Source organism: Lontra canadensis, unplaced genomic scaffold (genome assembly GCF_010015895.1).
Source record: "Lontra canadensis isolate GAN:19392208 unplaced genomic scaffold, GSC_riverotter_1.0 scaffold20, whole genome shotgun sequence".
NCBI classification, from domain to species: Eukaryota; Metazoa; Chordata; class Mammalia; order Carnivora; family Mustelidae; genus Lontra; species Lontra canadensis.
This window is the reverse complement of record NW_022631014.1, coordinates 19667877-19892395: the sequence shown is the minus strand read 5'-3', so window position 1 is coordinate 19892395 and position 224519 is coordinate 19667877. Positions and strand designations below refer to the sequence as shown.

The following is a 224519-nucleotide window of genomic DNA, read 5'->3' as shown; positions in this document are numbered from 1 at the left end:
TCTGGTATTTGGTTTAAAATATTCAAGTAAAACAGTGTTGCCTGGGTGGCTCAGTTGTTAAGCAACTGCTTAATGACTCAGCTCAGGTCATGATCCCAGGGTCCTGGGATTGAGTCCCACATCAAGCTCCCTGCTCAGTGGGAAGCCTGCTTCTTCTTCTCCCACTCCCCCTGTTTGTGTTCCTCTCGCTGTGTCTCTCTCTGTCAAATAAATAAATTAAATCTTTAAAAAATATATTCAAGTAAAACAAACAAAAAAAAACTGGAGGTATAGATGAAATAAGATTAGCAAAATATTGATAATTATTGAAGCCAGGTCATGGGTTTTATTGGAGTTTGTTATGTTATTCTCTCTACTGTTGTGAAGTTGGAAGTTTTTCCACATAGAAGAGTTTAAAAAGAGAGACAGATGGATTAAAAGCTGATTGGAAATTCAGATCATGGGAGTGTGATTATTAGGTTGCAAGCAGTCAGCGGCAGCCTCTGGGATAAAGAATCTCTGACATCAGGGTCTTTGGGTTTTCCCTCTGGGCCTGGTCAGATTATGCAAGCTGCTTTCCAGAAGGTGAAGGTCTGGCTGTCTGTGTTATGGGCACCTAAGGGAGGTAGGGGAGTTAGGATCCTCAGTATCCAGTATACACACGTCGACTGCTTGCGATGCTGTGGTATATTTATCTTCAAATTTGCCCGATGTCCCCCAGTCCTGAGACCTGCCTTTCTGCCTCCTCAGGGAACAAAGCTCCTGTCAGGTGAGGAAGGGGTAATGGGCAGCTATGCTGAGTTGGGGTGCGATCTCGGGATCCTGTACTTCTTAAATAGACATTCAGCCAAACTTCCTTATCCCATTCATTGGTCCTACTTCCAAAAATATCTGGTGCCAGTAGTTTCTGAGATTTTTGGTGATTCTGTTGTGTAAAATGAGCTGGGCCTTGGTTTCCCCTCTGCCGGCTCACCATCATTTCTCTTGTGTCTGCTGTCATTTCCCATTTTTTCTGGTAGATTTCCAGCACCAAGCTTCTACTGCTGTTGTATTCTCTCCTGTTCTCTTTCTCCATATGCCCTTTAAAAATCTCTTTATTGTAGTTTCAGTAGGGCTTCAGGAGGCAATAAGACCATATATTTGTGCTCTGTCCACTATTGTCCTCTAATATTCTTTCTAAATGGTTCAAAGTTCTGTCTTTTGAAGAACAGGCTGCATAGCACTGCTTCTCCCATCCCACACCCCTGCTCTCAAGCTCGGCTATGCTTTTGCTCTGTGACACTGTATATCCCTTCTTTATGGTCTTAGATTGCAAAGCCAGATCAAAGGGTGAGTCATCTGCACAACTGTTCGTTTCACCTCTAAGGAGCCCCAAAACATTGGAGTCCCAAAGATGGGAAAGGTTATATCTACCCAACCTCTGGGGAGAGTTTTATATGGAATTTTAATGAGTATTTGGAAACACCATTTGGTTTGGGCTTTGGGGTCAGGAAGGGTGGAGAATGACCCCAAGGACAAGTTCACGAACAGTAGATGGTCACTGAACTTTTTTTCCAAGGATGGCAGATCCTGGTGAGTGTAGGACTCAGCTTGTACTGAGCTGAGTATGTGAAGGGTCAAGTCAGAGATAAATTCTCCAGCCCACAGAGGGAGGCTGACATTCCAGCGGGGTCTTCCTCCTCTGCCTTTGTCCTTGCACTCTCCAGTCTGCCCTCTGTGGATAGGTTGAACATGGATTTAAGCATCATGAACTTGAATGTTCAAATGTCTCCCTTGGTTTGGGAAGTTCTCATTCTCAAATAGATTCAGCCCAAAGAGATCTTCTCCAGACCCATTACAATGAAACCGTTCAAAGACAAAGAGATAATTTTTAAAGAAGCGAGAGAAAAAAATTCCTCTTACACTAGGGAACCCCCATAAGGCTATCATTGACAGATTTCTGAGCAGAAACCTAGCAGACCAGGAGAGAGCGGGACAATATACTGAATGAAGGTGCTGAAAGAAAAGACTGCAAACCAAGAATACTTTTATCTGGCAAAGCTGTGCTTAGCAACAGAGGAGCGATTAAGACTTTCCCAGGAAAACAAAAACTGAGAGAGTTCACCACCACTAGACCTGCCTTTTAACAAAGGCTGATAAGAGCTTTTCAAGGATGCTAAATACTAATATGAAAACAGAGGCACCCAGGTGGCTCAGTTAAGTGTCTGCCATCAGCTCAGGTCATGATCCCATGGTCCTGGGATCAAGCCCTGCATCAGGCTCCCTGCTCAGTGGGGAGTCTGCTTCTCCCCCTTCCTGCTCATGCTCTCTCTATCTCTGTCTCTCTCAAATAAATAAATAAAATATTTAAAAATAGTAATATGAAAACATATAAAAATATATAATAAAGTGGGGCACCTGGGTGGCTCAGTGGGTTGAGCCTCTGCCTTCGGCTCAGGTTGTGATCTCGGGATCCTGGGATCAAGTCCCGCATCAGGCTCTCTGCTCGGCAGGGAGCCTGCTTCCTTCAATCTCTCTCTCTCTGCTTGCCTCTCTGCCTACTTGTGATCTCTGTTTGTCAAATAAATAAATAAATTATTTTAAATATATATATATGTATATATGTATATATACATATATATAAAATAAAGTAAGTATGTAATCAAATTCAGAATACCCTAATGATGTAATATGGTGGTGTCTTAATCATTTAATTCTAGTATAAAGACAAAAGAACAAAGGTATTTAAAATAAATATAGCTTGGGATGCCTGGGTGGCTCAGCTGGTTAAGCCGCTGTCTTTGGCTCAGGTCATGATCTCAGGGTTCTGCAATTGAGTCCCACATCAGTCTCCTTGCTCAGCTGGAAGCCTGCTTCTCCCTCCCCCTGCCACTACCCCTGCTTGTGCTCACTCTGATTTAAAAATAAATAATAAATAAATAAATAATATTATTTATTAATAAATAAATAATAAATAAATAAAATAGATATAGCTACAAAAATTTGTTAATGGATACATGATATAAAGAGATGTAAATTGTGACATGAAAAACATCAAATGAGATGAGGGGAGTAAAAGGGTTTTGTTTTTGTATGCAATCCAGGTTTAATTGTTATCAGCTCAGACCATCCCGTGTAAGCCTCATGGTAACCACAAAGCAAAAACCCACAGTAGATACACAAAAGATAAAGAGAAGGGAATCAAGATATACCACTATGAAAAATAATGAATTCCGCCCCAAAAAAAACCGTAAGAGAGGAAGAAAAGAAAAAGGAACTTCACAGCCAGAAAACATTAAATAAGATGGCAAGTTCTTACTTATCAATAATTATTTTAAATATTAATTGATTAAATTCTCCAAGCAAAACACATAGAGTGGCTGAATGGATTAAAAAACAAGATCCTGCCTCCGAGACACTGCCTAGAGGAGACTCACTTCAGCTTTAAAGACATGCATAGCCTCAAAGTGAAGAGATGGAAAAAGATATTCCCTACAAATGGAAACCGAAAGAGAGTAGGGATAGCTATACTTGTATCAGACAAAATAGACTTTAAGCAACTAAATAACAAAAAGCAAATCATCTGATTTAAAAATGGGCACTCCCTAAACAAATAAATAACTAAGGGCACTCCCATGTTCACTGCATTATTCATAGTAGCCAAGATATAGAAACGACCTGTGTGTCTAATGATGGATGAACGGGGAAGAAAATGCAATATATACCAAGAGACACAGACAATGGACCATTAATCAGGCAGGCACAAGAAAGAAGGAAATCTTGCCATTTGCAACAACATGGGTGAACCAGACGACATTATGCTAAATGAAATAAGCCACACAAAAAAGATAAAAACTGTATGATCTCACATATGTGGAACCAAAAAAAGAAGGAAAGAAAGTAAAAGAAAATAGAAAAGAAAAGCTGAACTCATAGAAGGAGAAAATGGAAAGGTGATTACCAGTCTGAGGGTTGGGGAGATGGGGAGATGCTGGTCAAAGAGCACAAGCCTTCAGTTATAAGACAAATATGTTCTGGAGACACACTAGACATGCAGCATGGTGACCATAGGTAACAATACTGTATGGTACACTTGAAATTTGCTAAGAAAATAGATCTTAAACATTCTCACACCACAAACACGCACACACACACACACACGGTAACCATGTAAGGAGATGGATGTATTAATTGTGGTAATCAACTCACAAAGAATACGTACATCATCAAATTATCAACTTGTACCCTTAAATGTATATAATTTTATTTGTCAAGTGTACCTCAATAAAACTGGAGAAACGGAAAGAATATTAACTTGAAAGAGCAGGAGAATGACCTGGCAAGAGTGTCCGTGGGTCTCTCCCTCCCAATCTATGGCTTGCCCTTACTATAATGCCTTGAAGGTCAGACTCTTTTCCCATAGGGCTTTCTGTTTCTCACAGGTGGGCTTGTTGTTGAAAGAATGACAAGCTCTTCTCCCTTGAAAGTATCCAAGAACCCATTCAATGGCCTTAAAGAACTGAAAACTGCAATCTGGGAACTTGGGCCGACCAGAATCATCAATATCGAAAAACATCGATGTGAACAAATGACTATTGAGTCTTTAGCGGCCCCAATGACCATTATATCAAGGGAAGGTATAGACCCAAACCCATGTGCCCAGAGAGCTAACCACCTAAGAAGGACAAATATTTAGATAAATGATCAGGGATATAGAGTGTATAAGCAAATATCAGCTGAATTTTTTTAAAAGGAAAACTCACCTTATGCCAAATTTTCATTCAACATTTAGGTAGTACTATTTTTTAAAGTATGATAATGCAAGTTGTTCTCAAAAGAGTCCTCTAAGAGGAGGATTAATGTTCTTCATTTTTCAGGAAGGAAAACTAAAGAAAATAAAGGTCAAGCAGTTTGTTGTACAACTAGTTGGTCGGGGGCTAAGACTAGAAAACACAGATGAGCCTGGACTGGGCTTGGCTGTGCTTCTTGGACGCTGAGCTTGGTCAGCCCTGGATTCTGGTGCTGAAGCAAGACGTCATTGAGATCACTGGGGTCATTACTCATTCACTGCCCATTGTATATGACCAGAGGCAGACAGGTCTACACAAGAAAAACCACTCAGAAAGAAATTGTTTTCCATCTCAACGTCAGCAGAGATAATTATCACTCTCTGTAACATTCTGGGAATATCAATCAAGTGTGTCATGTATGACACTAATCTATCCTGGTAACATAGGAGGAGGGCAGCGTGGACTATGGACCATCCAATCTCGAGACAAACAGATATATACACCCGCACTCAGATGCCCACACCCACATAGAGAATTGCACAATCTCACACACACCAAGAATAAACCAGTGAAAATGCTCATTTGAAACACAAACATATGATACTTTGGTTTCCCACTTCTCTTTTAAGGGGAGGAGGAGAGCAAGGAGAGAGGGGCGGAGGGAGAAGGAGAGAGAGACTCTTAAGCAGGCTCCACACCCAGCACAGAGCCCAACGTGGTGCTCGATCTTACCACCCTGAGATCATGACCTGAGATGAAAGCAAGAGTCAGACCCCTGACTGACTGAGCCACCCAGGCGCCCTTGGGTTTCCACACTTTGATCCAGCACAACTATTCACGTCTGAACCAATCGATGTTCCATCCAACCCCCTGCCCACAGCAGGAGCTGCCCTTCTCACCCTCTAAGCGAGCCCTGACAGAAGCGGGTATACCAACTACCTAGGAGTACCCTTCACACTCACACCTCGGACTACTGACTCTGCAGGCATAGATGGGCTAATCCTGGAGCCTCCCGCTCTCTTGGAACTGTGGTTCTCAACCAGGGGTCATTTTCCTCTCAGGGGACACTTGGCAACATCTGGACACATTTCCGATTATCGTAACTTAGGGTAAGTGGGGAAAGGGGGTTGCTGGCACTGACTTGGCAGAGGCCAGAAATGCTGCTGAACATCCTACAAGGCACAGGTCAGTCCCCCACCACAAAATGCCATTAGTGCCAAGATTGGGAAAGCTCGCCCTGGAGGAAGCAGGGGGCAATTGTCCTGTCCCTAACAGCTTGCTAGTAAACCAACTTGGGCCATTTCCTCTGTGATAACCAGCTATGGTTTGTCTCACAAGAACCAAACCCCGGCCACAGCTGCTCAGACCAGGATGGGCAGGTGTTTACCGTCTAATGCAGACTAGCTGGTTTTCACTGAGGCAAGGTGATGAGAGAGCTGTTCTAAAAGGGGCTACAGTGATTTTCTGGACCTGAATTTTCCAGACTCAGCAGTTTAAACTGGAGGTCAGGGATGCCCAGTCAGTTAAGCGTCTGCCTTCAGCTCAGGTCATGATCACAGGGATAGAGTCCCGCATTGAGTCCTGCACTGAGCTCCTTGCTCTCAGCGGGGAGCCTGCTTCTCCCTCTGCCTGCTGCTCCCCCTGCTTGTGCTCTCTCTCTCTCTCCCTGACAAATAAATAAACAAAATATTTAAAAAATAAATAAATAAATTGGAAGTCAGAGTCAGAGTGCCTAGTAGCAGAAGGAAAAGATGAAAAATATTGAGGGAGAAGAGCCATCTGGGTCATAAAGGCCAGAGTCCGCCAAAGGCATCAGGCAGAGAAAGAGATGGGCAGAGAGAAAGGGGCTGGTTGTCAATGCAGCAGGAGTAGTGGGAACAGATGCACAGACCAGGGTATTTACTAGATGTTCAGTAAAATCTAGCTAGAGTAAGCGAGAACAAAACTAGCCCAAAGAAACATCCACCTCATGCCCCAACTGCAGGAGGCCTGGCTAAAAAGTGGTTTCTGCAAACCTGTCTTCCCTTCCTGGTCACCACCTGTGACCTGATGAGAGGTCCTGCTGTGGGTTGAATTATAACACACCCTCCACCCCAACAAATGTTCAAGAGTTCACCCCAGTAGCTCAGAACATGACCTTATCTGGAAATGAGGCTGTTGCAGATGGAATTGGGTGAAAGGAAGTCACACGGGAGTTAACCCTAATCCAATAGGACTGAGATCCTTATGAGAAGATGGCCAAATGAAGGCACAGAGATGGGGAGAATGCTGTGTGGGGTGGAAGCAGAGATCAGAACGATGGGTGTCAAGCTGAGGACGGCCAGCTGTCACCAGAAGCTAGAGAGAGGCATGGGACAGATTCTCCCTCAGAACACTCAGAAGGAAGCAATCCTGTTGACACATTGATTTGGTCGGACCTCTAGTCCACAGAACTATAAGAGAATAAGTCTCTGCTGTTCTAACTCACCCAACTGGTGGCCCTTTGTTAAGCAGATGCAGCCTATGAATACAGGCTTCATTACCTGAGGTGCCCCGAGTACTTCTCTGACCCTAACACTTCACCCTGGCTAAGGGCTTTAGATGACTCCAGGATTCAGGCTCTCCTCTGACCCTCTTGGGTATGAGGAGCCCACTGGCCCAAAACGACGTGCCCTTCCTCTGAGACCGTGATCTGGGCCATAATTCCTGACCCAAATTGCTCCAAGCCTGCTTACAGGGTCTGCCCAGGCCTGGTTCTTGAGTCTGTCCTTCCAAGAGTGTACAAAGCGTCCAGTGTCCACCCAAGGGGATGGTCAAGGAGTGGCTGTTGGGCAGGAGCATGGAGAGCTGCCAACAGAACTGAGCTTGTAGGCAGGGGTCTCCACCCACATGTGCATTTCATCCCATGGGTCAGAGATGAAAACAGGAGGAGGAAGAGAGCAGGCTGTGGGCTGTGCATCTCTGTTTGTACCACTGCCCTGCTCCCCACAGTAGTTGGGGTGGACTTACTGCTCTCACATTTGCAGGCCAGGAATACCGTCCGAGGAATGGGCACTTTCTTCACCACTCTCTGTTTCTTACATAGGTCCAGGAATGAACTGCCACCTTCTTCCTCCTCCTTTGCTCTGACTCATCTCTCTGCAGAGGGTGCGACCTCTGGTGGCTGATTCACTCCCGCCCCCATCCCTCACTCCTTTGCCTCACCACCTTGAAGAAGGGGATCTGCACCAGGCTTCCTAAGAACCTTGGCCCACACCTGTAGCAGGGCAGAATGTCACAGCAGAGGTCCTAAATTTGGCTGCCTATAGAGACCAGGCAAGGATCAAAAGTGAGTGTACCTGGCCAGGTGTAAGTACCAAGGGGGGAGGTAAGGTCTGCCACAAACCGGGACAGTCAGCCTCCTTCTACTGAAGTGGCTTCAGCTGGTGGTTGCCATAGAGAAGGTGCTTCTGATGGGAAAAATATCTTGGTTTTGTTTTGTTTTGTTTTGTTTTCTGGTGGAAACCAGAAATCTTGATTTTATTGTATGAAGAAGTTCCCACCAAATAAAACCCAACCATAGACAAGCCAGATAGGACAACCCAGTTTATTGCCACTAATACAACTCAACACCCACACCACAACTAGTTATCAGACTGAGGCTAGCTGGGAGTTCCCCCACATGTGGTTTGCCCTGCATTCCCTGAACTCCGGGTGGTTTGAGGAACTAATGATGCTTTCACGTGTTGTTATTTTGGCAGCCCAATCCAGCCTTGGTATCCACCCTCTTCCCTCTGGTTAAACCCCCAGAGTCCCTAGATGACTCATCTCTGTCATCACCTCCCATGTGAACGCCTGGACTGACCCATCCCCCCAGCCCAGCTTCTCCATTTGCAGCACTTCCTGCCCCTGCTCCATACTCCCGTCTCAGTTTCAGCCCATACCACTTGGCTTTGTAACTGTTTACTTGTCATACAGACCATAAGCGCCTCCAAGTCTACAGTTTTATCTTGTTTATTCTGTGTTCCCAGCACCCTGGCACTTAGCTGACTTGCCTGAAGAGTGAATGAGTAAACAATACGTATCAGTAATGAGAGCGGTGTCATGAAGTTGCTGGGTATACAGTTGACCCTTGAACGGCACCATCTGAACTGTGTTGGTCCACTTTTATGTAGATCATTTTTGATAAATACAGTACAGCACTCTAAATGTATTTTCTCTTCCTTATGATTTTCTTTTCTAAAAAAATATTTTATTTATTTATTTGAGAGAGCGAAAGAGCGCAAGCAGGGGGATTGGCAGCGGGGTGGGGGAGGGGAAGAAGAAGCAGACTCCTTGCTGAGCAAGGGGTGCAAGGTGTTGGGGGGGGGTTGGCTGGGAATGGGGTGCCATCCCAAAGTCCTGGGATCACAACCTGAGCCAAAGGCAGACGTTTAACTGACTGAGCCACCCAGGCCCCCTTCTCATGATTTTCTTAACAGTATTTTCTTTTCTCTGCCTTACTTTACCGCAGGAACAGAGGATGTAATCCATATAACATACAAATATGCGTTAATGGACTGTTGATGTTACGGGTAAGGCCAACAGTAGGCTATTAGTAGTTAAGTTTGGGGGAGCCAAAATTTAAAGGCAGATTTTCAACAGGGAAAAGTGGGTACCCCTAACCCCTGCATTGTTCAAGGGTCGACAGTAGTTCCAAAGTGGTATTTGCGACAATCAGTTCATCACCATCATGAGAGCTTAGGAAAGAGGCAAAATAATGCTCAGCAGAAGGGCCAAGGACTGGGAAACTGATTTTCATTGGAGAGGAGGAAGAGGAGGAGCGGGGAAAATTAAAAAAAAAAAAAAAAAAAGACCCACAATCCCTGTAATGAAACTAAAGGCTCGAAGGGCAGAAAAGCCTGGTGGGCTCTCAAGGTGAGAATGTAGGGGCAGTAAGGCGACGGATGAAATAAAGCAGCTGTGATGGAGGGGTCTTAAAAGAGAGCTGTAGGGTGCGGGGCAAATGAGGCGGTGGGCGATAAGAATTAGAAAGTGCTTGCAGCACCCCTCTGACAGCCACCGTGAGAGGTGCCACACTCGGAAAGGGTTTCCTTTCCTTGGGTGCGAGGCTCCTGGCTGACTGTTTTCCCCCACGCTTCCTTCCTGGAGGGACTAGGAGAGCCGGCCGCCCTTCTGTCATTTCGGTATGCCGCCCCCGCGCGGCAGGAGCGTGCAATTACATCAACCAGGCGGCGGCCTCCGGCTTCACCTCCAGGCGGGTGGAACCCTGCTCAAGCCCGGAACGTTTATAGATCCAGTAACTTCAATAACATTTAAATATCAAACAGATTTCTCTTTACATCCGCTGAGGTCAAGAAAAAGGAAGGCCGCACATACTCATTTCACAATCCATCATGCCCCTTCCTGATGCTTATTCCTTGTCTTGTGTTTGCCTCCCACCCAGTCTGTCCCAAAGGATTTAGGGACAGAGGTTTCCCCACCTTTGCTTCCCCACAGAACCTTACACACTGCAGGTGTTTTAAGGGGAAAAAAAAACTCTCCTTAGTGCATCTATATGCAGATGATATAACAAGTTTGTTTAAAGCTCCAAAAACAAATGAAATAAGCCAGACACAAAGGGACAAATATTATATGATTCCACTTAGAGAGGCCCCTAGAATATTCAAATTTGTAAGGACAGAAAGTACAGTACTGGCTGAAAGGGGCTGAGGGGAAAGGGGGAAGGGTAGTTGTTGTTTAATGGGTCTAGAATTTCTGTTTGAAATGATTAAAATTTTGTGTATTTTATTAATTATTAATATATCATATATTTTGAAATGGCCAAAATAGAAAATTCTGTATTATGTGTAATTTACCACAATAAAGAAATGAAAGAAATCTCCTCTAGCTCTATCAATATCAAGCGAAACAGAATTTAGATCAAAAAAGCATTAGAGAGGGGCGCCTGGGTAGCTCAATGGGTTAAAGCCTCTACCTTCAGCTCAGGTCACAATCTCAGGGTCCTAGGATCCAGCCCCGCATTGGGCTCTCTGCTCAGCAGGGAGCCTGCTTCCCCCTCTCTCTCTGCCTGCCTCTGTCTACTTGTGATCTCTCTCTCTGTCAAATAAATAAATAAAATCTTTACCAAAAAAAAAAAAAAAAGCATTAGAGAAGGCCACTTCACTATGACAAAACGTTCAAGTCATCAGGACAAATTAGCAATATTAAATGTGTATATTATTATTATTAATATTGATATTAATAATATTAATATTATTATATATCATGTTAATGTTAATATTATATATTAAATGTGTAAATAACGGCCCTCATATGTGTAAAGCAAGAGGCGTCATGTTAATTACTATTAACATGATATATAATTTAACCCACTGAACCACCCAGGTGCCCCAACATTATTTTTTAAAAGCAAGTGTTACTTCTATAAAAATCAGAATTGTGGCTGTATCTAAGAGGGAAGGGTAGCACTATAATTGGAAATGAACATGTGAGTTGGGGATGGAGATGCTGGCATAGACCTTTAGGGTTTTGACAAAATGTCATTGTATGGCCTGGATGGGTATTTACTTTATAGCAATTCATTAAGATTTATATTTGTGTTTATGCACCTTTCTATATATGGATTCTATTTCACAATTTTTAAATTTTTTAATGAATTAGTGAAGCACCCCTTCAAAGTACTGTGGGAAAATAATTTCACACCTAGAAATCTATACCTCGCTCCATTAGCTATCAATATTGAGAACTAGGGGGGCTCCTGGGTGGCTCACTGGGTTAAAGCCTCTGCCTTCAGCTCAGGTCATGATTCCAGGGTCCAGGGAGGAGCCCCACATCGGGCTCTCTGCTCAGCAGGGAGCCTGCTTCCTCCTCTCTCTCTGCCTGTCTCTCTGCCTACTTGTGCTCTCTGTCAAATAAATAAGTAAAATCTTAAAAAAAAAAAAAAAAGATTGAGAACTAGGGGCACCTGGGTGGTGCAGTTAGTTCAGCTTCTGACTCTTGGCTCCAGTTCAGGTCACGATCTCAGGGGGGTGAGATCGAGTTCCACATCAGGCTCCACACTCAGTGGGGAGTCTGCTTAAGACTCCCTCTCTCTCTGCCCTCTCACCCCACTTGTGCTCTCTCTCAAATAAATAAATAAATCTTTAAAAGAAAGATTGAGAACTAAAACCATTTTTATACCTGCAAACATTCAGAGATAAAATAGTTTGTCTAATATTTAGCCTTTGTAAAGAAGAGAATCAAAGATGTTGGCCAAGAAATCAAATGTAAGATGTATGTAGAAAACAAGAAATGACAGAACTAACCTTGCTAATTTAATGAAAATAAATCCTGGGATGATAGCTTGCAGCAGATTTTGAAAGAAGTCTGTCCAAATTAAAACAGGTCAGTCATCTCCAAAGAGATCCTTAAGAAGAATCCTAGAATAGGCCCTGCACTATTTAGAATGAAAAAGAAACTATCAGTGGCTGTGATGAAAAAGTCTTTTCCTTCTCCCAGGGAGAGGGAAGGGCAACAAAAAATTCCAAGAACATGGGAAAGTTATGATCCATATTTGAAGCCAACTAAAATATGGTATGAATTTGAGCAACTGGGACTCCATTTGATGATTTGCTAGGAAAATTGTCCTTTGAGGAGCCCAGGGTTGTGACATTATAAGGATAAGAGAAAATGTAACTAATCATATGTCATAGCAATCGATTATTTACTAATTTAAAGCTTGTATCATCACCTACAGGCCAGGCGTGGGGAATAGTTCTGATTCCTGAACAGAATGTAAAATGTCTCAACCTTGACTGTGTAAATACCAAAGTGGGGTCCTCTAATTCTAACCCTAGTCTGGATGGCCAGAGGCACTAGGAGGTAGAGGTGGGAGGAGGGATGGAAGCCCAGATGGGGCAGAGCCAAGAGAAGCTGGTGGAAATTGACAGAGGAAAAACAAATAGTTTCAGAATAGCATATGAATTTGCAAGAGTAACCACTGGAATGAAAACCAATAATACGAGGGGAAAAGTGAAGCAAGAGGAAAGAAAGGAGAAATGGGGTGATACGGATTCTCCATGTCCTTCTTTATCATAACAGGCAATAAGGAGACAATGTCGACAGCGGAACAGTTGAGTTCATAATATACAGAGATTCATATGAAACCAAAAGACCCAATATAAGAAAAGCCTACAAGTGGTAATTACTAGAGCGTCGCAATAAAGGGGGAGAGAAGTGGCTGGGAGCACCAAAGCTTTTTATCATGCCTTTTGGCATTTTCTGGTTTGTTCTTAACCATCGCTAGGGCTGAGTATGCAGAGCAAAAGGGAGTATTTGGTGAGGAGGTGTTCTCTCTCTCCGCACACTTGCCACGGACGTGTTCATGCCTGCTGCCCAGCACCGCTCATTAAGGAGGCCCCTGTCGCCAGGGAAACCAGCTTTTTACTGATACTAGAGATAATGCAGAAGCCTGATATTCACCAACTAACCTTCCTCTTGAGCCACGCCACCTTCCTGGACTATCTCTTGCCTCTGTGTGATGCTGTCCAGCTGTAGGAAGCTCACACCTGCTCTCTCTCACTTCCCTCTTTGTGGCCAGCCACACTGGCTAGGGGGCTGCACCAGTCAGCATGAACTTAACCAGCTGCCTTTGTTTTGTTACAAGCAAACCTGCTCATTTAGAATGACTAGCGGTTGTTTTTTAAATGACATACATTTTACATTATTTTTTAAATGATGTACATACAGAGAATAGTGTAAAACCACATTACTTTTTTTTTTTTCCAGCCGGCTTCACTGACCCCAGGGGCAGAGGGGGAGGGCAGAGTGAGGACATTTTTCTGATACTAATTATGCTCAGGTATAAAGAACAGACAGTAATGCACTGATCTTAAGTATACTGTTTTATGAGGGTTTTTTAAAAGATTTCATTCATTTAGTTGAGAGAGAGACAGTGAGAAAGTGCGTGAGAGGGGAGAAGGTCAGAGGGAGAAACAGACTCCCCAGGGAGCTGGGATCCCACGTGGGACTCGATCCTGGGACTCCAGGATCATGACCTGAGCCCACAGCAGTTGCTTAACCAACTGAGGCACCAGGTGCCCCATGAGTTTTGATAAATGCATACACCTGTAGAACCACCACCCCAGACAAGATATAGGATACTTCCATCAACCTGCTAAGTTCCTTTTTGGACCGTTTTAGTCAATAACACACACACACACACACACACTCACACACACACACGCCTCACTTCCACCTCCTACCCTCTCTGCATCCCACTCACCCCCTCAAGGCTCTGATTTCTATCACCATAGTATCACCATCATTTGGATTCCTTCTTAACCTTCATAAAAGCAATTATGTTTCCTTTGGCATCTGGTATCTTTTGCTCAGAATAGTGTTTTGACATTCACCCATGTTGTTATACGTATGGGTATTGTTTCAGGTCAGTGTTCCATTGTATGAATAGAACCCAATTTGTTTATCTCTTTCTTATTGATGGACATTTGGTTTATTGCCGGATTTTCATTATTATGACTCAGACTACTATAAATATTCCTTAGCAATTCACATAGTTTTCCTCTCTTGAGTAAATACTTAGGAGTAAAATTGCTGAGTCATGGGATAGGCTTATGTTTATAGGTAGTAAAACTTGATTCTTTTTTAAAATTGTGGTAGAATTGGGGCACCTGGGTGACTCAGTGGGTTGAGCCTCTGCCTTCGTCTCCGGCCATGGTCTGGGGATCCTGGGATCCAGCCCCGCATCAGGCTTTATGCTCAGTGGGGAGCCCGCTTCCCTCTGTCTCTGCCTGCCTCTCTGCCTACTTGTGATCTCTGTCTCTCTCTCTCTGTCAAATAAATAAATAAAATCTTTAAAAAAAAAAAAAAGAATTTAAAGATAACGCAAAAGTTACCATCTTAACTGTTTTTTAAGGATACAGTTCAGCGGTATTAAGTACATTCACCTTTTTTTGCGGCCATCACCACTGTCCAACTCCAGAGCTCCTTTCATGTGGCAAAACTGGAAGCCTGGACCCATTAAATATCCCCTCAGCCTCTGGCCACCACCTTTCCCCTTCCCGTCTCCATGAGTTTGACACACAAAGTGTCAAAATTTGACACTCTAGTAGAATCGAACATTATCTGACCTCCTGTGATCAGCTTATTTCACTTAGCATGATGTTCTCAGGGTTCACTGATGCTGGAGCATATGTCCGAATTTCCTTCCTTTTTAAAACTGAATAACATTCCGCTATATGTATATTGCTCATTTTGCTTATGCATTCATCCATCATTTCCCTCTTTGGGCTACTGTGAATAGCGCTGTTATGAACTTGAACTTACAAATATCTCTCCAAGTCCCAGTTTCTGCTTCTCTGAAATATACACTCAGAAGCAGAACTGCTGGATTGTATCATATTTCTATTTCTAATTTGCTGAAGGACCGCCATACTATTTTATGTAGGGATTAGACCATTTTACATTCTCACCAAAAGCACGCAAAGATTCCAATTTCTCCACATCCTTGCCGACATTTATCTTCTGTTTCTTTTTAGAGTAGCCCTCCTGGTGGGTATAAATTATAATTCATTTTTAAAAATCTTTTTATTATGGAATTTTCAAACGCACACAAAGGATGAGAGACCTCGAGGGGCCCACACACAAGTATTAAGACTTACTGTCATTTGATGGCAGCCACAAAGGGCATACATTCTCGAAAGCAGGTGAGAGAGTAGAGGCAAGTGAAGATCTCTTTGGAACCACCAACTCAGGACAGTGTTTTACAGGTTGTTGGCCAAAAAAGTCTGGATTACTAGTGTCTAGTCTCTCTGCCTGTGTTCAAGAGATGGGTTAAGGGCACCTGGGAGGCTCAGTCGGTGAAGGGACTGCCTTCGATGCAGGTCATGATCCCGGGGTCCTGGGATCAAGTCCCGTGTCGGGCTCCCTGCTCAGCGGGGAGTCCGCTTCTCCTTCTCCCTCCCCTTGCTGGTACTCAATGTCTTTCTCTCTCCCCCTCTTTCTCTCAAATAAATAGTTGAAATCTTAAAAAAGAGAGAGAGATGGGTTAATAGTCAAGCATAGTTCGTAAAGGAGCTGTAGAAAGGCTACAATCAAGGGGCCATAAAGAAACCCTCACCATCATCCTTCATATTCCAACTAACCAATGGTTTCCTTTTTACAGGAGACGGAGGCTCTGATTTGCCTCAGTGACCCATGTCATCCACCAGGGGGAGACTAAACAAGATGCTGTAGGTACCTGGCAATCCGACAGCCCTAGTCAGTTCATGCCTAGTTGCCTGGAAACTGGAGGAACCGAAGCCAAGCACAAAAGCCAAAACTCCATCAAGCCACTGGTTGGCCCTTGATCGACTGACACATTCATGCTTGAAGAAAGAACCAGTATCCTTTTGAATAGGAAACTCCTGAAATGAGTCCCTTGAGCATTTACAAGAAGTTAGCTGTCCCTGAGCTGGGATTTGCCTTTTCCCTGCCAGAAAATTATGGGATCGGGAATGGCAGTTACCCATCATATTAACTGTATTTTCTCGTTTTCTGTTTTCCTGATGTTCTGGTGTCTCTGTCCTCCCTGACCCAGGAGATTGCCCCTCTCAGGGTTAGCTAATTCCTAGACTTAGCAAACGACTTCCCTTTGATCATGTCTGTCCTACGTAAACCAACTAATCCAGAGCCGATACTCTGGACCATCATTTGCTGCTTACACCCCAAGAGGCCATATTCTTCTGTCCTAATCATCCCATGGCCAGGGATGTCCCATAACCAGCTGAAACTATTCAAACTAGCCAATACTAAATGTGCTTACCCTGCCCTGCTTTGTCTTTCCCATGGAAACCACAATAAGGGTTCCTGAGTATGCTTTCCCCTCATTCTTTATGAATCCTGACCTACCCTGGTGCTCCCCCATGTTGTCCTGCATGCTGTGGAATGCCGCCTCTTCTTGGGAACTGTTGAGTAATAAATTATCTCTTCAGTGGCGGTCATCTCCTGATCTGTTGGTCTCATCATACCTGAATAATAACAAAACTTGCATTTTAAAACATCCCTTCTTTACCCCTAACTTCTCACCCAGAAGGCCAACAAACTAGACAGATACTTCATTTCAAGTTAGCTCCTCCATAGAAAAAAAAAAAAGTCAGTGAAAAGACCCACACCTAGATATATCCCAGAACCTGTTGTGAAGTATAGATTTTAAAATGCCGAGTTTAAAAACTATACTTTTAGAAAAAGTTACTTGAAGATTTATCCCAAATGAGAGAATAAACAAATTAAAGATTTTTCATTTTTAGTATTTCAACAATATTTTGTAGTTTTCAAAATGTAAGTTTTGCACTAATTTTGTTGTATTTATCCCTAAATATTTTATTCTTTTTGATGCTATTGTAGATGGAATTGTTTTCTTAATTTCATTTTGGTCTTCTCTAAGCTACTGTATAGAAATACAATTAATTTTTGTATAGTGATCTTGTATCCCGCCACCATGCTGAATCTATTAGTTGGAATTGTATTTACTGTATTTTCTATATATGATATTGTGTTATCATAGATTTTTCTATATATGAGATTTTCTATATATGAGATTGTGTTATCCTAGAATTATAGTTTTACTTCTTCCTTTCCAATAACATGACCTGTATTTATTTTTCTTGCCTAATTGCCCTGGCAGAAACCACCACTGTGTTTAATAGAAGTGGTGAGAGTGGACAAACTTATCTTGCTCCTGATGTTAGGGGGAAAGCATCCAAGCTTTCAACACTAAGTGTGATGTTAGCTGCGGGTTCTTTCATAGACATCCTTTATTGTGTTGATGAAGTTTGCTGAGTGTTTTTATCATGAAAGTTGTTGGATTTTGTCAAAAGCTTTTTCTGCATTGTGAGGTCTTTATTTTTTATCTTATTAATATTATATATTATGTTAATTAATCGATTTTCAGATAGTAAACCAACCATGTATTCCTGGGACAAATCTCACTGTTCATAGTGGATAATTCTTTTCACTTGTTGATGGATTCAGTATAGTTGAGGATTTTTGCATCTATATTCATAATAAATATTTGTAGATTTCTTGTGATGTCTCTAGTTTTGACATCAGGGTAATACTGACCTCACAGAATGAGTTGGAAAGTATTTCCTTTTCATCTATTTTCTGGAAGAGTTTGTAAAGAATTGGTACTAATTCTTCTTTAAATGTTTGGTAGAATTCAGTAGTGAAGCTATTTGGGCCTGGGCTTTTCTTTTGGGTAATTTTTTTGGTTACTAATTCAATCTCCTTGGTTATTATTGGCCTACTCAGATTGTCTATTTCTTCTCAAGTTCTCAATTACCAAATTTTGGTAATTTCTGTCTTCCTAAGAATTTGTCCATTTCATCTAATTTATCTAGGTTATTGACATACAGTTGTTATAGTGTTTCTTTATAATGCCTTTTATTTCTGTAAGTAATGTCCCCTTCTTTCATTTCTTATTTTAGTAATTTGAGTCTTCTCGTTTCCTTAGTCAATCTAGTTAAAGGTTAGTCATAAAAATATATATATATATCAACCTTCTCAGAGGAAAAAAATATGTAAGGAAAAAAAGACACACTGAGTAAATATCTGTAACTCATATCAAAAGGGACTAATATCCCTAATACATAAGGATCTCCTAAAAATTGTAAAAGGCCAACAGACCAATAGAAGAATAGGCAGAAGATTTGAACACATGGTTCACAGAAAAAAAAATACAAAAAAATACAAATAATCTTTAAATATATATATTTATTTTTTATTATTTTTTTAAAGATTTTATGTCTTATTTGAGAGAGAGAGAGAAAGTGAGAAAGAGCATGAAGAGGGGAGAAGGTCAGAGAGAAAAGCAGACTCCCCATGGAGCTGGGAGCCCGATGCAGGACTCGATCCCAGGACTCTAGGATCATGACCTGAGCCGAAGGCAGTCACCCAACCAACTGAGCCACCCAGGCGCCCTATGTATGTGTGGTGTGTGTGTGTATATATATATATATATTTTTTTTTAAGATTTTATTTATTTATTTGACAGACTGAGATCACAAGTAGGCAGAGAGGCAGGCAGAGAGAGAGGAGGAAGCAGGCTCCCTGCCGGGCAGAAAGCCTGATGCGGGACTTGATCCCAGGACCCTGAGATCATGACCTGAGCTGAAGGCAGAGGCTTTAACCCACTGAACCACCCAGGCACATATATATATATATATATATACATATACATATATATATATATATATTTTTTTAAGTTCATTCATTCATAAGTGAAGCTACACAGAAATACCACCGGGTTGAAAAATATCCAGAAGTTTTACAACTTTTGTTTTTGGTAAGACTGGGAGGAAACAGATATACATGCATTGCTGGTGAGGGCCCAAAAGGAAGCAACCACAAAGGAGAAAAATATGGCAATATCTAGGAAAATAATGAATGTATTTATGCTTTAACCTAGAAGTTCTAGTTCTAGAAATCTATTTCAAAATTTCACTGACAAAACTATGAAATGACCTATGCATAAAGTAAGTCATAAGCACATTATTTGTAAAAACTGGAAGACCGGAAACAATCTACAGGGGTAGATGAATACATTAGATACTTTCACACAAAGGAATACTGTGTAGCTTTAAAAAGAATGAGCAAGATCTCTTTGTATCACTTTGACGTCATCTCCAAGATAATGTTGTCTGTATTGTTCATTTTAAAAGTGCCAAAGAAAGTTTATAGAACGTGCTTCATGTGTCCGGTCCCTTTGGGGATGCCATTGTTTGTACTGGGGGTCAAGATCACATCTGTGCCCTCACAGAGCCTAAGTGAGGAATCAGCTCCACTGGGGAAAACCCTTAAGACCAGACTCAGAAGAACAAAGATGTACATGATCACGCAGTCTCTCCACAATCCCAAGGACAGGTGCTCCAGGCCAGGGTATCTGCTGGACCCAGTGTGTCTTCAATTCCATCAGAGGATCTCCTCCCTACTGTGAGGCAAGTGGTAAAGTGACCTTATCAGTGCAGGAGCGAACAGGCTGTTTGATGCCAGGCTGTCTGGGATTGGCGGTGCCAGTTATTCACATGGTTGTCTGGGAAAGTCACTTATCCTGTACTTAGGGACCTTGAAACCTGTGGCATTTTGCAAATCCTTTATGCAGGAGGGACTCTACTGATACCATGAGAAGCTGAGCTTAGGTGCTATGTGGTGCTGCATTAATTATATCTCAATTAAAAAAAATTTTACCTTCTAGACGGTATTATGCTGAGCAAAATAAGTTAATCAGAGAAAGACAATTATCATATCATCTCTCCCATATGAGGAATTTGAGAGGCAGGGCATGGGGTTGTGGGGGGAAAGGAAGGAAAAAAAAATGAAACAAGATGGGATCGGGAAGGAGACAAACCATAAGACTCTTGATCTCACAAAACAAACTGAGGGTTGCTGGAGGGTAGGGGATAGGGAGAGGGTGGCTGGGTGATGGACATTGGGGAGGGTATGTGCTATGGTGAGTGCTGTGAAATGTATAAGCCTGATGATTTACAAACCTGTACTCCTGGGGCAAATACTACATTATATGTTAATAAAAATAAAAAATAAAATAAAATGAAATAAATTTACCTTACCCAAAAAGAGGTCTGGCCTTTGCCTTTCTTAGCTCTGTGCACTGGAAAGACCTAGAAGCAATGACAGCTAATGAATGAGCAATACCAACATCCTAATGGTGATCTCCAACTACCAACCACTCTCTACTTCAAGGAACTGGGACTCCCACAAGCAAGTATGGATAGGAATATAGGAGTAAGCCTGGAACATCTGATGCAGAAAAGCATGGACGCTACCAAAGACTAATGGGATTGTGGCAAAGGATATAGGAACCAATACAAAGAAGCTGCCATGGTCAAAGATGAGGCAACATGAGCATGAAGAACAGTAGTGACGGCAAACCTATTGAAACAATTAAAAAATAAGTCTTCAAGTTTATAAATAAAATCTTTTATTAAAATGTTAAAAGTCCACAAGTTAAAAAACAAAACAAAAAACCCAAACAAACAAAAACGGAGACACAACTCCTAAATCTGAAAATTAGTAATTAAAGGGAAAGAATTGTGCATTTATTCTCCCTTCAGCAACGGTTTAGTAGAGGCCTACTTGTGCCAGGCACTGGCCTCAGTACTGAAGTTTTGTCAGCTAAACAAAATAAACTCTGACCCTTGTGGATCTTGTCTGTGACCCCTTAGCATGCAACTATATTTCAAGGTAACTAAATAGTCCTGTTATTAAGGAAAAGTTCTACTTTCCAGAAGAACTCAGCTCATAAGTGTAGAAGTGATAGAGTTAGAAAGACAACTATACTGTAAGTCCTAATGAATGAATGGGGTCCAGGAGACAGTGACTAGTGGACCAAAGCCATTCAGCTAAGAGACTGGAAGGGAGCCTGACAGAGACAGGATGGGGTCCCAGCCCCAGCCCCACTGACCAGTTCTAGCGTTACTAGAAATGGGCAGACTACAGGTTGTGAGCGTGCTGTGAGGCAGCAGAAACCTCACACTACCCTATTTCCAGCATTCTAGCCATAGCATTCCAACCTGAATCAAATCAAGCCTTTGGGGCACCAGGGTGGCTCAGTCAGTTAAGCACCTGCCTTCAGCTCAGGTCATGGTCCCAGAGTCCTGGGATGGAGCCCCATGTCAGGCTCCCTTCATATCGGGGAGCCTGCTTCTCCCTCTCCCTCTGCCCGCTGATCCCCCTGCTCGTGCATGTGCACTTTTTGTTAGTAAATAAATAAATAAAATCTTCAAAAAAATTTTAGAAAATCAAGCCTTTAGCATGAACTTCAAGACTAAATAAAATATGGGCGATAGAAGAACACATTACATACAACAAGAAATAAGACAGATCAATACATCCTGTGGGACAGTCTGTACAGCAGCAGACCTGGCTTCTTCAACAAGACAAGGGCATAAGGAAATGCGGAGCAGACAGAGGGACTCCTCTGGATTAAATGAAATTTAAGAGACACAACAACCAAATACAGTGTGTGGACTTTGCTTGGATCCTGAGTTGAAGAAACTGTCTGTAAAAAGTCCATTTTGAGAAAAATTGGGGAAAACTGAATATGGACTAGGCATTAGTTTTTGTCAAAGAATTAATTTGCTATGATGATAGTATTATAATTGTATATGACAATGTTCTTTGTTTTCAGAGATGAAATAAGAACCTCATTGCTAACTGAGGTATCTAGGTGGTGTGGTACAGCAACCATATCAGTCATGATCCTGGAGTCCCGGGATCAAGTCCTGCATTGGGCTCCCTGCTCAGCAGGGGTCTGTTTCTCTCTCTGACCTCCCCACTCTCATGCTCACTCTCTCTCATTCTCTCTCTCTCTCAAGTAAATAAATAAAATCTCTAAAAAAAAGAATTCAAGTAGATAAAAGGCATAATAGAGGCCTTAGAAATTGACTTTATATTGATAACAGGTTTGATGTACAATGAAGAGGGTTAACTATTAAACAAAGTATAAAAATATTCGACTCAAGGATATGGAAAAAATAATCAAAGGGAGAAAAAGAATAAGAAAATAGGAAGAATGAATTAAAGAAAGTAAAAGCAGAAATCAATGAATTAGAAAATAGAATCATTTTATGGGATACTTAATAGAATAACACTGATAAAACACAAATTCATTGAAATTCATTGAAAAGGACAAGAAAATAAAAATCTGTAATGAGGCTAATTAAGAAAAAAAAGAAAGCCCAAAATTTAGGAATGAGACAGGGAATATAACAGAAGTACAGAGGAGATAAAATAAAAATGCTATGAACAACACAATAGATTTGAAAATCTTAATTTAATGGAAAATTTCCTAAGAAAATCCAAAAAAACTAGAAATTAATTCAGTATGCAAGAGGCATAAGAGGAAATTGAAAAATTGTTAAAAAAAAAAAAAAACCCTACCTAAGTGGCTACTTACCCAAAGGATACAAAAACCCTACCTAAGTGACTACTTACCCCAAGTGGCTACTTACCCAAAGGGGCACATGCACCCACCCCAACATTTAGAGCAGCAATGTCCACAACAGCCATACTATGGAAAGAGCCCAGATGTCTATCGATGGATGGATAAAGAAGATGTGATACACACACACACACACACACACACACAATGGAGTATTATTCAGCCATCAAGAAAACCAAAATCTTGTCATTTGAAATAACATGGATGGAATACTAGGCCCAATAAATCATCCAGAAAAAGAAAAATACTATATGATTTCACCATAGGTGGAACTTAAGAAACAAAACAGATGAACACAGGGTAAGAGAAGGGAAAATAAAATAAATGAAAATAGAGAGGGTGGCAAACCATAAGAGACACTGACTCTAGGAAATAAACTAAGGGTTGCTGGAGGGGAGGTGGGTGGGGAGATGGGATAACTGGGTGATGGGCATTAAGGAGGGCACATGATGTCATATGCATCTGATGAATCACTAAATTCTACCCTTGAAACTAATAATACACTCTATGTTAATTGAATTTAAAGCATTTTTAAAAACTACCTAAGGGGCACCAGTACCATTCTTTTCAATTTTTTTCAAACCCTCTAGAAACAAGTACTGTACACTACTTAAACTGTTTCAGAATACTCATCAAAATACAAAAATTTTAATAATTTTTGTTGTATATCCAACATAACAATATCTTAAAGAATTCTAGATTCCCAAAGGATTTCTGTGTAAGTGCTAAGATGATACCCTGTCTCAGCCATTGCTAGCCAGAGCCAAAGGCCAAGACTGTGAGGACTCTGGGGTCCCCCACCTGGCAAACAGACAGTTCCTTGAAAGGAATGGAGGCGAAGAGCCAATCTGGCAATGACAGAATGGTAGAATGGGAAAAGCACAGGAACAGGAAATAGACTCCACCACGGACCTGCTATGTAATTCTGAATAACCTTAGCCACCTCTCTGGGACCCAATTTCTCAACCTGTAAAGGAGCTGGAGTAAATGATCTTTCTACGGACTCTTGAATATTCAGTTCTATAAATTCTCATTCAGAAGAGTCAATGTGCTGGTGACAGGAGGCAATAAACTATTGGAATGACTTTAAATATCAGTGGCTGCTAACCACTGAGAGATACAATGGGCAACTTTTAGTGCATCTTGCCCAGCCCAAATCCCCTTGTAGAGGTTCCCTCTTCAACTCACCTCAAGTGCAGGACTGGGCCTAGAGCTGCACATTATAGACCCCTTTAGAGAAAAACATCTCTACAATCACAACAAACATATTCCCCCATTATAAAAATTTATACATACATACACACACACACACACACACAACACACACACACACACAGTGGAAGCTGGTGTTGTTCAGAGACAACAAAGCAGGTGTGCAAGGAGGGCATAGACAAGACCCACAAAGGTAGGAAATTTATTTGGTTTAGGAATCTGAGTCTCTGGTGCCCAGACCAGTGCCTGGCACTAGTAGGCTTTCATTTAGTTAGTGTCAAATGACCCTGAATCTGATTCCCCTACTCGGTTTCCATGAGATACTCATGTATTTCTCTAATCATTCTCCTATTTGTTTCCCAGTAAGCTACTACAAGTTGGTTTCTTATAACCAGAAAGCCCCACCAAATTTATTAGGGGCCCCTCCCCTTCACAGCCACCACTCACTTCACTACGGTAGCACACACCTGGCCTCAGGGAAGACATCACCAGCCTGCACTGTCACAAGTCCTGCCCAAAATGTGGAACTGACATATTAGGAGACTGGGTCAGGGGTCAGTGGCGCTGGAGTGGGGTGGTGATAGACAGCCAGGGAGATGTACAAAGGCTGGCTGGCAAAATTGTTAAGACAGCTCAGGCAGTTAAGAGTCTGCCTTCAGCTCAGGTCAGGATCCCAGCATCCTGGGATAGAGCCCTGTGTCAGGCTTCCTGCTCAGCAGGGAACCTGCTTCTCCCTCTCTGCTCCCCCTGCTTGTGCTCCACTCTCTCTCTCTCTGCAATAAATAAATAAAAACTTTTTAAAAGCTCAGAGAGAGAAGTTAACAATAGTGGCTCTGAGAGAACCTCATATTCTTTAAAGTCCTTTCTCCCCACCCCTGCTTAATTACAGTAAATTTCTCCTCCCACTAGTCAAAACCAAATGGCAACCTCTATGGGATGATGAAATGCTCATTATCTTGATTGTGGTGACTTTCATGCATGTGTCTTTAAACTGTGCAGTTTATTGTACTTTAATTACATATCAATAAAGTAAAAAATGTGGAAAGAGCTCAAGTCAAATCTTTCCATTATTTTACAATAATCAGTAATATATCAATAATGGCACAATGTTTAAGGAGGCCCTTTGTCACAAGGGTGCTATTTTGGAACATGCTGAATATCAGCACATTTTTAAAAATATTTTTATTTATTTGACAGAGATCACAAGTAGAGAGGCAGAGAGAGAGAGGAGGAAGCAGGCTCCCCACTGAGCAGAGAGCCTGATGTGGGACTCGATCCCAGGACCCTGGGATCATGACCTGAGCTGAAGGCAGAAGCTTTAACCCACTGAGCCACCCAGGCACCCCATATCAGCACTTCTTTATTTATTCCAGGGCCTTCTCACCGCCCCTCCCCCAACCAGTTCCCTCCAATCCCTCAAGGAAGTGAACATGTAACAGCAAATAGTAAGTTATAAGAGAAGTTAGGTTGGTGAACTCTAATTCATAATCAACGGAACTAAAATGCAAGACTTTACACATCATTTTAATTTTTCAGGGAGTCTTTACATTTTAATCTTATTCTCTAAATCCCTTCCAGGGGTTCCAATTTACTTTATACTCTTAAGATTATAAATTCTTTTTACAATAATCATAGGGCAAATTTGCCTCTTATTCCCTACAGTAATCAATTTAACACAAACCAGTGTCATGGTTTGTTAAAATTATCTACGTAGATAACAACCACTTTAAGGACAAGGTCAAATAATTTATGTTGATACCCCAACTCACCAGCAGTGTCCAATACAGTGACTAGGGATAGGGAAAGGGACTGAAGGATATGACGGAAGACAGGGTAGAAAGAAAAAGGGTTATGTGGGGGTGTAGATCAATCACGCAGGGCTTTGTAGACCACGCCGGATTTTATTCTAATTATAATACTAAGCCATTGGAGGATTTTGAGCAGAGGAATGGCATGGTCTGATTTGTATTTTTACACTAGGGATCAGTCTGATTGCTGAGTAATTACAGTAAAGTATGGAAGCTGGGTGTATGCCAGAGTACACTGAGAGAAACGGGTGCACATGTTCACTGACAGACAGATACAGAAATGTTTATAGCAACTTTATTCATAATAACCACAAACTGGAAACAACCAAAATCTCCATCAATGGTAGAATGGATTTATTAATCGCAGTACAGTCGTACAATGGAATACTGCGCAGACGTAAAAAATGCTTCTACATGCAACGTGGTTGAGTCACACAGTACTGAACAATAGACACGAGCACAGAGAATCATCACATTTACATGAAGCTTTAAAAAGACAAAAGTAAGCTCTGGTGTAAGGATCCGATGAGTCTATCTGTGTGCAGGAGGAACATGAGGGTATCTGCTGGGTGCTAGAAATGCTATCTTGATCTGGGTGATGGGTTCCAGGGTGTATATAAAAATCCACTGAGGCATACATTTAATATTTACACTTTACTGAATATGTTACCTCAATAAAAAATATTTTTAAAGAAATCAGATAAATGGAGAGATATAACCATGTGTTGGTCTAGTATCGTCTTCCAAGTACTCCTGGTTTTCTTCTGAGGCACATTGGAAGGATTACAGTCTTCCTGGAACTTTGGTGTGGCCATGGGATTTGTTTTGGGCAGTGAAAGTGCTTTACAGGCCTCTAAGTGATTTGCTGCATTTTTTTTCATTTCCCAAAATGAGCACCCACACCGTACATGGTATCTCATTAACTTGAGTCCCAAAATGAGAACAACTTTGAGCAGGGTTTGGTGAGCATTTTCTGTGGGGTCACACAGCAAATTATTTTAGACTTTGTGCGTCGTACACACTCTTTCTCACAGCTATTCCATTCTGCCATTATAGAGCAAAAGCAGCCACAGACATAAATTAAGTGGGCAAGGCTAACTTCCAATAGAACTTTATTTATAGAAATAGGCAGCAGGATGGATTTTGACTGTGGACTGTAGTTTGTTGACCCCGACCCCTATCGAGCAAAGTCCCTAGCCAAGTTAAAAGAGAAGAGTTCCCGAGGCATTGAGATTTTGCTGTTGTTACTGTATGACAACCTCGCCTATCCTGATACAGAAATTGGCTCCATTTTTAAAAAACTCAACATACTACACACTGGCTTAGTTGGTAGGCATTCAGGAAATTGCTATTGGAGGATGGAAGAAATAACTTATGGGGGCAACTCATGTTATGGAGCAGTGAAACGATCTCTTGGGAAAGCCTGGAAGGCACAGAATCTATCCTTTACTAAAGTGGGAGTGGGGAAAAGTAAAACAAAATGTCTTATGGTTGCTATGGCTGCATTTGACGAAATGTGTAAGAAAGAGATGATCTCAGAATTCATCAATTTGCAAGCAGAAATGAAAGGGGTAGAATTCACAAATTCGAGTATGTATTGGACAGGATGAAACCACTTCTCAATTATGAAAAGATAAAAATGAGAAATTCTTTAATCTAGAGGATTAAAGAAATCCAATAAAACCCAGTTTTGCAGCAAGGATCACTGGATGACTATCACACCTACTGTTAAGATTTCTGGATAAGTTAATGTGCCTCAGACCAAAAGTCCAATTTAGTGTAACACTGGTTAATCCCTCAAATTGGACAAAATGGCTCAAGGAAAAAGACTATGGTTATAGTTCTTCCACGAATCCCAAAAGCTGGTTACCCAGAAATTAAGTTCAGAAGCATGTGAACAAGCCAGGAAAGAAATACAGCACATCTAAGAAGTACACCTTGACTACATGTCATTTTTGGGTCATCTTCCTTAGAAAAGTGATAAGGACATCTTTAGGCAAGAAAAGCAAGAGAACTGGGTATCTAGGAATCAGGAAGAAGAGCCATTCCTCTAATATTTTATTAAATTTACTTACTTTTAAATCCCAGAAGAGCCAGAAATCATCTGTAAAGGAAAGTAGCAAATAAATAGTATGCCATTTTCTTCTAGGATTAATCTTTTACAAAAGGAAAATGAGTATTTTAAATGGCATTATCTTTTTCTGATACTGAGTGTAACTTTTTAATTACCAAAGTATTGTTTTAGTCCACTAAATAGTTGACCACTGTTTTTCATCTAGGTTCTTTTGGAAGTTTACCTTTGGAAGTTAGAAAAAAAAAAGAAAAAGGAAAAAAAAAACCACAAAGAAATGAAATTAAGACTTCCAAGTAAAGGAGGTAAAGACTTACTATTCCATAGATTTATGTAAGTACGCCTGGGTTTGAATCCTGGCTTTACTACTTACATTTACTAGGGCAAATTGCAATCTAAGTTCGTTTCCGCAACAACATTCACATAATAAATATTTGAGCCACATGCCAAGCACTGAGCTAAATTCTGGGAATACAATTCCTTAGTCACAAAGAACTTAGTTTCATTTCTTAATTCATAATATGTGAATAACAATTACCCAACAAGCAGGCTAAGGCAGGAAGACCTCGGTGAAGGTCAAATGAGACTATGAATGGGCTTCAAAGATCATAAAACACTACACACATATTTATTCATCCAAACATTTATTGGAATGCCAGGCACTGTGCTAAGCACTACAGACAGAATAACTAGCAAGGCACAGTCCCTACCCTGGTAAAGCTTACAGTCTAGCAGTGATCGGTAAGAAGTAGCAACAAAATGTGCCAAGTGTATGGCTGGGAAAGGAAAAGGGCATTTAGAGAGTGCACAGTGGGGGCAGCTAGTCTAGAGGGCATCAGTGAAGACTTCCTAGAGGAAGTGGTATTTAAACTGAGACCTCAAAGATAAACAGAAATTATATCTTATCCTATGTCATGGTGAAAGCAGTGGAGAGAGATGACCAGGTATGTCTTTTGGAACCATCTGGCTGCAACATAAAAAAAATGTTCAAAACCAGAGAAAAAGAGACTAACAAGGATGCTGTTGCTACAATTCAGGTTGGCTGATGGCCTGAATTAGAATGGTAGCACTGGAAAAGTGAGAAAAACTTGAGACAGTAGACCTAACACAAAGGTTTTTCACAAGTGGATATGATGAAGGTCATGGATAGATTAGTTTTTGGCTTGGGCTACGGCAACTGGTAGCAGCAGTGCCATCTACTGAAAGAGGCAACACAAGAAGAGCAGGTTTGGCGGCAAGATCAATGACATGCTATGGTGTCCACGAGACAGCAGAGTGACTTAAGTTGGCAGTTAGATAGATACACGTATTAGGAAAGGCCTAGAAAGGAGACAGAATGTGGGGGGTCATTTGCATACAGATGGTAAATGAAGCCATGGACAGGGATGAGAGCAGCTAAGACGATGTAGAAAATAGCTCTACGACAAAATTTTGAAAGCACAAGAACACAAACATGTAAGGGAAAGGGGTGCACCTATGAAGCAGACTGAGAAAGCAAACCTGCAGAGACAACCTACCCCTGAAGCCAACATATGTAAGCACTTCAAGGAAGAGCAGTCAGTGGTGTCAAAGAGGGTAAGAATACTGCCAAGGATCTAGCTAGGGAGAGCAGTTGGGGTGGCACTGAGAGACTGGGAATACAGACAAATCTTTTAAGAAAACTACTAGGAAAGGGAGATATAGGGACACAAGGTTTTTAAAAAATAGTACTTATTTTAACTATATTCACTAATACGACAGGACCAGTAACAACTATTTTGTAAATAAAAAAAAAAAAATTTAAAGACTGCCATGCAGTTACAGAATTACTTAATACAGAAAACAGTAATATACACACATTTTTCTTTTTTACAAACAAGACTAGTTTATAGCAAATTCTCTATTATTTAGGGTCAGTTTTAAATCCTTAGCTTTTATCTCCTCCCAACTCAGTGACTACATGAGGCAAACTAGTTTTATTACCTTAAGCAAAATATATAGTGGAACTTCACAAAATGTACAAGACTTCAGTATTTTTAGGAACTAGGGTAGGAAAGCAGAAGCAGGTCCTCCAAACATTCTTTCAAAAAAGCACTTGCCACGAAAGAGAAAACTCCCAACTGCTGGCAAATTACCGGTAGATTTGGGGGGGGGAGGGTTGGTTTTTCATTGTTGTTTCTCCAGATATTTAAGCTTACTCCCTGTTCACTGAAAATCTCAACTTGACCATTCTCGATTACTAGCTTGTTAATACTTGCTTTTCTGCACTAATTCCGTTTAACAGAATAGAGTCCTTTAGTCTGGTTTCATATAAGCTACTGACTTAAAATGCTACTGACACCAGAATCTATCAAGGCCTTTACCTCACCTTACCAGCCAAACCTGCAACATTGGAATGAGTCTACCCTATGGAGTAGTGTCAGTCTGCCTGACTTGGCCTTTCTCATTCTGCTTCTACCGGTAATTTGCTCTGTCCCTCAGATAAAATAATCTACAACAGGGGATCTACTGGCACTTTAGGAAGGCTAATATTCTATCGTGCCCGGCTGTCCTATGCACTGCAGGGGGTGGGGGGAGGCAGAGGATGGGGAGATGTTCTTCATGCTTAAATGCCAGCAGAATCCCCCCAGGTAAGTCCAACGACCAAAAATGTCCTGTTTTCTAACAACCTCTGCAAAGAGAGGTTACTGCTTCTGGTAGAGAACCACTGACACCACTATGGTTCCTGAGCTCTCATGGCATCTCTTTTGATTGCTCGGGCATCAGTTCCTTCTAAATTGTTGGTTATATCCTGGTTCCATGAATTTGCTGGATTAGTGACCAAGAATAACGTGTTACAATGTTAAGACAGGACTTTAGCACAAGTTTGCAAACTGTACTTGAGAGGACCTCTAAGTTGGGTCCTGCTTTTAAATCATTTTATATATTTGGCTTTACTGTACGATTTCCTTTTTATGGTTAACCTAAGTTTGAAAAGTACTGTTTTTGCACAAAGCTGATGTCTCACTAGAAATACGGAATTGCTACAATCTGTTAATATAGCTGCTTCTTGAGAATTAAATATTTCTACTTGTGCGCTATCTTACATATAGAGTGTGTGGGGACAGTTTTAAATTCTATAATAAAGCCACTTCCAGCAGCTAACACAATCTGACATCATATCACTTTAAAATAAAAGGATTCCTTTAAACAGGATTTCTTTATAAAGCAGGAACACCCGTACATAAGCTAAAATATCTCACACCTCCTGATCCTGGAGGGCAATAATCTTATTCTGTCATCCTTGTTTTTGACAGGGCTAACCTTCTGTCTGGGGTAGAATAAAGAATTACTAATGGGAAACCATTAAGATTCTATACTTACCGCAGTCCTTTAATAGGCAATCTGATAAAACAGCACCCAACTGTGAAAAATTCAGGGGAGACCCCCAATAGCTGGATAGTCTGATCTCCAAAATGCAGGAAGCCTCCTAAACCAGCAATTTAAAAATGATTCTTACTCCTTTGACTAAAATTTTGTATGATTATTTTTTTCTACTAGTAATAATATCTCTAGGGCAGGTTGGGGGGGGGTGAAAGGAGATCTGTCAGTATTGATTTCAGACTCAGAAAAGTTTAAAAAAAATAGTCTTCAACATTTTGATAGATAAAATACCTCCACTGTACGTTCTTCCTTCTCAGAAACTTCTGAACTTCCTGAGTTTCTGCAAACTGGCTCAAACATACATTTAAGGAGTTGATAACTTCAGACCATATGTATCAGAATTTAAACACTCTATTAAAACCTAAAATTTCTTTAAAACATCTGAAAAACAGACTTCTAATTCAACTCACATTATCAGTACTGAACTTCTTTAAAAACAATTATATCATAAAAGCAAAAGACAATGACTCTGTCATTAAATTAAATTTTAAAAAAGGTGTTTGCATGTCTCAGTCCCATGCTGCCTCTTGAGATGATAAAAACATCTGTCAGAAGAATCTGAATCGTGATCAATTTGGATGAATAAACTTGGTGCTTTGACACAATCCAAATTAGTTAACTTGAAAAATCGGACAAATGTTTGCTTTTAGAATGAGATTCTCTTTTGGGTGTCTCGATGTTGTACTACCAAGGCTTATGGATTGGATTCATTTCTTCCTCTCACAAGGTCATCCCAGTGCGGCTCTATTTCAGTTGTGGCAATCCTAAACAGGGCGTGGAGATGCTCATCTGTCAATGGCTGGCTCAAAGTGTGTTGGTTTCGAGTCAAATATGAAAAAGCCTTTTCGCAGATTTCATTACTATCAAACAAGGATGCCACCTTACAGGCAACCCCTTTGATAATTGGGTAAGATTCAGCAGACAATCCAGCATAGAACTGCCCCAAGTCTTTGACTCTGTATTCGTTCCAAAGGTTAGTATTCGCCTGAAGTTTTGTTAGCTCCACTCTTACTGAAATAGGCGCATATTCAGGTTTAAAGTTAAAAGGATTTGCGAAAAGTTCTAAGTCCTTTTTAATGAACCTAAGGTCCTTGAAATGTCTCTCAAATTCTTTCTGTAGGCGACAGATCACCACTTGATACCTATCAGGATCAAATATTTTTTCATCTTCTTTAAGATGCTGTTTAAGCTCATCAACAACTTCTCTGAAGGCAGCAAAGTGTGTTAGATTTTTCTCTTCAATATGTCTCTGCAGTAAATTCAGCTTCACTTCAAAGGTACAGATATGGTCAAAGGCAGCAGCAGCAAAAACTTTACTGACTCTTAATAGTTCACTGAGTTCTCGAAGGTGGTCCATAATATCCACCAAGAAGCCAAAGTCACACAGCCATTGCTTGTCTGTGAAATGGACCGTTGTCGCCCCTATTGAAACTAAGAACGCTTCTATCTCTTTTCTCAGGGAAAATATTAATTTTAAAGTTTTCCCTCTTCTAAGCCAATTGTTCAGACATCGTCCATTAACCCTTTCGCCATGCTCTGATTCAGATTCGGTTAGTAAGGCCTGAAATTCCGGGCGCCTAACGCCTCTGGTCTTAATTAAAACTATCCATTCTGATACAGTATTTATGATCTGATTAACGTCTACATCGTAGGAGCTCAAGAGTTCCAAGTGCAGAAATCCTGAATAATGGATAACATTCCAACAGTTGGGGCTTACAGCCTTTTCCCTCATGTAGGACACTAGCCCTGAGTTCTCACCAATCATCCTCAGAGTGTGGGTCGTGGTTAGGCCAACCATTCGCTGCAAGCTAAGCCCTGCTGTTTGCAGGGCCTCAAGGATTGCCGCCATAAGGGCACCAACACTGAAGTGACGAGTCAGGTTGATAATGGTCAGAAGCTCTTCCTGCACCTCCAAGTCCTGGCCCACGCCGCGGACAAAGACCAGGAGATAGTTCTCATAGGCCACAAAGGCCTGGTCGTCCAAGGCAAGGGAATAGGCTTTAAAGTCCTTGGCTCTGTCAAAGAGCTGACTGCGTAGATTCTTGTTAATGTTCAGGACCCTCTGCCGCGTGACCTCTGGCGATAAATCAATGCCATCCAGAACGCTTACGTGTTCGGGCAGGGCATCCCTCAGCATCACCTCCATGCACTGGTACACGAAGTCCCCCTCACCCCAGCCGCGACCCTTCAAGGCCAAGAGGCGGGCGAGCCCGAGGCCTGCACGAGCAGCTCTCTCCTCAGGAGTAAGCGGGACGACCACGGGCAAGTCGCCCTGCCGCAGACGCTCCACTAGGGCCGCGCGCTCGCCCTCCGCCACATACCGCTCGTAGTAGTCGTGCTCGGCCTCGTAGTGGCGCCTGACGTCGCGTTCGCGGGTGGCTACGACGAGGCGGCGACAGACCAGGCACAGGGCCCCTTCGCCCTCCGGAGGCTCCACCACCAAGTAACGCTGGGTCCACTCGGCCCGGAAAACCCGAGATTCGTCGACTTCCATTTTGCTCCTCTTGGGCGTCATCCACATTCTACTTCAGGCCACAAGAACAGGGCCGACCTCCGGGAGGCCGCAAGGAGAGGGGAGGAGCAGAAGCAGGAGCAAGCACCTCCTCCGCTCTGCGCCAAATCACCCCAGCAGGGGGACACCAACCTCCGGCTACGCCATCTGCATTCCTATTGGCTGGAGATTTCGTATTCCCTAGCCCAGGGAAGAGCCAATGGGAAGCGCGGGCAGTGCGCAGGCGCATGCCCTACTAACCAGTGGCCTGAAGCTGTGCGCTAGGGAGGGACCAAGAGACCCAGGAACCCGCGGACTTAAGAAACTTGACTGGCATCCAGCTGCCCAATCAATAGCTCCCTGGTTCCGAAGCCGCTGCCGCGAGAAGGTGGGACAAGACCGCGTAAACAGAGAGAGTGGAAAGACGTGGGCACGAAGCCCTGAGGTGATTGGCTGAAGGCACTTCCGGTGAGCATCTCGACGTGACTTAGGTTCCTGTGGCGCCAAAATGTCGCTCGTAGCGGGGGTTATTCGGCGGTTGGACGAGACAGTGGTGAATCGCATCGCGGCAGGGGAAGTTATCCAGCGGCCGGCTAATGCCATCAAGGAGATGATTGAGAACTGGTAGGGAGGGAGTGGAGCCGGGCTTCCTTATCTGCCACGATTTAACAGGTCCTTCTTCAGGATGGCGCGCGGACACGCCTCCCTGCCCCTGGCGGAGGCGTGTACAGCGCATGCCCGCGGCGCGGAGGGCCTGGGGGTCATTTCTATTCCCTGCCCGAGTACTGCCAGTTTTTGTGCGCTCTCGCGAGACCTTAGTAGGGTTGTTGAGGGGGGGGGTACCAAGTGGAGGGCTACATTGTATAGTTGAGCGGAGCCATTAGTTAAGGGAACTGCTTTTAGAATTACATGTACAGAACGTACAGAATTTTAAATGGATAAACATTTTCGGGGGGACCGTCTCCATTCATACTTCAGAGAATGCCGTGTTATGCGTGTTAACGTATCTTGCATATTCCAAAAATAACCCATGCACATTCAGGAGTACACTTTGATTTTTATTACAGATTGTCTAGATTTTAGACAGGCCGATGGACTTCGGGTTTAACTTATGATTGCCCTATTGCCAACGTAGGGTTTTCCTCCCCTTTGCCTTTTTTTGGTGAGCGGGGGTGTCAGTCACATTGAGGATCCGTGATTTCCTGAGGGTATCCCGTGGATGCTGAAGTTTAGAAGTGTCACACAGTGTGTAAGGAAGACTTAAAAACCTGGAAAGAAAGGTGGGAGTAAACCGTAAACTTCAGAAAGACATGCTCACGATGTACCTAAGCATTACCTTCGAGTTTAAATCAATTGTTGTTCGTAAAATAAATTCGCGAAAAGAACAAAATGACCCAGCTAAGAGTGGTGGGTTGGTAAGGAGGCTGATTGTGAAAACATAATAAACAACCACTCAGGGTAATAGGACTAAAGGAACAGTGCAAAAAGGATCACTGAGGGACAGGAACAGAACTAGGAGAAAAGCAGGAGCTGGGAACCTGGGAAGGGTTTCTCCTTTCCCCTATAGTAAAGGCTGGCTTTTGTTTCTACAAAGAGCCAGACTACTGCACCACCGAACTGAACATGTTAGCTAAGTGGTTTATAGTAAGTTCTAAGAGCAGGGATTTTATGTGGAGTCCAGTTATGCTCTTTTTAATATGTAAATCAAGATGGCTAATACAACTTCAAGGGCTTCTGAGAAAGGTCTTTAGTATTGAGTAACTTACTGTCTTATTTTTGAAGAAAGAATTTTCTGTGTGAGGGGCCGATTACTTTTCTTTTTCATGCAGCCACAGGCAGAATTTGTTTTCTTTAGCCCCTGCTCTCTGTGATGGTTGGCTACTCTTTGTAAGGACAAAAGATTTTTTGGCTTCTCAAAGAACTTTCTGCGTTGCCTTTTTTCTTTCTTTCTTTGTTTTACCCAGCAAAATGTATTTCCTTAAAAGGGAGTAAATAGTAGAAAAGCACATTTATAATTTTTTTGACACGGCATCTTATTAGGGTCACTTGGGAACCCGAGACTGAATAAATTTGAATAAATGGCAAAATTAGTTGAGAAGAGAATAAGAAATAGGCATGTAGTAAAAGGATCCTACTCTTAACTTCACTTTCTTTCCCAGAGGAACAGAAATAAAGTGTTGAATGTCTTATTGGAAATGATGATTGCCCCCTCCTGCCTCTCTCTTTCCCCTCTCTCACAAAGCATGTGAACTTGTTACAGTGTAGTCACAGAGCCCGTAGAACAGAGGAAAAACACACTAATCAGACAGTCTTGTATTTCTCTGGAATTTGTTCTTATACTTTGGCTCATATTAAAATATGTACATTAGAATAGTTGCAGAGTAATAAAATTTTTTTCTTTTTAATTTGACAGTTTAGATGCAAAATCCACCAGTATCCAAGTGGTTGTTAAAGAGGGAGGCCTCAAGTTAATTCAGATCCAAGACAATGGCACTGGGATCAGGGTAAGTAAAACCTCAGAGGAGCAGGCTCTTTGTGTGCTTTGTGGTGTATACCTACAGGGAGTGACAGAGCCTTTCCCTGTTTCGGAAACTGAGCATTGGTGGATGGGATTTTTAACTGAAATATTCAATACCACCGATAAGTATATATTGAGTACTATTCTAAGCTGGACACTTGTTCAGGAAAATAAGGTCAAGGAGAGAGTTGCTTAAAGGTGCTTAAAAAGATGAAAGTTCTAGGCAGATAGAACATGCAAAGACCATGAAATGGAAGCCCGCTTGACTTCCTTAAGGACCAGCAGGGAGCCAATGTGTCTCTAACAGAGTGAGGGAATAGAAGAATAACAGAAGATGAGTTACATAGAACCTTATGGGCCATTCTAAAATCTTTGGCTTTTACTCTGAATAGGATAGGATACTATTAAAGGGTTTTGAGCAAAGAGGTGACATGGTTTGGTGAGGTTTATAGGAACCCATTTGTCTAGAATATGGAAAACAGACTATAGCAGGACAGGACAGAGGCAGTGAGAGGGCTCTTGGAGCAATCCAGGTGAGGGGTGACCATGCCTTGGACTAGTTTAGTTGCAGTAGAGAAGCAAGAAACAGTGAGATTCTGCATTGATTACAAAAACAGAGCTCTCAGAATTTGCTGATGCGTGGTGTAAGAGAAAGAGGAGTCCAGAATGATATCAAGGTTTTGGCCCGTGCAAATGGAAGAGTTGCCGCTTAGTGATGGGAAAGCCTATGGAAGAAACACATTTGAGGGCATATCAGAAAATCATTTGGGGGCATGGTAACCTTAAGACGGCTCTTATTTGAGTTAGCCTGTGAGTCTGGAGGGCAGCATAGAGGTTTGGGCTGGAGATAAAAATTTAGTGTATTGCATTTTGATGGTAGTAAAAACCATGAGACTCCCATGAAAAGGTGCTGAATGTCACAGGTCATTAAGGAAATATGAATAAAAGCAACGACCTACCATTTGACACCTATTAGGATGGCTAGTACAAAAACAGTAAAATAAAATAACAAGTGTTAAAAGGATACAGAAAAATTAGAACCCTTGTGCATTTGCTGGTGGGAATGTAAATTGTATAGCCAATGTGGAAAACAGTATGGTGATTATTGAAAAAATTAAACTGAATTACCGTGCAGTTCAGCAGAACTTGTGAGTATATACTCCAAAGAATTGAAAGCAAGGTCTTGAAACATTTGTCCCCCCGTGTTCATAGCAGCATATTTACAATAGTCAAAAGCTGGAAGCAACCCAGGGTTCTGTAGATGAGTAGATTTTAAAATGTGACGTATACACATAATGGAATATTATTCAGCCTAAAGAGGATTGAAATTCAGACACAGGCTGCAATATGCATGAACCTTGAAGACATTACATTAAGTAAAATACACCATTCGCAAAAGGACAAATACTGTACAATTCCTCGCCTAGGAGGTTCCTAGAGTAGTCCCATTCATAGAAGGTAGAATGGTGGTTGCAAGGTGTTTGGGGAAGGGGTGGATGAAGAATTATCATTTAATGGGGAACGAGTTTCAGTTTGGAAGGATGAAAGAGTTCTGGAGATGGTTAGTGGTGATGTTGCACACTGTGCAAATATATTTATGGCCACAGAACTGTACATTAAAAGTGGTAAAGTTTGTTATGTATACTTCACTATAATTAAATACTTATATAGATTTTTAATAAAGAAGTTTTCTAATAATAATGATTTTTATAAATTCATGTGGCTGGGAGAACTAACTCATCAAGAGAGTGAGTATAGAGGCACCTGGGTGGCTCAGTGGGCTAAAGCCTCTGCCTTCGGCTCGGGTCATGAACTCGGGGTCCTGGGATCAAGCCCCACATCGGGCTCTCTGCTCAGCAGGGAGCCTGCTTCTTCCTCTCTCTCTCTGCCTGCCTCTCTGCCTACTTGTGATCTCTGTCAAATAAATAAATAAGAGAGTGAATGTAGACAGTCAAGAGGTCCAAGGCTGGAGTCCTGGGTTGCTCCACTGACGGAGAACGGAGATGAGGCGGAACCAGCAAATGCAGAGAGATGTGACTCGTGAGAGAGAAGGGACACCGGGACAGTGTGGCATTTCTGATGCCGCTTGAGGAAGTTATCGCTGATTTCAGAACTCCTCTCCTAAAAGGGGTTTCTTCTTGGATTCAGTCAAGAAAAGGGAAATTTAAAAATTGGAAAAAATGAGTAGCATAATTATTTACTTATTTTTTGGTATCTTCTAGAAGGAAGATCTGGACATTGTGTGTGAGAGGTTCACTACAAGTAAACTGCAATCCTTTGAGGATTTAGCTAGTATTTCTACCTATGGCTTTCGGGGTGAGGTAAGCTAAAGATCAAAGAAATGTGTAAAATATCCTTCTGTGATGACATTTCTGCCATTTGTCAACTTTTGTTTCTCAACAGAGGTAAATCGGATCTGATTCTTTTTACTTGTTAAGTATGTGCAAATCAAACAAAATTAAAATTCATTTTCCAAAACCAAGGATTATTCATAAATACTTAATATACTAAAAACTATTTTATTTACAGATAAAATCCCCCTCCCTCCTGCCCAGATGTTAGGTAGGTATCCTCTGATGGAGAATGAAACACCACCCCCAAAGTTTTTTTGTCAAATTATCAAATATGAATCTGATTAATACTTACTAAGTGCAAGTGGTGGGAAAATATAGGAGGTGAGGGAGCATGGTAAATAATACAGAGATTAGGAAACGACATGATAAAAGTCTTGTTTGTTTCCTTCAACGAATAAACTGCAAGGAAGAAAAGTGGAGGAGGGAACAAAAATCTGTAGATTATAAGAGGCGTGGGGCACCTCAATGGCTCAGTTGGTTAAGTTGTCTGACTCTTGATTGCAGTTCAGGTCATGATCTCAAGTTTGTGAGATCGAGTCCCATCTTGGGCTCTGCACTGGGCATGGAGTCTGCTTAAGAGTCCCTCTCCATTCTCCTTCTATCTCCCTCCACTCCACCCCTGTCACACTCTCTCTTGCTCTTTCTCTAAAGAAAAAAAAAAAAGAGGCTTAAAATGCATATGAACCAGCTCCAATGTATACCTCTTACTTGGATCCTGATTTCAGCAGACTGTAAAAAAAATTTTTTTGAGACAAGATATTTGAACACATGGGTTATTTGATAGTATTAAGAAGAGATTGTTGGGGGACACCTCGGTGGCTCAGTTGGTTAGGCGGCTACCTTTGGCTCAGGTCATGATCCCAGAGTCCTGGGATCAAGGCCTGCATCAGGCTCCTTGCTCAGCCGGGAGCCTGCTTCTCTCTCTCCCTCTGCCTGCTGCTCCCCCTGCTTGTGCACGCTCTCTCTCTCTCTGTCAAATATGTCAAATAAATAAATAAAATCTTTAAAAAATTAAAAAAAAAAAAAGGAAATTGTTGGGATGCCTGGGTGGCTCAGTGGGTTAAGTAACTGCCTTCAGCTTAGGTCACAATCCCCGGGTCCTGGGATCAAGCCCCACAGTGGGCTCTCTGCTGCTTCTCCCTCTACCGCTTGTGCTCTCTTGAGCATGTGCTTTCTCAAATAAATAAATAAATAAATATTTTTTTTTTTTTTAAATTGTGGATTTTCTTGTATAAAAAATAGTATGATGTTTTTTGGAGGAGTCCTTATCTTTTAAAATATATGTGGGAATATTTGTGAATAAAATTATGTGATGCATGGGAGGAATATACAATATAAAAAGTGGTTAAAAACATTTTAAGACTAAAACAGGATCTTATAATTTTATGACAATACGCTGTGGATATCTTTTCATTGGGGAAAAATATATATATATATATATATATATATATATTCCTATGTAATTTTTAATACTTCTATCTTACCCTATCGTATGAATATACTGTGTTTATTTAAATGATTTCCTATTGAACATTTATGCATTTTGTCATTTTCTTGGTGAATATGCATATGTTCATATATAGTATATTTTGTTCAATTACTGTCTCAGGGTCAATTTAAAGAAATAACATTCATGGGGAGCCTGTCAGTCGGTAAAGTATCTGAGTCGGTAAAGCATCTGAGACTCTTCATTTTGGCTTAGGCCATGATCTTGGGGCTCTGGAATTGAGTATGTACTGTATATATTTAATGTCCTTCTTATACAGGTCTCAAAATCATTTTACATTTTTAATTATGAACATTAGCTCAGTCACATAAACTAGGGAAATCCAGCTAGGACCTGGTAATCTCTGAGCCTAGGCCATGTTCCTTATTAATGAACTGAACCTGCCACAGGCAGAGTTCACTATCTTCCGAGATGCTGTCATACAGACCCCCATCACAGTGCCTGGTTACATTTTTATATTCTGTGATGTCCTTCTTGTGGAAGGAGAAACAGGTTCCAGTGGGCTAGGAAACCAGTCTTAGTTACAAGGGGAGAAAAATGTTCATTTTTTTAAATTTTTTTTGTCTTAATTAGATCATTTTAAATTTATATTTCTAAATTTGCATTTCTAAACCTATAAGAGCTTCCAGAAAACAGTTTTGTGTATGTGTGCAACATTATGTATTTGGAGTGCCCCCATTCCTGAAGGTAAGTTTTCAAAATTATTGGGAGGCAGATCATTGAGAATAATACTGAGCATGCCTGTAGTTCTGCTGCCTGAACGCACCTGCTGCTAACACATTAATAATCTGGTGTGTTTCTTTCCAACAACGTGGATGGAGCCAGAGGGTATTATGCAAAGTAAAGTAAGTCAGTCAGAGAAAGACAGATACTATATGATTTCACTTATGTGTGAAATTTAAGGAACAAAACAAAAGGGGGCGCCTGGGTGGCTCAGTGGGTTAAAGCCTCTGCCTTCAGCTCAGGTCATGATCCCAGGTTCCTGGGATGGAGCCCTGAATCGGGCTCTCTGCTCTGCAGGGAGCCTGCTTCCCTTCCTCTCTCTCTGTGTGTGCCTCTTTGCCTACTTGTGATCTCTGTCTATCAAATAAATAAATAAAATCTTGAAAAAAAAAAGAAACAAGCAAAGGGGGGAAAAAGAGATAAACCAAACAGCAGACTCTTAACTATAGAAAACAAATTGATGGTTATCAGGGGTGAGGCGGTGGAGGGCAATGGGTGGAACAGGTGAGAGAGATTAAGAGTACACTTACTGTGATGAGCACTGAGTAATGTGTAGAATTATTGAATCACTGTATTATACACCTGAAATTAACTTATGTAATAGTGTATGTTAACTATACTGGATTTATTTTTTTCTTTTTTTAAAACTTAGTTATTTGAGAAAGTGTGCACACATGTACACATAGGAGCAGAGGAGGAGCAGAGGGAGAGAGATAATCTCGAGCAGACTCCCTGCTGAACTTGGAGCCCAATGTGAGGCTCACAACCCTTGAGATCATGATCTGAGCCAATTATCAAGAGTGGGACACTTAACTGACTGAGCCACCCAGATACCCCAACTATACTGGATTTAAAATAAATTTTAAAAAATAACTCTGTTGTGTTTCCTTTTGCATTTTTTTTCATATTTATTTCCCCCTTGTTCTGATAGGATGCTACAAATTCAATTTTTTTTTTTTTACAAATTCAATTTGATATCCTTTTTTTTTAGCATGTCATGAAAGTGAGTGAGCGAAATGCCCATTGTTGCCCTTTGCTAATACAAAATGGAAGGGGTAATTTAGATCACCTTTCTCTTTAATGAGGTGACAGTGGGTGACAGCAATGTTTGTCTTTCATTCCATTTTGTTTTCTTCCTTAGGCTTTAGCCAGCATCAGCCATGTGGCTCATGTTACTATTACAACCAAAACAGCTGATGCAAAGTGCGCGTACAGGTATGGCACAGTCTGCTTTTACTCGTATTCATTCTGAAGCGTGCTTTATGCCTGGATCTCAAAGTGACCCTATCTAAACACCAATGTCATCTTTTTTGACCAAGATCTTGGTTAAATTTTCTTCCCTCCCTATGGACTAGTTGATAATCCACAGGGATGATTATTAGGTAATAATCTTACTCATGGATTCTTAACAGATAAGATGTCACATGTAAGTCCTTGCAAGCTCTATTACACAGATGTATTCTAAGTAGGTGGTAGAAGCGGGTATTATTCTGGCCCTGTGCCCTTTAGTAGGATGTTACTTTGTCTGATGACAGGGCTGTGGCTGGGTGCTGGAAGCTCAAGGTTCCTTAGCTGGCTCGTGAACCCCTGGCTCCCTGCCCCACATGCTTATCTGAGCTGGCTTGCCCTTCCATTGGGGGCGGGCAGGGGGCAATGCTGAGCCGGCTTTCTCTTGTGCTGCCACAGTATTCAGAGGCTGACAGACAGCCTTGGAACAGAATAAAAATAGCATTTGAGGAATCAGAGTTATACCTCTGTTGTTTTTGTTTTTTTGTTTTGTTTTTTAAGATTTTATGTATTTATTTGACAGACAGCGAGAGAGGGAACACAAACAGGGGGAGTGGGAGAGGGAGAAGCAGGCTTCCTGCTGAGCAGGGAGCCCAATGCAGGGCTCGATCCCAGGACCTTGGGATCATGACCTGAGCTGAAGGCAGATGCTTAACTACTAAGCCACCCAGGTGCCCCTACACCTCTGTTTTTATAAGCTCTGGCCATTTACTAGTGGAAGACAGGTAGGAGTACCTTATTTAGGAGTACCTTAAAAAAGAATTTTTTTAAATCATGCGGACTGTCCATAAATTAATATGGAAAATAGCTCCAACAGTGGCGGGCTGCCTGTTTATCAGTCCTCAGAAGACACACCTGTAATGTAATGGAACAGGGAGCATTCCAGAATATACAGCGCTGTTGCTGGGTGAGTTTGATGCTATGTGAATTTTACTTGCCGTAGGATCTGGGTGTGCTGTTGGGTCAGAATTCCTTCCCGCAAAACGGGGAGATACTTGTGAATTAATGTCTCCCTAAATGGCCTGGGACACAAATTCTGTTCCTTCATCGCCAAGGTTATATTATGCTCCTGTTCGGTACCTCCAGTGGCTCCCCTTCCATGGTGGTATGAAATCCAGAGCCATTCCTAAACAGACCACCCCCACATGCACTGTGCTCTCCATCCACCTTTCCAGCCTCTTCTCTCCACAAATTCCCAGCTGCCAGGTGTTCCAAAGCTTCTGTGCTTTTCTGTTTTTCTCTGCCTCAATGGTCTTCTGTGTTTTCTCCCTGAAACTCTTCCTCCCTAGAGCCTTGTCATCTTTTCTGTGACGCTTTCACTCCCCTCCCCGGCCCCCAGGTGAATGTTTGCTTCTCTAGATCACTTAGCACAAAGTCTTGCACTTTAGGAAAAAGTGTGTCCCCTAGATTGAGAGCTCTCCAGGGCCTTTCTTTGTTACCAAGGCCTCTGCAGGCCAATTATTTGGTAACCCCCCCCCATAAATGATTACATAATTATAAAAAAATTTTTGTTGTCATGGTAGGCAATAGCAAAACTATTGCTTTTAGCTCAAAACTCAGGAACTAAAAAGCAACATTTGCTAGAACAATAGGGGTTTTTTTTTTTTGGTATCCAATTGGAATGATAATGGAATCGTAGAAAAAGAGGAAAATGGTAATTAAAACAGTAGAGAGCATGGCTGTACCTTATTTGATATAATTATTTTTTATACTGTTTGGATTGATATTCCATGCCTCTTGGATATTAATAGTCTCTTATATTTTCTCTTAAGAGCAAATTACTCAGATGGAAAGCTGAAAGCTCCTCCTAAACCATGTGCAGGCAATCAGGGGACCCAGATCACAGTAAGTATGGCACAAGGAATATGAATTTTTGAAAAAGAGCTTTGTAGAAATTCTGACATAAAGAATAAAATTGTCTCAAAAAAAATTGTCTCTGAGTTTTCAAAGTAATAATAAAATGAATCTTTGCTAGTTAATAGAAACAAAGACATTTCTCTCTAAACAACAGGACTGATTATGGCTTTAATGGCATGGCAGCCTGTGTGCACTCCCTCCATCTTTTTCAAAGGCTGGGAGATTCTTTCACTGGGATGGCAGAAATGAGTGCAAGGTAGTTGGCATTGAAATGACCTTTAAACTTGGCTCCAGAAGACATGAGTTGGAGTCTCAGCCTGGTCACTCAGTGATTATGTGTCCAGAGGCAAGTTGTTTAGTTTCCCTTTATCTCACTTCTCCCATCTCTCAAACGGAATAAAGAATATCTGCCCACTTAGTGTTTGATAATATGGTTGTATCATTAATCAGAAAAAGTCTAGTATGCTGCCTTATTTCTGTGGTGCCATGTTTGGTCTCCTCCCATTGTGTGATCTTACAAAGCATCCCACTGTCATGCATCGCACCCCTCATACCTCCAGCCCCAGCTAGAACACATTTCCCTGAAGGCTGTAAACCCTTGCCTTGATAAGATGGGATAAGACGGGCAGGAGGCAGAAGTGAATGTTAAGTGCATGTTAAGACAGATCCAGTACACAGAGTAACCAGGGTGTGATTTCCAAGAAGCCCAAATGATCTCAGACATTTTTATAAGAACTCTTAGTTTAGAAAATATTCTTAGATGCCATGTGATAATATAATTATTGGTAAATTTACATGTTTGCCCCCTCTGAATCGTGTACTATCCTGGGTAAGACTGTGCTTTATTGGTCTTTGTATTCCCAGCACAAAGCAAAGAGCCTGACCTAAAGATAGCCCTCAGTACCTATTTGAGAAATCAGTTAATGAATATGGGAAGCAGGAAAAATATCCTTTATTTCCTTTGTTAAGGCTAACTTATCTCTTGTCCTCTCCCCCAATCAGTGCTTTAAACTGTACTGTTGGTAAGTATAGTTGGATTCTCTGCTAGCCAGCTTTAGGTAGACAGCTTGGGTCTTTATTTCCATGTATTTCTGTGAATTTACAAGAGAAAATCAATTTCATTTCAGGTGGAGGACCTTTTTTACAACATATCCACGAGGAGGAAAGCTTTAAAAAATGCAAGTGAAGAGTATGGGAAAATTTTGGAAGTTGTTGGCAGGTACAGTCCAAAGTCTGAGAGTGGTTCTTTGCCATCTCTCACTGAAGGAATGTGTGCCAGTGCTTAATCTAAGAACAGTTGGTGAGCTAGGTGGAAAACAGCACATTGTATTCTAGCATATGGATTGTTTCTGGTCAAGCTTTAGTCGCCAGTTCTGGGCTTCCTCTCATCTCCCTGGGAGAGCAGTTGGTCTCTCCATTGGCAAGTGTTCTGTGGTGGAAAGCAAAACAGATGGACTTCCAACTAACTTGAACCCAAAAGAAATTTATTGGAAGGCTAAGAGTGGCAAGAAATGTCAGCACCTGCTCCGTGGAGAGGATGAAAACCAGGCTGGCTTTGGGGATTAGATAGTACCCCTGCTACAGTTGTTTTCATTCTTTCCTGACTCTACTCAAGAGTCTGTTTCCGGGCGCCTGGGTGGCTCAGTGGGTTAAGCCTCTGCTAACAGCTCAGGTCATGATCTCAGGGTCCTGAGATCGAGTCCCGCATCGGGCTCTCTGCTCAGCAGGGAGCCTGCTTCCTCCTCTCTCTCTCTCTCTCTCTGCCTGCCTCTCTGCCTACTTGTGATCTCTCTCTGTCAAATAAATAAATAAAATCTTTAAAAAAAAAAAAAAAAAGAGAGTCTGTTTCCTAAGAGAGTGCATCTGATTGGCATGGCTTGGGTCCCCCCGTCATGTGCCTTTTTTCTATGGGGAAATTCCCTGATTGGCAGTCTCAGGTAAATCAGGTGGAATGGGGAAGAGGTAGTTTCCCAAAGGAAGACTAGGGCCTGTTAAAAGAAGGAGAAAGGGTTCAGGGCCAGTGAAAATAACATTATGTCCACTGTTCAGTGGATCCAGATGGGCTCTCTAAGCCTACACATCCTGGAGTGGTAGCAGAGATCTATTAACTATTTTTCAGTTTCTGAAAACTCCAAAAATGAATAAAACTTTTGCTCCTTATAAAGTGGAACAGACTTCTACATTAAGTTTCTTTGCTTTTCCTTGGAGTTGTATAAAGCAGTATCAGAATATTAATTATCTCTTGAAATAAAGGAGTTCTAGTTGGCTTTTTTGGTACTAGGTATAGTCAAGTGAATTCATAATTGTTAGCTGAATGAATGCATTTTGCTAGACACAGTCCTTCAGTTCATGGGGCCCATGAGGGAGGAATAATAAATAAATAATAGTCAACTGAGAAAAGACTGGGAGATGCTGAAACAGGGCCTGGGGCCAAAAAAGAAGTGGGTAAGGAGCAGGTGTCTTGAGAGGCTCTGAGAGAGAATAGAAGAGTTCAGGAGTTGTACAGCGTAGGTTCTTGAGATGCAAGCTGCACCTAGTGGGTTTGTGAAAGTAAAACAGTAGGCGAGGAAGAGATTGTATTGAAATATCATTGAGTCTAGTCAGAACTAAAAAAGCAAAAACTCTGTTTTTGTTTGATTCTGCCACATTTAGCATTGCTATCTCCATTAAGTCTGTGTTGGCTTATTTTCCTGTGGGTAAAATATGATATATGGAGATATTCCTGACTGTCTGTCTTTGTTTAAATCATGTCACCCCAACAATTTATTTAACCAATAGGGAGTTCTGTGTTATATTGTGCTTTTGGCCACTCTGCTTACTGTTTTGTTGTCTTTTCTTTGACAGGTATTCAATACATAATTCAGGCATTAGTTTCTCAGTTAAAAAAGTAAGTGGTTGGTTTATAAGGGATAGTTTGTATTTAAGAAAAGGGATTTTTTTTTTAATAGTTCACCTGAGGAGATAAGATTAGGATGTTTCATTCACAACTGTGAGTAAATTGCATTTTCTGCTCTGTTTATCAGCAAGGTGAGACCGTGGCTGACGTTAGGACACTGCCCAATGCCACAACGGTGGACAATATTCGCTCCATCTTTGGAAATGCTGTTAGCCGGTATGTTGATAATTCATATTTTGAAAAATCTGTATTCCACGTCTTGGTTTACCATTTAGGAATTTTGGAATCTGTCAAAGTAACAGTGCCTTAAGAGTTTGCTTGAATGAAATAAGCAGGCTATATTTCCATGCTCCAGATTTGTTCATGGATTCATGATTTCAGGGAAACCCACACTTCTTGGGTGCATGTTATCTCCCAGATGCTCTGGCTGTAAATCAGTGTGTTCTCTCTAGCCTCGGTCTTCAAAATAATCACAAGGTTGTAGAATTCTTTCATCTTCCAGTGCTTTGTCTTTTCCTAATACTTCCCATATCATCAGCTTGAGATTTCACTCATTATGGCTCAACATTTATTAATTGCCTCTCACATTCTAGGCTTTGTGCCGGAAGTTAAGGATGTAAAGACAGATAAAATACTCCCTATCCTTAAAGACTTACCCGTCTGGTGGCAAGCAGATTTCTAAGTTACCAAATCTTCATTGTCAGGAAGAGCCTCAGACGGAACCTGTGGTATAGATTGCTCACAGCATTCCTTACGAGGCAAAACCCACCACTTCCATCACAGAGTCCTAGCTAAGTCTCAGGACTCTGCAGAGCCCAAAGTGCCCATGCCGTAATCTGAGGGGAAGAATACTAAGGCCCCTCTACCTGCCAGGCATGGCCTGGATGCAGGGCATATGCAGATGGAGAAGACAGCCCCTGGCTTTCTTTTTTGCAGAAATCCTAGAAGTAGCGGTAGTCCCAGAGCCCAGTTTTCTACTTCAAAGGACAAATTACTCATTTCTTTGAGCAAAACCAAGTTCCTAACTAGGTAACAGTCAATTTGCTTTTAATTACCCTCTTTACTAATTGTTAATGAATTAAGTTTTTTAAACTGTGTTCCCAGAGCAGAGAGAGAACACTATTGTACAAGGAAACTTGTAAGAGCTTCTTTATTATTTAAGGACTCAGAATTAGTCATTATGAATTTCCTAGGGACTATAAGAGATTAGAAATGACACAGAGCAGCTCCCAAAGGGTGTTTCCAGAAAAACAGCCTCTTGAGACATTTTTGGGAAGAAAGGGTTTGCTGGTTTATGTGAGAAACACTGCAAGCTGTATTTTCTGCTCAGAGACTCTGTAAACATTAACTGCTTAACAGTCTTCCACCACATGTTCAACAGATGCTTAATGAATGCTTACTGTTTGCCGGGTACTGTGCTGACAAATACAGTAGGACGTAAAGCAGAAGTGCTCTTGCCCTCAGAGGATGCCTTTTCAGTTGGAAAGACACGTGAAATAATTATGCCACTCATTAGTGGTTGTGCTAGATGTCTCAAAGGAAAAATACAAAGCACAACAGGAGAATCTCTGAGAGTCAGGGGGAGGGATAGTCAGAGAAAGCTCTTCGAAGGAGTAAGCCCAGACCTAGGAGGGATAAGGAGGGATTACCTAGCTGTCAGTAGGAGCTTTCCAGGCATGGGGACCGACGCTTAGGAAGATCCTCACGCAGAGACGAGTGTGGCTTATGTGAGAACCACCTTTCACCCATTAACCTCACCTCCCCGTAAGTACAGCCCTGAGGACACCACACTGGAGCCCTGTTTTGGTGCTGTTCAGACAGTAAGGGATTCAGTAGAAATGAGTCCTTTCGGAATTTCATCTTTGGGGTTGAGTTACTAAGGTACACAAAAGTTTCAGTGAAATAAGGTGTCAGAGCTTGGATTTGTCATTATGTCCCAGCAGTCCGAGCAGTGCTTGGCTTAGAACAGAAGTGCTTGAAAACAGTGATAGGGTGAGTAAGTGGGTAGGTGGAGGAACAGCCAGATGGATGGATGGGTGGGCCCAGAGGACCTCATCAAACCAAGTCTCAGGAGTCCTTATTTGGCAGGATTAGTTTATGAAGGAGCTCTGAGTTTTCCAACTGAATCTTTATACTGATTGAATTTTCCATTATTTTCAAGACCCTCAAAATTTCTCTTTCCCAACCAGAGAACTGATAGAAGTTGCGTGTGAGGATAAAACCCTGGCCTTCAAAATGAATGGTTACATATCCAATGCAAATTACTCGGTGAAGAAGTGCATCTTCTTACTCTTCATCAACCGTAAGTGAGAAAGAACCATGCGGGGAAGTCTGTCCACAGGGAAGTTTATGGGACCGTGGAAAAATTCCCAATCCATAGGCTTGATTCCACACAGGGCACCCTCAGCTGAAGTGTGGCTTGATTAGGGAGCCTTTATAATTTCTAGGCTAAGTCTACTCAGCCCTCTGAAATATGCTCATTGCTGGGGGGGCCACTGGCAGAGGGTGACTGTTGCCTCTGGGAGAGGGTATCACAGACCCTTGTGAGCCTGAACAGCTTCCTTCCCTGCTGGCCTCAGAGCCTTCCAAGCAGGCCCCAGGCAGATGTTTCTTCTCATATTAGAGTCAGCTGTTTGAATTGCCCAGCAGGACACAGGGAGAGGGTCCCTTGGGTATAGGCAGTGTCATTAGTAAAGAAATGGAATGTTAAGCCCCTTGGGATTCTTCTTTTTAAAGAAAGTTATTTATGATATAATGAGCAGTACTAGAAATCAGGGAGGAAATTAGCTAAAGGAATTTGGATTTTTGTCAGATTCCTCTCTGGTCTTTATCTCTCTGCAGGCATATTGTTTACATGATTGCTGCTTGTTGAGTAAATACTATTTTGCCTTCTGTTTCTTTTTACTTAATTGCTTATAGTATGGTTTAGAAAGAGTGTGACAGGGAGCCACAATGGGTCTGATTTCATTTTAATTTTCCAGACAGAAATGCATCATTCATCTTGCCATTTGTCCAGTACTTACATTTTCATCATATAAATTCATTGCCTTTGTTGTTCAAAGCACTTCGTAATTATTTTATAGTTTCTTGGCTTGCTATTGAAAATGGCAGATTCCCCTGTTGCATTTATAATGATAGCCAGCCAGAAGTGTCCCAGATTATCCTTGTTTTACAGCTGTTTCCAGGCCATATAGAAACAGGGAAAGGGGAGTTAATATTTTATAGACACATCCTGTTAAACTGATGTATATTACATTAGTAGGGTTTTTTAACTACCTCATTAAGAGGGACTTAAGCCTGATCTCTAATAAAGCTGGCTTTAATCAAGGCTCAGAGATGTTTTTCCCTTGTTTTTCTAACCTTGAAGAATACCACTTTGTGACACATGTGTTGGCGATAGAATAAGTGAGCAGAAATCAGTGTAAGCGGAGCCCATGTGTGTGCTGCTGGCGAGCTCCTTACCCCACGGGTTCAGCGTCAGCGTTCTCGAGTCTGCTCACCGCACCAAGTTCCCAGCAGCACGGAGGCCAGACTCTGGAGTGTGTCATCTGGTTCTCTCCATGGCGTGCGCTCTAACTCAGGTGGTGGGAAAAGGAACACTCCTTCGGCGTGTCTCCAGCCCAGAAATCACAGTAGAGGGGCTCTGACTATCCCCTTGTCAGGTGCCCACACCTGCTCCAGGCCTGTGTGCTCCAGGCATGTGTCACCAAGCACAGCACCCTTGTTGTAGGGGGGCCCTCGGAGGAGCTAAAACCATGGGGCATATACCCTTGGCTACACCAGCCAAGCCAGGAGAACGGACCACCGGCAGGTCATCTGTCCAGGGAGAAGGGAGGGCTCAATTTTCTGAAAATAGATTTTCCTCTGATTTTTGTCTTACCTCCCCCAGCTTTGAGTGTTTTCCCACCCCCTTCAGCCCTGTCCCATTCCTAAATTACCTTAAATATGAAGTGTCTGAAAAACTCTTTCCTTTTTTCTTTTCTTTTTGAAGGTTTTATTTATTTATTTGACAGAGAGAGAGTGTGTACAAATATGGGGAGCAGCAGACAGAGGGAGAGGGAGAAGCAGGCTTCCCACCAAGCAGGGAGCCCAATGCAGGACTCGATCCCGGGACCCTAGGATCATGACCTGAGCTGAAGGCCGACGCCCAGCTGAGCCACCCAGGAGCCTCTGGAAAACTCTTTCTTACTCTCATTGCTCAGCTGGGATACCCCACTGTTGAACCCACCCCCACCCTGGGCAGAGTTAGTTGCTCCATCAGCACACATCCATTCAGCACACACATCTCTGGGGTGCTTACCAGAGCTGGAACTGGAGTGCATGTAGTCACCAGCGTATTGTCCCCCAGCCCATGGCATATGTGATGGGCAGCCAGGGAGTATGTGCTGCATGAAAAGTCTAAGCCGCCGGCACACTGCCCACCGTGCCCTGCAAGGGCAAAGGGAGTCCTCCCAGGCTGACTGAGGGAAGGGAAGCGGGGAGGCAGAACGTAGTGTGCTCCCGTGTTCCTGTGACCGGGCTGAGAGGAGAGAGCCCGAAGCCCAGAGCCAGATGCTCATGGATAGCGACACATTAAGAGAGACCTCTCTTTCCTAGGGTCTGCTGTGGATGTTGCTCCAGAAGTGTTTCTGCTGAGTGATTTCTGTCATGGTATGAATGTGTGCCTGTTACCTCTCCCTTCAGGACAGTTTTGAGCTGGTTACTTTCCTTTTATTTTCTAGATCGTCTGGTAGAGTCAACTTCTTTAAGAAAAGCCATTGAAACAGTGTATGCCGCATATTTGCCCAAAAACACACACCCATTCCTGTACCTCAGGTAAGGCTGCAGGGCTCCTCAGCCGAGACTCAGAGACTCACAAGGAACGGATTCTATCCAGCTGTCCTCTTTGAAAGAGGTGGACTTGCTCATGGCTCCAGCAGAGCGAATCCCATCACCGCTGGCAGGATGGCGAAGGATGTTCTGTCCTTTCTCGCAGATGAGGGGCACAGTTTCCCTTCACTTACTCACTCATGCAGCAGTCTCCCTGAGGGCCTCCTATGTACCCGTCACCTTGCTGGTGAAACAATGGTGAATAACAGCTGTTGCCCCTGAACCAGCCAGAAGCTGCCTCCTCCCTGGCAGAGAAGCCCCTTGCCCCTCCACGGTCCCTCCAGCATCCCCTCCTGCCACAGATTCACCGTGTGGTCATGGAGCAGGCAGTGAAGGGTGAATGTGGAGCTGAGGCAGTCAGGTGATGGCTGGCACGGCCTCCAAGCTGACTTGTACATTACATTTTGATGATAGAACCTTTTCTCACGTGTATTCTTATTTTGATCCTCATAACACTGAAAGTAGCTAGGGAACAGGTTCATGGTTACAGATGAGAAAACCCATCCAGAGGGGTTAAGTAGCTTACCCCAGGTCACGCACTAAGAAATTCTACTAGTTCTGGAATGATGGTAACAGCTGACGTGGAATAAACTTGCCAGGTACTCACAGCGTGTTTTGCATGAATTTAAGCCCCACCACATGTTTTATCCACCTTATAGAGGTGGAGACTGAAGCAAAGGAAGATGATGTCACTGACCCCAGGTTGCACAGCTTCAGAATCCAGGTCACTCAGACTTGACCCTGAAGTTTTGACCACTGTGTCATTTGAACCCCTACAAGCCTGCTGGTGAGAATTGTTTTCCCACTCCCCACCACTCAACATAGTTGTGTGCTTTTCTTCCTGCCAGTTTAGAGATCAGCCCCCAGAACGTGGATGTCAATGTGCACCCCACAAAGCACGAAGTTCACTTCCTGCATGAGGACAGCATCCTGGAGCGGGTGCAGCAGCACATTGAGAGTAAGCTCCTGGGTTCCAACTCCTCCAGAATGTACTTCACCCAGGTAAGGGTGCTGTCTGTCCAGCTCTGGCTCTGGTGCTTTCACCTTCACCTAAAAATGTGACCTGTCAGATTCAAGAGCCCAGAGTTCTGCTTGTTGCTTTAGGACTGACTTTCCAAGGATTACCTGAAAGTTTTCCTTTAGTACTATCTCCTTTTTTGAAGCTAACCGTGAAATCATCCTGTTGTCCCTGGGCCTGGAGTCAGGAGGCTCACGGTTTCACTCTGCCTGCATCTAGGACCATAGACTGGCTTCTCAGGAAAACAAGCTGTCTGAAACAGAATAGGACACCACTTCCGTGCATCTGTCTTGCCTGGGGATGTTCAGGAGGAGGCCAAGCCCACATTCACGGGGCAGAGGGAGGCAGTGGGACAGCGGGAGGAGCAGGGCCTTTCGTGTCAGACAGGCCTGGGTTACCACCATGTGACCCACCTTCCCCGGTCTCCATGTCTCCCTCAGTGAGGGCTGAAGTGGTCATCCTCACCTCTGAGGGTGGGGACAAGCAGGAGGCAGAAGTGTTTGATGCAGGGCCTGGCACCATCCACCTTATCAGAATTACCCAGGTTCTAAGTGCTTATGATTCTAAGCTACTCCCAGCTCTCCGGGGCCTCACGTTGCCCATCTGTAAAATAAATGGGTGGATAATGCGATCTGCAGTGTCCCATCCCAGTTCTGACATGACGTGATACTGAGCAGCACATGGTGCAGGTGTGCTCAGAAGCACACCAAATCCCAGAACTGTGGAGACGGAAACATCCCCCCTTCCCCACCCTCTTACCCCCTTGAAAACAAGAGCCGGTGGGGACGGGGGTGGTGCGCAGATGGGTACCTGGGTGGCTCAGTTGGTTAAGCATCTGACTCTGAATTTCAGCTTAGGTCATGGTCTCAAGATTGTGGGGTTGAGCCCCGCATCAGGTTCTACACTGGGCCTGAAGCCTGTTTGAGATTCTCTCTCTCTGTCTCCCTCTGCCCCTCCTCCCATTAAAAAAAAAGAAGAAGAAGAAGAAAAGAAATGGAAGCACTGGGTCCTGCAAGCAGAGAGTGGGCTTCTGGGAGCCTACTTTAAAAAGAAAACTTTTCAAGTTCACGAGGCAGTTTATGCTTCCCACAGGAACCTTCACAGAAAGCCCCTTGCTGGGGGTGGCATGGGCACAAAGCAGTGAGAGTGGATGCCCTAGGGGAAGCCCTGCCACCTCTGGAGCCCAGGCAGAGGCTGGGCAGTGAGTGCCCAAGGGTCGCTGCTGAAGCCACTTGTATGTGGCAGGTGGACAGAAGGAAGTGCTCGCTGGGAGCCAGCCCTCAGTCTTCTGCTAGGTTTGCCACAGGAGGCTCGAGTCAGCAGAGGTGATGGGTGCACAGACCTGTGTGGTGCCAGTGGTTGAGATGAGGACACACATGGTGTAGGGCTGGTGGGCCCGGCTCTCAGAGCAGTGTGTGATACCCAGGAAGTGCTCAGTCACTGGGAGTTCGGTTCCTATCTGTTGCTGCTCCTCGTCCTCTGCCTCCCCACAGATGTGCACTGCCCCCACTGTGGGCGAGACCCTGTTGGGTACCTGCCTTCACGGAGGCGCTCCTGGTCTCCTGGGGAATACATCCCATGAGAGAGAGGTAAAGAGGGACCTGGGGGGATCAGGGGAAGGCTCCTATCCTGGACTTCGGCAGTCAGGAAAGAAAGGGAAGGGATGCAGAGGCTGGGACCCCAGGGCTGGGTACGAAATGAGATGGGCAAAGGGAACAAGGCACGAAAAGAGTGTTTCTGGCAGAGGAAGCAGTGAGGAGAAGGCCTGAGGGGTGAGGGGGACAGGAAGACGTGTGCTTGAGGGTGTGAAAGTTCCATGCGGTGGGTCCAGTGTTTACCCTGGCAGCCCTCAGGATCACTGGGGAAACAGAAAGCACCCTTGCCTCCTGGGCCTTCTCCAAACCAAGAAATCAGTCTCGGGGCGGGGGGGTGGTGGGCGGCATCAGTAGTTTTAGAGTTTTCCCAGGTGCTTTAATGTGCAGCTGGGGGGAGGCCTGTGTGTGGGCCCAGTGGGGGGGGCGGGGGGGGAGCTGGCCCTGGAGAGAGGAGACTGCAGGGGTCCCAGCCCTGATGACACTTCTGTCAGCATGTTAAGGAGCTTACACTTTGGTGTGACAGGAATCCACAAGATCCAGTGTGCCCTTTATGAAGAATCCTGTGGTCACATTGGGGCAAGGATGGCTGGAGGCCCCGCGGCTATCTGGGACAACAAGGACAGGTCTGGGCAGAGGAGGTAACTCCACTCACAGACAGTTAAAGATCTGGAACTGCCCGGACCTGGGAAAGGTGTGGCTGGCGGGGAGCGGGGCCGGGGCGGGGTGCGGGGACAGGCTGAAAGTGTGAGGTGAAAACGAGGAGCACATTGTCTGGGCCAGAGTGGTTATCCCTTGCTCTGTCCTAACTGAGATCGAAAGAAAGAGCTTTGCTGGAGGTCCTGGAGTGTGTGCCATACTGGGGAAAGAACTTCTTGCCTTCCTCCTTGTCTTATCTTGCACAAGTCAGATTCATTTAGCTTACATTGTCTTTCCCCATAGAATTCTGCATAGTCCTGACCAGTGTGTCTTCAGAAGGAAAGTGGGTTTCTGGATCAGGCGCCCCCCCCCCCCGCCCCCCGCGCTAGTCGGTGTAGTGGCACAAGCCTTGGAGCATTGCTGTGGGTGGCAGGGTTCAAACTCAGAGCTGTCACCACTCCTCTGGGGGCATCAGAATACCTTCTCTCCCACTCCCCACCTCTGTCTTGCACCACACTGCCCAGGGCCTATGGCATAAGCCCTGGTTTGTGGTGAAGCCATTCAGTATGGAAATCGGGAAGCCCAGGGCCTCCTGGGATTTGTTGCTACTCTGTCCTGTTGGACAAGGTGTTTCACTTTTCTGGACTTTAAAATGATTATCTGCAAAGTAGTTCTGTTAATTTCTGCTCCTGTGGCTATGGCACAGGCGAATGAAGCAAATACAATGTTGACCTTTACATAGTGCAGGGCTTGGGGCACTGACCCTCTGGACAGTCAAAAATCTGAACTCTACAAAACTTTGACTTCTATTAGCCTACTGTTGATGAGAAGCTTTACTGATAACATAAACAGTTGACTAACATGTATTTTGTGAATGTGTTATATTCTGTATTTTTATAATAAAGTATTCTAGGAAAAACTGTTAACTAAGAAAATCATAAGGAAGAGAAAATACATTTACAGCACTGTATTATTAAAATTCTGCATGTAAGTGGACCCACAGCGTTCAAGTCTGCTTTGTTCAAGGGTCAACTATATTCACTTCATTTGCCTGTGTACACTGGAAGGATTTTACGTTTTCCACAAAGGGAGGTTTCTCCTTTTTGAACAGTTTTGCTACTCTGTTTAACTTTTTATTATTTAGTTCATTATTGAATATTTCTAAGTACACATAAAAGTAGATATTACACCAATAATCCATGTACCTGTCACCCAGCTTCAACAACCATTATCATTTTGCCATATTTGTTTTCTCTTTCCCTTTCTCACTTGGTGGTAGGGAAAAGAGTGGTGGTTTTTTTAGTTTGTTTTTGTTTTTTACTTTTTTTTTAAATATTTTATTCATTTATTTGACAGAGAGAGAAAGATCACAAGTAGGCAGAGAGGTAGAGAGAGAGGAGGAAGCAGGCTCCCCACCGAGCAGAGAGCCCGATGCAGGGCTCGATCCCAGGACCTGAGATCATGACCTGAGCTGAAGGCAGAGGCTTTAACCCACTGAGCCACCCAAGCGCCCGTTTTTTACTTTTTTTAAAATTTAAGTTCAATTATCCAACATATGATGCATCATTCATTTCTTGATGTAAAGGTCAGTGATTCATTAGTTGCATAGAACACCCGTTGCTCATCACATCTCGTGCCCTCCTCAGTGCCATCACCAGTTACCCCATCCCCCCTCCCACTTCCCTTTCTGCAATCCTCAGTTTGTTTCCTGGAGTCCAGAGTCTCTCATGGTTTATCTCCCTCTCTGATTTCTTCCCATTCAGTTTTCCTCCCCTTCCCTTGTGGTCCTCTGCACTATTCCTTACAGTCCACATGTGAGTGAAACCATGGGATAATTGCCTTTCTCTGATCGATTCATTTCACTGAGCATAATCTCCAGTTCCATCCATGTTGATGTAAATGGTAGGTATTCATCCTTTCTGACGGCTGAGTAATATTCCATTGTGCATATGAACCACATCTTCGTTATCCATTCATCTGCTGAAGGGCATCTCAGCTCCTTCCACAGTTTAGTTATTGTAGACATTGCTGCTATGAACATTGGGATGCGTGTGTCCCATTTTTTCACTGCATATGGATCTTTGGGGTAGATACCCAGTAGTGTAGCTGCTGGATCTTAGGGAAATTCTCTTTTTAACTTCTTTTTGTTTGTTTGTTTGTTTGTTTAAAGAATTGATACTAAGGTCTTTTTTTTTTTAAGATTTTATTTATTTATTTGACAGATAGAGATCACAAGTAGACAGAGAGGCAGGCAGAGAGAGAGAGGAGGAAGCAGGCTCCCTGTTGAGCAGAGAGCCCAATGTGGGGCTCAATCCCAGGACCTTGGGATCATGACCTGAGCCAAAGGCAGAGGCTTTAACCCACTGAGCCACCCAGGCGCCCCTCTTTTTAACTTCTTGAGGAACATCCATAGTGGTTTTTGGAGTGGCTGTACCAGCTTGCATTCCCACCAACAGTGTAAGAGGGTTCCCCTTTCTCCGCATCCTCGCCAACATTTGTTGTTCCCTGTCTTCATTTTAGCCATTCTAATGGTGTGAAGTGGTATCTCATTGTGGTTTTGATTTGTATTTCCCTGATGGCAAGTGATGTGAAGTATGCTTGCTTATCAAAAGATTTATTTATTTTAGAGAGAGAGAGAGAGCGTGCACAAATGGGAGGAGCAGTGAAAGGGAGAGAGAATCTCAAGCAGACTCTGCACTGAGCACGGAGCCGGATGGGGGCTCGATCCCATGATCCTGAGATCATGACCTGAGCTGAAGCCAAGAGTCAGATGCTTAACTGACTCAGCCACCCAGGCACCTGAAGGGAAGAGAATATTTTAAATTACATTTCAGGCATTTACTTTTTTCCCTAGTATTTTATGCATTTTAAAATATTTTTTCCTTGTATAATTACAATGTCTTTTTGTATACATAACAAAATTAATAATATTATCATTTAATATCTAGTCCATATTCAAATGTCCCAACTGTCCAAAAAAGATCCTTTTATAAAGTAGCTTCATTCAAATATGTATTAGGTTAAGTTCCACTCCCCATATTTAGGTGTTGTCTTTTAAATCTCTTTTAAATCTGTATTCTTTTTTGTTGTTCCTATTGGCTTATTCTGAAGGCTTCCTGTGGAAAAATGCACATTTCTGTTTGGCTGATTGTTTCTTAGTATCATTTAACTTGTTCTAATCTTCCACATTTCCTGTAAACTGGGAATTCCTATGAACTGGCATGATTACGTTCAGATTTGTGAATGAGATTTCTGTGTGAGAATTCTTTTTTTTTTTTTTTAAGGTTTTATTTATTTGTTTGACAGACAGAGATCACAAGTAGGCAGAGAGGCAGGCAGAGAGAGGGGAGGAGGCAGTCTCCCTGCTGAGTGGAGAGCCCGATATGGGGCTCGATCCCAGCAGCCTGGGATCATGACCCGAGCTGAAGGCAGAGGCTTTAATCCACTGAGCCACCCAGGCGCCCCTGAGTGAGAATTCTTGATAGATGATGCCATGTACTTTCTGTCATGCCCCAGCAGGAGGCGCATACTGACTTGTTATGTCATTTTGGTGATAAGGCTCATCTGTGGGTTTAGCTAGTAACAGCCTGTTTCCTTCATTGTCAAGTTCCCCAGGAAAATTTAGCTTAATGGTTTCACCATTCATTGACGACCATTACCTGAATCAGTTATTTCAGTAAGATTGCAAGATTATGATTTTCTGATTCTGTCATTTTTTCTGTTAATTCATTATAATTTTTCTGTATACAATAACTTTCCCTCATTTGTTAGAGCTTTTTGTTTATCCTGAAATACAGTTCACACTAGAAAGTAAGGGTAAATGCTGAGTTCTATCACTTTAATTATCAGTTTGCAAAGGAAAGTGTTCATGTCCTAGCAATCTCCAGTGATGTTTAATGACTTTGTCCTCTCCATCTTTCTCTTTCCCTCCCCATCTTTTTCTTTTTCTCTTAATATTTTATGATAGCTGTTAACAAAGCAATACAATTTAGTTAATTACAGTCATTTTTCTCTTGGATCCTCAAATTATCCCATCTTAGACCAACAAACCCCTTCAAACTAGTGCTCTTGTCCTTTTGACTCAATTCCCTTAGTCTTTGATGGTTTCCTTGTTTCTGGCAAGAAAAGATGTTGTAGGCTTTCCCAGCCCAGGCACTGGAATTGACCATTTCTCCAAGGAACTCTGGTTTATTTTAGTGGGGATGGTATTTAGAGACTAAAATCTGGGATCGGGGGTCCTTATTCCTGCTGAGTGGTCATTGGCTTTAGGCCTTTCCAGTGGACAGAGTTAGGAAATGTGTATATCTAAAAACAGACAAAACAGTGGCTGCCACAAGCTGGTGAGGAGGGGAGAATGGTGAGTTACCGTTTCATAGGTACAAAGTTTCAGTTTGGGACATTGAAAAAGTTCTAGAGATAGTGGTGATGGTCGTCTAATGATGTGATGTACTTAATGCCACAGAGCTGTATGCTTGAAAATGGTTAAGTGATAAATTTTATGTATATTTTACTTCAATAAAAAATGAAATAAATTACTTCAATAAAAAAATGAAATCCTCTTATGCCAGCAAAAAAAAAGCAGACAAAAATATGAGAACTTTGCGCTAATATTCCCTATTTCAAAACAATTTTAAAATTACAGGGATTTTTCTGAATTTTTGTATTTTTACTACTGTATCTTTTAAACTTCAAGTTTTGATCAGAATTGCTTCTATACTAATACTTCGGTGATGATGATTAAACCTGGTTCTAGTTTCTTTCTCCAATGTTGCTCCACTTTGCAATCTGGACTCCCCCCACCCCCCATTTAAAGATTTTATTTTTTTAACTATTCTCTACAATCAATTTGGAGCTTGGACTTAACAACCCCAAGATCGAGAGTCGCTTGCTCTGCACACTGAGCCAGCGAGGCGCCTCTGGGACCTGGACTTACTGGTTTCATATTCTGAATCATCCCACTGCTGCCTTCTTTTTTTCCTTCTTCCCAGATGGATTCTACTTTATTGAAACATATAAGAAGGGTTCAGCAAAAACGTAAAGTAAATCATATATCACGTAAATGCCATTGAGCTTGAAAAATCACAGTGGCTAGGAATCTTAATTAAAAAAATTTTTTTAACCCATTACCTTCTTTTTTGACATAGACTTTACTACCAGGTCTTGCTGGCCCCTCCGGGGAGGTGGTTAAATCCACAACAGGTGTGACCCCCTCATCTGCTTCTGGAAATGGCGACAAGGTCTATGCCCACCAGATGGTCCGCACAGATTCACGGGAACAGAAGCTCGATGCCTTTCTGCAACCCATGAGCAAGGCTCTGTCCAGTCAGGCTCAGGCCATTGTTCCAGAAGACAGGACCGATGCTTCCAGTGGCGGGCCTGGACAGCAAGATGAGGAAATGCTTGAACTCCCAGAGCCTGCTCAAGCGTCTGCCACAAATCAGGGCACAGAGGAAGATGCAACAGAGGGGACTTCAGAAATGTCAGAGAGGAGAGGGCCCCCTTCCAGCCCGGGCAACCCCAGGTATGGACTTGGGGGGGAGTGCAGCCTTCCTCTGCTATTCTTTCCTGAAACCACCACTGGCTTGATTTGGCATGAACCACCTGCTGCTTCTCTCTGCCTGACCTGCCCTGCCTCCAGTGGGACGTTGCTCTGCCTTATGCGCTGTCTGCCTTTGACCATGGCTTGAGAGTCCCCCACTTAGTGGCCTTTGAGATATCTTAAAAGTCCATGGTTCCAAGTGCGAGTTAAACACACATCAGAAAAAAAGATTTATCTTTTATTTTTAGTAGGGGATTCTGATAACGCCTCAATAGCAGAGGTGGCTAGAGAGAACCCTAAAATATCCAGAGGATTCTCCCTCATCCCACTCAAAGCTGCTTCCACTCCTCTCAGGAATAACACATTTTCTTGGTTCGACTTATGAAGGCCCTGAGGCCCAGGGGCTGGCCATGAGAATGGGAGAAGGTGGATGGCAGCAGTGCCTGTCCTTTCCCTGCCTTCCCCCAGACACTCTCCACAGTGTGTCAGGGTCCCAGTGCCGAGCCAGGGAGCCCAGGCCGATGCTCCTTCCCCAGCAGGCTTGGGGTGAAGGCATTCGCCCAGGACTTTGCTTCTGCACGGCAACTGGCCTCCAAGCCCCAGGACTGAGTGGCCGTCGGGGTTTGGACGGGTACCTTGACTCCAGTTTGGTCATTGCCAAGTCAGTCTAGCAAGACGACGTGCAGGGTTTTCTCCAGGGAATCCTCAAGGGTGCTGCAACCTGTGAGGGAGCCCAGTCTGTGCCAGAAGCTTCACGTACATGATCTCATTTCATGCAGGGCAGGGTTACATGTCTCTGTCACCAGGGGAGGTAACACCACTAGCTCTTCACCATACAGCAGTCAAAAGAAATCTCTGACACCAGAAATGAGATTGTATCACTCCTCAGCTGAAAACCAGTGTTTCCCCTGCACTTGGGTGCACCTGCCGTGTCCCTCCTTCAGCCCCCCACTTTCCCTGTCCTGTAGGGTGCTCATCCACACTGCTTTGTGGCTGGCCTGAACTGCCTGAGCTCCCCACTTTGTTCTCCCTGTGCTCAGGGCCTCGGAAGACTGCCTCACGCATCCCCTCTTGCCAGAGGCCCTCTCACTGCCCTGTCAAGCTGATAACTTGTTTACTTTTCTTCTTAGCATTTTCTGCTGCTTCAAATGATCCTTCTTCTGTGGCTTTCTGACTCCCCAGCTGGAAAGTAAGCATGGTGGCGGCCGGCACCTTGTCTGTCTGGTGCGTGGTCACATGCAGCTGGCACTGTAACTGATGGAGGACTGAACGAGCAGGACATGGTGGGCATATACGTGCAGGGCCCTGCAGCTGCACAGGGCAGGTGACTCCAGAGTCCTGCTGTGCACAGGGGCTGGCTGCTGGGGGCTCAGGGTCATCCAATCTGTGGGGTGCCAGAGAACAGACTGATCTCGCTAGTCTGCTGCCCGCACAAGGACCCCACCCAGATGTGCAGAGCCAGCACGAGACGCTGCTCCCCTTTCCAAAATGCAATACACAAAATTTGGCTGACTTAAAACCAGTTTTCAAGGATAGTCATGATCTGCAGCTCCTTCATTGCAGAAAGAGGCCCCGGGAAAGCTCTGATGTAGAAATGGCAGAAGATGATTCCCGAAAGGAAATGACAGCAGCGTGTACCCCTCGGCGGAGGATCATCAACCTCACCAGTGTGCTGAGCCTCCAGGAAGAAATTAACGCACGGGGACATGAGAGTACGTAAGTGCCAGCGTCTGTTGGGGCCTATGGGCCAGAACTGCTAAGGTCAAGTTTTAGCAAATGCAGAGTGTTGATGGTAGGGTGGCCCCTCCAGCATGCCAAGCATACCTCTCTTCCCTCACCCGCAGCAGCAGCTGCTGAAAGACGATTTTCAACTGGGAGGGAAGGGGAAAAAGTATTCTCTGGTTTTAATTATAATTGATCGGTATTCTCACTGAACCCTAACAGCCAGAGTAAAAGAGTCATCTACATAATCTTGAGTTTGTTTCTTAGCTGAAAGTGCTATGATACAAGATTCTAATCTGTGGCCTGAGTGGGGCATACTCTCCCTAAAGCACACAGGCTTTGCAGGGCCCCGAGTGGATATCCTGGCACTACCCTTCCACTGTGTGACCTTGGATTTGTGACTTAATGCTGGCTGTGCCTCAATTCTTCCTCATCTCTAAAATGGGATTAATTTTACCCTTGAAAATGATTGTGCTGATTAGAGATAAAACATAAAACACTTGTTTACAGAGTAAGGAGGCAATAGATATTTTTATATGCGGAAGACAAAGCCATAAATCAATATCACTTTCCTCAGAAACAGCTTTTCAGAATACTTGCGTATAGAGCTCCGCGTTGGTCCCTGTCACTTCAAAACCAGCTAACATGGTTTTAGGAATTAAAGGGAGTTAGTCATGGCCCCAGCTGAGCAGGGATTGAGGAGTAAGTAGAACAATGGCTTGGCCCAAAGAACCATCCGCACCAGAGGAGTCAGACAGTCGTGCTCCAAGTGTACACGGCACAGCTCCAGGCTCCAGATGGCAGCTCTGCACTTGAGTCTACACGGTTTAGTCACGGCCTTTCCACGTTTCAGCTCTAACACATTTCCTGATTAAAATAGTTATGTTCCAGCACCATGTCTTGAAATACAACAACCTAGATTAGCCTATAAAGTCCTGAGCAGCCACGGAGCAGGTTAGCACTTTTCACACTAATCCTCCACCCTTTTTTTTTTTTTTTTTTAAGATTTTATTGAGGGAGAGAGAGTGTGTGTGCGCAAGCTGGGAGAGGGGCAATGGGGGAGGGAGAAGAAGACTCCTCACTGAGCAAGGAGCCCAGTGCGGGGCTCCATGCGGGGCTCCATGTGGGGATCTGTCCCAGGACCCAGAGACTGTGACCTGAGCCAAAGGCAGGTGCTTAACCAACTGTGAGCCTCCCAGGTGCCCCGATCTGTTACGACTCAGTGGCTGGCCCCTTACAGTTTTCTCTGTCCCAGTCACCCCTTGTTTGAACGAATTCAGGAAGGCCTCAGTTTGCCTTTCCTTGTTCCTTCTCTCTTTTCTCGACACTCTGGGCCTTTGTCTGCACGTGGGCAAAGCCGTAGGTGTCTCTACGCGTGGGAGGAGTAAAAGCTTTCTGTAACTGAGGTCTTGCCAGTCGTGGAAGTAGCTGCCAGTTGGCCTCTGATTTTGGTTTCCACAAAGATCTGGTCCAGTTGGTCTTTACTTCCGTTTATTGGCTTTCAAGCTGGGAGCTTTTAAAAGCATTTGAAACAATGTAAATGAGGTAGGCTGTTCCTTGATTTATTTAGCAGGCTTGCTCACAGTAGTTTCAGTTGACGGCCTCCCTCAGATTTGGAATTTACTGAGTCTTCCTTTAGGGTTTGTATCCCTTATGTAAAACAGGCTACTTAAACTTAGAGTTTGGAGAAATTTCTCTCTAGTTGTGCACTATTTCCAGTGCAGTGTCAAGCACACCTGTGTCAGGTTGGATCAGCGTCCATTGCTGAGGCCCAGGTGATGACTCTAAATGTTCCCAAACTGTGTGTTTGTACATGTTGTCCCATTTAATTCTAGAATCGCCTTATGAGGGAGGCAGGGCAGCTCTGTTAGCTGTTTTCAAGTTGAGGACACGGAGTGGAAGATGGAGAGGACGGGAGAGGACAGATGAGTTGGAACATCCCAGCAATCAGAAGCAGGCCCAGGACACACGTCGCCAAGGGTGGGTGGTAACTGGCACGGCTTGCACACGAGGTGGCTGGCCCAGGACTCAGGCTAAACAAACTGGCTGCCTGCGTGGGCAGGTGCCCCTTGGGATAGGATCCCCGCCCCAAGGCTGGTGTTTTAGGCGTGTCGGGTCTCACAGAAGGCGTAGTGTCTGTGACACGGGAACAGAGTGAGCCAGATGGGCTGTGCGGCGCTCCTGCCAGCTACCCCATTCCCTCCCTAGCAGGACTTTGTTCACTGTTTTGGGGCCTGGCCTGTGGCACAATAGCACTGCCGAAGGCTTCACTGGGCCCTCATGATGAGCATCTGAGAGCGCGTGTGTGCTTTGGAAGCCCAGGCCTCCATGTCCATGGGCTGGGGCTCCTGCCTGCTGCCATGTACCTCATGTCCGTGGCCCCAGGTGGGGGAGGCTGCTTTTCTTTAGAGTGAAGGCTATGCAGGGAGTGCCCTGAAGCCCCGATTTGGTGAGGTGGGCCACTTGCCTTAACAGACCAACTGCCCAGCTGCTCCGCACAGGGGCTCACTGTGCCCCCAGCCCAGGAGAGAAGTAAGGGAAGCTTTTCTGGTACCAAAGTTCCTTGTCGTGTTCGTTTCGATCAGTGTATTGTCCGTGCAGGGATCGTTTCTGGCACTGCGTCGCCCTCGCTGTCCGCAGAGGGTCTGGCAGGTGGACTCAGCAGGTATTTGCTGAGGCAGTGTGTACGTGACTAAGAGGAGCCGCCTGGGAGGTGACTCCTTTTTTTTTTATTTTATATTTTTATATTTTTTAATTAACATATATGTATTATTAGCCCCAGGGGTACAGGTCTGTGAATTGCCACATTTACATACTTCACAGCACTCGCCGTAGCACATACCTTCCCCAGTGTCCATAACCCCACCACCCTCTCCCTACCCCCTTCCCCCTGGCAACCCTCAGTTTGTTTTTGGAGATTAAGAGTCTCTTAGGGTTTGTCTCCCTCCCAATCCCATCTTGTTTCATTTATTCCTTTTTCCTACCCCCCAGACCCCTCTTGTTGCCTCTCAACTTCCTCATATCAGGGAGATCATATAATTGTCTTTCTCTGATTGACTTTTTTCACTAAGCATAATACCCTCTAGTTCCATCCATGTCATGGCAAATGGCAAGATTTCATTTCTTTTGATGGCTGCATAGTATTCCATTGTATATATATATATATACCATTTCTTTTTTATCCATTCATCTGTTGATGGACATCTGGGTTCTTTCCATAGTTTGGTTATTCTGGACATTGCTGCTATAAACATTCGGGTGCGTGTGCCCCTTTGGATCACTACATTTGTATCTTTAGGGTAAACACCCAGTAGTGTGATTGCTGGGTCATAGGGTAGCTCTGTTTTCAACTTTTTGAGGAACCTCCATGCCGTTCTCCAGAGTGGTTGCACCAGCTTGCATTCCCACCAACAGTGTAGGAGGGTTCCCCTTTCTCCGCATCCTCGCCAGCATCTCATTTCCTGACTTGTTAATTTTAGCCATTCTGACTGGTGTGAGGTGGTATCTCATTGTGGTTTTGATTTGTATTTCCCTGATGCCGAGTGATGTGGAGCACTTTTTCATGTGTGTGTTGGCCATCTGGATGCCTTCTTTGCAGAAATGTCTGTTCATGTCCTCTGCCCATTTCTTGATTGGATTATTTGTTCTTTGGGTGTTGAGTTTGGTAAGTTCTTTATAGATTTTGGACACTAGCCCTTTATCTGTTACGTGATTTGCAAATATCTTCTCCCATTCTGTCAGTTGTCTTTTGGTTTTGTTAACTGTTTCCTTTGCTGTGCAAAAGCTTTTGTTGATGAAGTCCCAGTAGTTCATTTTTGCCCTTGCTTCCCTCGCCTTTGGTGATCTTCCTAGGAAGAAGTTGCTGCGGCTGAGGTCGAAGAGGTTGTTGCCTATGTTCTCCTCGAAGATTTTGATGGATTCCTTTCTCACATTGAGGTCCTTCATCCATTTTGGGTCTATTTTTGTGTGTGGTGTAAGGAAATGGTCCAGTTTCCTTTTTCTGCATGTGGCTGTCCAATTTTCTCAACACCACTTGTTGAAGAGACTGTCTTTCTTCCATTGGACACTTTTTCCTGCTTTGTCGAAGATTAGTTGACTGTAGAGTTGAGGGTCTATTTCTGGGCTCTCTATTTTGTTCCATTGATTTATGTGTCTGTTTTTGTGCCAGTACCATACTGTCTTGATAATGACAGCTTTGTAATAGAGCTTGAAGTCTGGAATTGTGATGCCACCAACTTTGGCTTTCTTTTTCAATATTCCTCTGGCTATTCAAGGTCTTTTCTGGTTCCATATAAATTTTAGGATTATTTGTTCCATTTCTTTGAAAAAAATGGATGGGATTTTAATAGGGATTGCATTAAATGTGCAGATTGTTTTAGGTAGCATAGACATTTTCACAATATTTGTTCTTCCAATCCGTGAGCAAGGAACATTTTTCCATTTCTTTGTGTCTTCCTCAATTTCTTTCATGAGTACTTTATAGTTTTCTGAGTATAGATTCTTTGCCTCTTTGGTTAGGTTTATTCCTAGGTATCTTATTGTTTTGGGTGCAATTGTAAATGGGATTGACTCCTTAATTTCTCTTTCTTATGTCTTGTTGTTGGTGTAAAGAAATGCAACTGATTTCTGTGCATTGATTTCATATCCTGACACTTTACTGAATTCCTGTACAAGTTCTAGCAGATTTGGAGTGGAGTCTTTTGGGTTTTCCAGATATAGTATCATATCATCTGCAAAGAGTGATAGTTTGACTTCTTCTTTGCTGGTTTGGATGCCTTTAATTTTTTTTGTTGTCTGATTGCTGAGGCTAGGACGTCTAGTTGTATGCTGAATAGCAGTGGTGATAGTGGATAGCCCTGCCATGTTCCTGACCTTAGCGGAAAGGCTCTCAGTTTTTCGCCATTGAGAATGATATTTGCGGTGGGTTTTTCATAGATGGCTTTGATGATATTGAGGTATGTACCCTCTATCCCTACACTTTGAAGAGTTTTGATCAGGAAAGGATGCTGTACTTTGTCAGGTGCTTTTTCAGCATCTATTGAGAGTATCACATGGTTCTTGTTCTTTCTTTTATTAATGTATCAGACTGATTGATTTGCAGATGTTGAACCAACCTTGCAGCCCTGGAATAAACCCCACTTGGTCATAGTGAATAATCCTTTTAATGTACTGTTGGATCCCATTGACTAGTGTTTCGGTGAGAATTTTCGCATCTATTTTCATCAAGGATATTGGTCTGTAATTCTCTTTTTTTTTTTCTTTTTTAAAGATTTTATCTATTTGATAGAAAGAGATCACAAGTAGTCAGAGAGGCAGGCAGAGAGAGAGAGAGGGAAGCAGGTTCCGTGCTGAGCAGACAGCCCGATGCGGGACTCATCTCAGGACCCTGGGATCATGATCTGAGCCGAAGGCAGTGGCTTAACCCACTGAGCCACCCAGGCGCCCTGTAATTCTCTTTTTTGATGGGATCCTTGTCTGGTTTGGGGATCAAAGTAATGCTGGCCTCATAAAATGCGTTTGGAAGTTTTCCTTCCATTTCTATTTTTTGGAACAATTTCAGGAGAATAGGAATTAATTCTTCTTTAAATGTTTGGTCGAATTCCCCTGGGAAGCCGTCTGGCCCTGGGCTCTTGTTTGTTGGGAGATTTTTGATGATTGCTTCAATATCCTTACTGGTTATGGGTCTGTTCAGGTTTTCTGTTTCTTCCTGGTTCATTTGTGGTAGTTTATATGTCTCTAGGAATGCACCCATTTCTTCCAGGTTGTCATATTTGCTGGTGTATTGTTGCTCATAATATGTTCTTATAATTGTTTGTATTTCTTTGGTGTTGGTTGTGATCTCTCCTCTTTCATTGATGATTTTATTTATTTAGGTCCTTTCTCTTTTCTTTTTGATAAGTCTGGCTAGGGGTTATCAGTCTTATTAATTCTTTCAAAGAACCTGTTCCTAGTTTCGTCGATTTGTTCTGTTTTTTGGGGGTTTCTATTTCATTGATTTCTGCTCTGATCTTTATGATTTCTCTTCTCCTGCTGGGTTTAGGCTTTCTTTGTTGTTCTTTCTCCAGCTCCTTTAGGTGTAGGGTTAGGTTGTGTATTTGAGACCTTTCTTGTTTCTTGAGAAAGTCTTGTATCACTATATATTTTCCTCTCAGGACTTCCTTTGCTATGTCCCACAGATTTTGAACCATTGTGTTTTCATTATCATTTGTTTCCATGAATTTTTTCAGTTCTTCTTTAATTTCCTGGTTGACCCATTCATTCTTTAGAAGGATGCTCTTTAGTCTCCATGTATTTGGGTTCTTTCTAAATTTCCTCTTGTGATTAAGTTCTAGCTTCAGAGCATTGTGGTCTGAAAATATGCAGGGAATGATGCCAATCTTTTGATACCGGTTGAGACCTGATTTAAGACCCAGGATGTCATCTATTCTGGAGAATGTTCCGTGTGCACTAGAGAAGAATGTGTATTCTGTTTCTTTGGGATGAAATGTTCTGAATATATCTGTGATGTCCATCTGGTCCAATGTGTCATTTAAGGCCTTTATTTCCTTGTTGATCTTTTGCTTGGATGATCTGTCCATTTCAGTGAGGGGAGTGTTAAAGTCCCCTACTATTATTGTATTATTGTTGATGTATTTCTTTGATTTTTGTTATTAATTGGTCTGTATAATTGGCTGCTCCCATGTTAGGGGCATAGATATTTAAAATTGTTAGATCTCCTTGTTGGACAGACCCTTTGAGTATGACATAGTGTCCTTCCTCATCTCTTATTATAGTCTTTGGCTTAAAATCTAATTGATCTGATATAAGGATTGCCATCCCAGCTTTCTTTTGATGTCCATTAGCATGGTAAATTGTTTTCCACCCCCTCACTTTAAATCTGGAGGTGTCTTTGGGTCTAAAATGAGTTTCTTGTAGACAGCATATTGATGGGTTATGGTGTTTTGTTTGTTTGTTTTTTAAAGACTTTATTTACTTGACAGAGAGAGACAGTGAGAGAGGGAACACAAGCAGGGGGAGTGAGAGAGGAAGAAGTAGGCTTCCCCTCAGAGCAGGGAGCCCGATATGGGGCTCGATCCCAGGACCCTGGGATTATGACCTGAGCCGAAGGCAGACACCTAACAACTGAGCCACCCAGGTACCCCAGGTTTTGTTTTTTGATCCATTCTGATACTCTTTGTCTTTTGATTGGGGCATTTAACCCATTTACATTCAGAGTAACTATTGAGAGGTATGAATTTAGTGCCATTGTACTACCTGTAAGGTGACTATTACTGTATATTGTCTCTCTTTCTTTCTGATCTACTACTTTTAGCTTCTCTCTTTACTTAGAGGACCCCTTTCAATATTTTCTGTAGAGCTGGTTTGGTGTTTACAAATTCTTTTAGTTATTTTTTTGTCCTGGAAGCTTTTTATCTCTCCTTCTATTTCAGTGATAGCCTAGCTGGATATAGTATTCTTGGCTCATGTTTTTCTCATTCAGTGCTCTGAATATATCATGCCAGTTCTTTATGGCCTGCCAGGTCTCTGTGGATAAGTCTGCTGCCAATCTAATGTTTTTACCGTGGTATGTTACAGACTTCTTGTCCCGGGCTGCTTTCAGGATTTTCTCTTTGTTGCTAAGACTTGTAAATTTTACTATTAGATGACCGGGTGTGGACCTATTCTTATTGATTTTGAGGGGGGGTTCTCTGTGCCCCCTGGATTTTGATGCTTGTTCCCTTTGCCATATTAGGGAAATTCTCTACAATAATTCTCTCCAATATACCTTCTGCTCCCCTCTCTTTTCTTCTTCTGGAATCCCAATTATTCTAATGTTGTTTCATCTTATGGTATCACTTATCTCTCGAATTCTCCCTTTGTGGTCCAATAGTTGTTTGCCTCTCTTTTGCTCAGCTGCTTTATTCTCCATCATTTGGTCTTCTATATCACTAATTCTCTCTTCTGCCTCATTTATCCTAGCAGTAAGAGCCTCCATTTTTTATTGTACCTCATTAATAGCTTTTTTTCTTTTACGTTGGTTATATTTTAGTTTATTTCTCCAGAAAGGGCTTTTCTTTCTCCAGACAGGGTTTCTCTAATATCTTCCATGCCTTTTTCAAGCCCAGCTAGCACCTTGAGAATCATCATCATTCTGAACTCCAGAGCTGACCTATTACCAATGTTCGTATTGATTAGGTCCCTAGCCTTCGGTACTGCCTCTTGTTCTTTTTTTTTGGTGAGTTTTTCCGCCTTGTCATTTTATCCAGACAAGAATATATGAAGGAGCGAGTGAAATACTAAAAGGGTGGCAAAGACCCCAGGAAAATGTGCTTTGACCAAATCAGAAGAGACCCCAAATCATGGGGGGAAGAAAGGACGTAAAAAGAAGTTCAGAAAAAAAAAATTTTTTTAAATAAAAAAAATATATATAAAAATGAAAATATATATATGAGACTGGTGAATAGAACAGGGTCACCCACTTAATTTTGGAAGTATTTTGGTCTCTTAGAAGAAACTAGGGAGGTGACTACTTCTTCTAAAGGATGTCAAAGTCGAACACTCGGTCAGGCAACTCTCTTGAGTCAGCAGCTCTGGTGGGTGCACGTTTGGTCAACAAATGAGGGTTATTTTTGTCCAGTATCCACTCAGTTGTTCCACAGAATTAGGCTCATCTCAGATTAGTAATGACAGAATTTACTCACAGAATTTACTCACGAGCAATGACTTGTGACTCCCATCATTTTGATCTATTAATTAATGAGGACTAGGAATGTTATAAATTTTTTTGCTATCATTTGAATGTGAATGTGTGTAACATTTTACACACTATTTTATTTTATTTTATCTTATTTTATTTGGGGAATAGTCCTGGGTATCAGTGTTCATATTTTTATATGGCTTGTCCCCAGGTCATTGTTTGTTCTGGTGCATGAGATCAGCTTGGCAGACATTTGTCGATATGTTCTCTGCACAAAATGCCTGGTGCCAGGCCCTGAGGCAGAGGTGGGAGGTGAATGAGCCTGGACACCTGCTGTACAGGATACCATGGTGGTGTGGGGAGTGTCTAGTAAGTAACTGGTGATAACATCAGGTAAAATGAAAGATATTCTGTAACAGAGGTAGAAGGCCACATCAGCCGAGCACAGGGTGAGACCTGCCAGGGACGGCTTCTGGATCATCTCCGACAACAGCCAGAGGCCGTGCACATGTGGGTTTCTGTAAAGCAGTCCAGCTTGGCACCGAGCTCCTACTCCGCTTGAGGCCATGAAGAACTAGAGGACCTGTCACGCTTCCTTCGGGTTTAGCTTTACTTGCTCCTGAGTGAGACCCAGGGCCTCCATCGAGAACTCTGCTGCGTGGTGTGGCTTTGAAGCACAGAAGGATCTTGTCCCATTCTGTTGTTAGCAAAATGGCAGGGACGTGCCCACAGACTTCTGATGCTGTGGAGATAGAGGACGGGTGCAAGAGAGGTCCTGATGAGAAGTCGTGAAGAGGTCCAAGTAGCCTCCTGAAGCCCAGGGAAGAAGAGGCCCGCCTGGATGAAGGAACGACTGTGGCAGCCCCACTCTGAGCCAGCAGCCACCTCCTCCCTCCCCTGCCCAAGCTGGCAGGGCTGCACCTCAGTAGCTAGGCTGCGGCAGAGGGTTCCATGAAAAATCTGTGTGGAAAAATCTCTGGCCCTTTTTTTAGTGGATTACGCTGCTTTCTCTTTCCTCCAGTGCCTCATTATTCAAGATTATTCAATGTTCTCCAGCTTTTAAAATAATCATTTTCCGCCTACACAGTACATCCTGTAGAGACATTGAGTTTCCAGTGGGAACAGAGGGGAACACTTCATTCTAAAAATGAAGAAAATAAGCCTCTTTTTATTGGGGGTTGGGGGACAGAGAGTGTTACAGACCTTACATAACAATATGAGAATTCACTTGTGGTGCCTAAGCTAAAAAAGGATAATGAAACTGTGGTATATAGGCTTATTGCTGTCCCCAGACCCTTCCCTGTGGTCTCCAGACCCTCTTCCTCCACCCTCCTTTATGGTGGTAGTATTTTTATTTAAACACACACACACACACACACACACACAGATACATTGGTAAATAAAAAAATCATAAGAAATACATGCGTAGGATCTACACAAGAAAACACGTGAACACCTGCTCAAGAGATAGAGCATTGTGGGGTTTGTCACTTTTAAAGCTCTTAGGTGCTTCTTCCCTAAACTATCCATTTCCCTTCTCCCTTAGAGGCAACCACTATCTTACATTTTATGATTGTTTTTTTTTAATTTTTATTTATTTATTTGACAGACAGAGATCACAAGTAGGCAGAGAGACAGGCAGAGAGAGAGAGGGAAGCAGGCTCCCCGCCGAGCAAAGAGCCCGATGTGAGGCTCAATCCCAGAACTCTGGGATCATGACCTGAGCCGAAGGCAGAGGCTTTAACCCACTGAGCCACCCAGGCGCCCCTGATTGTTATTTCTTTTTAATATAGCTTTACCACCCATATTTGTAGCCCTAAAAAAATTGTTCAGTTTGCAAGTTTTAAATTTTACATAAATGGAATCATACTGTAAGGGTTTTTTTGGGGGGGGTGGTGTATGTGTGTATGTATGCATGTAGATATATATGTAAATGTATTATATATATCACATACACACACATTGTGTTCCTAGGATTCATCCGTCTTACTACATATAGCTCTGGTTTCCTCTCCCTGTGTAGTAGATTCCACTTGGTAACCATTACTGCACATTTGTTCATTCATTCTGCCATTGAAGGACATTTGGACTAATAGGGCCTCATCCGTGCTCTCTTCATACGCCATCTGAGGATGCTCTTGGCCCTTAGAGATTCAAGAGCTTGAAACACTGGTTGGGAAGCTTGGCTGTGGATATATACTCAGCAGAGCTGCTTCTGGGTCATAAGATGATGAATTGTTTTTCAAAGGGGTTGGATAAATGTAGCCATTGTTGGTCCCTCCAACAGTGTATAGAAGTCGCATTTGTTCGCTTCCTCTCCAACATTTGAACCTGTGGGACTTTATACCAGTTTGGTGTTTGTGAAATGGTAGCTAATGGTGGTTTTATTTGCATCTCCCTGATTACCCTAAATTTATTTCCTCTTCCATTAAGTGCCTCTTCTAGTTTTTTGCCCATTTTTCTCTTGGGTTCTTGGTCTTTTTGAACTGATTTGAGGAGTTGTTCATATATTCCAGATAATAATCAGCTACATGAAAACATCTTCCACCAGTTTAGGACTTACCCATTTTCTTCTTCTTCTTCTTCTTTTTAAACAAATACTTGTTTCATGAACAGAAATTCTTAGATTTAACATAGGCAGATTTTATGAATTGTTCTTTACAGATTGGCTTTTAAAATAACTCTGGGATAATTGAAGACATAGTCTTATATTGTCTCCTAAAATGTTCATACATAAATCCCTAGTCCTCTTGAAATTCATCTTTGGTGCATGGTATTAGATTCATGGTCTTCATGTAGGTATCAGATTGTGCCACAATTCATTGTTATTGTCAGCACATTTGGATTTAACAAGTATTATTTGCTCATAGTTCTTTCCCTTGGATCATTCGTGGTCTGCCTGAAGAACAACCTTTACTAAGATCTTGAGTGGCCAGCTGCGTTTTATTTTGTTTAATTCATCCTTATATTGAAAAGTGGTTTTTGCTGGGTTTAAAATTCCAGATTGACAGTTACTTTTTCTTAATGCATCAAAGATGTTGTTCTATCATTTTTGCCTTCAGTGTTACTGCTGAAAACCCAGCTATCAATCTTATATTTTATTACTTGGTGGGGAATCTCTCTTTTGTTTCTGCATGCTTTTAAGATCTTTCTTTAATGTCCTGCCATATCTCTGTGTGCCAAGTGTGGGTTTTGTTGGGCTTCCTAGAACTGAGGTTTGGTGTCTTCCATCACTTCTCGAATAGTCTCAGTTATTTTTGTCTTTGAAGTCTGTAAATATCATCTCCCCCTGCCCTCTCTCCCTTCTGGAACTTGAGTTACATATTTATTATCCTCCATGTTGCATAAGTCACTTCTGTAGTTTTCTTCTCTTTGTCTCTGCACTGCATTCTGGATAATTTCTTCAGATCTACCTACCAGTTATTATCTTGGCAACTTGGTCTCATCTGTCATGAAGTCGGTCTTGATTTTTAATTTCAATTATTACATTTTTCATTTTTAGAAATTTGGTTTCTTTTGGACATCTTGATCATTTCTGATAGTCTCTTGCTGCTTATTCATTGTTTAATCCCTCTTAAGCATACTGAACATACTTACTTTCCAGTCTCTGAACCTTTGCAGAGGTCGTGTGGTTTCTTCTGGATTCTAATTCTTGGCGCATTCTTTGTGTGTTTTGTAATTTTTTGACTGCTGGCTCCTGGTATTTTATCTGTGGGGGATAATTTGAAGACTGGACTGAAACTGAACTTCTCCACAGAGAATTTGCATTTGATTCTATCAGGGACCTGGAGGAACAGTCAGCCCTGGAATCAGGGTTAAACTAAAATCTCCATACAAGGTTTTAGGCAGCACTTAGCCGGAATCCTGGCTGCAAAAGCATGTGAGGACCGGCTCATGGTTGCAGGTTCTCAGGGCTGTGGGTTTTTTTTTTTCCTTACCCCCAACACCCAGGCTGGAGGTGGGTAGGCAGTTCGGCTCCCTTCCCTGGGGTTTCCTCTCTTTTTGCCTGCGGGTACAGCCCCTGGCGTCTCAGCTACACGTCCTGGGGAAGTGGTCTCCTATTAGACTCCCCATTTCAAACCGTTACTACATTTTTGTTTTTCATTCCCCATACCTCAGGGGCTGCAAAAACTAGCGTTCGTGATCACTGAGGTTCCTCTGGGCCTTTGCGTGACACTGGCTTCAGGGCTCGCCGTACTTCTCCAGCTTCCTGCTTTGCCTCAGGGTGTGATCTTTGGGCAAAGTTTTCCTTTACCTTTGGGCAATGTTTTTGTGGCATTTTGAAAGATCAGTTGCATTTAGTCGTTATTTGTGTTTTCAGCAAGAGGTACACTACAGGCATCGTGGCTCATCTGTTGTCTCTAGCTCTGGGGTTCGGTGCTTCGGGCTGTGAAGGGGTGTTGGTGGGGTGCTGTTCCTGACCGGCTCTTTCTCTTCCAGCACTCCGAGAAATGCTGCAGAACCACTCCTTTGTGGGCTGCGTGAATCCGCAGTGGGCCTTGGCACAGCATCAGACCAAGTTATACCTTCTCAACACCACCAAACTGAGGTAAACTAGTGAGCGCCTGACACGGCAGTGCTGCCCCAACAATGGTCTGGAGGCGCAGGCGTGAAAAGCCAGGGATAGGGACCTGAGTTGTTTGGAAAGACAGAGATGGTTTCCAATCCAGGCTCAACCACTTACCATTTGTGTACCGTGGGCAAGGTACTTTCCTGAACTGTGTCTCAGATTTCTCATCTGCAAATTTGGAAATCACTGGTTAACTTGCAGGGTTTTGTGAGGTGAAGAAATGACACGAAAAGCCTGATGTTTGGCAAGTTCTTGGTCCTCAGTATGTGTTGACCACTGTGGTGGAACCACTGGTCGAGGGCTTAGTGCCGGTAGAGAATTCTAGCACCTTCTGTGTGCAGCGGGGTACTGTGAGAAAGAAGACCCATAGGGAATGTCGCCAAGGCTTACTCTCACCACCACACAAGCCAGCGGGATTGACAAGCCATGCCATTTGCCCAGTATGTAGCCAGTGAGCTATTGACTTTTTCCAGAGACCTTGGTGGATGAGCTCCTAAGGAGTCTAGAAGCTGTATCAGATGTGTTCTCAGTTAGGTACAGATGGGAGGGCGCTGCTGCCCTGTACCTACTAGACATTGCCTGGCCACTGCGGGGCCCTTTCCCACAAGCCCGTGAGCAAGGCAGCTGCCATATGTTACTTGGAGGTACACACAAGATAAGAACTAATTTCCTCCCTTACAAAAAAACTGCCCAGCCCAGAGCTGACTGTGGCACGCACACCCCTATGGATATTCAGAACTCACGCCTTTGGGGCTGTTTTTGGTGCAGCTCTGTTCAAGATCCTTTGTCTTCGCTTTGAGAATCCTTTGACTTATGCATGGGGCTCTTATTAATGTGTTGGGAATTCTGCTGCCCTTGTTCCTTCTTTTCCATCATGTGTAAGTACATTTCCAAGGTTCCAAACACATTGTGTTCAGATTCTTTCATTTTACAAACAGAAAGCCAGGTTAGTCCAAGAATTGCAGCTATTAATAAATGTGAATAGTTTCCCAGTGAGAAGTTAAAAGAAACAGATTGAAAACCAGGTTCAGAGTAAAGAACCTGGATTCAACATCTTCCTTTTCCACCTTATTAACTCTGACCCGGGACAAGTCAGGTACTCACTGGGTGCCTCACTTCCCACCCTCATAACGCAGGTGTAGCAGAAGCCTTGTCTGCTTTGACTGATAACGAGAAGTCTTTAAACAGACCTATATGGTTCCGACTGCTTAAGAACTCTAAAGGACCATTTATTTGAGGTCCGTGTTGGGTAAGGAGGTCAGTGTGCTGGATACCTCCCAGCTGGCTCTGCAGTGCTGCCAGCCAGTGCATCACCTTACACCAAACGCCCAGGTGGTCTGATTCGGCCTTGTCTCCGCTTGGGATTATTTAGCAAGTCTCCTGCCGTCCCTATGCACTCCATACCATTTTTAAAGGTGAGTTGTTAAAAAAAAAAAAAAAAAGTGATTTATAGGATTCTTTGTAAGTGGGGAAGAAGTAAGCAAAATTTCTTAGCGCTCTCAGCCGCGTGTGGAGGCCCGCGAGCCAGAGCCCTGACTGGAGCACACAGCGGGTCCGGCTCCTTAGAGTAGAGGGACATCTTGTAGATGGTCAGGAAGGCTCCACAGCGCCTCCCATCTGTGTTGCAGGGGTTCTTTCTCCCGTTTGTCCTGACTGCTTAGCTGTCAAGCATGGATTCAGCATTTCTTTAAAGTTACTTCATTTTTATTTTCAGTGAAGAACTGTTCTACCAGATACTCATTTATGATTTTGCCAATTTTGGTGTTCTCAGGCTCTCGGTAAGTTTACTTCCTGCTTCTCCCTTCTGAAACTTCCAACACCTGGTCATATCTGAAAATAATAGCTCTACCCCAATATCTGATTTGTAGTATATTGGGTTTTTCTAAATATGCCAAAGATAGTGTCTGTATTGTATGATTTGTATATGGAAGGATCTTTAGTTATAACAGTTTTATACGAAGCTGAACAGTTATTTGGTAGACCGCTTAAACAAAGGTTTATTATTATGTTGGTTAATACACACCTACTTAAGAAAACTTGTAAAGAGATAAAAAGAGAAATAAACATTTCCTAAAGCCTATGACCCAAATACAACCAACCCCAGCTGACAGAATTAGGTCATTTCTTCCGAGACCTTTTCATTGCTTAATTTTAATTTAGAATTAAAATCAGACTATTTATGTAGTTTCATATCATCGTTGTACAGCTGATGTAACTCTACAAAAAAACCAACTGGTATTTTCATTGGGATTGTCTTGAATCTATAGAACAATTGGAGAGGAAATCTTTTGTTAGATTTATCCCTTAACATCCCACATTTTTTATGCTATTATATAAATGGCATTTTAAATAATGTCCAGTTTTTTGTTGCTAGTATATAGAAACGAAGTGTTTATGTACATTGATCTTGTACCTTGCAACCTTGCCAAACTCATTTAGTAGTGCTGGTAGTTTTCTTACAGATTTCCGTCAGTTTCTACATGGATGATCACACCCTCTCTGTATAAAGGCAGGTTTATTTTTCCTGTCCAATCTGGATGGCTTTTCTTTTTCTTGCCTAATTGCACTGGCTAGACCCTTAGTACAATGTTGAATAGAAGTGGTGAGAATGGAAATCCTTCTCTTATTGCTGATCTTATGGGGAAACACATTTAGTCTTTCCAAAGTAAGTATGTTTTTTGCTATAGGTGAGATGAGATGTCCTTTATGACGTTGAGGAAGTTTCCTTCTGTTCCTTATTTGCTTACAGTTACTTTTATTCAGGAATGGATACTGAGTTTTTTCAAATGCCTTTTCTGCATCTGTCAAGAGATAATTGCGTGATAGTCTTTTTTTAATTTCTTAATATAATGAATTACATTGATTTTCATTTTAAAATCCAATCTTGCATTCCTGGAATGAACCCTACTTGTACATGATGTATTACTTTTTTTTTTTTTACATATTATTGAAATTGATTTCTCAGAATTTCGTTTATAGTTGCTTCATATATGTTCATGAATGATACTGATTTTTATTTTTCCTATAGTCTTTGATTTTGGTATCAGCATTAATGCTGGCTTCATAGAATGAGTTGGGAGCTATCTATCCTCTCCTTTTCCATCATCTGAAAGAGTTTGTATAGAATTTATAGAATTTATTCTTTAAATGTCTGGTAGAATTCATCAGTGAGTGAAGCCATCTGGGCCTGGAGATTTCCTCATGGGAAGGTTTTTAACTTCAAATTCAGTTTCTTTCATAGATAACTATTCAGGTTATCTTTTTTCTTCTTGACAGAGCTTTGCTTTTGGTTTCTTTCAAGGAATTTGTCCATTGAAGTTTTTTAATTTATTGGCAGGAAGTTGTTCATAGTATTTCTCATAATTCTTTTAATGTCTAGATCCTCTCTCATTCATAATATTGGTGATGTGTGCCCTCTTTTTAACCTGATCAGTTTGGTTAGAAGCTTACCAATTTTTATTGCTCTCAAAGAACTTCTTGTATCATTGATTTTTCTCTTGATTTTCTGTTTTCTAGTCCATTGATATTTACTTCCTTTCTACTTATTTTGGGTTTAATTTGCTTTCCTGTTTCAAATTTCTTAAGGTAGAAACTGAGGTTACTGATTTGCTGTCATTCTTTTCTAATATAGGTGTTAAGTGCTAATAAACTGTCAGGTCCTTTCATTGACTTCTCTATTATTATGAGAAAATAGGAACAGTGTTCTGTGGGTTTATAACATGTATGTTATAATGTAACATACATGTTATATGTATAACATTATATGTTAAAATGTATGACCATAGTAACATCAGATGGGGAGATATGGAAGAAAATTTAGACATCTTATTTTTAACCATATATTTCAGTCTTCTTCCTAAACAGATGACTTACCTGAGATGTCACTGAACTGGTTCTCCCCTTCCCTTGCGTTTATCATCAGTGCATGGGAGGGCAGTGCCTCCACATTGCCTCCCCCTTCCCACCTGTTTGGCAGGCTGGCATATCCTCTCTGGCTGAAACAGCCACTAGTGAGGAGAAGGAAGAGGTTTCCTTGTGGATTTTCAGGGTTTTCTTTGTGGGAGATGGGGAGCGATGTTAGATTTGGGGTTTCTCAGCTGCTTTCATGATCATGGCTTTGTGGTTTTCACACAGGCACATCTCATTTTATTCTGTGCTTCATTGCACGTCACAGACCTTGCATTTCTACAAATTCAAGGTCTGTGGCAACACTACAGTGAGCAAGTCTTTTGGCACCATCTTTCTGACAGCATTTGCTCACTTCATGTTTCTGTGTTACATTTTGGTAATTCTGGCAATATTTCAAACTTTTTTTTATTATTATTGTATTTGTGTATAATTACAAACTGTGATCAGTGATAATAATTCACTGGAAGCTCAGATGGTTAGCATTTTTTAGCAGTAATTTTTTTTCCAGACGCACACATTTTCTTTTTTTTCTTCACTTTTTGTATTTAAATTCAATTATTTAACATTAATGTATTATTTGTTTCAGGGGCACAGGTCTGTGGATTATCAGTCTTATTTAACACCCAGTGCTCATTACAACACATACCCTCCCCAGTGTCCATCATCCAGTTACCCCATCTCTCCACCCCCCTCCCTCCAGCAACCCTCTGTTTCATGTTTCCTACATTTGTCTCCCTCTCTGATTTCATCCTGTTCCATTTTTCCCTCTCTTCCCCGTATGATCCTCTGCCTTGATTCTTAAATTCTGTGTATCAGTAAGATCATATAATTGTCTTTCTCTGATTAACTTATTTAATTTAGCATAGTCTAGTTCCATCCACGTTGTTGCAAATGGCAAGATTTCAGGTTTTTTTGATGGCTGGGTAATATTCCATTGTATATATATACCACGTCTTCTTTAGCCATTCATCTGTCAGTGGACATCTGGGCTTTTTCCATAGTTTGGCTATTGTGGACCTTGCTGCTATCAACATTGGGGTGCAGGTGCCCCTTTGGACCATTTCATTTGTATCTTTGGGCTAAATACTGAGCAGTGAAATTGCTGGGTCATAGGGTAGCTCTGTTTTCAACTTTCTGAGGAACCTTCATACTGTTTTCCAGAGTGGCTGCACCAGCTTGCATTCCCACCGGCAGTGTAGGAGGGTTCCCCTTTCTCCGCATCCTCGCCAGCATCTGTCATTTCCTGACTTGTTAATTTTAGCCATTCTGACTGGTGTGAGGCGGTATCTCATTGTGGTTTTGATTTGTATTTCCCTGATGGAGAGTGATGTGGAGCACTTTTTCATGTGTGTGTTGGCCATCTGGATGTCTTCTTTGCAGAAATGTCTGTTCATGTCTTCTGCCCATTTCTTGATTGGATTATTTGTTCTTTGGGTGTTGAGTTTGGTAAATTCTTTGTAGATTTTGGATACTAGCCTTTTGTCTGATACGTCACTTGCAAATTATCTTCTCCCGATTCTGCCAGTTGGCTTTTGGTTTTGTCGATGGTTTCCTTTGCTGTGCAAAAGCTTTTTATCTTAATGAAGTTCCAATAGTTCATTTTTGCCTTTATTTCCATTGCCTTTGGAGATGGGTCTAGCAAGTAGTTGCTGTGGCAGAGGTTGAAAAGGTTGCTTGTGTTCTCTTTGAGGATTTTGATGGATTCCTGTCTCACATTTAGGTCTTTCATCCATTTGGGTCTATTTTTGTGTGTGGTGTAAGAAAATGGTCCAATTTCATTCTTCTGCATGTGGCTGCCCAATTTTCCCAGCACCATTTATTGAAGAGACTTTTTTTTCCATTGGACATTCTTTCCTGCTTTGTAGAAGATTAGTTCACCATAGAGTTGAGTGTCCATTTCTGGGCTCTCTGTTCTGTTCCATTGGTCTATGTGTCTGTTTTTGTGCCAGTATCATGCTGTCTTGATGATTGCAGCTGAAAAGTTTTAGTTAAGGTATGTGCATTGTTTTTTTAGATATAATCTATTTCGTATTTCATAAATAGGATATATGTGTGTAAACGTAACTTTTATGTGCACTGGGAAACCAGAAAATTCATTTGACTAACTATACAGTGATACTCCTTTACTGTAGCAGTCTGGAACCAAACCAGTACCTCCAAGGTATGCCTGTGGTAGTTTTGTGGGAAGGAATTCAGGCTTCACTAGGAGGCACTGTTAACGTGGTCTCTGTTCTAGGAGCCCGCACCGCTGTTTGACCTGGCCATGCTAGCCTTGGATAGTCCTGAGAGTGGCTGGACGGAGGAAGATGGTCCCAAAGAAGGACTTGCCGAGTACATTGTTGAGTTTCTGAAGAAGAAGGCTGAGATGCTCACAGACTATTTCTCTTTGGAAATCGATGAGGTGTGTAACAGCCATTTGTATTCCTCTGTTGTATTCCTCAGGTAAGAGCCAAGTTCTGTAGTTGGTCCTCAGTCAGGGTGAGAAGGCGACCCACCCTTGTGAGAAGCAGCACGAGACATCCATTCACATCCTCACCCCCTATTTTCATGTCTGGGTTACACCACCTTTTTCTCATCCAGTCATGCCCATTCCTGTTCCCGGGGTGAAGGACCCGGACAAGAGAGAGCTGAATCCCACAGCCCCTACGGGCCACAGTGAATGAGATGATGCCAGGCCACTTGCTTTGTTTCTTCCTCTTATGCTTAATCTTTGGGGCTTTCCATATCTCTGTATTCTTTAGTTGGTGAGCATATTGAAAAAAGAAGTTGTTCTGCTTCATGTCAGTACAAAAAGCTTTTTAAGTGCTTTGCTCTCCCACCCCTGGTGCCCAGCCAAGTCAAGCACCTGGTCGCCCAAAGTGTGGGCATGCGGATAAGACCTGGAGGGAGCACTGGGGATATGGAACTTGATTAAACTGTAATGGTTTATTTCTTGTTTCCTTGTCGTGACCTTTTCTTCACAACCAGGAAGGGAACCTGACTGGATTACCCCTGCTGATCGACAACTATGTGCCTCCTTTGGAGGGTCTGCCTATCTTCATTCTTCGACTAGCCACGGAGGCAAGTGGTCAAGCTGTTTTTAACATGGGGGTACCTGTGTGTGGGCTTGGGGGAGAGGGCATGGGGCCACACCTTCATATGGAATGGTGGAAAGGGTAAAACAGCTTGACAGCCCCCCCCTTACCCCACCTACCCCAGCAGTATTCAGCAGTTCCAGTTTACAGATTTAATGCCTAAAATGTTACACGTAAAAAGCTTTAAGTAGTCTGTGACCTTGTCTTGGAAATGAAATGTGTTTACTAAAGCAAGTACCTACGCTGAGGTGTTCTTTCTTTGGACCAGGTGAACTGGGATGAAGAGAAGGAATGTTTTGAAAGCCTCAGTAAAGAATGTGCTATGTTTTACTCCATTCGGAAGCAGTACGTATCTGAGGAGTCGACCCTCTCGGGCCAGCAGGTACTGTAGTGACGCACAGTAGCACCCGGGACGGGGCTGGGCTCTCATACAACGTTTAGGAAATGAAACTTGCTGCCTCTGAATTCCTAGGATTTCTCTGCACATAAGGTTTAAACATAATGGTCAGCTTTTATTCATGAATTCTGCTTCCTTCTGCTGGTTTGGAAGGTCCCTCTAGAATGATCCCAGTACCTGTCAAACGTGAAAGCACAAGCTGTCACAGTGAGAGCTGGGAGGCCGAGCTGGATGACCCAGGGCTAGTGAGCCCTTGTCTCCTGTCGTTAGCCCTCCAGCATACAGCCCCAGTCTCCCCACGCTTGTTTAGCTTTAGCTCATTTAATCTGACCACTGCTCTGCCAGAACAGGGCAGTACTAAGGTCGGATCCCTAGCTTTTCTTACAGACCTTTCTGTACACAGAAAGGGCTTGGGTGACTGCACTTCCTACTGAACATCCTAGTCTATCATAGTCCAGATCAGATGTTACGTTAGATCCTGCTACAATCCACAGTTCCTCCCGAATGGAAACAAAGTTCCATGGGAGAAAGTCTCTGCCTTCTCTTCCTGTTGTCACCTCTCACGTTTGGGGCTGTAGGATCCCTGAGAGATTGAGCAGAGAGATGTTTCACCAGCATTAGGAAAACAGCAGATTGTAATGAGTAAGACTTCCAGGTCCAGTACAGGTCAGCCGGGAAACCACAAATGCTGGGATGTGAGTGAGCCAAATAGGGAGGCTTGTGACCTCTAACACGTCTTTTCCAGGGGGAAGTGTCCGGCTCCTCTACAAACCCCTGGAAGCGGACTGTGGAACACGTTGTCTATAAAGCCTTCCGTTCACACCTTCTGCCTCCTAGACATTTCACAGAAGATGGAAATATCCTACAGCTTGCTAACCTGCCCGATCTGTACAAAGTCTTCGAGAGGTGCTAACCACACTCACTTGTGGACTCTGGGCTGTGCGTTTCTTGCATTGTGTCCTGATGAGGGTAGGTCTTATAGTTGACGACTCCCATTTGCCCTCTAACTAGTAGCACTCTTTCACGCTTGGTGGAGTGTCCAGAAATAAATTGTCAAATGTGTCCTAACATGATTGATTTAGTTTCACTATACTTGAAAGGTTTTCTAGATCCATTTTCACCTACAGTAGTATACCTGATTGTGTTGAAGAATCCAAAAGTAGTTTGAAAGCCCTCGGGGCATCTGAAAGGAATTCTAAAAAGGCCTTGGAGATTTTATAGATCTTGCTCTGGTTTGAGTCTTTGGTATTCTAATTTCTAATATCAGCAGGTAAGAATTACATTGGTTCATATGCCTTTGGAAAGAGGTGCCGAACATATAAGAGGCTCTGGTGACACTGAGTTTGGAGAAAGCTGAATTGATAATCTGTTACTACGTACCTAACCAAAGCTCATTAATTTGTAATGGAAAAAAAAACTTGCGAGAAGACAGCAGTCCTTACGGAGTTTGTAACTGGTATGCACCCTAAGTGAGCCCCCTTTGTTAATGGATCTGAATCCTACCAGCTTAAGATAAAGTTCTAGTTATTCTTGTCTGAAGGATGACATAAAATTACAAACTTAAGCTGTAGGTGCCATTACAATAAGCTGCCTTAACACTAGCATGCATTAACAGAAATGTGCATTGAGCATCGGGAGGAAGAACGCCCACAGTACTGAGGTACAATCCAGATTACAAGACTCAGTGAAGAATGTTCCATGAGAAAGAACAGGGAACTCTACCTAATGAAGACATGGAGCCATTCCCTTTGGAAGAGAACAGGACAACAGGAGACAAATTTGTTGTACCACAAAAGGGGCAAGGTCAGGTTCTACCACACAGAACTTCCAAAAAGTCAAAGGGCGGCTCAGTAGTGGGGCTCGGTGAGCCCAGTGGGGCACAGGCTAAGCAGCCCTTCCTGACTCCAGGACCTCACCCTCTCTCCCTCTCCCCTATCTCCCACATGGGTGATTGCTGCTAGGACTGAAGAGAATTTATAGGAAGTCCCCTCCATTCAGGACAGTGGTTTCCATATTTTAAAATTAAAAGGCTCATTGCTCTGAAGAAGGAGGTAATTTGTAGAGATTTTCTTCACATTCAAGTTAGCTGTAGCATCTAGTTTCAAGTCAGCTTTATTTATCTCATGTGCCTTTAATTCACTGACTTCTCCCAGCCTTGGTTCTGAAGATACAGCCACCATCTCCACAAAACCACCTTGATTCTGAGGGCAAAAGCGAATCACAAATCCTGCAGAGTGGCCACACTCGATGATAAAAGCCCCTTGAACTGGGTGCCTTTAAAGATGAAACTGACTAGATTCTTAAAAAACTGTATCCACATTGTTCTCCTTGGGGAGGAGACAAAAGCAGAGGGGCAAGATCAGAGGCGTGGCTGTGGCTGCCCTGAGGTGTTTTAAAAGCTCCTCTAACAAAAATGAATGTGTCAGTAGCCAGCTGTGGTCAGCAAGAGGGTGCGTTTTAATAGAGTCTTCAGGCCGACCTCCCGCCTGCCTGCTCCCCCCACCCCGCCGGGCTTATCTGAGGTTCCATTCCACAAAGCAGCAGCAGATGAGATACTTTACATGAGATACAGCACAGCTGATGTTGAAGACGAAGGGCCCTGCTCTTACTTTAAGAGTGTTAGGCTTTGGACTTGCCCGACCACATGCAATAAAGCAAGTTTTATATACACTCCCCATATCTTTTTCTAACATTTTCTTATATAAATTTAAATATTTTACAAAAAAAGGCTTTTTCCTCGAAACATAGAAATTTGAGTGAAACATATATTCCCCACTTGTGAACTTGGTTCTTCACTAGAATATAAATGCTATCTGAAATCAAGGGTAAGTGTCTTTTGACCGCTGGAGATGACTGAAGTCTGAATTGCACTGTGGAGAAGGCACTTGTGTTTTCCGAGGTCTCCAGCCGAGTTATCTCATTGGGCACTCACAGAGTCGCTGTCCTCCGGAACCCGTGCCAAGGCCTCCGAGTGCCCAGTCACTGAGGCAGTTGGGGAAAAGTGGTGAGTAAACTTGATTCTAAAATTATGGAAATAAAAAATAAAAACAGCATGGACCAGTTCTTAGTCTAGAATCAAACTACGAACGAAATCCAAGGTGTTCATTCATGAAGATTCAAACCTGTTTCATTCTCTCATAAATTATAAAATACAAAGGTGGCTATTTTAATGACAAAACTCAAACAGTACTGAAGGGGGTCTGTGTCAATGGACAAAAAGTCAGTCCCTCTGGGAGGGGCCCCAGGAGCAGCACCCAAGCTGGAGGGTGGCCTCCTACTGCTGGGCCAGAAGTGCTGTCCTGTTGGCCTTCATCTTCTCCAGCCGCTTGGCCAGGTGGCTGTTGGTCATCTCCATCTCCTCAATCTTGTCCAGTGCTGTTCGTAACTGCAGACAGGGAGAGCCGGGTCACTTCACATGGTTACACGTGAACCCCGGTGCCACCCCAGTGCCACCTGAGCACCCTCCACCGTGCCCCCCACAAGAACAGAAGTGCTGCCAGCTCGGCCTTGCATGGCACCCCGTGTCCTCAGCTCTCTTCTGCCAGCTGGCGGTGCCCAGCAGGGACACTGAGCCTCAATCCCAGGAAGGGCAGACAAGCAGGTGGGGAGACAGACCAGCTCTACAACAGAAGGGAGACCTGTCCTTTCTCTTAGTTTCTAATTGACCAAAGCCTAAAAGTAAATGGCAGTCACTGTGCAGGTCAAAAACCAACACCAAAGAGGAAGAGCCTCCATTGCTATTCCCTTAAGACTTGGACCCAGGATTCAGTTCCTCGGGCAGCGAAGGATCTTTTCTTTGAGCATGCAACAGCAGGTACCTCTCGCTGTAGCTTCCTCTTTTCTGCCTTCAGTTCATCCTCCACCTTCTCGGCATTCTCCGCGGCGGTCTTATACCTCAGCACCTGGCCCTCGAGTCGGCTGATCTGTCAACAAGAAAACGCGAGCCTCTGCTAGTGAGCACCGGGAGCCCCTTTCTCGAAGCCACATGGAAACACAGCGTCATTACAAATCCCAAGTCATCCCCTCACGGTGAGTCATAGGGCCTCTCAGAACCCAACGGCTATTTATAGATCAAGAAATGTCCCCGGAGAGGATTACAGCTGGAGAGTCATTACAGAGTCCATTTCCCATGTTAAGTTTATGATGAACATATTATTTAAGTGCCAAATTAACATTGCAGGACAAGATTCACTAAATGTAAAAGCATTTGGACTTTCTGAAATGTGCAATAAGGGATTTTCAAATTACAGTCTTCCTAAATTCTCTTAAAATAATCTGGAAAAGGGGCGCCTGGGTGGCTCAGTGGGTTAAGCCGCTGCCTTCAGCTCAGGTCATGATCTCAGGGTCCTGGGATCAAGTCCCGCATCGGGCTCCCTGCTTAGCGGGGAGCCTGCTTCCCTCTCTCTCTCTGACTGCCTCCTCTGCCTACTTGTAATCTCTCTCTGTCAAATAAATAAATAAAATCTTTTAAAAAAATAATAATAATAATCTGGAAAAAAAAATTATATCTCAGTCTTGTGCATTCTTACAACTAACAAAAGGCTGAAGTGTCGTGCCAGGTTTTCTCTGCTGGCTTTTCTACTTTAAGAGAGAGCTTTTATAGAGACCCCACTACAGAGACAGCCAAGGAAAGCTGGGTACCCCTGGAATTGGCCACTCAGATGCAGGAAGTTGCAGAGGGAGTGTGAATCACTTCGTAGCGTGCTGAACAAGTACTTACACTCTGCTCCAATGTGGTTATATCCTGTTCTGCCTTTGAAAGCTTAAATTTATATTCACTTATTTGTCTATTGGCATCTCCTAGAAGAGAAGAGAACAGTGCATCACCTGTCAGCAGCTGTGACCTCAGGCAGTGACAACCTCTGCAGCCCAGGAGGGGACAGTACAGTGGAAGGAGACAAAGCGCAAACGCCCACGGGGCGGCCACAGCACCTTTGCAGCCTGGGCTCCAGAACGGCTCTCCTGCCAGAAGCTCTAACACCTGATCCCAGCATCCCTTGGACCAAGGAGTTGGAAGAAAATGTGACTCTCTATGCTATAGTGGGGGGAGGCTGACCACTGACCCTGTCAGTCAGTGCATCGGTGGCCCCCTCCAACCTTACGTGCTGCCCTTCCCCCAGGAGCCTCCAGTTTCCCTCACCTTCCTGACTCATGTCCTCAGCATGCCTCTACTTAGTCTCCTGTAACTTTACCTTCCCTGTCATGTTTTTGTTTTGTTTTGTTTTGTTTTCCCGTGTCATGTTTTTAATGGTTTTTCTAACATGATCGTGCCTTCTAAACACTGTGTACATGAGGAGAGGGGCCCTGGCTCTGCCATCCTCAAGTCTACCTCTGTATCTCGCCAAGGGCTTTGGGCATGTACTTAATAAACATTTGCTCAAAGAAATGCTTTTCAGTAACATTGTGATAATGTGATGGGTAGACTTCTAAATCATTAGTTGTACTTCTGACCTAAGAAGTCATTTAAAATAAGAAGTTTGAAAATTCACTCCAGCAAACCAAATTTCACAAAAATCACCTGAAATGATTATAGGGTAGGAATCATAAGGCCTATAGGAGATAAACCAAATCTAAGCAATCTAACTTAAGAACTTTTCTGCTTTTCCACATCACTGAGGTTATAACTACTTATATAATCTTCAGGCAGAGGTTCTTCTCACAGGTAGTTACTGTCTCCCGGGAAATAATGGGGCTATAAAACTGTCTCCCCGAAGGCCCCTCTGGCAGTGACAGACAAGAGTTCCTACTGCTGGGCTCTAAAACAGAAGCTTCAGGATCTGGTTTTAATCCTTCATCCCAGCCACTTAACTATCACAATGTGCTGCTTCCTTCTCATGGCAAACCTCCCTTTCCTTCCTGTTTTCAAGAGTGTAAGTCCTTCATCTTTGTCATTTTGTGCTTGCCATGAAATTCCATTCGACCACACCATGCTTACATCCCTGGGCTTCCTTTGCCGGCCAGACCCAGTCTATCAGGTCCCACTGAGCCCACCTCGTTCTACAGTTCACTCTGGGTCCTTCCCAGACACCAGCTCCATAATGCCCACCCGCCCTAGGAGCATTCACACGTAAGGCATGCCCGTTTCTCCTCAGTGTGACTCCTTTTGAATTTGCTGCTTTAGGCCAATGTCTTTCAAATCTACTCCCTAACCTTCTTTAAGACTGTTGGCAGCCACTGTACTGGTCCAGCTGATCCTCACAGCCTCCCAGCTAGTCAGCCTGCCTTTCCTCATGCCCATCTTCATCTATCCTCCATGCCAAAATATTTCTAGAATATTCAATAAGAAGTGTCACAAGGGTCCCAGCTGAGCTCTAATTAAGGACTTGATACTAACCTCAAAAGGCAGTATTAACAGTATTAATAAGCTTTAATCCAAGAAGCCTTTTCTATTTAGCCTAATGCAAAAAATATTTAGATGAAAAGGCCATGGAATAACCGATATTTTAAAATAAGTTATCAGAAAAGCCACAATTCAAATTGAAAAAGTCTCCCCTCTCCACAAATGCTACATTATCGAACTATATAGGAATGGCTGCTGACCTCCCCCCACCATGGAGATTACATTACTGTGGACATAGGAGGCATTTTAAAACAGCATGGGGTCAAAAGTAGAAAGGAGAAAAACTGCATGAGGTAAACTGAACAGGCTTACTCTGGCCTTGTTTTAAATTCTATCTATAAGGATTCATTTGGTTAATAAAACTTCCAGCAAAGTTCTAAAACTGTTCAGCATTAGTATGAGTTAGTTCCAAATATATCCTCCCACTATCCAAGAGAGATTCCACAAGAAAAATATCATTGGGAAAGGTGCCGTATGGGAGCGGACAGTTGACCCAGGTGTGGAAGAGGACAGCGCCAGGAGGACACTATTTCCAAAATGTCTCTAGAAATCACTGCACAGAGCGATAAGTACTCTTATCCAGTCCTCTCTTACTCCATTCCCTGAAGTGCAGAGGCTGCTAGAAGGCTCTCCCCGGCCAGACCACTGAGATCAGGACTACACTCTGGACTTGCCAAGGATTAAGCCATCTTTGTAACATGGCTCTCCCAGAGATGCACGTGGGAGACAGGCAGCCTCCCCACGGAGTGGCGCTGGCCCGGCCATGGTACCTACTCTGCATCTCGATGAACTGCAGGTCAGAACCATTGTGTAGCCCCGCCACGTCTGCTGCCGAGCCCTCACTCCGAGAGCACTTCTGCCGCTCCTCCTCCAGCTGCAGCTTCAGCCTTCGGATCTGAAGCAGAAAGAGAGGGCCGTCACAAGATCCACAGGACACAGTGGGTCCTCGGCCACACAAGTCATCCACCCAGAACCTGAGTGCCCACCACGGGGCCACGGGGCCAGATGCGCTAGCGACAAACTGGGAACATCAGAAGGAGTGAGCTCCAGGACCAGGTGTCTCAATCAAAACAGCCCTATTTGATGTTGTGTGTAGGCTGGTGGAACAGCAGATCTTTTCAGCGTTTCTCACTACTTTTATTCAATTCCGTTTTTAATAAAATTCCGCAGGCAGTTAGGTGTTTGTGTTTTGTCTTAAAACTGGGGTAAATATCCTAGGCTAAATATTTAGGAAACTTAAATGTTAAACATTGAATTCAATTAAATACTAAAATTAAATTTAATTAAAATATTAAGTATTAAATATGAACACTTAAATATTAGGTTAAATATTTAGAAAACCTTCTGTATACAGAAACAGTTGGAAATGTATTTTTTAGTTTGGTTCACAGTTGATCTACCTTATTTTACCCAAAATAAAGGATATTTATAGTAGCTTATTCATAATAGCTCCAAACTGGAAATGCTCCAAATGTCTATCAACAGGAGGCTAAGCAAACTATGGCACATCTACCCAGCAAGAAAGGGGAAAGCACTACCGATAGATGCAACACAGCTGAGTCTCAAGAGGACATACTATGTAATTCCAATTATATAAACCTCACAAAATGGAAGCTAATCCACAGTGACAGAAAGCAGAACAGTGGTTGCCTGGACAGGGGGAGAGAGGAAGGCTGAGGAAAGAAGGCTTACCAAGGGACACTGAAACTTTGGAGGGGTTATGAATATTTTCACCATTTTGATTGTGGTCATGGTTTCATGAGTATTGTTATGGGTTGACTCATATGTTGAGGTTCTAACTCCCAGTACCGCAGGATGTAAACTCATTTGTAAATGGAGTCAGTGAAGATGCATTTAGTTGAGCTGAGATGAAACCATGCTAGAATAGGGTGGGCCCCTGATCCAGTATGACTGGTGCTATACAGAGAGACAGGCACGTACAGAGGGACGATGATGTGAAGACACAGAACGCTATCCACAAGCCAAGGAATGCCACAAACTGCCAGCAAAGTGCCAGGAGCCAGAGAGAAGTGTGGGACAGACGGCCCTTCACAGGCCTCAGAAGGCACCACCACTGCTGTCACCCGACCATGGGCACTTGTTCAGTCTCCAAAACTATGCAGACAGGACACCTCCATTCCTCTAAGCCACCCAGTCTGTGGTACTTTGTAGGGGCTGCCCTCAGAAACAAATACGGTAGGACATTTGTACACCTTAGGTATGAGCAGCTTATTCTATACCTTACTTCAGGGGGTACATACCAACCACTCCTCGTCACTGCCATCGCCCTACTCCTTCAGTTATACCTTAATAAAGCTACAGGGGTTTTTAATTTATAAACTGAAGAAACTGAAAATGAATCAAATGTGAAGGGATTCAGGTTTGGGAACAGACAAGGCCCACTGGAGACAGGAGCCTGCACACACGGAAAACAAGATCAGATGAACAGACACGTACTGATGCTAAGGCCCCTGGTCCGGCCTCAATCCCCAGGATCCTGCCAGCAACACTGCTCCATGGACGCAGAGTCCTGGGGGATGTCTCCCTGTAGAACTGTCTGCCTAGTCTAAGGTAAAGACCAACAGACCCACATCAAAATTTCCCAAAAAAAGATGCAGCCACATCAGCCTTACATATGCTCAAAGCTGCCCATCAGGGTTTTAATCCCCACCGGCTCTGAAACTTAGGGCCAAATAGCATTAGTTAGGAAATAAACTATGCAGATGGAAGTAAACAACAGAGAACAGTGACGAACTGTCAATATCCTCTGAGGTAAGTAAAAATATCTACATCTGGAAATGACTGCAGAAACAGAAAGCCAATGGAAGTTTTCAAAGGTGAAGTTGAGAAAATCTTTTTAAAGCAGAGCAAAAGAGATCAAAAGGGATGGACAAACAGGAGAGAAACAAAAAAAAGTGCTGATCCCAGAGGTCTACTGCCCCTTCCTTCAGATATCAGAGCCATTTTCCCCCCGAATGCCTACAACTCTCACCAGCAGAGTTTGGGGAGCACTACAGCTCAGAACTACAAGGGGGACTGCCTCTGTGACCAAGACCGAGCCTCCCTAGGCCACCTTTGCCCTTCATCATCAAGGGTCAAGGGTGAGTGTGATGCTCAGAGTTAAGGGGGCTTCCCTAGCTGGTACCCCATCAACAGTGGTCAAAGGAAAGCCTGGGCACTAGGGCTAAGTGGGCCACATCCCCAGTGGGGAAAGAGTGAGCTCTGCACTGGGAGGAAACCCATGCTTCCCAGACACCTCCACCCTTTCAACATCTCCCTTGAGTGAACCAGGACTAGTTTTTCATTATCCCCAATATCATTATGTCCATCTCAAAAATAGTCATCCTCCTACACTCTTCCCTGAAGGGCTCTGTACAACTGTCACCCCCATCTGCACCTTCTAACCCTTCCCAATGCCTAAAAATCTGGATTACCATTTCCCCTCATCCTGAGTCTCTTCTCTGAGTGGTCCCTTTATCTAGTGCGTTGGCAGAAATCCACTCTCCCCTGAGAAGCCTGTTCACTCTGCAGCCCTCTGACCTGGTGATTTCTCCCAGAGCCTTCCTACCACTGGGCCTGAGAACAGAACACATGACCTGCTTTTTGTGCTGTTGCCCAACTATTCTCCATCGGTGCTCCCTAAAATCCCTACTTCCTGACCTCCTCCCCTCTGATTCCACATACCAACCACTCCTCATCACTACCATTGCCCTACTCCTTCGCCATTTAGCTCCTGATTTATGCTCCCTCAAGGATAGCCTGAGCAATTTAAAGATCCACCTACATAGAGAATTTCTCCTATGACCGATGGCAGTTTCTGGAACACTTCCTCTCAGAGGATCTTGCCATCACTACTCTCCCATAGTCATATACTGGATTCTCCCACTTGATTAAGTGCAGTCCCTGCATGAGTCAGTCCCATTCTCTTTTCTCCAACCTCTACTCCTGGTCTTTCCTGCTCCCTCTCTCAGGAACCCAAATCCCAGTCCTTCAATCCCACTGATATTTCCCATCTTTCCACTGGGCCTTGACATCTTCCTGGATTACCCATTAGCCTCATTACCCACTTCATCTCTAGGGTCATCATTATCAATACTCTCCTCCACATGCCCTCACCTCCTCTGCTCAATTTACACTCCTGGGTAAAATCCAACTCCGCCTACCCACACCTGCATCTATGGCCACTAAATGTGGCTAGAGAAACATACAGTAAGTGCGGTCAAACAAACTTCGAGCATACCATATAACTTACATATTCATTCCGTCTATTGTTTATTGTCTGGTTTCCTCCTACTAGAATGTAAGATCTGTCCCCTCGTGCAGGGATTATTTAACTGAGTAGTTCATGGAAATATGCCAAATGCCTGGAATGGAGCCTGTTAAAGAGTGGCATCTCATTCAACATTCGAATGACTGAACAGGAGTTTCAAAAAGAGATAACAGATTATGGGAAGGGAGAAAAACAGTCAAAAAATTTTCCCAGGATTGAAGGATAGAAATTCTGAGAATTGACAGGGGCCCAAAACATGCAGACAACTCCAAACCACATCACTGTGAAACCTCCTAACAGGAAGGAGAAAGTATGATATAAGCCACTAAAGAATGGAAGAAGTCACATATAAAAGATGAAAAATCAGAATGCCCTTGAAGTCTTCAACATGTTGGCTTCCATACTGGAAGCCAGAAGACAATGAAGCAATTTCTTTAAAAAAAAAAAAAAAGAAGAAGAAGAAGAAGAAGGAAAAATTCCAAGAATTCTCTAACCAAACTGTAATCAAGTAATAGGGTAAAATGAAGACATCTTGAGGCCTCCAACGTTATGAAAAATTTACAGCCTACATATCCTTTTCTCAGGAAGTTACTGGGGGAGGTATCAAAAACAGAATGAATGAAAAAGGAGGAAGGCGTACAGCATTGCTAAAAGGGACTCCAACCTCAACCACAGGCAGAGGAAACCCTAGGCGGGGACAAAGGGCAACCCGCCTGGGCGTAGAGGGAACGGGCCATGAAGTTCCCAGGGGCCAGGTGGGAGGCTCCAAGAACCAGCAAGCGGAATGGAGAGAACACTTGGCGCACCGCAAACTCTAAGAGCAGATTCAACTACTGCTGCCGGCGCAGCAGCGACGCAAGTCATAAATACACAGGAAACCGAGCAGAGGAAAAGAAAAGCCGCAGTGTCAACTCTGGGGGAGCTGGAGCTGTGATGAAGAGGGAAGGCAGCTCTGGAACGTTGCGGGGCTCCATGACAACTGCTTATGAGTCCCAGTGATACGTGCCGACGGGATGCACGCTGTGCCTTTGCTGGGACAGGGGATGGGAAGGGTGTGAGTGCTGCTGGGGACAGAAGGCTAGATGGTCCTCTTGCACAGAGGGATGTCAACAGACAGTGCCCAAAACAGAACCATCAAGAAGCAACATGAGCGTGCGGGAGAGAAATACACAAGAACAGTACACATGGAAAGAATCTGCTGAACCAATCAGCATGGTCAGGGTAAAGGTGAGGAGGCAGAGCAGGAAACTTCTGTCTTCACAAGAAGCTTCACAGAGCTATTTAACTCCTTAAACTCCACGTCTGATAATTTTTTTTAAAAGAACAGGAAACAACAAAAAGGCAAAACATGAATTTATCTTTTTGTCCTTCAAATCTTGAGTACTGATGTTTGAAATAAGCGCATCTCTTTCTTGTATACATTTTAATCTGCTAATGCTTTGCCATGTGATTGATTTAGTCCGTTAAATTAACATTATCTTCCAGTGAGAAGAATGCCTTTACCTGTGATAGTAGCTCCTCCTTTTCTCCAGCAAGTTTTCGTAGCCTGACATCTAAAACAAATGGAAAAGGTTGTAAACTAAATTTGTGAGGATATAGTACAGAAACAATTAAAAATCATTCTTGAAATTCAGAAACAGCAAACATTATCTGATAACTTATAGCTCTCAATATCAAAAGAAATGAAGGCTTAAGTTCAGTGCTAAGGAAAAATACTTAATTATTCAACACATATTTCCATATAAAAAACAGCTATCAAGGCACTAAATACAACATTTGCTCCCAAGGGCAGCGACTTTCCACTGAAAGACAAACCAAAGTACAAAGATCACTTCCTTGTTTCAAAAATGTGCAAGCTTTCACCAGCAGACAGACAACTTGAATGCTGGGTGCTCCCAGGTTTAAGCCTCACAGAAGCAAAGAAAATCTGGGAGAGAAGACAGAAGGGATACAAGAGGGCCTGGGTGGGGAGGCTGGTACAGGGAAAATGGGAGGACAATGCTGAGGAAGCAGAGGCCCTCAGAGACTAGTGAGGGGAAATGAGGAAACTCCGAGTTGCAGGCAGTCAAGGGCTAATCTGAGGTGTGGCGGCAGGATTGCTAGGGCTCACTCCTGGCCTGGGGGTTGGGCTGCTGCTTCCCAAGCATGCCCTTAAAACAAGGCCCTCGGACTGAGAGGGGCCAGAGATGAGTAAAAGCAGCAGTCGGCGCTGAGCCAGAGCCTCCCCCAATCAACTAGGGTCCCAGCCGAATGTTAAGTGCTGGCTTCCCAGTACCTTCCCAACAAGCAGAGGAAGTCCTGGGCTGCCCCCAGCCACACACTCTGCATTCTCTACAGCGGCTCCCATTGCCCCGCCCACAGCCTCTGCCATATCAAAGTGATCTGTCTCTGCAATTCTGTGCATCAGATAAAGTGTTTACTAACTCTGAAAAGGTCCCAGTCCTCTAGAAAACCTACACATTATGGAAACAAAAGGGAAAAAAACGTGGGCTGGTGTTAAGTGTATCTGTGCCACTTTCCTTCCTCTCGAGCTGAATTCTTAGTAGAGCCAATGGATGGGCATCTGCGCGGTTTCCCGGGAGAGGTGTTCTTAAAGTCTCAAAGGCTTAAATTTAAGACGCTTAGATGTTAAGAGGCTCAGAAGCCTTGCTCTAGAAAAAACACTCTAAGATCTGACTTCTTGGTCACCTGTTTCTTGCCTTAAGAAATGCGGTGGCAAAGAGCCGCCACACCCTGGGATAAGTAACAAAGCATAAAACCAGATTCTCCAGGAAAAAGAAACTTAAAACACACTTAGGAAGTCCCCTACCAGCCCACTGGTTCCTTGAGATGCATATGCTGGATTATCTCTTCCCGGAAGGTTTGTATTTAAGTAAAAAAGCAATGTGTTTACACCAACAGTGTTTCCATCCAGAGGCCCTACAATCACCCAAATGCTGGTTTCCCAAGTTCAAGGATGCCTAAAGACTCTGTGTCCAGATTTCTTCCTGTTAAGAATTTAGATAAACCTCAGATAGCCCTTGTGTTGTTTTTGTTTTCCAAGATGGGATATGAGTAAGCCGGAAGTCTAAGAGGACAGTAAATCCAAGCCAACAGAGCAGCAGCCAGTGTCTTACCTAATGGACCCTCTCCTGCAGACTCCAAGACCTGAGCAGCCTCCTGAGACACCACGGTGATGGCTCCCACCACTGGTTCATGATTGACATCCCCATTGGGAGTGCCATCAGGGATTATAACTAAACCACGTCTCTGTGGAAAAGGAAAAAAGTCACGGTCACAAAACATGGCCCACACGGAAGCAGTAGTATGCTCTGTGAGGGGACCCTGAGTCAATATGTCTGCCACAGGTAACACTGGGTTAGAACTAGTTACATGGAATATAGGTCCGTAGAAGAAATGACTGAAACCTACCAAATCTGCACTGAAGAGTGAACGCTGGGTTGTCTTTGGGCTGGGAAAGATAACAGGATGAAAGGAAGGAAGAATAAAGCAGTGAGGGACTTGAACTCCCGGCTAAAGCTAACGTACCTCTCCTGTCTTCACTGTCTCCTTCAGGTCAGCCAGCTCCTCTCTGAGCGTATCGCGCTCATTCCTAAGGCAGGCAATGTATTCTTTCTGTTTCTCTAGGGCCTGGTTTTAGACAGGGCAGCAAGGGAAAGAATGGCACAGAAAAAGAGCAAGTGAAAGAGGCAGCAGAGAGTACCTAATTCAAATAAACAAAGATAAGGCCATAAAAGACAAGGGAGCGGTAAAGCTTGGAAACCAGCAGTTAGATATGGGCGGAAATACAAAGTCATATGGACACACATCTGCACAGGAGGGTTTCAACAAAAACTGGTTAGTCGTGCGTCAATTCGCCAAAACATGCTTATCACATCAGGCAGGAGAACTGATCTTTCTTTTCCAGTCGATGGAAAAAAAAAAAAAAAAAAAAAAAAAAAAAACAGGAAAAGGAAGCGAAGACAGCAGTCATATTAAAATAAAATTTTCCTTACTGACCTTACTACATTTTCATATGGTGACCAAAACAAATGACTACATTTTATGTTTAACTAACACTGTTCATCAGGATACAGTGAAATTTTTTTAATTAAGAAAATTAAAATTTTTTAGTTAAAAAAGTTTTAATGGCCCTAGAAGAAAAAATAACCAATATATACAAGGTATTTTAATTAAATATTGGCTGTAGTGATTGTTCTACAAACAGTGTGGCAAAATATTCCTCAAATACAACTTAATTCAAAATAGCTAATCTCCAAAGGGATTCCCAAGGACCTTTTTTTTGTTAATTTAGTTAAATACAATTAAGAATCTGGTTTCTGGGGGCGCCTGGGTGGCTCAGTAGGTTAAAGCCTCTGCCTTCGGTTCGGGTCGTGGTCCCAGGGTCCTGGGATCGAGCCCCACGTCGGGATCTCTGCTCAGCAGGGAGCCTGCTTCCTCCTCTCTCTCTGTGCCTGCCTCTCTGCCTACTGTGATCTTTGCCTGTCAAATAAATAAATAAAATCTTTAAAAAAAAAAAAAAAGAATCTGGTTTCTGATACACCTTTCTAAATGGGAAAAAGAAAACACTGACAAAATAAATACAGCCCACCTATGGAGTGCAGCAGAATATGGGTTTGGGGGTCAGGCTTTTGAGTACCAGCACGTACTAACTTACCTAGGCCTCAGATTTCTCATCTGAAAACAGAAGGGACAACACATACACAGCATAAGCACTGCTGCCATGCGCAACTCCCAGGAAGGCTGAGGAAAAGCCCAGCACTTTCTTTCCACTTGGATCACCCCCACCACTGCCTGAATCACAACTGTCAGAGCTGAGACCAACAGGGCAGAAGCAGGCACACACCCGGGTCATCAGTGACAGAACAAATCTTTTCTATGTAAGGCAATAACCCAGAATTCAAAACATACCCCAGGCAAGCAGCCCATGCAGATACCTGACAGCTGGACTATTCTGAAAAAACCTTTCACTACATCAGTGTTCCTGTATTTAATATTTTCTGCCAATAGCCCCAACAGGCCAAGAAGTTAAACTACAGCAGGTACCTTTCCTCTCAGTTTATGGGGTTAGAAATGAGCCAATGGCTTCATTACTAACTGCTGAGTGGGTGGACAGTGTTCTAAATCATTCTAATCTTACGACAAGAGACACTGGGCAGCCACCAACCGTGCGGCTCCAACTGTACAACAGGCATTGCTACAGAGACATGTAATTTTGCCCTAATATATTGACGTACATATTATTTCTCCCTTCTATATCCCGCACTTGTCTTATCCCCATTGCACAGATCAGAAAATTGACGCTCAGAGATTTTATATATATACTTTTTTTTTTTTTTGGCCCAAAGTCGCAGTAAGTGCCAAAGCCATAAAGTAAATCTGGTTCTTTTTGGTCTCAAAGCCTTTGCTACTTTTTCTCTATCACAGTCCCAAGAAGGCCACAATTACGTTTCCTTACTGTCATCCCAGATGCTGCTGGAAAAGAAGCCTCTAAGTAGCCCAACCCATACTTACCCAAACTGCAACAATATCTAATTTCCTTTCAGCAATTTACATTCACACCATATGGCATGTCTTGAGTCTGCCTTCATGTTAATCATTTAGGCATTTATCCTAACACTTCAAGCTACTATTACCACTCCATTGCATTAATAATAAATGTTAACCTCAGGACAAAAAAGCACAAGCAATACTTTTCCACCTGCTGGCAGACACTCGATCTCCAGGGCTTAGATATTTGTGGGTTATTGGTATCTGCGTGCATAGTTACGCCATGCATCACCGCATACAACCAGGTCAGTGATCATTGCCACAACATGCTCTACATAACCACCACTGCTAGATGCTCTTAGGAACAGACCAATCTTAAACTAGAAATTCTAGCAAATGCTAGTACATGCCATTGGTTCCTCTTCCTACGTGTTACAGCAATGGACTTTATCTTTACTTTGGGACTTAACTTTATTTTCCCATAATTATGGATGGGAAAATAAAATACATCCTTTAAGTTCTCCCATTTCACCACAAAGTTTGAAGGCTACTGAAATACCTTCTAATTGGAGCAAATGTATTCTCACTGATCTGAAATCCTCTGTAGCACCTGAGCGTAAAACTGCTACCCTGTGTTTGCATTCAGTAATAGCTCTCACAGAAGACTTTTTTCCCCCGCTTAGGATAAAAACTACATGCCTGTGGAGATATAAATAATTCTTTACCCCTGACCTAACCTCAAATTCTAGGGTCAAGAAGCCTGAAAGATATGTAAAACAGGATGAACTCTGGGGACAACAGGTTATTTCTCCATATAATTGCATGGGGCCAGAAATATCTTAGAATGGGACAGAGCCTCACACAGGGCTATCCAGATACACCAGTCCCGTGTCTGTGCTTATTCCACACATAGCCAACTGGCACTCGGAACCGCCTTAGGGCTACAAGCATGACCACAAGGATCGATGGAGGAAAACCAAAGAAAACCAAACTCTAACATGAGAATAACGGCCATCTTCCTTTATTAAGTCACTAACTTTAAATCTTGAAAATGAAGCTAGAAACAAGTGATACATGAGGTAGTCACTGACTATATTGAAAATGTATCTTGTGCAGGTCGTGGGAGGACCACATTAGGATGGTTATCAGAAAAACTGGAAACAAGTGTTGGTAATAGAACCCTTGTGCAGTGCTGATGAGAATGGAAAATGGTACGGTTGCTGTGGAAGACAGTCTCACTACTCCTTAAAAAACTTAAACATACCATTACCATATTACACAGCAATTCTACTCCCGGCTATCAACCCAAAGTAAAGAAAGCAGGGCCACAAAGAGGTATCTGCAAACTCGTGCACAGCAGCATTATCCACAAGAGCCAAAAGGTGGAAGCAAACTGAGTGTCCATCCATCATCCAATGAATGGATAAACAAAATGTGGTACATACATACAATGAACTATCATTCGGCCTTAAAAAGGAAGGCCGTTCTGACACACGCCCCACCACAGATTAAAAAAAATTCTTTTTTAGTTTTTTAAAAAAGCCAAAAGAACACATTATTATATACCATACAGAAAGAAGATAGCCACTTACTCATTCAGTAATGTCATGAATATTTAAAAGTCAAATAATCTGTCTTAACTATGAGCACATCTTTTTGGTAGAAAATAAATTTTTGTTTTATTTTGAATAGCTATTTTATTGGACTAAGTGGTTTGGAGTTTTCCTATAGCTGATCCAAAATAATCAGTTTAAATACTAAGATAATTATACAAAATAGAAATCATGGACCTACAGATCTGTGCTATAGAAAATTACATGAAGGTCCTAAAAGAAGACCATTCTAGAGACCAGACTAACTAACCTTTATAAATTACCTACTTTGTGCCACACATTTTTTCACATCTCATTTTAAATTCCCCAAGTAAAAATGTAAGTTTAGTAGCTCACAATCAGAATTTCAAAACTCTTAACAGTTATATTCCAGAAGGCTCTTCTAGCTTTTAGAATTTTAGAAACTCAGTACTTAAATATTAAAAACTCTTAAGAAATAATTTTGTTTCCCATGTGTTTATTAATAAGAGGATGGGGGGGTGGGCGCCTGGGTGGCTCAGTCAGTTAAACAACTGTCTTCCATTCAGGTCATCATCTGGGGTTCCTGGGATGCAGTGAGTAGGGCTCCCTACTCAGCAGAAACTCTGTTTCTCCCTCTCCCTACCCCCACCCAAGCTCGCGCACTCTTGCTCTCTCAAATAAAGAAAGAAAATCTTTAATTTAAAAAAAAGGGGTGGGGGAGGCTATGTCCTTGGATGTATGAAAAGAAGTAGATATAAGAACTCCCCCATCAACAGTGAAGATTATGACCCAGAGGGCTGCTCATCCAGGCATGTCTATCATAGGTGTTCTTGGGGATCTTTGCCAACTTTTCCCTACGCCACCTGATCTCAAGCAGAACAAAACTTTCTGTGTTCTCAAGACAAGGGCTTTCTTCCTTCTCTCTGCTTCCTCCACCATAGCCCTTCCCTGACAAGGTAAGCGTCTGGCAGCTGTGGCTGTGTGGCACCCCCAGTGCAGAATAGAGCTCACAGCATGAGGTGGGGCACATGTCAAGGGTGACACGGGATGAACTGGTGGGAATTTTTCCAGCCTCCATACGCTTGGAATCTATCTAAAGGGCTTATTAGCAAAAAACCACTGAAGACTTTCCTTCTCTGGGCAACCCCCCTCCCTGCTTTGGGGAGTCATGGGTTATAATTAGAGATGACGTCATGGTTTGGCAACTGTGGCAAATCTTACATTCCTATCCACTTCCGTAACTAAATTGATGTTAATCTCTTCCTATTTTATTCACCAAGGATTTATGGGATGCTAATTACTTTCCCTCCACCCCCCACTCACTATTCTCTTGTCTCTCATCCAAAATTCTTGCAATGTAAGGATATCTGGTTACCCACAGAGTTTGAATTAAATGCCTGTGGCTGCTTCTGGATGAGAATCCTGGGGAAATAAACTTCCCTAGAAAGTTTCTACTTTGTAGGTTTCACAAGCCCAGAGTCCTGCTAGCAAGAAGAGTTCTTTCCAGATATACTATCACGTTTTTCCCTGGAAGTTTTTTTCTGTCTTCTGCTTATTCCCATTTCAGTGTATAAATGCTCAAAAATAACCAAAAAGACAGATTTTTAGGAATCTCTAAGTTAAATTATATTGGTCTATTCCTCATCAATGAGCTTCAGACCAAAGCCCAATTTCATTTCATACCCTAATATTTTTATCTTTCCAAAGGAGTGTCTCCTGGAGGTCAAACACCTCTTTTGTCACGGTGTCTATTTTCTGCTGCATTCGTTGATTCTCCTGCAGAGGAAGTGGGGAGAGAAGTAATAAAAGAACAGAAAGAAAAAACGGAGGGGGTCAGAGGGAGGAAAACAGAACAAAAAGTAAAGCTGATAAAGAAACTTAATAAAGGGAGAAAGCAAGCTGTGCTGAACAGGAAAAGAGCTGCTTGCAAAGGAGAAGATGACATCCAGTGTCTTGGCGACAGGATTTCTGCTGGCTAGCCACAAGGAAAGTGGGAAGAACTACTGGGAGCACAGCCCTGCGGCAGCAAGCCAGTTAGGGCTTCTGTGTACAAGCAACTCCACATATGTGCTCTTCCTCTGATAACTGCCTTTTTTCCAAACATGGAGCAACTTACAATTTCTAGAGAGGGAAATTTTGCTTATGAGAGAGCAAGCTATAGTTTTAAACTTTATTTTCTTAAGTAGAACTAAAAAATACAAAACATCTCAACTTAATCATTTCAAATTTGTTAGTAGAACCTACCACAGCAAGAATAATATGAATTTGAAGGAACAGTCGTATTTTTAGTTTAGTTCAGTTTTTTAGAAAAACTAGAATTCAGCATGTAGCCATTCTTAAGCAACGATTCTCCTTAGGCAACGAGATTCAATTTATACACTTGAATATTAACAGATTTTCTTTTAAGAATTATTGGTAAATTACCATCTCCTACCTTTCCTACATACACATTTCTTATCTACTTTAACCATGGAAAGACCAAAAAGCATTATTTTCTCATATTCATTGTTTTTCAGTTATACATACACAGGGGTATTAACATCTAAGACATGTTACTTCTAAACATAAAAACTCCTAAAACTAACGTCTTTAAAGTTCATACATACAGCACCCTCGGCTTTCTTTAAAGAAATCACAGTGACAAGTTATGGGAATCAAGCATTACAATCTCTCTTAAGCACTATCATCAAATTAAAAGCTAAAACACTTAACCAATTCTAACTTAAGTTACTGAATTTGAGAAGCAGCTGGCAAAACAGCTTTATTATTCTTCTGAAATCAAAAGTGGGGAAAAGTATATATCTTAATTAGAAAAAGAAATCACAAGCGGTTGGAATATAGACACAAAAAAGACAAAAGGACAAAAAAGGAAAGGAATTCACATTATTTTTAAATACCAGGAGGACACAAAACTTAGATAATATGCTTCATGCCAAAAATGGAAAAATGAGGACAACTAACTTCACATGTAATCTGGTATTTTCAAAGGGTTATCTGTGTCCGCATTTAGCATTCACAAACTCAATCTACCAGACTACATTCAATTCAATCATTCTCAAGAATGAAGAAAAGTTAACACAAATCCACAAATAGAAAAGTAGTCGTTTCTTTTATTATTAAATGGTTTTTTTAAAGTTATTTACAGGGTGAGAGATTTAAGTGGGGCAGGTCCATGGGGAAAGAGAGGAGGAGGGAGGGGAACCAAGTGGGGATGAGTGGGGGCAGGGAGGGTCCTGAGCAACAGGAATGTGGATGAGTGTGGTGCGGGAGACAACTCCCAGGGATCCCAGGGATCCCTAAGAGCTGGCCTTCCTAAAAGCACTCCCCTGTCATCAACATTAAGGTAACATAAGAAACCTTTGAGGGGCACCTGGGTGGCTCAGTGGGTTAAAGCCTCTGCCTTTGGCTCAGGTCATGATCCCAGCCTGCTTCCTCCTCTCTCTCTGCCTGCCTCTCCGTTTACTTGTGATCTTTGTCTGTCAAATAAATAAATAAAATCTCTAAAAAAAAAAGAAACCTTTGATAATCACACCATGCCAGTGGACAGGATCCCTTCCCAGAATACTTAAAAAACACGAGGAAAAACCTCAAAAGGAAAAGCCACATTAAAGTGAGTTACCTTGTTACTCACAAGATAACAGGAACAAAAGTACAATAAATGCTTTCAAAGATTTCTTGGTGGACCCCACTGCTTCACATTCCTCAGGATGCTGCCAACACTGAAGCTCTCAGGGGTTCCTCCACCAGCACAACCTGCCCACCTCCAGTTTTTCATATAGAAGCTGTCTGTCTTGACTAGTGCTTTTCCTTTAGCCGCCTCAGAAACAGATCTACCTCAGAGAAGATCAAACGTCTTACTCCCTAAGAATCCTGCCCCAGCAGACAGCATTCACTATATTCCAAAAACTAATGGTACTCATAATTTTTTCCTTTTGCCCATTTCCTAAGATATCTTTAGCAAAGAATGTGCTTAGGAATAAAAGATAATTACGAAAGCTTTTGCTATTACAAGGGGAAATGTTTATAAAGTTGGTAGCATTAATTTTTTAAGCCTGACTTTATGTTTCATGTGTATGAAATTTTATGGTACAGCTAAGATGAAGAGACAAGGAAACTCTGTGGCATTGTAACTCCCTTCCCTCCCAACACACACCCCACAGTCCCATTCAATGCATTTTGTTCAAAATTAAGTATTTCCACAGTTCACGCACATACCTCAATGAGCTCATCTCTCTGTCGAAGGCCTTCTTTAAGTTCATCCATCTTATGCTGCAGCACACTACACATATGTTTCTGCCTTTCTAACTCCTGTTAATAAACAAATGATACAGCTTATACAGCTAAAAGCACACAACAAACTGGCACGTCTACAATACACTAATACCGAGGCTAAGACTGACCTCCAGAAACACACATGGACTTCCCATGCATAGTAACTTAGAAAAATTCTGTTTCTATGGAAAGGTTCAGAAAATTAACATTTTTCATCTCCTAGGAGTATATATCTAGAAAACCCAGACTAATTAATGGCAAAATTACTGAGAACAATGAGAAGACTTAATAAAGTAACATGTTATAAAATTAATATATAAAATCCAATAATCTTCATAAATATAAATAAAATATAGAGAGAAAATATAATAAACACAATATCAAAATTAAAAATTTAAAAAATACATGTGTAAACTTATAAGAAATACCCAAAATCAATATGAGGAAAGTCATATAAAATATTCCTGAGAGACAGACAAGTAGGACTAAATAGAAAGGCATATTATCTTGGATAAGAAGACTTAATATCATAAAAATGTCGGTTCTCCCCCAAATTAATCTATACATTTAATGCTGTCCAAATAAAAATACCACTAGGCTTTTTTTTCTCATCAAAACTTGAAAAATTGATTATAAAGTTTATTTGGAAGAAAAAACAGCCAGAAAAAAAAAAAAATACCAGTAAAGAAGAAAGCTAGCCTTACTAGACATAAGGCCTATATAATTAAAAACAATGTTTGTAAGGGCTTATGAATACAGATGAAAGGAGCAGAAGAGAAAATCCAGAAATACACCCAGTTACACATGCAAATATTTTAAGCAAAAACAAAGCAAAATGATCATCTCCAATCAATCAGAAAAAATAAGAGTTTTGTGTTAGTGAGGCTGGAATAACTGGATATCCAAATGGAAAAAGGAAACTGGAAGCACACCTCACAGTATACACCAGGACAAATTTCAAATGGATTGGCAGTATATGGAAAGAAGGGAAAAAAAAAGAAAAGGAAAGAAGGGTACAGTTACTAGAGAAAAAAATGATAACAAAGAGTAGGAAAAAATGTTACTAAAAATGACCTAAAAATCTACCAGCAAGGAAGGGAAAGGGGTAATAAGTTAGACTATATAGAAACTTTTGAATGGCAAAAGGCACTCTAAGCAAAATAAAAACACAAATGATAAGCTACGAGAAAATAAATTGCAACTTGTATCAGAAAAAGGTTGTCTCTCTATATAGAGCCTCTAAAATCAAAAAGAAAAAAATAATACTATATAGAAAAATAGTCTAAAGAAATGGACAGTTCACAGAAAAAGAAACAGAAATCACTCTAAATATAAAAAGATGATCATAGGGGCACCTGGGTGGGCTCAGGGCGTTAAGCCTCTGCCTTCAGCTTGGGTCATGATCTCAGGGTCCTGGGATTGAGCCCCACATCAGCTCTCTGCTCAGCAGGGAGCCTGCTTCCTCCTCTCTCTCTGTCCCTGCCTCTCTGCCTACCTGTGATCTCTCTGTCAGATAAATAAATAAAATCTTAAAAAAAAAAAAAAAGATGATCATATTAAAAGAACAATAAAGTAAAACTGTATGTCTCACTTAAACACTAGTTGAAGTCCAAAAACTTGACAATGTATTCAGGAAAATATTATCGGGAAGGAAATAGGCATTCTTGTACATTTTAGTAGGAATCCAAAATGGTATAACTACTACAAAAGGGAATCACAGTATCCAGCAGAGTGACCATGCCTTTTGACCAATGAACCCACTTTGATGACTCCCCTAGCTCTCCCGGCAAAAATGCAAAAAGACTTATGAAATACATCATTTTTGCAGGACTATTTTTAACAGCAAAAGACCGTAAATAGGGGCGCCTGGGTGGCTCCGTGGGTTAAGCCTCTGCTTTCGGGTCAGGTCATGATCTCAGAGTCCTGGGATCCAGCCCCGCATTGAACTCTCTGCTCAGCAGGGAGCCTGCTTCCCTCTCTCTGCCTGCCTCTCTGTCTACTTGTGATCTCTGTCTGTCAAATAAATAAATAAAATCTTTAAAAAAAAAAAAAGACTGTAAATAATTCTGATGCCTATTAATCAGGAGCTGGTGGAACAAACTACAGCACATGCACACCACCAGATCCTGATGTAGTAATGCCAAAGAACGAAGAAGACCCACAGTCACAAGGCGATAAAGAGCAAGGTGTAGAATAGTATTTATTGTGTGCTACTATCTTCTAAGAAAGGGGGGATAAAAAGATGTATTTGTATATGTATTTTTTCAAATAGCAAAATATATCTATTTAAGTTAAAAAATGGAAGGCTAAAGCATTTAATTAAAAAATCCCTTCAAGAAACAGGGATGAACAGAGATGGAAGATTGACTTCTTTGATATATTTTCTTTGTTCATTTGACTTCAGATATATGTAAGTATCTTATGTAATTATAAAACACAATTAAATTCAAAAAGCAATTCCTGAAGGAAGCAACCAAGTGTCCACAGACAGATGATCAGATATACAAAATGTGATATATACATACACCGGAATAATATTCAGGAAGGAAATTCTGACGCACACTACAACACAACATGGATACACCTTGAAAGCATTATATGAAGTGTAATAAGACAGTCACAAAAAGTAAAAAACTATATGATTTCACTTCTATGAGATCCCCAGAGTAGCCAAACTCAGAGAGAGAGAAAGTAGAATGGTGTTTGCCAAGAGTTGGGTCAGAGGGCAGGAATTGTTATTTAATGAGTACAGAGTTCTACAAGATGAGAAAGTTCCCACTGCACAACAATGTGAATATACTTGATACCACTGAACTGTCTGAGCTGTAACACCTTAAAACGGGTTAGATGGTAAATTCTGTTATACTTTTTATCATAATTAAAAGCAAAAATAATCTAAAGATAAACATTTTTAAAGCAGGGCGCCTGGGTGGCTCAGTTGGTTAAAGCAACTGCCTTCAGCTCAGGTCATGATCCCAGAGTCCTGGGTTTAAGCCGTGCATTGGGCCCCCTGCTTAGTGGGGAGCCTGCTTGTCCCTCTCCCTCTGCTGCTCTACCGGCTTTTGTCTCTCACTTTTTCTGTCAAATAAATAAATAAGATCTTTTTTAAAATAAATAAACAAAAAAAAAATTAAAGCAATTCCTAAGTATCGAAAATAAAATGCACTGAGTCTAATTATATATCCAGTTAGCAGCATAAGCACACAGAAACTATTTTGAGTAACTTTTAAAAACAATGGTTGGACTATACATAGTATAGCAGCAAAATAACAACCAACCAGAACAAAACAAAAAACTTTTAACTATTTTCAGTAATTATATCACTTGTGGCGACATTGGTATTGCTATTCTGAGCACTGTGGGATAGAGCAAAGAGAACAGAATATAACATAATTACTATCATCCCCAGTGACTTTGAGAACTAGCAGTGGGAAAACGGAGATATACATATGTAGAACAGCATAAGGAAAAATGCCAGAGTCCTGAACTTGAACTAGAACTACCAGAATAAACTCATAATATATTTTGACTTTAAAAACAAAAAAGTACCCCACATAAATATTTCCCTGATACACCCAGTAAGAAGGCCTTTATAAACAGTGATGATCTCGGTGGCAAGAGCTCTCCAGCACCCATACCGCCCCACTACAAGAACCAAGGCTCCTTGGACAAACAGCTCCAGGTTTGGAGCAGGAAATGTACCAGATGAGCCTGGAACACTTTCTTGGGCTAGACAGAATTTATCCAAAAACAAACAAACAAACAAACAAACAAACAAAAAATCATGTCAAAATTACTTGGAAATCAACCTGAACACGTTCATATTACTTAAAGGTTGAACAATCTGAAAATCAAAAGAATAAAAGCTAGGGGCACCTGGATGGCTCAGTCATTAAGCGTCTGCCTTCAGCTCAGGTCATGATCTCAGGGTCCTGGGATAGAGCTCCACATGGGGCTCCTTGCTCAGTAGGTAGCCTGCTTCTCCTTCTCCCACTCTCCCTGCTTGTGTTCCCTCTCTCACTATATTTCTCTCTATCAAATAAATAAATAAAATCTTTTAAAAAATAAAATAAAATAAAAATTTAAAAAAATAAAAGCTAACATGAATTCAAATCATCAAATGCTGGTATTCTTGACTTCATAATGATATATTTTTTTAAATTTTTAAGTTGTATCTGATAAGGGACTTGTATCTAGAATATATAAATTCTTGCAACCAATAATAATTTTAAAAATCTAATTTTAAAATAGGCAAAAAAGAGAGCCAACTGGATGGTTCAGTCAGTTAACTGTCTGCCTTCAGCTCAGAACATGATCTCAGGGTCCTGGGATGGAGTTCCATATCAGGCTCCCTGCTCAGTAGGGAGTCTGCTTCTCCCTCTGTTCCACCCCCTGCTAGTGCTCTCTCTCTCACTCTCTTTCTCTCAAAAAAATAATAAAATAAAATAAAATCTTTAAAAAATAGTAATAAAAAATAAAATGGGCAAAAGATCTGAAAAGCTATTTCTCCAAGGGAGATATATGAAGCATATGAAAATATACCCATAATTATTAGTATTCAGGAAAATGCAAATCAAAACCACAGCTGCTAGGAAGGTTGTAAAAAGAAAAAAAGTCAGACAATAGTAAGTGTTGGTGAGGGTGTGGTGAAATCAGAATTCACATACACTGCTGGTGGGAACGTGAAATGGTGCAGCCACTGTGGAAAATGGCCTGGCATTCCTCAAATGGTTCAATATAGAGCTGCCATATGATCCAGCAACTAACTCCCTTCCCAGGTACACACTTAACAAAAAGGACAACATACGTCCACACAAAGATTTATACACCAATGTTTACAGAAGCATTATTCATCACAGCATGTGCATCAGCACACAAATGAAAAACAAAATGTGGTATACCCACCGAATGGGAGAGTATTGGGCCATAAAAAGTAATGAGGTAGTGACCCACACTACAATACAGATAAACATCCAAAATAGTTAAGCTAAATAAAAGAAGCCAGTCTAAAAAGCCAACCTCATATTCGGTGACTCCACCGACTGTAAATTTAGAATGGGGAAATTACTACAGAATCAGAAAGCAGACGAGTTACTGAGGGCTGAGGGGGCAGGAGACAGAGCAATGACAGCTAAAGGATACAGGGCCTCTTTCTGACACGACCACAGTACTCTAGAACTAACTGGGATGGCTGCACATAATGTGAATATATAAAAGCCCCTGAATTGTACTTTTAAATGGATGAAGTAGATGGTACGTAAATTTTATCTCCAATCCATTTTAAAGTAATACAAGAAATATAAAACAGTAATGATAAAATTAGTATATCCCATTTTCCAACCCCTGATCAGCTAACAGATCGAATCATTTAGCAACAGCACTGTAAAAAGAAAGAGCCACACATCAAGGCCTCCTGCAGGATGATAACCCATAACCCGAGAAGTAGACTTGACAAAAATGCTGCACCTTTGTTTGGTTAAGCCTCTAAACCTCATTACCTGTTTACAGAAAAGACAGAGGAAAAGGGAACACAATAAAGACACCACAGGGATGAAACAGCAAATCTCTAAGGCTGTCGGAAACTGTTAAGACAAGCAATCCAGTGTCTTTGACACACAAATTGCAAGGGAGGAAAAAAAAAAAGAGAGATGAAGGGAAAGCTATAAACACAAAGAAACTTAAAAGACATGACAACTAATTTCAACTTATGAAACAAATCTGGATCCTCAGGCGGTTTTTTCTGGGTTTTTTGTCTTGGTTTGGTTTGGTTTGGTTTGGTTTTTTGTTATTGTTGTTGTTTTTGCTTTTAAGTGTAAAAAAGAAAACCACTTAGGACATTTGAAACAACTGAAATTTTAACAATGGTTGGATATGTAGTACGAAGGAATTATTCTTAATTTTTTAGATTCCTTCTATCGTTTAGAGAGTCTTAACCTAAACTCTTTTTAAATATGAGGTACTGAGGGGTGCCTGGGTGGCTCAGTCGGTTAAGCATCTGCCTTTGGCTCAGGTCATGATCCTGGCGTCCCAGGATCGAGCCCTACACCGGGCTCCCTGCTCAATAGGGGTCTGCTTCTCCCTCTCCCTCTGCTCCATCCTGGCTCGTGCTCACTCACTCTCACTCTCTCAAATAAATAAATAAATAAATAAAAATCTTCTTTAAAAAATATGAGTTACTGAGGTCTTACCTCAAAGAACAGGAGTGGGGGAAGTAGATGGACAAAATTGGCCATGGGTTGATGGCTGGGGGTAGATGATGGCTTTAGGAGGATTCAGAATAGTCTGCCATTTTCTGTATTTTTAAAAACTCTAGGGGCGCCTGGGTGGCTCAGTGGGTTAAGCCCACTACCTTCGGCTCAGGTCATGATCTAGGGGGTCCTGGGATCAAGCCCCGCATCGGGCTCCCTGCTTAGCGGGGAGCCTGCTTACCCCTCTCTCTCTGCCTGCCTCTCTACCTACTTGTGATCTCTGTCAAATAAATAAATAAAATCTTTAAAATAAATAAATAAATAATAAAATAAAAACTCTAATAAAACATTCTTTGAAATCTCAGATAAGCTTTAAAAAAAGGAAAAGAAAAAGAATCCACTACTAAAATAAATAGCTATTAAGAAAATACTATACTTGGGGCACCTGGGTGGCTCAGTTGTTAAGCGTCTGCCTTTGGCTCAGGTCATGATCCCAGAGTCCAGGGATCAAGCCCTGTATCGGGCTCCCTGCTCAGCATGAAGCCTGCTTCTCCCTCTCCAACTCCCCGTTTGTGTTCCCTTTCTCGCTGTGTCTCTCTCTGTCAACTAAATAAATAAAATCTTTAAAAAAAAAAAAAAAAGAAAGAAAGAAAGAAAGAAAATACTATACTTGAAACATCCCTAATCAGGCATTCATTCGTCCCCAGAGTTAAGTATAGAGACAATATTTAAAATGTGGTATTATAATCCCAGCAGGAAGCACTGAAGACATTTTGAAAAATTCTATTAATACCATGATTGTTATAATTGAATGGTCCTTCTCTACCCTTTCCTTCTGAGCTATAATAAAACCTACCTGAGTGCCTGACCTCTCTGTAGGTCTCTGAAAGTGAATATTCTACTGCATGAGGCAGTATCTATAGGGGCACCTGGGTGGCTCAGCCAGTTGAGCAGCCAAGTCTTGGCTGACTTGTCACAAGTGCTGAGCACATACTGATATGCCATTATTACCTCAAGTCCACAGTTTACATTAAGGCTCACTCTTGGGATTATATATTCTATGGGTTTTGACAAAAATAATGTATCCACTCATATAGCATCATTCAGAATACTATCACTGCCCTAAAACCCTCTAGTCTGTCTATTCATCCTTTCTTCCCCGAAGCCCTTGACAAACACTTCCAAACACTTTTGAAATCTGACCAAAACAGACTGGAATGAGCATCTGCAGTCCTCAAGGGAAAAAACCCCCATTAGGGTCTACAGTATTAATACCAGTCCCTTAAAGGTTGTATGAACAGCTTCTCTCCCTTCAGATTACTGATGTTTCTAACAACTCACCAATGCATACTCCCTAAATTGTTTCCTGGGTTTTTTATTTTTGCAACGTAATCACAATTCATTTTTTTGGCAGTACTATCCTTTTGTCCTCTGCTTGGACTGACATCAACACTTTAAAAAGTCCAAATCCAATAAGAGAACCCAATTTGTTTTCTGCAGTTGTCAAAGGGCAAATCTGAACCTTGCACAGTGCCTTTTATTTTCCGTCTGCACATTTTAACAATGTAACTTACAAACCTCTAAAGAAAACATCTGTTGACTTCTGACCTATGTCTCCATCCTGCTGTTTTTAAATAACTGGTTAAAAACTTCTCTCCCCATCATTTAGAAAACAGATTATCTTGAAAAATGATAGAAAAGAAAAAAGTAAACCATCTCACTGAAAGTCTTCAGAGCTTTGTGGCATTCCAGCCAGTTAAAACAGGAAGAAATAAATAATTCACTGTAATTATCCCAATTAAGAGATAGCAAATAAAGATAAAACTTGAGTTGTATTCGATCTTCAGAAAATGAAGGAGGCCATAAGTTTTTCCTTAAGAGAATTAAGTAGATTTTATAAAAAATTTAAAAAGGAAAATATTTTAAGACCTGAGAGCTCATGTTTGTCTACTTCCATGGATCAATCCATTTCAACTGAAGCTTCAGTTCTAGGTATGATGCACTCTTCCATCAAGCCAGCATCCCCGAAATGGCAAGTTCTAATTTTCTGGCCCAGAGAAAAGGATGATATAAGATGCACAATTACCTTTGATTTTTCTTCATTTTCTCTATAAAATTCTGCCATCTGTTCCTCCTGTTCTTCAATAACATCTTTGAGGGTGTCTACCTGGTAGATCAAATTGTTCTTCTCATTGTCTAACTGTGCGTTGGAAACCATGGCTTTCTTGTATTTTTCTTCCACTTCGGACAAAGACTCCTAAATGAAAGTCACAGCCATCAGCCTGATATCTAAAATATGTTCATCGTTTATATGCAGTATAACAAGAAATATAGCACTGGCACGAACACATGAAGATGCATTTTTGCAAAATGCAAGCGGCTGGGGGAACACCTGGTTTAGTAACATGCACATGAAACAGAGGATGGTAATAAGCCAATTATGCCAGGATAAAAACTTTATATGCTCTCTGCTATCCAAGAAAACAAAATCAAGCAGCAGTGCAGCCTCTGAAAGAAGAAAAGGTATGCATACCACATATATTTGTGAAGAGTCATTAAATGAAAAAGCATCAGTGTTTTCAGAAATGTTACTCTTGTTTTTAACAAGCTGTTTGGTATTCAGAATGCAATGATAGAACAAAATACAACCTCTCTTTACACAAGTAAACTTTATTCTCGTTTGAATTTTGCTACTTTCCAGACATCTGTTTTCAGTACTTTCTTGTTCTGTATAATAATGTTAATGTAAAGGCATAAGCATTTTTTCTAACAATTATTGAAATTCTGGTCATTCTTACATAAGTAAGCAATAAAAAAAAAGATTAAAAAAAGAGCAAAAACAACAAAAAGAGCAATAACAAAATGCCTGAACTGTTATCTAATTCAAACTTTTCTGCTTAAAACAGCTTACAAGTCTATTTTTTTTTAACAAGTCTATTTTTTAATAACTATCAAATTTGATTTGATTACTACTACTCTAATTTGGTAGATTATTACTACATACTAAGTTTTTAAGGCTAAAAAGAAAAAACATTTTGGAGCACCTGGGCGGCTCAGTTGGTGAACATCTGCTTCAGCTCAGGTCGTGATCCCAGGGCCTTGGGATCGAGCCCCACATCGGGGTCCCTGCTCAGTGGAGAGCCTGCTTCTCCCTCTCCTTCTGCCCCTACCTCCTGCTTGTGCTCTCTCTCACTCTTGCTCTCTCTCACTCTAACTCAAATAAATAAAAATCTTAAAAGAAAAGCATTTCACATAAAAAAAACTCATTACTTTTAGAAATAAATTTTAAAAATACTAATGTTTGTATCAACATGGATGGGACTGGGGGAGATTATGCTGAGTGAAGTAAGTCAAGCAGATAGAGTCAATTATCATATGGTTTTGCTTATTTGTGGAGCATAAGGAATAACACGGAGGACATGGGGAGATAGAGAGGAGAAATGAGTTAGGTGAAATCAGAGGGGGAGATGAACTCTGAGAAACAAACTGAGGGTTTTGGAGGGGGGGTTGGGGGGATGGGTGAGCCTGGTGGTGGGTATTATGGAGGGAGTGTATTGCAGAGAACACTGTGTGTGGTAGATAAACAATGAATCTTAGAACACGGAAAAAATAAAATTAAATTTAAAAAATACTAATGTAAATGTTCAACAAACCAAGATCAAAGATATAGAACTGACAGTCCAAAACCCTTACATTTGTGATCAACTGACTCTTGACAAGGGTACCCAAACAACTCAATGGGAAAAGAACAGTTTTTCTACAAATGGTGCTGGAACAGCAGGATATCCACATGCAAAAGAATAAAGTTGATTCCTACATCACACTGTACACAAAAATAACCTCAAAATGGATCAGATGCCTAAATGCAGGAGCTAAAATTCTAAAATTCTTCAAAGAAAACATGGCGCTAAATCTTCATGAGCCTGGAGAAGACAGGAGTAGGTTTCCTAGATACAGTACCAAAACTACTATCAATGGAAGACTTCATCAAAATTAAAAACTTTTGTGGCACAAACAGTACCATCAAGAAAGCATTAAAAAAAAAAAAAAAAGACGGGGCGCCTGGGTGGCTCAGTGGGTTGAAGCCTCTGCCTTCGGCTCATGTCATGATCCCAGGGTCCTGGGATCGAGCCCCACATCGGGCTCTCTGCTCGGCGGAGAGCCTGCTTCCACCTCTCTCTCTCTGCCTGCCTCTCTGCCTACTTGTGATCTCTGTCTGTCAAATAAATAAATAAAATCTTTAAAAAAAAAAAAAGACAACCCACACAATGGTAGAGAATATTTGTAAATCTTATATCTGAGTAGGGACTTGTACCCAAAATATATAAAGAACTCATAACAACACAATAAAAAGACAAGAATTCAATTTAAAAATGGGTGAGGATCTGAATAGAAATTTCTCCAAACAGGATATGCAAATGACCAACACGTGCATGAAGATGGGCACTACATTGTTAATAATTAAGAAATGCACATCAGAACCACAATGAGAGGGGTGCCTGGGTGGCTCAGTGGGTTGGGCCTCTGCCTTCAGCTCGGGTTGTGATCTCACGGTCCTAGGATCAAGTCCCACATCAGGCTCTCTGCTCAGAGGGCAGCCTGCTTCCCTCTCTCTCTGCCTGCCTCTCTGCCTACTTGTGATCTCTCTCTGTCAAATAAATAAATAAAATCTTAAAAAAAAATAAAAACCACAATGAGATGCCATGTCAGACTTACTATGATGGCAAGGATTAAAAAAAAAAAACCAGAAACAATATTAACAAGTGTTGGTGAGGATGTGGAAAAACTAGAAGCCTCATACATTGTTGGGGAGAATGCAAAATACTGCAGCTGCTTTGGAAAATAGTTTGACAATTCCTCAAAATGTTAAATATATTGTTACCCTATGACCCAGTGATTGTCTTCCTAGGTATCTATCTAGGAGAAATGAAAAGGTATGTCCATACAAAAATGTGTACACAAATGTTCATAGCAACATTCTTCATAACAGCCAAAAACTGGAAACAGCCTAAATGTCCATCAACTGACACATAAGCAAAATGCAGTAAATACATATATTGCAATAGTAACCAGCTGTGACAGATAGAGAGACAGAAAGGAAGGAAGGAAGGAGGAAGGAAGGAAGGAAGGAAGGAAGGAAGGTTGTTACAACGTGGATGAATCTTGAAAACATTATACCAACTGAAGTGAATCACAAAAGACTACATATTATATGATTCCATTTATATGAAATGTCCAGAATAGGCAAATCCACAGAGACAGAAGGTAGACTAGAGGTTACCCAGGGCTGGGTGTGGAAGAGAAAGGGGAAGGGTGAGGAATGACTGCTAATTAGTACAGGGTTTCTTTCTAGGGTAATGAAAGCATTCTAAAACAGGGTTGCAGTGATGATTGTGCAACACTGTGACTATGCGAAAAACCACTTGAATGGTGTACACTTTAAATGGGTAAATTTTACAATATGTTAAGTATATCTCCATAAGGATACACACACCGTAAGAATGCTTCACAAACGGGGCACCTGGGTGGCTCAGTGGGTTAAAGCCTCTGCCTTTGGCTCAGGTTATGATCCCAGGGTCCTGGGATCGAGCCCCGCATCGGGCTCTTTGCTCCGCAGGGGGCCTGCTTTCTCCTCTCTATCTGCCTGCCTCTCTGCCTACTTATGATCTCTGTCTGTCAAATAAATAAATAAAATCTTAAAAAAAAAAAAAAAAAAGAATGCTTCACAAACCGGGGCTGTATTAATAGGCAACATTTATATCACGACTGGGAACAAATATAACCCAAATAAAAAATAGAAGCAAAGTCATTGTATAATGGTTTAAATACAGTGGGATCCTAATATAATACAGAATTTAGAATGATTCTGATCCTGAGAGGGGCTAGTAGCATTAAAAAAAAAAAAGTCTTCCTCACAGCTCAGTCCCACAGAAGATGAGACATAACTGCATGAACATCAGAATCTTAGTTTCACAATAGATACCAATAAATTTGATGTAGCAGTTATGGCATGTACCTTCTTTGAACAACAGACCATGGAAGATGGTTTTAAATTTATGTCAAGATAGTTTTAATTATTTCAATCTAGCTTACATAGTGGTATCTATTAGGAATTAGTTTTACGTAAATGTGTCTAAGGCAGTGATTTTGCAACGTAGACTCTATAGACTAGCAGCAACAACATTAGGGTAAACGTGCAAATTTTCAGCCATATCCCAGACGCACTGAATGAGAAAATCCTGAAGTAGGGTCTGGCCCCCTGTGAATTAACAAAACCCCGGTGGTTCCGCATGAAGGCTAAAATGAGGAAAAGCACCCCAAAGACTGCCTCACTTAATCAAGAACAAAGTCATAAGCCATGACCCATTATTCTTTTTTAATAGGATACATTTACACCATTGCGCTTGATCACTGATCAGACCATTTTTTAAGCAATTTTTCTTCCACTTAAAAAAGTCATTTCAAGGATAAATATAACCTGAAATCAAGCTCAATTATATGGTGACCAGGAATTATGAAAAGATGGGGGGTTGGGGAAAAAAACGGAGGTGTGGGTAGGATGGATGAAACAGACAAGGAGATTAAGAGTACACGTATCATGATGAGCACTGGATAATGTAGAGAATTCTTCTATCATGTTGTGTACCTAAAACTGATACAGCACCATATGTTATATTTCAATAAAATAAACAAACATAAAAATAAATAAAATGCATCTCTTCTAAATGAAAAAAATAAAGCAGGATACACCACTGTATATCACAATGTAATTTTTCCTTTACTCTGGATATGCTTAAAACTTTCACTGAACACGGATATATTTAATGTATTTCTTAAAGTTTTTCTTAGCATGGTATCATTTATGTGAGGAACATTAGGTCTTGCCTTTTTTCTCTTAAAAAAAAGGGGATCTTGTATCTGTTTGGTCTCAAATAAATTTAATCTGTTCTTCTGTATCTTTCAAAGAATGTAATAAATGGTAGATCTAAAATATAAGGAAAAATGTTTTAAATAAAATAAAAAGCAAGTAAGAATGCCTCTGAATCACTTGCCTGCTTTCCTGATACATATTTTCAGTATGAGTGTATTTACTTAATATATAGGATTTGTTCCCTTGATCCAAGATATTTCCAAAAGTCTTGAAGTTTAGAGACATTAAAACTGAGCACATCTGCATACTACCTCTGTAATTCTCCTATGCTTACTGATAGCCTTACACTGCTGTATCAGCAGCGTCCACACTACCTTCACAGACACTCTCCATAGGACTTCCTACCCTTTTTGGTCCTGAGTCTTAACCGTAAGTTCCTTACAGGCAATAATCATCCACATGAAGCTTCTGACTGGTAACTGGGCTACTTCACATCATGCCAGGGAAGCTGATGAAAGTCTTGCCCATTAGGCCTATGCTTTGTCCTTTGGGCATATCCTGAATCACCTTCCTGAATGCCTTACTTACGTGATTTTAGAGGCCTGATGTGTATTTTTCTATTTCAAACAGGGACATGAACGTGTTCAGGAAAACTTTTAGTTTCTTCATATTAGGTTTGAACTTCATAATAAAACATGGGGAAGAGCATGGATAACCCAGGACAACCAAACTGTTTGCCTCACTTGGACACTTAAATACTGAAAACTGGGCAGCCTTCCTTGCTTGGAGAAGATTTAGGCCCATTTAAATTTACCTCCAAATTCTTTAAAGCACTAAATCTGTTTAATCCTTTTTGACCTATAGTTTAAAAAGGGAAAAGAAGAAGAAACAAAACAAAAACACAGGCCTCCTACCTCAGGGTCCTTCCTCCAAAAGGAGTATTTATAATAATACATTTGTAGATGTTTTCTTCCTCCTGTTTTTAATACTGACTGAATTTGGTGACAGAAATAGGCAATACTCTCTCATTTAGCATGGAAGAATTTTAAGGTCTAATTTTCAATTTTTAAAAAATGTGTGGGTATACACAACATACACACACACACACACACACACATTCAGAATAATTTTTAAGAGTTTGCCCAATTGGATTTTGTATGGCTAAGATATAAGGGACATGCAAGAATTTTACAAAGTTTAAAAACTCGAAGATATAATTAATATCTTTTACTGAATATTCCAAAAACCATACTAAACATTTAGACATAAGCAGAGACTGAAAGTTCACCTTTCCTATGCATTGCAGGTTAAGCACATGCTTGAAAGACAAACACTGTTAGTAAAGCTCTGTGCACTGAGGTTAACAGGACTTGTGAAACCAACATTACCCAACACTTCTACGTACAGATATAGCATGCTTGGGCTGCAGAATGGGCCCTAATACCTTTAGTTCTTTAAGCCCTTGCATGTATCTCCCTTCTACATCCTGTATCTGGTCCTTAAGGTCATAGATATCCTGCAGGACATAGGAATGAACCATTGCATAAAACCATGCACAAACATATCTCAAGTCTCAAAGATCCAGATGAAAATGTGATACTTTTGCATATTCCAGACTAAAAGTAGAGAAATCAAAGTATACAAGCATAACTGTCACTCCAAACCATGGAAGAGGGCAAACAGGTCAGGGTATGTGGGGCTGGAGAAGGTCGGGAGTAATCAGCTAAAGTGTTCAATATTTTCTTGGCATTAACATGTGTTGAAACAGCTTTAGCAAAAGGGGGTGTATATGGAAAAAAGATGTATAGATTATAATATTTATAATATGTAATATTAAAAATTTTACAAGTCATTCAAATCATTTTTAATATAATGCTTCACCTAGAACTAGTAAAATGCAGTAAATTAATTATAAGCAGAAAATTTTAATGACTCATGCAAAAGTTTTTAAAACTGTAATAAATGGATATGACCAAAGTTGCCTTTTAATGACATGCTTACCAACCACAATTAATTTGGGAGAAAGTAAAGGGAAGGAAGTTCAACACCAACATTTTAAACATTATGTCAAATGAGAGAGTCTATGCTGAGGATGCCATTTAAATGATGAGAAAAGAGCACCTGCTCCAAATGTTACCATAATCCTTAAAAGTAAAACAGGTCAAATTTTAAATGGAAAATACAGTTTTCCTTATACCTGACCCTGCTACATACAATCTACTCAGATACTTGATTTAAGGAGAAAATAACTGCTGTGGTTATTTTCCCTAAGTACCATTCTGCAATAGAGATAGCACCAACTCTCCAAGGACAGTGACATATACTTCCCCTGGCCCTCTTCATTCCCTCCTTAGTAGGTTTGTCTGTCTTCTGCTCATTGATTCATTCAACAGACACACATTGAAGGGCTACAAGGAGCTGAGTGTGAGGATACCAAAACTCTCACTTTCTTTAAGGAAGTCAAGTCATTATCTTAAAGAAGCAATAAAAGGAAACAGCAAGCACAAGCTAAGCTGTGAGGCTGGAGAGCCTTGTCCTCCTGTGTTCTGTCCCACTGAAGGCAAGAGTTTATCTTACTCAACTCTGCACCCCCAGCACCTACGCCTGGTACTTAGTAAGAGCTTGGTAAATACTGATACTTGCAAAGTCATGCCATGTCGGCCAGGCGCAGCTCTCCTTCCTCCTGACTGCCACTGCTACAAACCTCGCCACCCTCTAACCACTGGCCTGCTTTTATAGGCTACCCGCCTCATAAGCCGGACTCCGGCTCCAACCCACCGACAGTCTCACTCAGTACCCCAGTCCCCACCTCCTCCTCACTGCGTCAGCACCACGGAACCTCCTCCACATTCGGCCTTCCTCCATCTGCACCCTAGGCATTCCTCTCGCCCACTCAGGCACTCTGCTCCTCGGTCACCCTCTCCTTCCTTTGCCTTCCTGTCCTCTCTCTACTGGCTCAAGTCAAGCAATGAAAATAATATTTAAGCCCACCTTTGAAAGAAAACACAACCTCTTAGTCTCCTATCTCTTTCTGCTATTGACCAATCAATTCCAGTATTCTCTTCAGAGCGAGTTTCCTGCATCTTCTTCCATCACAGTTTTGACTTCACTATTCAGCCACAGGGTACTGCTCCCCTCACCTCCAGTGTTTCCTCCAATCTGGGGTTACTCTTTACGAATGTAAATCAGATACTCTCAACTCCCCTTTTTAATATCCCACAGTTGCCAGGAGAAAACCAAATGCATCCTAGGCTCCCATACATGAGGCTTTGTGGACTGGGCCACGACTACTTCCTGGTCTGCCCCCTCGCCCACCTCTCCTCCTCACTTCTCATCCTACCCTCAGGCAACTGTAGTATACCAGAAGGTTCTTTGAAGTTCTGAGAAAGGCTTTGCCCTTCAACTATGCCTGGTTCATTTGTATTCTTCCTTCATACCTTAGCTCAGAGTGTGTCTCCTCTGAAAAGCCTTTTGTTATCTCTTCTCCTAGTCCAACATAGCTGACCCATCTCTGAATGGACTTAATAGCCCTATTCTGGCTATGACCTAGTATCACACAACTTGGTTTTCCTGGTTTCTATCAGTTTGTCTTCCCTATGAAACAGTGAACTCCTGAAGTTCACAGTGTGTTTCACAGCCTGAATCTCTGGGGCCAAGGGCTCAATAAATGTTGAGTGAATGAATGAATGAATGAATGCAATTTTTATTACTACACTTCCCCCATTGCTCGAAAATAGCAGGTTCAGCAAATAGACATTCAAATACATTTTGAAAGTCCTCATTTTTAGCAAGATGGGATTGGGAGGGAGATAAACCATAAGTGACTCTTAATCTCACAAAACAAACTGAGGGTTGCTGGGGGGAGGGGGGTTGGGAGGGGGGATGGGGTTATTATGGACATTGGGGAGGGTATGTGCTATGGTGAGTGCTGTGAAGTGTGTAAACCTGGCGATTCACAGACCTGTACCCCTGGGGGAAAAAATATATCTTTATAAAAAATAAAATTAAAAAAAAAAAAAAGAAAGAAAAAAAAAAAAAGTCCTCATTTTTAAAATAAAAACGTTAATAAGATGGGGACTCAACCCAGGGGACTCAACTCCGGTATTTCTCTTATCCCAAATATCACTACACTGATCATGGAAAATTGAGAGATAACTATATTCAAGCAGCCAAATAATACCATAATGGCTCAAAAGACTAACAATTTCTAGAGTCTGATTCCTTGCATATTCATATATTTTCCATTTAAAATATGGCCAATTATTTCTGAGAGAATCACTTTACATACGTTAACAAGTTTTTTGGCATCTGTAAATTAGCAGAACTCATTCCAATATCATCAAATGTTCAGGAAAGAGAACAGAAAAATGAATTAACTAATCTCCTTCCTTTCAGACCTGAGTCACATTCTTGAACTATCTTTAACGATTTTTTTTAAAGAACTCATAGTCCTTTCCTTTTTACTAAGTCACATTAAATGTTAAATAGTTCCAGTATACTATAACACAAAGAAGCCAAAAAACAGTTTTGAAAAAGCAAACCGAAGACTGCAGTTTACCCGCAATTCACTTAATGAGGTGTCTGGATCTACTAAGCTGCTGGTGTCTCCACTCCCTCGTCTGGATGAGTTTCCACTTAGAGGGGTTGTTGCTGAGGCAGAATTCCGAGATGAAGGCTGGAGAAAGAGGAAGGGGACACATCTAAGTCTTCTTTCTTTCCAAATACGTTTGCCGTAGAAACTAAAATGGGCTTGGGGTGAGATGTGTGTGAGAACGTGCAGACAATGTAGACGCTGTGGGAAGAAGGTATCCAGAGAAGGGCCCAGGCATACTACGCATAACTTTGTTCACTTCAACACTTTACTGGAATCTAGAATTCATAATAACAAAGGAAATAGTTTGTGTGCAAGTTGTTTTCTAAGTTTATCTTTGCTATATCGTAAACAACACTGGGTGGGGTGAGCACATCAGATTAATTTAAAACAGTTCAGGACTTATAACTGGTATGCTGATTAGCAGTCCTACTGAGTTCCTAAAGCTGCTCCTTTAGAATCTTTTCTTTTTCTAATACTTGGATAGAGCTGGAAACAAAATTGGCAGCTCGAGCAAATTGTGTATCACTATGAATTTAGACTGCTAGTCCCACAGTTAGTTTAAATGTGAGATTATGCTACTGGATTAATAAATGACACACACCTACGCTGTCCGATACAGCAGCCATTAGCCATGTGAGGCTACTTAGCATCTGACATATGGCTAGTGCAAATTGAGATTTTATTTTTAATTGTATAATACATAACCAGATCTCAAAGGCTTTGCATGGAAAAAACGAATGTAAAATATCTCATTAATACTTTTTCACATAGATTACATTGACAAATTTGGGTTAAATAAAATATACTATTTAAATAAATTTTACCTACTTCTTTTAACTGTTGTTAATAAGGCTACTAGAAAATTTAAGCTCAACATATATGTGGGGTACATTTGTGGCTTGCCTATATCTCTATCAGACAGAGCTGGTGTATCTTTTTTGGGTATAGCATGAAATTAATCCTGATAATTTCCCAAAGATGACTTTCTAAAAATATACTAGAAGTTAGAGACTTTAACACAAAACAACTCTTAGAAAAGGATTATTTTACCCCAAAAAAAAGATTAAGTATGGGGGGGACCTTCAGAGTTTGTCACCACCATTCCTAAAGACACTTCATTTTCAGTGTTTAATGGCTTCTTCTCAAGATCAAATTCTAGGGAATGAAAATCGAAAGAGCAGCCAAAAGCTTAAGAAGTGACATTCAAGGAAATAAAATGCAGTGTCTTTTCTCTTCCCAGTGCTTCACATGATTCAACCTCAGAGGAATTTGGGGGGTCAAGGACAGGAAATAGATGAAGAAAGGAAGAGTAGCTCCACCAGTTCAAATGTAGTAAAATAATGAAATAGCAATAGAAATTAAGTTTAATTGACCTTGAGAATCTAATTCCCTTAGGAATTTATGTACTCACCCTTGTGTAATTCTCAGCATACTGTTTGTCAGATTTTTCATCCAACTAGAAAAGACCAGAGATAAAAATCAGTAAAGATGCTTAGCATGCTGGGGGTTTTTGAGGGAAAAAAGAAGTGACCTCATTTGAGTTCTCCAAGTTCAACCGATGTTTGGAACCTAAAAGTAAACAAATTGAAACTGAAATAAAAGTTGAGACACATAAGACAAAATGTCAAGAACTTTAGTTCTTATCCTAAGGATGACATGCGGTAAGCAAGCTATCCTTATGCAAAAGTTTAGAATTTGCAGATTTTCTTTTCATGATATTTGAAACATGTTAAAGAAAAACATGTAAACTTGAGCTTTGGCAATGGAAATATTAACACCAAAAAAAACCCTTGTACACATGAAAAGGAAAAGACTGGTAAAATCAAAAGCCAAAAACTTTATTATCTAAACATTATTAGGACACAGGACACAAAGATTAAGATGAGTACACTTGGCCAAAAAAGTTCAAATTTGATTAAAGCAAGTTAAATATATCATCAAAAAAGATTTCCCCCACAGCTCTTAAGGATTCAGTTCTTTGGCTTTTTTTGTTTTTTTACTTTTTTAAGCAATGCATGCCCATGTGTCAAAAAAAAAAAAAAACCCAGCACAAAAGGGTATGTGAAGTATAAACCTCTCTCCCTAATATACCAAACCCAAACCTTCCAATTCTTCATCCAAGGGCAACCAGCCCCCAAGTCTTTAACAAACGCTAAAGTTAGGTCCCAAATATATTCTATATCTTCTTTTTTTCCAAGTTTCAGAGATTAAAGAAACTACCTCATTTTTCTTCTTGGCATTTATTACTCCCTAATCCCATGATATTTATTCACTTATTTATCATTTGATCTCTTTCTCTTTATCGTATGCTCTATGTCTCTATGATCATTTCTGCATTCCTAACATCAAAAATAGCACCTAGCATACAGAAGGATTCACAGTTTGCTGGGCAAATGAGTAAATGAATCATACCCCATCTGTATTTACAGACTTACTTCATTTACTTTAACAACAGCATAGTGTCCTATCGTCTGGGCACGTCTGGGCACACCATAACGGAGTTATCCTATCTTCTGCAGATAGGATTAGTGTTTCTTTCATAAAGAGAGGTACCTTAGAGGTCTAATTCCAAACCCTGACCTTACAGCTGAGGAAAGAGAAATTCAAGAGGTGAAAGATTTTCCTCAAAGTTGCACGACTACTAAACGTCAGGGCTGAGTCCAGATCTCGGGTTTGTGAATCTTTAACCCTGTGTTCATATAATTTACCTGTATATACTGCCCCAATTACTATTAGGGGGAAAAAATCACAGAGAGATTTAACTAAATGAAAATATATCGAGACTCCAACTCCTAGATCAACCCTCCCAGCCCAATCTAGAAAAAAGATTTTAACTTTCCTCAATTAATTATTAAAACACAAAATGTCATTATTTGTCTCTATTCAGATCACTTCATTCTAACTTCCTCATATTTGAAAGTTTTCCTGTTCTTTTTCATTGCCCACATTTATCATGTTCATTTTTTTCCTCTCAGTGTTTATATAAAAGGTGTTTACTTTATTCAGTAATATAAATACTATCTTGGACTTTGATCTTTTTGCTTCTTTTTATTGTAATACTCTTAAAAAAGAATTGATTTTAGTTAACTTTGATTTTTTTAAAAATCACATATAAAATGTTTTTGAAAACAAACCATTACAGTAGTTTTTAATACTGGCAATTACTGTCGCAAAAAGGAATAACCTTCCATCACATTTATACTAGTAAACACAATGCCTGATACTTAAGAGTGTTATTCTTCAGAATCAAAGAAATACTGTAACTGAATAAAACAGCCATATATTCCTCAGAGTATATCCCACCCCTCTTCTACTAATGAGTTAAACAGAAAAGCAACATTCAGAAACACTCTTCTAAGTCTATCTGAAATCCTGGCTCACAAAACGACCCCCCAAATCCACCTATTTTTCTTAACAGTCAACTTGGAATGATCTTACATTTCAGAAGCTGCATCACTGAACTAGTCCATCGCAATGTTGACTATATTGCTTTCACTGTCTTCTGACAGATCCCAAGAGTCGCAACCCAAACTGATCATGCGCCAAACCTCAGGGATTGTTAAGGCAGCAAAAAATGCCAAGAGCAGCCATGCCGCAGTCCAGTCATTTGCGCTGCAGTGACTTGGCCAGAGACTCCAGTTCTCACTTCTCAGATTGTGTTATACTATGTGCTGTCTTCCATTTAGACAAAAAGCTACTTGAAACCTGCTGTTCTAAAAGCCCCAGTGCTCTCTCTAGCAGCCCGGAGTGCTGTACAACAGCTCTGCAATGACACACTAGTTTCCATGATGATGACCCAGAGTCTGCCAGATCCTGAAAAGGCTTTTCAATGGAATAATATTTAATCATGCTTAATATATTAAGGTATAAAATAGGGAAAGGTTGGTTTTCAGCTATAGGATGAGCAAGAGGATCTAATGCAAAACATGGTGACTACAGCTGATAAATAAAAAACTGTATAAGTAACAGTGGAAAATATGAATATGTACTAATATATAAAACATTTCTAAGATTAGTAAGTGAGAAATCAGAAAACAAAGGCTGCATATACGATATGGTCACAATTCTGTAAAACATGCAAATTAAACTGAGATAGAAACAATACTAAAAGTAAATCAAGTTGCTAAAAAAAAAAAAGTAAAAAAAAAAAAAAAACCTCACAGCAGAAAAACACTAAGCAAAGCTTCCCCTCCTCTGTCCCCCGCAAATAAGGCCCTCGGGTCTTAGTCATTAATGTTAACTATAGCTTACTATTCTCAAAAAGCTTCAAGTAAATATCATGTCATTGTATCCTTAAATAATTAAATAGGTAATTTTCCAATCAAGAAAATGGCTTCTTTGATAGCTGGAACTTGGAAGTCAGCTAACAAGCTTGCAGTATTTCATATTAGTATTAATGTGAAAAGAAGAGCAAGGGAATCTGGGTGGCTCAGCTGGTTAAGTGCTGGACTCTTAATTCCGGCTCATGTCATGATCTCAGGGTCCTGAGATAGAGCCCCATAACCAGCTTCCTGCTTAGTAGGAAGTCTGCTGGAGATGCTATCTCATTCTCCCTCCCCCTTCCTCCCTGTCCCCTCTGCTAGCACACACTCCTGTGTGTACACTGTCTCTCTAATAAACAAATCAAAAGAAAAAAAGAGCACATGGCAGCAGACTTTATATTCCAATTTGAATGCTTAAGAGTTCTAAAGTAGTATTTTCCTAAAGGATTTCAAATTATAATACTAGTAAACAAAACCTTAAATATAATCTTTCCCACATTTCAGTGATAAATGCCTTTGCCTTATTTATGCCTGGGACATCTGAAAATGCTTTGCTCTTGACATTAGAGATTACGGATTGTTTCTCTTTAAATCTAAACTCCTTAAATATTTGTTGAAATTAGTACATGTGAGAAATATTTCTTAGAATACAAACTTGTCAAATCCTTGAAACTCCTTGTTTCTTCTTAAAAGAAAGATATTTATTTATTCTCTAGTTAAAAGGCCCTTTGAACTTCATTTCAGCATATGGCTACTTAGTTCGACAGATAACTTTTCGTTACTAAAATGGTAAAATACAATTGAACCTTTTATATTGAAATAGAAAATTCTAGTTGTAAATACATTCTGAATATGTCATTTAAAAGAGTTGTTTAGAGGGGTGCCTCAGTGGCTCAGATGATTAAGCATCTGCCTCTTGATTTTGGCTCAGGTCATGATCTTGGGATCATGAGATCAAGCCCCAGGTCAGGCTCTATACTGGAAGAGTGTGGAGCCTGAGAGTGGAGCTGGCTTAAAATTCTCTTTACCCCTCTCCCTTCCCCTTGTGTGCACCCACTCTCTCTCTCTCAAAAGGAAAACAAGATTTTTTTTAAAGAGTTGTTTAGAAATAAAGACCTGTATCTTGTTCTCATTATACTTTTTTTCTTAAAAGGGTATCAGAGATTTGAGGGCACCTGGGTGGCTCAGTCGGTTAAGCATCTGCCTTCTGCTCAGGTCATCATCCCAGAGTCCTGGGATTGAGTTCCACATCTGGCTTCCTGCTCAGAGGGGAGTCTGCTTCTCCCTCTCCCTCTACTCCTCCTCCCCTCTGTTCGTGGTGTGTGTGTGTGTCTCTCTCTATCTCTCGCTCTCTCAAATAGATAAAATCTTTAAAAAATTAAAAAAGAATATCAGAGACCTGATATAATTGAGCTATGCATATCTGATATATATAACTTTCAGCATGCAGCACCCATTCTGCCAACTGTAACAGTAAATCTAATGTAATATATATGATCAGAAGATAAAGGTATTCATATTAAGGCATTTGAATTAACTTAATGTATTTATAGTTTCATTTAATATAGTTCTTGGAGTCTAATCCTCTAACTTCTAATGTTATATATGGATGTGATAATATGATCAAAAATTCTGTCTGATGGTTAAAAAAGATAAACAACCAGAAAAGTGAAGACTGATTCTCTAACCACAGAAGGGAAGGGAGCAATTAATTTTAATAATCTCCTAAAGCAAAAATGGCTGAGGATTTCATTCAGAAATGGTCTATTAACAATCAGTAAAATGAAAGCACATTTACGTCCTTTTCCCCAGCCTGATGGATGGGACAAAGGAAGAGTGCAGAAGAAAAGACCAGAGGCTAGAGCAATCATAAAAACTATATAATGAGTTTTGGCAAATCTGGGCCTGGCACCCTTTTTCAGCACTCTTAGTTCAGAAGTTATAAATGCAGCAGAATGTATACATATGTCTGATCCACGATGGGGAAGCCTAAAAGTGTCTTTTAAAATTTTGAATTCATTGTCAGCATTTTAAAATCAGGATATTTCACATAAAAATGCAAATTCCCGGGACGCCTCGGTGGCTCAGTTGGTTAAGCGGCTGCCTTCGGCTCAGGTCATGATCCCAGCATCCTGGGATCGAGTCCCACATCAGGCTCCTTGCTCGGCAGGGAGCCTGCTTCTCCCTCTGCTTCTGCCTGCCTCTCTGTCTGCCTGTGCTCACTCACTCTCTCTCCCTCTGTCTCTGACAAATTAAAAAAAAAAAAAAAAAAAAAGCAAATTCCCTAGCTTATCATATCAAAAAGTGGTGTGGGCGTGATCTTACTAAATCAAGTTCACTTTCCATTTATCTACAATGAGTTGCATGGCTATCCTTTAAAAGAAATAATATTAGAAAAAATTCTTGCTCTAGAGAGAGGAACAGCAAATATTTAGGCTTTGCCATACGGCAAAATTAAGGATATCATATAGGTACTTAGATAATCATGAAAAAAATATATATATAAACCATTAGCTCACAGGCTATAAAATAAGAGGGTGCTGGCCAGATTTGCCAACCACTGCTCTAGAGAGTCTTTTAGGTTATAAGGCATACAGTGTGATGCTTTGATATAATGATGCATATATATCAAATCGTCACGTTATATACCTTAAATATGTACACTTTTTATTTAAAGATATGTAAATAAATCAAAATAACTATCTGGGTAAAGAAAAGAGTTATATTAAATTAGCAGAAGTAGGGAGACTTTTTTTTAAACTATCAAGCTTCTCACTGCTGTGTAGTTACTAAAATAAATTGCCAAGAAATACATGTAAGGAGGGCAGAACCACCATCACTAATTAAAGGCTAACAGAATTCAAAGTTTTTAAGAAAAAAGAGATGTATAAAATAAATTAAATTGTTTATATCTACCCAAAAAAAGGCTGCTAAGCAAATCATTAAAATGAGCAATATTTCAGGGGAAAAACTTGGGAGCCAATCTTCCAACTCGGCATACAGATTCCCTGATCTGACAGAGAGCAAGACAGGGCTGCTATACAGCCAGGTTTGAGACCCAACAATCTGGAATACTTAAGGACCACAATTAAAATTATTTTCCAAATTAAAGTCATTCAAAACTAGCTATTTAAATACAACCAGCAATGTGCTAAATATAAATAATATCTCTTCATTCAAAAACTAACTTTTTGGGGTGCCTGGGTGGCTCAGCCGGTTAAAGCCTCTGCCTTCAGCTCAGGTCATGATCCCAGGGTCCTGGGATCAAGCCCCACATCGGGATCTCAGCTTGGCGGGGAGCCTGCTTCCTCCTCTCTCTCTCTGCCAGCCTCTCTGCCTACTTGTGATTTCTGTCTGTCAAATAAATAAAATCTTAAAAAAAAAAAAAAAAACCTAACTTTTTGGCTAGGAAACACTGTCTCTCACCTGCTTCAAAGTGCTTGAAAGTCAGACAGCACTGGTCTATGGGCAAAACAGAACTAATTCCAGCAAAAATAGGAGGTGTGAAAGAGAAAAAGAGGCTATTAGATCAGGCAGAGGGGTATCTGCTGCCTGGAATTCTTTCATTAAGAGAAATGCCTCGAGGCATCTCTACTGGACAATCTTTCCTAAATTTAGTTCCCAATAAACGTGAAAGCAATGGATAGGCATTTCTTCAAGATAATGTCATAGTCCAAATGATTAAAATCTAGTCAGATTCTTCCCAGTTACCGTAAATTAGTGATACTTTACTAAATAGTATTTTCTATTGTTCAACCTTCAAAATCTGTCTAGTACTTTATATACTCACTGAAATAAAAAGGGAAGAAAAAATTTAAGACCGATCAGGAATATCTATATATGGGCTAGGTATTAGGTTTTAAGGAATTATTTTTATTTTTATTTTTATTTTTATTAGGTATGATAATGGTAGAGTGAACATGAAAAAGAAATTCTCAATTGGAGATGCATAATGAACTACTGGGAAATACCATGGATCTGCTTTAAAATAATTCAGAGGAAAAGAAAGACATGAAGCAAAACTGGCAGAACACTGGTAGTTGTTGGAGCTGCTGATGGGTTCTACAGGGGAAAATTTTCACAGAAAAGTTTTTGTGTTTTTTTTAATCAGAGCATATCAGTATATACATTCCAAAACAAAACAAATAACTATATTTTAGGTTACTGTATTCCAATAAAAATTAAAGCAGCAAATTAAGATCCTAACTTTCAAATAGCTAATGTATTAGCCATTAGTCACAGGCTGAGACACCACAACCACTCCCATGCAAGACACTCACGCTGATCAAATCAGGGATATTGACGTCATCCACCTCAGAGACTACACTCCCCCTGCGATTGGAGCGACTAAAATAATCGGCGGTAGAAACCTTTCAATCAGAAAAAGTGACATGCTTTAAAGGTTAAGAAAAAAGAGAGGAAAAGGATAAGAACAATGGCATGCAAGGGAAAAAAATACTGTTTTGGTGCTTGATCTAGTATCACGCAATGAGGAAACCGCTGCAATGAACCTACTCAAAAAAGTAGAAAAGAAATGTAAAAGGGGTCCTAAAGGAAATCACAGCTCCCTAAAATAAGCCTTTGTGCACCTTAACTCAAGCTGTAGCCCACAGAGATCATGTAATGGCTAAGGGCCGGCCAAGGCTCCCATGTTGAGCACTTGCATCATCCTCACTAAGAGAGTACTGACCTAAGGCCTCTACCATATTTCAAAAATGTACAGTGCATTATAGCTCTCAACTCTGTTAAGCATATATATGCTCAACACAGCGTTCTTCGCAGGTTATTTACTGCACCTTTTGCCCAATTTCTACATTTCCCTCTTTTTCATATTCCTCCAGACCAGGATCTCTGGGGCAAAATAATGAAGAACTACACTGGCCCCTTTCTGGTTCCCTACTCAGTCTTTTCCCACCTGAGACTTTGTCATTGGCCTAGAAAGCTCTTCTCCGGCTCTTCAAGCAGCTGGCTCCTCCCATTTCAAGTCCAGCTCAAAGGTCACTTCCCTTGGGGAAGCCTTCTCTGGCCATCCCATCCAAAGGGAGGCACACCTGCACATGCATCCCTCAATGTGCTCCGTCCTATCACCTGTTTTTCTCTTCACAATCCCTGGAGTTACTTCACTTTTCTTCCTTTGTTTACTTGTTTATTTTCTATTTCTTTCACTAGGATATATGCTCCATTAAGTCAGAAATCCAGTATGTCTAGCCTACCATATTATTCACAGAACTTAATACAGTGCCTCACATATAACAGGTACTCCATAAACATTTGTCGAATTAATAAGTAAGGAGTATTTTGGGGCGCCTGGGTGGCTCAGTGGGTTAAGCCGCTGCCTTCAGCTCAGGTCATGATCTCAGGGTCCTGGGATCGAGTCCCGTATCGGGCTCTCTGCTCGGCAGGGAGCCTGCTTCCCTCTCTCTCTCTCTCTGCCTGCCTCTCTGTCTACTTGTGATCTCTCTCTGTCAAATAAATAAATAAAATCTTTAAAAAAAAAAAAATAAGTAAGGAGTATTTTTTACCTCACTCATCAGATTTCCTTACCTCAGCTCTGTCTGATTACCTTATTTAAAAACTTTTCCCTTCCAGGAAGGGAATCTGAAAGTCCATCCGGAGACAAAGGCGGCTTACAAGTGTGAAGTTTTGCTAAGGGCTAGTGCAGTCAAGCAATACTATTTTTATTTATAGTAATTATAATACAACTTAGATTTAGATATACCTACTATTTTAATGGTTCCTACTGTCTCAAGAATTTTGTAGTTATTCTCCATATAGTAATTCATTTAATGCATATATATTAAGCTTACCTACAAGGACAATTATTAAGATCCCCATTACAAATAAATTGCCACTAACGCAACTAATAGGTTGTAGAAGTGGCTCAAACCAGGCATCATTACTTTAAAGTACCTGCCTGCCCTTTCTACTCCATCACTCTCCAAAGGGCTTTCAGGTGTTCTGGCTTGTTTTTTCTCCTTCAGCTCTGAGGATGAGCATTAACTGTCTCACCAACGGACCACAACTGCCTTAATTAGATCACTGCATTTTTGGCAACAAATCTCACAAACACTTGGTGTTCCCCTTTCCTAGGACATCTTCAGGTTTATAGTCGTTCACAAAACATGGCTCTTTTCTAGCTCTAAGCTGACATATCATCCTTATCAATGTAATTTTCAAGTCAATTCTCAAATATAGCAAAAACATCAGCTCTTTGAAAAACTTCCAACATCATCAAAAGAATAATCTGAAATTACATAATTTGTATTTTGACGTAGCTATTTGTTGCTTCTACAATTATTATGATAGTTGCATTTTTAACCAGAATTTTTTACCAGGATTTCTAAATTTTGCCATCAATGACGCTTAAAAAGTTCTCAGGTCTTAAAAGACGTATGAACTATAAATAATACATCTCAAATTCACAGTGAAGAAAGCAACTCATGGCAACATGATCTGTAATCCATAGTTACAAGTTTTATGCAAAGAGGAGCATTCATTTTGCTGGAGAAACGTTTTTGTTTCTGGTGAATTGTGCACATAAATACATGCACATAAAACAGCAACAAAGAATAAAAAGTGAAAAATCCTTCAAATACACAAAGACCAGCACCTAAGAGGTGTAAAGAGGCAAGTTACTGATGAAAGCTTCCATAGCCCACAGAGAATACATATTCACAGGGACACATTTTTTAAGGCAAATTATTCATATAAGCTAAATTTGAGGAAACTGCTCATTTTTGTCAAATGCAAATTTCACTTTCCAGTAGAGTTCATGGGATCACATATAGGGGGGCAATTTAAAAACTTATAAGTGTATGAGTCTGCATACAAACCACGCTCACCACACTGTCCCTTCGCCCACGACTGGCACGACCAGAAGACGCAATGCTTGCAGTGTCATCATCGGGAAACTACAGATATTAAAAGCAGATAATGAAAAACATGTGATGCCACTACAGATCTTACCTGGCTGTAAGCACATTAGGCAAGGTTTGGGGAAGCATGCAATTACTCTCCAAGAGCCTATCGCTGGCACCAGCTATTGTGCACCGTCAGACAGAAAAGTGGCTTCTAAGTGTAATAAACCATCATTGAAAACCAAATGGTATTTCCAAAAAGCACACAGAATAAAATACTACTTTATCTTTTATTTAAGTTACAGAAAAAAGAGGACAGGACTGGAGGGCTAGGGCATAAATAGACCAACAAAAAACAGCTAGGGATTTCATGCTTTTTAACCACTAGGCCCTTTGGGAAGCCCATCAGGGGGTCAACAAGTATACTTAATGCATAAGTTTGGGAGAAAAAAATATAAGAATATCTTCAAGTGAAGTACGTCAAACACGGAATTTCCTACCAGCAAGGACTGAAATGATGATTCTTATTTTCCTTTATTCATTCCTATGCAATGAGTGGAGATATTTCTAACATCACCCTAGAGTTTTCTTCCTATTTCATAAGCAGCAGGAGGCTCATCTTCCATTGTGTATAGGTTACCTCTATTCTGACATCACTGAGGAACCATTCTGGCATCACCAAGATATAACTTTGAACCCAACTTGCAAATGAAACAACATGTAGCCAGCACACAAGGACAAGGTTCTACACTTGACGGAAAATATATTACCATGATTTTATTGGCAAGGGGCCATAACATTGGTACATTAAAAATGCTACCAGGTCCAAGGACTGCCAAGTGGAATTTTATTACAGAGTGAGGTAAAAGTAAACTTCCTACTTATATCAAAAAGCCTTTATCTCCTAAACATTCCTGTGTACATTTTCATTAAGAATAGGAGTGGAATTCTTGAGAAGTGCCTCTTGGAAATGGCAGGAGAACAGAGCCCAATATGTATGTAAAAGAAAACCCATTTTGGCTCACCTATTCCACTCCACAAAGCAATTTGTATTGACCATTAAGAAACTGCTTTAATAATTTCTCCTATTTGACACTGTCAAGAATAACAAAGTAGTTCCTAAAGTCAACATTTGCCATTGGAAATGTAAATTAGTATATTCTTCTTGGCGGGCAATATGGCAATATGCCATCATAATTTAAACATATATACATCATTTATTTATTTTTTGACCCCATCATATATATAAATATATATATAAATATATATATAAACATATATATAAAGTAAATTTCTAATCATTAATTAGAAATTTACTTTATATGAGATCTATTCATAAGTACACAAAAATATATACGAAAGTCCACTATGCAAGTGTTTGCTGTAGCAAAAATCTAGCAACCTAAATATCCATCGACAGGGAGTGGGAAACACAAGCTTCCAGTTATATAATGATCAAGTGACGAGGACAAAAGCTACAGCATAGAGAATCTAGTCGATGGCACTGTAATCACATTGTATGGCGACAGATGGAAGCTACACTTGTGGGGAGCACAGCATAATACAGAGTTGTCAAATCACTAGGTTGTACACCTGAAACTAATGTAACCCCACCTTGAGTGTCAACTATACTTCAATTTAAAAACAAAAAATCAAAATAATACCTACCAAAAAATTAATATATCCAAGAAATCTTGAAAAAGAAATGTGCATCCCATACACTAGTGGGATAATATACTGCCACTAAAAAGAATGTGCTGACACAAAACTATCTCCAAAACGCATTCAGTAGAAAAGGAGACATATGGAAAGGGTCAGGAGACTTTTACTTTGGACTTTCCTTAAGCTAATATTACTTTTATAACTTAAAAAAATGTTTTAATATTCCAGAAAGATTAGGTGATTAGAATTGTCCCAGTTTTGTCTTTTATGTAAACAGTTGGGTTTTTTTTTTTAAAGATTTTATTTATTTATTTGACAGAGATTACAAGTAGGCAGAGAGGCAGGCAGAGAGAGAGGAGGAAGCAGGCTCCCTGCTGAGCAGAGAGATCGATGTGGGGCTCGATCCCAGGACTCGAGATCATGATCTGAGCCGAAGGCAGAGGCTTTAACCCACTGAGCCACCCAGGCGCCCCTGTAAACAGTTTTTAAAAGCTGGCTTGTTTTATTACTTCTCCTTTCACTCCATTGACTGAAGTGCTAGCAAGTGAAATGGCTCAATGCAGGAAGCCGAGACAGAAAGGAGAAACATAGGACAATCAACCTGTATAATGAGTTATCACTGCTGAAAAGATAAGAAGTTCACATTAAAAAAATACACATTTTTTAAAACTTCTAAAGGCACTGAAATTTCATTTCAGAAATTATGTGCTAAGTCAAATTCACAAAGTAAACACCAATTAGGACAAATTAGTATACTTGAGTTTGGGTACTTAAGGAAAATGATTATCCATGCCAAGAGAGTGAACACACATTCTTAATATTCCGAATTGTGAGCACAGATTAAGGAAACAACCCAAAGTATCTAAAAAGCATGCAAAGAGACCAGACAGCTCACCACGGGACTGCTTCGGGCCGAACTTGCTCTTGATGAGTAGTAACTGTATTCAGATGGCTATAAAGTTTCCAAGAAGAAAGGTTTTACAATAATGGTCAGCTCCTTTTCCTGCTGGGGGAATACATTTGTGACCCTGGATCTAAGTGGCCACTGGCTGCCGGGGAGAAGCTGACTGTTAATCCCAGGTCTAGAATTGTACTTCCCTCCCAACCCTCCAGATCTAGCAGCCCTTGGCTGGAGGGTGAGGAGGGGAAGGGGACACCCTGAGGAGCGCTGCTCCCATCCTCTTCCTCAGGGACTAATGAGCCCAAAAAGAAGTTTTTTCCACCTATATTCCCTTCATACTGTGAGCCATCATTTTCAGCAGGCAGTTCCTCACAACTTGGGTGAGAGTCACAACTGGTCAGCTCATGGGTCACAGCTTATAGAGCAATTGCAGGTGAGATTAAATGACTTTTTCTTTGTAAGTAAACTGTGCCCACCTACACAAGCCCCCCCCATCACCTCCCCCTGTTTGGACTTACAGTTCGAGACCCATAAGGGTTATATAATCCACCATCATACAATGACACCTAAAGAACAGAGGAAATACCACTCATCTATTTATTCAGGCATCAAAGTTGTTTTGGAAAATGTCACAATTTCTTCACAGTACTCAGTTCCAAAAAAGCATTGTAGAATGGTGTGTCAGGTGAGAATACTCACTGATTGCATAAAGTCCTACATCAGTCCCAAAACTTCAAACTCATACTTCATTTAAAAAGCACCATTACAGTATTTCTTTTCATCATCATGTTATGAAACTAGGAGAAGGAACTTTTACAAATTTATTCTCTCAAAAGAGCAAAATGAGCAAAAATGGAAAGTGAGGGACACACAGCATTTTGCCCATTGGCACAATAAAATGAAACTACAAAGCCTCACATTGCCAGTCTACTCGAACGGGCCACAGCACAACAAAGCAACAGCCTGAAAGCAACCAGCTCACAACTTGCACATTACACAGAGATAACGGCTTTTGCTTTCTAGTCAGCTTGCTTTATTAGACAGAGCCTAGTCTTAACATGGCCAAACCACAGTTGTCCCAAAGAAAAATACGACATCGGTGCATGGGCAACCATTTCACAAAGTATAAAGTGTAGTGGGGCCCATGCAAGTTTGTCTTCTCTACGGGAAACCAACTGTAAGCAAGGGCCTACCAATGGCCAGCAGTATCTGGAAGATAAGGCTGTTTTTTTCCTTACTACCCGAAAGGTTCTCATCTGAAGCACTGGCAGCACATTCTGCAGTGTAGGCAGCATTAAAGCCATGTGTCCTTGACTATTTTGTAGGAAAGCTGTCAAGCCAGGGTCAGCACCATGACAGTGGCTCCACCAGGAGTACACACATTGGAAGAGAAAAATACAAACCAGACTGGTACTTCTCAGCAGACCAGAATTTGCAGTAGAGGAGGCCTATGAAAAAAGCGCATGATTTAACCCAAAGAAAAGCAACTGGTAGCTCTGACGGCAACATGCTTCTCAGAAAGTACTAACCCTGGTACTCTTTGATGTCGCCAGAGGGTCACTACACAGGGAGGAAGACTGTTAAGAAACAAAAAACAAAACAGAACCAGATAATTCAGCAAAAGGAGACTTGGTCTCTCCATCACGAGAGCAGAAGCTGTTTATTCTGTACTGCATCATAATTCATTAGCATTTCCTGAGTGCTAAACGAGGTTAAGTAACATGTAAGGTGAGAAAAACTTAGCCATTAGAAATCTTTTTGAATACCCATTTTAAGGGATGAGAGAAACACCTAGAAAAGTTTTCTATAAAGGTGTTTTAAGTCCTACTGGGTTTTCAATAATAATGCTAGGAGATAAGGTGGCAAACTCAGAAAACACTCAAGAAAAGAGGGCCATCCACGGGGAGTACGGAGGTCAGTGGCCACACCCGGGTCACCAGTAGTTCCTGAGACACGTTTAAGACCTCACGGCAGGGGTCTGATGAGCTTGGCCTGGTTGCTGAGGAAGCAGGTAAATGACCTCCAAGTTATCACTACAAGTACTTTTTTCCAAATAGATTAGAAACCCTGTATTTCAAAACAGGCCATAGACAAACTGTCTTAGTTTAATCAGAAAAAACGGACTTGTCACAATGAATCCAAGGCACTAACAAGGCATAGCATTTTTAAAAATGGACTTAATTTTTCTACTGTCATTTGAAAATAATTTTCAACTCTTTTTTCCAAGCCCATCAGACAGGGCAAATAAGAGTATCTAGGTTGTGTGGGCAGGTTTTGACAAGGGAATTCTTTTCTGTGTACTATGTGCCACACATATTTCTGTTCAAATGTATGATGTGTCAAACATCTTGAAAAAACAAGGATTCTAACATTAAACAAATAATTATAATCTTCCCATCCCAATTACAGTTTAAATTTTTACATATAAGCTTTTATTAAAAGACCATCCACCATGATGTGCAGTGATGCCTACAACTTATTCTGAAATGCATCCCCCCAAAAAAGATAAATCAATGGATGGACAGATAGAAAGACAATAATAATAAAGGAAATATAATAAAATATTAATTGTACAATCTAAGTAGTAGGCACGTGGGTGGTTAATATATCATTCTTTGAACACTTTTGTATGTTAAATATTTTTCATTTAAAAAAACTGGGGAAACTCGTACTCATTTACAAATGTGGTGGTTCAATAATTCACATCATGTAAAGATATACAGACTCTATGAATTCAGTTACCACAAACTAGTGCACACACAGCCACTCACAGATTAGTTCTAACTAGTCAAAATGCAAAACCAGGGGTTAGAAGTATGTTAAAGTTGGATAAAACACACAAAGCCAAAAAGCTTGAGACAAACCCGAGTGTAGTAGGCAGAGGTGGGTTTGCTATGCCTAAGACTGCTATAGCTTCTCTGGTCAAAGTAGAGGCCGCTCTGCAAAAAGTAAAATTAAACACATTTTTCTTAGGTTAAACATTGGTGACAACACACAAAGGCAAACTCAGATACTACCTACCCTCTTTCCTCCAAAACAATGACTTTAAAGCATTGACTCGCATTAAGTAAAAGTCAAAATAATAATTATCTCAAATCTCAAAAAAAAGACTAATATTAAAGGTTAGCTGTACTCAAACCAAGTCATTACTAATTTTTTTACTTTAAAAACATGAGCATAAACCTCCGTCAAAATGGAATGGAAATAATAAGTGATTTATTCTCATGTCATACTTAGTAACATCCTTGGAAAAGCCAAGACAACTGAGTAATTACCACTTTTATAATCCACTTGGCAATGCCACAGAAAAGAGCGAAGTCTTTTTCTTCAAATTTCTCCTAGTCCCATCATTTGACGAAATAAACTGATTGAATTAAGTTACCAAAGACACAGTACAAGTGTGTCCTAAACAGGTTTAGCCTAAAACATCTATGGCAGGTTCATTTTCAATACACCATAAAAACAAGCCATTATAAAGACTATGGTTACCTGGCAAAGAGAATGTCATCTATAAAACTGCCTTTCTAACCACTTTCTTCACTCAGAGTTAAGGAAATGTAAGCAATCCCTGACTGACAGACTCCTCCTGTACTGCTGACACTGTAATGGGGGTGGGAGGGATCCCTACCACTGACCCCTGCCACTCCCAGCCTGGCCTCCCCACACCACCCCCTCAACAAGGCATCAGGACTAACCTCTCCCCAGAGCTCCCAAGGCTTCACCCTCCAGAGCTTCTCACTAATGTCCTCTCCATTATTTTCCCTCCTACCTGCCGAAGTTTATTGATCCTCTCTCACCCCACCAAAGGTCAGAGCCCCCTCCAGAGGAACCAGTTAACAGGAGGCTTGGAACTGATTCTCCCATCAGTACTGTGGCAGCCTGACAGGAAGAGGTGTTCCTAATACCCGAAATGGGCATTCTGGACACATTTTTCCCCCACAGAAATGTTTAGCAAGGTGGCTAGAATAAAGCGCTATTAGTTCTGCAGTTTAATGGCATTCTAGGTTAAAGAGTTTTCTGCAAGACAACATGGAATTCTGCTAACACATACCTCATTCTTTCTACCAGAAAATTCATTCCACATTCCCAAAATTTGACCTACAAGCAAACTCAGAATGAAACCTGTCTGTGAGTTTGGTACTGCCTATACTACCACAACTAAATCAAATTTCTAAAATAAGGATACAGATCTCACTAAACCTGGGTGCCTGGGTGGCTCAGTCCGTTAACTGTCTGCCTTTAGCTTGGGTTACGAGTCCTGCATCAGACTCCCTGCTCAGTGGAGAGTCTGCTTCTCCCTCTGCCCCTCCCCCTGCTAGTGCTCTCTCCCTCTCTCTTTCTCAAAAAATAAATAAATAAATAAATAAATCTTTAAAAAAAGAATCTCACTAAACTTATTCTTGAAGTATATTCCAAAGTACAGTTCATAACTGAAAATACATGATTATGAACTTCTTGTATTAACTTGCTATTAAATCCTGTAAGTGAAAACAAAATTAATTTTAAATAGATTCTGATAAATCATGTTTCAGTATGTTATTAAATTTCAATAACACCTAAGGCATACATGAAAGCAACCATAATTCTTAAGTACCCTAGAAGTAATCAGTGAATTTTATAGCAGCACAAGACAGTGGGACATGAGACAGAACACAACTAACCAGTGGGTCTTTATGAGAACCAGAAGACCTCTTCTTCATTCCATAAGAGTGACTGTAAGAATGATTCTGGAAGTAAACATCTGAAGTTAACTTTCACAATCACAGAGTGAAGTTTAAAAAATAACTTAATAAACTTCATCTTAAAATTATACACAGAAAGATGCATAAGAGATACAGAGTAATCCCCATGGAATCTATTTCCCAGCTGTTAGTAAATGAATCACGGCACTTGGCTGACTACCGAAGATACATAGCACTTCTACACATCCGCAGTCCCCCTGACTCTGCCCCCATGCCACCAAGCTCCATGTACAGACAGCTAAAAAGATGTGATTAGAACTCAGAGCCAGGCAGGGCGTTTGTGAGGATGTTCACCCCACATCTTACTTGAGTCCTTTCTACCTTCTACCTTCCTTATAAAGATATGCAGGACAATAGGTTCCACCTCCTTCTAGGCCTTTCTTAGCAAAAGGCCAAAAGGCAATCCTTTGGGATCAACCAAAACAAGACTAAGAGAAGAATATGGCATTGTTTTGCCCAAGAAAAGCACATGCTGCTCAGGAGGAAAACAGCCCAGATGGTATGGATTACTCCTTGTAGCAACAGCATTATCAGACAGAGGACCTTACACACAGGTCCTCTGAAGACAGCACTGTCTCAGTACATAACTTCACCCAGCACCACAAAGCCAGGTATAGATGAGGGAATAAAGGACAGAAATACAACTATACAGGTCTTTAGGTAGACAAGAAACACAATCTAGCTATGTGCTGCTCACCTGAAATGAGGAGGTGTAGCTAGAAATGTCCTACTTATCAGCAGTGTGCTCTAAGCAAATCAGTTGACAAATGTGCAGCTAGATCCTAAATCCATCCACTCACTGTTCTTTTTTAAATATGCATATCCTTCCTTTTATAAATTACCCTGAACATTTTAAGAGATGACTATATTGTCTAGAAACTCAGGCAATCTACCAACATAATATTAACCCAAGGAAAACATGCCATAACTAAACTTCCTTGGCTAAAATGACATACATAAAAAACCAACTAAATCAAGCAAAAATGAGCAGACATAACTGATGTTTCAGGTAACACCTGTCACTACTGGCTGTTTCCTGTTTAGCAACTTCACACCTGCTTCACACACATAACAAGGAACACAGCAGGGCCTATAGTTCACTGGGTATCAAACACTGCCAGAAACATGTCTTCCAGGCAATGCACATGTGTCATTTAAGGAGCTCATCACTTTAAGAAAAGATATTACTACCAATCTTAATCCTGAATAAGGAAGCAAATCATTTTTATCTGATCCTGAAATTCTAAAGGAAAAAATTATTCAAATGTTCGATTATGCCACAATTGCAAAACAACAGTTTTTGCATTATTGGCCATATGCTTTCCCCAAAACATAATAACGAACCTGTGAAAGCTAGTTATAATCTATGATTAGCATGATTAGGTATTTATAAAGTAAAACTCTACATTTAACACAAAGTCATGCACTACATACTAATGATGAAAGTCTTGACGATCTATCCTTGAGAGCATCATACTGGATTTCAGAAAAAGTTGAGAGTTGATTGTATTCCCAAAATCAGAAATATAAAGAGAAAAAAAGTTACTAAAACTCCAAACTAACCAGAATTTAAGTAAAAACAATTTTTTAAAAATCCAGCACTACTTTAAAGGTCAAAAATTATTATATACAAAGGCTGTTACATTTGATTAAAAGAATCTTCTTCCCCACAACCACACTTTCCTAGTATAAGTGATTGCTAAACTCTATGTACATGTAAAGCTGCATGTTCTCTTTCAAACACAGAATTCCTAGTCAATAATGGCGAGATGATTCAATCTCAGTATGCTGTAGCACAAAAAACCCACAGGGAGCCTTTACATGCAGGAATAAAGCATTCTGAAATCAAAAAAGACGTTTTACTTTTTATTATTGTGACTGTTACCATCATCTCCCATTGTTTGAAACATGGCAAAAGCAAGGCATAGATAATGAAACGAGAGCACATAACTAATATAATCAGGCTTATAAAAAAATAATTGCAGCGCCAAAATGTAGAAGTTCCCTTGAATCTGCCTGTGGATACACAGCTGAAAAACTCCCCTTCTCAAAAACTTTCCCTATTAAAAACACTGAACAAAACTGGTAACTTAGTCTAGGCAAAGTGTGGAATATGCACTGTACACATTCAAGTGTGGCATTAAATATCAATCAAAGAAAAACACATAAAATTATGATAAGATCAGAAAAACCTATTTCATATAGGGTCTTTAAGAAAATAAGCATAATACCACATTTTAAATCAAAGAAACTGAATTAAATTAGTAACTACTTAGATTTGTGATTTCTTAATTTTGTTTCTGAAGCATTCTAGCTTACACCTTTTAAGCAATCTTACCCAGAAGTGGCAAACAATAGTATTATTACATGTGTAACAAAAATCTTATTTATCTAAAATTTTCTAAAATGCCTAAAGTTATGCATTTAGTAAATTACGTGCAATGGTAAAATGTCACTGTATAGTGAGTGACATTTCCCTGAAAGTAAAGTTCCTTCTGTATAGAAATTTCACTTAGGTCTCTTCTCCATTAACAAATTACATTTTTTGTTTAAAAAAAAATATATATATATAAGTATATATATTTATATATATATAGGTATATATATATATCATCACTAAAATATGTACTACTCAAGCCACACACATTCCTGCAACTAAACTATTCTGCCCTCCCAACCAGGCAAGTTCACTGAAGAAAACAGCCATGTCTTATGTTTTCTGATCCTCTCTGTAGCTCCAACGGCATTTTTCAAAGGCACAGAATTTAACAAGGGAATTGAAATTGACCTATTTCAATTTCCTCTTTCGAAAACATAACGCAGAGTTCAGCTGGTTTTTAAAAAACGGCTGAATCTGATAAGAAATCCATAACTTGGACATCCCAACTGCTACTAGAACAACTGGGTAAATATAAAGAATCCCTCCAGTACATACCAATTGGTATCTATGTTGTTTAAAAACAAATAATTCATCAAAGAAGGGAGAACTGAAAATATTAAGGGCTCTTGCTAAAACATTTCCAAATTTTCTATGACAGTCTATCAAAAAGAATTTAACTCTCACAGAAAGTTACCTGAAAGTCTTCATTTGAAATAAAATTAAAAGAAATGGAGCAACTTTTTGTTTGTAGAAACAAAGTTCAGCAAAGGTCAATTTCCATTAGAATATACCTATTATTCAAGCCCGCAGAACTCTGAGAGTCAAAGTGCATAATATTAACACTGCACATTTTTCTGAACTACACACCATGATGTCTTTCCTTTTGGGTGTACTGGCTCTGCTCCAGTGTGTCCCAGTTATGGCCTTCGACGGGCTCTTCCATGGAATTAAACAGTGTAGTAGTAAATGACAAAACACAAATTACAAGCATATTAAAATTAAATTTGTTTAAATTATACTAAGCGTATTAATAATTTAAGGGGAGCTAATATATACAATAGTAAAAATCTGCACCAGTTAGAAACTGTAATGTATTCCTACTGCTCTGGTTCAAGATGGCCTCAATTTCCTAATTTTGGACCTCTACCTTACGGTCCTCTCATATTTCAATATAAAAAGCAGTGACAAAGCATTTGTAAGATGCTTTTTACAGGCAGACTGTTTTTTGAAGAAACAAACTGTTTAAATTCTAAGCTCAGAGCTTTGATTTCATCCTCCTGCCCCCAAACCTTTCATTCACAGTCTTGAACTATCTTTGCTCTTTTTATTTTTTATAGAATGTTTATAGCATGGACACCATTTCCAGCCCAAATACCTTCTGGCAGGCCATCTCTCAAGAAAGTATTAACTGAAGTTAATTGGATAAAAAAAAGACTGAAGCCCTAAGAATATGGCAGAAAACCTTAAATACATCTGCCTCAAATCCAGGTACTACTATGACCATACATCCAATACAGGGTCCAGAAGTGTTAGACTTTTTAAATATATAGTTCATACATTTTAAAAAATAACTGGCAAAGAAATACCAAAACTCCCAAATTATAGAGCAAATCCCAATAGAGTTTAGGTCAGGGTTTTAGGCCATCACATTTATTTTTAAAAGAGAACAAAAGCTGTCTACATAATACAGCTTAATGTATGTGGTAGTTATTTTTTTATTTTTTGTTCTTTTAAACTCTTATTTAAAGATTTTATTTGTCAGTGAGAGAGAGACAGAGAGAGCACAAGCAGGGGGAGCAGGAGGCTGAGGAGAAACAGGCTCTCCACTAAGCAGGGAGCCTGATGCGGGACTCAATCCCAGGACTCAAGAATCATGACCTGAGTTGAAGGCAGACACTTAACCAATTGAGCCATCCAGGCATCTGTGGTAATTATTTATTTAAAAAGTAAATAATCTGGGGGCTCCTAGCTGGCTCTGTCAGTAGAGCATGCAACTCTTGCAAGCCCAAAAACCACACTGGGTGCAGAGATTACTTAAAATTTTAAAAAGAAAAATGACATAATCTGATGAAAATTGGGACTCCCAATATTATCTACTTAAAACAAACAAAAAATCTTACCTCAATTATATTTTATTTTTAAAGATTTTATTTACTTATTTGAGAAAGAGAGGGGAAACAAGGAGCGGGAGGGGGATGGTGGAGAGGCAGAAGAAGAAGACTCTCCGCTGAGCAGGGAGCCCAAGGCCGATCTCTATCACAGGACCCGGGGATCATAACCTGAGCCAAAGGCAGACCCTTAACCAACTGAGCCACCCAGGTGCCCCCCTCAATTATATCTTTTAAACAATGTTATTAGTGAGCTTTCAGACTTATTTCCAGGAAATCTAACTATTTAAAATGTGCTGGATATACACTCACACGCAGTAACGTACTGAAGTCTCCTCTAGAGTGTAAAATTTTTATTAATATTCATGTTCACGAACAGATTTTTTAAAATACTGGGAGCTTTACTCTTTACCATAGCAGCAAATTTTCACTCTTACCACGGTGAAATAAAATGCTGTGAGAGTTCTACTTTTATCTGAAATGTATTTAATGATAAAATTTCCATAAAAAGAAAATCATCATCATTACTTTATAGACCCCCCATGGTAACCAATTCTTCATTAGCTTAATTGCAGGTTTAATTTCTCTTGTGCTTGTTTACAGATTTGTTTTAAAGCCTCCTAAATTAGGGGCGCCTGGGTGGCTAAGTCGGTTAAGCATCTGCCTTTGTTTCAGGTCATGATCCTGGCCAGAATCCCAGGATTGAGCTCTGCGTTGGGCTGCCTGCTCAGTGGGGAGTCTGCTTCTCCCTCTTCCTCTGCTCCCCTCCCCACCAATGCTTGTACACCTCTCTCTCTCTCTCTCTCTCTCTCTCTCTCTCTCGTGCATGCACGCTCTCTCTCATGCGTGCACACCCTCTCTCAAATATTTTTTTAAATGATTAAAAAAATAGATTCTTAAATTAGGTCAAATTTAGATGGTTTTACTGTTCAGTTAAACTAATATAACCAATATATAATCAAGTTTCCCTGACACCACATAGAAAATTATAAATAACCAGCTTGATGATAACTGTGTGAAACCTCACACTATGAACATTATAATGGAAAGCAAAGGAAAAAGCCATAATTTTTTTTTAAATGAGGAGAGATTGTTCTCAAACTCTCAACACTCAACTTTTAAGCTTTTATTGACTAACTCCCTGTAAGATTCTTTTCGAAGTGTTTAAAGAGAAAAAAAATCTCCAGGTAGAAGAAGGATGAATTTATTATCTCAAAAATGTTTCTCCTGTAAAATCATTCAAGTTGCTGATTAGATTACTGAGACTTGTTAATATTCTTATAAATCTAAACTTTTGCAATTAACTAAAATATTTATGATTCAAAAGCAAGTGTACTAACTTATTGTAAAAAGAGAAAGTAGATTACATTCACCAATAAGAAATATGACTAGAGCAAAGGACTATTTAAGACTATAAACACATCTGTAACTGATATACCAGATCACACTTGGTTATTATAGAGTACTTTTATATATTACACAAGCTAGGAAGAAAACTAGACTTAGGGAAAGTTAACCAATAGAGACCTCAACATGAAAGATCGTTTTACTGATGAAAAATCTATATATATGCATATCAATATTGTCAATGCACAAATTAAAAGCATTGCTTTAAGGTTTCAAACACAATTCTTTAAAAGAAGATCAGTGTCTTGGCACAATATACAAGACTTCAATGAACGAACTCTCATTTACCTTGATTTATAGCAATGAATGCTAAAAAGGTGAGACATACTACAAAATGTTAATCAAAATGTCGAAATATGGTGATTACTGTAAATATGATAAGCAGGGAATTTTTCAAATCAGTAGCTCAAATTTTCCATGTAATAAAACTATAATTAGTCAACCAAGCACCAAAGCTATTACCCATTTAATAAAGTTATTTTTAAAAATATGGAAGTGGGAAAATCTGAAAGTCAAACTACACAATGTCATTCCATAGGAATCAATCTTATTATTTTGAGACAATTTTTCAAAATCAAAGTTCCTTTTCCACAAAAAATAGTAATACATATGTTAATAGTTTAAAATATTCATGATTTTAGAATTGATTTATATTGATTATAGCAATGATTTAAGAGAAAGATCACTTTCCAATGAAAGGACTTTGCCAATATTTCCTCTTTTTTTTTAAAGGTAAAGGAATATGAACACTGTCAGATTGTTCAGGCAATAATGCTGCAGAAAGCTCAAACATACAAGCTTTGCTATCATGGTGCAGACAACTTAAAATACCAACCCTGTGACTGCCAAGACTTCGAATGGACAATGCATCCTCAACTCCCTGATAAGAACAAAAACAAACATGGCATAAGTTTGCAGGTAACGGCATTAAGTTAATGAGGGGCAAGTATAGGGGCAAGTTCATTGGTTATTACAAACCAGATAAGGTCGATGATGACTAGACCGGTGGGAATACCTGGCCCTTTCTGAATCTTCCTGGGAAAGGAGAAAATACATGGAGAGTTAATCACTGAACACAGGGCTATCAGAACAACTGTGCAAAGAGCAATCAGTTAGGAGCACAGCAGCATCTTCCTTATAGCAAGCAGGTATGGACAACTCAGCTTCTAAAGCTGGGTCTGGGACAGCCACATGCTTCAGGTGGAAAGAAAGTAGCAATAATTATAATCTTGTGTATGTGTGCCTGACCACTTCTAAATTGTAATCTATAAACGACCAGGAAAGCTCAATACACCAAGATAAAAATAAGCAAGTATACTTAACAAACAGAAACTGAGTTCAGCATTAAAAGTAAAGCTTTATCTATTTTTTTTTCACTGTGAATGTGCATTTATGCAAGGCAAGAAGAAATGTTTATTACAAAGATAGTTTCAGGACTTAAAAAAATTGGGGTCATAATTTTGTGCTCACTACAAAAGAATTTTTTTGTTTTCTTGGACCCCTCTACCTGGAAAATAAAAGAATAACTAAATAAAATACCGGCCCTGTGTTGTTAATATGAAAAACTACTTATAAATAGAAGAAACTATGTAAATCATTTAGAGTTGGTAAAGTTATTTCAAGAGCTATGCCTCATGAAAACGGTAAAAAAAAGGGGGGGGGGGACAAAAACAAAAACCAAATGATGACCACAACCTAACAGTTGACCAAATTAAATGCAACTGTAAACTTTTCCACAGTCAGCTATTAGCAATGGAGCATTAAGTTCTGTCTGTGGGATCCAATGACTAGTTCCTAGAGTCTAATCAACTGCAACAGTAAGGAACTTCTGATCTTTCAGAATTTCAAAGTCCAAAGTGTTAAAGTAATTTGCACTAAGAATCTACACCCGACTGTCCAGCTGGGTTCCTAGCTAATCAACGCTGCCTTTTCCAAAATGAATCAATACCTAAACACCACGTGACACTACAGCATGATCACTACACAGGTGGAAGAAACAGATGTGGTCATGTCCAATCATCCATTTCAAATTACAGAAAGAGTAATTCCACAGAAACACTACAACCTAATGCCTTATTTTGGTCATGATCTTTCGGCATCCGTCAAAAACACTCCTGGTTGTCATCTGCTGTGTGCACTGATGCACGTGATCAAATCTGTTCAGAAGTCTGTTTATAAGCACCAATATGATTCAGTGATACAATATCCAACAGAGTATTCTGAACTTTAGGAGCTCATCAGTGATTTACAATTTTGTTATATAACAAACACAGGTAATCTACAAGAAGGCAAGCAAATTTCTTCCTTTTCCCCATCAGGTTATATATCGCAAAAGTTTTGGGAGCATGTGCATAAAACCAGCTGAGTACGTACAGTTTATTGAGTTGTAACCAGTTCTAGGCTGATTAGCTTTGTAGAGCCCTGCGCTATTCACACAGCCTAATTCTACACACCTCTTCACAGTCTTATTTGGGGTACTAGGGCAACATACATTGTTTAATGTTCAATCTTTCCTTTACCCTTTTTTTTTTCATTCCACCTACCACGCAAGGGCACTTTTTAAAATTCTACCTCTAAAAACCAAAGTCCATTAAAGATGCAGCAAAAACAGATGAATTCATATTTATTTTTAATTATGTTACTTATAAAAATAATTCTTAATAAAAATACCTTAAATAACTTATTTTTTCACCCCATTTGGAAAAACTGGCCATAAAAGACCTTAGAAGACTCCATAGAGGCCACTTAATGTGAACTGCAAGAATACAGTTTATTCCAGTTATAAACTACACCTTAAACCAGCACTGTCCACCAGAACTTTCTGTGACAAAGTGAAAATGTTCTGTTTGTGCTAATACGGCCCCACGTGGCTATTGACCTCCTGAAATGCTAGAAGTGCAACTGAGGACTTAAATTTTGAATTTTAATCTATTTAAATCTAAACATAATTACCCACATATGGCTGATGGCTACTATACAAACAGTAAGGCGAGCTCAAAGCAAATTTTCATTATACCAAAAAACCGCAAAGCACATATTTAACTAAGAGGCTGCCATGTTGCACCACTCTTATATAAAAAGGCAGGCATTTAGGTACTTGTGAATTACTGCCCCTACCTTGACTACTTATGCACAGTGACAAACATGAGAGAAAGAGAAAGAAAAAGACCCTAGAACTATTTTTAAGAGCTAGAAAGGTCCCTAGAGATTATACAGTCTGATCCCTTCATTTTAAAGTAAAGAAAATTGCAACACAAAAAGATTAAGTAGGAATCCTCAAAGACATAAAGCTGGGACCAGCATTCAAATCCTCTGACTCCCTAGGCCACCAAACCATAAAGAGACTATCCTACCCCAGCTAAATCTACACTGTGACATAACAAGAACATGAAGACAATAGCCAGCTAGTCTAGATTTTACTCAAAGATTTCTCCTTCTCTGAAAGAACAAGCAATTTCATTTCCCAGGTATTCTAGAATAGTATTTTAAATTGCCAATTGGCTTTTCCTCAATTAACAGCACCAGGGGCCAAGAGAAAGAAAAAAATTCGGTAACCGTGTTTCCAGGTACCAACTACAAGGCTGACTATCCTTCTTTTCCACAGTCTGGGAAACAATCTATTTTCATTGTCCTGAAAGTCAGCAGTAGTATAAAGGATCCAAAGCAGAAAAAAACAAAAACAAAAAACAAAAAACAAAAAAAAAACAGGACAATGCCTTAAAAAATGGATGTGTAGGGGCGCCTGGGTGGCTCAGTCGGTTAAGCATCTGCCTTTGGCTCAGGTCATGATCCCAGGGTTCTGGGATCAAGCCCCACATCAGGCTCTAACTCAGTGGGGGGCCTGCTTCTCCTTCTCCCACTGCTTGTGTTCTCTTTGTCAAATAAATAAATAAAATCATTTTTTTAAAAAATGGATGTATATTTGTTCAAGGTTTTCTGGAAAATTGTTTTGATACTTTTAAATTCATGGCAATGAAATGTAATCTGCTTTTAAAAATTCACTTCATGTGGAGATGAAGCGATTTTATTGAAAGAAGACCACAGCCCCCTGAAGGCACCTGGCCCTGTTCTCTGTCAACAAGTAAGATTTAAGTCAAGCCTGTAGCCATTCCCTCAGTTTCAAATTCGGAAACCTCAGAAATCGCACATTCTCCTCCAGGTCACCAACACGCTGCTGATGGAGACGCTCAGTTTAAAAACAGAAACACCAGCCTCACTGGGACTATCTGGAGGCCTACAAAGACTTGGGCCCTTTCGTCTTGGTCCTCTCACCTTCCAACTCACTAGCAGGTATGGCGTGCTCTCTGACCTTTGAATTCTGGCTCTGCCAATGACTGAGCAAGTTGTTGACTCCACCCATCCTTTATCACCTTATCTGTAAAACGGAGATGGTGGTCCCTATCTTATAAAATGGAAACATATGTAAACAGCCCAGGCACGGTGCTGGCATACAGACCCTCATTGTTACTTCATTCCTGAGTCTCATGCCATGGCTTTTCCTCTTCACACCCCCCAACATCCCACCCCTACACCCAGAAAGTGTGAAAATTAGGAGAAATTTTTAACACAGGTATATTTTTCCTTCTAATAACTGACAATCCCATTATTTGTATATGAGTTATTTTATTATAAATTTACTGTTCTTTATATCTTATATTGTGATTATAACATGCCAACTTCTACTATAGGCTCATAGAATGCAGCCAGAGAGACAGATGAGCTGAGAAGTGAAAGGAAAAATTAGTTTGAAAAGAGTAAAAACCAAGTGTCAGAAGGGGTTAAGTGATAATTATTGCCATCTGAAACTAAACCCCGTCCATATTCTCTGTGAGTCTGAGTTATCACTCAGGACTTGAGTTAGTACCATCTGCATTCTAAGCCTCCAAACAGAAAATGTTCCCCCTTCATGAAAATCTAGTGCATTCACTTCCTGAACTGCATACATTTCACAGAGATAAAAACTATGTTTTTATCTTCATGGCCTTGGAATAGAAGAATTAAACATGAGATTTTCAATATAGGCTTTTCTTCTTAGTGTTTTGGTGTGTCCTAAGATAATAAAATCTCAGGCAATTTAAATTAGAACTATGATACATAATTTTTAAAAATTAAACTAATATTTCCATGGAAACTTTACAAGCAAAAGTGATTTCTTTTATTCATAAAAAATGTTCTTAATGAATCAACAGTAAGATAACCAGTTTCATGCAGAAGACACTTGAAATAAAACCAATTAGGCTAGCTTTAGTAACAAGAAAGGACAGATTCTACTCTAAAGTAACAAACACATTCATGAGGAATCACTTAATTGTAAGTAACCAAACATTGTCTTTCTCTCCTTTCTAAAATATCACAATGAGAAGTATGATAAAGTTTTAAATCTGTAGGTCAATACAGTCATAAATATTTTTTTATAGTCATAAATATTTTAATTCTGGTTGTCCTTCAAAATGCTGCTGTAGAAAGAATTTGGTTATAAAAATTTAACAACCATTAGTGGTTCCTAGCCCTTTAAGGGATCACAGACTACCTTGAGAATCTGGTGTTCACTTAAAAATATACATATATTCAAAAGTCTGCATGAGATTTTAAGGCTTCCTGCTCCATCTCCCAAGCCTGTTCACATGGATGAAGAACCTCTGTAATAGGAGACAACTAGGGAAATTAGCAACATAGAAAAAAGTTCAAATTTAGGAAGGATTCCCAATAACTAGTATTTTACTGGTTCACAATTTGCTCTTGTAGCTAAAAATCTGGTAGTAGTGGTAGAAGATTCGAAAAGGAACTGAGAGAAGTGAAAAAACATAAGAGTAATTTTCATACAAAATTAAAGAACGACTTGGTTCGTCTTCCAATGAGGACATTTCTACCTAATTTTTTTTTTTTTTTAAAGAGAGAAAGGAAGAGGGGAGAGGGAAGAGGGGAGGAGGGAGTGAAGGAGAGAGGGAAAGGAGAGGAGGACAAATTTGAGGGAGACAAGAACAAACTCAGAGACAGAAAACACATCTATTTACTCAATCTTTCTTGGTCAAGAGCATTCATGACAGAAGCGTGAGGCTGTAGACTACAGCAGAAAATGGGTGGACTCCAAGTACACATTTGGTCCACTACAGACAGAAGAGACACTCTCTGACCTTTAGGTTCAAACATGCCAAACACTCCTACTTGGCAAACTATTAGTCAATGTTTTACTTCAAGATTGCATTATTGCAGCAACTGATCACAACATGCAGGGCAGGCAATCCTGGCCTACCAGCCACTTCTGAATCTGTCCCCATTTCCGATCAAAGGAATAATGAGAGTGCTACAAATGCAAAAGTTTCATCAGCTCAAGTTTCCAACATACTGCATGTCTGAAAAGTCTTAGATTAATCCTATAAATTTGCCCTGAAGACCAGTGATCCTTAGTTTAATGTAAGTTGTACATTCAAGAGACAGAAAATTACTAAGCTAAATATGTTCCACAATGAAGAAATATATGGCTCTCTGCAGTTTAGAGGAAATGGAACTTTTACTTAGCAACAATCTCCTTATAATTTTAGGAGTGTAAGAACTGCATTCAGTATTTGAAACCATATATGATGTCAAAAACAAAAATAGCAACATAGGTATAAACTGTTTTTTTGGTTTAGTTTTTGAGCTGTGAATAAAATCTATATACACTTCTCTTTAACCCATTAGCAGAAGTCCACCACCAACATGAAAATAGTGTTTAATACTATTAAGAATATCCTGCAGGCTCTCCCCCCTTCATGCCAATATGGCATCAGAAATATTTTTTTTATGTGAATTTTCAGAGTCAGGTTGATGTCAGAAGGAAAGAATTAAAAAAGATTATTTGTTTCATTTTAAAGCAGCCCAATTTCTATACACCTGTTTTATTTTTTACTATTCTTTCTGATGATAAAAGTGTACTGAAATTTATGAACTACAGAAAAGCATTAAGAAAGAAACAAAACTAATTAATTCCACCACTGACAAACCAAAACATTGACAGTAATCATTTCTTTCTAAGTAGTTTTGACCCTATATATGATACTAGTTTTTGTAACATACAATGGGAGTCCTACCAGTCTTAAAACTGTTGAGGGTTTTTTTTTAATTTTCTTGCATGAATGTCTTCTTCCATTATTAAATATACTTAAAAACTATAAGGCTTGGGCACCTGGGTGGCTCAGTGGGTTAAAGCCTCTGCCTTCAGCTCAGGTCATGATCCCAGGGTCCTGGGATCGAGTCCCGCATCGGGCTCTCTGCTCAGCAGGGAGCCTGCTTCCCTCTCTCTCTCTCTGCCTGCCTCTCTGTCTACTTGTGATCTCTCTCTGTCAAATCAATAAATAAAATCTTAAAAAAAAAAAAAACAAACTATAAGACTAAATGGCTTCACAGTGTTTTACTATGTAGATATCATAATATAATTAACCTAAACTCTAAGACAGGACTATAGTAAATAAATTCATCATCTCTAAGCTGACTTTAGCTAATACAAGTAAAGCACTTATCACACCATAACAACTTGCTACCATGTATAGTAAGAGCTGTTTATGTGTTTGCACTATTGCACTTAATTTGCTGACATAGAATGGCTTATTAAAAAATACACATTAGGTTATATTATTCCCAGTTTTTCAAGAGGAACCAGATTTATTCAGAAGGAAACTAGCCAACTATTTATTTGAGACTAACACAAAATTAGGATCATACCCCCACCCCCACACCCCCTGATTACCTCTTTTTGTTGTCGCTCCAGTTCTCTCATGCGTATATCTCTCGCTTCTGCCCGGGCAGCCCGTTTTGCTGCCAGTCTCGCCTCTGCCTGAAATGTAATGTACAGATTCAGCTTTATTTACGAACAACAACAACCTGCACACCAGCTGCGAGGGTAAGGAGCAGATGGGACATAACTGTCCATAGCAGGTGGGAGGACAAGATACCCTCTTGCTCAGCTGTGCAACTGCCTCAGTCAGCTCTTGTATACTCCTTTCTTTGTTCTAGCCCAGAGTCTCTCCTGAAATCTGGGCCTTTATTTTTAACTGCTTGCCTTGATTCCACATGCAAAACATTTCACACAATTGATTATGTCTCTGCAAACTAGCTTCTTCCAAAATTTCTCTATCAATTCAATCATACAAATTAGAAACTTCAGAACCAGCCTCTATTTCATTTTGGACATTGCCAATATCCAGTCTCAGAGTACTGCCAATTCTCTACTGCTGGGTTTCTCTCACCCCCATGGCCATTATGCTGTTTCTGTTCCAGGAACTCTTCATATCTTTCTCCTTCTAAACTGGTATGCAAATCACATACTACCAAATTCACCACTTACAACTAGACAGTTTGGTGGTTTTCAGCACTACGGTCACAAGGTTACACAACTACCACTACCACCTAATTCCAGGATATGTTCTTCACCCCAAAAAGAAAGCCCATGCCCATTAATAGGCACTTCTCATTCCCCTTCCTCCCACCTCCTGGAAACCACTAATCCTACTTTCTGTCTCTACAAATTTGCCCATTCTGGAAATTTCATATCAGTGAAATTATACAATAGGTGCTCTTCATCTCTTGCTTGACTGAACACTACTTAAACTGCCTTCAAATCCATCTACCTGCCTCCAGAAGCTGCCCTATAATTCCCTTCTACATGTTACAGGATTGCCATTCTGCCTTTCAAAACACGTTTCTGATTTTTACCATTAAGTAGTGTAAAACCCTCCATTGGCTCCCATTCCTTGCAGTTAAAGCAAAATTCCACAGACTAGCACAAAGAGAAGAGAGAAGAAAAGCTCAAAGAGAAATAAGGTTCCTCCCAGTCAGATCTCCCCCTGATTTCCCAGGACTCGGTCCCCATAAACAGCGGCAGACCACCTACCTCCATCCGGGACTTCACTGTGCTCCGTTCAGCCTCTCTTCAACTCAGGTAATGATCTCAGGGTCATGAGATGGAGCCCAGCATCGGGGTCCACACTCAGCAGGCTGCTTAAGATTCTCTCTTTCCCTCTCGCTCTGCCTCTCCCTGTGCCCACTAGAGTGCTTACTCTCTCTCTCAAAAAAATATTAAAAATACAAAACAAAATTACACTCTTCTGTCACCTCCACAACGTCCAAGTCTCAATCGATGTCTGCTAAATAAACAAACGAATTTCAGGCCATGGACTAAAGCATCGAGGAAATGAAACAAGGAAAACAGCCTGATGTACCACATGAAATTTAAAAATCTCAGTGATTTCTGACAGTGGTTTCCTCTGTTCTCGGCCACATCCTAACTCTGATTCAGATCTCCCCCAATAACTACAATAGCTGCTTCTCCCATGTTGTTCTATTTATGCCCAAGTCTCAGGTTAAGAGACTCAGCCAGTGTTTGAAAGGGTCTACCGCACAGAAGCAATTATGTTCAGTGCTGAAAATACAGGGTAAGATGACATCTCTGCCCCAGAGAAGTCCTCAATCTAGTTGAGAAATACGGACCCACAACACTAAGGGAAGGAGCATGCAGGAGAGAGCAATTTGACTTCCCTGGCAAGGTCCCAGCAGGTTTCTAAGAAGAGGAGACAGCTTAAGGGTTAACACTTATTCAACCCCCCAATTTTGGCACTTTCCCAGTCTGCCTCGCTGGCCTTTTCATAACAAAAGCCCTAAACACTATCTGCCAACCTCAAACTCTAAACAATAACATGACCAGAGCAATGAATCTTCTCACATGAATTTTTCACTGGCTTTTATCTTTTAAAAAGCTGTTCCTACCTTCTTTACCCCTCTGACTACAGGTAGACAATGCTTTCTTACTAGAGTTCTCATTTTATAGAAAAATACTTCAAGGCTAAGTTCAGCAGATAGCAAACACATTTTTAAAATACAAAGTATCATTTTTCTGGAGAAAATTTTTGAACTTTTTTTTTTAATTTCAGCAAAGCCATAGCAATGTGTAGGGCTGTCATTTCCATGTTACTAGCTTTGTACTTGTAGCCTTCTTTAGAAATGTACCGAGAATGCCCATTTCATCCTTCCAAGATAGATGACCAATTCTGTACATTCTATGCTAAAACAGCTCACCAGTTTTCTCTCACCTAACCTAAATGATGATAATTGAAATCTACTCTCTGATAAGATTTTTTTCACAACAAAAGGAAAGGGAACCTGGCTGCTGTGTAACAGAAAGAACATGGGCTTTGGAGCCACAAAAATGCCCTTCCCTTTGTTCCTTAGCCAACTTTATCCAAACTCAGATATGCCTTCCTTGGAGATGGTACTGAAGAAGGCCACTAAACAAGCTTTAAAAAGGTAAACAGGATTTAAAAGTACTTAATCTTAGTATTTTTTCCACATATTGTCAGATATCTGAAGCAGTACTGAGAGTAGGAGAGCGAAAAGCAAAAAGTGATTCCAATCCAGCAGACAAAACATGTACTCTATACTTGTACCAATGCATTTTTTTAAAGATTTTCATTTCTTTGACAGAGAGAGACACAGCGAGAGAGGGAACACAAGCAGGGAGAGTGAGAGAGGAAGAAGCAGGCTTCCCTACCCAGGAGGGAGCCCAATGTGGGGCTCGATTCCAGAGCCCTGGGATCATGACCTGAGCCAAAGGCAGACATTTAACGCCTGAACCACCCAGGCACCCCTATCAATGCATTTTAAAATAAATAATAGATACAAAAAGTATACTTCTAGGTAGTAATACTAGCATTTTCCCCAAACACAACTGCGTGATTTCTACATATTCATTTTACACACACTCACAGATAAAAAATAAATGGTACATAAGAATAAAGGATCACAAAAAATTAAGTTTAAAACAGAGTTGGCAAAAAAAAAAAGTTAAACATAGAATCACCATTTTATCTGATAAGTCCATTGCTGGGTACATACACAAAAGAACTGAAAATAGAGACTCAAACAGGTATGTGTATGCCAATGTTCAAAGCAGCCTTATCCATAATGGCCAAAAAGTATAAACAACCCAATGTCCATCAATGGATGAATAGATAAACTGTGGAATATAATTCCAGGAGGGAAGGAAATTCTGACACATGTTAAAACATGGATGAATCTTGAAGACATTAAGTTATGCGAAACAAGTCAAATGTGAAAGTACAAATATTATATGATTCTACGTATTTGAGGCACCTAGAATAATCAAATGGCATGGGCACAGGAGGTTAAACAGTGCTTCCAAGGGGCTGGAGGGAAGGAGAAATGGGGAATTTTCATCTAATGGGTACACAGTTTCAGATAGGATGATGATAAAGTTCTGAAGATGGAGAACAGTGCCGGCGGCACAACAATGTAAATATACTCAATGCCACTGAATTGTATGCTTAAAGATGATTTAAATGGTAAATTATGTTTTTAAGATTTTATTTGTTTATTTGACAGACAGAGATCACAAGCAGGCAGAGAAGAAGGCGGTGGGGGGGTGAAGCAGGCTCCCTGCCGAGGAGAGAGCCTGATGTGGGGCTCAATCCCAAGACCCTGAGACCATGACCTGAGCCGATGGCAGAGGCTTAACCCACTGAGCCACCCAGGCGCCCCTAAAATGGTAAATTATGCTATGTATTTTCCCATACAAAAAAAGTTAAAGCTCGTATAAGGCATGAAATCAGAATTATTCAGGAGCCTAATTCATTTAGGTACTTGTAGAGTCTTTAAGCTGATATAACTCAAACTTTTGAAATAAAGTTAATAGGAAAATTTAGGAACTGGAAATTCAGTTTCAGAAGTTACCTGTGAAATCAAGTAGGTCAATGGACTCGTTTCTAAAAATTTTTCCTCATCATTATGCTTTCAAATATTAGGCATATTAAGACTGATTAAAGGAAATATGCAATCATATAAGTATAGAAATGTATTCTTCTTAGAACAGTGAAAATGATAACACAAAAAGTAAAGATATATTTGAATAGAATTAAATCCATTTCCATTAAATCCTTGGGGCAAATGGAAAAATAAAATAATAACAAAAATCATGGGACTTGATCACCCCTGGAACAAACTGCTTTAGGTTGTATTAATTCAGAAAACTAAATTTGTAGGCTGTTTGCTTTATAACTAATAATTAGCAATCGTACAATGATCAATAAAAAACAACTTCTAAGGGCACCTGGTTGGCCAGTCGGTTGGGCATTGGATTCTTAGTTTCAGCTCAGGTCATGATCTCAGGGTCCTGGGATTAAGGCCCCACATCGGGCTCCCCACTCAGAGTGTAGTCTGCTTGAAGATTCTGTCCCTCTATCCCTCCCTCCACTTGCATGTTCACCTGTGCACACATACTCTCTCTCTCCCTCTCACTCTCAAATAAATAAATATTAAAATAAAAAATAGAAAAGAAAAGAAAAAGAACTTCGAAGGGAGGGCTGGGTGGCTCAGTTGGTTATGCATACAACTCTAGATTTTTGGCTAAGGTCACCATCTCAGGGTCATGAGATTGAGCCCCGCAACCAGCTTCACACTGAGCTTGGAGCCTGCTTTAGATTTCCTCTTCCTCTCCCTTTGCACCTCCCTCCTTATGCTTGCACACTCTCTCAAATAAAAAAAAAATGTTAAATTCTCTAGGAAGAACTTCTAGGAAAGCTGAGAACTAACCACATACTATGGTTTGAGTACTTGTACATTAAGGGCTTTTCCTTTATATCAGTATTTTGTGTTATGCTCTTCTGGAATTTAAGAAAACAAAGTGGATTTGTAAGCTAAGATGGCACTATATGGACCCTATGCTTGCCTATCCCTAGAACACAACTGGGTAACTACCAAATCATTCTGAATACCCATAAAATGGACCTGAGAACTGACAGAACAAAATGCACAACTAGAGGGAGAGAAGAAGCCACATCAAGGAAGCTGTAATTTAAATAAAAACTTGGGGGGAGGAGGCGTCTGGGCGGCTCAGTGGGTTAAGCCTCTGCCTTCTGCTCAGGTCATGATCTCAGGGTCCTGGGATCAAGCCCCGCATCAGGCTCTCTGCTCATCAGGAAACGTACTTCCCCCTCTCTCTCTGCCTGCTGCTCTTCCTACTTGTGATCTCCCTCTCTTTATTCAATAAACAAAATCTTAAAAAAAAAAAAAAAAGCCCTGCTGATGACTCCAATACAGGTGGGTGATGGATCAGGTCTTGAAAATAAATAAATACATACATACATACATACATACTTGGGGAGACAGAAAAGAGAAAAGGATGAGATGAAATAAAAAATATAAATCACTCCATTTTAAAATGGACAAAGGATTTGAATAGACATCTGTAAAGACGATGTACAAGAGGCCAATAAGCACATAAAAAGATACTCAACATCATTAGCCATTAGGGAAAGGCAAATCAAAACCACAGTGAGATACTTCAAACCCATTAGGATGGCTGAAATTTTTTTAAAAAATTTAAACAGAAAATAACTAGTGTTGGCAAAGATGTGGAGAAATCAGAACACTATCCACTGGGAAGGTAAAATGGTACAGCCACTATTCTCAACAGTTTAGCAGTTCTTTAAAACATCAAACATAGGGGCATCTGGGTGGCTCAGTGGGTTAAAGCCTCTGCCTTCAGCTCAGGTCATGATCCCAGGGTCCTGGGATCGAGCCCTGCATCGGGGCTCTCTGCTCAGCAGGGAGCCTGCTTCCCCCTCTCTCTCTGCCTGCCTCTCTGCCTACTTGTGATCTCTGTCAAGTAAATAAATAAAATCTTAAAAAAAAAAAAAAATCAAACATAGATTGCAGAGACCTCTTCTTCCCTCTCTTCCGATCTCCAGAAATGGAACTCTTGTCACACTTGTTCAAGATCCAAGGTCTCAGGGACTCATATTTCCTAACCAAATCTTCCTTTACAATATCTATTAATTTTCCATTTCCAACCACCTTTGATTTCCATTTCAAGAGACACCCCCTCTCAGGTTCTTACCACTTCCAGCTAGAATACTTCATTTCCTAATTCTAACTTCACTTTCTCCATTCCCACTCTCCTCCTACCCTTGCTATTCCATACTACATACATACTGTTGAATTACTCTGCCTGAAACGCCAAGGAATAAGTAAAACATCCCAAAATAAAATACAATTAATTAGCCATAATGTATTTTGTGGTGTCCAATGCCCAAAAGCATCCTTACACAAATTTGGATTTTGCTACTCTTTTGGTAAAATAAACCTAGGAGAACAAGCTAAAACAAACTCACTGTGGCTCCCAGTGGCATTCCAAATAAGAAACTCAACTGAAACCAATCCTGCTGAGGTGCCTGGGTGGCTCAGTCCGTTGACTGTCTGCCTTTGGCTAAGGTCATCATCCCAGGGTCCTGGGATCGAGCCCTGCATTGGGCACCCCACTCAGTGGGGACTCTACTTCTCCCTCTCCCTCTGCCCCGTCCCCCCAGCTTGTGCTCTCTCTCTTTCAAATAAATTAAAACAAACGAACAAACAAACATGGGTGCCAAGGTGGACAGTCAGTTAAGCATCCAACTCAATCTCAGCTCAGGATTGTGAGTTCAAGTCCCACACTGGGTTGCAAAAAAAGAAAAAAAGAGGGGCGCCTAGGTGGCTCAGTCGGTTAAGCCGCTGCCTTCGGCTCAGGTCATGATTCCAGGGTCCTAGGATCAAGTCCCGCATCAGGCTCCTTGCTCGGCAGGGAGCCTGCTTCTCTCTCCACCTTTGCCTGCCGCTCTGCCTGCCTGTGCGCTCAGAGGCTCTCTCTCTCTCCCTCTCTCTCTCTGACAAATAAATAAATAAAATCTTTTTAAAAAAAGGTATTTTGAATCCATCATCTTAAGATTCAAAGGAAGAGAATTATAAGCTATGCAACTTAACATAAGTATAAAACGTATATAAACATCTCCCTCCTGAGACACACACATACACAAATACACACATTCCATGCAATGATGTGAAATCCATCTTCCCCAAGGATCTTGCCTCAACTATGTGATTTCTGTTCTCCATCTTCACTCTCTCCTCTATTGGCTTGTTCTTCTCATTATATAGGTTCAAACTCCCTCTCATCTTTCAAAAACAAATAAAAACAAACAACCCCATCCTGGTTCTATTCTGCCTTGTCTTCTCTTCATAGTCAAATTTTCTTACACCTCTTCCTCACTTCCTACTTTCTCCACATGACTGCATTCTGGCTTCTGCCCAAATCATTTTACTGAAATTGCTCCTGCAAGTCACTAATGACCTCTAACTACCAATAGGATTTTTCTATTCTTACACCTCACTTGTCCTTTCTGGACTTCCAAAATCCCTAACCACTCAATTCCTTTTTAAAATTTTCATCTCTTGGCTATCTGCAAAACTAATTGCCCACTTTTACCCCTGACTCTCCAACCTCTCTTCCTCTGAATTTATCATGAGGTCCAAAGCTCCAAAGTGTCTGGCTTGATCTCGCTTTCACTCCATGCTCCACCTCCCCCCACCCAACCTCTGCCTTGATACTGATTATCTGCAAATCTTTATGTCCAACTCAGACTTCTCTCCCACAGTCCTGATCCAACTGGCTATTTGAGGTCCCACTGGCACCTCAGACTCAATGTATCACTAATTGGATTTATAATCTTTCCCTTCAACTTCCTCTTCCTCTTTATATTCCTTGGTAACTGTCCAGTTACCCAAAAACTGAGATGAAGAATCATCGTAAGTCTCCTCCTTCTTTTTTACCCTCCCCCAACATTTACTCATCAAACCTCAACTACATAGCTCTTTTCAAGATTCTCTCTTTATTATTCTTGCCACCCAAACTTTCCTCTCCATTCTCACTATTACTGCCTTAATTCAGGCTCTCAGCACCTCTTGCCAAGATGACCACAGCAGCTTCCTAGCTAGTTCTCTGCCTCCTACCAGTCATTCTTCATATGGTGGCTAAAGCAACTGTGCTACAAATCAAATCTGAAAAATCCTTTACTCTTCAATAGCTCCTCCACAGCTTCCAAAATCAGATTTAAACTCCTCAGCACACAAACCCCTTCATGACTGACCCTACAACCGTCTCTCCAGCATCATCTCCTCCCCTTCCCCAACCTCTCTCCAGCCATACTAAACTTAATCTGGCCGCTTCTCACATGGTTCTACTTGTTTCACACCCACATGCCTATTGAGCACTTAGAAAACAAAACACAAAAACGCATAAAACAACACTGTTTATGGAGATACACAGTCGAACTTTTAGAACACAGACAGGAAGGAAATCTTATGATTTTATTATAGTGGTTCACTGTTGGGTAAAGGGGGGTGGAAAGCGAGGCCTAGGAATAAAAAAAGGGGTCCTAAACTTTGTTTATAATATTGTCTTTCTCTCTTCCTTGTCTTTTTTAACCTGAAGCAATTATCACAAAACACTGATATCAGTTAATGTTGAGTGGGAGACTCTTGGGTAGTTAAACTATTATCAAAACCTTCCTGCCTTTAATATTTTCAATGAGAAGTACATGAAAACACACACTTAAATGCCTTTAAAAGAATGGAAACCTCTAGCTTTAAAATTCTGTCCTACTGTGATCTTTTAACACTTTTCAAGAGAGGCAAATTAAAATTTCATAATTTGAGGGGCTCCTGGGTGGCTCAGTAGGTTAAGCTGCCAACTCTTGATTTAGGCTCAGGTCATGATCTCAGGGTCCTGGGATCTAGCCCAGTGTCAGCTCCATGCCCAGTGGGAAGTCTGCTTGAGGATTTCTCTTCCTCTCCCTTCCCCCACCCCCAATATGCATGCTCACTCTCCCTCTCTCTAAAATAAATAAATAAATGTTTAAAAAAATTTTTAAGTTTCATAATTTGATAGAAACACACTTAATCAAGCCAAGTACAGAGCTGCCAGCTTGCATGTATACCCATAATATAAAGCCCATGCAACTGGTGTAAGAAATACAAAAAATAATCTGTATCTTTACAGACTATGCTTTAATTTCAAGAAATGTGTAATACAAAGTTCTAGAAAGTGAAACATTCAAGGAAAATGACTAATTCAGGTAGCTAAGGCTCAGAGTTTACTGTGTTTAATTTTGTTTATTTTTCCATGACACTCACGCCAAAAGAACCCTGAAACACCAATTAAGAGAAATAATATTTATTGTGTTGCTATGGTTTCCAGACTAACAAAGTCATTATTCAACTTCTTAGCAACTTCCCTTTAGTAGAAAATCTCAGGTACCATTTTTCTTAATTAGATCTTACATTATAATTATGGTTAACTACTTTTTAAAAAGCTTCTGGTAGTCAAAAGCCAACTATATAAATTTTTTTTAGTACAAACACCTATATGAATTAGATAAAAATCTAGGTATTTTAAGCCATTTTCTTTTTTTTTTTTTAAGATTTTATTTATTCATTTGACAGAAAGAGAGGTCACAAGGAAGCAGAGAGGCAGGCAGAGAAGGGGGGGGAAGCAGGCTGCCCATTTGTGGGGCTTGATCCCAGGACCTGGAGACCATGACCAGAGCCTAAGGCAGAGGCCCAACCCACTGAGCCACCCACGCCCCCCTAAGCCATTTTCTTCTGATGTCAAACAACTTAATCTTCCTTTTACTCAGAGACCTTTTGATAGCAAAATAGTCTTTTGGAATGAGAGAGGAAATTTAAGATTGAACACAACCTAATAAATACACAGCTCAGGAGAACTGAAATTCTGGATCTGCAGTGACATATCTAACCAAAAAGGAAAATATGAATCATAGTTCCCACAGAAATACTTTGGGGGAACAAAAAGGGTGTTGCCAAAAATGTCTTCACATTTAGGTTACTGATGTGCTATTTGAATGTTTTTCTCTAAATTCCTCTAAGTCACAGGAATGGTGAAGATTATAAGAACGGAATGCTATACCCAGTGTTCTTCAATCACACTGATACAAAACTCAGTCTTGTTAATTCTGGTTAGAGGAACAAATCAAGGAAAAGCAGGATATTCAGAGTGATGCTGGCCATCACAGAGTCAGAGCTCTAACTTAGTTCTAGGAGTGAATGGGGAAAAAAAATGGAGAAAGGTCTGCACACAATGGGAATTGGCTGAATTCATGCACTAATGCCCCTGGAAGGAATTCTAAATGACTAAAAACAATTTAAATTTACTCTTTCAAAGACTCTGTCTAATTTGTACTTTGAATTTTAACTGGGGAGAAATTAAAAAAAAGTCACTCTTCATAACTCTAAGAAATTGATTTACATTTCATAATTTTTTATAAATTTTTGTGTATCACCACTGAGAACGCTCAAAAGCATCTTAAAAAGAGTAATTATGCCTCCTGTGGAGTAAGCTTTCCAGACAAGTCCGATTTGCATAGAACAATCTGAACCAAGCACAAAAGGATGACCAAAAAAGTGTCAGAATTAAGAAGGACTCAAGACTTGACCTTGAAATCCTGGAGTGCTGTAGGACTCAGCCTGAGGAGTGACTATTTTCAACTCTACACTTCCCCCCTAGATAAATTTCATCCACACTAATGATTTTAATCACCTTCTTCTACATGCTCACAGGTCTCAATGTTTATTTACAGTCCAGACTTCTTAGAGTTCTTGATCCATATCCACAAACTGCCTCTTCAGCCTCCACTTAGATGCTTCATAGGCACCTTAAATACAACACATACAACATAAATCCATGGTCCTCCCTCTCCAAGACTCCTGCCCATTCAAATGTTCCCTACCACCACCCAGAGGCACAATCCAAACTTTCCCCTCTCTACTACCCAAACACAGCCACTCACTGAGCACTGACTACTTCTCCATCCCAACTATCTCTCACCTTCCCCACTGCCATCCCTCTGGGCCACGCCCCCACTGCCTCTGCAAGTCTCACAACTCATCTCCCCACATCCACTAATGTCCTTTCTGTTATAATCTCTAATCTGCACTAAAGTCACCCTTTTAAGGCACAGATCTGATCATGTCATACCCCTACATAAAACCCTTCAATGTTTTTACATTGTTCTTAGGACACAGACCCAAATCCTAAATACAGTCTATAAAAACCTGTAACAGGCTTCTCAACTATTGACTATTTGGGCCAGATAATTCTTTGTTGTGGGGGGCTGTCCTGTGCAATGTAAGATATGTATGAGCATCCCTGGTCTCTACTCACAAATGCCAGTAGCACATCCCTCCTCCTGTTATGACAGACAAAAATATCTCCACACATTGCCAAATGTCCTGTGGGGGACAAAATCACCCTGGGTTGAGAACCACTGGCTTATATGATCTGCCTCCCGCCTACCTCTCTGGTTTCTCTCCTCCTTGCTGTGCATGTTAGTGTTAACAGTGATCTCATAGGAGGCATAGCAGTTTAGAAGCAGAGGAGCCTAAACACAAATTTCAGCCTTACCCTTCTAGCTATGTGACCTTGGGCAAATTACTTCACTTCTCCATGCCTGGCATTCATAATCAATAAAATAAAGAACTTAGGACAGTAATTGGTACCTAATATGAGCTCAGTCATCAGTACATGTTAGCTGTTGTTATTATTCCTCAAATTCTCCATACTCGTTCAGGCTCAAAAGCTTGTCACACATTCTTCCCTCTGACTGGAAAGCTCTTTCCCACATCTGACAACTCTTTCCCCTCAATAATTCCATTCACCCTTCAGAACTCAGTTGCCTTCCCAAAGACCTCAAACGTGTCAAGTCCCCCATCACACACTTTTTAATAAGATCATTTACTGTCCATTCAAAGCACTTAACACAGTTGTAAATAAATAGATTACTATATTTCCTCAATTCTAGGAATGCCACTGTGACGTACACTGACAATCGTAGCTTTCAAGACAGAAATTACCGTGTTAAATGTAGACATTAATTTTGAAGAAAAAAGGGAACTGAAAACTAGTCCATTCTGTAATTCTTTATCTAAAGAATTTTTTATTTAATTCTTTATTTAAAGAATTAAAGTCCATGAGGGCAAGGACTATGATAGAACTGTCCACCACCTATCCCTCACATCTGACACAGCACCTGCAAAGAACAGATGCTCAAAAAACATCTACTGAATGAATGACATTCAAAATTTGTGCAGTTTTTAAAACTCTATTCCTTCTTTCTTTCTTTCTTTCTTTCTTTTTTTTTTTTTTTAGGGCTCCACACCCAGCATGAGCCCAGTGCAGGATTTAAACTCATGACCCTGAGATTAAGACCTTAGCTGAGACCAAGAGTTGAATGCTTAACCAACTGAGCAACCCAGGCACCCTTTTAACCTCTATTCTTTTTTTTGTTAATAAACATATAATGTATTATTAGCCCCAGGGGTACAGGTCTGTGAGTCGCCAGGTTTACACACTTCACAGGACTCACCATAGCACATACCCTCCCCAATGTCCATAACCCCATCACCCTCTCCCTCCCCTCCTCCCCCTGGCCACCCTCAGTTTGTTTTGTGAGATTAAGAGTCTCTTCTAGTTTGTCTTCCTCCCGATCCCATCTTGTTTCATTTATTCTTTTCCTACCCCTCAATCCCCCCACATTGCATCTCCACTGCCTCATATCAGGGAGATCATAGGAGAGTTGTCTTTCTCTGATTAACTTATTTCGCTAAGCATAATACCCTCTAGTTCCATCCACATCGTTGCAAATTTAACCTATTCTTAAATGAAAGATGGTATTAACACCCATATATATTGTGATTATGGTAATTCTTTGCATTTCAAAAGTTGCTATCTGTACCAAGTTTTTTATCCTTAATTTACCATGCCCTAAAAATGAATAAATAACCAAGTAAAATAGTGAGAGAACTATGAAATCATTAGTTCTATCAAACTATCATGGTTATCATCCCACAAAACAGTAACACTGGACAGTATCTTTTAAACTAAGCCCAATTCTTGTCTTCGTATCCTTCTGTTCAGGCTGCTAATACATAATCAAAGCCTGCAAAAACTTCTGGTTTTCACTGCTAGATGCCTGGGATGGCTGTTACTTCCACAGACAGCAAAATGAAATCCAACAAAGTATCCATCAACAGATAAATGGATAAACAAAATGTAATATATTCATACAGTGGAAAATATTCAGCCTTAAAAAAGGAATGAAGTTAAGGTGGGGGGGAAGGAATCAATTTCTAATACATGCTACAACACAGATGAATCTTGAAGTCATTACACTAAGAGAAAAAAGCCAGATACAAAAGGAAAAATACTGTTTAATTCTGCTTGTATGAAATATTCAGAATTAGACAAATTCATAGAGACATAAAGCAAATTAAAAGTCACCAGGACCTGGAAGAGGGGGAATGGGAGTTATTACTTAATGGTTACAGAATTTTTGTCTGGGATGATGAAAAGAACAGATTTTCATCACTATTTAGAAATAGACAGTGGTGATGGTTGCACAACATTGTAAATGCAATGAATGCCACTGAACCGTAGTCTGAAAACATAGTTTAAATGGCAAATTTTGTTATACATATTATAATCACAACTTTTAAAAAATTAATATTGTAAAATACCAAAAACCATTGAATTGTACATTTCAAATGGATAAAATTTATCTCAATAAAGCTATTTTGAAAAATGAAATCGGGGGGTGCCTGGGTGGCTCAGTCAGTTAAGTGACTCTTGATTTTGGCTCAGGTCATGATCTCCAGTTCCATGAATACCAGTCTACTTGAGGATTCTCCTTCTCTCCCTCCACTCTGCCCTCTCCCCCTCTCATGCACTCTCTCTCTCTCTCTCTTTCTCAATAAATAAATAAATATTTTTAAATGAAATCTGAAAGCCCTAGCAGCCACAAATGTCAAAAAGCCACAAAAGCTTCCTTTCTTCTTTATTACCAGTAGGTGTATGCACCTACTATGTCTATGTCTATATGAACATTCTGTTCAACAAGTCTCTGAACACTCCATCTGCTAAACCTCAATTCCTATAAAAGATGATCAATTTCTATGCTTATCATTGATCCTTCAGATTTGAGAGAACTGCACATTATGAACATGAATCTCTTTGGGTCCTGGATCTCAAGGGAACTCACCAAATTTTAGAGCTACAAGGACTTTCAGATCATAAGGTCCAAAAATAAGCAACATTCTGATAACTTCCATTTGGAGAGATATACATTCATATATGCAGCTCTAAAACAAGGAAATCATTAATATTCCAGGCTTGTATGATGCCTTAAAAAGACTGTTTGCTATCCCTTCAAAAGGCTTAATTTCTTTTCCTGGTAACATTCACCATGATATTTGTGAAACTACCTGTAGTAAGGCGGCATAAACAGCTTCCATGCTACCCTCATTTTTCTCCTTTGGAAAGCTAGCTGCCTAAAGGTTCCCAATTTGATACACTTTGTGCTTTCAGGTAAGTTTCACTTAAAGTCAACTCTCTAATTGCATTTCCCCCAAACCTGTGGAACAATCAAAGCCAAACAAGCAAGAAGAAAAAAAAAGCATGCAGATTCGTCCTCTGACATCTGAGAGGACTTGCTGGTGACCCCTTCTGACACAGCTCTTCTGAACTCTTCCAAGAGCTATGATAGCCCATGCTCCCCCAACAGAGCAGCAACATGCCCATTACAGACAGGACAGGGCTTCTAAATCCATCCACATTCCTGACTTCACAGAGCAGTCTTCAAACACCCAAACATCTTTTATAAATGTACACAGGTCATCAGAAGTGAAGACTTCTGTAGATGGGTGGTGATAATGGTTGCACAACAATATGAATGCATTTAAGGCCACAGAATCCTACACTTGTAAACATGGGTAAGGTAAGTTTTACGTTATGTATGTTTAACCATAATGTATTCAGTTCCGTATTTTAGCATGTAAATTATCCAGTTTGCAGAATGTATCTATGACTTTTGTTTCTTTTCCTTCTCATTCCCTCTAGTTCCCTGACTTGGGGCCAACTGAGGAGCAAAGAAACCTGAGCAAATAGTAAGCAGAGGGAAAAAGAGGTTATTTTTATTGACGGCATTCCCTGTCTACCTCAAAAAAACAATTTGAAGTGAGAAAGACAAACTAAACTGTTGAGATTTAACAATTAAAAGGGGGGATTAAGCTATTTGTCCTCTTTAATCACTATGGGGTTCTGTTCTGTTTGGTTTCTTCCTCTCCAGGCATGTTTTTTTGAGAAACGGATGATCATATGGGAGAAAATAAAGTCTAGGGGTGATGTGCAAATGTCAACCATGTAATGTATGAATGAACGACTGAGAATTGTTATGAAAACTTTAAAGAAAAAAAATCACCAGAAATATATTTTAAACTGCTAATCCTATTTCCTCTAAAGTTTTTAAAACTTTAGTTTTGAAACTACTACATCACACAAATAAATAATTTGAATCTTAATAAAAATTGGCCCTTTCATATTGAGGGTTAGGCTGAGCCTTTTGACCAGGTTATGAAGAGTTGGCATATTTTCATATTCAGAGCTCTGAAAATAGAAATAAAAACTAAAAATACTCTCCTTTTAAATCCTTTTATAATAATTTTTATTATTATACTATAACTTGTGATTTAATAACTGTATTAAACTAAGTTATTTCATAGCAAAATAATAATGTACAGGAAGGAAAACAACCTGTAGGTATAAAAAACTGACCATCCAGGATAAGATCTCTTCTGTATTTTGTTTCTGTTTTGTTTTTGTTGTTGTTGTTGTGTTGCTGTTTTTTCTTCTCTGCATTTGTTTCATGGTTCCCAAATCTGACTGGCCATCAAGATCCCCCAGGAAGAAAACTGCTTGTGTGTCTGTGTGTCAGTGTGCATGCACAAGCGCACATGCACTTAAATATAGGTTTCTGAGCTCAACTCCCACAGATTCCGATTTAGCAAGTACAAGAAATGCCTGGGACTCTGCACATTGAAAAAGTTCCCTGAGGGAGTCTGGTGATCAACCACGTTTTAGAAAACCTATTTTAAATATCTTTTTAAATTTCTAGTATCACTTTCAATTCCAACTTACTACTAAGCAACAAAAGAGCCCGCTGCAAACCTAACACTAGGATAAAGGTTTACATGCTTTGTGTCCTTTAATCATCACAACAGCCCTACAGTACATGAAGACAATATTATTCCCATTTTACAAATGAGGAAACTGGAGTCCGTAAGAATTACTTAACAAAATTACTCAACAAGAAACTAGTTGAGGCAGGATTCAAAGCCACACTTACAACTCTCCAACGCCCGCCTCTTCTGGAAACAGTATGGTACAGGAGAATAAACAACGGTTTTAAGTAGCTGAATTAGAACCCCAGCTCTGATATCTTTTAGACTTTTATCTCTCGGCTTTGTCTGTTTCCTCATCTGTAAATAAGGCTAATAGTAATACATATCCTTCCTAACTCACAAGGTTATTGTGAGAATCAAAATGGGCAAGTACTTTCAAAGTCATGAATAGTTACCAAAAAAAACAAACTATTAATGGGGGAGTTGGAGAATACTGAGAAACAGCACAGCACAGCAAGCAGTTAAATGCTAAGACCTTGGAGCTAGGCTTCACGTGATCGAACCCAAGCTCTGCTATTTTCTGGCTGTGTGACCTTAGGAAAGATGCTTAACTTTTCTGTGCAATGGTTTCTTTGTTAAAATGGAGATAATAAAACCAATCTCGGAATTTTGTGAAGATTAAATGAATTAATGCAGCTTAAATGCGTAGAAGCATTTGTCGCACAGAAAGCACTCAAGCGTTAAATGTTTAGAATACACCCACTTTTGCAAACAAAGCATCATAAATCCAAAAAGAGTTCAAATACTTAGTACAAAAAAGCCGAGAAGGTGCCAACATTTTCTATCTTTATAGAAATTTGGGTAAATCCCTCCAATTTGGGATGTGAACACTTTGAGTAGTTTCACTTTTCAAATAAAACTATGTTTCCAAACATAGGCTTCCAAAATGCTTCATTTGTGCAAATATTTAAGATCATTGTATCTCACTTTCACTTCATTTTAAAGTATCTTTTACCCTCTTATATGAAAATATCTCACTTGATTTTTTAAAAGTGATTTTGTTAAAGTATCATAAGCTTGTCAATAGTTGTTAGACAACTTTTCTTTGCTTCAATCATCCCTCTACAGAATTTGACTTCTAATTCAAAAGCTAACTGAGTAGCTTACCAGAGGAAAAATGTAACAATGAGCTGGATCAAAAAGAGACTGTATAATATGTCAAAAGGAAATAGCACCAGCCCTAAATGAGCTATTTACTAAGAATAACAAAGAGGAAGTGGTGAGGGACTAATCTTCACAAAAAGAATATAATTTAATAATGCTCTAACCAATTCTTGCACCAGATTAATTTATGGTCAGGTCTGCAGCTGCAGATAGAGTCAGAGTCTGAAACAAAGTTGGCACCTCACTAAGAAATCACAGCTGGGAGTTATCTTAAATTTCCAATATGCAACAGGAAATGTTGCCAATGATTCAATAAGTGACAACCCTCTCCATTTTCTTCTTTCTTCTGTGTTGTCAACAAACCAAAACAAAAATGCTCCAGAAGCTCTGGTACTAGCTGAAAGTTAAACATAAAAATTCTACTGCAGTATTTCAAAAAACAGCTAAAATAACTGAATCTGGGCAGACACCAAGTAAGGACTGTTTCTATCAACATTTATGCAGTGCCTCCTGGAATATGCTAACTGTATAGCCCATGAGTGTTTCAATAATATAGTTATCATATTTTCCACATTCTAATTACCTTAAGTTTTAATACTAAAGATTCATTATAAATTTCAAAGCATTACAGGTACCTCAAAGTGATCCACAAAAAATAAAATATAAAGTTAATTTTTCGATAAAAGGAACAGATATCCAAATAAAGAACTGGTAACTATATTCTATTCTAATACAGTATTTAGAGGTCAGATTCAACATCTTTTTCACAAGTAAGCATTCTAAAATCTGCTCAGTAAACGAAAGTCTATATATACCTCCCCGCCACCAGCACTTTTACGTTCCCAACTGTGCAACTCAATGTTGAGAGGAGGTTTTCCAGACACACCTCTCTGGCAATGTTACTCAAAGCTTCATCTTCTGCAGAAAATCGGTCTTTTACAGGCGTCCTTTTCCTTCCAGAACCAGGAGTCCCCATATTGTCTTCTTAATAGTGTTTTAACTGTGAAATGTGATTTCACCGTGTTCGGCCCTGAAATAAACAGAAACAGAATTTACTTAAGATGTTTCTCTTTGTACCATTTTATTTATTTGTTTTTTAAAGACTTTATCTCTTCGACAGAGATCACAAGTAGGCAGAGAGGCAGGCAGAGAAAGAAAGGGAAACTGGCTCCCTTTCAGCAGAGAGCCCAATGTGGGGCTCGATCCCAGGACCCTGAGATCATGACATGACCCGAAGGCAGAGGCTTAACCCACTGAGCCACCCACGTGCCCCTCTTTGTACCATTTTAAAGCTCCTTTACATATTCACTTTTAGAAAAATTATATTTGTGTATTTACATATAAATTAGTCACCAAATACATTTTCCTATCAAATTATTCCAACAAATTTTAGAATATTTAAATTTATACTAATTATTAAACCTCCCAATTCTTTCTTATCATGCTATACCCACAGACAGCAATCTGTTGTAGGGGCGCCTTGGGGTTCAGTCAGTTGAGCACAGAATTTTGATTTCAGCTCAGGGTTGTGAGATGAGCCCGGCGTCGGGCTACAGGTTTGGCCAGGAGTCTGCTGGAGATTCCTTCCCTCTGCTTACCCTCCCCACCTCTGCCCCCATGCTCACACTGACACACTTTCTAATAAATAAATACGTCTAAAAAAAAAAAAAAAGAATGTGTTGTAATATTAGCCTCAGAAAAACTGCAGTCAGCAATAATTCTACTTAACAGTTTAAAATTACTACAGCTATTTCTAAAACTTATTTCCATCACAGAGCAAAAAACATTTCAGCAAAGTCATTCATTCTAAAGCTTTGAAACAACGTATTCAAGAAATTTTAACACGGAACCTTAAACGTACAAAGATAAGATGGCTTTTTAGTGTAATTTAAAAAACAATTCCAATTAAACTATTACCACATAAAATAACAAATGATTAATTATTCTGCAATTAACAATTACCAACACTGTCCATGTAACAATAACTGCGTGCCTGCTACTACCAGGTACTGTGGAAAGTGCCAAAGATACGATGACAAACAAAACTGATATAGGCCATCGATTAAGAATATATCTATGGATCTATTATTGTTGCTGTTATTATGAAATAGACCCATTTTTACAAAAAAAGGGGGGGGGAGAAAAATTCATCTGCCAGGATTAAATAATAAGGGTAGTAAAGATGATCTGGCCTTCCAAACACATGGTATTTGAAATTAAAGATTCCCATAAGACAATCCATCCCAATTTGCATGACCTCCCTCTTGCAGATATACATTCCTGAGAAGTACAGCTCATTTAGCAAAATACCCATTAACTTAAAACTTTTTTTTCCTAGCTTTAACAAAATAAACGTGAATCGCAAAGGAATTCTCAAGTAAGTTTGTCCCAGTAGAATGAACTATATCAAAACTCCAAGTGACTTTAATGTGTTGGAATTTACTTATTCCAGGCAAAATAAAACAGAAGCACTTCATCAATTCACTCTTCCAAAAAAGTCTTCAACGAAAATTCAGGCCATTCCCCTCTTATCTGACACCACTTCTTATTCCCACATAGCTAGCATGCTATGTTTGTCAATCAGAATGAAGACTGAGGATAGTTCCTCACTCTGCCATAGAAAATGTATCTGGATATGATAAGAAAGGACTCCTTCAAATGGAAATGAAGAGAAGGAATGTTAGTCTGAAAGCAGCAGCTGAGAAGTCCCAGCCACAAATCAGGACAATTTCTGAAAAGCTCAGTGTTGTTTTTTCAGAAGTCTTCCCTCATCCTCACCCTCAGCACCATTTTAAAGATCATACACTTAATAGTAACAATGTACAATACAAGTATTAGTCACCCACTGAGAAAAAAGCAGCATGCAGTACTTTTCTTTTCAAAGTACCTCTTTCAAAGTGGCAATTTAACTGATGCACAGTAATATCACCCAATATTCGTCCTTCAGCCAGCCTTCCAAGGACACATGCAAAGACATTCCACAGAAACAGGAAACAAAAAAAGGTATTTTCTAATGCCAGGAACATAAGAATAATTATAGAAGGAGAAGTAAAGATTTTATCTAAAGTTTAACAGTGGTTTCGTTAGGAGGAAAGGATTATGGCTGCACTTTTTCTTCTTCTTTTTGATTTTCTAACATTCCAGTAACACTGGGGAAAGAGAGATGCATAAACCAGATCCAAGGCTCAAAGAATAAAGTGGCCCCAAAATGGATCACACCCGAATTAGGCGGCTGAGACACACTATCTGAAGCCACTGCCGGTGGCACTCTTTCTAATGGATTTCTGTCTCCTCTTTTTCCATAATCCATTTCCTTCTTCCTCAAGGAACACTGCCTTAAACCTCAGATCTGCCAGGATACTTCTAGTACACAGACTTAAAAAGAATTATCTTTTCTTAAAAACGCCTCAAAACAAAACTATTTTGGGGCTCCTGGGTGGCTTAGTCAGTTAAGTGTCTGCCTTCGGCTTGGGTTCTGATCTCAGTGTCCCAGGATGGAGCCCCACATGGGGCTCCCTGCTCAGCAGAGAATCTGCTTCTCCTTCTCTCTCTGACCCTCCTCCCTGCTTGTTCTCTCTCTCTCTCTCAAAAACAAACAAACAAAACTGTTTCAACAGGCTCCAGGCTAGACAGTCCTGAGAGAAAGATGACAGGAAAAGAGACAGAGGCACAGGATAAGCAGGAAATGGGAAAAACTTCTGTCTTCCTTGTCCTTCTTGTCCTATCTACAGAGACTAGAGGTTTACATGAGTCATTGGCCAGGTCCCATCACCTTTCTCAGGAGCACACGAGCCAAATCAACCATTACCTATGTCAAAAAACAATCTAATATTTTTGAAAGAATTACATGATTTGTACTCTGTAGGCAGACATCCTTACTAATATTAGAGAAAGTAAAAGGTTTTTGGCTCCTATGCAGTCTATATTCAAAATGACAAAAATAAGGCTATAGACTCAAAAGTTGATCTGAAACAGATTATTTCCAGTTTCTGATCCTAAAGGACTTTCAGTAAGTTGCTATCACAAGGAGGATTCCTCATGAATACTTTTCTTCAAGAGCTGTGTTCATCTCTTGGAGCTTTTCCTTGGTGGTACTGGCCAAACTAAGAGCTAAACCTTTACATCCACTGACAAAAACAAAACTGCCCACATTTTGTCAGGCCCATTACCCGAACAATGTCAAGCTGATTTTCTCCAGAAGATTTTGTCAATAAGGATCTATCTACCTAAGGGAAAGAAGGGAAGTAGTTTGAAGGATGTTGTGAAATAGAAACCTTCCATAATAGATATACCAACAAGGCTTTCTTTTCTCCAATTAGTTTCTCACTTAATATATTTCTGAAAAATAGGCATTTTGCCACATTAAGTGGCACTTCAATCATGATATTGTTCACTTTTGTGAGAATAGAGTGGGTAAGTAGCATCAGTAAGTCACATTCTAAATATAGCACACTTGCAGAGTTCTGTCTGGATCCCAATAACTGCAGTTCTTTATATCTGAGTATTTCATCATGGGGAACTCAAAATATTGGTATAAGCCTCTGCATCAGTCATCACTACAGTTAACATTAGTCTATGCAATAAAAGGTTTGGTCTTTATTCATCAGTAAATCGCACTATCTGGAATGGCACTTGAACTAAAGACAGAGTGGGACTGCAGCTGTTCCCACTGGACCAAAGTTAAAGTGAGAGGATCTGAGTTCAACTGCTGCACTGCCATTTCCCCTACCTGAGGCTTGGTTTCTTCACTTACAGAGCAGACACAACTGTCCAACATGGTTAATCGGAGCTCAAGTGAATTCAGGTACTTAGAAAGCCCTCCATAAATGTTTGAAGTGTCTTGAATTAACTACCTCTTTTACATATTCAGTTTATGAAGTAGACAAAAGGGCAATCCTGGCCTTTCTTTAAATTCTTGCACTTTTAACTAAACAAAAACATCCTCCAGTTACTTCCTGCAGCATGCGTTATGTGATTATCATTAGCAATGCTAAGAATATTTGCAGAAGCATGGAAAAATCTAGAAAAAAAATAAAAATACCTTAACTATAATCATCACACTATGTAGCACATTTACATAATAAAAAATTAAAAAGAAATTTTTAAGGTACTTTCTGGCATTCCAAGTCCATTTTTGAAATTCCAAATGAACACACAGGTTTTAGAAGTGTGGCCTTATAATGGGAGTTAGTTCTCTCATGAGAACACAACTGACTTAGAAGAGAGAAATCATCAAATGGTACACTTAAGATCTGTGCATATCTTTTTATCATTGATTCTTTTTTTTTTTTTTTCCTCTACAGACAGATAGCACAAGCAAGCAGAGGGAGAGGCAAGCTGAGGAGAAGCAGATTCCCCAATGGGCAAGGAGCCTGATTTAGGATTAGATGCCAGAATCCTGGGATCATGACCTGAGCCGAAGGCAGACACTTAACCAACTCAGCCACCCAGGCACCCCAAATGCAGTAAAATATTAACAGTGGACTCCAAGTAGTAAGTACATGAATGTGTATAGTAGAACTCTTTCAACTTCTCTGTAAGTTGCAAAATGTATATAATGAAGTGTTGGAAAAAAAATAACTAGTTGAGAAAGGCAGATGAATAAGTGAACGAAAGGCATGGGAACTGGTAATTTCAATTTAAAAAAATCTTGATTTGAGGGGCGCTTGGGTGGCTCAGTGGGTTAAGCCTCTGCCTTCAGCTCAGGTCATGATCTCAGGGTCCTGGAATTGAGTCCTACATCGGGCTCTCTGCTCAGCAGGGAGCCTGCGTCCCCCTCTCTCTCTGCCTGCCTCTCTGCCTACTTGTGATCTCTCTCTGTCAAATAAATAAAATTTAAAAAAAAAAAAATCTTGATTTGAAACCAGAAGGGAAGGTAGAGGTCATCACAGTATGGAAGAATACCAATAGTTATGTAGACATTAGAAAGACTATGGGCAAAGGAGAGAATGCTTCAATTGCTGACTAGAAGAGAAAAAAAATGAAGGGGGAAAGACAGGGGCAAGAGCAAAGTGGTAGCAGAGGGAAGGAGAGAGGGCAGGCCTGCAGGAGGAAAGACTGAACACTTAAAGACATCAATTCCTGCAAATAGCTAAATGAGGACATTATGCAAAATGAATAAATCATTAATAGAACCTACAGAAAGAATAAAAGGCGCATCTAGAAATTAAGGCAAAGTACAAAATGAAAATATGTGTATATGAGGCAAAACTGGAAGACCTGGTGGAACATGAAAGGTAGATACTAAACACAAATTATATCTCAGGAGAATATGAGAACCTCATATTAAATTCATATTTTACAAAACAAATTAAACTCATATTTTAATGGTTAAATTAAACTCATATTTTACAAAATAAAACGCCTATAAAGGGTCAGTGAGAAACTGTATAATCCCTTCTCCAACTTCCACATTCGGTAGTCCTAAGAATTCACAAAAAGTTTCTTTTAAAGTCTCATATTTTGAATGCATATTATTCTCATACACCCAAAACAATTGATAATTTTTCCATTTCCTCCTTTCATAAGATGACATGCAAGTGGTTGCACTTACTTCCTTGCTAACCATGTTTAAATAAATGAACTCTAATGAGCGTGTGTTCGACATGATTAACAATACTATTTTCCTCAACGGTGCAGAACCCGAATTAGGAAGATATGCTCTTACCCAACAACTTCATTCTCAGTATGCCCTGAGAAGTAAACCATTTTCTAGTACCATTCAAATTCCCTCCTTTCCCTATGCTTTTTAAAAATATCTCAGTGTCTACTCAAAAACAAAGAGAGAAAGAAAGAAAGAACAAAAGAACCTCAAAAATGAGTGTATGGACATACATTCAAAGGATGAAAGGAAGGGAGAGAGAAAATTACATATGCTAAGGACAGGTCAGACTTAAAAGTGTGCAACAGAGCAAAAAACAGGAAAAGAACAGAAGTACCAAGGAGAACAACAGAAGCTCAGGCAGCAAAGAACAAAGATAAAACCAAAGACAAGGGAGAAATAAGGAAGCATCCAACAAAGTTGTGATTTTTTTTAATGTAATTACTATGAAGAAGGTTCTAAAATTAGAAAACTGTTATAAAATAAAATACATATTTTTAAATTTTCTCTTTCCAACAAATACGTACTTTAAATTTGCAAAGCACTACGTACATAATAATCATTGCCTTATAAGTGGACAAAAGAGTAAATGGGAAAACTAAACTGGCAAAGAAAAAGGGAAAAGTACTTACACTATTTCTACATATGCTTTCTGAATGGTGTTCTCTGAAGCACGAAAGCTTTTATTGTGAGGGAGTCAATTTACCTATTTTTTTCTTTTGTTGTTTCATTTGATGTCATTTTTTTTAAAGACTTATTTGCTTATTCTTTAAAAAGAAAAAGAGAAAGAGAGCAGAAGCGGGAGGGACAGAGGGAGACACAGAATGAATTCCAAGCAGATTCCACGCCTGAGCACAGAGCCCAACACAGGGCTCAATCCCACAACCCTGAGATCAGAGCTAAGTGGAAACCAAGAGTCCAATACAACCAACTACGCCACCTAGGCACTCCCATTTGATGTAATTTCTAAGAAAGCATCGCCTACCCCAAAACCTCAAGAATTTATTATGCTTTCTTCTTAGAATTTTACAATTTTAGCTCTTACTTTCAAGTCTATAATCCATTTTGAGTTAATTTTTATATATGGTATGAGGCAGGGTACCAACATCATCCTTTTGTCAGTGGATATCCACTTGCTCCAGTACCATTTGTTGAAAAGACTATTCTTTCCACAACTAAATGACCTTGGCAGCCTAGTCAAAAACCGATCAACCATAAAAATAAGGGTTTATGTGTGGACCCTCAATTCTATTCCATTGATCTATCTACATAAATCTATATAAATCTATAAATAGATACAGAAATCCTTCTGTCAGTATCACATTGTCTTGATTACTACTCTAGCTTTGCAGCAAGTTTTAAAATTGGGAAGAGTGTGTCTTTCAACTTTGTTCTTTTTAAGATTTTACTGGCTATTCTAAGTCCTTTATATTTCCATATAAATTTTAGGATTGGCATGTCAATTAAAAAAAAAAAGAGGCAGCTGGAATTTTGATAGAGATTACACCGAATCTATAGATAATTTTGGGAAATACAGCTATCTTAACAATATCAATTCCAATCTATTAACATAGGATGTCTTTCCATTTATTCAGATCTTTAATTTCATTCCACTATGTTTTGTGGCTTTCAATGAATTCTTACACTTCTTTTAGTAAATTTATTCCTCGGTCAAGTGGATATAAAAGTTTCTATAGGGAAGCCTGGGTGGCTCACTCGGTTAAGCATCTGCCTTCTGCTCAGGTCATGATCCCAGGTCCTCAGGTCCTGGAATCGAGTTCCTCTTCTCCCTCTGCCTGCCACTTCTCCCCGCTTTTGCGCACTTACGCTCTCTCTCTGACAAATAAATAAATAAAATCTTAAAAAAAAAAAAGCTTCCATAAAGTGTAAAATGCTATGGAAATGTACTGTTATCACCAACACCAAAAAACAAAACATCTAAAATCACAATAAGCAAAAGAGAAGGCAGTAAAGTAAAATTCAGAAGCAAATCCCATGGTTAAGGTTAATCTTAGTTGAGCCATGGGTAGGCATGGGAATTGCATATTTTCAAACACAAATATAATCCAACACCACACCCATATACTTAGTGGGAAGGCATTTTTCACTATTTCCAATTTACTAGGTATGTAGCAACAATAAAAGGAACTGGAAGTCCTTTTACTGAATTATACAAGGGTGTGTTTTCTATCTGGGGTATACAGAATTATTACTGAAACACTTCTTCCACTGAAAGAAATGAAAATCAAAACTAACATGATAGAAGCAAGTAACTAACCTCTGTTACTAATAATAAAATAGATGGAACCAGAATTAAGTGCCAAAGGAAAAAATAAGTTAAATTAGCCTTAAACCTTAGGCTTTCCTTCTGATTAAAATGAACTCTACTGGCAAAATTTATATTAACTATATTCTAATAACAAAAATAAAATAGAATATAATGCAACAAGAGGAAAAATCATATTAATAAATATGATCATTTTAATTTTTTGTTAGTCTATAGTAAAACCAAAGATAAAACTTTAAATGACCCAAATTGACAACAACAGTTTTAAGTCAAGGCCAGTCAACATGATATAATAAATTGTGGCAGGAAAAAACTCATAGGAAGGAAACAAAGACAAGGACACATTTGATATGCCTATAAGGTACAAAAAGATAACAAAATGCCATGTAAAGTATGACTGCAAATATGTAAAACTTCATAGATAGAAATAAAGAACAAAGACAATCTGTATAAAAAGAATCTTCCTTTTTCTTAAGCTTTATATACTATTGATAATCACTTTATCAAAGAAATTATTTAAGCTAAAATCTACAATTATGGGTTACTTCATAGTACAAAAATACAAAGTTAACAAGAAAAACCAACTTTGAAACAATATTAATGAACTGATAAAGGGGAAAGATTCATTTAGACTGTCAGGGCAATTGCAAAGTAGGACTATAAAAATTTATGTTGGTCATCTCTGGTAAAACTGTAATTTCCTAACAAATTTCATAGTGACCATCACTTTTACAGGCATAATGACATTTTAAGTAAGTGAAAAACACATTGCTAATTTTAAATAGAATGAACACCCCTGGATTAACTTTTAAAATTAAAAATCTAACTTGTATCAACAGGTCAAAATTAAAACAAAGAAGCAAGCATTAACGTCCTCTAAATTCCTGGGGGAAAACAACAATTTTTAAGTCTACAGCTTTTTATAATCAAGGCAAAATCCTTTCAAATCATCGGCTTTCCTTGAAGACCTCTATTCTATGAATCCTTCCACTCACTGGAAAATAAAATAGTTCCATGAGATACTTTCATAGCATAAAGGGAGAGGCCAACATTTCCCCTCTCTTGAGCCATGTTAGCAAGGTAAGACAGCTTAAACCTGCCTTAGAAAGGGCAAAGTAATACTCTGAAATGGTAGGCAAGATACCAGTCAGGCCCATAAAAGTCAACAAGATATAATGCAATGCAAGTACAATGTTCACAAGGGAATAATTCGAGAGGAGCAAACTAACAGCACAGCTCTGAGAGTAGCTAATCCAAGTGCCAACCAATCTAAAGCCACATGCAATGAGCTCCACTTTAGACACATGACTTCTGCTCATAAAAGACCTAACATCAACATTTGGGTGGCTCCTTTTTGTACAAATAAAGACAAACTGACCATCCTTCCTCCTAAACCTGCTCATCCCCCACAGCCTACTGCACGCACGCGAGCACACACACACACACACACACACACACACACACAAAGAGAACAATATCATTAATTACTTTCCAGAAGTTAAAGACATAAGTTTCTCCAGACTCAAAGGGCCCACAGAATGTTCAACATAAGTCCTGAGTCCACACCAAAGTATTTCATAGTGAATTACCACAGTGAATTTCAAACACTGAAGACAAAGATGACTTTACACACTTCCATGGGTGAGAAAATAAGGTTACATAGAACGAATTAACAAATAGAATGGTTTTAAACTTTTAAAAGTAATTCTCGTAATGAGGCACCTGGGTGGCTCAGTCAGCTGAGTGACCACCTCTTGAGTTCGGCTTAAGGTCATGATCTCAGGGTGGTGGGCTGGAGTCCCACATAGGGCACCCCATTAGCACAGAGTCTGCTTGAGATGCTCTCTCTCTCTCTCCCTCTCCCTCTGCCCCTTCTCCCATACTGTTCTTTCTCCCTCAAACAAATAAAATCTTTTTTAAAAAAGGTAATTCTGGAAAGAGGACAATCACTGTATAGATGCCTTCAAACTTCTAAAGGAAAACTACAGACAACCTATAAATAGCCTATGCCCAGTCAAAACATTCTATTTCTCATACCTGATGATTAAAGACATTTTTAGACATTTGAGGCCTCAAAAATTCACTTCCTTTATGCCCTTTGTCAATAAGCTACTAGAGGATATGCTTCATGAAATAAAAGAGAAAATCAAAGGAGTAGTTTGTTGCAGAGTCATCCAGGGACTCAGGCTCCTTTCATCTGGTGACTACTCCTTTACCACTGCTTCCCAACTCACAACCGACAGAGATGTGAGACATACCGCTGAACTGTGTTAAACCACTGAAACTTGGGGGTAGTTTGTTTGTCAAAGTAGGTAAGTCTATCCTAACTAATAAATGCAAAAAGGTGGAAGAACTATTCCACTTTTCAAAATTGAACCACATATTGATTAGAAATACATGTATGGAGAGTGAGACAGCACAGCTGGGCAAGGAATAGTCCCAAGAGAGTGATTAACATGTAAAATGGCATTGACTGCCTAAAGAGGAAGAGGTACATTAAAGAGTATGTGTAGGAACTTCTAGGATAATTGTAGTGTTCATTTCTTGACCTAGGTAGTGAGACATAGATGCTCATTTTATTGTTCTTCTTCAAACTGTATTTTTGTTTTATATGTTTCGCAAATAAACTAAATAAATTAGACAGATAGGATGAAGGACTTGAAAAGAATGTTGGGAGCATTTGGTTTAAAAAAATAAGGTGAAGAGAAAACTAAGCAAAGAAAGGAAACTCCCTGGCAGCCCCCCTGGAAAAACCGAGTTAAACAAGAAAGAAAATAATCATGGCACAATACTTGGCTGAGCAGTAAATAATATTTATTTAGTTATAATGAAAACACCAACTATTGATTTAAAATTGCAACACTGGAATGTTGCAGAGAGGAGAAGGGGAAATAATGACAAAACAGAAAATTAACAATAAAAACCAAGAGTAATACATAGTTAACTGCACAGGTTTTTCAAAGAAAAACAGGTTTATAAAGTATGTGCTATTTTGTAAGATACTTCTTTTAACTGCACATATATGTTTTTTAAAGAAAAAATAGGTTTATAAAGTATGTGCTATTTTGTAATCATCTATGGCAGACAGACTCTAAGGTATTGTTATCTGCCCCCCCCTTCTGTTCCTACCTTTGTGTAAACACCTCCCAAAGAATGTGGCCAGGACTTGTGACTTGCTTCTAACCAACAGAATATGACAAAGGTTATGAGATGTCATTCCCATGATTATGTTATGTTATATAAGACTAGCCAGCCAGCAGACTTGCTCTAGTCTCTCCTTAATGATTTGACCAAAGGGCCATATCAGGAAATACCACAAGGCCAAGAAATTCAGGTTGCCTCCAAGAGCTGAGAGCAGCCTTTAGGAATTTGAAGACAGCCTCTACATAACCTTTAGTTATCCTAAAGCAACATTCAATGAGCAAGAAGCTTCAGTCCTAAAACCACAAATAAACTAATGTGCCAAAAATCTCAGTGAGCAGGGAGATGGATTTTTATCATGTAAGTCTCCAAAAGAGAATTCCACCCAGCTACACACACCTTGATTAAAGCCTCACGAGACCCTATGCAGAGGACCCAGCTCAGCCATACTCCGACTCCTGCCCCACAGAAATTGCAGGAAAATAAATGTGTGTTATTTTAAACTCTAAATTTGTGTAACTTGTTACACAACACAGAAGACAAATGCAACAGCTTTTAAAAACTTTGTATGAAAAAAAGTTTTGGATGAATAAATTCAGCAAAGGTACAGGGATAAAAAAATCAACACACACACACACACACACACACACACACACACACCAGTTGCATTTCTATATACTAACTATGAATAACCCAAAAAGAAATTAAGAAAACAATTCCATGTATAAAGATCAAAAATAGGGACCCCTGGGTGGCTCAGTTGGTTGGACGACTGCTTTCAGCTCAGGTCATGATCTCGGAGTCCCGGGATCGAGTTCCGCATCAGGCTCCCAGCTCCACGGGGAGTCTGCTTCTCCCTCTGACCTTCTCCTCGCTCATGCTCTCTCTCACTGCCTCTCTTTCAAATAAATAAATAAAATCTTTAAAAAAAAAAAGATCAAAAATAAAATACTTAGGAAAAAACTTAACCAAGGAAACTACAAAACATTGCTGAAGGAATTAAAGGAGATATAAATAAACGGAGAGCCACCCCCTGTTCAAGGACTGGAAGACTTAACACTGTTAAAATGTCAATACTACCCAAAGCCATTTACAGATTCAGTACACTCTCCATCAAATCCTAATGACATTTTTTGTAGAAATAGAAAAACCTATTTGTAAACCTATTCTATTTGCAGAAATAGAAAAACCCCTCCCTAAAATAAAATCCATATGGAATCTCAAGGGACCATGAACAGCCAAAACAATCTTGAAAAAGAACAAGTTAGAGGTATCACACTTCCTGATTTCAAAACTGAACCAGAAAGCTGGTTACTATAACCAAAACAGTGCCTTACTGGCATACACCACAAACAAAAATAACTCTCAGGGTAGATCAAAGAAATAAGTGTAACCTAAAACTATAAAACTTTTTGAAGAAAACACACACAAAAAGCTTTATGACTTTGGATTTCTTGAATATAACGCCAAAAGCCCAGACAACAATAACAACAACAACAAAAGTAGATAAATTGAACTTCATCAAAATAAAAACTTTGCGTATCAAAGGGCACATCAAGAGAAAAAAAGTGAAAGAAAAAAGAGAAAAAAAAAAGTGACCCACAGGATGGGAGAAAATATTTACAAATTATACATCTAATAAGGGGTTAATCTCTGGAATAGATAGAGAACCCCTAAAAACTCAATAACAACAATAAAAAACAACCCAGTTCAAATATAGACAAAGGACTTGAACAGTTTTCTCCAAAGACATATAAATGGCCAATGAGCACATGAAAAGATGCTCCACATCACTAGTTATTAGGGAAATACACATCAAAACCACAATGAGACACCACCCCACACTCATTAGAACGCCTACTATGTTAAAAATAACAAGTGTGTCAAAGATGCAGAGAAACTGGAACCCCTGTACACTGCTAGTGTACTGTAGTGTACAGGGGTACAGACTGTATTTTACAGACTGTAAAATAATCAGCCACTATGGAAAATGCGTATGGCAATTCCTCAAAAAATTAAACACAGAATTACTATATAATCTAACAATTCTACTTAAGGGTATATGCCCAAAAGAAACGAAAGCAGAGACTCAAAACAGATATTTATACACTTGTGTTCACAGGTAGCAACATTATTCACAACAGCATTATTCACAATTTGGTAAAAGCTAATCCAGTGTCCATCAACGGACAAAGGGATAAACAGAACATGGAATATATATACAATGGAATATATTATTCAGCCTTAAAAAGGACTTAAATTCTCATGTGTGTGGGCACCTGGGTGGCTCAGTCAGTTAGCTGTCTACCTTCAGCTCTGGTGATGATCCTGGCATCCTGGGAAGGGTCCGCATCGGGCTCCCTGCTCAGCAGGGATTCTGTTTCTTCCTCTCCCTCTGCCCCTCCTCCCCGCTTGTGTCCTCACTCTCCCTCATAAATAAATAAAAATCTTTAAAAATATATGTATATTCTCATGCATGCTACAACTTGAATAAGCCTTGAGGACACTGTGTTCAGTGAAATAAGCCAGGCACAAAACAGAAATATATGATTCTACTTATATGAAGTACTTAGAGTAATCAAATTCACTGAGACAGAAAGTAGAGTGGTGGTTGCCAGGCACTGTGGGGAACTAGGAGTTATTTTTTTAATGGGCGCAGAGTTTCAGTTTGAGATGATGAGAAAGTTCTGGAGATGGATGATGGTGAAGGTTGTGCAACAGTGTGAATGTATTTAACACCACTGAATTGTAGGGGTGCCTGGGTGGCTCAGTCATTAAGAATCTGCCTTCGGTTCAGGTCATGATCCCAGGGTCCTGGGATCAAAGCCCCATGTTGGGGACCCCTGCTCAGCAGGAAGCTTGCTTCTCCCTTTCCCATACCCCCTGCCTGTGCTCCCACTCTCACTGTGTCTCTGTCACATCAATAAATAAAATCTTTTTTTTTAAAGTGAATTGTACAAAGATAATTGTAAAATGGTAAACTTGTAATTGTAAAATTGGAAAAATAATTGTAAAATTGTAAAATGGTAAACTTCATATTATGTATATTCTAACACAATTTTTTTAAAAACCCCACTTGTATGGGTAACAAAGGGTGAATTGGGTACGACAGGCAATGATTCTCATTTCTTTGACTAACCACTTAGATATGGCAATATACATGGCAGGGAAAAAGATATCTTATCTAAAATTGAATTTTTTTTTTTCTATCTTTAATCCTATAATCTTTGGGTCACTTTACTGAAATCCTTTTTTTTTTCTTTTTTTTTTTAATAGCAACATGTATGCTTACTAATTATATTGTTATTGTTATAAATTACTTAAACCATTTAACAGGGAAATAAATATTTTAACATCTTAATCTTCTGCATACAGTACATGCTATTTTACTTAGAAAACAGACAGCCAAAATAGTGCTCCTGGCTGTTAAAACGTTTCAATTTAGGAAAGTGGGGGATATAGAAAGAATAACAAAGTGATCAAAACAAGTAACTTTAAAATTAGTTTCCTAAAACAGTAAAGCTACGTTATATCAAAACTAGCTTAGGGAACCTGGGTGGCTCAGTGGGTTAAGCCTCTGCCTTCGGCTCAGGTCATGATCCCAGGGTCTTGGGATTGAGCCCCGCATCGGGCTCTCTGCTCAGCAGGGAGCCTGCTTCCCTTCCTCTCTCTCTGCCTACTTGTGATCTCTCTCTGTCAAATAAATAAATAAAAATCTTAAAAAAAAAAAAAAAACTAGCTTAAAAAAAAAAAAAACTAGCTAAGATTTTGGTGTTCAGGGAGCCTGGGTGGGTCAGTCCATTGAGCATCTGCCTTTGGCTCAGGTCATGATCCCAGGGTGCTGGGATCGAGTGCCACAGGGAGCCCACTTCACCCTCTGCCTCTGCCTCTCTCTCTCTCTCTCTCTCTGTCTCTCATGAATAAATACATAAAATCTTTAAAAAAAAAGATTTTGGTGTTCATAATGAAAAACCAACTAAGACATACAAGGTTCAAAGTGAAAACAATGAAAAAGATGAACTATAATTTTTATTTTTTATTTTTTTTAAAGATTTTATTTATTTATTTGACACACAGAGAGAGATCACAAGTAGGCAGAGAGGCAGGCAGAGAGAGAGGTGGAAGCAGGCTCCCTGCTGAGCAGAGAGCCCGATGCGGGACTCGATCCCAGGACCCTGAGATCATGACCTGAGCCGAAGGCAGAGGTTTAACCCACTGAGCCACCCAGGCGCCCTGAACTATAAAATTTTTAAAGAAGAGTTTTAATAGTTCACGTTTCTGAGCAAATATGACCCGATACACATTTGTACTCCAACATTTTCCCAACCTCTTTTCCACTCTCTGCTCTGCACTATCTTCACCTTTTTTTTTCTTGGTAGAGGAAGGCTGAGACCTGAAGCAGGGAGGTGATAATAGGAATAAACCAGATAATAGGAATGGGGGGGGGGAATAAAAATACTCCAGTTTACATTTTCTCCTCATACTCAATACAGTACTAAATACATCGTTATTATCAAATGCAAAGAATCCAAATATCTGAGGGCAAGGAAAAATTAAATTTCTTGACGTTACAACCTAATCTAAAGCAAGAGAAAGGAAACTATCTGCAGGCTTTGCATCTGTAAATTAAGTTTGCCCTGAGTGCAGAATTCTTCAAACAACCTTGACTGTAATACAAGGCTGCAGTTTAATATGGTGACAGGAACCTTGAATAAATGGGTGGAGTACTAAAGCCCTTTGAACAGTTTTCTAGCCTAACTAGTGAAATCAGTTAAAGAACTTTTAAACTCAAGTGCCTCATTCACTAAGTATATAAAAAACACCAAGGTTTTCATGAAAAAGCACATGATACACAGAGGCAGCTGCCCTGAGAGATAGCATCTGGTAACAGCCTAGTTATTTTTAAAGAGATAACTTCATGATAATGTACAGGAGACTGTAGCAGTCCTGTGGGACGAAGAGAGCGAGAATTTGGGAAGAAGCTAAGTTCTCTGTACAAACTCAAAATAATCCTATAAAACAGCCCATCATTCCCAGTGTCCTTTTGATCCAAAGACATGCACAAGTCTCTGAACTGGACAAGTTCAACTACGGCCATGGCCTTCCTATGCCATTATCAGTAATGGTTTCCCCTTGTTGTAAAACATTTGACTAATCACTCTTAGACCCAGAACATAACATCAATACTGGTACAATCCTGTGCTCCTCCTTCTGCACATTCTTCTGAAATACTTTTCTCATTAGTTTTCCTTAATCATGCTCTTTTCTTAAAAAAGAAAGACAAAAAGAAAAAAAAATGATCCAAGGATATGCACACTAAGCAGATTTTCACCCCAAAACTTAGCCTTAATCTTCTGGAGGCAAATGTCCTTTATAAGCTCACTCTTCTATGGTTGCCGCTTTTCCTAAACCGCAGGCCTTCCTGACTGGCAGCAGGGCCAGGGCAGATTACAGTTATGTGGTAGGTTCTGTTGGACGAGCTCTGACAAGGCCTCAAAATAGACCCTGGGCACCAGCCAGAGACACTGCCACTCACAAGTTCCAACTTCACCATCATACATTAGCCCCTCAGTACTTTTTATTTTTCTCTAGAATCTCTCATTTTCAAAGGTAAAATGTTCCTGAACCCCCCTCCTCCTGGTCATGAGAGAGCTGTATAATACAGAAATTAAACTTTTAAACTCTTAATTTGCTCACAAACACTTTGCAGAATAAAAACTGAAGCTGTACCTACCCCCTGTCTTGGGAAATTAATCCATCCATAGCACTCTGGGTTGCAAAAGGTGTTTTGAATCTCAAACTCTACAGAGGTTTCTTTTATTATGAATAGACTAGGATGTGGAAGGTAAAGGAAGACAGAAGGTGGACTATTTTCTGTGACTAATAATATAGTAGCGGACTTCATCAGGGCAAGAAGTTAAACTACATACAATATTTTTAATTGATATTGGTCATAAAATCCTAAAACAATCAACCGACTACAAAAGTATTCATTTAACTATTACCCAATAAAGTGAAGTGGTTTGTCTATAACACTAGTCTTCAAGCTACAGTATTTTCACCCTTACCAGTATAAACAAAATTAACCACCCGTCACTCTAAAATGTTTAAGATTGCCTTATAAACTACATTTTAATCTTTTTTAAGTGGAGAAGATAGAATACAAAGTAAGAGCTCCTTTCTCCTACAAGGTTAAGAAAGAAGTTAACTTGTATTATAAAATTGATTCAGTGTAAGGTTGAAACAAATTTATAAATCTTCACAACTTAAGGTCCCATTTTGCAATCACTCTTTCAGAAATATATTCTATATACATACTTATGGACTAGTGCAAAGATTTATATACTAATTGTTCACTATAGCAACATTTGTAGAAAACTAAAAACAACCTAAATGTCTCTTAATAGGGAATGGAAAAATAAATCATGGAAAATGAATAAATTATGGTTCATCTAAACTAGGCAAGACATCCAGTCTTTTTTAAAAATCAGATGGACACGTGCTAAAACAGAAAAATCTCTAAGATATATCAAGGATAAGAATGAAAGATAGAAGAAAGTTCTCCTAAACACAGGAGATTACATATGCAATAGAAATTTAGAGAACATACAGGAAACCATTCAAAGTGGTTGCTTGGATTAGGGAATGGGGGAGTGAGAGAAGGCTAGAAGTCTGTTGTGGAGAGGAGGCTTCCTTCGCACAATATAACACTTTTTTTTAAACGTTTTATCAATTTTTAGAAGTCCTACAAACATCTACTGTACCCATGAAGTGGGCATCCTCTTTCCCTGTATGTATGCCAGGTCTTCTCAACAATTTTTACTCTTATATACTGCTCTCCGTACCACTAGACCAAAACAAAAGCAGATACTTTTAGCAAATATCAGAGTTTCCCCAAGAAACAGAATCCTTTCTCCCTCCCCCGACCAGAAGAAAGAAGTAATAGAATAAACGAAAAAGTTTAACTTAAACTAAACCCAGTTTTTAGCCCAATGTTCAATTCCTTGTAAGGCAAAAAGTTTTAAAAATAAAGTGCAATATGCAACACACACACACACACACACACAAAATCATTTCCAAAGGTATAGTCTAGCTAGTATCTTAAAAGGAGAAATGGAGAAAAAGGTAAAGTTATTTTACTCACAGGGCAAATTCTGCTCAATCCCTTCCCTCTAGAGTTTTAAAAGTTGAGTTTTGAACAACCGTCATAAAGTCTATTGTTTGCAAACTGGATAAAGTGGTACATTTTCCTGGATAAAGGTCCATCTCTCCCAGAGTCTCCAGAAAGAAGTAACTACTTAAAAGGAAAAGGCTATGAAATGGCCTCTATTTTGTAGGTGCACCTATGGTGAAGACAGAAGAACTGTATTTCCTCTTAAATGATCCTCATCAACATTCCCAGAACTCTGCCAGGAGAATTTTTTTTCCTATACATCTTCAATTCTGTTCCTTTTCATACTAGGAGCACAGTAAAACAATTCACAAAGAGCTTAGGAAGACATAGCTCTCATTTCTAGTAAAAATATGTTTTTGGTTTTGCTTTGAGAGAAAAACAATCTACTTGACAAATATACCCTCCTATCACTTTTTTTCCTTCATTATGGAGATGCTTAAATCATGACATAAGAAGGCTTCTCTTACATATCTACCTTATCAAGACTGTTAGTTATGGTGGTTTCCACAAGGGGTTTTCCAAAAGGGAATCTCTGTTTACCGGGAACTGAAACTCTTAATTAAGTCACTATTTGCTGGACAAAAATCAAAAGCAACATTAAGGAACACTCTATATATAAGAATGAATATCCAAGAAAATAAGATGCCAAAATTTAGTCAAATAATTAAAGGAACCTGGTAAGCAAGACCAACTTACCATTACTTTATAGTTGGTAACTAACTATAAAGTTCCCTAAAATTGAAAATCAAGGTAAAATAAGATGAATTCCAAAAAAGCAAAAGAAAACAAGGCTAAGAATATCAAGTACCCACCCTGTGATTCAAGGTTATTTTGCTTAACAATATTTTTAAAGCCAAAATGATCAAATTACATTTCAGCAATAAAAAGTTATTTCTAGTTTACAATGAATTCATTCCAATAATAAATCACAACTTCCATACAGACTTTCCTCTATAACAGAACTTACATAAGAACCCAATATAGTCTCATTCCACATTTTTAAGGATTCACAAAATAGGTGAGGCCTTTCACTGAAAGGACTATTTTGTATACTGTAGATTCTTCAGTAAACTTTTTTATACCTTTCACTGACATTTACTTTGTCCCTAGGCCCCTTCATTTATCTTCCCACATCTGGCAAAAAAAAAAAGGTGGGGGAAGGGTATAATTACAACAATCCACTTAGAAACTAACTATTCTAAAGCCAGATATTCTGCAAAAGTTCCATTTTTATTTCTTTACCATACTTCAGGACAATAAGTATCCAGCAGCAAACCTAACAAAGCTAATACAACACTCCATATACAATGACTGAAGGCATCTAAAGAGCAGTAACAAACTTCTTGCTTCCCTCTATTCCAATTTTAAGATCCATATCAATGACTCACAAAGTGAGTGAACCTAACTTTCTAAATGAATCACACTTTCTGAAATTCTTACTCTAACATGAATATTACACTAGGTCATCATCTCTATATTTGTTAAACAGAGCATGATGATGGTTAAACAGGGTTAATTCTGCAAGACTTCCAAACCACAGCCAATCTCAAGTCTCTGCCAATTAACTCTTATCTGCAATACTGAATTCTCCAACAACTGAACCTTTATGTATAGATTCATCCCTATATAAAATGCTATCTTGAAAAAAAAAACACGTTATTTTAAATACTATGAACTCGCCCACCCATACCTGTTCACCATCTCTCTGGTTCCATTTACTGCATCCACGTTCTCTTCCCATTGTGATAACATAAAAAATTAATGGCTACTCAGTTATTCCTACATAGTATCTTTTAGTCAACTAACCTAGTCTGCAGTTTTTCTGTTTACGGCAGAAATGCTGAGTCATTAAATGGAAACTCATAGAAAATGAGCTACGAACGCTTAAAGTTTAGGATACAGCATTTCCCTAGCCGTGTCTCAGCAGCCTAATATTTGTATCTCCCACAGTGGAAAAGTAGAGCAAACACTTGAACTTTTTTCCCTCTAAGAAAGAAAAAGAGGTGCGTTTCCTTAGGTCCGCCTGCTTCCTGCTGGATATCCACAGGCAAGAGAAGCAGGCCCGACCGCAGCTGTGTAACTTAACAATCTGGGTGTGAATAACACCCCGTTTAGTCAAGCATTAACCCCGGCACTCCTAGCCCGCGCTTCAGTTAGGGTCAAGGAGGAAGAAAAAAAAATCCCATAAAAATGCTACGCCCTCCACCGGCCTGACACCGTTCGCAGGGGTGCCGGTCCGGGGAAGAGGAGAAGGAGCCTCGAGCACCCGAGGCAAAGGGACAGCGGCCCAATGCAATTTCTCCCACAATGGGAGTAACCCCATCCCCTCGCACAGACCGAGGGCGCGCGTTAGAAATCAGGCGTGCTGCCGGCGAACGCGGTAGGCTGGGGGCGACCCCGACCCGAGAGCCCGCAGGGAAACCGGGCCCCCAGCAGGGGTCAGCGGCGGCGCGGGTCGCACGGGCTGTAGAGGCCGGGAAGGGGCCCCCGGGACGGCAGGAGGGACGGACCTTACCTGTCCTGGGCACGGGCTGTGGCTACGGCGCCGCCCGGGAAGGGCCGGGACGCGGGTCGGCCGCCGGGAGCCGGCCGGGCAAAAAGCGAGGAGCGGAGGGCGAGGGGCGCGGACGGCGAATTGGGTCCCAGGCTCCCGGCCAGGTGGGCCGGGCTAGACGCGGCGGCTCCCGGAGCCTGCGGCCGGTGGGTCAGTCACGCCGGTGGGTCAGTCACGCCGGTGGCCCCGTGGCGCGGCGGCTAAGACAGAGACAGCGGGAACCGGTCTCCGGGAGGAGCCGCAGCCCGAGCGGCTGGAGAAGGAGGCGAAGGAGGGGCGGGGCCACGGGGTCGGTGACCCGCTTACCCGGAAGCAGTTGCGACCGCGGCGGCGCGCGCTGCGGGACTGGCAGGATCCCGGCGTGGCGGCGGACCGTCGGCTCTTCTGCGGCAGGCTGCGCGCCGACCCCGGAGCGGTGCTTCCGCTGCCGTGCGCGGCCACAGCGAGCTGCAGGCTCCGCGTTGGAGGGAGGGTGCCGAGGTGCGACTCCGGTGGGCGGAGGCCCGGGCGGCCTAGAGGTGGCGCCTCGGATCCAGCGGAGGACCGGAGGCCGGGAAGGTGAATCGAGGCGGCCGCCCGCTCGAGGCTGCCCGGGTCGCCCCTAAACAGTCCGGCCTAGTGGGCTTGGGTAAGTGGGCCTGGGCAGCGGTTCCGACTGTAGGGAACGAGTGTGCGAGAGTGAGTGGGTGTGATGGCAACGCGAAAAGCCTTATTTCCAAAATGAAAACGCGTGATTTTAAGATGGTTTCCGGAGAAGAATGCGGCGGTGCTGGGGGCGGGAGAGGAGGCGGGCGGAGGGCTGTAGAGGCCTTTAAATATCTGCTAGACACGGACGTGTCATTCATTCCAGAAGTGTCTCTCGAGATTCAGCAGGTTCAAGGCGCTGGAGAAAGGCCAGGGCCCAGCCCTTTGGGAAGCCTACCTTCGGGGGCGGGGGGGTGGGGGTAGAGCGATTTAATCAGACAAACAAGGTAATGACAGATTGTGGTAAAGCTGTGCAGGAAATACATAAGGATGATGTGACTGTGTGGGCGAGACCCCTTTTTCAGGATAGGATGGCTAGAGAACCATCCTCAAGAGGGACGTGACAGTTGAGCATCTTCCTGGGGAAAAGGCACGAAATACGCTTAGACACAATTTTACAGACAGGGAATGCAGGTTCCGAAACCTGCTGAGTACGCCCCCGGATTCCATGTGAAGAACCTGTGTCTAAAGCCTTCTAAGGCCTGTCTCGGTGCTGTCCACTCTTGCAGTTTCACAAGGCTTGCTCACCTTTTCGAGTAGATGGAGCCTGGGAATATGGCACTCTTAGCGGAGGTTCAAGGAATGAGTTAGGGAACGTTAGTCCCCAGGCGTACATCAACAGGCGCTTCATCATAGGAGAATTACACTATCAGCCTTGAAAGACAAATTCTTTATTTAACCTTTTACCATTTTTTTCTTCCATGTCACTTTTTCTCAGACCCATGAGTAAACACTAAAACTATGATTTTTACCTGGGATCAAGAGGAGTTTGGGGCACCTGGGTGGCTCAGTCAGTTTGGTGTTTGCCATAGAGTCAGGTCATGATCCTGGGGTACTGGGATCAATCTCCATTCCCCCCCCTCCCCCCCCCGCCAACCTCCCCACCCCTCCAAGGCCCCCTGTTCAACCAGGAATCTCCTCCTCTCTCTCCCTCTACCCTTCCAGCCCGCTTGTGCTCTCTTTGTCGTTCTCTCTCTCTCAAATAAATAAAATCTTTAAAAATTAAAAAAAAAGAGGAGCTTAATCTTCCCAAAAGATCATACTCTTATAATTAATGGCCTATTTTGCTAAACCAGTTAAAATCAAAATAAAAAGCCAACTTGAAAAAGAGAAGACTTATTCATGTGTTAATGTATTACCTAAGTAATACCAAAAAATAAAGTAATATTTATCTAAATATTACTTTATATAACTGCATAATTAATAGAACAATTGTCTGGATAATAGTAGGATTAGATTCTCTTGTCCTGTATATTTACCCCTTAGCCATTTGTTTTGACACTTACCAAACTAGCAGAGAAAGAAATATTTTGTTGCATCTTCTGGGAAAACTGTGAAGGACCTCACACTTATTGCTACCTACTGTCTGCACAGCATTGTGTTAGGCACTTAAATATAGCATTCCTTGCAGTTCTAGGACCAACCTTGAGATATGGGGATTATTATATTCATTTTAGTAACAAATACATTGAGATTCAGAGACTCTGACTAGCCTAAGGTAACAAAACTAGTTGCTGAAAGAGTCAGAATTTTAACTTGGGTCTTTCTAGCCCTAATTCCCCTTCTACTATGCATTGTGTTGCTAAACTCTAGTATTTAAGAAGGGAATATAAGTGAAGTGTCTAGCCAAGCAGATTTCTGTGTTGCTTTAATAAGCTTGAGATGAGGCAATTTTAGAGCTTCTCTGTGTCTTTACTTCTCCTGTTATAGGATATTTGCCATCTATCTGGCATTAAGAAAGCTACTCATAAAAGTTCATAATGCCGTGTGTCTTTAGAATCCACCCAAGAATGTGATCAATTATGACACTGACATTTTGTCATTGCAGGGAGTCCTGCCTAAATGTGTCACTCTGAATTCTTTTGCAAGCAGCCTTTCCTTGCACATTAAGTGATTTCTTTCTGCCAAAAATATGTGTTCCCAGATTTTTATGGAATATTGTGACATGTGAATGCCCCCAGGTCTGTGTAGGCTGGCTGCTCTATGGACATTTAATGGATGAAGGAAAATCTTGCAAATGTTTATACAGTTTTGAGGAATGAAGTGGTAGGATTTGTACATTTTTTTCCTTCCATATCAGATCTTTCACGTTTTTCTTTGATGATGTCAAGAAATATAGGTTTTCCTTTCTCAAGAGCAAACACTCATTTTTGTGGTTTTTGCAAAATTTGTTGGTTTTTTTGCAAACAGTACTATGTTTCACTCTCCCTGTGGCTCTGGAAAATATCATTAATTCAAACATTAAAATTAGTATGCCACTTTTCAGAGCCTAATATTTTTATTAGTAATGTGTGTGCCTGTCTGTCTGTCTGTCTTGGAAGCATTTTTAAAAATTTTGGTTAACTCCTTACAAACCTATGGAAATCTGGCAAACAAGTCTTCAACTATGTATATTTAAATTCTCTTTCTAAAAATTCCTTTTTCCCTTTACTATTTTTCCTGGGGTCTTCTTTTTTTACTTTTTAACTTATTTATTTCACTTTTTATTTGGAAATAATTATAGACTCACAAGAAATTGCAAAAATAATACAGAGAGGTTCTGTGTAGCCTTTACCCACTGGTAGCATCCCCCCACTGGTAGTATCTTGCATACCTGTAATACATTATTAAGACTAGAAAATTAACATCTTACTAAAATTAATGTCTTTAGGTTTTTAGTTTCTTTTTACGTTTCATGATATCCAAAAATTACCGTTTTATAAATTCATTTTTATTGTACTTGGTTGGGCTCTTCTCCCTTTCCTAAATTAACAAATGACAGAGTTAATAAGCTTGCCAAAGGGCTCATCTGGAATTACAGGTTTACTAAAAACTTCTGTTTCAGTGCACTTGAAATCATTTGTAAGATTTTTGCTTTTTTTCTGCTTTACTGTTCCTTGTCATTCTTCCCTAATAAACCTGTAAATGTATATAACTTGTGTATGTGTGTTTTAATATATCCTCTGATCACTGAAATGTTTTCAAAGAAATTGCTGTTAAAATTAAAAGAAAAATAGGGGCGTCTGGGTGGCTCAGTTGTTTGGGTGTCTGACTCGATTACAGCTCTGGTCATGATTGCAGGGTCATGGGATGAAGCCTCACATCAGGCTCAGCAGAGTCTGCTTAGAATTCTCTCTCCCTCTGCCCCACTCCCACCCTCTTGGGCTCTCTAAATAAATAAAGTCTTGGGGCACCTGGGTGGCTCAGTCGTTAAGGGTCTGTCTTCGGTTCAGGTCATGATCTGTAGGTCCTGAGTTTGAGCCCCACATTGGGCTCGCTGCTTGGTGGGAAGCCTGATTCTCCCTTTCCCACTCCCCCTATTTGTGTTCCCTCCCTCACTGTGTCTCTCTCTGCCAGATGAATAAATAAAATCTTTTAAAAATAAATAAATAAAAGAAAGTCTTAAAAAAGATAAAAAATGCAAAGCTTTTCATTTGGGGAAAAAAAACGTTTCCAGGGGCACCTGGGTGGCTCAGTCGGTTAAGCATCTGCCTTTGGCTCAGGTCATGATCCCAAGGTCATGGGATTGAGCCCCAAGCCTCTTGTCAGGCTCTCTGCTCAGCGGGGAGTCTGCTTCTCCCTCTGCCTGTGCCTCTGCCTTTTATCCCACTCCGTCTCTCTAAATAATAAATAAAATCTTTTACAAAGTTTCAGGGCACCTGGGTGGCTCAGTTGGTTAAGTGTCTGCCTTTGGCTCAGGTCATGATCCTGGAGTCCTGGGATTGAATTCTGTGTCTGGCTCACTACTCAATGGGAAGTCTGCATCTCACTCTCCCTCTGCCCCTCCACCTGCTTGTGTACTGTCTCTCTCTCTCTCTCTCTCTCTCTCTCAAAATCTTTTTTAAAAAATAAATAAGTAAAATAAAAACTAAAAAGTTTCTAAACATCTTAACTATCCAAGTGAGAATGCCACGGTCTTTTGGTTCAGAAGCCAAATCTCACCTGTGGCTAATTCTGACTCTGTGGATTTTCCTGGTCAGATAGCTCACCGTTTACTCCACTAGAGAGTAAACAAAGGAAAGAAAAGAAGTGTAACTTACTTTCTTCAGTCTTATTGGTGAGGAAAAGTTGATAAGAGGAGAGAATTTGGAATTTGGTGTAGGTATCAATTATGTATGAGTGCCTGATCACCCTGATAATCAAGTGATGGCTCTTCTGCATTATATATTTATTGTAAATGAGTAGTCAAACATCTTTCATACTATGGTCGTTTAGCAAAGGTATTCACCTACTGTGTACCAGGTACCCAGTTAGACACTAATAACAGGGACACAACAGGATCGATTTTTTTAAAGGAGTATTAAGCTATTACTATGTGCCAGATACTTCACAGATTATAGGGATCGAAAGGGAAGAAAAAAGAAAGCTGTGTTTTCTTACGAAAATTACTGTCTGAATAGGGAGACAAATTATCACACAAAAGGAACTTTATAATCCAGATAAGTATTACTAAGGGTAGGGAGGTGGTGCATGAGGGCTTTGAAGTGGAACTCAACCTACTTTGGGGTGTCCAAAATGGCTTCGAGCAAGAGATGCTTTGAGCCAAGATTGAAAACTGCCTCACGGGGAGCCTGGGTGGCTCAATGGGTTAAAGCCTCTGCCTTCAGCTCAGGTCATGGTCCTAGGGTCCTGGGATCGAGCCCCACATCAGGCTCTCTGCTCAGCAGGGAACCTGCTTCCCCCTCTCTCTCTCTGCCTGCCTCTCTGCCTACTTGTGATCTCTGTCAAATAAATAAATAAAATCTTAAAAAGAAAGAAAGAAAGAGAAAACTGCCTCAGGGTGGGGCGTCTGGCCTGGGTGGCTCAGTTGGTTGAGTGTCTGACTCTTGATTTCACCTCAGATCATGATCTCAGGGTCCCAGGATCGAGCGTAGCATCAGGCTCTGTGTTCAGCTTTGAGTCAGCTTGCGATTCTCTCCCCCTCTCTCCCTGTGCACCTCCCCCTGCCCACCCACCCCGGCTTGTACACTCACTCTCTAAAATAAATACATAAAACCTTTAAAAAAAAAAAATGGCTCAGAGTGAACTTGATATAGAAGTATCATAGAGGGAAAACATGAAGACTTCATAATGGAACCAGCATAGTCCCAGGGCCTGAAAATAAATGAGGGAGATAATGTGAGATGAGTCTAGAGAATTAAAGATCGGGGTCAGGATTAAAGATCAAGGATCAGGCAGGATCTTAACAGGTCTGGTAAAGATTCTTGTCTTTGTTTCAAAAGTGATACAAACCAATTTAAGAATTTTTAGTGGGAGTGACGTCAGATTTGTGTTTCCAAAAGATCACTCCGGTTTCAATGTGCAGAATTCATTCTTTAAATATATCCTGGGTGCCGACTATAGGCCAAGTTCCATTCTGCACACTGAGTACACAACACTGAACAAAACAGAAAGATCCCCTATCTTTGAGGATCTTCTAGACAATACACAATGATAGTACCTAAGATGGTGAGAAGCTCTTATAAAGAATACTGGAAGCCAGGCGAGAATAAAAGGATAGGGTGGTGGTGCTGTTTTATTAGCTTGAACCATATGAAATTCCTGGTCTTTTTTACATTCTTTTTAAATTCAGAACAATATTAGGTTCATGTGATTCCACATGGTTGAATGATATTAAATTGTTCAACCTAATACTTATTTGGAAGAGTCAGAGAAGACCTCTGACGAAGTCATGCAAAGAAAGAGGCAAGTCATTCGAATACTTAGGAGAAGAGCATCTCAAGCAAAGGGACAGCAAATGCAAAGACCTTAAGGAAAGAATGTGCTTGCCCCATTTGAGTAGCAATAAGGAGACCAGTGTGGCTGAAGTATGATAGACAACACGGAAGAATGGAATTAGGGACCAGATCAAGCGAAGTCTCGAAGACTATGGTAAAATATTGCCTTTTCCTTTCTGAATGAGGTAAGCTATCAGAGAGTTTTGGACAGAGGAGCTACACAATCTGTCACCTTAAGCAGGACTGTTCTGCTAATTGTAGAATCTAGGTAGAGTATATACAGATGGAGCAATGTAAAATGTTTTCACCTTTGTTGTATGTTTGAAAATTTACCTAATAAACATTATGAGACTGTTTTGGCTGCTATATTAGGAAAGACTTTAGGGAGGCAGTGATGAGATCGAAAAGACCAGTTAGGCTATTGCATTAATTCAGGCAGCAATAGCGGTATTAAGAAGTGGTTAGAGTCTGAATACGTTTTGAAGATAGAGACACTAAGATTTGCTGATGGAATGGATTCAAGATGCAAGAAAAAGAGAAAAGTGGGGGCCCCTGGGTGGCCCAGTCAGGTGTCCAACTTCAGCTCAGGTCATGATCTCAGGATCCTAGGATCAAGCCCCACATGGGCTCCGAGCTCAACAGAGACTCTGCTTCTCCCTCTCCATCTGCCCCTCCCCCAGCTCATGTGTCCTCTCTCTCTTTCTCTGTCTCAAAAAAATAATTAAGGTCTCTAGAAAGAGAGAAAAGTAAAAGACAACCCATAAGCTTTTAGACCTGAACAACTGTCAGGTTGGGCTTGCCATCTGAGATTTGGAAAACAGGGCACCTGGGTGGCTCAGTCTCTAAGCATCTGCCTTTGCCTCAGGTCATGATCCCACCGTCCTGGAAATCTATCCAGGCATTGGGCTTCCTGCTCAGCGGGAAGCATGCTTCTTCCTCTCCCACTCCCCCTGCTTGTGTTCCCTCTCTTACCATCTCTCTCTCTCTCTCTCTCTCTCTCTCTGTCAAATAAATAAATAATAAATAATCTTAAAAAAGAAATTTGGAAAACCGTCTAGATCAAGCTTCCACCAAGTTTGGAGGAAGACTTTTTGGACAAGGTAAGTTTGAGATGCCTATTGGACATCGAAGTGGAGATATCAAACAGACAATTAAATATGCAAGTAAGTAATTCAGAGGAAACATTCAGATAGGAAATTCAAATGTATGAATCTACCTGAAGATTAGGGATATGAGGACCAGTGCCTTGAGAATTAAATGGAAATACTCAGAGTTTAGCCTAAACCCTTTAACCTATGCTTTTGTTGTAGGCTGGTTTTGTTTCTAGCTATCACTTTCTATTGCCATGCATAATATTTATATGCATACTCTTTGCAATTCATTTGTGTTCTAAAGGGTTTCGTTTTTAATGTTCATATCTTTCCAAGCGGTTTATACATTTCCTGAGAAAAGACGTATTTTATTTTATACACTCCACAATGCCATATCCTTAGAACTATGATGCTTATATAATAAACTATGCCAATACAGAGTTTTTCATTTCTTTTGTTGTCATAAAGCATCAACTTTCTTAAAAATAATTTAGACCCTTCTGTCTTGTGAAAATAAGGGTAGAGTTAGAACTTTCAACCTACTGCCACTCATGCCCATTTCAAATCAGATCAGACAGAGCCTTCTGAAAAACAAAAAACAATAAGAAAGTCTCAGCTCTCCTCCTTATTGCCTTTATAATCAGGCTTTATGTGGTAGCAAGACGGTTCCCAACAATTTCAAGTCTACATCTATCCTGGTCCAAGTCCAGCAAGAAAAAGAACCTTCCCAGAAGTTCCTGGATTCACTAATTAAGTCAACACAGATTATCTACCTGTCCCTTAAAAAATTACTGCAGGTAAGAAAATTTTATGCTGTGATTGTCCAAATGTGAGTCACTGTTTCGCTGGTGTTTCATCCAAAGAACATGGACTGTAGAAGAGTGGTTCCCCAGAAGAAGAAGTGGGGTGCTGTCACCAAAATAAGGAAATGGATACTGATGGTCAGAAAATCATACATACTATATCAAATAACAAAGACCTAGAGCATTCTTCCTTAAGCTTTTTTATTAATTAATTAATTAATTTGTTTGTTTGTTTGTTTGTTGAGAAAGAAGGAGCTGGGGGAGGGGGGCGGAGCCTGACATGGGACTGGATCTTCGTTGGAATCATGACCTGAGCCGAATACAGATGTTTAACTGACTGAGCCACCCAGACAACCCCTCCTTAAGCTTTTTTTTTTTTTTTAAGATTTTATTTATTTATTTGACAGAGAGAGATCACAAGTAGGCAGAGAGGCAGGCAGAGGTGGGGGGGGGGGGAAGCAGGCTCCCCGCTGAGCAGAGAGCCCGACGTGGGACTCGATCCCAGGACCCCGAGATCATGACCTGAGCCGAAGGCAGTGGCTTAACCCACTGAGCCACCCAGGCGCCCCCCTCCTTAAGCTTTTAAAAGAATACCATGGGGGCGCCGGGTTGGCTCAGTCAGAACAGCACATGACTGGATCTCAGTGGCACGAGTTCAAATCCACCTTGGGTATAGAGATTACTAAAAAAAAAAAAAAAAAAAAAAAAAGGTAAAGAAATACCATGGCACTCATTTTACATCTCTCCCAATTCTCTACATAATACTGCATTATTTCCCCTGTATCATTAGGCTGTCAAAAATTCACTTGTCATTGATGAGTGAATGTCACAAAAAATAAATAAATGCATGAGTATAAAAGTAAACCAGCTGGAAGGGTCAGTTTTCAGCACGTCACTTTCCAGGATACTCCTACCTGAGTATTGCAGGTAGTTTCTTGTCCTACAATTCTTTCCTATTGTCAGTCTGCCTGAAAAATATTTACTAGCCCTCGGTACCCTGCGGGCAGGGTGGCTGCTAGCTAAGAGACCCGAGAAACCACTACAGAATCAAGTGACAATGAATCAGCTTACGTTTATCTTCTTGAAGGACATTTACTGTGTAGAATCTTGAAAGAAAAATGTATCAACGGGCTTATTTTCAGCTTCTTTTTGGTTTTACCACTTCCATTCCTTTCTACACTAATAGGTCACTTTCCCCACAAGATGTTTAACCTAACCTCTATGGCATTTTTATCCTTTTAGTTCAAATTTTGCTGCGGAAAATGGATAAATGGGTATAAAGAGAATGTTGGCTCTCTCTATTATACTGGAATTTGGGATGGTTTCTCTAGTTTGCTGCTTCCCTGGACACCAAACATAACATTCTCTGTTCTAGGACCTGCTTCAACTTGGTCATAAGACTGGCAGAAAGTCAAACCAAACTAAATGAGTAGTTGTTGGAGTTAATCTCACAGCCTGGAGCTGTATGGGCCATGGAATCGTCTGCTGTTATTAACAAGCACAATTCTGATCAGAATCACTGCTCTGTGGTCCTGTTCATCAGAATCTCATGTTTGGAAACCGGATTTGGGTCTGGGTACTTTAAAAATAGATATGATCATGGAATATAGCCATTAAAATTTCTATTGTAGGAGAAGGTAACATAGGGTCGTATTAATCATGTATTTAAATGTTGAAGTAGATTCCTGAACAATATGTTCAAGGTGATTCCTATATTGTTTAATATTATACAGATATAGACACCCAAATATTAACCTTAAGGAATGGAACCACCAGTGATTTGTTTACTGTTCAGGATATTCCCTGATAAAATGTACTATATCCATACTCAAAGTAAGTTTTAAAGAAATATATGTATCCCACCAGTACCCCAGAGTCAAAATACACAAAAGGTGCAACTAAAAAATTGATCTAATTATGATTCTCACTGCTCAAAACTATTGTTGATTTTTCTCTTGCCTTGCATACATCATTTTTTCCTTCCATTTTTAAAAATCAGGTACTGGGGGGCACCTGGGTGGCTCAGTGGGTTAAAGCCTCTGCCTTTGGCTCAGGTCATGATCCCAGGGTCCTGAGATCGAGCCCCACATTAGGCTCCCTGCTTAGCTGGGAACCTGCTTCCTCCTCTCTCTCTCTCTCTGCCTGCCTCTCTGCCTACTTGTGATCTCTGTCTGTCAAATAAATAAATAAAATCTTTCTTAAAAAATCATGTACTGGATGCTAAGAGTAAATGAACCATACAGGTGTGGCTTCTGCCCTCTCAGAACTAATTGGCTGGGGGCAGCATAACAAGTCAGCTGACAAACAATCCAGCCTGTCATGGTCCATAACAGAGTTTCGAGCATACTCTGTTAAAACACCCAACCCTCCTTTCACCCATCAGATTCTGGCTGTGGTATGTCCGTGGACAAGCACATTGAGCTCACACACCAGCACTCACTCTTGGTCAATGCTTCCATTTGAGCTGTGTCCCCACTGTCCACATGCTCATGCTCAATTACGAGGTCCTGGCCAATTATTTGGGTATTAATTTGCTCTTATTTTATAAAAATGAAATTGCAAATACTAGTTATAGGAAATGTAGGTCTTATCAATGTACTCTGAATGCTATAAAGATGTAAATCATTAGGCGTGCCAGAAACTGAATCTCTGGCATCAGATCCTCAGACGTTGATGATATGAAATCCAATAAACTGAGTGAAAGTAAAGAAGAAAATCAGAGACCAAGTATAAGACCCTGGGAGTATTATCCATTGTTAAATGTTGTGACTAAAAGTCTAGGTATGCTTGGAGATTTTAATCTTAATTTTTAGCTCTGTAAGAAAAGATTCCTCCTGAATCCCTAAGTTTACTGTTTGATTTTTAGATATATGGTCAGGTACGCTTTATGTTTGAAAGCTGGGCAGTTCACCATTGCCTTCCAAATAGACTTTATTTATTTATTTGTAAAGATTTTATTTATTTGAGAGAGAGAGCCCAAGCCCAGGGGGTGCAGAGGGAGAGGGAGAAGCAGGCTCTCTGCTGAGCAGAGAGCCCGATGCAGGGCTTGATCCCTGGACCCTGGGACCAGGACCTGAGCAGGAGGAAGGCGCTTAACCCACAGAGCCACCCAGGTGCCCCTACAGGATATACTTTAAATCATTTATCACATCAATGATGTTAAAATCCACAAGTTTATAATGGCAATAGGAAAAGAAAATACCATTCACCTGGAGGTTGCTATAGTAAGTTGCTAAGTTATATGGTAATGACAATTGGTAAATAAAGGAGAAGAATCAAACATTCTGGTTCTCCTATACAAATTGTATTTTAGGGTGACCAGAGTTGTTAAGAAAAAGCCTCTTTGTATAAATATTTCCACTTGGGGGGCACCTGGGTGGCTCAGTCGGTTAAGCGCCCAACTCTTGATTTTGGTTCATGTCATGATCTCAGGGTCATGAGATCAAGCCCCCTGTTGGGCTCTGCGCTCAGCACAGAGTCTGCTTGACATTCTCTCTCTCCCTCTCCGCACCTCCACGTATGTGCACACACTCTCTCTCTCAAATAAATCTTAAAAAAATATATATTTCCAGCTGGTAAGTATAAAAGAAATGATAAAAGATCATTTTGTAATCTCCTAATAAAATAGACTTAAATACCAATCATCAATGGATGCTAAAACATTAAAGATTGATGGGTCGAGTGAAAACACCTGGAGCCACTGATCAATTTTTTTTTCCACATCGATGAGAATCGAACGACCATAAATCATATGCATCTGCTATGGTGCATTTGAAACATATTGAATCACCTATGAAGTATTTTTTGCTACCTCCAAAATATTTTGAGTTTAAATCCAATTAAGCCTCTAAATGTAACAGTTTATGAGGAAGAAGGGATATGAACAATATAGGAAAGTGTCGAAACAACACCAGAGGAGATCCAGTCAACTAAACCCAGAATGTGGAAAGTTCTACAGGATAAATGACAAGATTTCCTTAACAAATAAATTACCTTAATAAATTAAAAAAGATTTAAGAGACCTAACTACCCAATACGGTATGTGGATCCTGATTTGACAAACAAGTTATAAACAGATACTTTTGAGACAATTGGGAAATTTGACTATAGACTGGATATTAGATGATATTAAGGAATTATTAACTAAGGGTTGGCAATTTTGTCCTTGTCATAATGATATGCAGTTGTTTTTTTGAAAATAGTCTACTAGAGGGGCGCCTGGGTGGCTCAGTCAGTTAAGCATCTGCCTTCAGCTCAGGTCATGATCCTGGGATTCTGGGATCAAGCCCCACGTTTGGCTCCCTGCTCAGCGGGAAGCCTGTTTCCCTCTCCCACTTCCCCTGCTTGTGTTCCCTCTCTCGCTGTCTCTCTATCTGTCAAATAAATCAATAAAATCTTTGAAAAAAAATTTTAAAGAAAAGAAAATAGTCTACTAGAGTCATATACTGAATAAGGACAGAATTCTATGATTAACAGGGTTTCCTTCAAAATATTCCAGAGGGAAGCGGGGAAGTGGCAAAAGAGTTGAAAACAAGATGAAGCTAGAATTGATAAGTATTAAAAGTGGGTACGAGGAACAAATGGGTTTTAATACCACATTCTCTATTTTTTGTGTGTTTTAAATTTTCTATAACTGGAAATTAAATTTAAATCAATCAATCCATACATACATGCTTAACATACAAACATACATGAAGGCTTTAGGGCTGCTTACTCCTATACCCCACTTGTGCCCTGGGGAAGCAACTGAGTGAATGGATCCAAAGTACTATAATATTAGGATGCCTGAGCCAGCTGGTGCTGGCTAGAAGTATGCTCCTGAGGAAAGGAGCATCTCTCTTTTTTGTGGAACCACTGAAGGGAAGAGTCCCAGTAGCAGCCACAGTGAGATCAGAAAGTGCAATCCAAGTCCCTTCCTTCTGATGGCCTGTGTATTCACAGGCCATCGAAGTAATGGTAGCCAAAGGTCTTGGTGACACAGGAGCTTGGGACTGACTTGGAGTGTAATTATCTCAAACTGGTGCTTCAGTAGTTACAAGGACACTATGTTCAAGTCCTGTGGGCGGCAGTGGAAGTTGACAAGGACATTGCTTTCCAAGGGCATCGCTTTGGAAAGCTGTGGAGTCAGCAATGACATGAGGCTCCCAGCTGCTATAGCAGCTTGGGTAACACCTTCCAGAACAATCAGCCATGATTGTGACTACTGCGATTCCTAGATGTACAAGAGAAAGACTTGGAGCAAGGAGAAGAGCGGAGGTCTGGATTTCCCACTGATCTAGACATGGGAGGTTTGCACTGACAAACCAAAGGCAGCCCCATGTTGAATCACCGGGTGTTCGTCAGTTGGTGAAGCAGGATTTATTCATTACCCAGCTCTTGAATTGCACGATTGTATCATTACATTTGATGGAAATTAGTCTGACTATGACTCAGAGGTATGACTAGAAAATTCCTCCCACTCCCTTGCCCCTTGTGTAATCTTGGGCAGGTTGCTCTTCTTGAAATTAAGATAATAATACCTTGCCTCTCTACCTCCAGGGTTGTTTTGAGGATCTGAAGAGATGATATGTGGAACTATAATTTTTGTAAACTATCAAATGCTGTACAAATATAAGGCATCATTATTACTATAACTGACTAGGTGATTTATATCTTAAAGCCCCTTATTTTCTTTGATTCTGTGTTAACAATGAATGTTTAATTAGTACATTATAAAATTAGATAGTCAAGAAATAACTACAGGGAAGTTTAGCATATAGTATGATCTTTTTATTTACTCCTATGTTACATAGGAATTCCTGGGAATATGAAGATCTTATCTACCTATATCCTTTATAGATATACATCTCCATCTCCTTTCTAGCTATATCTTTGAATGTGTGCTTATCAATTTAGGAGACAAACAAGTTGCTCTATATCCCATAAATAATGCATATTACTTTATAATCTCAATTTCATAAGTCAATATTTCTCCTGTCTAATAATGTATCACAACTGGGAGAAAGAAAAGAAGGTGACCAACTATAGTTCATGCAACAGATATAATTACCACTATTTTTGTATGGCTTGCAAACTAAGAATTGTTTTGACATTTTGAATTTTTTTAAATCAAAAGAAGAATATTTTATGACACGTGAAGTTCAAGTGTCAGTGTCCACTTATTGGAACACAGACACACTCATTCATTTATGTACTGTCTATGGCTGCAACAGCAGTTGAATACTTGTGAGAGAGACTATATGAGCAGTTGAATACTTGTGAGAGAGACTATATGGCTCACCAGGCCTACGATATTTACTATCTGGCCCTTTGCAGAAACGTTTCCTCATCCTTAGAATAGAGGAGTCAAAAGAATAAAAATTCAAAAATAAAATATCTAAGTTGTTAGCTTTCCTGGGGATAAATAAACTGGAATATATGGATTTAAATTATGCATATGCGGTAAGAGAAATTCAAAGTTATGGTTTCATTATCCAATGACCATTTTCAGTCAACTAGGAGGAAGTTAAAAATGTAATAAATAAAATATAAATAGAATACAATTAAATCCTTAGACGTATGTTCCCATTGTGCTCCATGTTGGTGGCAGAATAAAGAGAATAGGGGGTATATCTATTCTCTGATTAATACACAGTAGAAACTGACTCTGGCTAAGGGGAAAAGGTAGTTCAGTGGAAAGAGGATTCTTGAACAGTTCCAGAGTTGGTGGGAGAGCTAGAGATCATAACCTTTGGAAGGACAGGAATCTGGAGACCTCCAGTTCCTCAACAGCAAGAGACCCCATGCCTGATCTCAGGGCATTTCCACAAGACTTCAGGAGCCTTCCACCTGAATTTCGGGGAGAAATAAACTGATGGGCCTAGTGAAGACCCTGGAGCTAAAGGGAGAGAGTAACGTGGTTGGGAGTCCTTTTGGAATTACGTGGTTGGAATGGAGAAATAAAGAGGAAGTAAGAAAGAGGTAGGGATTCCAGGCAGACAGAAACGAACAGATGCACTCACGGGAAGCTTGTCAGGAAATGGGCTTTAATTCCAACTTCAGCACCAAATGGGTGAATGGGAGAATAATTCATCCCATTGGGCTTATTTGTACAAAAGGAGGGGTACAGTTAGACCTACCTGCCATAAAAATATTCATTGGCCACCATACATAACATTCTTACCCTCGGAAAAATATACATATTTTAAAGATTTATTTATTTATTTGAGAGAGGAGGGGGCACAAGCATGAGGAGCAGACGGAGAAGGAGAGAGAATCCCAAATAGACTCTGCATGGAGTGTGGAGCCAATGTGGGGCTTGATTCCCCAACCCCGAGATTATGACCTGAGTGGGAACCAAGAGTCAGACACTTAACTGACTGTGCCACCCAGGCTACTTTATTTTTTAAAGTTAACGAACAATATCTTCTGGGGTGCCTGGTTGGCTCAGTCAATTGCACATCTGACTCCTGGTTTTGGCTCAGGTCATGATCTCATGGTCTCAAGATCAAGCCCCACATTGGTCCCACTCTCCGTAGGAAGTCTGCTTGAGATTCTTTCCTTCTCCCTTTGTCCCTCCCTACCTCCTGCTCATGCTCTCTTTCTCTCCCTCTCTCAAATAAATGAACAAAGAAAATATTTTTAAAAACAAACAATATCTTCCATAGGATCAAATTAAAAGATAATTGTATGACTCTGTCCCTACTTTTATTCACCACTGCACTAGAGTTTTCAGCCAGTGCAATAAGACAAGAAAATGAAATAATAAACATATAGTTTGTAAAGAAAAAAATTGATCATTTTTTACAGAAGGTGATTGTATACATATAATATCCAAAAGAATTATAAATTATTATAATCAACCTATAAAATTTCATTTTTTTCTATACCAGAACACAATAACAACAAAAATAAAATAAAAAATTTTAAATGGTATTATTTACAAGAGCATGAAAATGCATTCAATATGTAGGAATAAATGTAATGAAAGATGTGCAGCTGATTTCCTCAAATTAGCTATAGGCTAATGCAATCCCAGTGAAAATCCCAGAAGGCTTTCTTTCTCTTTCTTCCTTTCCTTCTTTACTTCTTTCTTTCTTTTTTTGTGGAAATTGGCAAGCTGATTCTAAAAATTTTAAAGAAATGCAATGGGTGAAGAATAGCTGAGGCTATTTTGAAGAAGAAAAACAAAGAAGGATCTATGCCACCAGATATCAGAACTTAGGAGGATAACCAACCGTCCTAGTTTGCCAGAGACTGAGGGGTTCTCTCAGATGCAACACTTCCAGTTTCAGAATGCAGAAATTTTCATATATCAAATCATTATGTTGTATACCTTAAACTAATATGCAATTGTATGTCAATAATTTCTCATATGGAAAGGGAGGGGTGTGTACAGAATGTTCGAGGAAAATCAGGACAGTCAGTCACCATAAGACTTAGTATAGCACTTTATATAGTTATTAAGATAGTGTGATATTGGCACAAATATAAACAAATGAACCAATGAAAGAAAATAGAGAGACCAAAAATAGATTCATACATGTTTTATCATCTGATTCTGACAAAGATGGCACAACAGTAGTCTATTTGGGAAAGGATGGTCTTTTCCATAAATGGTGCCAAGTAATTGGCTATTTATATGGGGGTTGGGAGTTCAACTCCTAACTCTTAACACAGGAAATAAATTCTAGATAAATTATATTTCTAAATGTGAAAAGTTGAGTGGTAAAACTTTTAGGAAAAAAATAGGAGATTATCTATATGACCACGATATGGACAAGTATTTCCTAAATAGGGAACATAAAATGCTAAACCTTAAGGAAAAAAGTGATAAATTGGACTAAATTAAATTTAAATGCTTGTTTTCTTTCTTTTTTTTTTTTTTTTAAGATTTTATTTTTAAGGGGTGCCTGGGTGGCTCATTGTGTTAAAGCCTCTGCCTTTGGCTCAGGTCATGATCCCAGGGTCCTGGGATGGAGCCCCGCATCAGGCTCTCTGCTCCTTGGGGAGCCTGCTTCCTCCTCTCTCTCTGCCTGCTTCTCCGCCTACTTGTGATCTCCGTCTGTCAAATAAATAAATAAATAAAATCTTTTAAAAAAATATTTTATTTTTAAGTAATCTCTACACCCAATGTGGAGCTTGAACTCAACAACCCTGAAATCCAGAGTCACATGGTCCACCAACTGAGCCAGCCAGAGACCACAATTTCTTTCATTATAAAAATTATTTAAGAGGGGCTCCTGACTGGCTCAGTTGGTGGAATGTGGGACTCTGGATCTTGGGGTTGTGAGTTTGAGCCCCCTATTGGATGTAGAGATTATTTTAAAACAAAATCTTTGGGGAACCTGTGGCTCAGTCAGTTAAGTGTCTGCCTTTGGCTCAGTCATGATCCTGGGGGTCATGATCCTGGGTCCTGGGATGGACCCCTGCTTCCAGCTCAGCAGGGAGTCTGCTTCTCCCTCTGCCTGCCACTCTTCTTGCTTGTGTTCTCTCTCTCTCTCAAATAAGTAAATAAAATCTTTTCTGGGTAGGAGGAGAGGTGAGGGTGGGGGAGGGAGACAGAAAGAAGCCTTAGGCAGACTCCCTGCTGAGCCTGGAGCCCTACGCTGGGCTCCATCCCAGAACCCCAAGATCATGAACTGGGCTGAAACCAAGAGTCAGATGCTCAACTGACTGAGCCACCCTAGTGCCCCAAAAATAAGATCTTTAAAAAAATTATTTAAGAAAATACTTAAAAAGCAAGGCAGACACAGTGATTTTTATATATATTATATATGTAACTATATATTATAAATAAATATTTATTTAATATGTATTTAAAATAAATATTTTAATATAAATATGTTAATATTTACTTTTAAATATAAAGTTATGTATAATAAATATATTTTTACATACAAAATATGTATATCTTCTCCCATTTTATATATGTCTATGCACATATATGTGACTATATTTCTATCTATACATATCTCTATATATTGTTTGTTATATATCTGACAAAGGACTCATATACAAAATATATAAAGCATTCCCATGAACAATTAAAAAAGGACATATGAAATGGTGCTTATGTTATTAGTCATCCGAGAGATGTAGATTACTATCACTATGAGATAAGACAAACAGTACGAAGTGTCGGTAAGGTGTAGGGCAATTAGAACTTTCATACACTATAAAAAGCAGTATCAAATCATACAACCATTTTGGGAAACTCTTTGGCAATGTCAGCTAAAGCTCAACACATTTATACCCTATGACTTACAGACTCGACTTCTAGGTTCATACCTAGGCACCTAACAGAAACCCTCCTTAATGGATTTAGGCTTGGGATCGTACATTCAAATGCATACAAAGAGATCAGGCAATAACATCAACTGTGACAGTCAATATAGAGTGTCAGGAACTGTGGTAAAATGTCTCCACTCCCTACTATCACATTGACACAACTTGGCTAGCTTATCTCCATTTACATTGGAATTGACCACCCCAAGCCTAAAGCCATTAAGACTAAGTTAGGTGCCTGGGAAGCAAACATTCTCCTTCCTGAAAAAGAAAACCCAGCCGGCTACAGCTCTGCACGCCCTCCAGAAGGACATTTTCAGTGGAAGTGATATATGCTGGACACCATTTGGCACAGCTGCCCTTCATTCCTCCGTTCAAGTACCTCCAGAAACAGCCCCTGCCGCAATGTCTAGATCTCAGGTTTTGGCCTCTCTCTCTCTCTCTCTCTGGCTGATTGCTCTTGGGTGGAAAGCCTACCCAAGCCAAGTATAGGGCATGGATACAGTTGATGCTCTGCTTAGACCCCAGATCCCCGCGTGAGGGCAGGGCACCAACCCCCAATGCTGTGAACATTGGCTGCTCACAGTTTCTCTTGAATAGCCTTGCCCAAAAATGCTGGAGAATCTATGCCCTCAGCCAATAACTGATGGACATAGGGATACAAAAGGCACACTCCTTTGTTTCAAAATGGGATAACTCTGCAGATACCACCTTCTTTATCCCAGATCAACTTTCCTTTGATTTCATAAAAGCCCCAGGGCGCTTTCCGTTAATCCTCTTTTTTGGTTTAAGTCAGCCAAAGTCCATTTCTCTACCCTGAAACCAGTATCACCTTAACTAATATGATGGGTAATACGGTGACCTAACATGGCCTTGGAGATCTGACCCAATTCTTCGTGGGATCACATCAGTCGGAATCCTGAGAGAAAAAATAATTGATTACCCTACCTATTTCCTTGGCATCAGTAGCTAGAAATGCTGCTGGGCACACTCCCCATCCTGTAATCCTCCAGGAATTTGCCTTGCTAAGGAGCTAATTTGTTACCCAGGACTGCGCTTCCTTGAGACCTTCTGGATTCCCTGGAGGCAGGAAAAGATAAATTCCTTCCACTGGACATCATCCTCTCGCATCTTTGTTTCTAATCCTGTGCAGGATTAGCCTCCCTCTGAGACTTTCCCTCCCAATGTACCCTTCTACATCCTCATTCTCTGTGTGTATACATACGTACGTGGCACGTATAGGCAGGGTGTTTGTAAACATGTTAGGAAGGGGAAGGAGGAGAAAGTGGGGGGAGTCATAGACGGGTAGTCTGAGTTCAGATCACTAAACTATGGGTTATAAAGAAAGGGTGACACAACACAAGCCTGATTAGTTCCACTCAAAGTGGTTCACTGATTCATCAGAAAATTGATCCTTCTGACCCAGACTCTCCGCTCTCAATAATCAAAGGCAGCTTTTGTTGGAGTCAATATTTTTGCCTTTACAGCAATTTTCCGTAGTTTAGCCCAAAACAAGTTGCTACCAGAGCCAAATGTGGATCTAGCAGGATGATAGTTTAAGATATCAATGTACATTCTATTTTCCAATGAGCATGTCCTCCTCTCCCCTCCCCAACCCTCCCACCCATCTCCATTGAGGCACACAGTACTGTGGTCTCAGGGGGGACTTGGTGTAGAGTGACAAGTGGAAAGTTGATGAGACTTTCTAGCATGCTCCTAGTGACAGGTAGATGCCATAAATGGACGGTCCACTGGTCTTAGAGTGTCTACAGAGAAGGTTCTTTTAGTCCACACAGTACTTTTTCTTTTTCTTTTCTTTTCTTTTTAGATTTTATTTATTTATTTGACAGAGAGAGAGAAAGAGAGAGACAGCAAGAGGGGAATACAAGCAGGCTGTGGTGGGAGAAGGAGAAGCAGGCTTCCTGCTGAGCAGGGAGCCCAAGGCAGAGCTCAATCCCAGGACCCTGGTATCATGTTCAGAGCCAAAGGCAGACACTTGATGACTGAACCACCCAGGTGGCCCACACACAGTACTTTTTCATAGTATGATTTTGGTCCCAGAGGGCTCAGCTCCACAGTTTGCCACAGTCCCCAGCACTCCCTATTGTCTATCATATTACATGCCTGGTTTATTTCTGTGTGCACATAAATCTGCAACCCTAAGTTTAAATCCATTAAGGAGGATCGTGCTCTGTGCCCAAGAAGTGAACATTGTCTTCTGGGAGGAAGGAACAGGAAGATTAGGAGAGGGAAGGTTTCCATCAGAAGAGGAAAAGCCCCGGGTTATAAGCCTCTTAGAACCATGGAAAGTGAAAAGAAACAGAATCCACAGTTCGATTCTGGACCATCAGGCCTGGACCCTGTGTGGGTCCAAATGTCTGAGGAGGTGGGGGAGTTACAGAAAGCGCTACTTTGAAGGAGCAGTATTCCCAAGGCTGGAAAGAGGGAAAGAGGTGTGTGTAAGGGCCTGAGGTCACAGTGAGGAAATTTTTCCTCCCAAACACCCTTTTTGTTTTTCCCATGTGATTCATCCACTGAAGAGATATTTATTAAACATTCACTGGGTGTCAGGCATTGTTGTAGGGGCTGTGGATATGCCACTGAGTAAACTTTAGTGGAACTTTTTTTTTTTTAAAGATTTTATTTATTTATTTGACGGAGAGAGATCACAAGTAGGCAGAGAGGCAGGCAGAGAGAGAAGCAGGCTCCCTGCTGAGCAGAGAGTTCAATGCGGGGCTGGATCCCAGGACTCTGAGATCATGACCTGACCTGAAAGCAGAGGCTTAACCCACGGAGCCACCCAGGGACCCAACTTTTGTGGAACTTTTATTATTTAGTCTCTCTATGTTTCTGTTTCTGTTTTTCCCCATCTTTTCTTTTTTTTTTTTAAGATTTTATTTATTTGTTTATTTATTTATTTGAGAGAAAGAGAGAGAGCGAGATCATGAGCAAGGGGGAAGGGTAGAGGGAGAAGCAGACTCCCCACTGAGCAGGGAGCCCAATGTGGGACTTGATACCAGGACCCCAGGATCATGACCTGAGCTGAAGGTGGATGCTTAACCAACTGAATCACCCAGGTGCACCTTTCTCCATCTTTTCATCCAGATTCGGAAACACCACCACCACATTTTACCTCTTGGGGTAATTTGAATATCCCTTTGCCTTGAACAGCATGTAGAAAATTGTCTTTCCTTCATATAATTCTAGAATGATAGTTCTGAAAAAGCCATGAGAGCTGATGAAAGCCCCCCACCTCCAGGAAATGGAGACCCAGATATGTGGATATGAGCTCCAGTAGGGTAGGAAGTTGGTCTCTGATCACTACATCATCCACTGCAGTGCCTTGAACAGTGCCTGGCACATAGTAGGTTCTGAACACCTATTTGTTGAATGAATGAATGGACAACCAGCTAAGCAGTTAGGGGCATTCTACATTGAGTTAGGGGCAGAGGGGGCCCCCAGACGCACATAGCCTCAATCCCTCTCCAGTCTCTTTCCCAAACTGCAGTTTAGCAAAGGGAAAGTCATTGGTTCTTGTAAAGGCTTTAAAGGAAAGACTAAGTGAGAAAAAAAGCTTAAAAGGAGATTCAATGAGGGGACCATTTCAGAAGCACATCTAACCATGGCAGACGTCTAGAGGAAACTGATCTGGGGGAAGCTGTCTTGAACTGCACATGATTTATGGAAATATCCCTAGAACTTCTTGAGCTAGTTGCTCTCATCTGGGAATAGGTACGTTTTGGGGTTAAAGTGCTCCTCCAGGGAAGCTTCCTATTTACCTAGAGCCCCTTGCCTGCTTGGTGTCCTGTTCTTCGACCCAACATGCAGCAGATCCCCCAGCGGTTGCCTGACCAATGATGGGACTCTGAGAGAACAAATGGAATTAGGAGCCTTAGCTCTTGTCTCCAAGGGGTTTCCAGGCTTTGGAGGTTTATAGCCCCTCATCCGTCTATGTGGCCCACATGGCCCACATACGTGCTTCTGACGCAAGAACAATAATGACCCTAATGGTGATTTTGCTGCACATAATTTAAATGACAACTGTAGGTAAGACAGGTGGGCGAGAGGCCATCATAAGAGAAGACAACAATGCAGATCTAAGGCTCAAGAGAAGGAAGAAACGGCTGTGGGCCTCGTGTCTGGCCTACCTGGCCTCTCTTCCCCCTTCTTCTGATTGAAGCACTTTGGCCACCCCTCCGCCCCCAAAACAGCTCCCAACCCATTGCACACAGTCTTGATGGGATTGTCAATTAAAGTGCTGTGGCCAAGGGGTATGTGTGACCAAGTGACATACCAGGTCATTCATGCTCTTTCTTCCCAGAATTTGAGTCTCGAGGGCAGGAACATAGGGTGGAAGATCTATCCTGAAGCTCCCTAAAAAGACCACCTGTTAACTCCTGCTACCTGGGCTCCTCGGGTACCTGAATTCCTCTCCTTTCAGGGGTCTGCCGGTTAGATTCTGTATATTCTGTGAGCTTTCCAATACCATCCTAATAAGGGCATCTCGGGTCAGTTTCTGTTGCTGGCAACCTGAGAACCCTGCCTTGTACAAAAAGTTTCCTAGAAAACATGGGATGTGAGCTGACACGTGGAAAGGACGTGGGACTATTCCAGAGGAGGACAGTATCAGCAAAGCCTCCCAAGAGCTGTGCCCCACCTGGTTCAAGGGCAGACTCCAGGGGAGGAAGTATGAGAAATCAGGTGGGAGATGTGCAGTGGGGCTAGTGTGGGAAAGCCCTTTCCTTCTCATCTTTCTCCTGCAGCAGAGGTTGCCCCGATGCTGTTGGACACGCTGCTGGGCCATAATCAGTGAGAGCTGCCGATGGAGGGAGAGCCAGGCAGCAGAGCTGGACTGCACATATTAGAAACTGGGGATGGGCCAGGGAAGAAGATCATGCTGGGCAATATCACCTGGCTGGTAAGTTGAGGCAGCAAAAAGTTGGGAGACTCTATCGAGAGAAATAAGACCTATGGATTAGGGGAGGATTGTCAAAGGATAGAAGGGACTCCTGAGTCAGTCCACCTGGGTCTAAATCCTGGCTCCATCATGGACTGTGTGGGAGTGAATGCCTTACCCTGAAATAGTTCCTACTTCAGTTAATGTAATGGCTGGCCAATAACAAGCACACAGTAAATGATGGTTATTATTATTATTGTTATTATCAATAAAATTTGATTATATGCATCCAAATTGTTAATTATCAATTATCATTATCAAATTAAACTTCAGATTCGAAGCCCCAGACCATCCCTCCATGCATAGCCACCCACACACAAAACACAATTATATTTCCAAAATGCCCCTGGGACCCAGCCTGACATTACAGACTAATAAACCTGAGACAAAGCCAGTAAGATATCGTAAGAGAAAAGATCCAACAGCGGAGACTTCTACCATTGTGTTAAGTGGGAAATGGTGGTCCGACGCATAGAATTGTGGCGTAGACAGGAAGCCAGGGAACTGGCAGATTTGGGACAAAACCTAAAATACTTCCTGTTCTAATAAAGATCCTTGGAAACTAGATAACAGATACAGCCCATACCGCTTCAACAGGAGAAGGATGGTCCAGGAAGTACCCAGTGAGCCCAAGGAACTGGACTTGAAAATGTAATTGCATTATTATAATAATTTCAAGAAGATGGAACAGAGAAAGTGCTGACCTGGGAGTTAGAAGGCCTAGATTCTACAGACAGTCTGTTAGGATTTGTCCTGTATCAGTAGCCTCTGACCATGACATGCATGTCCCTCCACCACCTATAGGGACTTGTGACCATGACCCACTCTGCCTGGAGCCTAATCTCACTCCTAAAGTGAATGGGTATCAGCATAGGAAATAAAGCAGAGAAAGTCAGTAAATGAAGTGCTGGAAAATGTCTGCTGCCTTTCAAAGTTAGCAGGTTACTGTTACTTACCTAGGAGAGCAGCCAGAGTATAGAGAGGAAAATGTTTGAAAAGGGAGTGTATATAGCCAGGGAAGCTGGTATTTAGGGTGTTGTATTAGTTATCTATTGTTACATAATAAATTACTCTAAAACTTAGTAGCTTAAAACAACAATAAACATTGTCTCAAAGCTTCTGAGGGTCAGGAACTCAGGAACAGCATAGCTGGGTAGTTCAGACCTAGAGTCACTCAAGAGGGTGGAATTAAGGTCTTGGCCAGGGTTGTGGTCACCTGACAGCTTATCTAAATCTAGAGGACCTGTTTCCAAGATGGCTCCCTCATTTGGATGGCAAGTCAGTGCTGGCTGTTGTCAGGAGGCCTCAGTTCTTCCCCACAAAGAACTCTCCCTAGGGTTGCTTGAATGTTCTAATAATAGAGCAGCTGATTTCCTCAAGAGGGAGTGATCCCAAAAGAGTATGGTAGAACTGCAACATCTTTCACCATCTCGCCTCAGAAGACATACACCATCATTTCTGTTGGTATCCTATTGGTTACACAGACCAGCCATAATTCAGTGTGGATGTGAACGATACAAGGGCATGGATACCAAAAGGAAAGAATCACTAGGGGGCCATCTTGAAGGCTGACTACCACAGATGGAGTCCAGACATGGAGGACTGTGGGGCCCAGTGAGATTAATTGGCTTTAGGGTTGCAAACAGAACTCAACATGTAAATATGCTTCATGGACTCACAGGTGTATTTCGGTTCCCCAGTAGAGTTATGTCAGGCCCTCAGCACCAGTACCTCTTCCTGCAGATTTTGAGGTGGATGCAGGAAGAGGCCTAGCAATGTGCAGAATTTTTTCTGTGAGGACCGTGGGCTAGAACAGGCTGAGACCTGCTGCATAGCCCCATTGTTGAGCCTATTTCAAACACAGACCCCTGGAAGATACACAATGACTGGACCTAGAAACCTGTGTGACAAGATAGAAGTAGCATCCTTATCAGAATGTAAGGGTTGTGCTCACCTTGATTCAGTGGGACCTTAGGTTAGGGTTTATCTCTTTGGACATCTGAGATTTTGTTTTTTCCAATAGTAAAATATGCAATTTGAGGGAAATGTTTTTACTTTTCAATTTTGTGTGTCATAAATCTATAAGGGCTTAAGATGGCATATTCAACGTCTGAAGATCTGAATTGGATTTGTGGAAAACAACTAGAATTTTCTGGTTAATCATCTTTTGAGAAATTCTCCGCTGCTGCCATCTTGTGGCCACTTAGAATAATAACAACTAGAGTGTTGACTTTGGTTTTAGGAATCACCCCTCCAGACAAGGCCGAGAGTTCCTCCTCTGACATCCATCCAATGGTCTTCTGGATTCTGAATGAACATTTCCTATGCAGGTTGCCAATCTGCAAAGCTGTCTATACCAACTTTGTAAATACTTAAGTATTAGAAAGTTCTTTCCGATACTGAGCTAAATTCTGCCTTGTTCTCATTTCCATCCAATCAGTCCTTTTTTTATTATCTATGTTGGGTTTTTTTTTTTTCATATTCGAAGGCAGTTGCTTATCATATTTCCACAGTTTTTATTCCTAGACTAAGTATTTCAGCTCCCTTGTCCCTCCTTACATGATACGATTTCCAGAGGCCTTATTATTCTGTGCTTCTCTCTCAGGTCAGGTTCCCTAGAAGAAAAATCTGAGACAGGGTTTCTAGTGGAAGTGATTTACTGGAGGCAAGCCCTCGGAGTACACCTGTAGGGACATGTGGGATGCCAGATGGGGCAGGGGACAGAGCTGAGCAAGTGGACTCAGCTGGAGACGAGCCTGTGGATGGTCCCCAGGGGAGCTCTGGAGCACGAATAGTACCCCAGAGATCTCAACATGAGACATGTGGTTTCAGCCTTTTGTATTCTATGTCACTCAGTCATTAGCTCTGGGAGTGTGGGGAGTTAGGAGCAACCTTCCTGAGTAAAGTGATTCCTGTTCCCATTGTAAGGGGTTCTCAGGAGCAGGATAGAGCTGGGCGCTGTTAGCAGCCAACAGTCATGGCTTGTGGGGAATGGGTGCCTAGGAAAAGGGATCTGTCTACCTTCTGCTAAGATCCTGTCTCAGTCGTAACACCCAGACCAAGACCACATACTCCAGATGTGGTCTGTCCTGTAGAATTTGAGGGGGCCATCAAATCCCATTCTGCTTAGCCCAGGATCCATAGTCTAGGCTCACACTGGGGCTGTGCTAGTCTAACCTCCAAGATGTTTTTCACATAGAAGTGTTCCAAGCAAAGTGTCTTCTATCAGTGTGAAGGCACAGGGATACCAGAGGTGAAAGCACTTGTATTACTTTAAAAATCATGTTGATGTTTTAAGGTCACATTCTAGCTGAGTTCTTTTTGAACCTAGATTTTGTCACCTAGCCCAGCCCTGGTGCTGTTACCCACAGATATGATAAGTGTATCTCTTTGGTGACTTTCAACTTTCTTGTCCACTCTTGACACTTAACGGTTGGTCATCTCTCAGTATCTGGCTTTTCTGAGGTCTGGCTCATTGCCCCTGCCTGACCATTCCTGTTCTGTTGCTGTAGCCCATTCAACATCCCCTTTTAACTTTGGTTAAAAATGGATAGGAGCAGGCCTGAAGCCAAGGCTCAAGAGAGTGTGTCAAGGTCTAACAGAAACTTGCATTTGAGATAAGCAAACAGCCAGGAACCCAGCTAGGTTTCCAGGCCATACCGAGTGACAACACTGAAAGCTTAGGGATACCAACACAGTAGCCCTGAGCCTTCGGGTAGCTTGACAGGAGGTGGAGTGGTGTCTGAGAATAACATAGGGAATATATTCAACTAATATTAAGCTTACTTAAATGCATTGCAGAGCGGTGTATGATTGCCTTGAATTTTATGATGTGTAGAGAATTACCCTTGATAATTGACCTCCTTCATTGTCTAGGATAATGTTTTCCACATATCCAACTATAACATCACTTTCAGTGTCAGAGCCACAGAATGTAGGCGGGAAGATGCTTTCTCCTTCCCTCTAGCCTTGAGCTGGGATGGGGAGGTCACCCTCATCTGTGACCCTGATTGAGGTGTGGGTCACAGACTGTTCCCCAGGCCTCCATCAGTGGAAGAATCACAGGCTGTCAGAGGTCCTGCTACCATATTTATCTCTGCCAGCCTTGTCCAGAACTAGTAAATCCTTTCCCCCCAGAGGGCACATATGAAATGAGTCACCATGAAAGGCTGATCAGTTAGAAAAGGTCAGGGACCTCCTAAATTCACATCCTGTACCCTAGAGATATGTGTGTCCCATTCACCCTATGGGAAACACTCACTTGCAGCATATATTCTAGAGACTCAACTGTTTCCTGGTAATTCTATCCTCCAGGCCCTGAGTCACTTCCAGACCAAAGACCTAAAAACTTTGAGGATAATGAGACACAGTGGAAACCACAGTAGAAACTTATTGTATTAATTACCTTTGAATTGTGAAATGCCTTTTTTCCCTTCCCTGGTTAGAGCCATGGAGGTTTAAGCATAACAAATCCTCTCTTATTTGCTACTCTGTTCACCAAATTCAGTAGGTCTTTACATACTTGGGCTATCTTTACAAAGCAACTTAAACTGTGGTTTTCACAGCAAGCAGAGATTCCAGGAATGAGGAATACACTCTTCCAATTGCAGACACAAGGCAAGTTCCATACTGGGTTGATTCAATCCAGGCCCTTGATTTCAGAGTCACTATGTCTGTCTACATTTAAAACAGGTGATTATTTTCAACTAGGCAAAAGCATTCAAGTTAGAAAGGGTCACAGTGAAGACTAAGTTCCCTTCTCATTCTTTCCCTTGGTTCCAGTTCTGTTCTCCAGATGTAAATGTTATTGCCAGTTTCTCATGCATCTTTAATCAGGACTATCCTTCTAAGTATATGTTCATTGTGCTGTATGCATCATATATTCATTATTCTTTGAAATAATATTCCAGTAATATCTTAAGAAACCTGTGTTTCATGTCACCTGTCTTAAATGGGGTTTCCTCAAAAGCAGAGACTGAAGCAAGGAAGGACTTGGGTGAAGCACTGAATTAGGGTGGTGGTCGATTACAGCATGAAGGAGTAAAGACAAAAAAGAAGGGAGAAGAACTAAGATAGGAACATCTGCTGTGAAGGTAGAATCAAGAATTTTATTTTGGAAGGGCGCCTGGATGGCTCAGTCAGTTGACCTGCCTTTGGCTCAGGTCATGATCTCAGGGTGCTGGAATCGAGCCCCACATCAGGCTCTCCTGCTCAGCGGGCAACCTTCTTTTCTCCCTCTGTCTCTCCCTCTGCTGCTCCCCACCTTCCCCTGCCCATGCTCTCTCTCTCTGTCTCATATAAATAAATAAAATCCTTTAAAAGGAATTTTATTTTGGATATATTAAATTTTGAAATGATTTTTAGGCATCTGATGAAAAATTTAAGCAGGCACTTGGCAAAAAGTCAAATTATTCGCATGGAGCTGATTATTGTCTAGCTACTCTAGCAACAGGTCCCTCCTCTGACATAATCTCGGTCACTCCCCAGGCTTTCTTTCCCTGGGATTGATGTCAGTTAACTCGAGACTGAGCATTTTATCAGACTCCATTTAGCGCTGTCGAGAACATAAACAGCTAGGCTTTACTGTTGGTGGCAGCTGCTCTCCAGATGCCAGAATCACCCCCGAGACCTTTTATTGAGTTAAAAAAAAAAAGGTCCCAGATGCCGCTTTCCACAAACTTCATACTTACATCTTCTTTTTTCAATACATTAGCTCATAAAGTGGAAGCCATTGCCACACTCATTTATTTTTCATGAAGTGTTGCTGCAGGAACCAGGGATTCAGCAAGTGAAGCTGAAAGTCATATTAATAATGCATGCTAAGTACCACCGATAGGCACTCTTGTCATCGAAACATCACTGTGACTGTCAGACCGAAGAGCCGTCCATGCAACACGGTCAGACGCTGCCTCCCTTCTGCAGGGAGACTGGTAGTGAAGGGGCCGGACGGGAGTCTGTAGCTTTCGGCTTCAGGTAGTGGTTTCTTCAGCATTAACGAGCACAAAAACCATCCGAGGGTGACTCTAATTCTTTCCCGGTTGTCTTTCCTGACAACGACGGAGCCCTAGAGTCTGCGATTACCAAGCCCTCTCATTGATTTTCATGTAGGTGGTTCACAGCACATCCTAGGAGAAGCTAGCCTGAAGAAACCTATAACCGATGCTGCGGTCGTCTGGGTTTTGTCAGGCTCCCGGCTCCCACATGCATAAGCTGAGTTGTCCACCGTAGGCACCCTTCTCTGCTCAGCCACGTGCTCCCGGAGAGGCGGGCCATCCACCCACAGAGCGGGCCTGATTGGTCTAGGGCAAACACTGTTTCCCAGCCCCCCCCCCCCTTTTAGGGATTGGTTTAGATATGGCCATGTGATGCAGTTCTGACCGATGAAGCTGAGGAGAAGGGCCCAGGAGGCTGCTGGGAAAGATTTTTCTCGGTCTTAAAAGACAGCCCGGAGGGGCGCGTGGGTGGCTCAGTGGGTTAAGCCTTTGCTTTTGGCTCAGGTCATGGTCTCAGGGTGCTGGGATCGAGCCCCGCATTGGGCCCTCTGCTTAGCAGGGAGCCTGTTTCCCCCTCTTTCTCTGCCTGCCTCTCTGCCTACTTGTGATCTCTGTCTGTCAAATGAATAAATAAAATCTTAAAAAAAAAAAAAAAACAGTGCAGGAAAATCCCCCTCCCGCCCCCCTCACCCCACCCCTGACTTGGCTGTGTCTGGGTGTGGAGGCTGGCACCCGGATAGCCGCCTTGTGACAATGAAACGGAGACCAGTGCAAAGGTGAAGGCTGCCCACCAAGGTGGCACAGTGGCAAGATGGCACTGAGTCATAGAATTATCCTGGAGCTGTGGACTTGGACTTCCTTGGACTTCCAGGTATTTGCTTGTTTAGACGGATGAGTTTGAGATTCTTTTGTATTTTCTGCTAAAAACATTTTGACTGGTCTTGAATCCGTATGTGCACCTTTTTTTTCTTTTTTAAGATTTTATTTATGTATTTGAGAGAGACAGAAATAGCAAGAGAGAGAGCAGGAGTTGGGAGGAGAGGAAGAAGCAGGCTCCAGGCTGACCAGGTACCCCAATGCAGGGCTCAACCCCAGGACCCTGGGATCGTGCCCCCGGCCAGAGGCAGAGGCTTAACTAACTGAGCAACCCAGGTGCCCCTATGGGCACCTTCGATTTAGGGTTTAAGCTTTCTGTAAACTACTATTGAATAATTGTAACATAACAACTCCGTGGGCTCCCTAGAAGCAGAGTCTAAGAGTTCGAGTGTACCTGATTTATTGAGGTTGTGATCTCAGGACAACCCAGTAAAAGAGGAGGGAGTGAGAGAGGGTAGGGAAAGGGGGACACAAGTAGTCTCAGGCAAAGGCTGTCCTTGGCCTGATCCATGGCAGGTTCTGGATCTGCGCAGTCGTATATGGTAACTACCACCTACATGTAGCTATTTACATTTACATTCATTAAAAG

The 224519-nt window shown here is 40.8% G+C and overlaps 3 protein-coding genes and 1 long non-coding RNA gene across 34 annotated transcripts; 2 read left to right on the top strand and 2 right to left on the bottom strand.

The window, feature by feature from the left end:
• Positions 1–26003: 26003 nt before the first annotated feature.
• Positions 26004–33820, bottom strand: EPM2AIP1 (EPM2A interacting protein 1). Of its 4 annotated transcripts, XM_032861264.1 has the most exons (3): positions 31138–33820; positions 27800–27828; positions 26004–26697 (listed from the first exon to the last, which is right to left on the bottom strand). In XM_032861264.1, exon 1 carries the CDS (start codon positions 33716–33718, stop codon positions 31892–31894), a length of 1827 nt encoding a protein of 608 aa, XP_032717155.1. In that variant the 5' UTR covers positions 33719–33820; the 3' UTR covers positions 26004–26697; positions 27800–27828; positions 31138–31891. The 4 variants fall into 4 exon arrangements, with proteins under 4 accessions (XP_032717155.1, XP_032717152.1, XP_032717153.1 ...); XM_032861261.1 differs by having other exon boundaries at positions 27800–33820; XM_032861262.1 differs by having other exon boundaries at positions 26004–30582.
• Positions 33821–34162: 342 nt separating this feature from the next.
• Positions 34163–87892, top strand: MLH1 (mutL homolog 1). Of its 5 annotated transcripts, XR_004383099.1 has the most exons (21): positions 34163–34312; positions 36102–36192; positions 38429–38527; positions 41932–42005; positions 43850–43922; positions 45062–45153; positions 46779–46821; positions 46958–47046; positions 49020–49132; positions 51552–51645; positions 52548–52701; positions 60093–60469; positions 62051–62199; positions 63101–63163; positions 75327–75435; positions 77171–77234; positions 81602–81766; positions 82333–82425; positions 82708–82821; positions 83582–83805; positions 87641–87892. XR_004383099.1 is itself a non-coding variant. In XM_032861228.1 (20 exons), exons 1-20 carry the CDS (start codon positions 34197–34199, stop codon positions 83747–83749), a joined length of 2340 nt encoding a protein of 779 aa, XP_032717119.1. In that variant the 5' UTR covers positions 34163–34196; the 3' UTR covers positions 83750–83904. The 5 variants fall into 5 exon arrangements, 4 of the variants coding, with proteins under 4 accessions (XP_032717119.1, XP_032717120.1, XP_032717121.1 ...); XM_032861228.1 differs by lacking the exon at positions 87641–87892 and having other exon boundaries at positions 83582–83904; XM_032861231.1 differs by lacking the exons at positions 34163–34312; positions 87641–87892 and adding an exon at positions 34655–34691 and having other exon boundaries at positions 83582–83904.
• Positions 85901–193781, bottom strand: LRRFIP2 (LRR binding FLII interacting protein 2). 24 transcript variants are annotated; one of them, XM_032861233.1, is made up of 30 exons: positions 193466–193781; positions 175917–175973; positions 172634–172777; positions 154481–154567; positions 153008–153058; positions 147733–147789; positions 147590–147634; positions 144107–144175; positions 142294–142335; positions 140779–140844; positions 138982–139056; positions 137647–137694; positions 137521–137565; positions 136636–136683; positions 136112–136168; positions 133531–133608; positions 130978–131067; positions 123847–123891; positions 122400–122516; positions 119247–119357; positions 113057–113227; positions 104726–104818; positions 102194–102286; positions 96975–97076; positions 96563–96695; positions 94950–94999; positions 89951–90071; positions 87557–87636; positions 86655–86759; positions 85901–86221 (listed from the first exon to the last, which is right to left on the bottom strand). In XM_032861233.1, the coding sequence occupies exons 3-30, from the start codon at positions 172721–172723 to the stop codon at positions 86111–86113; spliced, it is 2280 nt and encodes a 759-aa protein (XP_032717124.1). In that variant the 5' UTR covers positions 172724–172777; positions 175917–175973; positions 193466–193781; the 3' UTR covers positions 85901–86110. The 24 variants fall into 24 exon arrangements, with proteins under 24 accessions (XP_032717124.1, XP_032717126.1, XP_032717123.1 ...); XM_032861235.1 differs by lacking the exon at positions 193466–193781 and adding an exon at positions 192641–192763; XM_032861232.1 differs by lacking the exon at positions 175917–175973.
• Positions 193782–200974: 7193 nt separating this feature from the next.
• On the top strand, positions 200975–203618 carry LOC116869764. The gene is made up of 3 exons (XR_004383098.1): positions 200975–201044; positions 201680–201832; positions 203214–203618. It is a non-coding gene; the product is annotated as an uncharacterized LOC116869764 (long non-coding RNA).
• Positions 203619–224519: the final 20901 nt, after the last annotated feature.

What these genes read in the sequence shown, in the direction of transcription:
- LRRFIP2 (XM_032861233.1), bottom strand. Translation starts at nt 172,723, where the DNA reads ATGGGGACTCCTGGTTCTGGAAGGAAAAGGACGCCTGTAAAAGACCGA. An exon ending in GGGACAGTGTGGTGAGCGTG is followed by an intron (nt 131,068 to 133,530) that starts GTTTGTATGCAG and finishes TCTGATTGAAAG; the next exon opens with GTTTCTACCGCCGATTATTT. An exon ending in TAACCACATTGGAGCAGAGT is followed by an intron (nt 86,760 to 87,556) that starts GTAAGTACTTGT and finishes TCTTGTTGACAG; the next exon opens with ATCAGCCGACTCGAGGGCCA.
- EPM2AIP1 (XM_032861261.1), bottom strand. Translation starts at nt 33,718, where the DNA reads ATGTGGATGACGCCCAAGAGGAGCAAAATGGAAGTCGACGAATCTCGG.
- MLH1 (XM_032861228.1), top strand. Translation starts at nt 34,197, where the DNA reads ATGTCGCTCGTAGCGGGGGTTATTCGGCGGTTGGACGAGACAGTGGTG. An exon ending in TTAGTTTCTCAGTTAAAAAA is followed by an intron (nt 46,822 to 46,957) that starts GTAAGTGGTTGG and finishes TCTGTTTATCAG; the next exon opens with CAAGGTGAGACCGTGGCTGA. An exon ending in TTGGTGTTCTCAGGCTCTCG is followed by an intron (nt 77,235 to 81,601) that starts GTAAGTTTACTT and finishes TCTCTGTTCTAG; the next exon opens with GAGCCCGCACCGCTGTTTGA.